This window comes from Oncorhynchus keta, chromosome 22 (assembly GCF_023373465.1).
Source record: "Oncorhynchus keta strain PuntledgeMale-10-30-2019 chromosome 22, Oket_V2, whole genome shotgun sequence".
Lineage (NCBI taxonomy): Eukaryota > Metazoa > Chordata > Actinopteri > Salmoniformes > Salmonidae > Oncorhynchus > Oncorhynchus keta.
Window position 1 is genome coordinate 9,489,203 of NC_068442.1, and position 278,776 is coordinate 9,767,978.

General features: G+C 41.7%; 2 protein-coding genes across 2 annotated transcripts; both read left to right on the forward strand.

The window, feature by feature from the left end:
* Positions 1–26,369: 26,369 nt before the first annotated feature.
* Positions 26,370–153,624, forward strand: LOC118401013 (spondin-1-like). Its single transcript, XM_052474762.1, has 16 exons — positions 26,370–27,006; positions 35,482–35,588; positions 40,694–40,827; positions 73,309–73,382; positions 73,733–73,855; positions 75,811–75,959; positions 135,359–135,423; positions 137,151–137,352; positions 141,887–142,027; positions 142,965–143,040; positions 143,632–143,814; positions 145,321–145,491; positions 147,433–147,600; positions 148,522–148,683; positions 149,517–149,801; positions 152,232–153,624. The coding sequence occupies exons 1-16, from the start codon at positions 26,778–26,780 to the stop codon at positions 152,399–152,401; spliced, it is 2,439 nt and encodes an 812-aa protein (XP_052330722.1). The 5' UTR covers positions 26,370–26,777; the 3' UTR covers positions 152,402–153,624.
* Positions 153,625–190,679: 37,055 nt separating this feature from the next.
* On the forward strand, positions 190,680–243,030 carry LOC118401015 (synaptotagmin-9-like). Its single transcript, XM_035798128.2, has 7 exons — positions 190,680–191,284; positions 220,436–220,799; positions 220,894–221,434; positions 228,915–229,035; positions 230,956–231,127; positions 240,205–240,334; positions 241,905–243,030. Exons 1-7 carry the CDS (start codon positions 191,137–191,139, stop codon positions 241,977–241,979), a joined length of 1,551 nt encoding a protein of 516 aa, XP_035654021.1. The 5' UTR covers positions 190,680–191,136; the 3' UTR covers positions 241,980–243,030.
* Positions 243,031–278,776: the final 35,746 nt, after the last annotated feature.

Genomic DNA, 278,776 nt, shown 5'->3' on the forward strand with positions numbered 1-278,776 from the left:
CATACCCCTTGACTAATTCCACATTTTGTTATGTTACAACCTGAATTCAAAAATGTATTTTTTTCTTTTCTTCTCACCCATCTACACACAAACAAGTGAAAACCTGTTTTTTGAAATTTTAGCAAATTAATTTAAAATGAAATACAGAAATATCTAATTTACGTACACCACAGGTCAAAAGTTTTAGAACAGCTACTCATTCAAGGGGTTTTCTTTATTTTGACTATTTTCTACATTGTAGAATAATAGTGAAGACATCAACACTATGAAGTAACACATATGGAGTCATGTACTAACCAAAAAAGTGTTAAACAAATCAAAATATATTTAATATTTACGATATTTCAAATAGCCACCCTTTGCCTTGATGACAGCTTTGCACACTCTTGGCATTCTTTCAACCTGCTTCATGAGATAGTCACCTGGAATGCTTTTCAATTAACAAGTGTGCCTTCTTAGAAGTTAATTTGTGGAATTTCTTTTCTTCTTAATTGAGCCAATCAGTTGTGTTGTGACAAGGTAGGGGTGGTATACAGAAGAGAGGCCTATTTGATAAAAGACCAAGTCCATATTACGGCAAGAACAGCTCAAATAAGCAAAGAGAAACAATAGTCCATCATTACTTTAAGACATGAAGGTCAGTCAATATGGAACATTTCAAGAACTTTGAAAGTTTCTTCAAGTGCAGTCGCAAAAAGCATCTTGCGCTAAAATGAAACTGGCTCACATGAGGACCACCACAGGAAAGGATGACCCATAGTTACCTCTTCTCTAGAGGATAAGTTCGTTAGAGTTACCAGCCTCAGAAATTGCAGCCCAGATAAATGCTTCACAAGTTCAAGTAACATACACATCTCAACATCAACTGCTCAGAGGAGACTGTGGGAATCAGGCTTTCATGCACGGATTGATGCAAAGAAACCACTACTAAAGGACACCAATAAGAAGAAGAGACTTGCTTGGGCCAAGAAACATAAGCAATGGACATTAGACCGTTGGGTATTTTGGTCTGGAGTCCAAATTGGAGAGTTTTGGTTCCAACTGCCGTGTCTTTGTGAGACTCGGTGTGGGTGAACGGATGATCTCCGGATGATCTCTGCATGTGTATTTCCCACCGTAAAGCATGGATGAGGAGGTGTTACGGTGAGATTTATTTAGAATTCAAGGCAAACTTCACCAGCATGGCGACCACAGCATTCTGCAGAGATACACCATCCCATCTACTTTGGCTTTAGTGGGACTATCATTTGTTTTTCAACAGGACAATGACCCAACACGCCTCCAGGCTGTGTAAGGGCTATGTGACCAAGAAGGAGAGTGATGGAGTGCTGCATCAGATGACCTGGCCTCCACAATCCCCCGACCTCAACCAAGTTGAGATGGTTTGGGATGAGTCAGACCGCAGAGTGAAGGAAAAGCAGTCAACAAGTGCTCAGCATATGTGGGAACTCCTTCAAGACTGTTGGAAAAGCATTCCAGGTGAAGCTGTTTGAGAGAATGCCAAGTGTGTGCAAAGTTGTCACCAAAGCAAAAGGGTGACTATTAGAAAAATAAAATCTAAAATATATTTGATTTGTTATAACACTATTTTGGTTACTAAATTATTCCATTTGTGTTGTTTCGTTTCATAGGTTTGATGTTTTCACTATTATTCTACAATGTAGAAAATAGTCAAATAAAGAAATACCCTTGAATTAGTAGGTGTTCTTAAACTTTTGGCCGGTAGTGTACATTGTGTTCTGATGGTCCCTAACTATCCCCATAGGGATATCCAAAGTCAATCCAGATGTACCACAAGCAACAAGCCAACTCCCCGTGCTTACCGTGGGGAGAGAATGACTGGTCAAGCACCGTGTTATCCGGTTCTGCGCACCATGCCTTCGGTGCACAGCCATAGCCCGGTGCGCTCTGTGCAAGCTCCCTGCAGTGGTCGTGCTAGAGTGGGCATTCAGCCAGGATGGATTGTGCTGGTTCTGCGTTCCTGGCCTCCGGTGCCTTTCTTCGGCCCAGGTTATCCTGCGCCAGCTCTACGCACGTTGTCCCCGGTTTGCCAGCAAAACCCAGTGCGGCCTGTTCCAGCTCCCCGCACTTGCCGGGCTAAGGGGGGTATCCAGCCAGGACGAGTTATGCCAGCTCTGTGCTCCAGACCTCCGGTGCGCTGTCCTGCGCTGGCTCTACGCACCATGCCTCCAGCGCGCCGTCATAGCCCAGTGCTTCCTGTGCCAGCTCTCCACACTCACCGATCTAGAGTGGGTATCCAGCCAGGACGTGTTGTGGCAGCTCTACTCACTAGGCTGCCAGTACGTCTCCTCAGTCCGGTGAGACCTGTTCTATTCTGGCTCCACAGTGATGATCAATGGCACGAAGCCTCCAGTGATGATCCATGGGTAGCCTTCCACAAGCTTCCCACAATAAGTTGGGTGAATTATGCCCATTCCTCCTGACAGAGTTGGTGTAACTTAGTCAGGTTTGTAGGCCTCCTTGCTCACACACGCTTCTTCAATTCTGCCCACACATTTTCTATAGGATTGAGGTCAGGGCTTTGTGATGGCCACTCCAATACCTTGACTTTGTTGTCCATAAGCCATTTTGCCACAACTTTGGAAGTATGCTTTGGGTCATTGTCCATTTGGAAGATCCAATTGTGACCAAGCTATAACTTCCTGACTGATGTCTTCAGATGTTGCTTCAAATATATCCACATAATTTTCCTACCTCATGATGCCATCTATTTTGTCAAGTTCACCAGTCCCTCCTGCACCCCCCGATGCTGCCACCCCTGAGCTTCACGGTTGGGATGGTGTTCTTCGGCTTGCAAGCATCCCCCTTTTTCCTCCAAACATAACGATGGTCATTATGGCAAACAAACAAAACACCACTTCGAAATTATGGGGTAGTGTGTATAGATCAGTGACACAAAATCTCAATGTAATACAGGCTGTATTTAAAATGTATCACAACAAAATGTAGAAAAAGTAAAATGCGTGTGAATACTTTCTGAAGGCACTGTATATACCTCAATTACCTCGTTCCCCTGCTCAACTCAGTACTGTTGCCCTGTGTATATAGCCAAGTTTTCGTTACTCACTGTGTATTTATTCCTTGTGCTATTTTTTAAATATTATTTTTTCTTTTTTTCCTCTCTGCATTGTCGGGAATGGACCATAAGTAAGCATTTTGCTGTAAGTCTATACTTGTTTTTTTTTATGGGGAATGTGACAAATCAAATTTGATTTGAGGACAACACAAGAGTAATATGCATGCCTCATCTAGTACATTTAAAAACTATTATTACTACATGCTACAATGATAATTATATCATCTCAGTAGCCATAAACACTCAAACCTTTTGAGAGGATGGAGATGAGATGGGATGAGGGAGGGAGGTGGTTAGAAACTTGAAAGAGAGACTAAGAGTTGGGCAGAGAAAGGCAATTATATTAGAAGGACAAGGGACTCTTCTGTTCCTCTCTGTTTCGATTCATGAATGATCTCTCTCTCTTTCTCTCTCACTCTCACATTGTCAGGCCTAATTTTGTCTAGCTAGGTTTTTCTCAGAGACTCAGAATGCCTTTGTCCTCTATACAAATGGCAGCTGCATCTACTGTATTTCAACATGAGAAAAGATATGCGCAGGACAGCATTTCAGGTCTAAATGCTCTCTCCAGAAACTGAAACTTCTAGTTAACTTATGTAACTAGAGTTGCATGGCGTTGAATTTGAACTTCAATGCAGCTACTGTGATTCATGCTTTGAATGATTACTTTTTGTCATATTACATATTTATCATTCTACTGCAGGCTTTATTTACCTCATGGACCTGCATCACCCATAGGACAGCTGTTGTACTCTGTAGGGTGGAGGCCGGGTGGCTCCCCTCCCAGCCATCTCATCTGGCCTCCATCCCGGGCCCCTGGGCCCTACCCTGGCAGACGTCGAGAGCCCCTCCATGGCCCTAGCCTTGAATTATAAACGAGTGATCCCCCCAGCACCCTGTGACACATCAACACCAGTGGTTTGTTAGCGGCAGAGCTGTCGTATGGAAGCAGGAGAGTGCTTGCTGGCAGGGCTTTGGATCCAGCAGGGATTTTACAAATCACACAAAGCATTATTAGGTACAGCACAAACTTCAAGGACCTGCAGCTTTCCTCTGCTTTATCACTTTAAAAAAATTGTTTCAGATTATTCCCTTTTTTGGCTGCTGTCTGTAATATACTTTGGGGCTCTGTGAGTTGAGGTGGGGTTGGGTGTCTTGTTCATTAGCTGGCAATGTTACAAAAGTAATTTATGAATCAATGGTTCTGATTTCTTAACTTTTACTGTTAAATCTCTGGTTGTTGTCTTTGGTCAGGAATGAGGAAGGCACTGTTACTGTACTTCTATAATTCTGTTTTCATCTCCCTCTGACGTCTTCCCTGTGGTGATGGTGCTCGTCAGAGAGCATCTGCTGTTCCCTCAGGGACCTGACCCGTTGTGAACACGAACACCAGCCCAAAGCTTGGCTGAATTGACTCTCCCCAGCAGGCCTGTATGACGCATCCTGTTTGAGGCTGGACTTTCTGAAGTTCAAATAAAGTGTCCAGTTATTCACACCCTCTCTGAATACTGAAGATAGACAGGGAACGTTTCAGGTCATATTTAGCTTCTGTTCTTATGCTTTAAGCAATATGTTTTTGAAAATTGCTATCTTGCATTTAATGATTAATTCATTCTCTCAACAGTTTTTATTGCCATGCTGCAACTTATTGTTATAGAGGTTATCTGAAACATTGTCCCATCTAGATTTAATGGAATAAAAGTGGAGGAGTGAGAGGAGGAAAGGGAAGTGGAGGAACGCATATGGAGTCTATTTGCATCAGCTGCCTCTCTCTCTCTCTCCATTAAAACCAGTGAAAGAAGTCCCTGGCACAGTACATTAGCTCGCAACCATGTTAACATAAATCAGATTAGGACAGGAAGCCACCATGCCTCTCCTGCCCCCTCTCTATCAGGCCGCCCTGGCATGAAGATCAAGCTTTCAATGCTAGTTTTACTTAGGGGTTAACAGAGCTCACCTCATTGTTCACCCAGCACAGCAGCATATGGTTCTGTTATACTGGTTCAGTAGACCTAGTGCAAGTTCTCATTAGAGTCAATGTAATCTCCTGTCCAGTCCAACTCCAATGACTTACAGACATGCAATCCCCTTTGTCTAACTGACCCCGCTATCAGTAATCATCATATTATTGTGAATCCTTTATATTTAAAACAACGCATTTCACCTTTATTTAACCAGGTAGGCCAGTTGAGAACAAGTTTTCATTTACAACTGGGACCTGGCCAAGATAAAGCAAAGCAGTGCGACAAAAAACAACAACACAGAGTTACACATGGGAAAAACAAAATTACAGTCAATAACACAATAGAAAGATCTATATACAGTGTGTGCAAATGGAGTAAGGAGGTAAGGCAATAAATAAACCATAGTAGCGAAGTAACTACAATTTAGGAAATTAAACACTGGAGTGATAGATGTGCAGATGATGATGTGCAAGTAGAAATACTGGTGTGCAAAAGAGCAAAAAAGTAAATAAAAACAATATGGGGATGAGGTAGGTAGTTGGATGGGCTATTTACAGATGGGCTGTGTACAGCTGCAGCGATCGGTAAACTGCTCAGAAAGCTGATGCTTAAAGTTAGTGAAGGAGATATAAGTCTCCAACTTCAGCAATTCTTGCAATTCGTTCCAGTCATTGGCAGCAGAGAACTGGAAGGTAAGGTGGCCAAATGAGGTGTTGGCTTTGGGGATGACCAGTGAGATATACCAGCTGGAGCACGTGCTACGGGTGAGTGTTGCTATGGTGACCAGTGAGCTGAGATATGGCAGAGCTTTACCTAGCAAAGACTTATAGATGACCTGCAGCCAGTGGGTTTGGCGATGTGTAGCGAGGACCAGCCGACGAGAGCATACAGGTCACAGTGGTGGGTGGTATATGGGGCTTTGGTGACAAAACGGATAGCACTGTGATAGACTGCATCCAATTTGCTGAGTAGAGTGTAGGAGGCTATTTTGTAAATGACATCGCCAAAGTCGAGTATTGGTAGGATAGTCAGTTTTAGGAGGGCAGCATGAGTGAAGGAGGCTTTGTTGTGAAATAGGAAGCCGATTCTAGATTTAATTTGGGATTGGAGATGCTTAATGTGAGTCTGGAAGGAGAGTTTACAGTCTAGCCAGACACCTAGGTATTTGTTGTCCACATATTCTAAGTCAGAACCGTCCAGAGAAGTGATGCTAGTCGGGCAGGCGGGTGCGGGCAGCGATCAGTTGAAGAGCATGCATTTAGTTTAGTCTAGCATTTAAGAGCAGTTGGAGGCCACAGAAGGAATGTTGTATGGCATTGAAACTTGTTTGGAGGTTTGTTAACACAGTGTCCAAGGAAGGTCCAAATGTATACAGAATGGTGTCGTCTGCGTAGAGGTGGATCAAGGAATCACCCGCAGTAAGAGCGACATCATTAATATATACAGAGAAAAGAGTCGGCCCGAGAATTGAACCCTGTGATACATAGAGACTACCAGAGGTCCGGACAACAGGCCCTGCGATTTGACACACTGAACTCGATCTGAGAAGTAGTTGGTGAACCAGGCGACGCAGTCATTTGAGAAACCAAGGCTGTTGAGTCTGCCGATAAGAATACGGTAATTGACAGAGTCGAAAGCCTTGGCCAGGTCGATGAAGATGGCTGCACAGGACTGTCTTTTATTGATGGAGGTTATGATATTGTTTAGTACCTTGAGCGTGGCTGAGGTGCACCTGTGACCAGCTCAGAAACCAGATTGCACAGCGGAGAAGGTAAAATGGGATTCGAAATGGTCAGGGATCTGTTAGTTAACTTGGCGTTTGAAGACTTTAGAAAGACAGGGCAGGATGGATATAGATCTGTAACAGTTTGGGTCTAGAGTGTCACCCCCTTTGAAGAGGAATCTTCAAAGGGGGTTGCAACAATGGTGGCGGATAATTTCAGAAAGAGAGGGTCCAGATTGTCTAGCCCAGCTCCATTTGTATGGGTCCAAGTTTTGCAGCTCTTTCAGAACATCAGCTATCTGGATTTGGGTGAAGGAGAAGCTGGGGAGGCTTGGGCAAGTAGCTGCAGGGGTTGCGGAGCTGTTGGCCAGGGTTGAGGTAGTCAGGAGGAAAGCACGGCTGGCCGTAGAGAAATGCTTGTTGAAATTGTCGATTATCGTGGATTTATAGTGGGGTGACAGTGTTTCCTAGCCTCAGTGCAGTGGGCAGCAGGGAGGAGGTGGTCTTATACTCCATGGACTTTACAGTGTCCCAAAACTTTGTGGAGGTAGAGCTACAGGATGTACATTTCTGTTTTAAAAAGCTAGCCTTTGCTTTCCTAACTGACTGTGTGTATTGGTTCCTGACATCCCTGAAAAGTTGCATGTCGCGGGGACTATTCGATGCTAGTGCAGTCCGCCATAGGATGTTTTTGTGCTGATTGAGGGCAGTCAGGTCTGGAGTGAACCAATGTCTGTTCTTCGTTCAACATTTTTTGAAAGGGGCATGCTTATTTAACCTGTTGCGACGAGCAATCCCGTATCCGGGATCCTATTTATAGCCTCAAGCTCATTACCATAACGCAACGTTAACTATTCATTAAAATAGCAAATGAAATGAAATAAATATATTTGCTCTCAAGCTTAGCCTTTTGTTAACAACACTGTCATCTCAGATTTTCAAAATATGCTTTTCAACCATAGCTAAACAAGCATTTGTGTAAGAGTATTGATATCTAGCATAGCATTAAGCCTAGCATTCAGCATGCAACCTTTTCACAAAAACAAGAAAAGCATTCAAATAAAATCATTTACCTTCGAAGAACTTCAGATGTTTTCAATGAGGAGATTCTCAGTTAGATAGCAAATGTTCAGTTTTTCCAAAAATATTATTTGTGTAGGACAAATCGCTCCATTTTGTTCATCACGTTTGGGTAAGAAAAAAAACTGAAATTTAAGTCATTACAATGCAAACTTTTTTCCAAATGAACTCCATAATATCGACAGAAACATGGCAAACGTTGTTTAGAATCAATCCTCAAGGTGTTTTTCACATATCTATCGACGATAAATCATTCGTGGCAGTTTGGTTTCTCTTCTGAAGAAAATGGAACGCGCATGGACCTGGAGATTACGCAATGATTTCGACGGAGGACACCGGGCGGACACCTGGTAAATGTAGTCTCTTATGGTCAATCTTCCAATGATATGCCTACAAATACGTCACAATGCTGCAGACACCTTGGGGAAACGACAGAAAGTGCAAGCTCATTCCTGGCGCATTCACAGCCATATAAGGAGACATTGGAACACAGCGATTTCAAAATCTGGACCATTTCCTGTATGAAATTTCTTCTTGGCTTCGCCTGTAGCATTAGTTCTGGGGCACTCACAGATAATATCTTTGCAGTTTTGGAAACGTTCCAAAGCTGTCAATTACATGCATAGTCGAGCATCTTTTCGTGACAAAATATCTTGTTTAAAACAGGAACGTTTTTTATCCAAAAATTATCTTGAAGAAGTTAAGATGGTGAGGAAATTACTTTTAAAGAAAAACCAGGCATCCTCTACTGACGGGGTGAGGTCAATATCCTTCCAGGATACCCGGGCCAGGTCGATTAGAAAGTCCTGCTTGCAGAATTGTTTTAGGGAGCGTTTTATAGTGATGAGGTGTGGTCTTTTGACCGCGGACACATAACAGATGCAGACAATGAGACAGTGATTGCTGAGATCCTGATAGAAAAGAGCAGAAGTGTATTTGGAGTTTGAAGTTGGTCAGGATAATATCTATGAGGGTGCCTATGTTTACGGATTTAGGGTTGTACCTGGTGGGTTCCTTGATAATTTGTGTGAGATTGAGGGCATATGTCTTAGATTGTAGGACGGCCGGGGTGTTAAGCATATCCCAGTTTAGGTCACCTAACTGAACGAACTCTGAAGATAGACGGGGGTAATCAATTCACATATGGTGTCCAGGGCACAGCTGGGAGCTGAGGGGTGTCTATAACAGGCGAGAGACTTATTTCTGGAGAGATACATTTTTTAAATTAGAAGCTCGAACTCTTTGGGCATAGAACTGGAAAGTATGACAGAACTTTGCAGGCTAACTCCTCCCCCTTTGTCAGTTCTATCTTGATGGAAAATGTTGTGGTTGGGGATGGAAATCTCAGAATTTTTGACCTTCCAAAGCCAGGATTCAGACACGGCAAGGACATCAGGGTTGGCGGAGTGTGCTAAAGCAGGGAGTAAAACAAACTTAGGGAGGAGGCTTCTGATGTTAACATGCATGAAACCAAGGCTTTTACAGTTACAGAAGTCAGCAAATGAGAGCGCCTGGGGACACACAGGGCCTGGGTTAACCTCTACATCACCCAAGGAACAGAGGAGGAGTAGGATGAGGGTACGGCTAAAGGCTATTAGAGCTGGTCGTCTAGTGCGTTGGGAACAGAGAATAAAAGGAGCAGATTTATGGGCGTGGTGGGATAGACTCAGGGCATAATGTACAGATGGGTATGGTAGGGTGCGGGTACAGTGGAGGTAAACCTAGTTATTGAGTGACAATAAGAGAGGTTGCATCTCTGGAGGCACTAGTTATGCTAGGTGAGGTCACCGCATGCGTGGGAGGTGGGATAAAAGAGCTATCTGAGGCATGTTGAGTGGGTCTATAGGCTCCGCAGTAAAATAAAACAACGATAACTACCCTAAACAACAGTATACAAGGCATATTAACATTAGAGAAAGACATAAAGTGAGGCATAAAGCAATCACAGGTGTTGATTGGGAGAGCTAGCTAAGACAACAATGGGTAAGACAACAACAGCTAATCAGCTAAGACAAAAACAAAAGGGAAAATGGCGATGAATGGGCAGAGAGAGTCAGTTAATTACACACAGGGCCTGAGTTTGAGGCTGGGGCTGACAGATAAACCAAATAAACCAAATAGAGTGCTGTGATTAATGAACAGTCCAGCAGGCATCAGCTATGTAGCCAAGTGATCATAGGGTCCAGTGAACAGCAATAGATGAAACAGGGAAGCCGTTACTACACTAGGCGAGCAGGAGACACGATGTTCAGAAAGTTAGCAGGCCAGTTAGAAGGCCAGGGCTAGCAGAAGCATCTTCACCGACGTCCGGCAAATGCCTTTTGAGGGCACATCGGACGGAATTACGTCAGCAGACCAGTCGTGATGGATCGGCGGGGCTCCGTGTCCAGGCCAATTGGCAAAAGAGGTATTGTAGCTGGAGTAATTTAGTTTGCCAGAGATGCGCCTGGCTTGAGGCTAACAGGTGCTAGCTTCGGGACAAGGGAGTTGGTCACTATAGCCACTCAGTTGCAGCTAGCTAGCTGTGATGATGGTGCAAAGGTCCAGAGCTAACGGCAGGAATCCGGTGATGTAGTGGCTTCTTGTCATGCTAGTGAAGAGTCCAGGAGGCATCAGCTGTGTATAGGGTCAACAGAGCTGGCCGAGAGATGGGTCTGGCACAAGGCTAGCTTCGGGGCTGGGCCACTTGGTAGCAGCTAGCTGCGATGATCCAGTGTAATGATCCAGAGCTTACTGCAGGAATCCGGTGATGTAGTGGAGAAAAGCAGTCCGATATGCTCAGGATTGATATCGCGCTGTACAGACTGGAAGGTATTATCCAGGCTAAAAAGCGTCTGGTGTCTGAGCTAATGGAAAAGGCCGCTAGCAGTGGCTAACAATGACTAAATAGCTAGTAGCTAATTAGCTGGTTAGCTTCCGATGGCTAGCTCTAAAATTTACAAGGGACATCAACAAACATGTCCGCACTGCAACACCATCTTTGAGAGATGAGATTAAATAATTAAACAATTAAATAATCTGTATCAGATCCAGGTCTTTGCAGGTCATCAACTGGCGGACAACATAACTGTGCATACCACTTTTCGGTTGAATCGTTTCATTGCCAAGAGAGCCATGAGGTAACGTAGCTTAATATTCACAATGAGCAACAAAGGTGATAGTGAAAATAATTTAAACTGGAACTACCCCCGCTACTCTACAATGAAAAATCTTTGCTTGGTCAGCATTATGCAGAAGCTCCCTACCTACCCTGTCAGATGTCAGTCAGGTCAGGGATTCACTCCTCTATGTGCTTCACCTCACATCCACTGCCTTAAGCAGCCAGCACAAGGAGCTGACAGTGTGTTGTTGCAAATGCTGAGATGAAAATAAAAAGCTTCTAAAAATGGACATGTAAGAAACTTAGCTTCTTGAATCAGTTTGGGCCCTGAGGTCCTCTCAGGCCCTGGACTTCATGTACAGAAAACTCTGCTGATGCTGCAAGCCATTATACTGGTAAATTACAAAATAAAATAAACTCGAGGGATAGAAAGTATATTGAAAGCCGGTGCTTCCAGAAACGTGTGGTTCCTGAGCTAATTACGCAATTAACATCTCATGCTTCGAGTAATGTATACAATTAATTATTTTAGCTACCATGGCTAGAAGAAGAGATCTCAGTGACTTTGAAAGAGGGGTCTCAAATTAGCCTAGGGGTTTAAAGTGTGGATGTCTGTCTCAGGGGGCTTTCATACCAAACTGGGTTGGAGTAGTTGGTGTATTTACCCCCTTAATTCAGATCGTTTGGACTGGTGTGAACACGATCCACACTCAGGAGCGCACTGAACAACGCACCAGGGTTCGCTCAAAAAGGGTGGTCTCCATTCATACCAGAACACAGTCCAGACCAAACACGGGAGAAGAACCAGAGGCGCGTAGTATTATTGGTTGTTTGACTGCAAAAATTTGATTGAATGCACGCAGTAGCCTATAACTTTATCTCTGAAACATTATGTGAGTAGAGGCACATTAATGAGTGCGTCTGACACAGATTACTGGGGAGGGGGGCAATACTGGGGATATACCGCTCTGGATAAGATTGTCTGCTAAATGTACATATGCTATTAAATACTTACAAGAGGCTCTTGAGACAATGTTTTCTACCACCAACAAAACACCAAATGATGGAATTTCTTAGGGAAGAATGGTGTTGCATCCCTCCAATAGAGTTCCAGACACTTGTAGAATCTATGGCAAGGCACATGGAAGCTGTTCTAGTGGGCCAATGCCCTATTTAGGACCTTCGTTGGGATTTCCTTTGTTTTGGCAGAATGGGTTAGAGTAAACTCATAAAGGGAGACCATTTTTAAAATTATTATTTAACTAGGCAAGAAAGTTAAGAACAAATTCGTAATTACAATGACAGCCTCAGAACAGTGGGTTAACTCCCTTGTTCAGAACAACAGGTATTTACCTCGTCAACTCGGGGATTCGATCAAGCAACCTTTCGGTTACTGGTCCAACACTCTAACTACTATGCTACCTGCCACCCCAATGAGGTACTGGTAATGAGTTACTGAAATTAGATGTGGTGCTCCCTCTTTGTCCTCATTCCATTACTGCACAATCATCACTCAAAAATATGAAAATAAATGCCACAAGAAGTGTTTGCTCAGAGTGAATATTTGTCTTTTAGGTCATTTAATTGGATATAAACTGGGTATAAATTGCTTTTGTAAAATAATTTGAACCATTGGCTCCCAAGGCCAGATCTAAAGCTAATACACTACATGACCAAAGGTATGTGGACACCCCTTCAAATGAGCGGATTTGGCTATTTCAGCCACACCAGTTGCTGACAAGTGTATAAAATTGAGCACACAGCCATGCAATCTCCATAAACAAACATTGGCAGTGGAATGGCCCGTACTGAAGAGCTTTCAAAGTGGCACCGTCATAGGATACCACCTTTCCAACAAGTCAGTTCGTAAAATTTCTGCCCTGCTCGAGCTGTCTCGGTCAACTGTAAGTGCTGTTATTGTGAAGTGGAAACATCTAGAAGGAACAACAACTCATTTGCGAAGTGGTAGGCCACACAAGCTCACAGAATGGGACCGCCGAGTGCTGAAGAGCCTTGCGCGTAAAAATCGTCTGTCCTCGGTTGCAACACTCACCACTAGTTCCAAACTGCCTCTGGAAACAACATCAGCACAAGAACTGTTCATTGCGAGGTTCATGAAATAGGTTTCCATGGCCGAGGAGCCGCACACAAGCCTAAGATCACCATGCGCAATGCCAAGTGTGGGCTGGAGTGGTGTGAAGCTCGCTGCCATAGGACTCTGGAGCAGTGGAAACATTGTCTGGAGTGATGAATAAAGCTTCACCATCTGGCAGTACGAAGGACGAATATGGGTTGGGCGGAAGCCAGAAGAACGCTAGCTGCCCGAATGCATAGTGCCAACTGTAAAGTTTGGTGGAGGAGGAATAATGGCCTGGGGCTGTTTTTCATGGTTCAGACTAGGCCCCTTAGTTGCAATATTAACGCTACAGCATAGAATTACATTCTAGATGATTATGTGGTTCCAACTTTGTGGCAACAGTTTGGGGAAAGCCCTTTCCTGTTTGAGCATGACAATGCCCCTGTGCACAAAGTGAGAAATGGTTTGATGAGATCGGTGTGGAAACATTTGACTGGTCTGCACAGAGCCTTGACCTCAACCCCATCAAACACCTTTAGGATTAATTGGAACGCCGACTGTGAAACAGGCCTAATTGGCCAACAGCAGTGCCCGACCTCACTAATGCTCTTGTGGATGAATGGAAGCAAGTTCCCACAGCAATGTTCCAGCATCTAGTGGAAAGCCTTCCCAGAAGAGTGGACTCTATTATAGTAGCAAAGGGGGGACCAACTCCACATTAATGCATGTTTTTGGAATGAGATGTTCGACAAGCAGGTGTCCACATACTTTTGCCCATATAGTGTATCACTGCATTGTCCCCAAGTTCTCTCATGTGCTATAAATTCCAGGGCTCCAAAAGACAATCTGAAACAGCTGACCACACAATCTAAATCACAGGTGGGCAACGTGAAGCCAAACACATTGGGAATAGAGCCAAGGGAAAGGAGAGTGCCCATTCAGCTGATGGTCAGCAAACTGAGAGGGAGTGAGGCTCTGAAATTGTGTAACACACATCCTAAGGCAAGAGAGAGATGGGTTCATTTAAGTCCTCACTGCAGTGTAGTGCTTTTTAGGTACTGCTTTGTGATTCTATCTATTGTACAGTGCCCAGTACTGTATGTGTGGGAGCTCTTCACTGTTACTGCAACATATAATCACGTTCAATTTAAAAAATTAAAAAAACATTACATAAACCTATGATTTGCTGTGCATAGCATAATTTTTTATGTGTATTCTTGTGAAACATAGATTATGAACTCATGACTTAGCAAAAATGATGTAACTTGGCATTTGGTTATTAGTTGAAAGCCAGGGCACAGAAATGCAAATCAGGGTGTCCAAAATGTAACTGTACTGTAGGTTTGCTGATGAGGTATAATTCCAATTTTTATGGACTTCAAGATTGCACCATTAACTTTTGTTTCAGAAGTAGCTTGAACTTCCTAATACAGTGGTGGATATGTGGACTCAGCAGTCCTCCGAGCTGTGTGGACTTGATGTATAAATAGTTAAGAGTGAACTTTAGAAAGACTTCCAGCTTGTGTACCTTTGAAAAAAAATGACACCTCCATTGTTCTATGCTCAATTAAGTCTTAACGTGGACCCGTCAAAATTGAGTTTTCACCCTATTTGAAAAGGAGACTTGTTGTTGTACCCAACAAATATATGCAGCATTTGTGTCAGTCATTATGCTTGTTCCCGCTCTCAAATCATGTTCAGCTAGATGATTGGTCATCTGACAGAGGCAGATGGTCAGGGAGGAACAGGGTGCAGAGGAAAGTGTGGCTAGAATATGGTAACGTTCATTACACTAGCTAGGTTTACATCCAATTGGTGACAGATTAATGCGCATTTGGTAACACTTTGGTAACACTATAATCAAAATACACTTAAATAACTAAATCCTGTTTAACAACTAGTAATTACATTGTACTTATGTTAATATAACATGTACTATGCTTGAAATAGTATATTATTCCTCATCTGGGATGACACTCGTATTAGATCTGTTTTCTATAATCTCTCAGACACCCAGCGCATCCACAAGGGATCCCAACCATCGTCACAGTTGTTAATGAATTGGATGCAGCTGAGAAGAAGCTAAAAAATATGTTGTGAATTTAGTGTAAACCTGCCCATTTGTAACAAAAAGGTAACAAGCATTCGTTGCTGCACTTCTGTAATTACAGACCGCAATTATAACCAGTAAAATGTTGTTATTACACAGTAACTCTGCGTTGTTACAGCTAACTACAATATTTGCTACAGTGTAATAAGGACCCCTTAAAAGGAAGTTCTAACAAGCATTTTCCCACCAGTGGTACGTTTCCACCAAAGTGGCTTTGGGACAAATTTCCTTGACTTTCACAGCCAGAGCTTGGACTTGAACCTGATCGAACATCTCTGGAGAGACCTGAAAATAGCTGTGCAGCCATGCTCCCCATCCAACCTGACAGCGCTTGAGAGGATCTGCAGAGAAGAATGGGAAAACTCCACAAATACAGGTGTGGCAAGCTTGTAGTGTCATACCCAAGAAGACTCGAGGCTGTAATCGCTGCCAAAGGTGCTTCAACAAAGTACTGAGTAAAGGGTCTTAATACTTCTTTAAATTTGATATTTCAGTTTTATATTTTTTATACATTTTAAAACATTTATAAAAACCTGTTTTCGTTCTGTCATTATTGGGTTTTGTGTGTAGATTGATGAGGGGAAAAAACGAGTTAATACATTTTAGAATAAGATAAATGTAACAAAATGTGGGAAAAGTCAAGGGGTCTGACTACTTTCCCAATGTACTGTATATATTGGGCTTGGGCTCATTAAATATCTTTAATGTAGGGCTCAACAAATGTACATTTGAAGTAGGAAGTTTACATACACCTTAGCCAGATACATTTAAACTCACAATTCCTGAAATGTAATCCTAGTAAAAATTCCCTGTCTTTGGTCAGTTAGGAACACCACTTTATTTTAAGAATGTGAAATGTCAGAATAATAGTAGAGAGAATAATTTATTTCAGCTTTTATTTATTTCATCACATTCCCAGTGGGTCAGAAGTTTACATAAACTCAATTAGTATTTGGTAGCATTGCCTTTAAATTGTTTAACCTGGGCCAAACGTTTCAGGTAGCCTTCCACAAGCTTCCCACAATAAGTTGGGTGAATTGTGTCCCATTCCTCCTGACAGAGCTGGTGTAACTGAGTCAGGTTTGTAGGCCTCCTTGCTCGCACATGCTTTTTCAGTTCCGCCCACAGATTTTCTTTAGGATTGAGGTCAGGGATTTGTGATGGCCACTCCAATACCTTGAAGTTGTTGTCCTTAAGCCATTTTGCCACAACTTTGGAAGTATGCTTGGGGTCTTTGTCCATTTGGAAGACCCATTTGCAACCAAGTATTAACTTCCTGACAGATATCTTGAGATGTTGCTTCAACATATCCACATAATTTTCCTACCTCATGATGCCATCTATTTTGTGAAGTGCACCAGTCCCTACTGCAGCAAAGCACCCCCACAACATGATGCTGCCACCCCCGTGCTTCACTGTTGGGATGGTGTTCTTCGGCTTGCAAGCCTCCCACTTTTTCCTCCAAACATAACAATGGTCATTATGGTCAAACAGTTCTATTTTGGTTTCATCAGACCAGAGGACATTTCTCCAAAAAGTACGATCTTGGAACCATGTGCAGTTGCAAACCGTAGTCTGGCTTTCTTATGGTGCTTTTGGAGCAGTGGCTTCTTCTTTGCTAAGCGGCCTTTCAGGTTATGTCGATATAGGACTCGTTTTACTGTGGATATAGATACTTTTGTACCTGTTTCCTCCAGCATCTTCATAAGGTCATTTGCTGTTGTTCTGGGATTGATTTGCAATTTTCGCACATAAGTATGTTAATCTCTAGGAGACAGATCGCATCTCCTTCTTGGGAAGTATGACGAACGTGGTAGATGAACGTGGTACCTTCAGGCATTTGGAAATTGCTCCCAAGGATGAACCAGATTTGTGGAGGTCTACAATTTTTTTTCTGAGGTCTTGGCTAATTTCTTTTGATTTTCCCATGATGGCAAGCCTTGAAATACATCCACAGGTACACCTCCAATTGACTCAAATGATATCAATTAACCTATAAGAAGCTTCTAAAGCCATGACATAATTTTCTGGAATTTTCCAAGCTGTTTAAAAGAGACAGTCAACTTAGTGTATGTAAACTTCTGACCCACTGGAATTGTGATAATGAATTATAAGTGAAATAATCTGTCTGTCAAAAATTATTTGAAACATTACTTGTGTCGTGCACAAAGTAGATGTCCTTGCCAAAACTATAGTTTGTTAACAAGACATTAACAAGACATTTGTGGAGTGGTTGAAAAACGAGTTTTAATGACTCCAACCTAAGTGTATGTAAACTTCTGACTTCAACTATATGTGTGGCTCATCTGGCTCAGGTAGCACCAGGCTTTATTTTTCGATCAAAGCTCTAATAAAATCCAGACATAGGCCTATTTATATCCTTTTGAAAGACAGTTCCGGATTTGGCGGGAAATACAGGATTACCCGGGAAAAAATATATTTATTCTTGGGATGGAACATTTGTGAAATGCCAAGAAAATATTCAACCCCACTTCCCACTGCCATTTCCCGCATAATACATTTCATTGACACACAAAAAGATCCCACCAAAAATCTGTCGGCATTGATAAAATTACACATAAACTTCCTGTTTCCATCACAGCCATGGTGAATTTTTGTATCAATATGACTTTACTTGCATAAAAACGGTGTATAGAAACGTGATTAGTAGCTAGGTTTCCATCCAGTTGGCAAGGGTTTTCATGCGAATATTCAAAAATCCACACAAAAAAACAATATCAGCATTTTCCCAGCAGAGATATGTTTTCATCAAATTGACTTGTTGCAGATAAAAGGCTGTGCACATATAAATAGATTTAGCTGTTAAATACCCATGTACTGAATAAAAAATAAAAGTTAAATGAGTTTGCATTGCATTTTCAACTCTACTGATGGTTTTCTCACCAAAAATGTTGCGTTATATAGCGAGCGTGCCCACTCTGGTATTGGGATGTGCGTTCTAGCCAACAGCACTACCTGCTTGCTGTTGGCTAGAGTGCACGTGTAGCCTATATGATAACATTATATGGACAAAAGAGCAAGATTATTTTTATTATTCAAACGGGAACAAAGCATCGATTATCATGTCAGCAGAATAAGAAGCTAGATATTTATTGGAAAGGATCCTCAAGCTCATCAGCTTACACTTTCACCAGCCAGTGAAGTTCATCATAACTTATTTCATCTGTAGCTTCATAATACATCAGCACGCTTTCCACTGACATTTCTCGCATCATTAATTTTACCAACACAAAAAGATCTCAACTTGTTTAGCAGCATATTTGGTTTTTTCAACATTTGGAAAGTTAACCGAACGTCAACATTTATTTATCCAACGTACTTTACTCCCATAAAAGGGTTGGCTGGAAACCTTGTAAGTGATACTAAAGGCAGACAGGTGTTTGAGTGGGCTAAATTAGCAGGCTGCATTAGCTAGCTAAGTAAGTGAAAGTGAAAATGATTTTTTAAAAACAAATATAACTAGCTCTCTTTCTCTCTGTTGCTTTTCCTTAATTTTTGAAGAACTTAATTTGTTCAAAACTGTTAAACTATTGTCTTTCTCTCGCAGTCAACTACTAACCACATTTTATGCACTGCAGTGCCAGCTAGCTGTAGCTTATGATTTCAGTACTATATACATTCTCGGATCATTTGATTGGGTGGACAACATGTCAGCTCATGCTGCAAGAGCTCTGATAGGTTGGAGGATGTCCTCCGGAAGTCATCATAATTACTGTTTGGACTAATGATTATAACCCTAGATCAGCTAGATTTAGGCAAGGGTGTGCAAGGCGGTATTGAATATGTCACTGTCTGTCACATTTACATTTACATTTAAGTCATTTAGCAGACGCTCTTATCCAGAGCGACTTACAAATTGGTGCATTCACCTTATGACATCCAGTGGAACAGCCACTTTACAATAGTGCATCTAAATCTTTTAAGGGGGGTGAGAAGGATTACTTTATCCTATCCTAGGTATTCCTTAAAGAGGTGGGGTTTCAGGTGTCTCCGGAAGGTGGTGATTGACTCCGCTGTCCTGGCGTCGTGAGGGAGTGTGTTCCACCATTGGGGAGCCAGAGCAGCGAACAGTTTTGACTGGGCTGAGCGGGAACTGTACTTCCTCAGTGGTAGGGAGGCGAGCAGGCCAGAGGTGGATGAACGCAGTGCCCTTGTTTGGGTGTAGGGCCTGATCAGAGCCTGGAGGTACTGAGGTGCCGTTCCCCTCACAGCTCCGTAGGCAAGCACCATGGTCTTGTAGCGGATGCGAGCTTCAACTGGAAGCCAGTGGAGAGAGCGGAGGAGCGGGCTGACGTGAGAGAACTTGGGAAGGTTGAACACCAGACGGGCTGCGGCGTTCTGGATGAGTTGTAGGGGTTTAATGGCACAGGCAGGGAGCCCAGCCAACAGCGAGTTGCAGTAATCCAGACGGGAGATGACAAGTGCCTGGATTAGGACCTGCGCCGCTTCCTGTGTGAGGCAGGGTCGTACTCTGCGGATGTTGTAGAGCATGAACCTACAGGAACGGGCCACCGCCTTGATGTTAGTTGAGAACAACAGGGTGTTGTCCAGGATCACGCCAAGGTTCTTAGCGCTCTGGGAGGAGGACACAATGGAGTTGTCAACCGTGGTGGCGAGATCATGGAACGGGCAGTCCTTCCCGGGAGGAAGAGCAGCTCCGTCTTGCCGAGGTTCAGCTTGAGGTGGTGATCCGTCATCCACACTGATATGTCTGCCAGACATGCAGAGATGCGATTCGCCACCTGGTCATCAGAAGGGGGAAAGGAGAAGATGAATTGTGTGTCGTCTGCATAGCAATGATAGGAGAGACCATGTGAGGTTATGACAGAGCCAAGTGACTTGGTGTATAGCGAGAATAGGAGAGGGCCTAGAACAGAGCCCTGGGGGACACCAGTGGTGAGAGCGCGTGGTGAGGAGACAGATTCTCGCCACGCCACCTGGTAGGAGCGACCTGTCAGGTAGGACGCAATCCAAGCGTGGGCCGCGCCGGAGATGCCCAACTCGGAGAGGGTGGAGAGGAGGATCTGATGGTTCACAGTATCGAAGGCAGCCGATAGGTCTAGAAGGATGAGAGCAGAGGAGAGAGAGTTAGCTTTAGCGGTGCGGAGCGCCTCCGTGATACAGAGAAGAGCGGTCTCAGTTGAATGACTAGTCTTGAAACCTGACTGACCTTGATTACTCCAATCTGACTTTTGACATGCGCACCTACGTTATAAACTTTAATTCGTAGGCTAGACTGTAGTCAACCTTATGATCGGTATAGGGGAAATTTGTGTATTAGCCTAAACCTATCGATGTTACATTGAGCTGGGTGAATGGAATATGAATGACAGTCCTCCAACATGCTGTAATAGAAATAAGGCCATGCTCATAAAAGAAAAAAAACGTCCTCCGCAATCTTAAATGGCACTGACTGCCACTGGTGTCCACGTGAGTGACCAAGTTACAGTAATGGGCCTCAACATCACCTTCTAACCAGACAGAACTGTAGTGGTCAGAACAAAAACCAATCAGCATTAAGTTTACTAGCAGGTGAGGGCATTCACAGCCGACTGCTCAGACGAGCTCCAGCTAGACGTTTTTTCATGATTCTAGGTCTCGCCGGTTTAGCGAACAACAGTTTTGTTTTGGTGATGAACAGTACTTCAGCACAATGAGTTACACATGTAGTTGGAATATTCCATGCCCCATATTCCATGCCCCAGGACTACCTGACATGATGACTCCTTGCTGTCCCCAGTCCACCTGACCGTGCTGCTGCTCCAGTTTCAACTGTTCTGCCTTATTATTATTTCGACCATGCTGGTCATTTATGAACATTTGAACATCTTGGCCATGTTCTGTTATAATCTCCACCCGGCACAGCCAGAAGAGGACTGGCCACCGCACATAGCCTGGTTCCTCTCTAGGTTTCTTCCTAGGTTTTGGCCTTTCTAGGGAGTTTTCTACACCTGCATTGCTTGCTGTTTGGGGTTTTAGGCTGGGTTTCTGTACAGCACTTTGAGATATCAGCTGATGTACGAAGGGCTATATAAATACATGATGTAGTTCTATGCTCCTCCTCTCCAGCAGCCCAATTGGAAGCCACCATCCTGAGGAGAAGAAAGATTCACTATGTGTGGAAGCTCAGTGAGGCGAGCCTACATCACATCAGCATGGGTGAAGAATGGTCTGCTAACCTCAGGATCACTCTAATGCTAAATAGTGTTCATTCATACAGGGAGCTGCTAAATGAAGTACCCCATATATACTTTAGTTCTTCTACTAGGCAGTTACTTTATATCTCACTCAAATTAAACGAAACACTGCTTAAGAACTGTAACATAATTGGGCAATTCATAGACAGTTTCAGGATTTTAGTGTGTTGATTATTTAGTCAATAATCAACACATTTCCTATCTTAATTCTCACCATTATCTGTGATAGACTGTGCTACTGTATCAACACAGCTAAGCACTACCTCAACAGTGTGTTTAATTCAAATATTACTTGGGATATATGATATAGTCTCACTCAGAGAGTAATACTGCATCTACCTGAGGACATGCATTTAGATTCAGTTATCTGCCTTTACTCACTGTAATTGCATCTGATGGCCTCCAAACGTTTAGAATATTTCAGAAGGGTGTAATGGACGTCTGAATCAATTACCTGCAAATCCCATCAAAGTGCAGTGTATAGTCTCAGAGAAGCAGATCAGACTGACACAACACACTGCCTGCTGAGAGTGACCAAACACTTTATAGTCTATTACACATTATTAATAGATTTATTTTATGAAGACACAGAACATGGTACAGTGGGGCAAAAAAAGTATTTAGTCAGCCACCAATTGTGCAAGTTCTCCCGCTTAAAAAGATGAGAGAGGCCTGTAATTTTCATCATAGGTGCACAACTATGACAGACAAAATGAGAAAAAAAATCACATTGTAGGATTTTTTAATGAATTTATTTGCAAATGATGGTGGAAAATAAGCATTTGGTCAATAACAAAAGTGTATCTCAATTCTTTGTTATATACCCTTTGTTGACAATGACAGAGGCCAAACGTTTTCTGTAAGTCTTCACAAGGTTTTCACACACTGTTGCTGGTATTTTGGCCCATTCCTCCATGCAGAGCTCCTCTAGAGCAGTGATGTTTTGGGGCTGTTGCTGGGCAACACGGACTTTCAACTACCTCCAAAGATTTTCTATGGAGTTGAGATCTGGAGACTGGCTTGGCCACTCCAGGACCTTGAAATGCTTCTTACGAAGCCACTCCTTCATTGCCCGGGCGGTGTGTTTGGGATCATTGTCATGCTGAAAGACCCAGCCACGTTTCATCTTCAATGCCCTTGCTGATGGAAGGAGGTTTTCACTCAAACTCTCACGATACATTCATTCTTTCCTTTATACGGATCAATCGTCCTGGTCCCTTTGCAGAAAAACAGCCCCAAAGCATGATGTTTCCACCCCCATGCTTCACAGTGGTGTTCTTTGGATGCAACTCAGCATTCTTTGTCCTCCAAACACGACGAATTGAGTTTTTACCAAAAAGTTATATTTTGATTTCATCTGACCATATGACATTCTCCCAATCTTCTTCTGGATCATCCAAATGCTCTCTAGCAAACTTCAGACGGGCCTGGACATGTACTGGCTTAAGCAGGGGGACACGTCTGGCACTGCAGGATTTGACTCCCTGGTGGCGTAGTGTGTTACTGATGGTAGGCTTTGTTACTTTGGTCCCAGCTCCCTGCAGGTCATTCACTAGGTCCCCCCGTGTGGTTCTGGGATTTTTGCTCGCCGTTCTTGTGATCATTTTGATCCCACGGGGTAAGATCTTGCGTGGAGCCCCAGATCGAGGGAGATTATCAATGGTCTTGTATGTCTTCCATTTCCTAATAATTGCTCCCACAGTTGATTTATTCAAACCAAGCTGTTTACCTATTGCAGATTCAGTCTTCCCGGCGTGGTGCAGGTCTACAATTTTGTTTCTGGTGTCCTTTGACAGCTCTTTGGTCTTGGCCATAGTGGAGTTTGGAGTGTGACTGTTTGAGGTTGTGGACAGGTGTCTTTTATACTGATAACAATTTCAAACAGGTGCCATTAATACAGGTAACGAGTGAAGGACAGAGGAGCCTCTTAAAGAAGAAGTTACAGGTCTGTGAGAGTCAGAAATCTTGCTTGTTTGTAGGGGACCAAATACTTATTTTCCACCATAATTTGCAAATAAATTCATTAAAAATTGTGATTTTTAAAAATGTGATTTTCTGGATTTTTTTTCTCATTTTGTCTGTCATAGTTGAAGTGTACCTATGATGAAAATTACAGGCCTCTCTCATCTTTTTAAGTGGGAGAACATGCACAATTGGTGGCTGACTAAATACTTTTTTGCCCCACTGTATATGATATTATTCATATCTTTATCTTAAACCCCTTTCACACTATCGTACTGACCCAAACCAAGCTGCCTCTGAAGTTTTCTTTTTAAACTGTAATTTCCAGCACAGTTAAGCAACTATGGTGGATACGTAACCAGTCCAGAACACTTTTTATTTTCATTTTATTTAACTACATACTACAGCATCGTCTCGCTGGGTTCGGCTCTGTACTGTGAAAAGCCCTTGATTGTTGTTAATATCAGGCATTATCAGTAAAACTGAGTAGGTAATAGGTTGAGGCGTACGTTGGTAGGTTGAAGCATACATGTACACATCTGTGTCTGTGTTTATGCATGATGTAAAATAAAAAAATGAACCATTGCACAACAGTATTGCAAAAACAGCCACACATGCCTCTATGTGGGAAACAGCCACCCACTCATACGTACACATGTTATAGAGATTGGATGCCAGATGGGTTTCCTCAGACAACGTCATGGCAGATGCAGAGTAACCACCTCCAGCCCCAGGCACTGTTCTCCTCTACGTGTTGTTATCACTACCTCATGGTCCCACTCCCAGGTCCACACCAGAATACCTTTCCTTACCATACATACCAAACACCCACCATTATTCAATGATGTATGTTAAATGATGTTTATTTCACCTTGCTAGGGGAAATGTTTACATAGCAACGCAGAGATTGGCTTGTCTCAAGGAGATTTTAGTGAACGGTAGCATGGGGAGTATTATGGCAGACATCCACACATCCATCTATGATAACGTAGGCTAAAGTACGAAAGGAGAGCGAATAAACTCCCATATTCTTCAATGCAGACCAGATCACTAATAACTTGCATTGGCAGGCACAGTATAGCCTATGTACAGTATACAAAGTCATTTGTGTGGACAGAAGACAATGGATGGAGAGTAGAACTGACAGACGGCCGGCCATTAGAGGTGTGAGGATACTCTTGTGACACCTACTGGTCTGCATAGTTTCAATTTCCATCCTTTTGAGCGGCTCATAGAAAAGCTGGAATAAGGGAGACACTTTGCAGATGATGAAAATATATGACAATTGGTCTCAGATATGAAATTGACTTAAAATGAATAAAAATGCTATGATGCCCCAGTGAAACATCACAATAGCTTATGTCTGTATCAAAAGTCGTTTGTAATACTGTTCTATTAATGTATTATCTAATTTCAGTGTTTTAATGGGTTGGACATGGACCTTATAGATAGACCTATGGTACTATCCATTAGTAAATATGTATTGATCTGAAATTGAACAGTCTGCCTAAATGAATTATCACATATTGTAGCTACATTTGATTCACTTCCAGATATCTCACGTGACTTTTACACATGAGATTAATATAATTCCATTACAATAATAAGTTGTGCTAAAAACAAACAAAATATAACTATTGTAAAATATATTGTGTCTGTAAAATGTATATCGTATGTATAAGATGGAAGTAGAAACATATCAGTTTAGTCAAGTTAGGTGAGGGGTGGTAGGGTTAGGGGACAATAGTAAAGGAAAATATATAAACAAATATATATATATATATATATATATATATATATATATATATATATATATATATATATATATATATACAGTTCCAGTCAGTTTTTTTCTACATTGCAGAATAATAGTGAAGACGTCAAACTTTGAAATAACACATATGGAATCATGTAGTAACGAAAAAAGTGTGAAACAAATCAATATATATTTTATATTTGAGATTCTTCAAAGTAGCCACCTTTTGCCTTGACAGCTTTGCACACTCTTGGCATTCTCTCAACCAGCTTCAAGAGGTAGACACCTGGAATGCATTTCAATTAACAGGTGTACCTTGTTGAAAGTTAATTTGTGGAATTTCTTTCCTTCTTAATACGTTTGAGCCAATCAAAACTATCAAGCACTATGATGAAACTGGCTCTCATGAGGACCACCACAGGAAAGGAAGACCCAGTTAACTATGCTGCATAGGATAAGTTCATTAGAGTTACCAGCCTCATAAATTGCAGCCCAAATAAATGATTCAAGTAACAGACACATCTCAATGTCAACTGTTCAGAGACTGCGTGGACACTAAACCGGTGGAAATCTGTCCTTTGGTCTGATGAGTCCAAATTTGCTGTGTCTTTGTGAGATGCAGAGTAGGTGAACAGATGATCTCTGCATGTGTAGTTTTCTCACCGTGGCCAAGATATGGAGACAACACAGAGTTACACATGGAGGTGTAAAAAAAAATGGTGTGGGGAGGAGGTGCTTTGCTTAACACTGGTGACACTGTCAGGTAGATATTTAAAAGAGCAGAAAAGTAAATAAATAAAAACAGTTTAGAATTTAAGGCACACATAGTTTTTATGTTTTCACTATTATTTTACAATGTAGAAAATAGTGAAAATAATGAAAAATCCTTGAACGAGTAGGTGTGTCCAAACTTTTGACTGGTACTGTATATGTTTTATAAATACACTATGGGGGATTGGAAATGATGCAGACAATTATATAGATGAAGCCACAATCTATATGTAATATTAAAGCCGATCTATTCCCTAAAGATAAAATAAATAAATCATGCACTTTCAAATCAACTATAATTCTTTCATCGTCAAACGTAACTAATTGAGACATGGTTTTGATATAATTGGGGTACAAACGATTGTACCCCAATTACCATTAATAAAATGTTTTACGCAAAGAAAAGACACACAATTGTTATGAGCGCGCTGATGTAATTAACTTGTGAGATCCACGGCTGTGCAAACATTGGCCGACAGCTTTCCTGCGTCTCATCAAGAATGTCAAACGCTCCTCGGTCACAGGCTCACAGCGGCCACTGGTAGGAATGTCTGGGTTTTGTTTAAACTCTGCTGCTTTCATCGCTTCAATCTATTCGTTTCAATGCTGCGCTTCGCTATTTCCCGGACCCTGAGAATGAGCCTACTCCCTTAACTCATCACTCAAGCCACCTATCACGGCTTTCCTCTCAAATCAGTGTAACTATAGGTACTGAAGCAGTGCCATCGAACTTCAAAACCCGCCCGTCTGGGATGGATTCACCGCGGTTTCTCACACAATTTCTACCAAGTGTCAGGGCTAAATAGTTAGGTAGTAGTGCAGGTATTTATTTTCGTGGGGACTGGTGAGAGAATTTATACTCCTATATTTTGTTTCCTTTTATTGGTGGAATAAAGAACTTCGCACCAGAACATATATTATGGGAATGTATATGCATTTGCTGCTTTTGCAGTATTTGGTTTCGGGTTTTATGTGCAATGCTCTCGCTTTCGTCGAAGAACCCACAGATAAGCATGCGAAGTCGGATGGATATTGCGGCAGGATTTTACGGGCACAGACACAGGGTACACGGAGAGATGGCTACAATGAGTTTCGGCTAAGAGTAGAGGGGGACCCCGAAAACTACCAACCTGCTAGCATCTACAGAGGTATGCAACTAGAGCACATTTTACTTAGTGACTTACTTGGCTTTTGTTATATCCACCAAATTGAAGTGGCTTTGAAATGACAACTATCAGAAAGTAGCTTACTCCAGGAGCCTAACACCAAAGTCAAGTTTAAGTTCCGTGCACAAGTGACTTCATTTCGTAAATGTAGCCAACCAGAGTAGGCTACTTATCACACCTCATTATGTCACTTGAAATGCAAAACATATAGGGACAGTTGGACATTTACAGGGGGTGGGGTTGGTCCAACTCAAGGTGTCATAAAACAAATGCACCACCCCTCCAAAATGCAGTGTTCATTTGGTCACTCTTTAAAACAATTTGTTTTAGTCTAGTCTTAGTCATTTTGACAAAAATAGCCTTAAGTCTGAGTCAGATTTGTCATTTAAATAATGATTTAGTCTTATTGTCAAAATAGCACAAACAGTGGCCCATTTTAGTCAACAAAATGCCCTTTCATTTTAGTCACATCACATTTGTATTGCCTCCATTAATTTATAGTAAACATAAATCACTGACTTCCATTTGATCAAACATACATAGCCTTGTCCCACCGACATATTCTTCTGCATAACATCATATTTTCTTCCAAAGCATAACATTTTCTTCCCAACAGCAGAAATATGACCGACAAGTAAATAATATATAACAATTATCTGTCCATGTACGGGGACCTAATTCAGCCTACCAAGATATTGCATATGACATACAAAACAAGCACACACACAAGCAGAGAGAGTGGGAGAGTAGTACAATCACCAGATGCAAAGTAGTATGGGTTGCACCTTTGTCACTCAGTTGTCATTGTTATCAACGTTCCACAGACGTTGCAGCCACATTGATGTCCAAAAGCAGAATGGGGCTAATGACTTTGAACTGGAGCTAATGACTGTTTTGCCCAGTGATGTAGTCGAGTCACTAAACCTTGAGTCAGAATCGAGTTCCAGGTACCTTGTGTTCGAGTCAGATTAAATAATGAGTCACCAATGGTCGAATCACGAGTCAAGTCACAAGTTCCTATGGCTGAAGTCCTCGTGCTTGAGTCCTGGTCCAAGTGTTCAAGTCTGAGTCACTGTGTCCACATGAATTCAAAATAAAGTTATTTACCCAGTCAGATATAGTGTAGTGGGATTTAGTCAATAAATTGTTCACAATCCATTTCCCTTTCTTTCCATGCCACCAAGGCATACAGTTGCAAAACATACCTGAACGCTGCAGATAGAAATTCTATTAACAGAGCCAACATTATTCCTTATTCAAAATGTCAGAGAGGCATGTGTGTTCTACATAGAATATTTCTATCTGAACGTTCCAAAACGTTGCTTCCTGCTGAACGCGCCCCAGGTTTTTAGCTATAGCTAGCTAATGAGGTAACATGACTGAACAAGGTGTTGCCTAAACAAATAGTTAACTGTCCGGTCAGCAAGTAGCCTAGTTTTAGAAAAGCCCGGTATACGCTTTGTGAATGTAAAATACACAATAGAAAGAAAAAAAACGTAGCGCCGGTATTGTGGGTTATATCTTTTAGATGGTAATAGCTAGAATCAAGCAATTTTGTCAAGAGCATGCGAGGGAGACTTGGTTAGTAATGTTGGTTACAGAACCTGGCTATGAAATACAGTGGGAAAAGTGTGAGGGTTGAGTGAAACTACAAATTCAACAACTTTTCTATACTCAAGGGAGTATTGTATTGTTTTATTTTCCTAAAGCAGCTTGTGTTTCTTAACTAGGCAATGGGTAACTAACTATAAGTCTGGTGGTGACTAGTTAGCTACATGGAAGCAAGCATTGCCTGCGCGATATGTGTATTCGGAGCCTGTCTGCCCACACTCATCGCTTGCTCGCCTGCAGCTCATCAGCTGATGTAGGCTAGGGTGAGTGTGCCACGTCCTTCCCACTGCTGAACAGAACTCTGCTGCTAATATGAATTGTGCTTAATACTGAAAATCTCTCCAAAAACTTTTGTCCATTCCATTTAGTAGTCAATGTTAGTCAACTGAAATTATTTCTATTTTTTTTAGTTGTAGTTTTTTCTGGTTCTAATTTTCTGGTTCTGAGAAATCGATGTTTGAGCAATATTTTGGTCACTTTTTGTTGACACGCATAATGCCCCAATGAAAAAAAAAGAGGTTTTCACATAACCCTCCCCTTGCACTTTAGCATGCTTTTGTGGCACAGTCAATGCCAAGCAGGGCTATGGGCCAGAAGGTTGCGGGTTCGCCGACCACCGTGGACGCACGCACTCTCTCTGCCTGTTTCATTACACTAAGATAAAAGTCGGCTGCAGACAATGATCAGCTAGGGGGAAATCAGATTTTCAACATTTTGATGCCATATGTATAATTATATAAAATATATGCAATGAATTTTCCACACATTTCCTGTTCCAATGCACCACACAACCAATAAACAAAGCATAATGACTCCGGCACTTTACATTTTTAAACATCACAATAAATAGACTGTCAACCTCGAAAAACAGAAAATACCCCCTTCCCTATCTTGTAGGCCTACCCAGTATTAAATGCTTTTAAATATTTTAGTGTTTTGTAACGGATGTCTCTTTCCATTCATCAAATGGCCACTGCACATTTTGGATTGATTGATTTTATTTATCAGTCATTTTTTGTTGTCTTTGGGATATACAATTTATTTTAGATATGCACGTTTTACGTCTTTTCTACCAGCATGTGACATGTGCAACCAGAGGGAAGACAAGTCTAGACCACCGTTACTCCACACACAGAGACGCATACAAAGCTCTCCCTCGCCCTCCATTTGGCAAATCTGACTATAATTCAATCCTCCTGATTTCTGCTTACAAGAAAAAAATTAATCAGGAAGTACCAGTGACTCGCTTAATACGGAAGTGGTCAGATGACACTGATGTTATGCTACAGGAGTGTTTTGCTAGTGCAGATTGGAATAAGTTCCGGGATTCATTCAATGTCATTGAGGAGTATACCACCTCAGTCACCGGCTTCATCAATAAGTGCATCGAAGACTTCATCCCCACAGTGACCGTACGTACATTTCAGAAACAGAGGCCATGGATTACAGGCCACATCCACTATACACTTATAAGAAATCCCGCTATGCCCTCAGATGAACCCGCTATGCCCTCAGATGAACCATCAAACAGGCAAAGCGTCAATACAGGACTAAGATCGAATCCTACTACACCGACTCTGACGTTCGTCGGATGTGGCAGGGCTTGCAAACTATTACGGACTACAAAGGGAAGCACAGCCGAGAGCTGCCCAGTGACGCTAGCCTACCAGACGAGCTAAATGCCTTTTATGCTTGCTTCGAGGCAAGCAACACTGAAGCATGCATGAGAGAATCAGCTGTTCAGGACGACTGTGATCACGCACTCCGTAGCCGATGTGAGATACTTTTTGAAATGTTTTTTTACATTTGATTTAACTAGGGAGTAAAAAGTTTAAAGCCGCAGTGCCAGATGGATTACCAGGACTTGTACTGGCAAGTGTCTTCACTGACATTTTCAAACTCTCCTGGACGGAGTCTGTAATACCGACATGTTTCAAAAGACCACCATAGTCCCTGTGCCCAAGAAAGTGAAGGTAACCTGCTTAAATGATTACCACCCCGTAGCACTCACGTCGGTAGCCATGAAGTGTTTTGAAAGGCTGGTCAAGGTTCACATCAACACCACCATGATGGAAACCCTAGACCTACATCAATTTGCATACTGCCCCAACAGATCCACAGATGACGTAATCTCAATCACATTCCACACTGCTCTTTCCCACCTGGACAAAAGGAACACCTATGTGAGAATGCTGTTCATTGACTACAGCTCAGTATTCAACACCATAATACCCACAAAGCTCTTCACTAAGCTAAGGACCCTGGGCCTAAACAACTGGATCTGCAACTGGATCCTGGACTTCCTGATGGCCCCCCCCCAGGTGGTAAGTGTAGGCAACAACACATCTGCTATGCTGATCCTCAACACTGGGGCCCCTCAGGGGTGTGTGCTTAGTCCCCTCCTGTACTCCCTGTTCACCCATGACTGCATGGCCAAGCACAACTCCAACACCATCATTAAGTTTGCTGACGACACAACAGTGGTAGGTCTGATCACAGACAATGATGAGACAGACTGAAGGGAGGAGGTCAGAGACCTGGCAGTATAGTGCCAGGACAACAACCTCACCCTCAATGTGAGCAAGACAAATGAGCTGATCGTGGATTATAGGAAAAGGAGGGCAGGACAGGCCCCCATTAACATCGGGGCTGAAGTGGAGCGGGTTGAGAGTTTCAAGTTCCTTGGTGTCCACATCACCAATGAACTATCGTGGTCTAAATACATAAAGACAGTTGTGAAGAGGGCACGACAACACCTTTTCCCCCCAGGACACTGAAAAGATTAGGCAGGATCCCAAGATCCTCAAAAAGTTCTACAGCTGCACCATCGAGAGCTGCACCACTGGTTGCATCTTCGTCCCAGGATGGCCCAAAAAATTGTCAAAGATATGTTTTTACACTGCTGCTACTCACTGTTTATTATCCATGCGTAGTCACTTTACAAATTACCTCGACTAACCTGTGCCTCTGCACATTGGCTCGGTACCGATACCCTGTTTTTATATAGTATCGTTATTGTTACGTACTTTTCTTTTGTTACTATTGGATTTCCAAATTTTTTAACTTTAAAAACAAAAAACTTTGAGTTTATTTAGTAAATCTTTTCTTAACTCTATTTTCTTGAACTGCATTGTTGGTTAAGGGCTTGTAAGTAAAGCATTTTACGGTAAGGTGAAATGCGACAAAGGCGTATGGAACATACGATTTGACACACACACACAGTGTGAAGAATTTTAAAAGGGACCTGGATTGCACTATAAAGTCGGACCTATTTCCATTGTGGTCCCTATTTTATTTTACATAAATACATATATACAATTTCATAGATGCAGACAAAAAATGCTTGAGGGGGAGATAAGTACAATTCTTACAAGTTTGTCTGTAGTTTATGCTTTATATGTTTGGGGCTGCTGGTGAACCATGATGTGGAGGCATAATCAAAGTGACACTGGACTAGCGAACTTGCCATTGGGGTGTATATAGCTAGGTTTCCATCCAATTGGTCAAATATTTTCATGCAAATATTCAAAAATGTGCATAATAACAATATGCGCATTTGCGAGTTGTTTCCATGCTGTTTAATTATCGTGAAAGGTACGGGGAAAAAATATAAATACAACATTTGGTGTGGGTCCCATGTTTCATGAGCTGAAATAAAGATCCCCCAGATTTTCCAGACACACAAAGCTTATTTCTCTCAAATTTAGTACACAAACTTGTTTACATCCCTGTTAGTGAGCATTTCTTCTTTCCCAAAATAATCCTTCCACCTAACAGGTGTGGCATATTAAGAAGCTGATTAAACAGCATGATTATTACACAGGTGCACAATAAAAGGCCATTCTAAAATGTGCAGTTTTGTCACACAACACAATGCCACAGATGTCTCAAGTTTTGAAGGATCCTGCAACTGGCATGCTGACTGCAGGAATTTCCACCAGGGCTGTTGCCGGAGAATTGCATGTTTATTTTTCTACCATAAGCCACATTCAATGTCATTTTAGAGAATTTGTCAGTACGTCCACAAGGCCTCACAACCACAGACCACGTGTAACCATGCCAGTCCAGGACTTCCACATCTTGCTTCTTCACCTGCTGGATCTTCTGAGACCAGCCACCCGGACAGCTGATGAAACTGAGGAGTATTTCTGTCTGTAATAAAGCCCTTTTGTGTGGAAAAACTTATTCTGATTGGATGGGCCTGGCTCCACAGTGGGTGGGCCTGGCTCACCCATAGCTTTGTCCCTACCCAGTCATGTGAAATTATAGGACAAATTGGGAGAATGATGATCTGGAAGTGACACCGCATCTCAGTATCAGAACTTAAAATACAGCCAGACTGGCCTGCTAATGTTCCTTTCTAAACCTTATAAACGGTTGAGAGTAGACCCACAGCAGATCCAAATGTAATGAAACAATAAAATCACAGGGCTTTATGGCTGTTATTCAAATCACATTTTCACTGCAGCCTAGAGTCTGATTTTGTACTCAAAAACAATAATGCAATTCTTCATTGTATTGTCCCCAAATAAGATCAATTGACTCAATTGTTGCTAAAATGGGAAGAGGTTTGTTCATGATCAGGCGTTGCTCTGCTTTCTTGACCTCTAAATCATCCAGACAGGTTCTACAGGTTCTAGTTGGCATACCTGGACTACTTGTCACGTTCGTAGTAACGATGAGACCAAGGCACTGCGTGATTTGAAAACATTCTTCTTTATTTATGAAGAACACTAACAAAATGACCGTGACGCTAATAATAACGAGGGCTGACATGCAACTACACACAGACAATAACCCACAAACCAAAATGGAAAATGGCAACCTAAATAGGATCCTCAATCAGAGACAATGATAAACAGCTGTCTCTGATTGGGAACCAATTCAGGCCACCATAGACCTACATTGACCTAGACAATCCCAAAACCCCATAGATATACAAAAAACCCTAGACCAGACGAAAACACACATACCACCCTCGTCACATCCTAACCTAACCAAAATAGTAAAGAAAACAAAGATAACTAAGGTCAGGGCGTGACACTACTGCCCAGTTGAATGGTCATGTGTGGCAAAAAGGACATACAGTTGAAGTCGGAAGTTTACATACACTTTGGTTGGAGTCATTAAAAATAGTTTTTTCAACCACTCCACAAATGTCTTGTTAAACAAACTATAGTTTTGACAAGTTGGTTAGGACAGCTACTTTGTGCATGACACAAGTCATTTTTCCAACAATTGTTTACAGACAGATTATTTACATACACTAAGTTGACTGATCCTTTAAACAGCTTGGAAAATTGGAGGGGTACCTGTGTATGTATTTCAAGTCCTACCTTCAAAGTCAGTGCCTCTTTGCTTGACATCATGGGAAAATCAAAAGAATGGTGTGAAAATGCAAATCAATCCCAGAACAACAGCAAAGGTCCTTGTGAAGATGCTGGACGAAACAAAGTATCTATATCAACAGTAAAACGAGTCCTATATCGACATAACCTGAAAGGCCGCTCAGCAAGGAAGAAGCCACTGCTCCAAAACCACCGTAAAAAAAGGTTTTGCAACTGCACATGGGGACAAAGATCATATTTTTTGGAGAAATGTCCTCTGGTCAAATGAAACAAAAATATAACTGTTTGACCATAATGACCATCGTTAAATTTGGAGGAAAAAGGGGGAGGCTTGCAAGCTGAAGAACACCATCCCAACTGTGAAGCACGGGGGTGGCAGCATCATGTTGTGGGGTGCTTTGCTGCAGGAGGGACTGGTGCACTTTACAAAATAGATGCCATCTTGAGGATGGGAAGTTATGGAAGCAACATCTTAAGACATCAGTTCATGCTTGGTTGCAAATTATGTGGATATATTGAAGCAACATCTAAAGATATCAATCAGGAAGTTAAAGCTTGGTCGAAAATGGGTCTTCCAAATGGACAATGACCCCAAGCATACTTCCAAAGTTGTGGCAAAATGGCTTAAGGACAGCAAAGTCAAGGTATTGGAGTGGCCATCACAAAGCCCTGACCTCAATCCCATAGAAAATTTGTGGGCAGAACTGAAAAAGAGTGTGCTAGCAAGGAGGCCTACAAGCTTGACTCAGTTACACCAGCTCTGTCAGGAGGAAAGGGCCAAAATTCACCCAACTTATTGTGGGAAGCTTGTGGAAGGCCACCCGACACGTTTGACCCAAGTTAAACAATTTAAAGGCAAATACTAATTGAGTGTATGTAAACTTCTGACCCACTAGGAATGTGATGAAAGAAGTAAAAGGTGAAATAAATCTTCTCTCTACTATTATTCTGACATTTCACATTCTTAAAATAACGTGGTGATCCTAACTGACCTAAGACAGGGAATTTTTGCTACGATTAAATGTCAGGATTTGTGAAAAACTGAGTTTAAATGTATTTGGCTAAGGTGAATGTAAACTTCCGACTTCAACTGTAGGTAAATTGAAGTTGTTCCCGAACAAAGCAGCACATATCACACTTAGATGTACACAGAGGGAAAGTGTCAGTAACATCCATGTCAGTCTCTCTTACGTTTGGTTTTGTACACCCCTTCACACAGCTGAAAATTCAATATTTTTGTAATGGAAAATATTTTTCGCAGCGGTTTATTTGGTACAATGATTCTCTTCACTATACTTGCTTGTTTTGTCACAAACTGAAATGTAGCGAACTATTAGAATTCTAGCAACCAGGAAATGGCCCACATACATGTAGTTGGCTCCACCAGCTGAGTTTGTTTCTCTCTTCTCAGTACCTGGGAGGGTCTGCACTTGGGATGGGACTACTTACTTTATCTTTGACCTATATTCTCTTAACTCCCCTCCTTTTCTGTTTCCAGTGACTCTGTACGCCTCCAGTCCCTCCTATTTTAGAGGCTTTACACTCATCGCTCTGAAGGAGGGGACGGAAGGCACCAGAGACGACCACTATGCTGGCAAATTCCAGGTAATATACTGTGCATGTTTTCTGTGCTCATATTTGAGTAATTATCTTTGTATTACAAAATCACCACAAAAAAAGAGTCAATACATTCCTCCTAAAACCTCAGTAAGAACAGCTAACGAAAGAGTTGTCTTGCGATGAAAATACACCACCTACTGAGTGAGAGAGTTCTCCAACAGTGAGAACAAACATCCTTAACTACCTCATAATGTAAAAAGGAACAAACCATCCCACAACCTGCTTAGCTTCAGCCCACACTGGCTCCTTCGTCTCCTTGAGTGTGTAACCGTTTTCTACTCTCAAGGTTTGACTCCCATTTTCATTGGCATCTTCAAATGTCCCTAATGCCACCCAAAATAGATCAGATACATTCAATATGCATTACGGTCCTGTTGAGGTCATGACATGATTATTACAATCACATTACTACTGACTTGTTTTTAGGTCTTTGTAGAAGTTGTTGTCAATAATGTTACATTTAATTAAATATCAAGCAAACCATTCACAGCTGGGGGGGGGGGCAAGCCCGCAGCCCGCCCAATGCATTGACGGTGTCTCTCAATAGTAGCCACCATTTATTTGTATATTTGACTTATATAAAATAAAAGTGTACTATTTATTGCCTGACAGGTATGTATAGTTTAGGTTAATTTTCCATCCATTGTGGGCTCTGCCCGTCAAACAGAAGAAGGGCAAATTTGCCTGTGTATCGCTAAGCTAGAAATTGATAACAACCTATTGTAAAGTGGGACTGATTGTCATCATTTAATTGCACAAATAATTGACAAATGATTCAATGAGATCAGCATGACACAGCACATCTGATTTCCCATCCTAATGAACATCTGCTGGGAGCTGTACAAAAAACGGCCTCATTCATTTTAAATAAAACTAAAGTATGTGTAGAAAGTTAGTAAAATACTCCACTTGTGCCTTAGACCTCAGAGAAACAAACACCCAGATTTCCTAACCCTCCTCGCTCTTATTTATCTAGGCCAGAGAAGTTATTACCCAGGGAAGCAAGGGAAGCAAACTAAGTTTGTTTGGAGAGAGATGAGCCCAGATTAGATATAACCTTGTGTTTACAGAGATTAAAAGCATCACTTTGTTTCTACGTTGCTATGGATAGACAGACAAGCTGACTCAGTTGCATATCTGCTCGTTAGGTCAAAGGGGGCGAGTGCATTACATGTAGCAGGGATAATACACATTAGCGGTGGATGATCTACAGTTGCAGAATATTATACCACAGCAGGATATGACATAGTGAGGGGGAAATGGTCAACAGGTCAGGGGAAATATATGGTCACCTTGACCAAGTTTCAATAGCCCCCTGTGTCATAATGACCATGGCGTCTATCCTGATAAAGGTATAGTTGTACCACTCATTTAATCACATTTTTAAGAAGCAGAACTGAACTTCACACCTTTTCCAAAGGCAAAACATTTGGCCTGCTTTCTTTACAGCATCATACTGTTAGATTTGGGTATGATTGAGGAACTATCTGCCTGTAGCTCAGGACCTGAAACAATGATATGCATATTCTTGATACCATTTGAAAGGAAACACTTTGAAGTTTGTGGAGATGTGAAATTACTCTAGGAGAATATAACACAATAGATCGGGATAAAGATAAAATAAACAAAAAAACATGTGTTTTTTTGTTTTTTTGTTGCACCGTCCTTTAAATGCAAAATAAAGGCCATACATTGAGGTAGGAAGCGGGGAATAATTTAGATGTTGTCCACAACAGGGCGACAGTGTGTGTGCAAAGTTTCTGACTGATACATTCAAGAATGACAGAGCTACATGTGTAATATGAAGTCTCCCAATTGGCACAGTGATCTAAGGCACTGCATTTCCTGGTTCGAATCCAGTCTATATCACATTAACAGTCCGTTATTGAGAGTCCCATAGGGCTGCGCACAATCGGCCGGCATTGGCCTGTGCAGGCCGTCATTGTAAACATTTTTCTTCTTAACTGATTTGCCTTGTTAAATAAACATTTTTAATTTTTTAAGTCTGCCAGGTGTCCCTCACGAGTTTGCCTAAATGTACCCAAGTGGCCGAATTGGTCAATGTACTATTTCCTAACATGCAGAATAATAGTGAAGACATCAAAACTATGAAATAACACATATGGAATTATGTAGTAACCAAAAAAAGTGTTCAACAAATCTAAATATATTTTATATTTGAGATTCTTCAAAGTAGCCACCCTTTGCCTTGAGGACAGCTTTGCACACTCTTGGCATTCTCTCAACCAGCTTCATGAGGTAGTCACCTGGAATGCATTTCTATTAACATGTGTGCATTGTTAAGTTAATTTCTTTCCTTCTTAATGCGTTTGAGCCAATCAGTTGTGTTGTGACAAGGTAGAGGTGATATATAGAAAAAGGCCCTATTTGGTAAAAGACCAAGTTCCATATTATGGCAAGAACGGCTCAAATAAGCAAAGAGAAACAACAGTCCATCTTTACTTTAAGAGTGTGTTTTCTGGCCAAGTGATCTCCTTTTTTTAAAAGCTTTTCTCACAAACCCAGCCAGCGTCAAAGCTTTTAATGGAAGGGAACAGCAGTAGTGTTACCATTACCATCTCAGCTGCTGTATTTGTATAAAGCACAGTTCATTGCTGTTTTTATTTGGGCCAGAGATTGCACGCAACTGTTATTTAGTAGCATCCTTGAGCCAGCTCTCAAGGCTGAAGCTCACTGCAGCATGACATTGATGTTCTGTTTTATTTTTTTTACATTTAAAGTCAATCTGCTAATAAAGTATACAGTAATATGAGGTATAACTCTATATATTGATTATCTTGTACTGTAGCAAACATGTTCAGACATTTGTACTGTTTGAAAAATATCACATAATAAGATTTGATATCAGAGATTGCTTGAACATCTCTACGGGTTTCCGTAGTAATGTAAGTGTTTGATTGATAGGAGGCTCAAGGCAAATGTTTAGTGCTCTCGAGTCTGGATGATTTCCATCGAGATCGGAACAAACACGCTACTTTTAAATCACATGTTGTGACATTTTAAATATTGTGTCAGAAAGTTACATCCGCCCTGAGTCTTTTGCCAAGCTATCATTTATTCCATGTCTTGATTTTCTCCCATCTGCATCTCCTTGAAAAGACACATATACTTTAGCAGGCGCTGCGAAGCATCTGTGTTTGCTGTGTCACCCGGGATGGAATGACTATGAAAACAACAGTGTTCAGCTGCTCCTCCAGACTCCCCCCTCCCCCTACAAGACAATGGAATCATTCCCTCCTCCTTCCCACAGGGTAACAAATAGATATAGGCTGGGTGTTCTGTAAGAAAAGCACAGTTTCCGAAGTAACTCAACTCCAAGTTCAGCTTCCTCCTATAAATGTGTTGTTTTCCTTAGCACTGTCAGTTGTTTGTAGATTCCTGTGACTGACAGGACCTCAATGGTGAAGAGGCACAAAAAGACATTTCACTATGAGTATAATGAGGCCTAAGGAATACTATGGAGGAATCCTGGTGGAGCTTATGTGAGTCAGAGAGAGAAAAGAGAGAGCCACAGAGAGAAAGAGACAAAGACAGAGAGAGTGAGAGATACTAGTTATAGGGAGGGAAGACTGGGCCCACGGGTGCCTAGACAGAATGCAAATTGAAACAATTGTCAGTATCAATGAAGACTTTTTCTTCTTCTAAAATACCTCCAGAAGGAATTCTTCCTCTTACACAAATTTATCAAGGAAAATTGCTTCCCTCCCTTACTTCTGTCATGTGTAAAGCATCTGGCTGTTAGATCAATATGATTGTGGAGTCAGGGCAGCTGGCGAACATTCAACGGGGCCCCAGAGGTCATCTCTGTGTGAGTCTGCTGCTCGTCACGCCTGGCTTTTATTACTCTCATGGCCGTGACATAGAGGGGGACTGGACTGGACACGCCATGGACTCACAACACTGTTTTACCACTGTTTCATTGCGTAATTTGGAGTATAAATAAATTAAATACAATTATTTTATTACTGTCCTACTTTCAAGGACAGGTGAAGGGATGCCTAGATTGTTATACACTGTACACTCAACTGTCAGTCAACCAGTCACATTTGTAGAGAGATGAGGTGAAACAACATACCTACAGTGGAATTCAATGTTATAATGTATTATGACAACTCTGTTATTGTCACGTTCTGACCTTAGTTCCTTTGTTTTGTCTTTGTTTTAGTATGGTCAGGGCGTGAGTTGGGTTGGGCAGTTTATGTTCTTTTTTCTATGATTTGGGATTTCTGTGTTTGTCCTGGTATGGTTATCAATCAAAGGCAGCTGTCAATCGTTGTCCCTGATTGAGAACCATACTTAGGTAGCCTGTCTTCACCCTTGAGTTGTGGGTGATTATTTTCTGTTCAGTGTTTTTTCAGCACCATACAGGACTGTTCATTTTGTTGTTTTATTTGTTTTTGTTCAGTGTTCATTACATTATTAAAAATATGAACACTTACCACGCTGCGCATTGGTCCTCACCTTCCACCAACAATGGCTGTTACAGTCTATCATTTTGAACTGAAGACATCTAAGTTTATCAGTTTTAAGAGAAGTTGTTCACATATCAAACTACACAAAACAGATTATTACAGTACGTGTAATGCCAGTGTTGGCATCTGAAAAGGATTCCATATGAAAACATTCAGACACGTGTGACTGTGAAATAAACTATTGATCCTGGTATGAGGGCGTAGTGGAGTGTGACGCAGCAGCGAGTTGACAACAGAATACAAATTACAGCCTGTCTAAAACGCTAAACCATTGGTTTATTACAAGGAGCCCTGAATTATAGCATAGATCAATAATGAAAATTAATCACAAGTCTGAGTTGTGATAATTAAAACATTCAACTTTATTGGCACAGACGTAGTGAGCAGAGCACCATGGGTGAGAATTAAAATACATTTCTCAAAGATTTGTGATCTATTTTTGAAAATGGAAAATGTTATTGACTCAACTTTTTTTTGCATCTATAACTGTGTGTGTGTGTGGGGGGGGTTAAAAATGGTTTATTCTTTTGCTTTTTGTCCATAAAGGGATTTTGGTGAGAAGTGTTGTAATTCTGACTGGTTTCCTGTGTTCCCTAGATCATAGATGAGGAGGACACCCAGTTCATGACCAACTGTCCCCCGGCTGTGACGGAGAGCACCCCCCGCAGGAGGACCCGGATACAAGTGTTCTGGACAGCACCACCTTCTGGCAGCGGCTGTGTCATCCTCAAGTCGGTACCTTTAAAAAGAATACTGATACTATTACAACAGTTATTACACTACTACCACTACCATTAACCAGTGTTACTGGGATTTGATCATTTATTTGTTTGCTTTTGCAGAAGCAGCAGTCAACTCTTTCTGAGTTCCACAAAAAGCACAAAACAAGTCACAAAAACACTGTGTGTGTGTGTGTGTGTGTGTGTGTGTGTGTGTGTGTGTGTGTGTGTGTGTGTGTGTGTGTGTGTGTGTGTATATATTTAATGTGTTTGAGTGTCCCCTCAGTAATATTTCTAATTTAAATCTAGAAGGGAAGCAGTTAGTTTCTCGTCAACCCTCATCCAGAAAAGACTGGCATGCATGTTGTTGATGTGAGTTCTGTATGTGCAAGTCGCAATGCTCTGTTTTGAGCCAGCTACAGCTTTGCCAAGTATTTCTTTGCTTCACTTGACCATATTACCGGACAGTAATCAAGATGGCACAAGACCTGTTAATGCTAACAATTATTTGTTTCAGAATACTATTTCTCAATATTGATACAGATGTGGTCAAATATATTGGCACCTTAGCACAATTCACAATTTCTTCTAAAATAAGAACAAATGATTATTTACAATGACAGCCTTGTGGGGATGGGGGCTGGGATAAAAAAACAAAAAAACAAACAATGTAAGACAAAACGGACAACACAGACATATGACACTGTCAACAGCACGAATACAACAGCAAACAAAGTGTGTGTGTGTGGAGGCATGTGTGTGGTGTCTTTGAAGTTCAACAACATGCTTCCTTACATATGGCAACGCAAACTAGTGACATCAGGTGACAAACTAGAGACAACTACATGTCTGCGTGTTGCTAGTGATGTCCACCCGACAACCCGTATCGTGTACGCCGGGGACCCCTCGATGTCCAGAGGGGGCGGAGGAACCTCCGGAACCTCACCCTCCTGCATGGGACCAGCTACTACCGGCCTGAGAAGAGACACATGAAACGAGGGGTTAATACAATAATACGAAGGAAGTAATAATTGATAACAAACCTCGTTTATTCTCCTCAGGACTTTAAATGGCCCTATACACTGCGGACCCAGCTTCCGGCAGGTCAAGCGGAGGGGCAGGTTTCGGGTCGAGAGCCAGACCCTGTCCCCAGGTGCAAACACGGGGGCCTCACTGCGGTGACGGTCAGCGCTCTTCTTCTGCCTTACACTCGCTTGGCGTAATGACTCTTGGACAGCCCTCCAGGTTTCCTTAGAGCGCTGCATCCACTCCTCCACCGCAGGAGCCTCAGTCTGGCTCTGATGCCACGGTGCCAGGACTGGCTGGTACCCCAACACGCACTCAAATGGTGACATGTTGGTAGAGGAGTGGCTTAGTGAGTTCTGGGCCATTTCTGCCCAGGGAATGTATCTCGCCTACTCCCCTGGCCGGTCCTGGCAATACGACCGCAGAAACCTACCCACCTCCTGGTTCACTCTCTCCACCTGCCCATTACTCTCCGGGTGATACCCTGAGGTCAGGCTGACCGAGACCCCCAGACGTTCCATAAATGCCCTCCATACACGGGAGGTAAACTGGGGGCCCCGATCAGAAACTATATCCTCGGGCACCCCGTAGTGCCGGAAGACATGGGTGAAAAGAGCTTCTGCAGTCTGTAGGGCCGTAGGGAGACCGGGCAATGGGATAAGACGGCAGGACTTAGAGAACCGATACCCTGAGAGGGGGGAAGGTCAGTAAGAAAATCCACCGATAGATGGGTCCACGGCCTTTGTGGAACGGGGAGAGGTTGTAATTTACCTCGTGGCAGGTGTCTAGGAGCCTTACTCTGGGCGCACACCGAACAGGAGGAGACATAGAATCGCACATCCCTCACCAAAGTGGGCCACCAGTACTTCCTCTGAAGACCTCGCACTGTCCTAAAAATACCTGGGTGACCCGACGAGGGCAGACTATGAGCCCATCGAATCAATTGATCACGAACAGCGAGCGGCACGTAGCTACGACCCTCCGGACACTGTGGAGGCGCAGGTTCCTCCCTTAGCGCCCGCTCGATGTCCGCGTCCACCTCCCATACTACTGGTGCCACCAGCTTAGCTGCCGGAATGATGGGAGTAGGATCGATGGACCTGTCCTCAGTGTCATAGAGTCTTGACAGCGCGTCGGCCTTAGTGTTGAGGGAACCTGGTCGATACGAGATAGTAAAACGAAATCTGGTGAAATACATGGCCCACCTGGCCTGACGAGGATTCAGTCTCCTAGCTGATCGGATATACTCCAGGTTACGGTGGTCAGTCCAGATAAGGAAAGGGTGCTTAGCCCCCTCAAGCCAGTGTCTCCACACCTTCAGGGCCTTAACCATAGCCAACAACTCCCTATCCCCCACATCATAATTCCGCTCCGCTGGCCCGAGTATCTTTGAAAAAAAGGCACAGGGGCGGAGCTTCGGTGATACCAATCACGAACGCTGTGAGAGCACCGCTCCAACCCCAGCCTTGGATGCGTCCACCTCTACTATAAACGCCAAAGAAGGGTCCGGATGCGCCAACACCGGCGCCTCAGTGAACATCGCCTTCAACCTACGGAAAACTCCGTCCGCCTCTGCTGACCACTGCAAACGCACCGGCCCCCCCTTCAGCAGTGAGGTAATAGGAGCAGCTACCTGACCAAAACCCCGTATAAACCTCCGGTAGTAATTGGCAAACCCTAAGAACCGCTGCACCTCCTTTACTGTGGTCGGAGTTGGCCAATTACGCACAGCCTTTACGCGGTCACCTTCCATTACCAACCCAGAGCTGGAAATGCGGTAACCCAGGAAGGAAACTGATCATTTGGAAAACTCACATTTCTCCGCCTTCACATACAGGTCATGCTCCAGCAGTCGTCTAAGAACCTTGCGCACCAGAGACACATGTGCAGTGCGTGTAGTGGAGTAGATCAAAATATCGTCAATATACACCACTACACCCTGTCCGTGCAGGTCTCTGAGAATCTCATCCACGAAGGATTGAAATATAGCTGGAGCATTCTTTAACCCGTATGGCATGACGAGGTACTCATAACAGCCAGAAGTAGTGCTAAATGCAGTTTTCCACTCATCTCCCTCTCGAATACGCACCAGATTATACGCACTCCTGAGATCCAGTTTCGTGAAGAACTGCGCTCCGTGAAATGATTCCACTGCCGTAGCAATGAGAGGTAGTGGGTAACTAAAACCCACCGTGATGGAATTTAGACCTCTATAATCAATACATGGACGCAAACCACCATCCTTTTTCTTCACAAAAAAGAAACTACATTACATCCTTATTCAATCTACACACAATGACAAAGCAAAAACTGTGTTTTAGAAATTTATAAAAAAGGGAAATATTACATTTACATAAGCATTCAGACCCGTTACTCAGCACTTTGTTGAATCACCTTTTGGCAGCGATTACAGCCTCAAATCTTCTTGGGTATGACGCTACTAGCTTGGCACACCTGTATTTGGAGAGTTTCTCCCATTCCTCTGCAGATCCTCTCAAGCGCTGTCAGATTGGATGGGAGCGTTGCTGCACAGCTATTTTACGGTCTCTCCAGAAATGTTAGATTGGGTTCAAGTCTGGGCTCTGGCTGGACAGCTCAAGGACGTTCAGAGACTTGTCCCGAAGCCACTCCTGCTTTGTCTTGACTGTGTGCTTAGGGCCATTGTCCTGTTGGAAGGTGAACCTTCGCCCCAGTCAGAGGGGCGAAGGTTCACTCGTCTCCCAGTCCCTGCATCTAAAAATCATTCCCACAGCATGATGCTGCCACCCCCATGCTTCACCGTAGGGATGGTGCTACAATGGTTCCTCCTCTTAAAAGTTGCAAGCTTGCACTGCGGGACTTAGAGGTACCCAGTGTCATGGCTTCATTGCTCCAGACCACCACAAGGGGAGTTATTATGCATTTGGGTTCCAAGGTTTTTATATGACCAATCATATCGAGTGATTCCACTGACAAGTTTTGACGCAAGCCACCCGTGCCTGGTGGCGTTTTTCAACAAAGATGGCAGACAAAACATTACGGTGGAACCAAATATAAGTAGTTATAACGTCATAACGAGTCATGCAAGAAATGTACAATTGAGAGGAATATGTTAATGTGGAGACAAACATTTTTGTTAATGTATGAAACTTGCTAAATAGCCATTTATCTGACTAGCTAACATTAGCCAGCTAACTAATGTTAGGAGAATACATTTGTACTCCGTGTTGTTTAATGTTTTAGGGACTCCTGAGAACACCAGCAAACCAGGCTGTCATCGTGTGAAACAATGGATGTAAAGAATCTAGCTAGCTAAAGCATTCACTTCAAATTGAACGTACATGTAACAGTTTTCTTTAGGTGAAGTAGAGGCGGACCAAAATGCAGCGTGGTTATATTGATTCATGTTTAATAAAAAAAGATAAACACGAACACTACAAAACAATAAACGTGGAAAACCAAAAACAGCCCTATCTGGTGCGAAACACAGAGACAGGAACAATCACCCACAAACACACAGGCTACCTAAGTATGATTCTCAATCAGAGACAACGAATGACACCTGCCTCTGATTGAGAACCATACTAGGCCGAAACATAGAAATACCCCAAAACATAGAAAAACAAACATAGACTGCCCACCCAACTCACGCCCTGACCATACTAAAATAAATACAAAACAAAGGAAATAAAGGTCAGAACGTGACAGTACAATTATGTAAACTTGCCTTGCAATGCAGCTGAAGTAACATAGCTAGCTAACTATTTACTTGCTTATTGTGTAGTGGAGGATAAAAATAACTGTATGCCTATGGATGTGTAGCTAGCTACAGTATGTAGCCGATCTGTGTATGGACCCTAAAACGTTAGGTTTTGAACTAATATTTATACCAATCTATGAACCTCAGCTATCAGTTGTATCAACTTCAAGTCTGAATGGCAGTAGAGGCAGTAAAGTTTACAAGTTGACTAAGTTGACTGTGCCTTTAAACAACTTGGAAAATTCCAGAAAATGTCATGGCTTAGAAGCTTCTGATAAGCTAATTGACATCATTTGAGTCAATTGGAGGTGTACCTGTGGATGTATTTCAAGGCCTACCTTCAAACTCAATGCCTCTTTGCTTGACATCATGGGAAAAATCAAAAGAAATCAGCCAAGACCTTTTTTTGTAGACCTCCACAAGTCTGGTTCATCCTTGGGAGCAATTTCCAAAGCCCTGAAGGTACCATGTTCATCTGTACAAACAATAGTACGCATGTATAAACACCACAGCTGTCATACCGCACAGGAAGGAGACGCGTTCGGTCTCCTAGAGATGAATGTGCTTCGGTGCGAAAAGTGCAAATCAATCCCAGAACAACAGCAACGGGCCTTGTGAAGATGCTGGAGGAAACCAGTACAAAAGTATCTATATCCACAGTAAAACAAGTCCTATATGGATATAACCTGAAAGGCCTCTCTGCAAGGAAGAAACCACTGCTCCAAAACCATCATAAATAAGCCAGACTACGGTTTGCAACTGCACATGGGGACAAAGATTGTAGTTTTTGGAGAAATAGAACTGTTTGGCCATAATGACCATTGTTATGTTTGGAGGAAAAAGGGGGAGGCTTGCAAGCCGAAGGACATCATCCCAACCGTGAAGCACGGAGGTGGCAGCATCATGTTGTGGGAGTACTTTGCTGCAGGAGGGACTGGTGCACTTCACAAAATAGATGGCATCATGAGGTTGGAAAATTATGTGGATATATTGAAGCAGTCAGGAAGTTAAAGCTTGGTCGAAAATGGGTCTTCCAAATGGACAATAACCCCAAGCATACTTCCAAAGTTGTGGAAAAATGGCTTAAGGACAACAAAGTAAAGGTATTGGAGTGGCCGGAAAGCCCTGACCTCAATCCTATAGAACATTTGTGGGCAGAACTGAAAAACCATGTGCGAGCAAGGAGGCCTACAAACTTGACTCAGTTACATCAGCTCTGTCAGGAGGAATGGGCCAAAATTCACCCAACTTATTGTGGGAAGCTTGTGGAAGGCTACCTGAAACGTTTGACACAAGTTAAACAATTTAAAGGCAATGCTACCAAATACTAATTGAGTGTATGTAAACTTCTGACCCACTGGGAGTGTGATGAAAGAAATAACATTTGAAATAAATCTTCACTCTTCTATTATTCTGACATTTCACATTCTTAAAATGAACTGGTGATCCTATCTGACCGAAAACAGGGAATTTTTGCTAGGATTAAATGTCAGGAATTATGAAAAACCGAGTTGAAATGTTTTTGGCTAAGGTGTATGTACACTTCCGATTTCAACTGTACATGTACTGTAGTTATTACCACGCATGAGATTCCCACATTGTACACTGTACATTGAATATACATTAATTCACTGATCATGTACTCTTCCTTGGTAAATAAAGGTGCAGTTCACGTATGAATCTCTGATGCATTCTTTTCAGTCATCAAATCAAATCAAATTTATTTATATAGCCCTTCGTAAATCAGCTGATATCTCAAAGTGCTGTACAGAAACCCAGCCTAAAACCCCAAACAGCAAAAAATGCAGGTGTAAAAGCATCTCAAGCATATCAACATCTACAATATCTACATAAAGTTAGATATCGTCGGCGTGTAATTAGATAATGTCATCCGTAGAACTGAGAGCTATTGGTGTAATTTCTTTACGTTGTCGAATTGCCGTGGCCAGGGGCTCCATAGACAATACAAATTGCAGAGTTGAGATGGGATCACCTTGCCTGCTACATCTAGTCTAAATGGAACAGAGCAGGTAATACATGTTATTACTATGGCTGAGGGATTAGCATATAGTATTTTAATGATATTTTAAAAAAAATTGAAGCCAAGTCCCATATGTTTAAAAACTGACCAAAGATATTACCTTTTTAGTCTATCAAAAGCTTTTTCTGCATCGTGATATATCATTGCCCAATGAGATTTTAGTTTCTGATGAAGGATGTTAGATCTGTAATAATTTTTTTAACAGACACGCTTTCGTCCAGATGTACAAATTTGGTTAAGTACTTTTCGAGATGGGACAACAGAATTGTAGAAAATTGTATTTATCAAAGGTAGAGGGCAATAGTGAGAGTACTGGATGGCGTACTTAACTTTTTTTTTACAAAGGTAAATTACTGCTGTATTTACATCCCTTCCAAATGAACCTTTTTGTGAACGGCTCTGCTAATCATTTCAAGTAACAGTGGACTTAATGGGTTCCATATTTTTAAATAGACCCCAGAAGAAATACTGGTGATTTTCCTTTTATTCATGTTATCCAATGTGGGCTCCCAGCAAGTTGATGTAGGCTCCCAGTAAGCTGGCTTCCTCAGTTGAGAGAAGAGGAGTTTTTATATATTTTTAAAAAAATGACTCAATCTGGCTTGGTGTGGATATACAATAAGAGAGGTGTACAATTCATTATAGAAATGGGAGAATCTTTGGTTAATTAATGTTGGTTATGATAGTAATTCACCTGATTCAGATTCAATAGCTGCAATATCTGCTAATTGATCATTACTGAGAAGCTTGTTAGACAGATTTTTGTCCCGCATGTCCAGAATGGCATTCAAATTTGTCCCGATAACCAGTTGTAATAAATAAAATAAATAAAATAAAATAAATACTTATTTTCCACCATCATTTGCAAATAAATTCCTAAAAAATCCTACAATGTGATTTTCTGGATTTGTTTTCTTCTCATTTTGTCTGGCATAGTTGAAGTGTACCTATGATGAAAATTACAGGCCTCTCTGATCTTTTTAAGTGGGAGAACTTGCACAATTGGTGGCTGACTAAATACTTTTTTGCCCCACTGTATATAAACTCCAGTAGTCCTTTATCATAAGCCTTTTCAAAGTCTGCTATGAAAACCAGAACTGGTTTCCCCGATATTTCACAGTGTTATATAGTTTCCAGTACTTGTCTAATATTATCTCCAATGTATCGTCCATGTAAAAAAACCTGTCTGATAAGGATGAGTAATATCTGACAAAACCTATTTAATTCTATGCGCCAAGCGTTTAGCTAAAATTTTTGCATCACAACACTGAAGCTGAACACCTAAATTATTTTTAAATGGACTGGATCTTTATTTATGCCACTTGGATCCTGTTTCAGTAATAATGAAATCAGACCTTCTTGTTGTGTTTCCGATAATCTACCATTTATATAGGAGTGGTTAAAACATGTTAAAAAAACAGTTTTAATTAATTTAATTCTAACAATATGCTGTTCAGAGAATAAAAAAAAACGTACGATCATATGAATTTGGAACATGCACATTATTAAAGGAAATTTTCTTTCCATTATGGATATATTTAAGGAAAGTGATTCGGCTTTCTTGGTCTTTCTTGGTCTTTTGCAGCATGTGTGTTTCTTGGAACATTGCTACATCAATATGGTTTCTTGCTAGGATTTCAAGATAGCTTAATAGGTGAGTTTAGGCCTAACGTATAGCTAGCGGACCCATAGGGAAACCCACCCATTGACACAGCTGTCTGTCATTTAGCAATTCTGGACACAAAGACAAAACCATCCCATTGTCCTTGTCATCAGAGAGGTCAGTGTCACTCAGATTGTTCTCAGTTCTGACTTGTGCTTATTCCTATTGAGTCTTCCTTGTCTGTCGTTTATTTGGATCATGGCCTAGTGTCTTTCCCTCTATCTCGAGGCAAGTCATTGATAAGTAGTAACAAATTGCGGTGAAGGTTTCTCTGCATCCCAGTGGGATTATCAGGTCGAACTTTGTAGACAGGGTTTCCACCCACCTGTTCCACAACCATTGTATCCTTCTCCCAGTAGGCTCTCAGTTTTCCTGGCCTTCCTCTTTCCCATAGGTCTCTGAAAAGCAAACGGGTCCCCAGTTTGAAGAGCTATGCTTATTTTTTTCGACTTTTCCTGTGCAAATGATTGTTGGCTGTTCTTTGAGGTAATCTGATAGCAAGGCATCTGAACAGGTAATTTTAAACTTACGGATCAGGTTGTGGTGAAGTTTGGTTGGATATCCAAAGCGTGGAATATAGTCATTACAGATCTTTTAAGAGGGGTCACATGACCAACAGGTATTATGGTCGCTCTAATCACCAGAGCTCCGCAATCCCAATTTCTCTTTTTTTCCATATTTTAAACACATTATTTATATAATTAACTCTTAAAAAATTAACCAAAGACTGACTAACAATGCCAATGACCCAAGGAGGAAAGAAACATGGCACTTCTGAGTTCTTTGCCTATAGTTAAGTGTCAAAAGAAAGCCCTCAGCACTGACACTGAGGCCTTCATAGCTGGCTACATTTCTGAGGCGTTAGCCAAGCAACAGAACTCTTTTGAAGCTATGTTACAATGGGTGTTAGCTCAACAAAAAAAACATCAAGCGACTTGAGCGGCTGTTGAAACACTTACAATTGACATTGAGAGTGGTTGACAACCTGCCTACTAAAGTGGACAATCAGCAAGGTGGAATTAGGGAAAGCAAACAGAAAATCAACAACTGTTCTTCACAACTGAAGATGATGCAGCTCAAGATGGCTGAAATGGAGGACCGTTCAGGTTGCTCAAATTTAAGATTCATTTATTTAAAATATGGAGAAGAGACTGACGATCCCATTGAATTTCTACAGGGAATGATCTCTAAATGGATCCCATCCATATCTCACAAGGTTGCGATAGAAAGAGCCCACTGACCTGGGACTGGTAATACTACCAACAGACCAAGGACGCTTATCTTCAAGGTCCTCTGGTACAATGACCACCAAGCCGTTCTACAAGGAGCCAGGGCAACAGAGCTCATTCACCATGCCGGCAAGGTGGTTTTTCCCTGACTACAGCACCTACACCTCCCAACGCACCAAAGCCTTCAACGATCTCCAGAGCAAACTCCGACTGAGGGGCATCCAGCCATTCCTCTCTTATCCAGCTACGCACCGGACCACACAGGGGAAAGCACCTGTCAATCACCACAGCACAAGATGCAGAGGTGTTTGTGGCATCACTGGGAGAGGGCAACCACGAGCACCGCAGTGAGCACCATGCCGCTGGTCCTGTTGTGAGGAGTAAGACTCAACAACGGGGCCATGCAAACACCGGGGAACCTATGGATTAAATTAACTGGTCAAGAGAATTTATCCGCACCTTCAAGGAACTTTGAGGAACATTTGATCTAATTGCTTCTGATCATTTTGAACTTTAGCAACATAGCACCAGCAAGCTAGCATACTAGCTATCCAGCTAGCTGGGTGATTGGGACAGTGATGTTACAGCTAATGTTAGCAGCTAAGTCATCACAACTGTTAGCTAGCTAACTAATTCTCTTCAGTAGTGTCCAGTATAACTTACATGTTGTTGCAAGTTAACCTAGATTCTACAAACAAAAAGTTTTATTTTACAACTAAGTTACGTTCACAACTTTCTGTGTTAGCAAGCTACCACTAGACAGTTATCTAGCTAACCTAGCCAGCAGCTAGCTAGCTTGTTTTACGTTGCGATGACAACTGCATAGCTAGAGTCAGCTAAGTCAGCTATCAACATCACCACTGAATTATTTAGATATCCATGTTTGTGCTACATTTAGGCTTAATTGTTCAGTCATTTGAGCATTTCTTGCCTTTCTCATATCTCCTTTGCGTCAGTTAATGCAAAAATATTTAGGAAATGGAGGGATATGGGGAGGGTTTTAGACACTGCAGTTGAAACCACTGCGTTCAGTCATGGGTCTAACATTGAGGGGAGAGGGAGAACTGTTGTGTCCTAACCTGTCAGGGAGTGGAGGGATTATTTGTTTCAATTGCTTTGATACATTTTGTAGGGTTATTAGGGTGGGATGGCAATCTGAAGGGTTTTGTAATTTGACATGTAATTTTATCCAACAATGGATATGTTTACAGTTTTTCCTGGAATATCTGGTTTACAGTTATTTAGTTGGCAACTGAATAGTGATTCTATAGCTATCATAAATTACACCCCCCCCCGCCTTTATCAATCAAACTGGAATTCAGATCAATGTAGTGATAATTTCCTGTAATCTGAGGGGTCCTAATGAGCCAAATAAGCAAATGAAATGTCTTGACGTTGCTCTATTGCAAGAGACACATCTTTTAAAGGGTGATTGATGTCTGTAGACTTCAAAACAAATACTACAAACTGGTAGCTGCTTCATTTTTCACATCGAAATCTAAAGAGGTGCTTATTCTACATAAACACAATTTACCCCTTAAAATTGAAAAAGGTGGAAATTATAAACAGGACAGATTTTTATAGTTTCATACAGAATGTTCCACTCTGTTATGGAAGGAAAAAAAGCATTTGTATCTATTTATGCTCCTAACTCATATGACAAAAATGTTCTCCCTTCTGGAACCAGAAGCTTGCTCAATTTATCTGATTCTAAGCTTATTATTAGAACTGACATGGATGACATTATTGATTTGGGGAACAGTGGGTTAACTGCCTTGCTCAGTGGCAGAATGACATATTTTTACCTTGTCAATCCAGCAACCTTTTGGTCAGCCCCCTGCACCTCTCTGATTCAGAGGGGTTGCGTTAAATGCGGCACAACACATTTCAGGTGAATACATTCAGTTTGTCAACTGACTACTGTAGGTTTCCCTTTCCCTGATTCTAAGTTAGATAGATCTGGACCTTTTCATAGCTCATCACGAGTGAATGCTTCCAAACAATTTCCAACCAATTTCTTAAAGATCTTAATCTTAATGACTGTTGGCGATTTCAGAATCCCACAACTAAGGACTATACATGCTTTTCTGCTAGATTTAAGACTTTCTCGAGAATTGACTATGCTTTAACATTTGCTGATATTGCATGTTACATGGAATTTATTAAAACATTAACGGCCATTCTATCTGATCATAATCCCATTCTTTGTCGATTTTCAAATCTTCCCAATGAAAAGCGTGGACTGAGATGGATATCTAATAATACTTTACATACATAACTGCTTGAATTTAAAATACTTTTTTGAAATAAATGATCTCTTAGTGTAGGACTCAATTACTCCCGAGTTGCGCAGTGGTCTAAACTACAGCATCTGTGCTAGAGGCATCACTACAGACCCTGGTTTGATTCCAGGCTGTATCACAACCGGATGTGATTGGGAGTTCCATAGGGCGTCGCACAATTGGCCCAGCGTTGCCCGGGTTAGCATTTGGCCGGGGTAGGCCGTCATTATAAATAAGAATTTGTTCTCAACTGACTTGCCTAGTTAAATAAATAAAATTATGGTATGGTTAACTGCAAAAGGTTTCATAAAAGGTAACACTAGAACTTTTTCCTCTAATTAACAGAAATTAAGAGTTCAGAAGATCAGTGAATTTGAAAATAATTGTAAAATGCTGGAATACTTGCTTAAAGACAACTATTCAACAGAGAGAAATTGAGCTAAAAGCAAGTAGACTGGAACTTAATGACCTGTTGCAATGTAGAACAGAATTCATTTCTGCAGAGGGTGCGACAAATATAACATTTTCAAGGGAGTAGGTCTAGCCAGCTACTGCCACTGTAGCTTAAACATGCTGAAACAAGATCATCAGAAATAAATATCTGATCCACAGAAATAAATGCAACTTTTAGAGCATATTATTTGGATTTATACAGTTCCTCACATAGCTTTGATACTTCTGCTTGTCGGCAGTTCTTGGATAACTTCATGTTGCCCAAACTTTCTCAGGAAGGAACCTGTCACTTTATGTGAGCTGAAAGCTGTTCTTTTAAATATGAAGAAAGCGAAAGCGCCTGGTTTTGATGGAATACCTCCTTAACTCATTCTCAATTTTTGGGATGAGTGCAGCTATTATATCCCTAATCCCTAAGAAAGGAAAAGACCTCACAGATTGTTGTAATTATCGGCCAATCAGTTTAATCGTAACAGAACATGAAGATGTATGCCAAAGTTCTAACCATGCGCTTAGAGAAAGTTATGAACAAGCTCATGCATCCTGACCTAACAGGGTTTATTAAAAGTTCAATATAATCGAAAATGTAATCTACGTAACCCCCAAAAGTAGTTATTTGTCATGAGGGCCATTAACAATAACTAGTAATGCTGCATACTCAAAGGTTAAAATATTACCTTTCTTGTAAAAATAGTATGATATGAAGAAAATGATATGAAGAAAATCTGAAATATTTATTATGTATTATGAATAAGGCTTGAAATTACTTACAGTATATGCTTTCTAAATGTAGTAACAGATAACTATAAGATTTCACCTTCCTTATAACTGTAAAATGCAAATATTTGTATGTTTATTTTCTAGAAGTCTCTCTTGATCAAAAGAGTCTACCCCCATCACTGTGAACGTCTCACAGAGCTCTTGATTTCACATCGTACGTCATACAGGCTCAGAAAATATACCGGTACTAGAACCACGCAGATCCCCTAAACAGGGGACTTTACATCTTAGAGGTTCTTCCAGCAGCCGATAACATGCACTGCCTGTTTCATGTGATTGCTGATGCTTCTAACCTGGATACCCCATATGTGTTATCATTAGATGCAGAAAAGACCTTTGACTGCTTAGAGTGGGAATATTTATGGCTTGTTCTTGAACATTTTAGTATTGGGGCTAGATTTATACATATGATCCACACTATGTATGTGAATCTTTCTTCTATTGTATCTACTGGCACTACCCTTTATGTATTACAATGGTTCTTCCTGTAAAAGTTGCCCTGCAGCACATCTTGCGGGCTGCTGCAGAATTCTATAGCACGTTATTTATTTGTCAGCCATTGTTACCATTAATGCTAGTTAGTGCTAGTTTGACCACAAGAGGGCATCTTTGGGAAGCATTTGATAGCCTTCAATATTGGCTGTACTAGAGAATTTAAAACCTTTTTTGTAAGAACATAGTATATGGGATTGATTTTAAGAAATTTAGCTTTTTATTTTAGTGTTTCTATTCCAAGAAAAGCGAAAAAGAAACCCCTCAGGGTTTCCATTAGGAAAATATGGCACTGTACAACGTGACGGGTCGGGTGTAGGCTACAGAACTACGAGCATAACATTTCCACACCCTAATTGTCGTCTGAAGAAATACCCAAACTGAGATTCAGTGAAAATTAAAATCTCACTGATTTATCAAGACCAGTCCCCATGCTTGTCTCAGAGCAGCACGAAGCAGTGCTGAAATACTGTAGTTGACCACAGTGGGGAGGCTATTTCTTCAAATCCTATTGCTTCTAACTTCAATATGGTTTTTAAATAAATAAGACCTACACCACTTTTAACAGCACATTACTCAACACCAGTGAGACTCATGTCATCTACGCTAGGCCTACAGTATATCTAAAAATATTTTTTCAATGACTTGACTCTGCCAATAATTTGATTTAGAGGATTGGAGGATTCTAAATTAATTTCTAAAGGGCATTTTTCATTAGGGAAAATCTGATCTGTGAGAATATCTAAGGGACTTTTATATAATTCTAAATTAATAATAATAATAACCGCTTTGTTTAAAAAATAATGATATTTTGGAGATGATTTTGTTTTCAAATAACCTAATGTGAACGAGAAAAAGGGTGAGACACTCTTACTAATTTGTAAATACAGCCAGTTTATTATTAAGAATGATTTATTTCTGTTTTTAGAGGGAGATAAACCAAAAGCCCACCATCACCTCATGGGTCTCCCCGTCGCGGATGGCATGGGTATCGAACCAGCATCTGTAGCAATGCAGTTTGCACTGCTGCACCACTCGGGAGGCCCCATCCACAAAGTTTAATGCTGATCAATTGCCTTGCACAAAGAATCAAAATACAGCGAGGTGTTGGCAAGAGTCTATTGTCCTGCTAATAGTCCATAATGGGCTATTATGATATGTGGTGTCCAGGTCAGGATAACCAAAACATTTCTTTATTAAAGCCTATCAGAAAGAATGTTATTTTGATCTGAAGCCATGAATGAGTAAGTCACTCAGCTTTATTTAGGTGCCGTGGCTATATGACTGCTCCATCAACTTGATTATTTAGCAGACATCACTAGCTTATATTCAGTCAACACATATCTTAAGAATGTAATATAATTGAACATTTTTGTTTCTCTTAGAATAAAACCCTAGCGTTAATACCGTTTTAGGAAGTAATACTGATGAGTAGAAACAAAAATATAAGTGTGTTTTTCCAGGTGTGCATGTGCAGGACAGAGGAAAAGTAATTCTTACACTATTGTTCTAAATTCAGTCACCTTCTTCATCCTCATCATTCAGTTAATTGAAATTCAATTTTGAAGTTAGCACAATTATCAGTTTATATTTGGTTTATGTCGCCCATGTATTGTCAGTTGGAGACACGTTAGCGCCTTGGGACCCAAAAGCGTAATCCGTGCTCTAACTCCCCCTGGGGTTGTCTGGAGCAATGAAGCAGTGACGCAGGGTACCGTACGAAACCACAAGTCCCGCTGCATAATCTCAAAACTTTTAGTTGAGCGACCACTGTACCATATCACACTATGTGCAGGAAGAAAAGGTCCAAAAAGACAAGATGGTCTGGTATGCCCACTTCTTTGCAAGCTAGTGTCTCAATTATTAAAATGAATGTCCTTCCTCATATCAATTTTATATGTTCGATGTTACCACTGCCTCCTCCTATAGTCAAATTAAGGCCAACAGTCTATCTCATAAAGAAGTTCCTTTGGGGGAGGGGGGGCACAGATTAAATACGCAACACTACAGAGAACAAAAGCATTAGGTGGACTTGCAGTTCCACATTTCTAATTTTACCACCTATCATTCCAAAGGAATTTCCTGAAGACCTGGTTAAACTCAGAGATGTCAGCTCCTTGGCTTACTATAGAAGAATCAATCATTTATCCGCTTAGATTAGAATATTTATTTTCTCTATTGACTCCTAAAAATGTTGCATTATTGTTTGGACCTATTACTCAGCATATGAGTAAATGTGTGGAAAGCTACAGAGAAACATGAGTTTTAATCTTAAATGGCATTCATACTCTCCAATATGGCATAATAAAGAATTCTCAGAATGTAAGAAACCATTTACAGTGCATTCGGAAAGTATTCAGATCCCTTGATTCTTTTCCCACATTTTGTTACGTTACAGCCTTATATTAAAATGGATGAAAAAAACAAACATTTATATCCATCTACACACAATAGCCCATAATGACGAAGCAAAAAAGGTTTTTAGGCATTTTTGTAAATGTATTACAAATAAAAAAACAGACATATAACATAAGTATTCAGACCCTTTACTCAGTACTTTGTTGATGCACCATTGTTAGTGATAACAGCCTCAAGTCTTCTTGGGTTTGACGCTACAAGCTTAGCTCACCTGTATTTCAGGAGTTTCTCGCATTCTCTGTAGATCCTCTCAAGCTATAAGGTCTTCAATGCCAAAATAACATGCAAAACAGGCAACCCCAACTGCCCTGAATAACGAGTTACCACTTGTCGCTGCACAGCTATTTTTAGGTCTCTCCAGAGATGTTAGATCAGGTTCAAGTCCGGGCTCTGGCTGGGCCACTCAAGGACATTGAGACTTGCCCCAAAGCCACTCCTGCGTTGTCTTTGCTGTGTGCTTAGGGTCGTTGTCCTGATGGAAGGTGAACCTTCGCCCGAGTCTGAGGTCCAGAGCGCTCTGGAGAAGGTTTTCCCTCAATCCTGACTAGTCTCACAGTCCCCGCCACTGAAAAACATCCCCACAGCATGATGCTGCCACCACCATGCTTCACCATAGGGATGATGCCAGGTTTTATCCAGACGTGATGCTTGGCATTCAGGCCAAAGAGTTGTTTCTCATGGTCTGAGAGTCCTTTAGGAGCCTTTTGGCAAACTCCAAGTTGTCTGTCATGTGCCTTTTACTGAGGAGTGGCCTCCGTCTGGCCACTCTACCATAAAGGCCTGATTGGTGGAGTGCTGCAGAGATGGTTGTTCTTCCATCTCCACAGAGGAACTCTGGAGCTGTGTCAGAGTGACCATCTCATACTTGGTCACCTCCCTGACCAAGGCCATTCTCCCCCGATTGCTCAGTTTGGCTGGGCAGCCAGCTCTAGGAAGAGTCTTGGTGGTTCCAAACTTCTTCCATTTAAGATTGAAGGAGGCCAGTGTGGTCTTGGGGACCTTCAATGCTGCAGAAATGTTTTGGTATCCTTCCCCAGATCTGTGCCTCAACATAATCCGGTCTCGACAATTCCTTCGACCTCATGGCATGGTTTTTGCTCTGACATGCATTGTCATATGCTGGACCTTATATAGACAGGTTTGTGCCTTTCCACATCATGTTCAGTCAATTGAATTTACCACAGGTGGACTACCAAGTTGTAGAAACATCTAAAGGACGATCAATTTAAACAGGATGCACCCAAGCTCAATCTCAAGTCTCATAGCTAAGGGTCTGAATACTTATGAAATTAAGGTATTTCTGTGTTTTTATTTTTAATACATTTGCTAAAACCTGTTTTCGCCCTGTCATTATGCGGAGTTGTGTGTAGATTGATGAGGACAAACATGTATTTAATACATTTTAGAATAAGGCAGTAACGTAACAAAATGTGGGAAAAGTCAAGGGCTCTGAATACCTTCCGAATGCACTGTATATCAGATTCTTGGTCTAAAGTTATTTATACTTTCAAAGACATATTCAATGTGAATGGACTCCTCAGTTTCTAGGACATTCGCCAGTGTTTTAATGTCCCAGGTTCATCATTTTGTGTTTACCTTCAACACCACCTATATATTCAAGCCTATGGGGTCCTCTGTGGAGCAGAATTACCAGATTTACCGGTACACACATTGGTCAAACTTCAAACAAACAGATGATCCTCACAATAAGTTGTTTCTTATGTCTATAGTCAATTAATTCTAGCAGCACAAAAACAATGAATTATATCCACTGTATGGGAAAAATATTTGACACTTTCTGACAGACAGACAAATTGGGAGACAGTATGGGAAAATATATTTTGATCATCTAAAACCCCAATCACCGATTGACTCTATGTCCTTATGACTGCTAGAAGGTACCTATTTTATGCCAGGATATACCCATGCCCTCCAGTACTTTTCTCAAGGTGTCTAATGGTGTCTAATGGTGTCTAATGGACGGGAGAGCACATTGTCAGATGTTTTCACCCAGCGACAATGTTCGTTTTCTCCAGAGTTCAGTAAAGTCAGTGCACAAAGCAATACCACGAAAAATTGTAATTTTCTCGGACAAATGTCAAAAATAGAGGCCAACGAAGGTAAGGGGAGAGAGAGACAGCGTGTATGTATGAGTCTGAATGTGAGTATTTGCGAGTTGAGTAGATTGGGTATTGAGGTCGATTGAGAGAACGGGTTGGGAATTGTTGAGCTGCCACTGACAGCCAGGCAAAGAGCAAAAAGGAGCCTCTTGGACGAGACACTCCGCGGATGAAGAAGGAACTCAAGCCAGCCAGAGATAGATTTACTTTGGTAAACTTCAAGTAATGAAGTGCAGAGTTGAGAGAGACCCGTGATCTTTACACCAGCAAAAACAACATAGTTTGCACTACACAACAAGGAAGTTACTCAACCATAAATAAATAGGTTATTAGTAGGTTACAATGTACTAGTCACAGACAAACGACTTGACATGCTGCCATCTTGGATTTGCCGCATCAGTCTGGTTTTAGACCCCACCATCTTCCTCTTGAGCTTTCCGGATCTCGTTGTTGGTCTCAGCCTGCAGCAGCATTTCAGTCTTTTCTCCAACGGGACAGAATTGGATGTTCAAGGAAGCCGCCCAAGAGGACTCATTCTCTGCCACCCTACTCCCCTGCCAAATGGCTGAGATTGTCTCCTGTGACAATTCCTTGTCAACCACCTACAAATGCCCCTCCAGAGTCACAGGCAGTCGTGACAGTGTCTTCATCAGCATTCGTTTGTCCTGGCCTATACTTTGTTAAATAAAATTTCTGCTAGCTCTCCCACCCATCTGTGCCCATTGGCATTCAGTTTAGCAGTGCTCATAACATAAATCAATGGGTTATTCAAATCAAATAAAATGTATTTATATAGCCCTTCTTACATCAACTGATATATCAAAGTGCTGTACAGAAACCCAGCCTAAAACTCCAAACAGTAAGCAATGCAGGTGTAGAAGGACGGTGGCTAGGAAAAACTCCCTAGAAAGGCCAAAACCTAGGAAGAAACCTAGAGAGGAACCAGGCTATGAGGGGTGGCCTCTTCTGGCTGTGCCGGGTGGAGATTATAACAGAACATGGCCAAGATGTTCAAATGTTCATAAATGACCAGCATGGTCAAATAATAATAATCAGAGTGGTTGTCGAGGGTGCAACAAGTCGGCACCTCAGGAGTAAATGTCAGTTGGCTTTTCATAGTCAATCATTGAGAGTATCTCTACTGCTCCTGCTGTCTCTAGAGAGTTGAAAACAGCAGGTCTGGGACGCGTCAGGGTTCCATAGCCGCAGGCAGAACAGTTGAAACTGGAGCAGCAGCATGGCCAGGTGGACTCGGGACAGCAAGGAGTCATCATGCCAGGTAGTCCTGAGGCATGGTCCTAGGGCTCAGGTCCTCCGAGAGAGAGAAAGAAAGAAAGAAAGAGAGAATTAGAGAGAGCATGCTTAAATTCACACAGGACCCTGAATAAGACAGGAGAAATACTACAGATATAACAGACTGACCCTAGCCCCCGACACATAAACAACTGCAGCATACATACTGGAGACTGAGACAGGAGGGGTCAGGAGACACTGTGGCCCCATCCGATGATACCCCGTCCCCCGGACATGGCCAAACAGGCAGGATATAACCCCACCCACTTTGCCAAAGCACAGCCCCCACACCACTAGAGGGATATCTTCAACCACCAACTTACCATCCTGAGACAAGGCCGGGGATGGGGTTAAAACATTATCCAAACGTTTCGCAGGCAGCCCATTTTAAAGCCAAAAACTCATGCTTTCTTGAATGCAAGTGATAGTCTTTCTCTGCTGTGGTGAGAGTTCTTGAGCCATAGCCTATCACTCATAACGTCCCTTCCTGCTCTTGGTAGAACACAGCTCCCAAACCTTCACCTGACGCATCTGTGTGAAGGACAAATGGAAGTTCAAATTCTGAAATGGTAATTGGTGGGCTGCTGATTAGGTCTATGAGCCGCTTTATGGTTTGTAGATGTTCGGCTGTCCAGTTCACCAGTGCTGTTGATGGGAGTTGGCCTATGTCTGAATGTTTGTTTCTTTTGGATTTCTTCTTGAAAGCTGGGAGTGGCAGGTCACCTGTTTTTGGTGGTTTTGGAGCAGTTCATACAACGCTTTGGCAATTCTGGAAAAGTCCTGGATGTATAATCTCTCGTAACCCACAAAACCCAATAGCTACAAACCTGTTGGATGCATTTGCAGTTTGCTTTCCTTGTGTTTCAGATTATTTTGTGCCCAATATAAGTTTTGGTAAATAATGTATTGTGTCATTTTGGAGTCACTTTTATTGTAAATAAGAATAAAATATGTTTCCAAATACTTCTACATTAATATGGATGCTACCATGATTACAGGTAATCCCGAATAAATATAATAATTAGAGAAAGTTAGAGGATGAAAGATCATCCCCCCAAGACATGCTAATTTATTGGTTGGAACCCTGTGGTCCTAGACACCTCCTTAATTTCATTTGACTGTCTCTCCTTTTGTGTTTTCTCTCCGCCATTAACCATTGCATCAATATTATCTTTCAAGTTAAACGGTATTGAGAAGCCTTGATCCTCTGATTTCCATCAATGCAGAGAAGCTTAACCGTATGTTGATATACTCAAACAGTTCATCACAGTCATTTGTCTGTGGAATGCTGTGTCCCTTTCAACTGAAGGTGCCACTGCTCACATCTTCCAGTTCATTTAACTGTGGTATTTTTATCTTCTTCTTCCCAAACAAGTGTCTTATGTGCAGAAACTATTGTGGACAATTACTTGAAACTTCACATCGTAGGTCTACACGTAGACGAGTTCTGTCCTGCTGTTGATCGCTGTGCTGAAGTTGTAGCAGGCTGGTTGTCTCCTCATTCCACTGTAGCAATCCCGGATGAGCCCCCACAATGTCTGGAGCCTGAAATGAATTGACAGGAAAGCAGAATCTGATGTAGTGTCTTTTACTGCATCAGCTTCATGAGTTTTCCATACAGATTCATTTCATAGGGTTCAACAATTCATTAGAACAAATAACACAACATGGCAAAGAGCTAACTGAATAAATAGACAAACTGGAATACAGGTATATAGGCTAGCTAGCCATAAAGAAAACAACTTAAGTTGCAATGGTAGCTAGGAACCTAAAAGATTTGCTGAATGTAGCAACAAACTCCAAAATACAGATCTGCCAACTCTCACACAGTGGTGATTTTAGCATGTACATCTTGGTGGGGAAAACTCAATAATGTTTTTAGATGCATGCCAGCAAAGCCACTACACAGCACTAAACAATACTGTAATGAAACAGCAGGGAGCAGGGAGCAGGTCTCGAACCCTCGACCTTTGAGCCCGAGTTCCGGCGCGCTATCGAGTCCATTTCCGCGCTTATAAACCCAGGGTCGTTACACTACTCCCTCCTTTCAAAGAGCGCGTCCTCGCGACTCTGCGTCTTACAGGAACGCGCTCATCGGCCAATCCCACTTCCGACACCAATGTAATGAAACAGCAGGGAGCAGGTCTCGAGTCCTCGACCTTCGAGCCCGAGGTCCGCACGCCATCGACTGTGCCGCAAAGCATGCTCGTGCTGCAGAGTCGATTTCCGCGCTTATAAACCCAGGGTTGTTACAATACATTAATTGCACTATAACGGTGACAAACAGTGCACACAAACTGTTAGGGCCTACATAAAGCTGTCCCAACAGCAAAGTTTTTTTTTTTTTTTTTGCACCATGGAAAAAATAGTTACCACTGCTTCACCCGGCTATCAGCGGAGACTTGTCTGACAGAGAAACAGTTCATTCAGCATCATTTACTGCATTTAAAAAAACATAGCTGATATGGCTGACTTGCTTAAAACAAATGTGTTCTCTACTGACAATTGAGATGTACAAACTATGGAATAAGGGGAGGACGAGCTGATAAGAGTCAATCCGTAATTTCGATGAAGACATTAATAAGCGAGCTAGGACAGACTTAGTAAATATAAATATTTGTTGAGTACTTGTATAATGTACAGCAACAGAATTCAGAACATGGGCCATTCTTACAGTATTCTCCCTCTACACCAAGTCAGAACCGTAGGATAAATAAACAAGGCATATAAGCACACAATGAAAGCTCTTACAATATTTGATGATGACATTTCTCTACAACAGCCTATAGGCTAAATGTACACCACCAAGCCAGAACAGTAGGCTAATTTATGAGGGAAAATTATTAAGGTGAGGCACATGGGCAACTAACGGCTTGCTTCACAACATACATTTAGTATTACTTTCCTAACTAAAGTATACATATCTTCCTGGCATATTATGTCATGTATGCAGTAGCATACAACACATTTTTGGACTCTTTTCTGTGCTCACTTGAACAGGAAGAACTGAGCTAGGCTGAAAAACCTGCATTTTTTGGAACTGCCTTACTCAAGAAAGCAAAAAAGAGACCATGATTGTATGCAGCTTTATTAACTGAATGATAATTTTGTACATTTTTTTTACAATGTTTGCAAACTAATATGTGACACGTATAAATGCCAAAATAACATGCAAACATGGGATTTTTTATATTTTTTACTCTAAACAGGTGGGGCTCAAAACAGGTAGGGCTCTGCCTCACCTTCCCTGAATGACGGGTCGCCACTGCTTTCATGCATTGGCTGTGAGACACGTACTTTACCCTCATCTCACGCTCACATGCCACACTTCATGCATTAAAAAGTACTGCTTTTTGGCCTCCCGAGTGGCGCAGTGGTCTAAGGCACTGCATCGCACTACAGCCTGGGGTTCGATCCATGACTGGAAGTCCCATAGGATGGCGCACAATTGGCCCAGTGTCGTCTGGGTTAGGGGAGGGTTTGGCAGGCGGGGCTTTACATGGCTCATCGCTGTCGAGCGACTTCTTGTGGCGGACCGGGCTACTGCAGGCTGTCTTTGATCGTCAGTTGAGAGGTGTTTCCTCCGACACATTGGTACAGCTGGTTTCCGGGTTAAGCGGGCGGGTGTTAAGAAGCAGGGCTTGGTCATGTTGGTCAGCGCATGACTCAAACTTCACATCTCCCGAGCCTGTTGGGGAGTTGCAGTGACGAGACAAGTTCGGAATCACGAAATTGGGGAGAAAAAGGTGGTTTAAAAAAGTACTGCTCTTATTTTTCTAATTAGTCCAATTGTATAGTCAGTGCGTTAACTTTTCAACTGTATCTCCAGTTTCAACTGTGCCTCACGAGTATTCTTTGGGATAGGGGGCAACTTCTTTGGGATAGGGGCGGTATTTTGACGTCCGTATGAAAAGCGTGTCCAAAGTAAACTGCCTGCTACTCAGGCCCAGAAGCTAAGATATGCATATTATTAGTATATTTGGATAGAAAACACGCAAAAGTTTCTAAAACTGTTTGAATCATGTCCGTGAGTATAACAGAACTTATTTGGCAACCCCAGAGGACAAACCATTCAGAATTTTGTTTTTTTGAGGTCAATCTCTTTTCAATGGATTTTCATTGGGATTCCAGATTTCCAAGCGACTTTTATGCAGTTTCTGTCACTTCCACTGGATGTCAACAGTCTTTAGAAATTGGTTGAGGTTTTTTCTTTGAGAAATGAATAAGTAGCACTGTTCAGAACGAGGGTAGAGGGAAGTCGAATCTTTGTTAGAGGCGTGTGACCTGAAAACTCGCTACACTTTGTTTTCCTCCGGTATTGAACACCTAAAGTTGTATTAGGAAAGTAGTTTGAAATGTTTGGACAAGGCTTACAGGTAACTTATGAGATATTTTGTAGTCATGTTGCGCTAGTTGGAACCAGTGTTTTTCTGGATCAAACGCGCCAAATAAATGGACATTTTGGATAAATATCGATGGAATTAATCGAACAAAAGGACCATTTGTGATGGTTATGGGACATATTGGAGTGCCAACAGAAGAAGCTCGTCAAAGGTAAGGCATGAATTATATCTTTATTTCTGCGTTTTGTGTCGTGCCTGGAGGGTTGAAATATGATGGTCTGTGTTTGTTTTCTGGGGTGCTGTCCTCCGATAATAGCATTGTTTGCTTTCTCCGTAAAGCCTTTTTGAAATCTGACATGTTGGCTGGATTCACAACAACTGCAGCTCCAATTTGGTGTTTTGCATGTGTGATTTCATGAAAGTTTAATTTTTCGAGTAATTTAGTTGAATTTGGCACTCTGCATTTTCACTGGATTTTGGCCAGGTGGGACGTTAATGTCCTACCTATCCCAGAGAGGTTTTAAACATGTATCTCTCATATAGAATAAGGAATCACGTCAGCTCTATTTGTGGTATCTCTATCTGCAACTTTCGAGAATATTTTCATACTGAACATGGCCATGTCCTGCCACAGAACTGTGAACCACGGCACATTGAAGCAAATTATTTGTCTAGGTATGTAAGGGATCAATAGGATTGGATGCGCTTTTTAAAGAAACAGCCCTCAAGGTTAGAGTGGAGCAGACGCAGCTGAATGGAGAGAGAGAATGTTCTTCTCTGAGTTTATAAAACTGTAGAAAGAGCAGAATGGTAGCACTGTTGTCTTGTATAATGTTGTCAACAAATTAGGTTGCTGTTACTCCCGTCCCAAATGCAGAATGTTGCCTTTTGACATCGTGCTAAAGTCGATTTAATCCACACTTGAATTAGCCTGGTCCCCGCATTTCGTGTTTGGCATTGAACCTAAACTATAGGGGGCTGTGACAACGAAAATGCAACAGACAGTCCTACAGTGGGGTTTGAAATGATTGACACCCTTGATAAAAATGAGGAAAAATTACTCTATATATAATAATTTATTCAAATACTGAGCTACTGTATATTGTATGCTAACAGCGAAAGAAAGTAATATATTTCTGAAAAAGGTAGGGGTCAAAATGTATAGCTCTGATTTCAATACCTCACCTTCCGAGGATAATGGCACTGAGCCTTTTTGTAATATATTTTATAAATCGGAGAACACATTGGGAGGGATCTTAGACAATTCCTCCATACAGAATCCTTCCAGATCCTTAATATAATTTGTTTGCGCTTATGGACTGCCCTCTTCAGTTCAAACCACAGTTAACCATTTTATTCAGTCAACTTCGGCAACATACTATGAGGAGTCGCACTCTCACGACTTCGGTTGAAAAACTACAATCCCTCCCGACAAGGCCAATAAAATCTACTCCCCGCTATAAGCCCAGGTGATAAGCGTGAGTCTCGGATTCATTCCTTTAATTATTCCGCTCTTCACCTCGGTGTGAACAGGAATGAACGATTCACTCTACTAAAACAAACAATTACATAACAAGACGTCTTATGTTGCGGCAACTAAACTGTCCCATTGTGGTGGAATGACTAAGCCAGGTTTGGTGTCGAGATCATGCCCCCATTCATGCAGACATCTTTCTCTGAAAGATACTCACAATCTCTGTGTAGTTTGTCTCGGCTTGGAGCATGATCAGGCGGCCCTTGCTCGAATCTGTTTGTATGCACATTGCCACGTACTGTGTACAACCTCCCCTCGATCCCTGGTAGCGTTATTGAGGAATCTTGCAATTAACAATGGCAACATTCCGTTCCCAGTTGCCGATACTTGGCTGGGACTGAGGTGCAGGAAGCGGAGATGGATTGGGTGATTGGAGCAAATGTCTTGTCTGTGTGGGTATGCGATGGCTGCCTGCACCCAACCTGGCTCCTGTGCACTCTGTTGCCGGTTATAGGAGGCTACTTGAAGAGAGAGGGCGGCCAGGTTCGTTAGGTACTGACCCTGGGAGGAGAGGCAAGCACCGCTTGACACTCTTCCCAGACTTGTTGATGAAGGGTCCGGTCCCACCTCGATGATCCGGCCCTACATGAAGTTTTCGAGACCAGGCTAGCTAAACCAATGCTACATAGCGTGCTAGCCAGGTTGGCTAACTCTCTGAGGTGAGCTAGCTATTACTAGCTATTTCTGCATCCCCACGGTAGAGTTGCTGGGGTAGCTCTCTTGTTTAGTATTATATGTATCTTTAAGTTGCTCGGCAGGGCCGACGTAGATCTTTGCGCAACGTGAAAAACATGGTGCCATCTATTTTTCTGAATGAGGTACCTGAGTGCCCCGCTGGGAACAGATGCTCTGGCGTACCAGTGGCCTCGAACACTCCTTTACGTGATTCCGCCAGTGGTTCTTATTCAGCCCATATTGAATTGGGTGTGCTGGGAGGGCTTACCATTGATTCTTGTGGCTCCCCGTTGGCCCAGGTAGCCTTGGTTTGTGGTGATCATCAACCTTTTAAGCGGGGACCCGTGGAAACTCCCACTGCGCCCACATGGGACTTGGCACTGGTTTTGGAAGCAATGTATGTGGCCCCCTTTGATCCTCGGGAGTCGATGGATCTGAAGATCCTCTCTTACAGAACCTCCCTGCTCATGGCTTTGGCCTCAACTAAATGTGTTGGGGACTTCTGTACACTCTTCCTGTACTCTAAGGTGATGTTGCGTCCAAAAGTGGCCTTTGCACCGAAAGTCATGGCTACATTCTACAGGTCCTTGGCTTTTTGAGCTATTCGGTTTTGTGACCAACTTTTTGTCTCATCCAGGTCGCGGCAGTGTGCTCTCTAAGCAGCGTCTCTCCCACTGGAGTGTAAAAGGTATGCCTCTGTCATATAGCAGCAAGGAGCAAAGGTTACCTAGCGGTGTACGCACCCACTCCACTAGGGGTCTGGCATCATCTTGGGTGTTGTTTAAAGGGTTGAATGTAGGAGATGTTTGTGCTGCGGCGAGTTGGGCCTCACCACACACTTTTGTGAGGTTTTATCGCTTGGATGTCACTGCTCCCAGTGTAACACACAGTGTAGGGGGAAGGGGGAAGTCACTAGGCAACACATCGTGTGCATAATGCCCAGGCTGCTTCATCTGGTGGGGTCAGGTCTGGGTGGTCTTCCATTGTCCAGTTCATTTAGTACCCATTGGGGTTGGCTTGGCACGTGATTATATTTCCCCATAGCATGTGTACCGAAGTTGACTGACAAAGGGAAAGTAACGTTATGACTATAACTAATGTCCTTCTGGACGGTTCTCCTATTTCAACAGAAGAACTCTGGAGCTCTGTCAGAGTGACCATCGGGTTCCTGGTCACCTCCCTTACCAAGGCCCTTCTCCCCCGTTTTCTCAGTTTGGCCACGTTGACAGCTCTAGGAAGAATCTTGGTGGTTCTAAACTTCTTCCATTTAAGAATGATGGAGGCCACGGTGTTCTTGGGTACCCTCAATGCTTCATAAAATTTTGGGCACCCTTCCCCAGATCTGTGCCTGTCTCAGAGCTCTACGGACAATTTCTTCGACCTCATTGCTTGTTTTTTTGCTCTGGCATTCTCTGTCAACTGTGGGACCTTATATAGACAGGTGTGTGTCTTTCCAAATTGAATTTACCACAGGTGGACTCCAAGTTGTAGAAACATTTCAAGGATGATCAATGAAAACAGGATGTACCTGAGCTAATAGCATAGCAAAGGGTCTGAATATTTATGTAAATAAGTTATTACTGTTTTAAATATGTAATCAATTTGGTAACATTTCTAAAAACCTGTTCGCTTCGTCATTATGGGGTATTGTGTGTAGATTGAGGGAAAAAATATTATTTTATCAATTTTAGAATAAGGCTGTAACGTAACAATGTGGAAACACACACACACACACACACACACACACACACACACACACACACACACACACACACACACACACACACACACACACACACACACACAGTGTGTATACTTTCCGAATGCACTGTGTGTGTGTGTGTGTGTGTGTTTATTTATTTATTGGTCATAGGCCTAAGCCATGTCAAAATAGGTAGAATTGCAGGAAATTAGCTTTAAAACTGTAACATTTTCCTGGGGGAGGACCCCCAAACCTCACATCTAGGGGTTGTGTCAGGGTGCAATGATTTTCAAGATGGAAAACCTCACTCCAAGCTTTCTTTGAAAGTTGGCAGCCAAGAAAATAGCACTTACATATGAAATTGCATTTGGCTATGAGTTTCATAACCTGTTAGATATGCTATGAACTCGTTATCAATAAGCCTCTTAACTCTAAACATGTTATACAGGCTAAAAACGAAAAATGTACTGTCACAACAGCTAGTGAGCTAGCAGTCCGAATGCCCTTTAGCTGACCAATTCAACATTAGCTGACGAATTCTTGAGTGAACAACACATTTTGTAAGGATCAACAGTTCATCACTGTTTTGACTATATCTTCAAAAGTTTATGTCTTCGTTAACATATCATTTGTGGGGGATACTTGCTGGTACAGACCTAAAATGAATTGGCAGGAAAAGCACGATCAGATTTAGTGTCTTTTTATTGCATTGGCTTCATGAGTTGTGAAGCCAGGCGGCTAGGCGTTGCCTCAGTGGATTCCTAGAGTAGCTGTGCTACCCACGCACACACAAACTTGCATGATTAGCATAAAGGGAGAACACTCAGCCTAAACCTAATAATTCTCAAAAACGGTTGAAATTGGGTGTTAAATAACTATTTCCATGGCATATTGCTTGCTCACCTGAAAGCTCTTTCTTATGTTAAGAAATGTGAAATTGAGGTGAGATCGAATTGGTGCATGAATACTGAACAATTAAGCTCTGCTGTATAGATATTTAAGCAATATTTTTCCCTAACACATCCTGCCTCTCCATCCCCTGCCCTGTATTTACCCTGCAAATAGTGCTTAGCTTCACTGACTTAGTGCTAGATGTAACTCACTCATCTCTGCCGAGCTTTCTGAAGCTATATCCACAATAGTTACTTCTAATATATCTTCCCGTCCCATACGACAGATGGCTTATTGCAGTCCTGGTATTATTCCAATAAATGTTGCACTGAGAAACATCTGCTATGCAAATCCCGCCGTATTGCTGTCACTTTGTCTTTGCCTGTCAAAGCAGAGATACAGCTCTCTACCTCGTACCGGAGCGTCGGGCTGCCTGCCAGACAAAGGCCACGAAACACAGCTGCCAACTCTATCCACTGAACATCAAATAGAACTCAAATTACTGCTAGGAGAGGATCCAATTCTTCTCCCACTGAATCTCATAAAGGATATCACATTTAACAGCTGAGATCCCAAAACAATGCTCCTCCTTCTACACTACAGAGTCCTGTCATTAGTGCTAGTTTATCTGGTATACAGAAATGTCAACGGCTATTATGTCATAGGGCACGGCATATAAAGCCCTTAGAGGTTTGACCTGAATAGTGTCTTACGAGTTGACGAAGAAGAAAGGCAGACTCTCTCTTTGAGGGTGAGGTTAAAAAACAGTGTTTGAGAGTCAGATGAAGAAGAACGAGAGATGAAGGTCTACATGGAGCTTCCGCTCTCTATAGCCACCCTCTCCCCAGTGACAGAGAGATTGCAGGCGGGCAGCAGCACCGGAGACATGCGGAGCCAGGGCCCACAGGCCTGTGTGTGTGGGACCACAACTAAAGGATCCTAAACACTCCCGCAGGAACTAATGTTGTAGACAGAAGTCCAGCCCAAACCCTTGACGTGAAGAACATAACCATGGAGAGAGCCATGGAAGTCAGGGATGTACACTGCTCAAAAAAATAAAGGGAACACTTAAACAACACAATGTAACTCCAAGTCAATCACACTTCTGTGAAATCAAACTGTCCACTTAGGAAGCAACACTGATTGACAATAAATTCCACATGCTGTTGTGCAAATGGAATAGACAACAGGTGAAAATTATAGGCAATTAGCAAGACACCCCCAATAAAGGAGTGGTTCTGCAGGTGGTGACAACAGACCACTTCTCAGTTCATATGCTTCCTGGCTTATGTTTTGGTCACTTTTGAATGCTGGCGGTGCTTTCACTCTAGTGGTAGCATGAGACGGAGTCTACGACCCACACAAGTGGCTCAGGTAGTGCAGATCATCCAGGATGGAACATCAATGCGAGCTGTGGCAAGAAGGTTTGCTGTGTCTGTCAGCGTAGTGTCCAGAGCATGGAGGCGCTACCAGGAGACAGGCCAGTACATCAGGAGACGTGGAGGAGGCCGTAGGAGGGCAACAACCCAGCAGCAGGATCGCTACCTCCGCCTTTGTGCAAGGAGGAGCAGGAGGAGCACTGCCAGAGCCCTGCAAAATGACCTCCAGCAGGCCACAAATGTGCATGTGTCTGCTCAAACGGTCAGAAACAGACTCCATGAGGGTGGTATGAGGGCCCGACGTCCACAGGTGGGGGTTGTGCTTACAGCCCAACACCTTGCCGGACGTTTGGCATTTTCCAGAGAACACCAAGATTGGCAAATTTGCCACTGGCACCCTGTGCTCCTCACAGATGAAAGCAGGTTCACACTGAGCACGTGACAGACGTGACAGAGTCTGGAGACGCCGTGGAGAACGTTCTGCTACCTGCAACATCCTCCAGCAAGGGTCAGTCATGGTGTGGGGTGGCATTTCTTTGGGGGGCCGCACAGCCCTCCATGTGCTCGCCAGAGGTAGCCTGACTGCCATTACGTACCGAGATGAGATCCTCAGACCCCTTGTGAGACCATATGCTGGTGCGGTTGGCCCTGGATTCCTCCTAATGCAAGACAATGCTGGACCTCATGTGGCTGGAGTGTGTCAGCAGTTCCTGCAAGAGGAAGGCATTGATGCTATGGACTGGCCCGCCATTTCCCCAGACCTGAATCCAATTGAGCACATCTGGGACATCATGGTTCGCTCCATCCACCAACGCCACGTTGCACCACAGACTGTCCAGGAGTTGGCGGATGCTTTAGTCCAGGTCTGGGAGGAGATCCCTCAGGAGACCATCCGCCACCTCATCAGGAGCATGCCCAGGCGTTGTAGGGAGGTCATACAGGCACGTGGAGGCCACACACACTACTGAGCCTCATTTTGACTTGTTTTAAGGACATTACATAAAAGTTGGACCAGACTGTAGTGTGGTTTTCCACTTTAATTATGAGTGTGAATCCAAATCCAGACCTCCATGGGTTGATACATTTGATTTCCATTGATAATTTTTGTGTGATTTTGGTATCAGCACATTCAACTATGTAAAGAAAAAGTAATTAATAAGAATATTTAATTCATTCAGATCTAGGATGTGTTATTTTAGTGTTCCCTTTATTTTTTTGAGCAGTGTATTAACCAAAGATTACCCAACTGCAACCCACTGATGCCAGCAAATGTTAAGATATTTACATTGGGTGAAAGTCATTAACTTGATGCACCTGTACCACATTTTATTCATTTATTTTACCTTTATTTAACTAGGCAAGTCGGTTAAGAACAAATTCTTATTTTCAATGACAGCCTAAGAACAGTGGGTTAACTGCGTTGTTCAGGGGCAGAATGACAGCTTTTTACCTTGTCAGCTTGGGGATTCGATCTTGCAAACTTTCGGTGACTAGTCCAACACTCTAACCACTAGGCTACCTGCCACCCCATTTTAAAGTGAAATGATAGTGAAAATGATGTATTATAACATGCAAAGTCCCCGCTGAGCTCCATACAATGTAACTGTGGCCTTTTGAACAGCTGTATGGCTGAGGATATACATCTGTTGCGGAGAAAAGTTTGGGCTTGAGTTTGTCTGTTTGGAGAAACAGTGTCGTGGCCTCAGATCCTGTGGTTTGATGAGACGATCACAATTTTATCTTTTACCCCCCAAAAGGTTTTTGTCTACCGAGAATAGTCTCTCCTGGGAGACGAGCTGTACGTAGAATGTATGCACACATGACCTGTAAGTCGCTTTGGATAAAAGCGTCTGCTAAATGGCATATATTATTATTATTATTATTATTAGCTGTAGAGAGTGTGAGACAGAGTAGTCATACAGTATCTGTCAAGAGTTTTGATGGACTGTCCTGAGGATCAGCCTCAGTCTGGCTCTCTGCACATTGATATTCTGCTGAGGTTGATGGGGAGCAGGTCTGGCAGTGCCTCTGGCGTGCACTCTGACGGGGGGGGGGGATTTTACCACCTCTCCTCAGAGGAAACAGACAGTCAGTGCCTCTTGCACTCCTCACGTAACCTTGTAAAACCATCCGGAAGTCTTGCAAGCTTACATTCTTTTTCGCTACAGCGCATCGGTAATCAGCCTGGTAATTTCGAGGCTCCTCCTCGTGTGTGTGTGTGTGTGTGTGTGTGTGTGTGTGTGTGTGTGTGTGTGTGTGTGTGTGTGTGTGTGTGTGTGTGTGTGTGTGTGTGTGTGTGTGTGTGTGTGTGTGTGTGTGTGTGTGTGTGTGTGTGTGTGTGTGCGCGCCCCTGGGAGTTGTGAGCTAACATGAGCGCTGTATTGCATTGTGTTGTCAGTGAATAGAAGGAATGCTATTCTTTCTCCTCTGCAGGGCCAGCATTGTGCAGAAGAGGATCATTTACTTCCAGGATGAAGGTTCCCTCACTGTCAGACTGTGTGAGAAAGGTACAGCATATCTGTCCTATACGAATATTACTTCTCACTGGAACAGCCCAATGCTTTTATATGATCTGTTACTGTAGTAGATTATAATGGAGATATTGAATGTAGTCATATTCAAAAATTATTTTCGGTCAAGCAAGATCACCATTCTTAACTTCACTTTGTGTGTGTGTGCGTGGGGGGGTTGAGGGGTTGTGTGTGTGTGTGTGTGTGTGTGTGTGTGTGTGTGTGTGTGTGTGTGTGTGTGTGTGTGTGTGTGTGTGTGTGTGTGTGTGTGTGTGTGTGTGTGTGTGTGTGTGTGTGTGTGTGTGTGTGTGTGTGTGTGGCTGGGTGGGTGGGTGTGTGTGTTTCAGAGGCTGTGTTTGGAGAGACCACAGAGAAGCCCCCTCTGGAATGCTGTGCCTGTGGGACGGCCAAGTACAGAGTCACCTTCTATGGGAACTGGTCGGAGAAAATTCACCCTAAAGACTACCCCAGTAAGTTCTTCACTGCAGTCATGTACTGTATGTACACCCACGCACATTGCACATTGCTGTACAACTTCCCACCTGTTGCTCAACTGTCCGTTTGCTCTGGAGTGTGAAAGGATCTGCACCGTTTATAGTCATTAAGCAAGACGTGGTTTTGGAAGAAAAACAAAAAGATTACATTTTACCCTGGACATATTTAGACTGTCTATTGACTAGAGTTACATACTGCACGAAAGAACAGCACACTGTAGTTTAGAGCAGTGGTTCCCAACCTTTTTGGAACCGTGGCACACCTTGATGGAATATTAAATTCCGTAGCACACCTAAAATGTCCCTTCTAATTTATTTAGTGGTAATGACCTCATCTGATCCATACTGCAAATCATCTATTGTCTGTGACTTTTTTTAAAGGTTTGTTATAGTTTCATGGTGGTTAATTTGTGTGTACCCTTTTAAGAGCTTCCTGTCAATTTGAGCCAGAAAGAAAAACATGTAGCTCTGATAAAATAGGTCTTTTAGTTTTGAACGGTTTGGCCTAAAGATGAGCCAATTCCTTCTGCATTGTAAAGGTGCAACCACAGACGGAAAGCCATGCTCTGTTTAGTTATATGGCAGAGGCTGTAGTATAGCTAGTATAGCTAAACTCAGAGTAATGCTAAGCCCAAATGACTAATCAGATGTGCCTGTTCTAATCGTTTTCACAGACAAAGTAAAATCATACAAATGAGTTTGCTCGTGATGGGCACCCCTCAAAATGATACAAACATAACAACAGCCTGAGCGCACTGGACTTGAAACAACGATACAGATCGTAATCATGTGCCATTTAATGTTTTATCAGACCGGCACTGCATTCCACGGGTCATGTTTATAACAGTTAAAAAAACAAGATTAGGAAGGTTTTGCTGGACCCCCGAGAGTTCCTCACTAGAAACCAGTTTGGAACCACTGGTTTAGAGGATTTCTCTCAAATGATTTGTGTGTTGTTGGGATTTAAACAAATACTTTTCAGTAAGCCTGAGTCAGTAAAACAGTATGATATTGGAGAGCTGTTATGATACAGTCTCCTCTTTGGGAGCTGATGATCCGAACCACACACATATTCCCTGCAGTCAGTGTTATGTAGTCACAGCTTACAAAGGGAATCGCCATAAATAATTTGAGATGGGAAGAGGCTCTTTTGGCAGGAAACAAGAAACAAGTTTGGTACATTAAAGCACATCACATGGATTCTCTATAGGCCTGATGGGCTTAAAGAGATGAACTGTATAGTTTCCCTTTCCCTCCAGCTTGATATATAATCTTTCACGGAGGGAAGCGTATCATGGAAAAACGTAATTACATTCAAGGGTTTCTGAGGGGAGTGTTGAGTGGCCAAAGTAAAAACAATGATATATACAAATTGGTTGGTGTGTGTGTGTGTGTTGTCTGACCGGGTCTATTCCAGCCTCAACTCTTTCAGTAATGATGAGGGCTCCACCAGTGGAAGTGCGGACCTGTCACAGTATATCTAACAGTAGCCTTCCAGCCACATGCATGGCTAATGAACACTGTCTCCACCACTCTGCTGTTAGCCTCACACGCCCAGCAGACACAGTTAAAGCCAGGAGCAATCTGTCAGCCGCTACACCTACACATGTAGGAACTTAATTTTGCTACAGTTTGCTACAGCAGGAAAATAGGCCTGCAGCAACAGAACATGTGAATTATTATGTGGATTCTAATTCATCCACATTTTTGTAAGGGGTTGGTAGATTTTTCATAAGGGAAAATCAAGTCTTAAATTTCAAAGTGGAAATTGCAAACTTCAGTAGCCTTTTTTAAACCTCAAATGCACTACGAGTTTAACATGTCCTGCATTGCAGGAACGTTCTCCTGTAACATGGTGATCAAATTAAGATCCTACATCTGTACACAGACACACGCAGGCGACTTTGTTTCTCTGTCACCCCCCTATGCAGGACGCGCCAATCATTGGTCAGCCCTCATCGGGGCGTCCCACTCCAGGAGCTATGTCCTGTGGGAGTACGGTGGCTTCGCCAGCGAAGGGGTGAAACAGGTGGCAGAGCTGGGGTCTCCAGTTAAGATGGAGGAGGAGATAAGACAGAAGGTAGGTCCTAAAGAAACATCATGGGTTCCGAACTGTTCATGTTTGCCGATCTGCTATATCTGATCTTCAGACAAAAAGTGGCTTGGATCGGACTTTCTGATGTCTTAATGTGCCTGTCTCCGCTTCTGAAACAGCATGTCAAAGGTTGATCAGTTAGTGGCAGGACCTCTCTGGCATATTAATGAATCACACAAGTTTGTATATTGGCTGATCTGCACCGCTCTGCTATTTAGTGCTAATTCCCTGCTCTCGGGTGACATGGCAACAATAGTGTTGAGGCCAGGGACAGATGAGATGCAGAGGGGCATCATGGGATGGCTGTGGAGGAGCGGTGGCATGACTAATGGAGGGAGAGGTGAGAAAGGATGGCCGCCTCACAGAGAATCTTAAAGGTCACACAGGAAAGGCTCATAACCCATGTGATCTTTTCTTTTCCACAGTGCTGTGAGGGCCGACTATTAATGGGAATGTTGACAAGTGTCAGATGGAAGATAGTGTTCTGTTTGACTTCCTGTCACAAGCAAATATGATTGGTTGTCAGATTCTGGAGGTGGGCCACAATCACCAATTTCCGCGTTCAAATTTTCTGTTTATAATTCAATCTGTTGTTGTAAAATTAATTACTGTGATATCAATCAAGGTTGAATTAAACCTATAGGAATGTGCTCAATATACATATATTACTGATTGAAATTGGTAATAAAATAGGGATAGAATACACAGGAAACAAATTAGTTAATGGTCCATATAACGAGCAGTCTTTAGGTCGTGTTATGACTTTGTTTTTGGATGTGGATGTGGCAGTGACAAGTGTTCTCAAGTCCATAGAATTAGGTATTCAAATACTTGAATGGACATGAACCTTCTTATGACAGTATAAAAGGTCAGCCAGTGCTGTCATAAGATATTGTGTAAAACAATGAATTTGAAGATTATTTGCACAGTGGGTTCTAGTTTAACAAACCTAACGCAATGGTAAATCTAAGCGCTGGCTGAAGGTCTTTTCATATTTTCACAGCCAGAATTATGAGCACAATAGCTGGCGGTGGCTCAAAAGTGCCGGGTTTTGATGTATAAACAAGTTGTAAGTGTGACGAGGGTTTGGCCACTGGCCAATCAACGCATTCCATGGCTTATTTGAAAACGCAAAAAAACATTTAACCTTTATTTAACTAGGCAAGTCAGTTAAAGAACAAATTCTTATTTACAATGACAGCCAAACCCTAACCCAGATGACGCTGGGCCAATTGTGTGCCGCCCTATGGGACTCCCGATCACGGCCGGTTGTGATACCTGGAATTGAACCAGGGTCTGTAGTGATGCCTCTAGCACTGAGATGCAGTGCCTTGGACCACTAAGCCAATCGGCATTATTAATGCATGCTTTTGTCTCAAGTTCAACAATTTACAGACATAGACACACCATGAACAGAATTTAGACGTAGACACACATAAAGTAGAATTTCAGAACATACAAGCGTTCTAGATAAAAATGTATCATATATACCCCCGGATGAAGTCCTAATGACAATCACTTTCCTCAGTAACATGTGTCAACCAACCTTTTTGACACTTGCAATGATCTGTTCTGACTTGAAGAACCATTAAAAGTAAGTAGGAGTGAGACCGTAATTGGTATTTATTTCCTGACCTTATCGAAAAAGAACAGAAATAAAGCGGCAGTTTTCTCAAAATGGCCTTATCGATCATGGTATGCCAATGTTTAAGCCTACCTAGAGTCAACGTAGACCAGCCAACAGCACTATGGAGATCACAGTGATGTCAGACACTTTCAGTTAATACCTGGTCTGCAGCTAATAGTAATATTGGAGGTGTAGATAACCAATTGCTTTCATGGCTCTATGCACCTCTGAGACAAAGGTTGGAAAGAGAACCTTGAGCAGGAGTGCTCGGGAGTGTACAGGGTGCTCACCTTTTAACCCTATTAAATAATTTGCCTGCATCAAGAAAATGCTGATTAAAAGAGTTCAGAATAGAGGTTTTCTCAGTTACCACCTGTGAGTCTACTAGCAGTTGTTTAGGAAGCCGTGCATCTTTTTGTGCACTCCAAACCTTTCACTACTCGCCAACCTGCGTATGGATTATTCAGATTCTCAAACAGTAGATTTGAGGTAGTAGTCTGCTTTCAGTTTTCAGGTCCTAGCTACACCCTGATTAATTCTGAATGCATTTAAAAGCCATCCAACCATCAGCTGAATAGGACCCTCTTATTGACGGTCTTTGCGTTTTGGTCAAGTAATGGCAACAGTAAAAAAAATATTTAAAAATGACACGTTTGCTCCAATAGCCTATGTTTGGAGTGTTGGCAGTCAACATTGTTGTAAATTGCTTCAAGGAGCCTAGCCTATATGTCTTTACACGTCTCCTAAAACAGAAAACACTTGGCTCTTGTAAATGTTATTTTATGTTTGAGGCATGTTCTCAAAAACAAAATATAGCCTTGGCCTGCCATTGATGCTATATTATTGAACTGAATAATTTAAATACGTTTGGATGAATACTTGAACAAGCAAAATATAGTATGCAGGTAGGTAGGTGTGTGGATGTTTTAGGATGTGCAGTATATTTCAATTCAAGGCACTCTGAAGAATAGACCATTTAAACACCTTTTATGGATAGGCTACTTTACAAGGTCAGGATATAAAATACATGACGCATTGCTGTTGACCTAGCCTTAGTAGCTGAGGCTTAGGGCAAGGATACCCTATGGAAGGGTTGGATATGAAATGAAAAACAAGCTATCTTTTTTTTTAAACAGCAATATTTATAAATAAGAATAGGTCAGAAGCATGATATCATAAATTGCTTTATGCATAGCATTTGCACCTCTATACAAAATACTAGGCTCCTGTCAATTGTATCGTTGCCTATGTAAAAGGCAGATTCTCAAAAAACGGACGAGGTGTGCTTATTGAAGGTGGGGATGGATAGCCTACTTGAACAAGAAAAATGCAAGTATGTACAGTATGTTGTGAATTATGAAAAAACATGAGGGCAAAAACCTCCAAAATATTTCAAAGCACTCTCAGTAGACCAGTAGTCCTTCTGTAGCTCAGTTGGTAGAGCATGGCGCTTGTAATGCCAGGGTAGTGGGTTCGATCCCCGGGACCACCCATACGTAGAATGTATGCACACATGACTGTAAGTCGCTTTGGATAAAAGCGTCTGCTAAATGGCATATATTATTATTATTATATTATTTCAAACCCCTTTATTCATAGGCTACTTGGCTAATGGCCAGAATAAAATATGCATCTCTGCAATGCTGCTAAACGAGCCCTGATTAAGGTTTATAGTCAAATTAAACAAAATGGGGGGAACCAATCACTGGCACAAAAGGCACATCTCTTTTCCATGGGCATTGTGCACCATGGCTGGATAGGCCACCCTCAAAGTCCCATGCCATTATCAACTGCATTACCATTGAGACCTGCTTTTTGTGGGTCTCAAAACTTTGAACTTTTGCACTTGTTCTTGACACACCTCAATATTTCCACCCCTCCCATCTCAGCACAAGCGAGCTGCCAAACCTAGAAATTGCCGAAATTGCAGAAACTAGCGCCGCATGGAATTTCTTTCTCAGCACAAGAATAGACTGCCGAGTTTCAGAAGAAAGTTATTTGTTTCTGGCCATTTTGAGCCTGTAATCAAACCTACAAATGCTGATGCTCCAGGTGCTCCACATACAGATCAATTAGCCTTTTAAAATGATAAAATTGGATTAGCTAACACAACGTGCCATTGGAACACATGAGTCATGGTTGCTGATAATGGGCCTCCTTGGCGTTTTTCCTATTTTGTTGCATTACAACCTATAATTTAAATGGATTTTTATTTGGATTTCATGTAATGGACATACACAAAATAGTCAAAATTGGTGAAGTGAAATGAAAAAATTACTTGTTTCAAAAAAAGAATGTGTGCATATGTATTCACCCCCTTTGCTATGAAGTACAAGTACCAAGTACAATCTTAGTGTCACATGATCTGTCACATGATCTCAGTATATATACACACCTGTTCTGAAAGGCCCCAGAGTCTGCAACACCACTAAGCAAGGGGCAGCACCAAGCAAGTGGCAGCATGAAGACCAAGGAGCTCTCCAAACAGGTCAGGAACAAATTTGTGGAGAATTACAGATCAAGGATAGGTTACAAAAAGAATATTAGAAACTTTGAACATCCAACGGAGCACCATTAAATCCATTATATATATTTTTTGAAAGAATATGGCACCACAACAAACCTGCCAAGAGAGGGCCGCCCACCAAAACTCACAGACCAGGCAAGGAGGGCATTAATCAGAGAGGCAACAAAGAGACCAAAGATAACCGTGAAGGATCTGCAAAGCTCCACAGCGGAGATTGGAGTATCTGTCCATAGGCCCACGTTAAGCTGTACACTCCATAGAGCTGGGCTTTATGAAAGAGTGGCCAGCAAAAAGCCATTGCTTAAAGAAAAAATAAGCAAACACATTTAGTGTTTACCAAAAGGCATGTGGGAGATTCCCCAAACATTTGAAAGAAGGTACTTTTGGCCATCAAGGAAAACGCTATGTCTGGCGCAAACCCAACACCTCTCATCACCCCGAGAGCACCATCGTTTTTCATCAGCAGGGACTTAGAAACTGGTCAGAATAGAAGGAATGATGGATGGCGCTTAATACAGGAAAATTGTTGAGGGAAATCTGTTTCAGTCTTCCAGAGATTTGAGACTGGGACAGAGGTTCACCTTCCAGCAGGACAATGACCCTAAGCATACTGCTAAAGCAACACTCGAGTGGTTTAAGGGGAAACATTTAAATGTCTTGGAATGGCCTAGTCAAAGTCCAGACCTCATTCCAATTGAGAATCTGTCGTATGACTTAAAGACTGCTATACACCAGCGGAACCCATCCAACTTGGAAGGAGCTGGAGCAGTTTTGACTTGATGAATGGACAGAAATCCCAGTGGCTAGATGGGCCAAGCTTACATAGACATACCCCAAGAGACTTGCAGCTGTAATTGCTGCAAAAGGTGGCTCTACAAAGTATTGACTTTTTTTTGTGTGTGGGGGGTGAAAAGTTATGCATGCTCAAGTTTTCTGTTTTTTAATCTTATTTCTTGTTTGCTTCACAAAACAAATATATGTTGCATCTTCAAAGTGGTAGGCATGTTGTGTAAATCAGGTGTAACAAACCCCCAAAACATCTATTTTAATTCCAGGTTGTAAAGCAGCAAATTAGGAAAAATCCCCAAGGGTGTGAATACTTTCTTAAAGCACTGTATCACAAGCCGTACTTTTATTTTCTTGCATAAGTAAAAGCAGAAAATGCATCACCTATGTCTCAACTGCCATTAATACCAGTTAGACTAGTTTTTTCTCCCTAACCACATTGGCTGCTATTTTAGAAATAAAAATTACAAAAGAGAAGGAGAGAATTAAGAATCTAACTCTTTCTCCTGTTGTCTCGGCTATAAAAATAAAGTTAAACTCACGGTTAGCCAGAGATTTGTCCATTTGGGCGAAGAGTTTTGCTGACTAAGGTTGAAAGCTAGTCTAAAGCCTCTTACAGTTGAAGTCATAAGTTTACATACAATTAGGTTGGAGTTATTAAAACTTGTTTTTCAACCACTCCACAAATTTCTTGTTAACAAACTATAATTTTGGCAAGTCGGTTAGGACAGCTACTTTGTGCATGACACAAGTAATTTTTCCAACAATTGTTTACAGACAGATTATTTCACTTATAATTCACTGTATCACAATTCCAGTGGGTCAGAAGTTTACATACACTAAGTTGACTTTGCCTTTAAACAGCTTGGAAAATTCCAGAAAAAGATGTCATGGCTTTAGAAGCTTCTGATAGGTTAATTGACATAATCTGAGTCAATTGGAGGTGTACCTGTGGATGTATTTCAAGGCCTACCTTCAAACTCAGTCCCCCTGTGCTTGACATCATGGGAAAATCAAAAGAAATCAGCCAAGACCTGTATGGCTGTGGACCTCCACAAGTCTGGTTCATCCTTGGGAGCAATTTCCAAACGCCTGAAGGTACCATGTTCATCTGTACAAACAATAGTACGCAAGTATAAACACCATGGGACCACGCAGCCGTCATACCGCTCAGGAAGGAGAAGCGTTAGAGATTAACGTACTTTGGTGCGAAAAGTGTAAATCAATCCCAGAACAAAAGCAAAGGACCCTGTGAAGATGCTGGAGGAAAAAGGTACAAAAGTATCTATGTCCACAGTAAAACAAGTCCTGTATCAACATAACCTGAAAGGCCGCTCAGCAAGGAAGAAGCCTCTGCCACAAAACCGCCATAAAAAAGCAAGACTACGGTTTGCAACTGCACATGTGGACAATTATTGTACTTTTCGGAGAAATGTCCTCTGGTCTGATGAAACAAAAATATAACTGTTTGGTCATAATGACCATCGTTATGTTTGGAGGAAAAAGGGGGAGACTTTAAAGCCGAAGAACACCATCCCAACTGTGAAGCATGGGGGTGGCAGCATCATGTTGTGGGGGTGCTTTGCTGCAGGAGGGTCTGGTGCACTTCACAAAATAATTGCATCATGAGGGAGGAAAATTATGTGGATATATTGCACCATTATTCCTCCTCCACCAAATTTTGCAGTGGGCACTATGCATTACGGCAGGTAGCATCCGCCAAACCCAGTTTCGTCAGCCGGTTTTGAACAGACATTTTACTTGTGGGTCAGCTTCTCATTTCAGACGGACATCTTTATACATAAAAGTATTTTTTATTTTTTTAATGTATGAGCTCACTGTCTCACTAAAGGAATATTAGATAGTGTGTTACCAGATGGTGTTCTAGCCCTTTTGAAACAAATTGTGGTCATTACAGATCCATCACTTCTAAATTCAGCCTTAGTAATTGTCTCAATTATTTATTTATTTTATCAACAATTCATTAATTAGAGAAACTTTTTTATGATCGTGTTGTTCCAATAGCAAAATCTAGGTATAACTTGCAATGTGTTGTAAATTGGTTAAAGGTATGGATTTTACCATACAAATATGTGATCACAAACAAAGTGAGAAAAACACTCTTTAAAATAACTAAGGTGTTACCTGTTAACATTTTGTCAATCTGGGACAGAATCTCTTGAGCATTTGTTTTTCTAATGTGTGTATGTGACTGTGTTGTGGGTGGGTTTTCAGCTGGATTTAGGTAGAATGTTTTGGTACAGTAGGGACATCCATCTGCAAGCTTTCTGATGTTCATCTTGTTTTTGATTGTCAAAAGATTCTCCACTAACAAAATGTATGTGATGAATTTGATTATAAAATGCATAAAAAACATAATATTCAATATTTCTAAAGGTAGATTTAAATACTCACATTGAATATTATGCTCTGTAAGAAAAAGATGGAAATTAAACCAATTGATACTCTTAAGCTTTTCACATTTCTTTGAATGTAAAAACCCTGTGTGTTTCTGTTTTTGTGTTTGTTTGTTTGATGCTTTGTGTTACAAAAATCGATACTGTACATCCTTCTTGAAATTTGTAACACATTTTATTGCGTATCCTTCACAATGAATGGATTTTTTTTTTAAACAATGGCTGCCATTTTTAAAGCATTCTAGAACTTTGAGGGTTTGCCATAGCCACTCTAGAAATTTCATAGGATCTCTATGCTCATCCCTTCTGTTATCCATCCATTGCTGTGCCCTGGCATGTTAACAGTCTACATCATTCATCATACCTGTCATCTGTTTGCTTTGGAATGGCATCTCCTTGATCATATATCAATGTGGCCATCAGAGTTCTTGTTTTTTTATATGATTCTATGGTGGCCATACTGTAAACATTTCTCTCTAAAGATGAAGCCATAAGAGGAAGATATTTAAAGTGAAATCATAGATATGACAGCAGGGTTAGATAATCAGTGTTTTGGCATCTGTGAGTGTCTCTCTGACAACATGGCTGTGTCTGGGAGAGTGCGTTTGGGGTTTCTGCTGTCTGGTCTATGGAGTGTTTTTCGTAGAGATCGTCAGTCTGTTCCATCTGCGTATTGTTTTATTTGCTGAGTACGTAACAAGGTCATCTTTATTTAGATGACTGTGATTTCTCAGTCATTGCTAATCCAAAATAGAGAATAAAGTCGCTGCACACACATAGATCCAGAGGTAAACTGATGCTTCATTTGTCAAAGCTCACACAATAAATTCTAGATGTCCCGATGTTTGTGACAGTGACGAATGCTTCATGCTGTATAGAGTTAAATGCAACTCCATACAGTGGCAAGAAACAGCATGTGAACCCTTTGGAAATATCTGGATTTCTGCATAAATTTGTATTCAAATTTGATCTGATCTTCATTTAGGTCACAACAATAGACAAACACAGTCTGCTTAAACTAATAACACAAACAATTATACGTGTTCATGTCTTTATTGAACACACTGTGTAAACATTCACAGTGCAGGGTGGGAAAAGTATGTGAAGCCTTGGATTTAATAACTGGTTGACCCTCCTTTGGCAGCAATAACCTCAACCAAACTTTCTGTAGTTGTGGATCAGACCTGCACAACGGTCAGGAGGACTTTTAGACTATTCCTCTTTACGAAACTGTTTAAGTTCAGCAATATTATTGGGATGTCTGGTGTGAACTGCTCTCTTGAGGTCATGCCACAGCATCTCAATCGGGTTGAGGTCAGGACTCTGACTGGGCCACTCCAGAAGGCGTATTTTCTTCTGTTGAAGCCATTTTTGTTGATTTACTTCTGTGTTTGGGTTGTTGCCTTGTTGCATTACCAAACTTCTGTGGATCTTCAATTGGTGGACCGATAGCATAACATTCTCCTGCAAAATGTCTTGATAAACTTCGGAATTCATTTTTTCTGTCTGATAGCAAGCTGTCCAGGCCCTGAGGCTGCAAAGTAACCCCAAACTATGGTGTTCCCTCCACCATACATTACCGTTGGGATGAGGTTTTGATGTTGGTGTGCTGTGCCTTTTTTTCTCCACACACAGTGTTGTTTGTTCCTTCCAAACAACTCAACTGTAGTTTCATCTGTCCACAGAATATTTTTCCAGTAGCGCTGTGGAACTTCCAGGTGCGCTTTTGCAAACTTCAGACATGCAGCAATGTTTTTTTTGGACAGCCTTGACTTTTTTCGTGGTGTCACAGAAATACAGGTAATTCCAAAGGGTTCACATACCTTTTCTTGCCACTGCAGCTCTAAGCCACAACAATTTCGTCTATTCTGTTGAATTGAGACACTGGCTATCGGGTGTTGTAGAATGCCCTTTCTTTCTCACATGATAAGGGTAGATTATAACATTCCGAGCTCATCATTTGACAATGCCCCGGGAAGGCACATTGTCCGGTTATGGGATGATTACATTTTCTAATTCTGCTACTGACCTTGGGGAAATGCTACTGAAGGAGCTCAGCATTCATTTCTTGCCAGGGAAGGGACATAGTTTCTTCTTAACACTGACACGCTAGTACATAACAGTAGCATCAAGATAAGGCAGGGCAAAACATGGATTAATCTGTATATACTTAAGAGACACCATAGGACAAGAGCTGGAAGTGACGCTCAGAATGTAAATCTACATGTTCTGAACACTTTATTACAATGTTTTGCTGGATATTTTTGTAAATAATGAATAAAGATTCAAGCTAGAATCTGCAGTTAAAACAATAACAAAGTTGCCACCCTGCCTCTGTTTTGATAAAATGATGATGGATGGGTTTGGAGAAATATATCCATACTCAAATTTATAGAGAGAGCTACGGCTGCAAGGACTGACCATCCATGAAATATTTTTTTTACAGTTTTAACCGTGTTTTGAGGCTATAGACCTTTTTAATTGTCAAAAAAATAATACGTTCTATATGCATGTGCAACCAAGAGGTTCCCCAGTAAACATCAGGTGCTGCAGTGTGCCATAATTGCCAGCTAGCTAGCCATGTAGCTAGTTAGTTGTCTAGCTAGCACAAAATTACAAGTTCGTATTTCTTGATTCAACCAAAAAACAGATCACACAATTTATATACACACATTGACTTGTTTAGTGGATCTGGTAGTAACAAAACATTTATCAGATGCCACGACCTCTGCAGACCCTTACATAAGTGTGCTGATGGGCCTATTTTCCGTTTATTATTAGTTTTCTAAGTGGTGTTAGCTAAATACATTTGGCTAGCACAGAAAATAACCACGGAGCTAGTGTGATGTGAAGGTAGAGAATGTTCAGCTTACTTTGTTAGCCAGCTAGATAGAGATGAATTTATCTCGTGACAGCCAACAATATAATTAAACTAAATGTAGCTAGCATACGAGTCCAATGTTTGACGACCACATTGTGTATGAGCTAGCAGCAGTAATTACCCCGCTATCAACCCCTCTCTCGCCCTCACAAATCTGTCTCTACTAGCTCTAACACAAATGCTAGTGCAAACACCTTGTGGTGATGATATTGAACTGCATATAATTACACCAGGATGATACATAAAATTAAGCAAACAAATTGCAACTTTATGTCAAGCAACATTTATTTTGAAATTAAATCAAATGATCCTTAATATATTCCTTTCTGCACAACCTCATTATAGTGATATTTGCTAATAATGTCTCTCTCCTGTGCATGTCATTCTTAAAGGGGCATTCAGGCAGTTGTTACATACAATTTTGGAGTCATTAATTAATGATATGCACCCATTGATTCTTGAAGAATGGAAAGGTCAAATGCTTTATTATCTAAATGTTAAAAGTGTGTGGGTGATGGAGGGAGGGAGACAAAATGGTGCAGTTTGAGGCTATGTTGCGGAGAGTGATGCAGGCGCTGGAGATAGAGGTGGAAGCAGGTGGGACTGGGTAGGACTGATGTTGTGGATATTTGTGTGGGTCTGTATGTTGTATTGTTAAAAAAAACATGATTCATGAAGAATATAACTTAGAAATGCCTCATGAGCTTAGATAACTGTCATACCCCATCAGAACCCAAAGTATAAGCTTGTTTTACTCCAATTAAAAAAAAAAAAAGTAAATGTAAACAAATACTATATAGCCTAAAAACCTGTTTAATTTTGATATCATGGATGGTCAGTCATAGCATCCACGTGTCTAATGAATTTGAGAGTGGTAACATTTCTCCAGCCCCATCTGTCAGCTTTTTACCGAAATCGGAGCAGGAAGTATGCTTTGTTATTCTTTCAACTTGATTGCTGCTGTAAGGCCATGGCCAGCGCCAGATCGAATCAGTTGGACGGGCATTTGATTTCCATAGGCGGACACATGTTTTTTTTCACGGTACACCTCATGTGTGCACACGCACACTTTTTTTTAGAACACCATAACCATTGGGCCTCGGGTGACTGCAACATTCTAACAGAATAATTAATAAATTTTATATATGCTGTCACATGTAGAAAATAGGCAGAATCTACCATACATCTAAAGCTGATTTGTGAAGGTGCTGGAGGCAAAACTGGAGAAACACTTCTATCACAAAGATTATAATTTGGCTGTGTTTATGAAGGTCTTAGGTAACATTTGACTGGTACTGTATATATATTCTAAAGGTTAGACACACCGACTCATTCCAGGGTTTTTCTTTATTTTTACTATTTTCTACATTGTAGAATAATAGTGAAGACATCAACACTATGAAATAAAACATATGGAATCATGTAGTAATAAAATAAATGTGTTACACAAATTCTTCGAAGTAGCCACCCTTTGCCTTGATGACAACTTTGCACACTCTTGGCATTCTCTCAACCAGCTTCATGAGATAGTCCCCGGGAATGCATTTAAATTAACAGGTGTGCCTTGTTAGAAGTTAATTTGTGGAATTTATTTTCTTAATGCGTTTGAGCCAATCAGTTGTGTTGTGACAAGGTAGTGGTGATATACAGAGAAGGCCGGATTTGGTTAAAGACCAAGTCCATTTATGGCAAGAACAGCTCAAATAAGCAAAGAGAATTGACAGTTCGTTATTAATTTAAGACATGTAGTTCAGTCAATCTGAAAAAAACTTTGAAAGTTTCTTCAAGTGCAGTTGCAAAAACCATCAAGCGCTATGATGAAACTGGCTCTCATGAGGACTGTCACAGGAGAGGAAGACCCAGAGTTACCTCTGCTGCAGAGGATAAGTTCATTAGAGTTACCAACCTCAGACTGCAGCCCAAATAAATGCTCATCTCAACATCAACTGCTCAGAGGAGACTGCGTGAATCAGGCCTTCATGCTAGAATTGCTGCAAAGAAACCACAACTAAAGGACACCATTAATAAGAAGAGACTTGCTTGGGCCAAGAAACATGAGCAATGGACATTAGACCGGTGGAAATCTGTCCTTTGGTCTGATGTGTCCAAATTAGAGATTTTTGGTTCCAACCGCATTTTCTTTGTGAGACACAGAGTAGGTGAACAGATGATCTCCGCATGTGTGGTTCCCACCGTGAAGCATGGAGGAGGAGGTGTGATGGTACGGGGGTGCATTGCTGCTAACATTGTCTGTGATTTATTTAGAATTCAAGGCACACTTAACCAGCGTGGCTACCACAGCATTCCCATCCCATCTGGTTTGAGCTTAGTGGGACTATACATTTTTTTCTCAACAGGACAATGACTCAAACCACACCTCTAGGCTGTGTAAAGGCTATTTGACCAAAAAGGAGAGTGATGGAGTGTGGCACCAGATGACCTAGCCTCCACAATCACCCAACCTCCACCCAATTGTGCCACACCCTGATCTGTTTCACCTGTCTTTGTGCTTGTCTCCTCCATTCTCCAGGTGTCGCCCATATGCCCCATTATCTCCTGTGTATTTATACCTGTGTTCTCTGTTTGTCTGTTGCCAGTTCGTCTTGTCAGGTCTTACCAGTGTGCTTTCCCATCGTCCTGTTTCTCAAGTTCTGTTTCCTAGTTTTTCCTGGTTCTGACCATTCTGCCTGCCCTGACCCTGCCCTTTGCCTGCCCCGTGTTTATAATAAATTATCTGAGAACTATGCTATCTGCCTCCTGTGTCTGCATCTGGGTCATATCCTGAGTCTGAATATATTGAGATGGTTTGGGATGAGTTGGACCGCAGAGTGAAGGAAAATCAGCCAACAAGTGCTCAGCATATGTGGGAACTCTTTCAAGACTGTTGGAAAAGCATTCCTCATGAAGCTGGTTGAGAGAATGCCAAGAGTGTGCAAAGCTGTCATCAAGGCAAATGGTGGCTAATTTGAAGAATCTCAAATATAAAATATTTGTTTAACAATTCTTTGGTTAATACATGATTCCATATATTATTTCATAGCGTTGATGTCTAAACTATTATTCTACAATGTAGGAAATAGTAAAAATAAAGAAAAAGAAAAACCCTTGAAGGAGTAGGTGTGTCCAATTTTGACTGGTACTGTATATATTATTTGTAAGATTTGTAAAAACAAAAAACACAAATTTTAAGTTTTCAATCACTTATTTGTGGACTGCCTTTGTTATAACTAGGAAACAGAAAGCTTTGTGTTGGAACGTGGTAACAGCAAAAGCAATAATAGCTTTATAATGAATATACTGTAAGTGTCGATATGACAGCAGTCAAAAATGGTCAATTATCAGTTGGAGCATGTCTATGTCACATAGATAACGAAAGCTGGTGAGTGCGTTGCTGATTTAGTTTTTTAGCTTGATATGTACGGCCTGCTAAACAGAGAGTAACAGTGTAAAAGAGGGGTCTGGGTAGCCTTTTGATTAGCTGTTCAGGAGACTTAGGGGTAGAAGCTGTTAAGAAGCCTTTTGGACCACGACTTGGCGCTCTGGTACAGTTTGCCGTGCGGTTGCAGAGAGAACAGTCTATGACAAGGGTGGCTGCAGTCTTTGACAATTTTTAGGGCCTTCCTCTGACACTGCCTGATATAGAGGTCCTGGATGGCAGGAAGCTTGGCCCCAGTAATGTACTGGGCCGTGCATACTACCTTCTGTAGTGCCTTGCAGTCGGAGGCCGAGCAGTTTAAAAAATATATATTTTTATTTTATTTTGCCTTTATTTAACCAGGTAGGCAAGTTGAGAACAAGTTCTCATTTACAATTGCGACCTGGCCAAGATAAAGCAAAGCAGTTTGACACATACAACAACACAGAGTTACACATGGAGTGAAACAAAGATACAGTCAATAATACAGTAGAAACAAGTCTATATACGATGTGAGCAAATGAGGTGAGATAAGGGAGGTAAAGGCAAAAAAAGGCCATGGTGGCAAAGTAAATACAATATAGCAAGTAAAACACTGGAATGGTAGATTTGCAGTGGAAGAATGTGCAAAGTAGAAATAAAAATAATGGGGTGCAAAGGAGCAAAATAAATAAATAAAATAAAATAAATACAGTAGGGAAAGAGATAGTTGTTTGGGCTAAATTATAGATGGGCTACAGGTGCAGTAATCTGTGAGCTGCTCTGACAGCTGGTGCTTAAAGCTAGTGAGGGAGATAAGTGTTTCCAGTTTCAGAGATTTTTGTAGTTTGTTCCAGTCATTGGCCGCAGAGAACTGGAAGGAGAGGCGGCCAAAGAAAGAATTGGTTTTCAGGGTGACCAGAGAGATATACCTGCTGTAGCGCGTGCTACAGGTGGGTGATGCTATGATGCATTGAAGCTTGCCTGGAGGGTTGTTAACACAGTGTCCAAAGAAGGGCCAGAAGTATATAGAATGGTGTCGTCTGCGTAGAGGTGGATCAGAGACTCACCAGCAGCAAGAGCGACATCATTGATGTATACACAGAATTGAACCCTGTGGCACCCCCATAGAGATTGCCAGAGGACAACAGACCCTCCGATTTGAAACACTGAACTCTATCGGAGAAGTAGTTGGTGAACCAGGCGAAGCAATCATTTGAGAAACCAAGGCTGTCGAGTCTGCCGATGAGGATGTGGCCTTGGCCAGATCAATGAATACGGCTGCACAGTAATGTTTCTTATCGATGGCGGTTAAGATATCGTTTAGGACCTTGAGTGTGGCTGAGGTGCACCCATGACCAGCTCTGAAACCAGATTGCATAGCAGAGAGGGTATGGTGAGATTCGAAATGGTCGGTAATCTGTTTTTTGACTTGGCTTTCGAAGACCTTAGAAAGGCAGGGTAGGATAGATATAGATCTGTAGCAGTTTGGATCAAGAGTGTCCCCCCCTTTGAATAGGGGGATGACCGCAGCTGCTTTCCAATCTTTGGGAATCTCAGATGACACGAAAGAGAGGTTGAACAGGCTAGTAATAGGGGTGGCAACAATTTCGGGAGATAATTTAAGAAAGAAAGGGTCCAGATTGTCTAGCCCGGCTGATCTTTAAGGGTCCAGATTTTGCAGCTCTTTCAGAACATCAGCTGACTGGAGTTGGAGAAATGGGGAAGGCTTGGGCGAGTTGCTGTGGGGGGTGCAGTGCTGTTGACCGGGGTATGGGTAGCCAGGTGGAAAGCATGGCCAGCCGTAAACAAAATGCTTATTGAAATTCTCAGTTATAGTGGATTTATCAGTGGTGACAGTGTTTCCTATCTTCAGTGCAGTGGGCAGCTGGGAGGAGGTGTTCTTATTCTCCATGGACTTTACTGTGTCCCAGAACTTTTTTGAGTTAGTGTTGCAGGAAGCAAATTTCTGATTGAAAAAGCTAGCCTTGTCTTTTCTAACTGCCACACAAGTTAGTGATGCAACCAGTGCAACCCATGCTCTCGATGGTGCAGCTGTAGAATATTTTGAGGATCTGAGGACCCATGCCAAATCTTCTCAGTCTCCCGAGGGGAATAGGCATTGTCGTGCCCTCTTGACGACTGTCTTAGTGTGTTTGGGCCATGATAGTTTGTTGGTGACGTGGACAATTCAAGGAACTTGAAGCTCTCAACCTGTTCCATTACAGCCCCGTCGATGAGAATTGGGGCGTGATCAGTCCTCCTTTTCCTGTAAATGTCAGAGTAATAAACACATATATTAATGAGCAGTCCAAATGACTGCTATAGCAGTTCTAGTGTGGGTTTTATAGTAAAAGCAAGTCAGTTAAGTAGAAATTCTTCTTTACAATGACGTCCTACCAAAAGGCAGAAGGACTCCTGCGGGGATGGGGGCTGGGATAATAAAAAATAATAAAGAGAAACACATCACGATGAGACAAAGCAAAACACTACATAAAGAGAGACCTAAGACAATAGTATGACAGCAACACATTACAACACAGGATGGTGGCAACACATGCCAGCAGCGCAACATCGTAGCAGCACGAAACATGGTACAAACATTATTGGGCACAGACATCAGCACAAAGGGCAAGAAGGTAGAGACAACAATACATCACACGAAGCAGCCAAAACTGTCAGTAAGAGTGTCCAGGATTGAGTCTTTGAATGAAGAGATGGAGATAAAATGGTCCAGTTTGAGTGTTTTTTTTTGCAGCTCGTTCTAGTCGCTAGCTGCAGCGAACTGAAAAGACGAGTGACCCAGGGATGTGTGCTTTGGGAACCTTTAACAGAATGTGATTGGTAGAACTGATGTTGTGTGTGGAGGATGAGGGCTGCAGTAGGTATCTCAGATAGGGGGGAGTGAGGCCTAAGAGGGCTTTTAGAAATAAGCATCAACCAGTGGGTCTTGCAACTCGTATACAGAGATGACCAGTTTACAGAGGAGTATAGAGTGCAGTGATGTGTCCTATAAGGAGCATTGGTGGCAAATGTGATGGCCAAATGCTAAAGAACATCTAGCCGTTCGAGAGCGTCCTTACCTGAAGATCTAGAAATTATGTCTCTATAATCTAGCATGGGTAGGATGGTTATCTGAATCAGGGTTAGTTTGGCAGCTGAGGTGAAAGAGGAGTGATTATGATGGCTTTGCAGCTTTGCTATGGGTTGATATGTGCTGAGAGAAGGACAGTGTACCGTCTAGCCAAGTACTTGAATTAGGCGACTACCTCAAGTTCTAAACCCTCAGAGCTAGTAATCACATGGGTGGGGTTAGGGGAATTCTTCTTACCAAACCACATGACCTTTGTTTTGGAGGTTTTCAGAAGAAGGTTAAGGACAGAGAAACCTTGTTGGACAGGAACATAGCTTTGTTGTAGAGCATTTAACACAACATCTGGGGAGAGGCCCGCTGAGTATAAGACTGTCATCTGCATATAAATGGATGAGAGAGATCCTACTGCCTGAGTTATGTTATTGACTTAAATTGAGAAAAGCGTGGGGCCCAGGATCAAGCCTTGGGTTACTCCCTTGGTGACAGGCAGTGGCTGAGACAGCAGATGTTCTGACTTTATACACTGCACTCTTTGAGAGAGGTAGTTAGCAAACCAGGCCAAAGACCCCTCAGAGACACCAATACTCCTTAGCTGGCCCAAAATAATGGAATGGTCTACCGTATCAAAAGCTTAGGCCAAGTGAATATAAATAGCAGCACAACATTGCTTAGAATCAAGGGCAATGGTGACATAATTTAGGACCTTTTAAGGTATCAGTGACACATCCATAGCCTGAGTGGAAACTAGAAAATATTAAAGACATCAGGAAAGACACTCATTTTTCCAACACTTTTTGATTGGACATGATTTGGAAAGGCACACACCTGTTTATATAAGGTCCCACAGTTGACAGTGCAGAGCAAAAACCAAAACATGAGTCCCCAAGAACACAGTGGCCTCCATCATTCTGAAATGGAAGAATATTCTAACCACCAAGACACTTCCTTGAGCTGGCCGCCCGGCTAAAATGAGACATCGGGGGGAGAAGGGCCTTGGTCAGGGAGGTGACCAAGAACCTGATGGTCACTCTGACAGAGTTCTAGAGTTCCTCTGTGGAGATGGGAAAACCTTCCAGAAGGACAACCATCTATGCAGCACTTCTGCAATCAGGCCTTTATGAGACAGAAGCCAATCCTCAGTTAAAGGCACATGACAGCCTGCTTGGAGTTTGCCAAAATGCACCTAAAGACTCTCAGACCATGTGAATCAAGATTCTCTGGTCTGATGAAACCAAGATTAAACTATTTGGCCAGAATGCCACGTGTCACGTCTGGAGGAAACCTGGCACCATCCCTACGGTGAAGCATGGTGGTGGCAGCATCATGGTGTGGGGATGTTTTTCAGCGGCAGGGACTGGGGAGACTAGTCAGGATGGAGGCAAAGATGAACAAAGAAAATGTCATTTTTAAAAACTTTTACAAATAAATTAGCAAACATTTCAAAAAACGTATTTTACGTAGTCAATATGGCTATTGTGTGTAGATTGAGAAAAACCCCAGATTTTAATCAATTTTAGAATTAGGCTTCAACCTAACAAAATATTGAAAAAGTTAAGGGGTCTGAATACTTTCCCAAGGCACTGTAGGTGTGGAGGGGGATGTGGGATGTATAGACATTATGGACAGTATTTGGATAGAATATGTAGTATATATGAAGAATATGTAGGATAGAATAGTGTATTTACAGCAATGGTTTAACAGGATGGCCTTGACGAAAATACAGTATGTAGACACGTATGAAATGGGTAAAACAATATGTAAACTTTATTAAAGTGACCATTCAATGTACACAGGGTAGCAGCCTCTAAGATGCATGGTTGAGTAACTGGGTGGTAGCTGGCTAGTGACAGTGACTAAGTTCAGGGCAGGGTACTGGGTGTAGGCAGGCTAGTGATGGTTATTTAAGAGTCTGATGGCCTTGAGATAGAAGCTGTTTTTCAGTCTCTCGGTTCCATCTTTGATGCACCTGTACTGACCACGCTTTCTGGATGATAGTGGGGTGAGCAGGTCGTGTTTCGGATGGCTGAGGTCATTGAAGATCTTCTTGGCCTTCCTGTGACATCGGGTGTTGTAGATGTCCTGGAAGGCTGGCAGTGTGCCCCCGGTGATGCGTTGGGCGGAGCGCACCACTCTCTGGAAAGCCCTGCGGTTGCGGACGCTGGGCGGTGATACTAGGCGGTGATACATCCCGAGAGGATGCTCTCAATGGTGCATCTGTAGAAGTTGGCGAGGGTCTTAGGGGCCAAGCAAAATGTCTCGTTGTTGTTTGTAATCAGGCCTACCACTGTTGTGTCGTCTGCAAACTTGATGATTCCGTTAAAGGCGTGCGTGGCCATGCAGTCATGGGTGAACAGGGAGTACTGGAGTGGGCTGAGAACCTACACAGACGCAGCAAATTGCAACCATGAAAATGCTCATCACATTTCCAGACTCGAAAATGTGAGTAAAGATTCCTGTGGAGTATGTGGTCTCTAATTGCGTTGCTTGCTGCCGGGAAAGTTAAAGAATGTGCCTTGCAACGTCTGAATCCGACTCTAATTAAACATTTGGCAGCACATCACTTTTATACAGAATGCATAGAGTATGTCCGCCTCTATATCCCCCTCACAAGGCTTGGATTAGCTCAGTCTAGAGCTGGGGCAATTTAGAGTAAATAAGATCTCTGGGGAGTTCTCTCTGTCAGCCTGGCCTTTCCACCACGCCTGCTAGCCCGTCCAGCCCACAGTACATGATGGGAAATATTGCCCAATACTTTTTACAGACAGTCTTAAGCTATCTCGGTTTGGACGGCCGCCACCGAATTCTTCCCTGTGTGAATCTTCTGCTCGCTGGGCCCTTTGTTCAGGCAGGATTCAGTAGAGTAGACCGCTGCATTGTTTGACAGGAGTTCCAGTAGTTTACCGAGGAACAATTGTCTAATTTCAACGAACTGGCAATTTCCTGGCTGCCTGTCAGCTTAGCTTTGCGATGTTGCATGGAGACATCAGTATTTGAAAGACAGGCCTAACCCCTCTATTGGCTTGTGAGGCTGTTTTTACAATGGACATGAAACTGAATTTAATTTTACTGAGGTAGAAGTTTCTGTACTTTATATTTTTGTTATATCAAAGTTTCCTCAACCTGCAACGATTGTCACTTGAAAAATAGATGTAAAACGATATTGCTTTGTAATCATATCCCAACCATCTGGTGTTTATTGTTTGAGCTTCTCTCATGACTGTTATTAGATTTCTGACTTCACTCACCATTGTCACTTCAGAACTATGTGATATGCTCGTGAATAGTTTATCTGGTTTCTACAGAACTGTGGATCACACTAATCTTTTTACAGTCTGGCCAGTGGCCATACACATTCCACTACAGCTGGTCAAACCTGTGTGTGTTTGTTCGTGCCCACCACCCACTTTAAATGCTTTCCCAGGGGATGAGAGAGGCTTGTCCTCTGTAGATAGGATGTATCCTAAGCACCCATGTTTGACTCTGTCCAGTCTGCCAGTGTACTCTGTTCAGGTCTGGTGGACACAACTCCACCAGGGGAGAAAGTCTGGTCCAAAGGTGCACAGTTCATGGATTCCAGTAAGCCTGGGATTACAGAGGAATCTCAAACATCCAGCTGGGAATTAGCTCTGATAATATGAAGACAAAGCCCAAGATCTCTTTAACAAATCTTTAATCCTGGGCCTGGAGGAGTGACATGCCTCACAGCACCCACAGGTGTGCACAGGTAAACAATATTGCTGGGGTAAGTTTGACTTTCTGTTTACCTGGAAGAATAATTACGTGAAAATTTTATAGAAATGTTACAATGGCGGGAGATAGTTTTGTTTGTATAGTTCTGCAGAGCGCAAAGACTTCCTGTAGTAGTAGAGCAGCATGGTATCAGTGCCATGCTTGCGATATAGCTCTATACTGGAGGTTATATGTAAACGTCGTAGGCAACATGCGCTCGCTATGCACAGGGTCTTTATCTGGACAGAGACATCGGAATTAGTGCACAAACATGTCCGACTATTTCCTGGAGTATTCCGTTTTTGCTGTAAACAAAGTTAGAAGTTTGCCGTCAGTTATCGTCGGTCTGGAAGTTGACGAAGCGCAGCTATATCATATCCTCTCACCAGACACTTCACAGATAGAATTTATTTTGACTGGAATGTCTTTTCCTCCGTCTCATAAACAAATCCTAAGTGTTTCGGGCCGTGTCTTTTTACTTAACCCCCCCCCATTTCACTGAGATTGTCAGAGGGTTGGGATGAAATCAGCGGGCATGCCAGCTTGCATAGCTGTCCTTCACTTTCATCTGAATACTTGACTGCTTCAGAGGAAATTGCTGCAAACCTATCCGAAAGCCAAACTCAGCCTTTATTGCCTGCCATATACATCCCAGTAAGCGGGTGAAAACCTGAAGCATCCAGGCAGCGCTTGACAGCATCTCTTCCGATCCCCACCAATCTTGACATTTCTAAAGCACAATAAAATAATGAATTTCTGCTTAGTAAAGCTATCTTCAAATGGAATCTCAAATGTTTGGAAGTACTTTGTCACCTCGTGGCAACATCAGTATACTGAAGTCCCGAAAGCTCGGGAAACTTTAGCAGGAGCTGTGCACATCTAACTGTTGTGTGACTGACAGTGTGTGCTGAGGGTCAGTGTCCTATGCTTTTGAAGGGCAGGTCCTAGGCTTTTGTAGTGTAGTGTTGTTGTTCGAAACATTCAACATGGTTCTTGGCTTGTTCCCCAGAGGGATTGTACTGAATGTCTCTCTCTCTAGTAGTAGGAATGTTCCCATGTTAAGATTCAGGCGATATGGCCCAATCCCTCCAGCTCCTAAAGTTCTCATAACACAGAACCCTGTAAACACAATAAAGCCACATTATGCACAGAGCTTCTTTAATTCATGAGGGTCCCCTCATGAATCTGTTTTCAATTAACGGTATTTGGCAGCCATGGTTTTCCTATGTAAATGAACCCTTAGGTCCAAAGGCCTTTCTGACAGTAATCTACCCATAATTTGCTCTGTGGATTCCTACCTCCTGTACGCCTGAGAGCATGCACTTACACACACACACACACACACACAATGGTCTGAGTGACAGTCTGGACTTTCTCCCCTAAACACACTTCACACTCTCTCCAAGGCAGCTTTTGTCCTGTGGTAGGAAGGTGATATTCCTTAAGAAAAGGATTTCCAGAACCGTCTCAATGTCGGCATGACAAACATTTCACTCGTCTGTACAGTTCCCCACTGCTGAAATGTGGTCACTCTCATACTGCTGCTCTATTATCTTTATCTAAGAGTATCATTGAGAGTGAACACTGTCTATAATACAGTTCATACACATTACCATAGAATTATTTGATAATAATCCATGGGAGGAACTATAGTGTTATCTGCCAAGATGTAAACCTAGAGTACTTTATCCTGTAGCTATACACCTACACCAGCCCGGAGGTATCTATTCATATTGATAGTAAATATACTGACCGAATATATAAACACAACATGTCAAGTGTTCGTCCCATGTTTCATGAGCTGAAATAAAAGAGCCCATAAGTTTTCCTTATGCTCAAGAAGCTTATTTTTTCTAAAATGTGTTGCACAAATTTGTTTACGTCCCTGTTGGTGAGCATTTCTCCTTTGCCAAGATAATCCATCCACTTGACAGGTGTGGCATATCAAGAAGCTGATTAAACAGCATGATCATTACACAGGTGCACCTTGTGCTGGGAACAATTAAAGGCCACTCTAAAATCTTCTGTTTTGTCACACAACACAATGCTACAGATATCTCAAGTTTTGAGGGAGCATGCAGTTGGCATTCTGACTGCAGGAATGTCCACCAGAGCTGTTGCCAGATAATGTAATGTTAATTTATCCAACGTCGTTTTAAAGAATTTGGCAGTACGTCTGACCTCATAACCGCAGACCATGTGTAACCGCCAGCCTAGGACCTCCACATCCGGCTTCTTCACCTGCGGGATCACCTGAGACCAGCCACCCGGACATCTGATGAAACTGTGGGTTTGCACAACCGAAGAATTTCTCCACAAACTGTCAGAAACCGTCTCAGGGAAGCTCATGTGCATTTTCGTTGTCCTCACCAGGGTCTTGACTTAACTGCAGTTGGGCGTCGTGACCGACTTCAGTGGGCAAATTATCACCTTCGATGGTCACTGGCACGCTGGAGAAGTGTGCTCTTCACGGATGAATCGCGGTTCCAACTGTACCAGGCAGATGGCAGACAGTGTGTATGATGTTGTGTGGGCAAGCAATTTCTGAAGTCAACGTTGTGAACATAGTGCCCCATGGTGGAGGTGGGGTTATGGTATGGGCAGGCATAAGCTACCGGCATCGAACACAATAATATTTATTAATGGCAATTTGAATGCACAGAGATACCGTGACGAGATCCTGAGGCCCATTGTCATGCCATTCATCTACCGCCATCACCTCATGTTTCAGTGTGATAATGCACAGCTACATTTAGCAAGGATCTGTACACAATTCCTGGAAGCTGAAAATGGCCAAGTTCTTCTACAGTATGGCCTGCATACTCCGATATGTCAGATATGTCACCTATTGAGCATGTTTGGAATGCTCTGGACCGACATGCATGAAAGCGTGTTCCAGTTCCCGCCAATATCCAGCAACATCGCACAGCCATTGAAGAGGAGTGGGACAACATTCTGCAGTACACAATCAACAGCCTGATCAACTCTATACGTAGGAGATGTGTCACACTACTTGAGGCAAATGGTGGTCACACCAGATACTGACTAGTGTTCTGATCCAAGGTATCTGTGATCAACAGATGCATATCTGTATTCCCAGTCATGTGAAATCCATAGATTAGGGCCTAATTAATGTATTTCAACTGACTGATTTCCTATTTTTGTTCAGTGTAGATGCAGTGCATTCGGAAAGAATTCAGGCCCCTTCACTTTTCCCACATTTTGTTACGTTACAGCTTTATTCTAAAATTAATTAAATAAAAAATGTTCCTCATCAATCTACACACAATAACCCATCATGACAAAGCGAAAACAGGTTTTTCGACATTTCTGCACTTTTATAAAAAATAAAAACAGATATTATTATTTTACTTATTTACATAAGTATTCAGACCCTTTGCTATGAGACTCGAAGTTGAGCTCAGGTGCATGATGTTTCCATTGATCATCCTTGAGATGTTTCTACAACTTGATTAGAGTTCACCTGTAGTCAATTCAAGTAATTGGACATGATGTCGAAAGGCAAACACCTGTCTATATAAGGTCCCACAGTTGACAGTGCATGTCAAAGCAAGGCACAAGATTGCGTCAAGGCACAGATCTGGGGAAGGGTACCAACACATTTCTGCAGCATTGAAGGTCCCAAAGAACACAGTGGCCTCCATCATTCTTAAATGGAAGAAGTTTGGAACCAACAAGACTCTTCCTAGAGCTGGCCCCCACTCTTTGGTCTGAATGCCAAGCGTCACGTCTGGAGAAACATGCCACCATCCCTACGGTGAAGCATGGTGGTTGCAGCATCATGCTGTGGGGACGTTTTTCAGCGGCAGGGACTGGGAGACGAGTCAGGATTGAAGCAAAGATTAACAGAGCAAAGTACAGAGAGATCCTTGACGAAAACCTGCTCCAAACCACTCAGAACATCAGACTGGGGCGAAGGTTCACCTTCCAACAGGACAACGACCCTAAGTACACAGCCAAGACCACACAGGAGTGGCTTCGGGACAAGTCTCGGAATGTCCTTGAGTGGCCCAGCCAGAGCCCGGACTTGAACCCAATCGAACATCTCTGGAGATACCTGAAAATAGCTGTGCTGCAACGCTCCCCATCCAACCTGATAGTGCTTGAGAGGATCTGCAGAGAAACTTGGGAGAAACTCCCCAAATACAGGTGTGCCAAGCTTGTAGCGTCATACCAAAAAAGACTTGAGTCTGTAATCGCTGCCAAAGGTGCTTCAACAAAGTTCTGAGTAAGGGGTCTGAATATTTCTGTAAATGTGATAAATGTTTTTTATGCATTTACTAAAATAAATTTAAGAAAGCTTTGAAAAAGCCAAGGGGTCTGAATACTTTCCAAATGCACTGTATTCTCTCAGCAGAAAATAATATAATTTGTTTGCTCCACAATGATTCCGAACTTAAGTGTATTTTCATATTATCTTCCAAACCTTACAAGTACAAACCTGTACTGATTTTAGAATACTTCTTACCTCTGCTAGTATCCCTTGGCCAACCTACGACTGTTTTGTGAAAGGGATATGTTGACGGATGAGGACACTTGTCTCAGAGAGCACTGGTGAAGTGAGCTGGCGTAAGATAGCACTGAGTAGAGACATGGGAAAGTGGTTGTCAGTTATTTGTGGGAGAAGATGAGGGCAGAGGGAGGGAGTTTATAGAGAGCGGAGTCATTCCTGAGGTTGTGTTGTGAGCTTTGGCCGCTGACAGACAAACTCCCCAAGCTGACCTAATTGGTGCCGAGCACTGAAGCCAAACGGAAGGAGCTGATTGGACACAATGAGCTGAGGATAGTGATGGTGATGGTGGCTGGGTAGAGAGACATGGTTGAGCTCTCCGTATGTGTGTGTGTGTGTGTAGGGATGTTGACGGGGAGGATTTAAGAGAAGCACACACTGCTTGGAAACATGTCTCGGTGCTGTCTGGGTAATGAATAGAGTGGGGATACGAGGGAGAGGAGAGAGAGAGAGCACTGGCCTTCATACGGACCCCTAGGCTACTGTCTCACTAATTATGTATGATGAGTTTCCAAAATGGCAAGAAATTAGTTGTGCATTTTGATGAGGTTAAATTGACATCTGTTGGGGATTTTGGTGACTTGCATCTGCTGCAATTCTTGCACATCTTTCTCAGAATGTCTAAAACTGTTACCTAAAGTTACTCCAGCCATATTCAGGACACCCTCACGCTGAAATTAGAACGTTTGCAGAGACAACTATCTCTTAACACACTCCTTCCGCTCTGTCACATTTGCTGTCCGATGCCTTTGATAGCACACTTTGTAGTGGGATACAATCTGACATCAAGGCTCAGAGACTCACACAGTCAGTCAATGGCCTTATTTCTCTCTTATTCCTTTGTTATAGTAGCTCACTGTCAAATATTTCACCCATACTACTCCACTTTAGTTAACTGCTCTTCAACTTCTTTTTAAGGAGGCCTATATGTTATTTGCTAATATCAACAGGACTTCCAACCAATCAAGTGTGTATTTTTCATAGGTGTAGCTTCTCTCTTTGATAAAGCACTGGTGAATGACTTATTTTGGTGTTTTTGTAATCACCTGATTTTGATGTTGGAAGAGAAGGTCATTTTATTGATAATCAGAATTTAGTCACTGAAGTCAGTCACCCTAATTGATGACAACTAATGCATATATCCTATTCAAGACATCAAGGCTCCCTGATTTTGAAACGAAAGATTGTTGCTGCACAGGGTGCCTGTCTGTTGGCCTCACTGAAGGTGAAGCTGAAATCCTCTGTCAGCAAATCAATTGTAAAGATCGGATCAGGAGAAAGCTCTCTATATGTTAGCCGACAGAATGTCCAAATAGGATTGTCTTGTTTCTCTTTTCTTTTCGTACTAGGGTGTTATTGGAATCCACAAATCGTTTGTTATAAGACATGAGAAGTTGAAAGCTTTAGGAGGCTTGCAATATCAAAACTTTTATTGCTAGTAGCTGAAGGTCTCTCCCCCTTTCAACTAGCCATAGAAGCCCGTGATCTCCAATGTTTACAAGGAAATATTTTCTGGCTTGAAAAAGTGGTAATACTATGGTGGAGAAGCAGATCCACATTTTTATTAGATATCTAAACTGGGCGGTAATTACAAGCCTGAGGGATTGCCTTTGCAATGAGATTAACATTCTGAATATGTATCACACAGCCCAGAAGGTGATTAATATGATTGCTTTGGTATGTTAAGAATGCATTATAATATCCTCTTCCCTGAAAACTGGCTGAATGGTAAGATGCCTACCACACCTGGTACACACCTGGTAAGATGCCCACCACACCTGGTACACACCTGGTAAGATGCCCACCACACCTGGTGTTTTTTCTCTTAACTGTGACACTGGCTTAGAATTATTAGCCAGACAGAACACAGTCAGTTTCGTCAAAATCAAGAATGAGCTTATGAACCAGCAATTACATGTGAAACCCTAAGTGGGAATGGATGGTTGGGCATTTCAACAAAACAAAAAGATTAAAGGATTTTTTTTTATATAGATTGTGTTCTATCCTAATTGTTCTCTTGTATAATTGTTGTCATGTAATCGAAAGAAGGGACTAAGGTTTTGACGGAGAGGGATTTGATTCAGTTCAGGTTGAGGAGCTTTCTGTTAAGATGAAAGAGGAGGTAGCGAAGCACTCATGCCTCATGTCAGAGATACTAATGAACAGCCCAACAACAAAATACCAAAAGATTTTTCTCTTAGTGCTGTAGCATGTTTTTTTATTAAATGTATTAACCCCTCCACCACCCACCCTCTTTTAGGACACATATCTTAGTTTTTTGTTACAGCTTTTTTGCTACATATACATACAGTTGAAGTCGGAAGTTTACATACACCTTAGCCAAATACATTTAAACTCAGTTTTTCACAATTCCCCACATTTAAACCCAGTAAATATTCCCTGCCTTAGGTCACCACTTCATTTTAAAAATGTGAAATGTCAGAATAATAATAGAGAGAAATATTTATTTCAGCTTTTTTTTTTTTTTTCATCACATTCCCAGTGGGTCAGACATTTACATACACTCACTTAGTATTTGGTAGCATTGCCTTTAAATTGTTTAACTTGGGTCAAATGTGTTGGGTAGCCTTCCACAAGCTTCCCACAATAAATGGGGTGAATTTTGGCCCATTCCTCCTGACCGAGCTGGTGTAAGTCAGGTCTGTATAGGCCTCCTTGCTCGCACACGCTTTTTCAGTTCTGCCCACTAATTTTCTACAGGTTTGAGGTCAGGGCTTTGTGATGGCCACTCTCAATACCTTGATGTTGTCGTCCTTAAGCCATTTTGCCACAAATTTGGATTTATGCTTGGGGTCATTGTCCATTTGGAAGACCCATTTGCGACCAAGCTTTAACTTCCTGACTGATGCTTCAATATGTTGCTTCCTGATGTGGCTTCAATATATACACATAATTTTCCTCCCTCATGAAGCCACCCCCACAACATGATGCTTCCACCCCCGTGCTTCATGGTTGGGATGGTGTTCTTTGGCTTGCAAGCCTCCCCCTTTCTCCTCCAAACATAACGATGGTCATTATGGCCGAAAAGTTTTATTTTTGTTTCATCAGACCAGAAGACATTTTTCCAAAAAGTACGATCTTTGTCCCCATGTGCAGTTGCAAACCGTAGTCTGTTTTTTTTAATGGCGGTTTTGGAGCAGTGGCTTCTTCCTTGCTGAGCGGCCTTTTCAGGTTACGTCGATATAGGACTCGTTTTACTGTGGATATAGATACTTTTGTACCTGTTTCCTCCAGCATCTTCACAAGGTCCTTTGCTGTTGTTCTGGGATTGATTTGCACTTTTCGCACCAAAGTATGTTCAATTCTAGGAGACAGAACGTGTCTCGTTCCTGAGTGGTATGACGGCTGCTGGGTCCAATGGTGTTTATACTTGCGTACTGTTGTTTGTACAGATAAACATGGTACCTTCAGGCGTTTGGAAATTGCTCTCAATGATAAACCAGACTTCTGGAGGTCTACAATTTTGTGTCTGAGTTCTTGGCTGATTTCTTTTGATTTTCCCATAATGTCAAGCAAAGAGTTTAAAGGTAGGCATTGAAATACATCCACAGGTACACCTCCAATTGACTCAAATGATGTCAATTAGCTTATCAGAAGCTTGTAAAGCCATTACATAATTTTCTGGAATTTTCCAAGCTGTTTAAAGGCACAGTCAATTAAGTGTATGTAAACTTCTGACCCACTGGAATTGTGATACAGTGAATTATAAGTGAAATAAACAATTGTAAACAATTGTTGGAAAAATTACTTGTGTCATGCACAAAGTAGATGTCCTAACCGACTTGCCAAAACTATAGTTTGTTAACAAGACATTTGTGGAGTGGTTGAAAAACAAGTTTTAATGACTCCAACCTAAGTATATGTAAACTTCCGACTTCAACTGTATATAGCATTCTATTGGTGGCAAGAATGTTATATAATGATTTCAATTGAAAAACTAAGTGTTGAATCAAGTGTTTTTTTTGTACCAGTTCATAAACCATATGCCATGGAATTGGTTCATCGAAAAGCTTTATTTTGCAACCTGTATGGCGCAGCTTTCCCCTTTTTGTACCTCCGATGAAACCAGTTCCTTCAGCCTATTTGTATCTTTAATATATGGCAGGCAAACAAGTTCCCTACCTTCTCCCTTTTCCACTTGCCTCTTCCATTTTTGTGGTAAAGCTGCAATCAGTTGGTTGTAAATTTGGATTGAGCAGATATTCCTATATGTGACATAACTCCTCCGTTTCTATTCATACTATCATTAACAAATATAATACATTTTTCAAATATAATACATTTTTGTTCTATCATTTCTGGAGGATAAAACTGAAATTGTAACCAGCTTTGAATGGCTTGTTTATTAAGAAAGGGTGGCACTTTAAACAAAATTTCATTTTCAATTAGTCAGAAGTTTGCAATTAGTCGGAAATGAGAAGTTGTAATCTGTATGAAGGCAAAAAAAAAAAAATGTTTAACAAAGGATGAGCCTTTCTTAATAATCTACTGGAGAACCATTTTTGGTTTAAGTATAATGTATGTATGAGTGAAGCTTTGTGAGAGGTTTAAACCTTTAATATTGAATAATTTTACTCCCTCAAACTCATATTCATTATATAAATAGTCACATTTAATTTAGTCTGGCTTAGCATTCCAATAAAAATGAAATATTTCTTGCTCATATGATTAAAAAAAACAAGTCATCTTGAGTAGGCAGTAGTGCCATTAGTACGTAAGTCAACTGTGACAAGACCAAAGAGTTAATCAATGTGATTTTTCCATGAATATACAACTATTTATCTCTCCATGGTTGCAGAATCTTATCTATTTTTGCTAACTTTCTATTGAAATGAATTGTGGTAATTTCATTTATATTATTTGAGATGTGAATGCCAAGTATGTCTACTTCAACATCCTGTAATGGGTCCTGTGTGTAGCTGGTGTAGAGAGTCAGGCGCAGGACAGCAGAATTGAGTAATCAATGTACTTTACTCAAAATAACCCAATACAAAGCAACAATGCGAGCCCACAATAACAGACCGATATACAACGAACAATCACTCACAAACAAAAGATGGGGAACAGAGGGTTAAATAATAAACAAGTAATTGGTTGAGTGAAGCCAAGTGTGAAAGACAAAGACAGAACAAATGGAAAATGAAAAGTGGATCGGCGGTGGCTAGAAGGCCGGCAACGTCGACCGCCGAACGCCGTCCGAACAAGGAGAGGGACCGACTTCGGCGGAAGTTGTGACTTCGGCGGAAATTGTGACAGTACCCCCCCTTGACGCATGGCTCCAGCAGCGCGCCGAAACCGACCTCGGGAACGACCCGGAGGACGAGGCACAGGGCGATCCGGATGGGGACGGTGGAAATCCCGCAGCAACGAAGGGTCTAGGACGTCCTCCACCAGCACCCAGCATCTCTCCTCCGGACCATACCCCTCCCACTCCACGAGGCACTGAAGGCCCCTCGCCCGATGCCTAAAGTCCAGGATGGCTCGAACAGCATACGCCGGCGCCCCCTCGATGTCCAGAGGGGGCGGAGGAACCTCCCGCACCTCAGATTCCTGGAGTGGACCAGCCACCACCAGCCTGAGGAGAGACACATGGAACGAGGGATTAATACGATAATCTGGGGGAAGCTGTAACCTGTAGCATACCTTGTTTAGCCTCCTCAGTACGTTAAATGGCCCCACAAACCATGGGCCAACATCCGGCAGGGCAGGCGGAGGGACAGGTTTTGGTTCGAGAGCCAGACCCGGTCCCCCGGTGCAAACACCGGTGCCTCGCTGTGGTAGCGGTCGGCGCTCTATTTTTTTCCGCCTCACGTTGTAGGTGCACATGGGTGGCGTCCCAGGTCTCCTCCGAGCTCTTAAAACAATTGGTTCAGTGAAGCCAGGTGTGAAAGACAAAGACAGAACAAAGGAAAATGAAAAGTGGATCGGCGGTGGCTAGAAGGCCGGCGACGTCGACCGCCGAACGCCACCCCAACAAGGAGAGGGACCGACTTCGGCGGAAGTCGTGACACATTTACCCATTTTATTGGTAAACTACACGGTAGTGTAAAGACAATTTTTTAAACAATCCAATACGTAATAATGGTACACTTGTCATAATTAGGTTTTAATCCAGAAAAGTGATCAAGATCTTCAACGAGACAGTGCAGGGATCCTGATTGCGAATTTAAGAAAGAACTTGAATCATTGGCATACATTGACACTTTTTGTTTTTATCCCCTGGATTTCTAACCACTTTACAGTATGTTCTTGTTGGATCTAATTTTAATCGCTAGCATTTCAATGGCCATAATAAATAGATATGGAGACAAATGTCACAGGCCGGCTCATAACCTGTGGAAAAAATGAGGGGACGCGAACAACAGGTATAGGCCAATCAAAAAGGTTCTTTATTGTAAACCAAAACTATTAACTTTAAACAAAGAAAAAGGAATGAGGTGTGAAAGTATCATAATGAAAGGTGTATGTAAAGTGCAGGCATGCGTGAATCTGTGTGTGTGAATGACTGAGTGAAAACTATGCAAAACTACAAAGGAACAAATAAAACAGGATCATACCTGGAGGAGCAGAGAGAGAGAGAGAGAGAGAGAGAGACGAGTTTAAATACTTTGAGCCCAGGTGACTCCAATCACTAACGACCCTCCTCTGCCTGCAGGAGGAACCGCCCCTGCACTGCAGAGGGGCCGTGACACCCCCCTCCTTAAAATGAGGGTCCCACCCTCAACCCAAATTTCGCCCCAACATATTCAAAACAATAAAATTCCCCAACAAGAAAAAAAAGGATATCAGTCCCGGCTCCTAGTAGTATCCCTGTGTCCTCCAACTGACTGTCCGCCCCTCAAACTCAGCAGCCCTGGTACCTGGGGAGCAATTTAAGAGGAAAGAGGCACAGACAACCCGTAGGGGTCAGCCGAGAGAAGATACAAACTAGGTTAAAGGAGCACGGGACAGAGCATCAGCAATGATATTATCCTTACCACTGATGTGTCTAATATCAAGGTTGAATGGTTGCAAGAACAAAGCCCAACGCATCAGGCGCTGGTTGGGATTTTGCAGGGACATCAGAAAAATAAGTGGGTTGTGGTCAGTGAACAAAGTTAAAGGGGTCAAACCAGAACCAACATAGACCTCGAAGTGCTGTAAAGCCCAAATGAGACCCAAAGCCTCCTTTTCAATTACAGAATAGTTTTGCCGATACTTATTACATTTCCGGGAGAAGAAACTGACTGGACACTCAACATTGTTATCATTCTCCTGGAGAAGCACAGCCCCAGCACCGATTTGACTGGCATCTACCTGCAATTTGAAAGGTTTCCCAAAATTTGGTGCTGCCAACACAGGTGCCAAACACAAAAGAGCCTTAACTGCATCAAATGCCTCTTGACACTGGGTGGACCAGATAAATTCAGACTTGGCCTTCAACAGATTGGTCAGTGGAGACATTACTACCGAAAAGTTTTTACAGAAAGCACGGTAGTACCCCGCCATTCCCAGGAAGCGCATCAGTTCTTTCTTTGTGGAGGGCTGTGAGAACTGCTTCACAGCCTGGACCTTGGCTTCCACGGGACAGACAAAACCCTGACCAACAACCTTGCCTAGGTATGTGACTGTAGCTTTGGCAAACTCACATTTTGCCAAATTAATAGTCAACCTGGCCCACACCAGTCTTTCGAACAGGGCTTGCACTCTACAAACATGCTCCTCCCAGGAGTCTGAGTAAATGACAATACCATTGTCCAACATATACTGCACCTCTGTTTCCAATTGCAGGCTCTTCTCCTCAGATACACGATAAAATCTCTGTTTGATAGGCTTAGCATCTCCGATGTCTATATCATGCTCAATTAAGTGGGTTTGCGATAGTGTCAGAAAACAAAACAGGGTAGTTTCTAATAAGAGCTACCAATTCATCACGTTTCTCAGAGTCTAAATGATCTACCAAAACCCAAAAGTCTAGGAGTTTTTTAACCGACCTTGTAAGACCTCATCCGAAACCCTAACTTCCTCCTCTTCTCCCCCCTCCACCAAATTAAAGCCACAAGATGCAGTGACTGGAGCAGCAGTCAACGCTGTCCTCGTCGCTGGAGTGCCTTCAACTTTGCTTAGATCACGGGAGTGATAACATTTTAACAGGTTCACATGGCATATTTTAGAGGACTTCCTATGACCAGGGGTTTCAATAAGATAGTTCAAATCTGACACTTTACGCAACACAGTGAAAGGACCACAGTATTTAGCCTGAAATGGTGAACTTACAAGAAGAGCAAGTACACGATCACCGGCACGAAACTCACGCAGCTCAGCCTGTCCGTCATATTTCAGTTTCATTTTCCGTTGAGAAGATTTTAGTTTTTCTTTCGCCAGTTCACCAGCCCTATACAACTTCATCCTAAAACTATTTACATAGTCAATAAGGTTCCGAGGTGGTTCCTCAGGCAAACAACCATCCTGCAACACTGCTAAAGGCCCACGCACCTTATGACCAAACACTTAGTCATTTGGGCTAAACCCTGTGCTTTCCTGCACTACTTCACAAGCAGCTAGTAACAGCCAAGGTAACCACTCCTCCCAATCTGCAGACAGTTCTGTACAGTATGCATGAAGCAAGGATTTTAAAGTTTGATGAAAATGTTCCAAAGCTCCCTGGCTCTGGGCATGGAACGCAGTAGACTTGTTGTGTTTAACTTTAAGCTGTTTGAGAACCTGAGCAAATAAATGGGAGGTAAAGTTAGACCCCAGATCTGACTGGATGATTTTTGGAATCCCAAATGTTGAAATAAATTGAGTTAACGCTTTAACTACTGATTTTGAAGTTATGGTACGCAAGGAAAAAGCTGCCGGATATCTAGTTGCTTGACACATACCAGTTAATAAGTAGCTATGACCTGACTTGGACTTTGGTAAAGGCCCAACACAATCGATAATAAGATGCTCAAAAGGTTGCCCTACGGTTGGTATTGGATACAAAGGTGCTGGCTTTACAACCTGGTTTGGCTTGCTTGTACGCTGACACGTATCACAAGTTTTAATGAACTGAGCTACATCCCGCTTTTAACGTGGCCAGAAAAAATAACGAAGTATGCGATCATAAGTTTTACGAACACCCATATGACCTGCCACATCACCATGTGAAGTTTGCAACACTTTATTTCGCAAAGTGGTAGGTACAACTATTTGAAAGACTGGTTCTCCTAGACCCTGATCATAGTGTGGAACCCATTTCCTGACCAACAGCCCATCAAGAAGAAAATAACGCTGAGCACTATTCCTCACCACTAAATCAGGAACAACTTTATCAAACAGATCAGCCAAGGTAGTATCAGCCTTTTGCTCAGCCATCAATGAATCTCTAGAACTAGTCAACTGTTCTGTCTGGAGTTTGACTGGCAACTCAATACTTTCTGGCTTACTCTCCATCTCCTTACGAGAAGCCGCGCGGGTAACCGCACAAACTGGAAATACCTCAGGAGACATACAGTTTTGATCCGGAGATTCCCTTGCAGGTGACACTGAAGGTTGCTTCTTACAGATGTTTGGTTTGCCATCTGCCCACACCTTACTACCCGCCAAGTCATTCCCCAAAATCATGTGGACTCCCTCTACTGGCAACTGGGGTCTAACCCCAACATCTAAATCACCCTCTACCAGACCACATTTTAGGGTAACTTTGTGTAAAGGACAAGAGAATGGAACTAAACCCATACCACATACCATTACACAACTGCCAGTATCAGACTATTTAGAGAACGACAAAACAGATTCCAGAATAAAATTATCTAAAGCTCCAGTGTCTCTTAAGATCTTGATTGAAACATTTTGGTTGCCATCTACCAGGGACACTACACCATCTGAAATAAAAGCTGAAAAATCACAGTGGGAAGACTGAGAATCAAACTCAACAAGTGGCTGAAAAAGCCAACCCTGGTGGTCAGAGCCTGTAACAGGACTTGCCATCACAGCAGGTTTAACTTGACCTGACTTTTTTTATTTAAGCAGAGGACAACCTTTCTTCCAATGTCCTTCAACTATACAGTAGCGACAGGTATTAGCAATAACCAGTGCTTTAAGTCCTCCAGACCCAAACTTCTGCTGAGGCCTTTGGAAAGAAGCTCCAAGAAAAGGTGATCTACTATTCCTTATTTTTATGGTACATGTCACTGTTTGACTCAAAATGGCTATTATGTGTTAGCCTGTACTCATCTGCAAAGATTGCTGCATCACTTGGAGACTTAACTTTACGTTCCTTCATGTATGTAGCAACCTGGTCAGACACAGAATATTTGAACTGTTATAATAATAATAATAATAATAATAATAATAATAATAATATATGCCATTTAGCAGACACTTTTATCCAAAGCGACTTACAGTCATGTGTGCATACATTCTACGTATGGGTGGCCCCGGAATCGAACCCACTACCCTGGCGTTACAAGCGCCATGCTCTACCAACTGTGCTACAGAAGGACCTGTTCTAACACAATCAAATTAGACAGACCCTCAAAAGTACTCAAAACTTCAGAAGGTGTACAACAAAGATTAAATGAGGAAGTCAAATCACGAACAAACTCAGAATAGGTTTGTGAATCTAACTTTTTCCTGTAACGAAAACGTTGACGATATGACTCTGGCACAAGCTCGTAGACCTTCAGAACTGCTGATTTAACTTTAGCAAAAACTTTACTGTCAGTTACACTCAGTGCTGCAAAAGCCTCACATGCTTTACCTGTACACATTGCAACAACATAGTCATGTCCAAATCTGACCAAGCTCTAGCTTCCGCAATACGCTCAAATAAAGCAAAGTATGTGTCTGGATCTGACTCATCAAATTTAGGCAACAAACGAAGATTCTGTGAACCATCAAACTGTGGTAATCCTTCTGGTCTATTAGCATTTATCAATCCCTCTATCTCTAACTGCATTTGTAACAGCTCCCTGTGCTGCTCAAAAGTTAATGAATGGGTAGACTGAAAACCTACACCCTCACTACTAGCAGACGGACCCCAAAAAACACCAATTTCTCTAAGACCCTGCTTTAATCTAGTTTTAACAGTCTCTTTAATTTTTTATCAATAATCTCAATCTGATAATGTTCAGCAATTTCAATTAACTGCTCTTTAGTACACAACTCTAAGGCTACCTCTGAAGGAGCTTGAACAAACCTACTCAAAATGGAAGACATTTTCCTCAACCAACACAACTATTACAAATGCTTCAAAAAACACACAACACACCTGCTGTCAGTCTGGGTTCAAGGACAGGAGCCACACCCCACTATCCTCCAAAAACAACTAACTAACTGGCCCTGGTCTTCGTGCAGTCACATGTGGTGGGGTTTTATGGACACAATACCAGTGGAGTGGAAAAGACAACCATAACCACGGAGGTGCTCCTGAGCCGATGTAAGGGAAAAGGGAAAGGGATGCTCTACCCACGTTCACTGCTACCCAAAACAAAAACACCACAAGCCTCCTATTGACACTCGCTGATAAGCCTGAACAGGAGAGGACTCCCACCTGAACAAAACCCAGAGTGAATTGGTAAAAAATGTAGCTACCAAGCTAACTAAACCAAAAGAACACATGGCTCTCAACCCTCGCTTCAACAATATTGGCCCAAATAAAACATCCCCTCAAACAAAACATTTGGCAATCTGAAGTAAACTAACCCAAGTTAACTACAAAACAATAATCAAATAAGCCAAATTGCAAATAAATAAATGTATCCATAATAAGACAAAGACATTCTAGACAAAAACTTAATCAATGATGACAAAATGTTAAAGTAAACTAAAATACTAAAGAAAGACGAAAGTACAATTAACTTTAACTTACGGACGAGCCCCCACTTGTCACAGGACAGCCTTGTTTTACTCCTCTTAAAAGCTCAATCATTTCTGAGAAGTAACCATTATTTACTATTTTAAATCTGGGGTTGCTGTACATAACTTTAACCCATTGTATAAGAGATTCACCAAAAGGTAAGTAATCCAGACATTTATACATAAATTCTAGTCATACTTTATCAAACGCCTTTTCAAAATGTGCAATGAAGACCAAGCCTTTTGTCTTCGATGTTTCATAATGTTCAATTGTTTCAAGTAATTGTCATATATTATCTCCAGTATATCGTCCATGTAAAAAACCTTTTTGATCAGGATGAACAATATTTGGTAAAACCTTTTGAAGTCTATATGCTATGCATTTCGCCAGGATTTTTACATCGCAACATTGAAGTGTTAGAGGACTCCAGTTTTTTAAATGGACTGAATCTTTATACAGTACTTAACCACCTGGGTCCTGTTTTAGTAGTAATGAAATCAGACCTTGTTGAGTACCTGAAAGTCTACCATTTGTATAAGAGTAATTAAAACATGCTAATAAAGGATCTTTGAGTACATCAAAAAAAGGTCTGATATACAGTGGGGCAAAAAAAGTATTTAGTCAGCCACCAATTGTGCAAGTTCTCCCACTTAAAAAGATGAGAGAGGTCTGTACTTTTCATCGTAGGTACACTTCAACTATGACAGACAAAATGAGGGAAAAAAATCCAGAAAATCACATTGTAGGATTTTTTATGAATTTATTTGCAAATTATGGTGGAAAATAAGTATTTGGTCAATAACAAAAGTGTATCTCATTACTTTGTTATATACCCTTTGTTGGCAATGACAGAGGCCAAACGTTTTCTGTAAGTCTTCACAGGTTTTCACACACTGTTGCTGGTGTTTTGGGCCATTCCTCCATGCAGATCTCTTCCAGAGCAGTGATATTTTGGGGCTGTTGCTGGGCAACACGGACTTTCAACTCCCTCCAAAGATTTTCAATGGGGTTGAGATCTGGATACTGGCTAGGCCACTCCAGGACCTTGAAATGCTTCTTACGAAGCCACTCCTTCATTGCCCGGGCGGTGTGTTTGGGATCATTGTCATGCTGAAAGACCCAGCCACGTTTCATCTTTTCCCCTTGCTGATGGAAGGAGGTTTTCACTCAAAATCTCACGATACATGGCCCCATTCATTCTTTCCTTTACACGGATCAGTCGTCCTGGTCCCTTTGCAGAAAAACAGCCCCAAAGCATGATGTTTCCACCCCCATGCTTCACAGTAGGTATGGTGTTCTTTGGATGTAACTCAGCATTCTTTGTCCTCCAAACACGACGAGTTGAGTTTTTTTCTTTTTTTTTTCCTCTTTGTGCCTCTATAGGACAGTTTCCATGACCATCGACCTGCTCTGTAGCTTCCTCTAGTTCCGTTATTAGTCTAATCTCTTTTGACCTAAGCTGCTTTTGTTTTCATGAAGGGTATTGTATTGAATTACCTCTAAAAGTACATTTGAAAGTGTCCCATACAATAAGGGGATCTGCTGTACCTATGTTGTACAAGAAAAGTAAATTATGAATTATTTTGTCTCAGTTAAGAACAAATTGTCATCCAATAGGCTTTGATTAAATTTCCAATATCCCCCCGTCCACGTGGAAATTCTGTAAGGGTTATATGGAGGCCAATTAGATGGTGGTCCGATTGCATTCGTTCTCCTATTAATACTTTTTTACTTTTGATGCCAGCAAGAGCGAGACTAGGAAGTAATCAAGACGGCTAGCTTGATGAAGCCTCCTCCATGTATATCTCACTAGGTCAGTGTTTTTCAACCTCCATATATCTACTAGTTCTAATGTATCCTTGATATTCATGATCTCCTTAAGTGCTTGAGGGGGATAGTTTGTAGAGTGATTTCCTTTACGATCCATTGAGGTACTTAAATCCGTATTATAATCTCCCACCATAATAATAGATTATTTCATTGCTTGTGAGCTCAATAGATTTGTATATATATTTTCAGAAAAAGTGTGGATCATCATTATCTGTCCCATATAGATTAATTAGTCAGATCTGTTTTTAGTTCAATAGCATATTTAAAATAATCCATCTTCCTTGCGGGTCTGTTTGTACAGTTTGCACAATTGGATCAAAATGTGTATTAATTAGTATAATCACCCCTTTTGAGTTTCTTTGCCCATGACAAATATATATTTCTCCCTCCCAGTCCTTTTTCCACCCAACCTCATCTATATTTATAGAATGAGTTTCCTGTAAACAATAGATATTATATTCTTTCTCTTTTAGCCATGTAAAATGTGTATTTTTTTATGATCTGCTAAGCCGTTACAATTATAACTTTCTATACTTACTTACCATAATGATACCCATGTTTCAATTATACTTACCACAAGCAATGTTTGTAAACTTACTATTAAAAAGCACCATGATGATTAAGTGTCCATATAGCTGTACCATAATAATTTGCACTGTTACGCATAATGTAGCTGCAACTTTGTAAACCTCCAATTGTCCTAATATTCCACCCACCAAAACCTCCCCCCATATCTAGGTCTTTTGTCACTAAGACCATCAGACCATCTCCCTGACTCATGACGCACCTTTACATCCTAAGGCAAACCCTTGGCCGACAATTGGCATTGGCCAGAGGGAAATATGGGCAGTCCCATGATAACATAAATATCTTTGAGGATGCTTAAGAGAACTAACCAAATAACATGGAAAAAAATCCAAAATAAAATAAAAAGTAGGCCAACAATTAGGCCATACCATATTATACTTTAAAAAACGACCATGGTATTTCTAATGTACAATCTTCAATTTAAATAAATAAAAAATCATAAAGAAGAAAAGGTCAGCCTTACCTATCTTCGCCTTCACCGAAATCAAAAGCTGATATTATGTCCATATCGGCCAAAGTACCATAATGCCTAAATAGAAAAAGGATAAGTTCATCATACTGTCGTGTCTTTACTATCATTACATTGAAGACTTATAGTTTTTATCAAAGATTCTCTGTAATTAGTATTATGCGATCAACTGATTAATCATGTAACTGTAATTAACTAGGAAGTCGGGGCACCAAGGAAAAATATTCAGATTACAAAGTTATCATTTCCTAAAATAACTTTTCAGATATTTTATCTGATCAATTAGTCTTCGACTTAATTAATTATTTACTTTACCTCACGTTAGTCTCATTCCAAACGTCATTAGTCTCATTCCAAAACCCAGTCTTCACTATGAGTCATCCATACATCAATTGTCTTAAATCATTTATTTATTACTAATTTAGTAATTCACAGAAATGTATAAACAAACAAACAAACAAGGTAAATGTGGTTACAAGAAATAATAGGGGAATGTGCCCTAGTGGGCTAAACCGGCATGGCCGCTTGTTAGACAAAAGGGGAAGTGGGGGTCGACTAAGAAGTCACTACAGAGTGATAAGTCTAACAATTAGAGTGGTTTGTTCAGAGTGACATTAATTTGTTTCGTTATAGAATGGATGTTTCGGCGGTTGTCATTCTTTGCGTTCAATGATACCAAATTCCTAGCTGCAGACTAGTAATTAATATCAAAGACTTGTTCTTATTTTGTCGGTATCAATAGTCTAAGAGTTTATCCACGTGGTATGGTTAAAATATTCAGCAATGGTCTACAACCTTTGTCCCCTCCTAATGGAGAACACATGGTCTGGTGATAATTACTCAAAGTTGGGTTTTATTCGGAATTGCAGAAAAGGGCTGTCCCAGGACGCCTGACCCTAACTGGGCTCAGGGGCGGTCCTCTTATTTAGTTAACTCCAATTCCCTTTTTGAGTTTTCCTTCATTAAACAGTCCAAAATCACATTGTAAAATTGTGTAAACAGTATCATACTCACTCATTCATCTTATACAACAATTAGATGTAAACCTCATATCTGAGGCTATTATATAAACAGCGTTATGGTAATGTGGCCACACCGTCTCCCATGAGCTTCCCCAAGTTGTAACAAACGGACCAGTTCGTAGCTGGATTCTTCACCGATCTTCTATACTTTCTCCGGAACATTACATTTGTTCGGACCTCAAGTTCTGTGAGGTGGAAGAAATTCCCCTGTTCTCTATGAAAATTTACTCTCTCTATACTGTGTGTCCATGAGGAGATCCTCAGGAATTTACGACATCTCTCTGACCACAGCAGCCTAGTTGAAGGAGGAAAGGGGGTGGCAGGGAGAGGGGGATGAGGCTCGCCACACCTAGACGAACATTCTGCTTCTCTGATCGGAGCCTTTTGAAAGTGGGATACAGGGCACGCCGTCTGTCCACTATTTCATGAGGAAATTGTTAATTAATAGAGAATGGGGTGTTCTGCAATTTCCGACCCTGTTGTAAAAAGGCTATTTTAATTTTGAGTGAGTTAGCATAGCTATGATCAGACGGGGCCTTCCCTCCCCTCTGCCACCGAAATGGTGAGCTCTTTGAAAATCAATTATTTCCACCTGCTTGTCCGTCATCTTGAGATTACATTTCATGAACAACTTGACTTTTTCCTCCGATGATTGATAGTTTTCCCATTCTAACAATATTATTTTTCATACTTCTGCACTTTAGAGCAAGTCATTCGGCTTTCATCATTTTATTATCATACTGTAGCCTCTCTGTAGTAGTGTCTTTATAGGAGTCCACGGTAGTATTCAATATCTTATTTTCCGCTCATATTTCTTCCATCATTTTATTAGTGTAATCCATTCCTATTTTTAAGGCCTCAACCTCCCCCAGTATCCCAGGCAATAGATCATGTTTTTTTAACTGCGCGCTCATACTTGTAAGCAATACTCTGTCTTTTGGATACATAGTTATAAAAACGTCCCCCTCCAATGTTAAATTAGGAATTTTAGACTTTCCTCCTGTTTCTCTCGCAGAACTCGAGGAAAGCTCTTCTCTTGTTCTCTTCAATGTATCCGTTTCTTTTTCGGGCATATCAAAATGTTGATCAATACATAGTTCCAGATTCTCTATATTATCCAGAATGTTTGTTTCGTAGTTATCAGCTAATCCTCAATTTTTGTGATTAATTCATGGGACAAGCTGCGCCTTTCATGCTGCCACCTGCCAAGTCATCAAAAATCCAGAGGGCATTTTCTACTGTAGCATGTTAGCAATTAACAAACTACGTGTGTCTTAGCCACATGGAACGTTCTGCTCAAGCATTTGTAGTGTACCATTTAGCAATGCTAGTGGAAACGTATTGTATCAGTTAGCCGTGCATTGAAAAAACATGGGGAAAGAGCGGCGAACAATTCCTTCAAACCCACAATCATAGTAGGCCTGGCTGTTGATTCCATTGTTCCATTAAACATTTGGCAGGCTGGTTTATTGATGATGAGACACTCAAAGGCCTTGGATATGACCCTGTTACCTTTGTTAGAGATGATTTGTGAATTATATTTTCTGTGTGACAAGTCGATGACTTGGGTTCTCGTCCCTCTTCATTATAATTGTTTGACTCAGTTATCTCTACCGTCACTTTCCATTAATGTAGTTCAGAGTTACTAGAGGAGACAAGATAATTGCAATTGCGTGGCTTATGTGGTTATTGCTATCCTAACAGCCTGAATCACACATTTACATTTTACATTTAATCATCTCCATAGAGTTTCGGTGGGGGTAGCTACAGCACCTCAGACCTGAATGTACGTGGATGGTATGGTAATACTTTTATCAGCAGTTTGACGCTGGGGAAAATAATGTTTTTTAAAAGTGTATCTCTACAGTTAGGCTACGTGTATTTTACATGTTTATATAGATAAAATCATGTGACTATAGAAAAGAGTTCTACAAAAAAGTGGTACAAAACACTACAAAAGAAAAGTATATATCAGATGGGCCTAAGAACAAGACAATATATAATATTTAGTGCATAACACCCTACATTTCTATTAAAGACAGATCCAAGATTGGCTTATAAGTGCATGAATATACAGTGCTCAGAAAATATTCACACCTCTTGACTTTTTCCACATTTTGTTGTGTTACAGCCTGAATTTTATTTCATTTAGATGTTCTTGTCACTGGCCTACACACAATGCCCCATAATGTCAAAGTAGAATTATGTTTGTAGAAAGGCCAGGGTGGTTTTGCAATGCTTCGCAAAGAAGGGCACCTATGGCTAGTAAAAAAAGCAAGACATTGAATATCCCTTTGAGCATGGTGAAGTTAATAATTACACTTTGGATGGTGTATCAATACACCCAGTCATGACAATAATACATGCGTTCTTCCTAATTCAGTTCCCGAGAGGAAGAAAATGGCTCAGTGATTTAACCATGGTGACGTTATAAAAATATAAAAAATAATTGTTGTAATTTTATCCCCTTTTTCTCTCCAATTTTGTGATATTCAATTGCGATCTAGTTTCAAAGGCTGGACCTAATATAGTATATAAGAGGTCATACAAGACGTTTTGTAGTGATTCTTGTGTTAATGATGTAAAGAATATTTGTTGGTGTGTATTGAGGATCAATCAGATGCTGCACTTGACACATTTATGAAATTGCTTATTCCAGTTACAAATAAGCATGCACCCATTAATGTCTATAAAAACGGTTAAATCGCCTTAGATTGATGAGGAATTGAAAAATTGTATAGTTGAGAGAGATGAGGGAAATAAGTCTGGCAAAAGAACTGATTTGGCAAATGTAATGCAAATTAAGGAATCTTGTGACTAAACTGAATAAAAAGAAGAAGAAACTATACTATGAAACAAAGATGAATTATATAAAGATTGATACTAAAAAGCTTTGGAGCACCTTAAAAGAACTCTTCGTCAAAAAGGCAAACTCAGCTCCATCATTCATTGAATCAGAGGGCGCATTCATCACAAAACCAACGGATATTTCCAACTACTTTAATGAATTTTTCATGGGCAAGATTAGCAAATTTAAGCATGACATGCCAGCAACAAATGCCAACACTACACATCCAAGTATGACCAAATTATGAGAGACAAGCATTGTATTTTGAATTCCATAAATTGAGTGTGGAAGAGGTGAAAAAAATTATTGTTGTCTATCAACAATGACAAGCCACCGGGGTCTGACAACTTGGATGGAAAATTACTAAGGATAATAGAATACGATATTGCCACTCCTGTTCGCCATATCTTCAATTTAAGCCTACCAGAAAGTGTGTGCCCTCAGGCCTGGAGCGTAGCTAAAGTCATTCCGCTACCTAAGAAAAGTAAAGCTCCCTTTACTGACTCAAATAGCCGACCAATCAACCTGTTTCCAAACATTAGTAAACTTTTTTTTTAAATTATGTTTGACCAAATACAATGCTATTTTACAGTAAACAAATTGACCACAGACTTTCAGAACACTTATAGGGAAGGACATTCAACAAGCACAGCACTTACACAAATGACTGATGATTGGCTGAGAGAAATTGATGATAAAAAAGTTTTTGGCATTATCAATCATAGTCTGCTGCTGGAAAAACGTATGTATTATGGATTTACACCCCCTGCTATATTGTGGATAAAGAGTTACCTGTCTAACAGACCACAGAGGGTGTTCTTTAATGGAAGCCTTTCCAACATAATCCAGGAATTCAGGAAATCAGGAATTCCCCAGAGCAGATGTCTAGGTCCCTTACTTTTTCAATCTTTACTAACGACATGCTTTGAGCCTTTGACTAAAGCCAGTATATCTATGTATGTGGATGACTCAACACTATACACGTCAGCTACTACACCTACTGAAATGACTGCAACACTTAACAAAGAGCTTGCAGTCCGTTTCAGAATGGGTAACAAGAAATAAGTTAGTCCAAAATATTTCAAAACCAAAAGCATTGTGTTTGGGACAAATCATTCACTAAACCCCAACTAAATCTTGTAATGAATAATGTGGAGCAAGTTGAGGTGACTAAACTGCCTGGAGTAACCCTGGATTGTAAACTGCCATGGTCAAAACATATTGATACAACAGTAGCTTAGATGGGGTGAGATCTGTCTTAATAACAACACTTTCAATAAGGCAGTTCCCACAGGCCCTAGTCAGGTGCCACAAATAGGTACATAGGTACAAATAGGTACAAAAATTACAATTGGCTCAGAACCGGGCAGCACGGCTGGCCCTTAAATGTACACAGGGAGCTAACATTAATTATATGCATGTCAATCTCTCATGGCTCAAAGTGTAGGAGAGATTGACTTCATCACTACTTGTTTTTGTAAGAAGCTGAATCAATGGAGTCAACATCCCTCCCAGTCAGATGATTTCTTGGAAGGGCAGGGGGCCAGAAACTAATTTGGAAGCCTGCCTACCTGACCAGACTGAGTAAAATCAACTGAGCTGAAGGTCTTTAAAAATATATATATTTATTATTTTACCAGGTAAGTTGACTGAGAACACATTCTCATTTACAGCAACAACCTGGGGAATAGTTACAGGGGATGAATGAGCCAATTGTAAGCTGGGGATGATTAGGTTAGCCAGGACACTGGGGTTAAAACCCCAACTCTTACGATAAGTGCCATGGGATCTTTAGTGACCAGAGAGAGTCAGGACACCCTTTTAACATCCCATCCGAAAGACTGCACCCTGCTCTGGGGCAATGGGTTATGTTTTTAAACCAGAGGAAAGGGGGCATCCTACTGGACCTCCAACACCACTTCCAGCAGCATTTGGTCTCCCATCCAGAGACCAACCAGGACCAACCCAGCTTAGCTTTAGAAGCAAGCCAGCAGTGGGATGCAGGGTGGTATGCTGCTGGCAAAGCAGTCGAAGCAATTACCGCTAGTGATTCGTGGGTTGACTCTATGGGGCAGGCAGGTTTAGGGTCATGAAATATTGTGTGGATGAAGGGCAGGTGAGTTGAAAAAACATATACATTTATAATTATTGTTCAATTCATGAGGTTTAGGTTTTTCTTTCATTCTTTCATCTAGCATTAATGCATAGGGCTCTAAAATGTAGGACCCAACTGTACGCACACCAAATAGCCTACACGCCAATCGCCAAATGCTTTTGGGAAAAGTAAATGTAGAGCCACTGAGGCAAAAAGGACAATGTCTGAGTTTAATTTAATAAGAGAAAAGCTGCGAAGTTGAAAATAATGAGAAGGGCGGGTCAGAAAAATAATGTTTGGAAAAGATTTGGTGAAGTGGTCAAAGAAGATGATAGCAGTGTTACAAGACGGGGACATCAAACAGGCCTATGGCACGTCAAGGGAACTGTAGCCTACTGTTCAGATGGGTTAAATGGAAACTGACATCTGGACTCTGACTTTAGGTCTACAACCTCTCGCATAGCCTTAATATTACCTCCTGCAGAACTAAGCATTTCTTGCAGTAGAGGTGCTATCTTTATCAGCTTCATAAAAGTTGATATTCAACCACATAAAATGCATCGAAGCCAAATTGAAATATTATCAGAAACATGTTGGGTCATTTTGCACAGAAAGAATGTTGTTGCATTTTCTCTCCGGTGCCTAAACATCTTTGCTCCGTGAAAGAAGCAGAGATGACCAAGAGAAGTTTATTCGGGTGATAAAGGGTTTATTTAGACTTCTAAGGCAACGCATAATGACAGCAGAGAAGCTGTATGTATGTATGTAATTATAAACAGTTGACTAACAAATTGAGAGGTAAGGTTCGATCCACAAAAAAATTATCCTTGGTTTTGAAATTATCCCCCGAAACACAATCATCTAGCAGCTAGCTCATGCCCTCCTGCACACTTCCCACATTTTGGAATCTCACTCCTACAAAGTGCTGCGACATGAACATAAACATTGCAACAGTGCAGTGGATTGGATTGGGCACAAAAGTTCTAAGAGGATAACTCATACATCCTAACATGACCTTGTCGGGTCAAGACTCAAAACTCATAGGGACTGACAGTGACTGCTTTGTTTCACCACGCTCACCACTGGGTTTGCGTCGCATCAAAACGACATGAATCAAAAACACCAGGAATCTTTAACTTCAATTGCTCCAAATCCACCCTTTAAGCTATCCCATCAATCACTCCTTTCAATGTTGCCCTGTTCCAAAGAGCAAAGCAAGAAACAGATTTGACCCCAAGTTGCGTGACACGGAGTGCCCGCTCCCTCTGGTCAGCAGAAAAACAAACAAATATCACAAGTCCTCTACAGGTTACCTTCACTGATTTCAACTGCACCCAACTCCTTTCCCACCCAACCTGAAACCACAAATGGAACTGCCAAAAGGCAAGGATCCATTTTCTTAAAAAATATCACTCCTACCACGAGATTCTGAATCAGATTCTTTATAATTCTTTATCATGTTCATTGGTGCCAGGGTCGGGTCCGGAGCTCTTCATCGCACCTTCCACCTCACTTAACTCACCCTCATTCACTTCCAGAATTCGGTCTGGCACACGGCACACGTTGTTTGCACTCTTCTTCGACACACCATCTGAATTTTTATCACCATCTTCCTCAAATTCAAAATCCAACCTCTGCTTTCCTCATTCTCTTCGACCTCTTCTTCTTCTTTTTTCCCCCTTCCATTCCTCCTCAGAAATCCATCTTCCTGTCCCAATATTCTTCTTCTCCCGACTTTGTGGCATCCTGATGTAACACCATGCATTATCATCCTGCTCACCTCGGTCATGCATTGTTAATGTTATTCCTATTGGCTGATGCATTATGGTTAGTGGTATTTAAACCCTAAACCTTGTTTGTCAGACAGGAAGTTATATTTGAAGCATGTTTTTTTCTTTGATAGAGTTCTACTTATCTTGATTCAGATTGTCTTTGAATAATGGTCTGTTTGCTATTTTTGTTTGTACACATTGCACAGTAGCCGGCTATTTGACACGTTTGCTAATGCATCGTGTAACGCTGGGCAACAAGAACTATCTTCATTGTCAGCCTCCTCACTGTTAAATTTGACCTTTATTTAACTAGGTAAGTCAGTTAATTAAGAATAAGTTCTTATTTACAATGACAGCCTACCCCAACCAAACCGGGCGAAATTACACCCGAATGAAAGTTTGAAATGTCCATGTCAGGGTCGAAAAAATGCTTTGAAAACTGACGTTGAAATGCTTACAACTTTAAAGACAAATGTGGGGACACCGTTTGTCTACTTATATTCATCTTCATGTTAAATTGTTGGAGGTATGTTGAAAAAATATGTCAAAGTTTTAAGAAACCAAACATCTTAAGTGTCTTTCTTCTGCAAACTTTCTTCTCATCATTATGCACAAATGTGTTTTCAGTCATGTCTCACGTCAAAGCACTATGATACCGTATCTGCAATATTATTTCATTTTGGCTGGGTTAATTAAATTGAGTCATAGCCTAAACTAATTAATGCTGGTCTGATGACAACAGGACACTGACAACAGAACAATTCATGCGTCGGTCTAAACATTGTCTAGAGAAATACCATGTAACGAAGCAGGATAGACAGACAGAAAGACATAAAGCTTGTCTTTAAGTGTCAATTCAAAACTTTACTTAAACAGGGAAATCTTATGAAATCCTCTTTTACGAGGGGGCCCTGCACACAATCATACAAATGCACAATATTTACAATTCCAAAGCAATAAAACATACAATATAAGTAATTCAACAACAGTAACTTATAAAACACAATAATGGGAGAAAAAAAACACATTCCTCAGTAAAAAGGTTATCAACCAGCTGTCTGAACTGCCCGAGCGGCACCAAACCATAAAATGTTAGAGATTACTGGAGATCATTCCACAAGTAAGGTGCAAAGAAATTTAACACAGATCTATCTAACTCAGTAGAGAGCGAAGGGATCTCTGGAGTTAGCCATCTCTGAGACCAGATCTGGTAGCTCGTATTTCTGTATGTTTACAATAAAGTATGTTTTTGCAAGAGGGCTTTAACCATCTGTATAGCCGCTTTGTGCTACTTAGACATACACTACATGGGCAAAAGTATGTGGACACCTGCTCGTCTAATGTCTCATTCCAAAATCATGGACATTATTATGGAGTTGATCCACCCTTTGCAGCTAAAATAACTTCCACTCTTCTGGGAAGGCTTTCCACTAGATGTTGGAACCTTGCTGTGGGGACTTGCTTCCATTCAGCCACAAGAGCATTAGTATGGTCGGGAACTAATGTTGGGCAATTAGGCCTGGCTAGCAGTCGGCATTCCGATTGATGGGGTTGAGGTCAGGCCTCCGACCTCGACAAACCATTTTCTGTATGGACCTCACTTTGTGCACATGGGCATTGTCATGCTGAAACAGGAAAGAACCTTCCCCACACTGTTGCCACAAAGTTGGAAGCACAAAATTGTCTAGAATGTCATTGTATTGCTGTAGCGTTAAGATTTCCCTTCACTGGAACTAAGGGGCCTAGACCGAACCATGAAAAACAGCCCAAAACATTATTCCTCCTTCACCAAACTTTACAGTTGGAACTATGCTTTGGGGCAGGTAGCGTTTTCCTGTCGTCATCTGGTAAACCCATATTTGTCCGTCGGACTGCCAGATGGTGAAGCGTAACTGATCAATCCAGAGAACGCATTTCCACTGCTCTAGAGTCCATTGGTGGTGAGCTTTACACCACTCCAGCTGGCACTTGTCATTGAGCATTGATCTTAGGATTGTGTTCAGCTGCTCGACCATGGAAACCCATTTCATAAAACTCCCGACAAACTGTTCTTATGCTGACGTTGCTTCCAGAGGCAGTTTGGAACTCGGCAGTGAGTGTTGCAACCGAGGACAGATTATTTTTACGTGCTTCAGCACTTGGCAGTCACGTTCTGTGAGTTTGTGTGGCCTACCACTTCGCGGCTGAGTTGTTGTGGCTCCTAGTTGTTTCCACTTCACATTAACAGCACTTACAGTTGACCGGGGCAGCTCTAGCAGGGCAGAAATTTGACGGACTGACTTGTTGGATAGGTGGCATCCTATGACAGAGCCATATTGAAAGTCGCTGAACCCTTCAGTTAGGCAATTCTACTGCCAATGTTTGTCTATGGAGATTGCGAGGCTGTGCACGTGATTTTATAGACCTGTCAGCAACAGGTGTGGCTGAAATGGCCCGAATCCACTCACTTGAAGAAGTGGCCACATACTTTTGTATATATTAGTTTAAGTCCAACTAATTTAGAGTGTCACAGAAATGTGTTGTTTCCTTTAGTCACATCAACAACGCTCAGTATCCACAACTAGCTTTGTTAAAGGATATTATTTAGTTTGGAATGTAGTTTGGAGGTGAGGTGAGAATGTTTGTAATGGTTGAATGCGCTGGAGTTTTGACGTAACATGCACAATGTAAATCTCATGATTGATTGAGTTATTTTTTCATTAGACAGGCACTGATATTATTTACAATGTGCGTAGCTTTGGATAGCCTCAGTCGTCACTGGTGTACAGTATCTACTATGGCTTGAGTAGCCTCAGGCGTCACTAGTGTACAGTATCTACTATGGCTTGAGTAGCCTCAGACAACATTATACCATGATGTCCTTTTACCTGCTGACCTGCTGTTACAAATGTATTCCCCTGGTTGACAAAAGTGCCTATACCATGACATGATTAAACAGTCTGTGATTTATGTTTGACTAATGTAATCTCTTGTCAAGTAATATCTAACATAAATTCTGAATTATGGATGATTTATCACTTGGCGCCGCAGAAAACATCCTCCAGCACCCAAACATGACAAATTACCCTTATCTGATGAGCCGGAGTAAACTTACGCTAGATGCTTTTGCTGTTGCCGCACTGATTTTATTAAAAGGCAATATTTAAATCACACAGTATTTTTCCAGGCCTGAGGCAGAGAAAGAAAGACAAGTCTTGTTGGTCATATGGCTCCTGTCTCATGTTGTGAGACATTGATTAATAAAATACACTACAGAGCTGCATGTGTATGAGTGCTATCCTCCGAAACTATTAGAGACTTGCCCAATTGACGAGGCAAATCACTAAATGGCAGCAGACTGTTTGATCATGACATCTTTTCCACAGAGACCGGTGAGAGGCATTGAGATATACTTATTATCAAACATGAAATTAAATGGAGAAAAGCTGGTCACAGTTAGCAGTCTAGGTCAGACAGAAGACAGATTACAGTCAAAATGATGTTTATGCTTAAGAACTAACCTTGCACTCAGTCTTAAATGAAAAAAACATAACAAGATAAACCAATGTTATGTAATAGTCCCATTTCCCTATTTTTGAAATACAAAAATACTTTAAAGACAACCCACACGCATGCAAGTACAGGCACATAGTCTGAATATCCTGCATCCCAGGGATTACGTCAAATCGCGTACATCCTATAAGAGATAATTCCACAATGAATTGAAAATACATCACACAATATCCAGACCCACCCACTGGGGAGCAAGGCACACCCAATAATTATGTATTTTTACCTAAACATGCAAACACCATCAGATAGAATGCATAGCAAGCAGTGCACTGGAATGACATTCAGATGAATCTTTAATTGGCCTCATGTCAATATGTGCTCAATAGCATGAGATTAGCTATGAAACTGCAAATGTTCCTCTCTGCCCTTATAGCAAAATGTGTAGAATTGCAGGAAGTTAGCAGTTCCCACCAACAAATGTTGGGCTCCGCTACTGGCTCAGGGAGTCTGGAATCATGTATGTCATATTGATTTAATTTATAAAGGGTGGCAGGTAGCATAGCAGTTAAGAGCTTTGGGCCAGTAACCAAAAGATTGCTGGTTTGAATCCCCGAGGCGACTAGGTGAAGAGTCTGTCTGTGCCCTTGAGCAAGACACTTAACGATAATTGCTCTGGATAAGAGTGTCTGCTAACTGACTAGAATGTTTAATGTAAATATATAGTTCCTGACTTGCTGTACCTTATTTAACCTGGTTAAGGGCTCCCATGCACTTCTCCGTTTTCCCATTTGCACTCCCTCATTTGACTTACAGCACAGTAGTAATGTGTAAATGATGCCAAGCACTGTAGATGAGAGACACAGATGAATGTCATTGTTGATATCAAAGAAATCTATATTCAATGTAGTATCAGTTCTTTTTTTTATTTTATATTCCACGTAACAGGAGATACTTTTTAACCTAACTTGGAAAGTCAGTGATATGTAATGCTTTTCAACCAGCTCAGATACTGTAATGTTACATACATATCTTGTTAATTTGTGTGAAATCAAGCAACCTCTATCAACGGGAGGTATAGTACACTGGTAATCTGTCTATAATGAAATAGGCAGGACACGGGATCGGTAGAAAGTTAAATGAGAACAATGACCTTTTGCCAAAGTATAATTTAAGGATTAAAGTTATAAAAAAATAAAAACAAGTATCTATCATGATTTGCATTGAAATAAACATTGTTTGAACGTCAGGATGTAAAGGATTGAACTATTAGAAGGTAGGATTAGTTCTCATATGAAGGCTATATTCATGCAAGTGAATGAGGCTTATTTCTCTTATACAGTGCCTTCAGAAAGTATTCATACCCCTTGACTTTATTCCACATTTGTGACTCGTTTCAGGTAACTAGGCATATTTCGCACTTCACTACTTCACAGGAGAGGCATTTCATCATAATTTAAAAACAATCAAAATGCATTTTCTGGCAGGAATCCCTTCTGGAACAAACTTGTGTGCCATCTGTAAATACAAATAAAACAATATAATTACGAGCCTAATTGGTTTAGCCACGAAAAAAGACAGTAACCTTCCCGCTAGCCATGATTGGCTGGGATAATGGATGTGCTGGACATGCCCGAGAGATGAGTTCTGATTGGTCTGCCATGTAGCAAGCTTCTGTCTGTTGCACAAGCTGCTCAGTATGTGTAGGTAATCCTTTCTAACGTGGCTTTTTTTTAAAGATATCTCGAACTGGAACAAATAAGTTTGAAAAAATTGTAACCTTTTTTAACTAGGAAAGTCAGTTAAGAAAAAAATATTATTTACAATGACACCTTAGGAACAGTGGGTTAACTGCCTTGTTCAGGGGCAGAACGACAGAACGACAGAACGATTTATACCTTCTCAGCTCAGGGAATCAACCTTGCAACCTTTCAGTTACTGGCCCAATGCTCTAACCACTAGGCTACCTGCCGTCCCTCAGTGGAAAAAGTGGAATGCCCGGTAGAAGCAGAGTTCGATAGCTAAGGATATGGAGAAAATGATCTCATTTGATTGCAAATATTATACGGAGGGAGTCGAAAAGAGAACACCTGTCTCCAGTGTACATCTTCAGAATAAGGGCAACCATAGCATCCGTGACAGGGAGGGAGAAGCGTTAATCCATGTATACAGGTAAGAGGGTCTAGCTAGCTACATTTTCAGATATGATATATTTTTCATTTTGTCAAAGTTGTTTTCATTGCAAGTTAAAGCATACTGTTAGCTAGCTAGCTAACATTACATGTATGATCTATGTAATAATACTATTCATATCTCAGAAATCGATTTTGCAATTCTAGTTATAGCCTAATGTTAACTAGCTAGCTAACATTGAACCTAGTTGGATAAATTGAGTTACCTGCAGATTCGGTATGAGTTGGAATTATGGTTCATTGTTTAGCTAGCTAGCTACATGTCTAAACAAACGACTCCACTATGCAAGTAATCATTTCACTGTATCGTTTACACTTTCTGTATCCTGTGCATTTGACAAATAAACGTTGGTTTTATTTGATATAGTGTGTGTTTACCAGAGACGGTAATGCTAATGCTCATGGCTGAAAAGACTGTAAAATACTTCTCAGAAAGGTAGATGCTGTTATAGCAGCAAAGGGGGGACCAACTCCATATTAATGCCATGATTTTGGAATGAGATGTTTGACGAGCAGGGGTCCACATACTTTTGGTAATGTAGTTTAGACTCAATGTTAGCTAGCTAGCTAACATTACTATAACTAGCAATGCAAATAGATTTCTGAGATACGAATAATATTACTACACAGATCATACACATAACATTAGCTAGCGAGCAAGCCAGCTAATGTTGTCTAGCTAGCTAACAGTACTCTTTAACTTGCAATGAAATTACTTTCGGAAAAAAGTAGAAACATATAATATCTGAAAATGTAGCTAGACTCTTACCTATGTAGATGGATGAACGCTTCTCCTCTCTCTTTCATGGATGCCATGTTTGCCCTTAGTATGAAGATGTAATCCAGACACAGGTGTTTTAAACAACAGCTTTCTGTGATGTCTTTTCGACTCCTTCCGCATTTGCAAGCATACTCTGCTTCCACCGGGCATTGCACCGATTTCAAAACTCGGTCAACATCTTCCGTGACAACAACACTGTTGATTGCCGTTTCTTTCCCATCACTGTCTGGTTCAATTAAAAAGTGTTGAACTAAAACAGGGATTTCCTCATCGTCTGCTTCATTTTCAGAGTCAGAGAGAATCAGCATGAGACGATCGTCCTCCAGAAAGTAGTTCATCACAACTTTTCCCCACTGGTCTTCATCGATAGCGCCTGTTAAATTCAGGGCAGCAATGTTGAGAGTAGTAGCAACATTTTTGGAAGGAAGGATTATCTACACATACTGAGCAGCTCATGTTATAAACAGAAGCATTCTACATAGCAGACCAATCCGAACTCGTCTCTCGACATGTCCATCCCATCCATTATTTCAGACAATCATGGCTATTGGGAAATTTCCTGCCTTTTTCCGTGGCTAAACCAGGTAGGCTCCTAATTTAACATTTTATTCGCATTTACAGATGGTATACAAGTGTGTTATTAGGGCACATGAACTTTCACATGTTCCAGAAGGCCTTTTGCCCCCAAAAAATCATTTTGATTAAAAAAAATGTATAACTGAGTTCAAATGCGTATCCTGTAAAGTAATGACGTGGGACATATGCCTAGCTTCCTGAAAACTTCACATTTTTACTCCTTAACTTATTAGGCTTGTTATAACAAAGGGGTTGAATATTTATTGATTCAAGACATTTCAACTTTAACATTTTTATTAATTTGTTAAAATCCCGAAAAACATTATTCCACTTTGACATTATGGGGTTTTGTGTGTATGTATGCCAGTGACACTTGTCTTTGAGGGCACTGTACAGTAGATTATATAACAGAAGTTAATTTGCCTTATTTAAAATAGTAGGCCTACTTTATACATACATTGATATCTAATAATGTGCTTTGTTGTCTGCACCATGCACAGTATAAAGTGTACTTCATTCCACACTGTTTGAACTAAGAGATTAAAAAGGTCCGCCACAAGGTTATGTGGGTAATTGTTTCCTGTAATGATTGTATAATACACCCTCCGAACTGCACGATTGCAGCACAACAGAAGACCACACCATCGTCTCCCAGAGCCTAGTCTCATTCTCCAGACAGGCACCCAGAATTGCTTTTAAACTCCAATATGACAGCGTTTATTCTTTATTACACACTCTCCCAGAGGCTCCCAGCTCATTTAACATTATTACAATTTGACAATATTTCTCCCGCTGCCATGCAACAGATCCCTTGGCAAAGTCACTAGGTTTTGATTGTGCTCGGGCATCAGATGGGAGCGCCAATGGCAGAGGCAGAAGTATGCTGGGTACGTTGGGTCCTCGGAGTGCCACACGCTGGCAAGACAGCTGAGTCAAGGGAGCTGCTCTGCCTGCCTGCCTCTGAGCATGATGTGATGGGGGAGAGCAGTGTGGTTATGGGGGCTCATGGCCCTGCCTCTCAGTTCCTCTCCGCTTGCGGGAGTGAAATCAAATCAATTATGGCCCAGACTTCTCTGTAGCTGGATATAGACAAACAGACGGGGCCATTTAGTGGATTCAAGAGGCTGGACAGGGCATCACATGAGGTCAGCCTAGGGTCAACATGACAAATAATTCAAATATAAACGTGTTAAGGTAAAATATATGAGTGCCTTGATTCTGGGGAGGTAAGAGTGAAGATACAAGTGAAGACAAAGGCTAAGATATTTATCAGAGAAACTTTAGGTAGGCTACTTACTACAAAAACAAAGTATGTTAAAGAAAACTAGCTACTGTTAAGCTTTCTCTAAAAATGGTGACACGCTGTGTGTCATTGAGCTCACATTCAGCAAAATTAGTAAAAATGAAAGGCTGTGTATGGACTATTTTACCAAGAAGGAGAGTGATGGAGTGCTGCATCAGACGACCTGGCCTCCCCAAGTGCTCAGCATATGTGGGAACTCCTTCAAGACTGTTGAAAAAGCATTCCAGGTGAAGCTGGTTGAGAGAATGCCAAGAGTTTGCAAAGCTGTCATCAAGGCAAAGAGTGGCCATTTTAAGAGTCTCAAATATAAAATATATTTTCATTGGTTGGTTACTACAGGATTCCATATGTGTTGTTTCATAGTTTTGATGTCTTCACTATTATTCTACGATGTAGAAAATAGTAAAAATTAAGAAAAACTATTGAATGAGTAGGTGTTCTAAACTTTTGACTGGTAGTGTATGTATTTAGACTTTTTGCCATGAGACTCAAAATTGAGCTCCGGTGTTTCCATTGATCATCCTTGAGATGTTACTACAGCTTGATTGATCTGTGGTAAATTCAATTGATTGGACATGATTTGTAAAGGCACATACCCGTCTATATAAAGGCCCCACAGTTGACAGTGCATGTCAGAGCAAGAAAACAAGCCATGAGGTCAAAGGAATTGTCCGTAGAGCTCTGAGACAGGATTGTGTTGAGGCACAGATCTGGGGAAGGGTACCGAAACATTTCTGCAGCATTGAAGGTCCGCATGAACACAGTGGTCTCCATCATTCTTAAATGGAAAAGATTTGGAACCACCAAGACTCTTCCTAGAGCTGGCTGCCCAGCCAAAGTAAGCAATCGGGGGAGAAGGGCCTTGGTCAGGGAGGTGACCAAGAACCCGAGGGTCACTCTGACACAGCTCTAGAGTTTCTCTGTGGAGATGGGAGAACCTTCCAGAAGGACAACCATCTCTGCAGCACAGCGGAAGCGGAAGGCACTCCTCAAAAAAGGCACATGACAGCCTGCTTGGAGTTTGCCAAAAGGCACTTAAAGACTCTCAGACCGTGAGAAACAAGATTCTCTGGTCTGATGAAACCAAGATTGAACTCTTTGGCCTGAATGCCAAGCGTCACGTCTGGAGGAAACCTGGCACCGTCCCTATCGTGAAGCATGGTGGTGGCAGCATCATGCTGTGGGGATGTTTTTCAGTGGCAGGGACTGGGAAACTAGTCAGGATCAAGGCAAAGTTGAACAGAGCAAAATACAGAGAGATCCTTGATGAAAACCTGCTCCAGAGCACTCAGGACATCAGACTGGACCTCAATCCAACAGGACAACGTTCCTAAACACACAGTCAAGACAACGCAGGAGTGGCTTCTGGACATGTCTGGCCTAGCCAACTCTCAATGGAAACATTGTTCATGATATCGACCGAAGTTAAATCCAAACAGATTTGATAAATAGGCCTGGCTGTGAAAAGCCAGTGGGAGGCCGGAAGGATAATCTGAAAACGAAACAAATATTTATTTAATGGCTGCCAATTACAGTCAGCTCAAAGTATTGGGACAGTGCCTCCTTTTTTGTTGTTTTGTTTTGGCTCTGTATAACAGCAATTTGGATTTGAAATGATACAATGACGATGAGGTTAAAGTGCAGACTGTTCGCTTTATTTGAGAGTATTTTCATTGATATCGCATGGACCGTTTAGAAATTACAGCACCTTTTGTTCGTGGTCGCCCCATTTTAGGGGACCAAAAGTATTGGGACAAATTCGCTTTAACGTAGTTAAAAGTTTAGTATTTGGTCCCTTATTGTAACGTTCGTCGTTGCATGAAGAAGGAGTGGACCAAAGTGCAGCGTGGTAAGCGTTCATGATATTTAATCAAACTGAACACTGAAACAAAATCACGAAGTAGAACAAAACGAAACAGTTCTGTCAGGTGCAGAAACAAAGCAGAAAACAACTACCCACAAAACACAGGTGGGAAAAAGCTGCCTAAGTATGATTCTCAATCCGAGACAATGGTAGACAGCTGCCTCTGATTTGAGAACCACACCCGGCCAAACACAAAGAAATAGAAAACATAGAACTACAGAAACTAGAATGCCCACCCTAGTCACACCCTGGCCTAACCAAAATAGAGAATAAAACCCTCTCTATGGCCAGAGCGTGACACTTATTCCTAGCACATAATGATTACATCAAGCTTATAACTCTACAAACTTGTTGGATGCATTTGCTGCTTTCAGATTACTTTGTGCCCAATAGAAATTAATGGTAAATCATGTATTGTGTCATTTTGGAGTCACTTTTATTCTAAATAATAATAGAATATGTTTCTAAAACTTCTTCATTAATGTGGATGCTCCCATGATTACAGATAACCTTGAATGAATTGTGAGTAATGATGAGTAAGAAAGTTACAGACTCACAAATATCATACCCCCCCAAAAAATACTAAAAATAACCTTCCTTGTTATTGTAATGGTGAGAGGTTAGTATGCCTTAGGGGTATGATATTTGTGCTTGTATTTCACAGCCGGTTTGGGTTTGCACCTCGCACCCTTTTTTCTGTCTCACTTCTACTCGCCATCAGTCATCTTTCTTGCCCGGTCTTACGACATGAATTCCATCTCTGTGTGGGACTTCAGGAAACTCAGTATCGATCCGCTGCCATGCCACACGTCTGCTAGCTCCGAAGCCCTCGCTCGGCTACCATTTGGTTCAATCACTGTTGAACTAGATTGGCTCATTTACTTTTTAAAACAAGATTGAAGCTTACAAATATGTGTAGGGTGTGTGACAAACGATAGCATGTGGTGTTCCCATCAATCTGCTGGTTGAGCTTATTTATTTTCGGGAAAGTGATTTACAAAAGTAAACCTTCAATAGTGAAGGTAAAAGCAATATGCTGGCTACTGTTGATAGTCTAAAAAAAAAGCTACAAAGAGACCCTGTAGCCAATATCAATTTTGTCAATATCTCTTTTCTCAAAATGACATGTTTTCTATAGAAATCCACAAAGAGAAGGAGGCTTTCAGGGTATTGCGGAACCATCAGTCAACCATATATATTTTTTTATTTGTATGCAAGCAAGCGGGGCGCGTCCCAAAAAGAGACTGAGCGTTGCTGCGTGTGTGAAAACACAATAATAGGCTACATGTAACACCACAGATCTCTACCACCCTGTTTTTCCTTTGTTTGATTTCAGACACCACACTGTCTCACAGAGCAGCAACAACCCCTGCTTAGTTTTACATCAAAAGGCTCTGTTTGATACTGGGCCTTTAATTTTTCAGCAGCAGGTGACAATGCTGCTATGTTAACACCCTGCTCCCCCAGGCTGGCCAGCTCAGCTGAGCTACTGTGTGTGATTCACAAGAGGAATCCTCTTGTGGAAAAAAACAGCTATTATAAAATAACAGACACATCTGGTCCCAAGATGCCCACTTTCACAGCTCTCAACATTAGAAAATGTTTTAGATTTCATAAGAAAGAGAGGAATTAACCCTGTTGGGTATATTTCTGTATTCCTCCATGCAGTTCTCTAATTTGACCAAACTAATGTATCTTTCTCTCTCTGTGTTTGTCATCCACAGGGTGATGAAGTTCTGACTGTGATAAAAACCAAGGCGCAGTGGCCAGCATGGCAGCCCCTGAATGTGTGAGTGCACTGTGATGTACAAGAGTACCCTCACATTTCACAGGTTTTAAAATGTTAATTGTCTGTTTTAAAACGGTGAAATTACTTGGAGAGATTATCATTTGATAATCTAGGTGAATTGAGAATTGTTTTTTTTTACTTCATCAGAAAACAGGCTAAGGAGGAGATAATCACCAAGCATTAATTCAATAGCTACCTGCCTGGCCTGCGGGTGTTTTCTTTAAATATATTAATGATTGTGTACATTTTTCATGAGGTATTTTGTTTGCAAAAGGAAGACTCCTGTTTTGATGAGAGATGTGTTTCCTCTGGGTGTTTCTGTGATTAGTGTTAATTGACTCCCTCCAGTTCCAATATATTAAGACGTTTACATTTACCTATTTTAACATCAGCCAACCAATTTTCTCTCTTTAGAAGAGGCTGTTTGGAGAAGTCATATACATTTGTTTTAGGTAAAGGGGAATCAGAACAACATAGATGTCTCAAAGGGAAGGAGATTGTTTAAAGAGATTGATTGATGTGCATGTGGAATACGTTCTCTAAATAGGGCACAGCGAAGTGTAGGTTGTTGTTTCCATACTTGTTTAATCATCTCACAGGAACTGCAGTTGCATCTAATTGAGCAGTACTACACTCCCACATTGTGTTACGTTACAGAATTGTACAGAGTTTTGTTGTTTATCTCCTATTTAACATGACAAGGAGAAATATGATATAAGTATCTCTTCACACATCAGTAACTATTCAGATGTGACTGGATGTTATTCTCCTCTTAGAATTTGTGTTGTGGCAATTAACACATAGTCCCAAAAAAGCACCCTATTCCCTATATAGTGCACTACTTTTCACCAGGGCCTATAGGGCTCTGGTTAAAAGTAGTCCACTATATAGGGAATAGGGGGCCATTTGGGACAGAAACGGTCTATTTGCCTCCACACACATTGACCAGCTTTAACATTTCCAACATAACATCTATTTCATTAACACTTTTTTTAATGTGTTCTAGTGATACATTATTCTCTCTAAGTTCTGAATAGAAACAAGTAATTATTTATTAATATGTTGAGCTGTTATGAACGAAATTGTCATGACAGATTTCCTCCTCTTCCTCTGAAGAGAAGGTGTAGCAAGGATCGGACCAATATGCAGCGTTGTAGGTGCCCATGTTATTTAATGAGAAAACTCAACATGAACACAAATACAAAATAACAAAGTGAACTGGCACCGAAACAGTCCCGTGTGGCACAGACACAGGAAACAATCACCCACAAAATACCCAAAGAACATGGCTGCCTAAATATGGTTCCCAATCAGAGACGACGATAATCACCTGCCTCTAGTTGAGAACCAATCTAGGCAACCATAGACTTACAAAAACACCTAGACTAGGCAACAACCCATAAACATACAAAACCCCTAGACCAGCAAAAACACACATAAATCCCCCATGTCACAGCCTGACCTAACCAAAATAATAAAGAAAACAAAGATAACTAAGGCCAGGGCGTGACAGAAATGTGTTATATGTTTTTGTTTGGACAGTATGTAGCTCATTTAAACTCTTAAAGCAGATAACTGGTGTGGTATGTGATGCATTCAAATGAAAACCAAGCTGGCTTCACCAGTCTTTAACATTGTCATGTCATTGTCATTGTGTGTTGATCAATCAGATCAATCTGCACATTGAGGAGCATACGATGCATGTCTGTATCTGTTTGTCTATTCAGGCGGGCAGCTCCCTCGGCTGAGTTCTCAGTGGACCGTACGCGTCACCTCATGTCCTTTCTGAGCATGCTGGGGCCCAGTCCTGACTGGAACGTGGGGCTGTCTGCAGAGGACCTCTGCACCAAGGAGTGTGGCTGGGTCCAGAGGCTGGACCAAGACCTCATCCCTTGGGACGCAGGCACCGACAACGGGGTCACCTACGAGGTGAGGCCCTGGAGGCCCCAGACATGGGGGTCGATATGTAGTAAATGGCTCTGGTTTCAGTTATCTAGTAAAAATACTTCTGCCATTCTAACTTTCGTAACCAGGCCTCTGTATTTTGCCATGAATCTGGAACGAAAGCTGTTGATCTACTTTCATTAATAGTGCAGGAGCGTTGCTTTTTTATTTTTTGTTTATGACTTATGAATATACAAATCATCCAACCTCGGCTGAAAAACGCATAAACAGATTCAGAGAAAAACACACTGCAAACATAAAACAGCACATCCACTGTGTTGTCGTTTTATTGAGGCGGACATATTTACCCAAGTGGCTGCCTCACTGACTAGTCTTGTGTCGCTACACTGTAAATATGTACCCAACAAATCCTGCGCTGGAATTTATAGTCAATTTTCTGCTGGCTTGTAAAGATACTGGGAAAAGAAAAGGAGAGACACTGCCATCTATAGGCCAGAAAAGCCACTGAAGATACAGTATATCCAGACTTCAATGCATACCCACACACACAGCATAATCATTCACACTCTGTAAATAGCCTTTATACTTTCTATGCAAAGAAAGCGGACAAATCATGCATTCACATACCCCAGATGTGATTTGGTTATTTAGTTTTTGGCTCCATATGTTGGCTGCAGCACCAATGAATATATCAGCCAAAAGTGAACTAAAACTAGATTCCCTGGAGTTAAAGTAGAAAGGGACTCAATAGCTTTTGTAGTTCTCTTCAACTGAAGTTACTGTTCTGGAACGGCAGCATGAAAGGTGATTCACAAAGCACCGAGCAGGAAACAATGTCATAAATCACTCATAAAAGGAATATTACACAGCCGATCAATTATGCATATTAAGATCAAACACAGAAGCCCCTAACAGATGGCAGCTGAACATGACGAGGTGCTCGCTCTCAGCCCCGTGCCGATACTGTTTCACTAGCTCTCTTCCCTGTGCCCATGCTACACATTACATTACATTTTAGTCATTTAGCAGACACTCTTATCCAGAGCGACTTATAGTTAGTGCATTCAACTTCACCCTAAAAGCACCAACTTACAGTATTTCAACCCCTAATAGCAACAATAGGGGTCATTTTTGGATGTGATGGAAAAACACACTTTCAGTCAAACAGTAACCCTTTTTGATTTGATTAACCTTTTGTAACACAAGTCAATTCTTTAAATTCCCCATATTCAAAATACAGCGTTTTATAAATGTTTTTAAATTATATTTTGATACATCTCACCCATAGCCACTTGTTATGAACATTTGTCTGTTATTCAAAGTGTTGTGTTTCTGTGATACTCAGAGGCTGATAATTTGACGATTGAGCTAGTCTGACATACCGTTATGACCTAAAATGGCCACAGATAAGGCCGATTTAGGTGATATGGGTGCCGGTGACATCAGACATTTAGCTCTAGTTCAAATTTAATCTAAAAGATGTGACTCTCGACTTGGTGTAGACATTGACTAGAACCTAAATATGTATTTACATTTTTTAGATATTTTTGAGTTATCGGGGCTGCCACGCCCCCCCAGAGGCCAAATCTGGGGTGGATCCACATCTATATCTTTTCTGGGTACATAATGTACATCAACCTCTGTACCAAATGTTGGGCTTTTATTGCAAAGTTTACTATTGATTCCGCATTGACATCTTAGGTGTGCTCAACTAGTATACAAAATAGATATTTCAGGCATTTTAAGACTGAGATGTGTTACACTTCTTATGGTGTAGGGGACGGTTGCGTCCCACTTGGGAAAATGCAGCGAGGCAAATTCAAATAATCATGTAAAAATCTTCTTTAACTTTCATTAAATCACACATGTAAGATACTCAATTAAAGCTACACTCGTTGTGAATCCAGCCAACATGTCAGATTTTAAAAAGCTTTTCGGCAAAAGAATAAGAAGCTATTATCTGATAGAAACAATGTCAACAAAGAGAGTAGCATATTTCAACCCTGCAGGCGCTACACAAAACTCTGAAATAAAATATAAAACATGCATTACCTTTGACGAGCTTCTTTTGTTGGCACTCCAATATGTCCCATAAACATGACAATTGGTCCTTTTGTTCGATTAATTCCGTCCATTTATATCCAAATGTCCATTTATTTGACGCGTTTGATCCAGAAAAAAACACCTGCCAAAAAATGCAACGTCACTACAAAACATTTCAAAAGTTGCCTATAAACTTTGCCAAAATATTTCAAACTACTTTTCTAATACAACTTTAGGTATTTTAAACGTTAATAATCTATCAAATTGTAGACAGGGCTATCTGTGTTCAATACAGGAAGTAAACAAACCATTCTCCTTCTTACGTCTTGCGCAACTCTCAATAGTGTAACGTTGTTCCAGGATGTGCTTCTTCTTCATTGCACAAATGAATAACCTCAACCAAATTCCAATGACTGGTGACATCCAGTGGAAGCGGTAGGAACTAAAAACGTGTTACTAAAAAATATCCCTTGGCAAAGACAACCCAGGGAACAGTCAGAGGCAAAAAAAAATCTGAACAGTTAGTCCTTGGGGTTTTGCCTGCTACATAAGTTCTCTTATACTCACAGACATGATTCAAACAGTTTTAGAAACTTATGAGTGTTTTCTATCCACATCTACTAATAATAGGCATATCTTATATTCCTGGAATGAGTAGCAGGAAGTTGAAATTGGGCACGCTATTTATCCAAAAGTGAAAATGCTGCCCCCTATACCTTCAGAGGTTTTAAAAGTCCAATAAAGCCTTTTTTTATCTCAATATCAAATCATTTCTGGGTAATAATTAAGTAGGTGGTAGAAAATGGTAGAAAATAAACAAAAATAGCTTCTTAGGAAAAGTGTTACGCCCTGGCCATAGATAGGCTTTTATTCTATATTTTGGTCTGGCCAGGGTGCGACTAGGGTGGGCATTCTATGTTCATTTTCTATGTTTTGGATTTCTGTGTTTGGCCGGGTGTGGTTCTCAGAGGCAGCTGTCTATCGTTGTAGTGAGAACCATACTTAGGTAGCCTTTTCCCACCTGTGTGGTGTGGGTAGTTCATTTCTGTTTAGTGTGTTTTGCACCTGACGGGGCTGTTTCGGTTGTTCTTTTGTTGCTTGTTGTATAGTGTTCAGCTTTACCATTAAAATGACGAACACGTACCACCTTGTGCTTTGGTCCTCATCTTGTTCCAACAACGGCCGTTACAAAAAGGCAATTTCTCAAGCAAGAATTTGACTGTCTGGGAGTGGTCCAAGTGGGGAGTGGAAAACTGAAAATGTGCTGTTATTTGCAGAGAGGTTTGAAACTCTCTTTATTATTGTTCTTAACTAATTTGCTGCTAGGTGATGTCACCATGGAAGACCAAAACTCCATCAAACCAAAACAGGCAGAACTTTCAGGCAGTCTTTTCAAACAGCTCTTACACTAAAAGGGCGTGATCACAGTTTTCATCATTTTAGTGTTATTAGTATGTGTGTGTATATATATAGATAGATAGATAGATAGATAGATAGATAGATAGATAGATAGATAGATAGATAGATAGATAGATAGATAGATAGATAGATAGATAGATAGATAGATAGATTGATTGACTGGTAGTGTCTGTGTGTGTATATAACTGAGTTTAAATATATTTGACCAAGGTGTATGTAAACTTCCGAATTCAACTGTATATATATATATATATATATATATATATATACACAGTGCCTTGCGAAAGTATTCGGCCCCCTTGAACTTTGCGACCTTTTGCCACATTTCAGGCTTCAAACATAAAGGTATAAAACTGTATTTTTTTGTGAAGAATCAACAAGTGGGACACAATCATGAAGTGGAACGACATTTATTGGATATTTCAAACTTTAACAAATCAAAAACTGAAAAATTGGGCGTGCAAAATTAATAATAATAATAATAATAATAAAACCTCCACAAATATCACATTTAACTAAGTATTCAGACCATTTACTTTGTTGAAGCACCTTTGGCAGCGACTACGGCCTCGAGTCTTCTTGGGTGTGATGCTACAAGCTTGGCACACCTGTATTTGGGGAGTTTCTCCCATTCTTCTCTGCAGTGTTGCTGCACAGCTATTTTCAGGTCTCTCCAGAGATGTTCGGTCGGGTTCAAGTCCAGGCTCTGGCTGGGCCACTCCAGGACATTCAGAGACGGTCCTTGAAGCTACTCCTGCATTGTCTTGGTCGTTGTTTGCTTAGGGTCGTTGTCCTGTTGGAAGGTGAACCTTGGCCCCAGTCTTAGGTCATGAGCGCTCTGGAGCAGGTTTTCATCAATATATGTACAGAGAAACTGGTCTGATATTTACACAGTTTAACACAGGCAAATCATATTTTTGACTGCACTGGGCCTTTAATACCAACTCTGCACCTATACTAACTCCTATTAGAATTACTGTTAGTACTGTTGTACTAACTCCCTTCCGTGGACCTATATTACCCTGTCTTACACTTACTCCGAGTCCAATGTCAATATTGTGTCACTCATAGTCCAACCTGTCTCGTACCATTCCAGTCTCCCAACAAGCCTACGATACCCCAGGAGAGGATCCGGCCCCTGACCAGTCTGGACCACCCCCAGAGTCCCTTCTACGACACTGAGGGAGGCCCCATCACAGCCTTGGCCCGGGTGTTGGTGGAAAGGATAGCCAGAAAGGTACCATCAGCGCCTGGCTCATTCATTCCGCTATCTTTGTCTGTGTCTGCTCCCTCTCGCTGAAGAAATGTGAATGTTCATGCAACATAGCTCTCCTCACAGTCACTATACATGTAATGTTGCTTTGGATACATAGCTCTTTGAATGGGCAGTAGACTGACCAGGTGAATCCAGGTGAACGCTATGATCCCTTATTGATGTAACTTGTTAAATCCACTTAAATCAGTGTAGTTGAAGGGGAGGAGACTGGTTACAGAAGGATTTTTAAGCCTTGAGACAACTGAGACATGGATTGTGTATGTGGGCCATTCAAAGGGTGAATGGGCAAGACAAAAGATTTAAGTGCCTTTGAACAGGGTATGGTGGTAGGTGCCAGGAGCACCGGTTTGAGTGTGTCAAGAACTGCAACGCTGTTTCACGCTCAACAGTTTCCCGTGTGTATCAAGAATGGTCCACCACCCAAAGGACATCCAGCCAACTTGACACAACTGTGGGAAGCATTGGAGTCAATATGGTCCAGCATCCATGTGGAACGCTTTTGACACCTTGTACAGCCCATGCCCCAACGACTTGAGGCTGTTCTGAGAGCAAAAAGGAGGTGCAACTCAATATTAAGAAGGTGTTCCTAATGTTTTGTGCACTCAGCGTATATTGCCATAGTGATCATAGCAAGTCTTTGGAAAACACATAGAACAATTACAATGTGTTTGTCTCCTTCCAATTGAAGCAAATAATTATTTGAAAAACAAATCTGTCTCTTTTAAACCAACAACCAGATGTCATATTGACCTAACCTCCATTTCACAGAAGGTTGTCAAGAAAATAAATTACACATATTCGGGTGTTTACCCTTGTCTCCGATAAGAATGTGATATTAAATGGTAAATTGAGAATCTTGTCAGTGTTTGTGATGTTGAATCATGTTTCTTGTCCACAGGGAGAGCAGTGCAATATTGTCCCGGACACGGTGGACGATATCGTGGCAGATATTGGCCAGGAGGAGAAGGAGGAAGGTGTGGAAGCACTTTATTTCAACCAATTTGGGATGTTCAATTTAAAAGCCACAAGCTCCAGTTGCTTTGCCTGAATCCGTGTTTAAACTTCCAGATGTCTGTCTGCTGAACACCATCAACACTGCTAGCAGGAGAAATGAACCTGTGGAGTTTGTTTCTAACCACACTCTGCAGTTAACGTCCAATTCTACCTTTGAACCGGGTTCTCTCTAACCTCTTTCTGTTGAGGGCAACACGGTCTGTTTCCTTAACAGGAAGGTCTCTAGAACATTACAATACACGTACTGTGGGTACTGTACAGTAACTATACACTGTGGTTAGAGCAAGACCTGAACTGTATGAACTTGCATTGACTTTTTTAGGCAGTTAGGCACATTAGTCCATATCTATACAGCACCAGCACATTCTAAAGCAGTGAAAATATAGGCTTATAAACAAGAAAATTGAGTATTAATACCCCCCCCATCCCCATTTACATGATCTCATTAGAATATGACAAGATAGTGACATTTAACCAATGCAGTTATTGTCAGACAAGCTGACCAAGAGGACTTGTCAATGCATTGTCTAATAGAGTATTTCCTCCTCCAGACGACACTCCAGAGACGTGCATCTACTCCAACTGGTCTCCGTGGTCAGCCTGCAGCTCAGCCAGCTGTGACAAGGGCCGGAGGATGAGACAGAGGATGCTGAAGGCCCAGCTGGACCTCAGTGTGCCCTGCCCCCACACCCAGGACTTCAAACCCTGCATGGGGCCCGGCTGCAGCGAGGAGGGTGAGGACTAAGGACAGTGTCACAGGCCTGTTTCTCATTCATAGCACTAATGCATGCAATCACTGGTATGAGTCAGCTGACAAAGTCGCCTCCGCTTAGACATGAATACAGTTGTTTGCCTGCCTGATAACAATTGGGTGAAACGTCTATGAATTTTTGAGAATTGAAATCCAACAGTTTTGTCTCATTCAGAACATGTTGTTCCATCTCCAATGGCTGTAAAAGAGCTTCCAAAAATTGGAAAAAGACAGTGAATTATATGTTATTGTTTTTAAAGCAGGTCATAAAGAAGAGGTTGTTGGCTAAAGGTTTGTCTGCTGCTCTGCAGGCTGAGCTGGTGAGCCCTGTGTAGTCGTGTACATGTCATATTGACTAAAGACAGCCATATCCATGTATGGGAACAGGGATTAGGGTTGAAATGGTGTCACGATCCACCAATTTACTAGCCAAGCACAAGAAAATACATTGTTGCCATTGTTTTCCCTTTCCCGGTTTACATGCTACATATGATGCACAATTAATACCGTTTTGTTGTTGGCATTCAAATACAACATGTAAAGATGGAACTTTGGAGCCTCATCAAGTCCCACAACCAGGTAAAGATCCAAAGACTGGAATATGATATTCCACAAAAGCTTCTTCTTCCTGTAAACAAGACAGATCGGGTGGCTGTTCTATTCAGTCAGATTGACATCAACTTTGTTTCTCAGGAAATAACTGGTCCTTTGTCCAATTCTCATCAAAGTTGTCAATTTAGTCCACCATGCCAAAAGGCACATGATCAGTCATGCAGAGTTGTTTGTCATTCCTCCATTTCTCTCTACTCGTGCCCCAAATCTCAGCTTTGTCAGGGCTTGATAAAGTGTGTTTGAATTGTTCAAGGCTATTGTTTCACTCCAACACACACTATCGATTAATAGGACTGGCAGCGTATGCTTTTCTTCCTGCACGTCACTTCTTTCCTTTCTTGTATCGCTCTGTTAATGTCTGTGGTTGATTGATATTCCTGAAGCTGGACGTGGCCCCTGGAGGCCTCATCAGGTCCACATTTATTTACAGCTCTTATTAATGATCCACTTAGCTCTGCTTTATTAAGCTACACTCACAGCTGCTTCCAATCCGCAGGCAGGCAGTGGGATGGACCAGATGAAAGAGAAATCCATGGAAAGTTCCCCAAAGTTTATCCATCCTCTTTGAATTTTGTTTTTGTTTACATGCTCTGTTCCCAGATAATTGGAGAGAGCGGAGTAAGATTAGGTAGGACTAAATCAAATATTTTAGGGTGTGTTACTTGTTACCAGAAGAAGGTGCAGGTGTAATTCAGGTGTCAGCTAGTATTGATGGAATGAATGAACAGAGCTATTGCATGTTGTGGCATGTTAATTACCCTTCTCGTTTTCTCTAGCCTGGTTAAATCAGACTGAATCCTGCACTCACCATTACACAATGGTGACCACAGCCTCCAGTATGGTTTAACCATGCTTGTCTATGCCTCGTCATTCCCAGAAGCGTCTACCTGTATGATGTCAGAGTGGATCAACTGGTCTCCGTGCAGTGTGTCCTGTGGGATGGGGATGAGGTCTCGGGAGCGCTACATCAAACAGTTCCCGGAGGATGGATCCATCTGCTCTCTGAACACTGAGGAGACGGAGAAGTGTGTGGTCAACGACGACTGCTGTGAGTCTCACTGAAACATGGGGGTACAAGTCTTTGTGACATTAGGATCATATTGTGGGTTCAGGCCTTCTGTGTTAAAGCTAGAATCCTTAGTTTATGTTGCCCACCCAATCAAAGGATCAGAGAATTAATCTAGTACTGAAAGCATAAGGTACAGCTAGCTAGCACTGCAGTGCATAAAATGCGGTGAGTAGTTGACTCGAAGGAGAAAGACAATAGCTGAATAGTTTTCAACAAATTAATTCCTTTCTGCAAATGACGGAGAAGCAAAAGAAAGTGTCATTTTTTTAGCTAGCAAATGTAGCTGACTAGTTTAGTTACTCAAATGCCTGGCTCAAACCGAGGGATGCTATGTTAGCTAGCTGGCTATGACTATCCAACACAACACTGAAACTCTTCCAAGTCAAGGTAAGCCTTTGGTTTTATTAAATAATTGCCAAAGGGGCAAAAATAACCGGAATAACTGCTTACTGACTGTACACTGTAACACAGTGGGAAATGGCTGCCTAAATATGATCCCCAATCAGAGACAACGATAAACAGCTGCCTCTGATTGGGAACCATATCAGGCCAACCCAAAAAAACAATAACCTAGATAGGAACACCTGCCCTAGTCACACCCCGACCTAACCAAAAGAGAGAATAAAAAGGCTCTCTGTGGTCAGGGCATGACAGACCACTGGTCCGGCCATGGAGCCGGGTAGAACGCTGTGCCTGGACTGGGCATTGGCACAGAGGAAGGCTCTGGCCATGGAGCTGTGTTGGCCACCATGCCTGGACATCGGCGCTGAGGAAGACTCTGGCCTTGGCGCAGGACTGGATGCCGTGCCTGGGCTGGGCACCGGCGCAGAGGAAGGCTCCTGCCATGGAGCGGGACTGGCCGCCATGCCTGGGCTGGGCACCGGCGCAGAGGGAGGCTCCTGCCATGGAGCGGGACTGGCCGCCGTGTCTGGGCTGGGCACCGGCGCAGAGGGAGGCTCCTGCCATGGAGCTGAGTTGGCCTCCGTGCCTGGACTGGGCATCGGCGCAGAGGAAGGCTCCGGCTTTGGCGCGGGACTGGACGCCGTGCCTGGACTAGGTACCGGCGCAGAGGGAGGCTCCTGCCATAGAGCGGGACTGGCCGTCGTGCCTCGGCTGGGCACCGGCGCAGAGGAAAGCTCCGGCCTAGGAGTGGAACTGGACACCATGCCTGGACTGGGCACCGGCACAGAGGAAGGCTCCGGCCATGGAGCTGGACTGGACACCGTACCCGGACTGGGTACCGGCGCAGAGGGAGGCTCCTTGCCATGGAGCAGGACTGGACGCCGTGCCTGGACTGGGCCCCGGCGCAGAATAAGGCTCCAGCCTTTGGACCGTCGTAGGATGTTCCGGACTGTGGACCGTCGTAGGAGGCTCCGCTGAACGCCGCCCGAACAAGGAGTGGCACCAACTTTGGCGGAAGTCGTGACAAACACATTTGGTGTGTCATCATAGTGGTCTCTGACTTGTGGTCAGACTCGCTCAGGTGGAACAAACTTAAACTTGAGCCTTTTTTCAATGCTGATTTGAATGTCATTGAGAAAACGGAGACGTGTCAAAGTCCTTTATGACCGTATGTACCTCTGTGATGAATGGTTAGTGCCCTTTGTATAGCCATGTGCATAATGGTCATGTGAGGTGAAATGTGTAAATATTTTGGCATGTTTGACCTGATAAAGATCCTTGTGTATGGAAACATTGTCATTAAAGGTGGTAATTGCGCGCATATTCAGTGTGCAGGTCTTTCTGTTCTTTTGAAGTCTACTTCCTTAGCCCTGCTGCTATATGCCAACAGGCTTATTCAGTCAGTGTGTTAACGAAACCAAGTTTCTCAAGTAATGTTAATAACAGTAATTGCAAGCCGCCATAACAAAGAACCATCCCATTGTATGGGCGTGTATCTGTCCCTGTCCCTTCCATTAGCCCCCAGTAGCTGTGTGGTGACGGAGTGGGGTGAGTGGGATCCCTGCAGCACCACCTGTGGTCTGGGCATGAAGCAACGTGAGCGCATGGTGAAGATGCCCCCCTCGGATGGTTCAATGTGCAAAGTGGAGGTGGCAGAGGTGGAGAAATGCATGATGCCTGAGTGCCGTGAGTAACGCCCCCCACACCCACTCAACACCTGCCTCATCCCCCAGGTCCCGGGCTGCAGGCCAGAGACACTACATCTAAAAGCACTGTGACAGGCAGCCTTGTTCAGCCATCTGCCAAGGGGCATCTGTAGTTTTTATGTATCTCGATCCAACAGGCTAGGTACACACTAAAATTGACAGAATATCTCAGAGGAGAGAAGGCATGAAAATAGACTCAGTGTACAAAACGTTAAGGACACCTGCTCTTTCCATGACATACACTGACCAGGTGAATCCAGGTGAAAGCTACATTACAGTATGATCCCTTATTGATGTCACTTGTTAAAACCACTTTAATCAGTGTAGATGAAGAGGTGGAGACCAGTTAAAAAATATGTTTAAGCCTTAAGACAATAGAGAGATAGATTGTGTATGTGTGCCATTCAGAGGGTGAATGGGCAAGATAAAATATTTAAGCGCCTTTAAACGGAATATGGTAGTAGCTGCCAGGCGCACCAGTTTGTGTCAAGAACTGCAACGCTGCTGGGTTTTTCACGCTCAAAAGTTTCCCCGTGTGTAAGAATGGTCCACCACCCAAAGGACATCCAGTGAAGCATTGGTGTCAAAATAGGACAGCATCCCTGTGGAACGCTTTCGACTTGTAGAGTCCATTTCCTGAATAATTGAGGCTGTTCTGAGGGCAAAAGGGGGAGGGGAGACTCAGTATTAGGAAGGTGTCCTTAATGTTTTGTACATCCAGTGTATAGTCACCCAATATAATCATTTTTAAGTCCCAGGTATGAAAAACAGAAGATGAAGGTAGCGGAAATGAAATGTTGTATGTTGAAACTACCGAACAGCAGTTGATCTGAAGAGCAGGGGACATTATGTAATTATGTGCAGACTGACTGTCCCATGCTTGGTTTATCTATCCCTGCAGACTCTATCCCGTGTATGCTGTCTCCGTGGTCCGACTGGAGCGACTGCAGTGTGACATGCGGGAAGGGAGTGCGTACACGCCAACGCATGCTCAAGTCTCCAGACTTGGGGGAGTGTACCGAGGAGCTGGAACAGGTGGAGCGGTGTATGCAGCCGGAGTGTCGTAAGTGTCACCATCAGATGTTGCCATGCTGTTTACCACTACCATCAACTCCAAAACAGAGTGTGATCACTAGAAACTAGTGCCCAAACTTTGTGCATAATATTTCAAATTCATATGTTTGTTTGTTTGTTTTAGCACTGTCATAGCCTGGTCCCAGATTGTATAGCTGAGTCCTATGGTTTGTTTTGCATAGCAATAGCCTGCGTGTTGCCAAAAAGGTGTTGAGACTTAGGCTCACAGACAGACATAGTGGAAGTCAGACACCAGGCAGATTTCCGTCATGGAGGATTTGACATCTTCCGTCTCCTTGTACTTTGACATTTAAAGCGGAGCTCCATTATTTATATTCTAATCGGGTTCCTTGCAAAGTAAAAAACAAATGTTCTACAACAAATACACAATTGTTCCCTGCAAAGTAATAACAAATGTTCCACAAAAATACAGTCGTATTATTCCATGAATGATGCAGTCAAATGTGAAAATGGATTATGGAGAGAATTATTGAAACGAGGAAGAGTTTTCTGGTTTTCAGGCAGACTAATATAACATATGAAAAGATGACCATTTAGTCCTTATCAATTAACATTTCTTTTTGTTTCTCTGGTTGAAATGAAAACCATACCAGTCCCCTACTGGACAATATAATCACTCAGCGTCGGGTTGACTTGCAATAATAACACACAGCTGTTTATGTCGCTTAAATTAAGGAGTTTTCATCATTGTCAGTTAAGTAAGTAGTTGTCCAATGAGCATGAATAGAGACATTAGCAAGTAGCTTTTCACTCAACCTTTCAATACCCCCCCCCCCAAACCCCTTTCCTATCTCTCCCCAGCTACGGACTGCATGGTGTCAGAGTGGACGGAGTGGTCTGAGTGTAATAAGTCCTGCGGTAAAGGCCACACCATCAGGACACGCATGGTGAAGCTGGAGCCCCAGTCTGGAGGGGAGCCTTGCCCCGAGACGGTCCAGAGGAAGAAGTGTAAGATCAGGAAGTGCAAAAGGGGCTCCAGGGCCAGCGAGGAGAGGAAGAGGCGGCGGGGGGGAGAGGTGGGCGTTGGGAAAGAGAAGAGAAGGGGCAAACAGCAAGAACGAGATGCAGCAGTGGAGGAACAGCCCGGTCAGTCATCATCATCACCTTTATATATACTGTATATAGTGCCTTGCAAAAGTATTCATCCCCTTGGCGTTTTTCCTATTTGGTTGCATTACAACCTGTATTTTAAATAGATTTTTATTTGGATTCCATGTAATGGACATGCTACACAAAATAGTCCAAATTGGTGAAGCGAAATGGAAAAATTAATTCTAAAAAATAAAGTGGTGCGTGCATTTGTATTCACCCGCTTTGCTATGAAGCCCCTAAATAAGATCTGGTGCAACCAATTACCTTCAGAAGTCACATAATTAGTTAGATTATGCACAGGTGGACTTTATTTAAGTGTCACATGATCTCAGTATAATATACACACCTGTTCTGAAAGACCCCAGAGTCTGGAACACCACAAAGCAAGGGGCACCATGAAGACCAAGGAGCTCTCCAAACAGGTCAGCGACAAAGTTGTGGAGAAGTACAGATCAGTGTTGGATTATAAACATATATATATATACGGAACTTTGAACCTCCAACGGAGCACCATTAAATCCATTGTTAAAAAAAAAGGAAAAGAATATGGCACCACAACAAACCTGCCAAGAGAGAGCCGTCCACCAAAACTCACGGGCCAGGCAAGGAGTGCATTAATCAGAGGCAACATAGAGCCTAAAGATAACCCTGAAGGAGGTGTATAGCTCAACAGCGGAGATTGGAGTATCTGTCCATAAGACCACTTTAAGCCGCACACTACACAGAGCTGGGCTTTACAGAAGAGTGTCGAGAAAAAAGACATTGCTTAAAGATACTCTGGTCAGATGAGACAAAAATGTTGCTTTTTGGCCACCAAGGAAAACGCTATGTCTGGCGGTATGTCTGATGTGAACCCATCCAACTTGAAAGGAGCTGGAGCAGTTTTGCCATGAAGAAAGTGCAAAAATCCAAGTGGCTAGATGTGCCAAGCTTACAGAGACATACCCCAAGAGACTTGCCGTTGTAATAGCTGAAAAAGGTGTCTCTACAAAGTTTTGACTTCAAAGTGGTAGTAGGCATGTTGTGTAAATCAAATGATTGTAATGCAACAATCCTGCCAAGGAGGGTGAATACTTTCGCAAGCCACTGTATATACCTTTATTATTATCATCTTCATCACTGTCTTTATCATTATCATCGTTTTCATCAAGACCATCTTCATCACCTCTATTGTCATTTCCTCTTTCAGCCACATTTGGATTAATGTCATTGTCAAGCCAAGCTTGATTCATGATTTATACATCACCTTGATGTATCATTTATATCCCAAATATAAAAGGGCAAAACATTCATAGGGCAAGTCATTGACGATGATTTCACAGTCACTCCTCATTAATTCCCACTGACATATCCGTTGTAGCTCTGAATGTAAATAGACATATCTCAGTCAAGGGGCCCATGCAGCCCACTCTCAATCGCCCCGCCCAATGCTTGAGAGGATCAACTCTGCCCCCTCCTCCCTCCCTCTCTGCCTTGCCAGCTGGGTGCAGTGTGATTGCTGTGTTAGAGTGGCTACACTCAATGCTGATCAGCCCTGTCAGGGTGATACAGTGACTAGTCCAGCTCACAAATGGCCGTCCTGATGAGCAGGTAGAGGCCAAATAGTCAGGGTGGGCTTTGGACTGCTGCCTCCCAACAGAGACAGGGACAGGCCTCTTTAACCTGGGGCTAATGAGCTGTAGACAGTGGAAAATACCCCCACCGTGGTATATCCTCTAGGGTTGCTAGGCAGCATTACCCCCCCCCAGCACTTACCATGCATAATCAGTAATAATGGGAAATGGAGGCCGGACAGGGACTCCTTGTTCTTACACTGTCAATTTATGACAGATCAATCAGTTATGAATGATGATGATTGGTCATGCAATGGAGGCTTGAACATTGCACATTTGATAAGGTCTCACTTGTGATCACTCACATTGAAGTTGAAGTTCACTTTATTTGATTCAAATCTCTATTGTGGATGTAAATTGCATGTTATAGAAGAGTTCAGACACTTTTTCTTTGCGATTTCACTTGGTTTGGAGCAACTTACTCCCATCAGCGGAACACTTCCTCGTGCTCGTTCTGCAGTGCCAGGGCTTGGATAAAATATGAACAAAAGCTAAAAAATATTTTAAAAATACACCAACGCTCTCAGTATAGTGATGCAGGTCTGCAGACTTTATCTGTAACTTTCCATTTTGGACCGACTTTTGGAAACCCTGCTGTACACTATATTTGCTTGTTTTTTTCACATAAACTTTAATTAGGCAAACTATTCGAATTTTAGCAACCAGGAAATGGCGCAATGATTTCTGCATAGTGAGTCTTTAACTGATATGCCATATTCAATTAGTATATTACTAAACGGGATTGATTTGGCAAACTAAAGAAAGTCATCTGAAACACTCCTCTCCTCATGTCATTGACTTGTTCCCGCAGGTTGCAAGATGAGGCCCTGGTCCAGTTGGACAGACTGTACCAAACACTGCGGCGGGGGGATCCAGGAGCGCTTCATGACGGTGAAGAAGAGAGCTAAGAACACCCCGGCACAGGTCACCAGCTGCAAGGACAGGAAGGAGATCCGCGCCTGTAAAGTCCATCCCTGCTAGGGGGCGCTGCTGTTTATCTGTGTTTCTCTGTGATATTATACGATGCACTCTGTTAGGGTTGGGGGGAGGAAGGAGAAGCAGACTTAGTCAGTGTTGATTTAGCCAAGGTTGGCAGTCGGTGTGGTGGAGACAGTCCACCTGTGTATTGGATGGAGATAAGAGATGCTCCAGAGATGCCATTACTGTAAGCATTTAGTGGATCACTGGGCTGAGGACGAGACCAGCGTCAGTCATTAGTCTTCTAGTAGCCTCATCACTCAGCAGGCCTATGTATTACTATGTAACCAACACTATACAGTACACCACAACTTCACAACCACACACAATACAACACGTTTTTTTAACAATGTTATTTTTGTCTTTATACTACCGTTGTATTGGCTTCACTAGCTAGCAGTGATGACACACTTTCACTCTTGCATGTCTAACGTTTCTCAGTCGGAAGACTTCACTTCACTGGTTGTGGCCCTAGACTTTAATCTGGCCACAGTTTGTGATGATCACCATGTTTAAAAAGGGCAGTTGCAAATCTTCGAGTCGCATTAGCCCAGGCCTCTAGCCTAGGGCGTCACAAGGAATTAGCTTTTGGCATTTTCTTCCTGCCCCAAATGTTTTTATCCGGGTCACTCCAGCATTCCTGTATCATTAAGGCAGGTCTCCAAACATCACTGCCCTGTTGATTTGGGCATAATAACCCTGTTGTATGAACCACAATACTCCATACAGTTTGTACAAAGTAGCTCTGTGACAGTGACCTTTTCAAAAATAAGTGTTGATTGTAATGAAACGTTATTAAATGAAAATACCAACCAAGTAATTTATAAAAAAATATTGTATCCTGTGGTTAGTTTGTTAATTTGACAATTGTATTCCAAAACAAAGCACAGGTGAACAATCATTCCAGGTTTTTGTATGCCTCAAATAGATTATTATTTTCAAGACAAGAATCTGTAGTGACTTTTTATTCCATTGTAATACATGTAGAGGCTTAAACATAGAGATGCCTCATTGAGAGGGCAGCGATTGTGTGCATCATTAGATATTGTGTTCTTTTTGTTGTGTATTTTGATAAAAATGTCAGCCAAGTCTTGCCAAAATCATTTTTAGATGTTCTCGCTCTCTTGTTTTTTTTCTGTCCTCTCTTTCTTTTTTTGCCTCTACACCATATCACACCATATTTTGGAATAAATAACCTTTACAATAAAAGTACATGTGAGAAATAATTCTGAATGTATTTTTGCTCATGTCACACTTTCTTTTGACAGAGCATGTATTGTACTTTCAATGTCTGCCTTGACTGTAGGCACAAAGTGAATCCACTAGGTGGCGACCATGAAAAGGAAATTGAGAGGAAGAAGGACCTTGCAACTTAGCCAATTGTCTGAAATGACCTAGCTTAATCATACAGCACTTGTATGTTATTGTAAAAGCCATTGTTTCATATTGCTCTCAATGAGATAGTCATTAACTTTGACAGTGAGTACTCAGCTCTAGGGTTCGAGAGATGAACTACCTCCCAGCTGCACTGTATAAGATCAACCAACAGGGAGAGAAAGAGCACTGTTTATTTATAAATGTTCTTCTGCCACTGTCAAATCAGCCATGTGCCTCAGTTACTGCTCAACCACAGGTTTAACCAGGGCTGTGATAGATTTAAGAGAACCAATAGCAGATGGACTTTTAAAAAACGATCTCTCATTTGGCTTTCTTCGTCACAAAAGGTTTGTTTTTCATTTCAATTCAATGTCAAACCATAGAGAGAAATAAACAGTAGCATTCCTTTCTTGAATTTCAAAAGGGGAAGAACACACTTGCTTTTCAATAAGGTAACCATACAATGTGTCTTTATATAAATTAGTTTCAGCTATAATGGCCACTGAGTGGATTGCCTGGTTAGTGTTAAAGCCAGCCACTGTAGCCATGGTAACAAATACAGAGGCCTACATTGTACACTCATGAAAGATTTACTTTGAATTATTGGTGTTGAAAATCCACATTTTCCCGGGCGTTGCTACGGGATCCTTGAATGAGCTATCGGACAGAAACGTTAGGGTCTGTCTCTATGGGCCGAGGCGGTTGCAATGCACCTAGTCTTGCAACTCTGGGACATTTCTAAATGTTGTAATTTCCGTGATTGAATTGAAGTTATTGCAAATGTACTAGGCTGTTTCTCAGTCCGAGAACCTTCTAGAGCCACATAACTCACCACACACTATCGACCTGAGCTCTAGAACAGTTTTCTAAAGTTTCAGAACTCTAGGTCTGACGGTTCTTTAATAGTTCGAACAAAGGTAACTATTGCAGGCTTTGTCTTTCTCTACGCACTACACTGTGTCCCTCCGTCCAAGCTGTGTGTGTGTGAGCTTTTCTTGAGAATTTTATGGGAGACATGACTGATTTACAGTTCATGAGAGTTGCCTAATCACACATATGACGTTTTGGAAAGATCAGACTTTTTTAACCCTTCGAAACAGCCCTATGACACCAATTATGGCACTGCCGGTTGGCACAGGAAGCTAAAAGTAAACACTTTAACCACTTCCGGTTGCTCCAGGAAGCTTAGAATCAACACAGGTAGATCTCATAGTGGCCTGATGGATTGTCATCGAAGACAGGTTAATAAGACATTCATAACCCACATAGGCTTCAGGTTGAATTTAGGGGTGCAGGCAATGTATTCCTATGAGGAGAGAAGTCATTGAAAACTGTTTGATGTAAACACCTTCTTTTAACTGTTAAGGGTTAATGCCACACGGTCAAGGTTAGGCTTGCACAGATTGGGAGGACCTCGAAAACATCCCTGAGGTCAAATTTAGCTTCTCACCCTAAAGGTTGTCCCATGGTCACCCAACAGCAAATTAAATTTAGGGCCAGGCTTCATTTTGGGCCTACTTTTTCTCATGGTCGTTGCACTTAGACCGAGCGAGCTACGGTCAAGTGGGGCATATCGTTGAACTCGGCACAGCCTAGGGATTATGGTAATGCCATTGCAGGCTCTGAGTGTCTTTAAGCACTGCACTCTGTCACTCCATCCTTGCTGTGTGTGTGTGTGTGAGTGAGAGAGAGCTTTTCTTTGACATCTGTTGGGAGAAATGACTGATTTACAGTTCATGAGAGTTTTGAAAAGATCAGACCTTTTTAACTCTTCGAAACAGCACCTATGACACTATTTTAAGGCACTTCCGGTTTGCACAGGAGGCTATAAATAAACACACTTCAAAAAGATTCGCCTGAACACGCTGCAACTGGATCTGTAACCTTTTTTTTAAACATCACCAATTGTACATTGAACGATTTCTCTTAAATTATGATAGATAAATGGCTGGTTCTTTTTTTATTGACACCGTAGATTCATTTACTTTGATGTGAAGCGGAAAAATGTGCGCTCTATTTTCATTTTTGACCTTTAATCCCAGAATAAATGGCCATAAATCAAAAACCGTTGAGGCCTCGACGCCATCTTGTTCGGGGCCAACTGCCCATTATGCCAAACCTATGCTGACCAAGTTTCGTCTTCAAAGTATTTTCCGTTTAGGAGAAAAGGCCACGTTGTGATTGGTGATGTCTTGTGCATTTGCAATATGATTCCATTCGCCCTCTTGTGGGATTTGACCAAAATTTGAAAATGTTATAAAACGGAAACCGAATGTCCGAGAGACTTCATTTGATGACTTCCCGGAAGATCCGGCCCTGCCGGCAGGTCAGATTTTTGAGTCAGATTTTATGACTTTTTGGCTGCAGCTGGTGACCACTCTGCAGAGCTGCCTACAGAACAAGATTTATGACAAAAAACGCTAACTTGCGCTATAATCATGGTCACTATGGTCATTATTCTTCACCCCACATACGCTATATATACACACTAAGTATGTGGACACCCCTTCAAATTAGTCGATTCACCTACTTCAGATGTATACAATTGAGCACATAGACAAATATTGGCAGTAGAATGACCTTACTGAGGAGCTCACTGACTTTCAAAAACACGAAACATATCAAAATACATAACATTGATAGACAAAAACAACTCAAGGATATAACTACATCATAGGATGCCACCTTTCCAACAAGTCAGTCAGTATGTCAAGTTTCGGCCCTGCTAGAGCTGCCCCTTGCAACAATAGCTCAGCCATGAAGTGGTAGGCCACACAAGCACACCACCGAGTGCTTAAGCGCGTAGTGTGTAAAAATCTTCTGTCCTCTGTTGCAACACTCCTTACCGAGTTCCAAACTGCTTCTTGAAGCAACATCAGCACAATAATTGTTTGTTGGGAGCTTCATGAAATGGGTTTCCATATCCGAGCAGCCGCACACAAGCCTAAGATCACCATGCGCAATGCCAAGCGTCGGCTGGAGTGGTGTAAAGTTCACCGCCATTGAACTCTGGAGCAGTGGAAACGCGTTCTCTGGAGTGATGAATCACGCTTCACCATCTGGCAGTCCGATGGACGAATCTGGGTTTGGCGGATGCCAAGAGAACGCTACCTGCCCCAATGCAGAGTGCCAAATGTAAGGTCTGGTGGAGGGGGAATAATGGTCTGGGGCTGTTTTTCATGGTTCGGGCTTGTCCCCTTAGTTCCAGTGCCCCCATGCACACAAGGCAAGGTCCAAACAGAAATAGTTTTTCGAGATCGGTGTGGACGAACTTGACTGGCTTGCACAGTGCCCTGACATCAACCCCATTGAACACCTTTGGGATTAATTGGAACGCCGACTGTGAGCCAGGCACCAATGCCCGGCCTCACGAATGCTCTTGTGGCTGAATGGAAGCAATTCCCCGCAGCGATGTTCCACTCAACAACTCCATATTAATGCCCATGTTTTTGGAATGAGATGTTCAACAAGCAGGTGTCCACATACAGTACTTTTTTCATGTAGTGTATAATAAGCAAGCCCACTTTTCTATTGGGATTTGAACAAAGGGTTCTGTTTGGTGTAGGAACTGTAGGTAGTGGAAGGATACAGTAGTACAGTATATCAGACTTGTGGACTGGAGTCACATGACTTGGAGTCTGACTTCAGTCACAAATTTGATGACTTGAGACTCCACTTAATAGAAAATAAAATAACTTGAGATTTGTCTTTGACTTGGATCCTCAAGACTCGGGACTCGACTATGACTTGAGAACTAGAAATCATCTGGCCAGGTTTTGTAATGTTATGTCAGTAGCAGCATCCTCTTCGCAGATTGGCTAGTGAAACGCACACTCGGCACTCTGATTGGACCTGCAAACTGTCAATTGACACAGGTCGCGTGAGCTAGCGAACAGATTGCTGATTTGCTGTACAGCTATAAGATCTGGTGTAGCGCAAACGTGGAATTGTAGGGAAAGAGGATTGCCATGATAAATAAATATGTAGTGCCCCAAAAATGTGGTTATCAAGAATATTAACTGTTTTCTTTGCAAGCTCACCAGTAATGGGGCAACAATTGCTTGATATTGATAATTTACATTATGAAGCTTTCATTTGGAATTTGATGTTACAATCAAATATTATTGTGGCGAAGACGCACCAAGAGCACTTCACTCCCTTTTCTGGCGTCGACAGAGATGGCCGCCTCGCTTCGCGTTCCTAGGAAACTATGCAGTTTTTTGGTTTTTTTTACGTGTTATTTCTTACATTAGTACCCCAGGTCATCTTAGGTTTCATTACATACAGCCGAGAAGAACTACTGAATATAAGAGCAGCGTCAACTCACCATCAGTACGACCAAGAATATGACTTTCGCTAAGCGGATACTGTGTTCTGCCTTTCACCCAGGACAACGGAATGGATCCCAGCCGGCGACCCAAAAAAACGTCTTCGTAAAAGAGGGAAACGTAGCGGTCTTCTGGTCAGACTCCGGAGACGGGCACGTCGTGCACCACTCCCCAGTATACTTCTCGCCAATGTGTAGTCTCTTGACAACAAGGTTGATGAAATCCGAGCAAGGGTAGCATTCCAGAGGGACATCAGAGACTAACGTTCTTTGCTTCACGGAAACATGGCTCACTGGAGAGACGGTATCGGAGTCGGTGCAGCCAGCTGGTTTCTCCACGCATCGCGCCGACAGAAACAAACATCTTTCTGGTAAGAAGAGGGGCGGGGGCGTATGCCTTATGGCTAACGAGATGTGGTGTGGACACAAAAGCATACAGGAACTCAAGTCCTTCTGTTCACCTGATTTAGAATTCCTCACAATCAAATGTCAACCGCATTATCTACCAAAGGAATTCTCTTCGATTATAATCACAGCCGTATATATTCCCCCCCAAGCAGACACATCGATGGCTCTGAACAAACTTTATTTGACTCTTTGCAAACTGGAATCCATACATCCTGAGGCTGCATTCATTGTAGCTGGGGATTTTAACAAGGCTAATCTGAAAACAAGACTCCCTAAATTGTATCAGTATATCGATTGCGCAACCAGGGCTGGCAAAACCTTGGATCACTGCTATTCTAACTTCCGCGACGCATATAAGGCCCTGCCCCGCCCTCCTTTCGGAAAAGCTGACCACGACTCCATTTTGTTGATCACTGCCTACAGACAGAAACTAAAACAAGAAGCTCCCACGCTGAGGTCTGTTCAACGCTGGTCCGACCAATCTGATTCCACACTCCAAGACTGCTTCCATCACGTGGACTGGGATATGTTTCGTATTGCGTCAGACAACAACATTGACGAATACGCTGATTCGGTGTGCGAGTTCATTAGAACGTGCGTTGAAGATGTCGTTCCCATAGCAACGATTAAAACATTCCCAAACCATAAACCGTGGATTGATGGCAGCATTCGCGTGAAACTGAAAGCACGAACCACTGCTTTTAATCAGGGCAAGGTGACCGGAAATATGACCGAATACAAACAGTGTAGCTATTCCCTCCTCAAGGCAATCAAACAAGCTAAGCATCAGTATAGAGACAAAGTAGAATCTCAATTCAACGGCTCAGACACAAGAGGTATGTGGCAGGGTCTACAGTCAATCACGGATTACAAAAAGAAAACCAGCCCCGTCACGGACCAGGATGTCTTGCTCCCAGGCAGACTAAATAACTTTTTTGCCCGCTTTGAGGACAATACAGTGCCACTGACACGGCCTGCAACCAAAACATACGGCCTCTCCTTCACTGCAGCCGAGGTGAGTAAAACATTTAAACGTGTTAACCCTCGCAAGGCTGCAGGCCCAGACGGCATCCCCAGCCGCGCCCTCAGAGCATGCGCAGACCAGCTGGCTGGTGTGTTTACGGACATATTCAATGGGTCTCGACCCCGCCCTGTGCAACTGGGTACTGGACTTCCTGACGGGCCGCCCCCAGGTGGTGAGGGTAGGCAACAACATCTCCACCCCGCTGATCCTCGACACTGGGGCCCCACAAGGGTGCGTTCTGAGCCCTCTCCTGTACTCCCTGTTTACCCACGACTGCGTGGCCACGCACGCCTCCAACTCAATCATCAAGTTTGCGGACGACACAACAGTGGTAGGCTTGATTACCAACAACGACGAGACGGCCTACAGGAAGGAGGTGAGGGCCCTCGGAGTGTGGTGTCAGGAAAATAACCTCACACTCAATGTCAACAAAACTAAGGAGATGATTGTGGACTTCAGGAAACAGCAGAGGGAACACCCCCCTATCCACATCGATGGAACAGTAGTGGAGAGGGTAGCAAGTTTTAAGTTCCTCGGCATACACATCACAGACAAACTGAATTGGTCCACCCACACAGACAGCATCGTGAAGACGGCGCAGCAGCGCCTCTTCAACCTCAGGAGGCTGAAGAAATTGTCACCAAAAGCACTCAAACTTCTACATCCTGGCGGGCTGTATCACCGCCTGGTACGGCAACTGCTCTGTAAGGCTAGTAGTAGAGGTCCTTGTGCATTCCAGGTAAAATAACAACTCAATATTTATATCCCAGGACAAATTAGCTAGCAACAGCAAGCTAGCTAAATAGGACAAATTAATGTAGGCTAGCAAGTGCAAGCTAAATTGCCATACATGTTTAATGCTTTTCGACCTGTCCCCAAATTAATGTCATTGGTTCAGAGTTTGTTTTGATATTTTAACCTGCGTGTCGTGATCACGTTTGGTGTGGGGGGGGCAAAATAAATGTGTGCATGATAGCGCATGCGCGCATCCGGTTTGGGTTCGGTGTAAGTGGCCTGCGCTCCAGGCTTTGGAGTCAGAATGTTGAATAAGATAAAATGATTGTTCCATGTATACATGGTGCTGGAATATCATTAATAATCATTAAGTCTGATTAAGAACAAGGTACCAATGTAACAATGGAGGTAGAAATGGCCTTTTATATTGTAGAACCAGTTTATTGGATGATGTAATTGCCAATAGGGTAATTGCATGGTCCTGGGGGCCCAAGTGCTTATTATGTACCTGTTTGAGCTCCTGTTAGGCAGATTGAATTTGTAAATCTACACTCTGAGCACGTCAACTTGCCTTGCCTTCTGCTGATTTGATGCCCTTGCGACTGCTACAAGGTCCCTATTTTACAATTACATAGGCTGATAAAAATAAGTTGTGAACAAAATAATGAAAAGGGCCGCCATGTAGCCTCGATTAAATAGACAAAGATGTGTGGTTGAACAAGTCGTTGCACGTATAGATCTTTTGTTTTGCTTAACTTGTGACTCGACTCGCTCTTAGAATGCCCTACTTCGACTTGACTGGAGTCTTCACCCCTGTTCTACTTGGGACTCTACTTGAGACTCGGACCTTGTGACTTGTCCCAATAGTGACTTGGTCCCACCTCTGCAGTATGTCGTGATCATGTTTTAGAGGTTAGGTCTGAATCTGGTTACCATGGGTTCTCTCAATCAACTACCAACATCTGACATGTCTCTGCTGTGTGTTCCATCCCCCTCCAAACTCCCTTCCCTCCCACCATACCACCCTGGGATTGCTTCAGCACTATTGTATCCTGGTGGGTAGTAATTGTGTTGAGCTAACCCATACAGTGCATGTCCTCTGAGCTCCATATAGAGCTGTGTGCTCAATCATCGTAAACAGAAGCACATCAGCTTGCACTTTGAAAAAGGAATGGAAACTCTGATGCTGCTGAAGGAGCTGGTCTTTCTCTATCTTGACTAGCTGTGAAGTGTAGACTAGTGATGGGTCGTTCGTGAATGTCGTGGTGAATGTTGGGAAACGAATCGCATTGACTCCATGATTTGTATACTGCTGCTATTGCTTTTTCAAACAATGATTATCTGCAAATAAGTTACAAAATAATTATCTGAAGATGGTGAATCCACACTGCAAAAACAATAAATAGTGGGGAGAGAACCTCATTCTGCTCCACGCTAATTTTTTTGCAGTTCATAAAAAAAGTAGTAGTTTTTTCACAGGTGATCTAAGAATTTGGAAAGGTAAAATTGTATTTGAACGTGCGCATCACGATCTGGCATTATGGCAGAATTGATGGGAGACAAAAACTTATGTGACATTTATACTCATTTTCCAATCGCCCTTTCACATATCTTTCCTACTGTATCATGTTAAAATGTGTTGAGCCTATAGGTCAGGGCTTCGTTGCTGCCGTGTTGGATGGAAATAGGATATTTGTCATTTCAAAATTAAGCAAATCATTACCAAGTCCAGACATAGAAAGGACCATACTACAAATTGGTAGACATGTCATGTACACACAGGGAAACTCAGGAAATGCCTTATACTAATTCTGGGAAACCATCTGAGAAATGTTAGAATCAAGGATGACCAGTTAATTTGTTTACTTCAAGACATCAATGCTGAAAGCTAATAATTATGAAGAATGTCATGACCAGTCAAATGGTTAACTTCTAAACAACAACTTAGCACAGTAGGGGAGTAGGGGAGAGTGGGGTAAGTTGAGCAATTTTTTACATTTTACATTCTTATTGCTCTATAAGAATAAGAAAGGCACTATATTGAGTTCATATGCATGACACATTGCAAACATACTATGCATATTATGCATAAAACTGACTAAATGTCATTATAATAAGACGGAGCTCCTCTTCCTCCCGGGGAAGGACTGCCCGTTCCATGATCTCGCCATCACGGTTGACAACTCCATTGTGTCCTCCTCCCAGAGCGCTAAGAACCTTGGCGTGATCCTGGACAACACCCTGTCGTTCTCAACTAACATCAAGGCGGTGGCCCGTTCTTGTAGGTTCATGCTCTACAACATCCGCAGAGTACGACCCTGCCTCACACAGGAAGCGGCGCAGGTCCTAATCCAGGCACTTGTCATCTCCCGTCTGGATTACTGCAACTCGCTGTTGGCTGGGCTCCCTGCCTGTGCCATTAAACCCTACAACTCATCCAGAACGCCGCAGCCCGTCTGGTGTTCAACCTTCCCAAGTTCTCTCACGTCACCCCGCTCCTCCGCTCTCTCCACTGGCTTCCAGTTGAAGCTCGCATCCGCTACAAGACCATGGTGCTTGCCTACGGAGCTGTGAGGGGAACGGCACCTCAGTACCTCCAGGCTCTGATCAGGCCCTACACCCAAACAAGGGCACTGCGTTCATCCACCTCTGGCCTGCTCGCCTCCCTACCACTGAGGAAGTACAGTTCCCGCTCAGCCCAGTCAAAACTGTTCGCTGCTCTGGCTCCCCAATGGTGGAACACACTCCCTCACGACGCCAGGACAGCGGAGTCAATCACCACCTTCCGGAGACACCTGAAACCCCACCTCTTTAAGGAATACCTAGGATAGGATAAAGTAATCCTTCTCACCCCCCTTAAAAGATTTAGATGCACTATTGTAAAGTGGCTGTTCCACTGGATGTCATAAGGTGAATGCACCAATTTGTAAGTCGCTCTGGATAAGAGCATCTGCTAAATGACTTAAATGTAAATGTAATGTAAATGACAATTGAGATATGGACTGTGTGTGTGCCATTCAGTAGATTGTGGGCGAATAAAAGGTTAAATTGTTGGATATCCTCGATCAGGCTAGATTCCAATAGTAGTAGACATGACTTTGTCATCCAGCATAATGTGACTTGATGCTAGTTTTTCAGGTGACAAGCATATGCTGGTATGCTGGTCACCAGTGTCCAAAACACAATGAAGGCTGGACACCTGCGAAAACACAACGTATCCTGATCTATGCAGGTTTTTTTCAGCAGGGTCTTCAGTGTCCTTCAGTATTTTCTTTGTCCCTTGCTGATGCTCGAATTGACTTCTTCCCTTTTTTCACTTCCTTGGCTGCTCTCTCAAGAACAAAAGTGGGGCTAGACCCCTGCTTGTTTTATGTTTCTATACACGGGGAATCATGTCTGCTCTGCAACAATAAAAAGGCACTATATTGAGTTCATATGCATGACACATTGCAAAAATACTATGCATATTATGCATAAAACTGACTAAATGTCATCATAATTTGTTTGGGGTATGGTGGCCATTGGCTCAACTTACCCCATGGCCATTGGCTGGGAGATGACAGATGTTTGTGTTCCCAAAATGTCCTCCTTTTTAAAAATTGCCTATATACTCCAATGTCCATAACTAGCCTACAGTCTCAGAGACATGACGCCTGTTGCTAAAGAGATATTATGCAGAGTCTGCCTCAATTGGTTGTACACGTGCACATTATAAATAGAAACTGAGAAAACACAAATTCCCAAAGCTCAGTGAATGTACCACCTCACAGCAGAGTAAAGTGCTGCTCTGTTACCATACGTCGTAGTCAGTTACCATGTCAAAACAAAGCAAACCAACAAGAATATCCACATTTTGATGTGCAAATTGCCCAAAGAGGCAACAATCTAGCAAATTACAGTGTTCAAATAACTCTATAAGTGTTGGATTTTAAACTAATAAGAGAACTCCCTATATATAGCCATGTTATTTTCTACTCCCTATATATAGCCATGTTATTTTCTACTCCCTATATATAGCCATGTTATTTTCTACTCCCTATATATAGCCATGTTATTTTCCACTCCTGTATATAGCCATGCTATTTTCCACTCCCTATATATAGCCATGTTATTTTCCACTCCCTATATATACCCATGTTATTTTCTACTCCCTATATATAGCCATGTTGTTTTCCACTCCTGTATATAGCCATGTTATTTTCCACTCCCTATATATAGCCATGTTATTTTCCACTCCCCATATATAGCCATGTTATTTTCCACTCCTGTATATAGCCATGCTATTTTCCACTCCCTATATATAGCCATGTTATTTTCCACTTCCTATATATACCCATGTTATTTTCCACTCCCTATATATAGCCATGTTATTTTCCACTCCCTATATATAGCCATGTTATTTTCCACTCCTGTATATAGCCATGTTATTTTCCACTCCCTATATATAGCCATGTTATTTTCCACTCCCTATATATACCCATGTTATTTTCCACTCCCTATATATAGCCATGTTATTTTCCACTCCCTATATATACCCATGTTATTTTCCACTCCCTATATATAGCCATGTTATTTTCCACTCCCTATATATAGCCATGTTATTTTGTAACGGCGTTCGTCTGTTGAAGAAAGGGAGTCGGACCGAAATGCAGCGTGTTGGTTACTCATGACTTTAATGAAAGAAAACGCGGTACATGAAATAACTGATACTAAATACAAAACAACAGAACGAAACGTGAAACTAATTACAGCCTATCTGGTGACTACAACACAGAGACAGGAACAAACACCCACTAAAACAAAGCGAAACTCAGGCTGCCTAAATACGGTTCCCAATCAGAGACAACGAGAATCACCTGACTGATTGAGAATCGTCTCAGGCAGCCAAGCCTATACAACACCCCTAATCAGCCGCAATCCCAAATACTACAAACCCCAATACGAAAAACAACATATAAACCCATGTCACACCCTGGCCTACCCAAACATAATAACAAAACACAAAATACAATGACCAAGGCGTGACAGAACCCCCCCCCCTAAGGTGCGGACTCCCGGACGCACCTCAAGAGCATAGGGAGGGTCCGGGTGGGCGTCTGTCCATGGTGGCGGTTCTGGCTCGGGACGTGGACCCCACTCCATTAATGTCCTTGTTCCTCCCCTTCGCGTCCTGGGATAATCCACCCTCTCCGCCGACCATGGCCTAATAGTCCTCACCCAGATCCCCACATAATTGAGGGGCAGCTCGGGACAGAGGGGCAGCTCGGGACAGAGGGGCAGCCCGGAACTGAGGGGCAGCCCAGTACTGAGGGGAAGCCCAGTACTGAGAGGAAGCCCAGTACTGAGAGGAAGCCCAGTACTGAGATGAAGCTCAGGCAGGTAGTAGGCTCCGGTAAATCCTGGCTGGCTGGCGGAACTGGAAGAGACTGGTTGTCGGGCAGATCTGGAAGAGACTGGTTGTCGGGCAGATCTGGAAGAGACTGGTTGTCGGGCAGATCTGGAAGAGACTGGTTGTCGGGCAGATCTGGAAGAGACTGGTTGTCTGGCAGATCTGGAAGAGACTGGTTGTCTGGCAGATCTGGAAGAGACAGGTTGTCTGGCAGATCTGGAAGAGACTGGTTGTCTGGCAGATCTGGAAGAGACTGGTTGTCTGGCAGATCTTGAAGAGACTGGTTGTCTGGCGGCGCTGGTCTGACTGGCGGCGCTGGGCAGACTGGGAGCACTAGCGGCGCTGGGCAGACTGTGAGCACTGGCGGCGCTGGGCAGACTGGGAGCACTGGCGGCGCTGGGCAGACTGGGAGCACTGGTGGCGCTGGGCAGACTGGGAGCACTGGCGGCGCTGGGCAGACGGGAGACTCCGGCAGCGCAGGAGAGGAGAAAAGCGCTGGCTGCGCTGAACAGGCGAGGCGCACTGGAGGCCTGGTGCGTGGTGCTGGAACTGGTGGTACTGGATCGAGGACACGCACAGGAAGCCTGGTGCTGGGAGCTGCTACCGGAGGACTGGTGTGTGGAGGTGGCACAGGATGGGCTAGACCGTGAAGGCGTACTGGAGATCTTGAGAGCAGTGTAGGCACAGGACGTGCAAGGCTAGGGATGTGCACAGGAGGCCTGGTGCGTGAGGCTGGCACCAACTTCACCAGCCGACTAACACGCACCTCAGGTTGAGTATAGAGCGCTAACTCAGGTGCTATCAAATCCCGACACGATCCGTCGGACGAATATTATATCTATAGCACCAAGCTAGCAACTCCCTCATTACTCTCCACTCCACTTTCCCCATTAACTCCTTCACAGTCTCTGCTTCGCTCACCTCTAACACTGGCTCTGGTTCTGGTCTCCTCCTTGGCTCCTCACGATGAACAAGGAGAGTTGGCTCAGGTCTATCTCCTGACTCAGCCATACTCTCCCTAAGCCCCCCCAATACATTTTTTGGGGTGACTTTCGGTTTTCGCTCTGTGCCGCCGTGCTTTCCTTTTCAAATCCATTCGCCTATAGCCCTCTTCGCATTGCTGCAGGGAATCCCAGGCGGGCTCCAGCACTCTCTCTGGGTCGGCCGCCCACCTGTCGATTTCTTCCCACGTCGTATATTCCATGCCTCTACCTTCCATAACGTCCTCCTTTAGCTCCTGCCAGTTTACACACTGCTCGGTCTGTGAATGGTGGGTGTTTCTGTAACGGCGTTCGTCTGTTGAAGAAAGAGAGTCGGACCGAAATGAAGCGTGTTGGTTACTCATGACTTTAATGAAAGAAAACGCGGTACATGAAATAACTGATACTAAATACAAAACAACAGAACGAAACGTGAAACTAATTACAGCCTATCTGGTGACGACAACACAGAGAGAGGAACAAACACCCACGAAAACAAAGCGAAACCCAGGCTGCCTAAATACGGTTCCCAATCAGAGACAACGAGAATCACCTGACTGATTGAGAATCGCCTCAGGCAGCCAAGCCTATACAACACCCCTAATCAGCCGCGATCCCAAATACTACAAACCCCAATACGAAAAACAACATAAAAACCCATGTCACACCCTGGCCTACCCAAACATAATAACAAAACACAAAATACAATGACCAAGGCGTGACATATTTTCCACTCCCTATATATAGCCATGTTATTTTCTACTCCCTATATATAGCCATGTTATTTTCTACTCCCTAAATATAGCCATGTTGTTTTCTACTCCCTATATATAGCCATGTTATTTTCTACTCCCTAAATATAGCCATGTTATTTTCTACTCCCTAAATATAGCCATGTTGTTTTCTACTCCCTATATATAGCCATGTTATTTTCTACTCCCTACATATAGCCATGTTATTTTCTACTGCCTAAATATAGCCATGTTATTTTCCACTCCCTATATATAGCCATGTTATTTTCCACTCCCTATATATAGCCATGTTGTTTTCTACTCCCTATATATAGCCATGTTATTTTCTACTCCCTAAATATAGCCATGTTATTTTCCACTCCCTGTATATAGCCATGTTATTTTCTACTCCCTATATATTAGCCATGTTATTTTCTACTCCCTAAATATATCCATGTTGTTTTCTACTCCCTATATATAGCCATGTTATTTTCTACTCCCTATATATAGCCATGTTGTTTTCTACTCCCTATATATAGCCATGTTGTTTTCTACTCCCTATATATAGCCATGTTGTTTTCTACTCCCTATATATAGCCATGTTATTTTCTACTCCCTATATATAGCCATGTTATTTTCTACTCCCTAAATATAGCCATGTTATTTTCCACTCCCTATATATAGCCATGTTATTTTCCACTCCCTATATATAGCCATGTTGTTTTCTACTCCCTATATATAGCCATGTTATATTCTACTCCCTAAATATAGCCATGTTATTTTCTACTCCCTATACATAGCCATGTTATTTTCTACTCCCTAAATATAGCCATGTTATTTTCCACTCCCTATATATAGCCATGTTGTTTTCTACTCCCTATATATAGCCATGTTATTTTCTACTCCCTAAATATAGCCATGTTATTTTCTACTCCCTATATATAGCCATGTTATTTTCTACTCCCTATATATAGCCATGTTATTTTCCACTCCTGTATATAGCCAGGTTATTTTCTACTCCCTATATATAGCCATGTTATTTTCTACTCCCTATATATAGCCATGTTATTTTCCGCTCCCTACATATAGCCATGTTATTTTCTACTCCCTATATATAGCCATGCTATTTTCCACTCCCTGTATATAGCCATGTTATTTTCTACTCCATATATATAGCCATGTTATTTTCTACTCCATATATATAGCCATGTTATTTTCTACTACCTACATATAGCCATGTTATTTTCCACTCCCTATATATAGCCATGTTATTTTCTACTCCCTACATATAGCCATGTTATTTTCTACTCCCTATATATAGCCATGTTATTTTCTACTCCCTATATATAGCCATGTTATTTTCTACTCCCTATATATAGCCATGTTATTTTCTACTCCCTATATATAGCCATGTTATTTTCTACTCCCTACATATAGCCATGTTATTTTCCACTCCCTATATATAGCCATGTTATTTTCCACTCCCTATATATAGCCATGTTATTTTCTACTCCCTATATATAGCCATGTTGTTTTCTACTCCGTATATATAGCCATGTTATTTTCCACTCCCTATATATAGCCATGTTGTTTTCTACTCCCTATATATAGCCATGTTATTTTCCACTCCTGTATATAGCCAGGTTATTTTCTACTCCCTATATATAGCCATGTTATTTTCTACTCCCTATATATAACCATGTTGTTTTCTACTCCCTACATATAGCCATGTTATTTTCCACTCCCTATACATAGCCATGTTATTTTCCACTCCCTATATATAGCCATGTTATTTTCTACTCCCTACATATAGCCATGTTATTTTCCACTCCCTATACATAGCCATGTTATTTTCCACTCCCTATATATAGCCATGTTATTTTCTACTCCCTACATATAGCCATGTTATTTTCCACTCCCTATATATAGCCATGTTATTTTCTACTCCCTACATATAGCCATGTTATTTTCCACTCCCTATATATAGCCATGTTATTTTCTACTCCCTACATATAGCCATGTTATTTTCCACTCCCTATATATAGCCATGTTATTTTCCACTCCCTATATATAGCCATGTTATTTGCCACTCCCTATATATAGCCATGTTATTTTCTACTCCTGTATATAGCCATGTTATTTTCTACTCCCTATATATAGCCATGTTATTTTCTGCTCCCCATAAATATAGACATGTTATTTTCCACTCCCTATATATAGCCATGTTATTTTCCACTCCCTAAATATAGCCATGTTATTTGCCACCATGTTATTTTCCTATATATATAGCCATGTTATTTTCTACTCCTGTATATAGCCATGTTATTTTCTACTCCCTATATATAGCCATGTTATTTTCTACTCCCTATATATAGCCATGTTATTTTCCTCTCCCGATATATAGCCATGTTATTTTCACCTCCCGATATATAGCCATGTTATTTTCCTCTCCCGATATATAGCCATGTTATTTTCCACTCCCTAAATATAGCCATGTTCTTTTCCACTCCTTAAATATAGCCATGTTATTTTCCAGTCCCTAAATATGGCCATGTTATTTTCGACTCCCTACATATAGCCATGTTATTTTCTGCTCCCGATATATAGCCATGTTATTTTCCACTCCCTATATATAGCCATGTTATTTTCCAGTCCCTAAATATAGCCATGTTATTTTCGACTCCCTAAATATAGCCATGTTATTTTCGACTCCCTAAATATAGCCATGTTATTTTCGACTCCCTATATATGGCCATGTTATTTTCTACTCCCTGTATATAGTCATGTTGTGTTCTAGTCCCTATATGTAGCCATGTTATTTTCCACTCCCTATATATGGCCATGTTATTTTCTACTCCTTATATATAGCCATGTTTTTTAAATTAGTTTTTCACAGTGTATTTATTGCTTGTGTCACTATTTCTATTTATTTTTTAAATGTTTTATCTTTAACTCCTGTTTGAAAAGGACCCGTAAGTAACCTTTACAAGTCTACGCCTGTTTTCTACCATGCATGTGACAAAGAACATTTGATTTGATCAATTTGATTTGGTGACTTGTTTATTTCCATTTGGTGTGTTACCTTTAATGTAAATGTAGCTTTAAACACAGCGGAGAAGAGAAGGCCATCAGTGCTTCAGGGGTACTGATTCTGGCTCTGCCCTACCATTTCACTGATTGTCATCATTATTTGGATAGAAAGTAATTGTCGATTCAAATACTGGTTTCAATCTATCAATAGATTTTACCACAAGGCAGTAGGTCCCTCAGTCCTCCAGTACTGCACCCATAAGAGAACATCCCAGTGCCCCTGGGTGTAGTAAACACGTCGGTGTTCCTTACCTTTTCACAGTAGGACAGGATACTCAGAGTTGCTTGAGTAAGCTTGTCACACAGAAACCTGTAACCTCAGTGCCACGTCTATGTTGGAGTTTGCTTTAGGATAGGAATGATGGAGATTGTTGGCTTTTCTTTTGCACACTAAATAAGTGAACTGGTTCATCAAACAAGGAAAGCCATAGAGCGTCGAACCTCCCTTATTTATACTATCATACATGGGATGCCTCACGGGGTGCGAAGAGATGCAATATAAGACATTGAGTATGTAGATCACATTTCAAATGTAGATATTACAGTTTCTCCATCTGAGAGAAGAGAGAAGGGTCCCCAAACAAGAACAAATGCAATCACAGACCATGAAATCATAAATGGTTTAAAATGTAATAAATATTGATTCAGGACGGATAAGACGTACAGGATCGAGAGAGGTGCAAATGAAATTGAAATGGGTTGTAGATTACATTATAGATTCTATCTGGTCATAAAATAAGACATTTGATTTTTAAAAGCTTTGTTCTCTCAGACTTGAGATGGAGGTGGAAATATACCAATGCCCATTAAATAAATCGGAAATAGAGGCAATTCCTTCACTTATGACTTAATGGATGTGGCTATTCACAAACTTAGCTTGTTTCATTTGTCTAAATTGGGTACTACATGTGTAGGGTCTTAATTTGATCACTCTGTTGCTGGGAATTTTCTTGCAAATCCGTCCAGAGCCCTATACGTTCAAATCCGTCCAAAGCCTTATACATTCATGTCCTGCTGTAAACATTCCCGGTAGCTAGCTAAATGGAGCTCGAAGGATATTTTCAATAACAGTATTTCGCAAGTAAATAGTTTTGCATTCACCATGATTTTAGAGATACAAGCTTACAACCACTGACTGGTTGTGTTAAAAATTTGCCTAGCTTTCTGTGTCTGCCTCTATCATGTTTCTGAGGGGACTGCTTTGAACCTTTCTGGGAACAGGGGCAGTATTGAGTAGTTTGGATGAATAAGGTGCCCTATGTAAACTGCCTGTTACTCAGGACCAGAAGCTAGGAGATGCAGGTGCATGGTAGTATTGGATAGAAAACACTCTAAAGTTTCCAAGACTGTTAAGATAATGTCTGCGAGTATAACAGAACTGATATGGCAGGCGAAAATCTGAGGAAAATCCATCCAGGAAATGCCATTATTTTGAAATGGCTGTTTTTCCATTGAAAGCCTATCCACTTATGACCCAGTTCACGATCCCTATGGCTTCCACTACATGTGGCCAGTCTTTGGGCTTTGTTTCAGGCTTTTACTCTGAAAAATGAGGGAGAAACACTACTTTCAATGAGTGGACAGTGGAAATTTCCAGAGATGTTTTCTGCGTGTGACCGGGAGCTTGCCTTTCTATTGATGGAGATATTGTGCGGTTGAAATATTATCGATTATTTATGACAAAAACAACCTGAGGATTGATTATAAACATCGTTGTGCCAATGGATTACTGAACAAAACGCATCAACAAAATGTTTTTGGACATAAAGAGGGACTTTATCGAACAAAACAAACATTTATTGTGTAACATGGAGTCTTGTGAGTGCAACCATATGAAGATCATCAAAGGTAAGGGATTAATTTTATCGCTATTTCTGACTTTTGTGACTCCTCTACTTGGCTGGTGTATGTAATGTTTTGTTAGCTGGACACTGTCCTTAGATAATCGCATGGTATGCTTTCGCCGTAAAGTCTTTTTGAAATCTGACACTGTGGTTGGATTAACAAGAAGTTTATCTTTAAGTATGTATAACACTTGTATGTTTTAGGAATTTTAATTATGAGATTTCTGTTGTTTGAATTTGGCGCTCTGCAATTTCTCTGGCTGTTGGCCAGGTGTTTCCGCTAGTAGAACACCTATCCTTAATAGGGTTTAAGCCCTACCTGCCCGAACTTGTGATTTGTTAGAAGAGCTGTCAATTCTGAAGAGCACCCTTCCTGAATTGGCCAAGAAAATCCGACATGATTCCCAAACCTAGTGCTGTTGTCCTAGGTCTGTGATTTTCAGAGACTACTCTCGCTCTCTGAACTGATATGACCACAGAGTCCTGTGTGAACAGCAGCTTTAGGCAGAACATAACCTTTCAGCCTAGACTCTCAGCCTTCTATGTCCTTATGACCACCACTTCTCAGCTATTCACACCCACACTTAAGTGTACTACATCCCTGTGTGGTTATTGCTTTTCTCCACTGCAGAGGATGGACACAAAGCAATGGGCCTCTGCTTCTCTTGCCGTGCATGGAGCGCCTCTGATGCGATCTGTCACCCGGGGCATCAACACTCCAGCATCAGGGACTTATGAGAAACTCCAGTCGTGTCACAGAGCATCATGATTACCTCCCCTAGCAGCACAGGGGGGAGCATCCTTATTAGTCACACAGGAAATAAGTGATTACGTGAACACACTGTCATAATTTTTCATCTGAGGCTAATGAGAGCTCCCTGCGTACTTTCATTTAAACCACTGCCTCCATATGAACGCCATTCCTCACATCCTCAACCTTAGGAAAAACATTGCAGCATGATATGATTAACTCTTAGTTCATGCAATTGTTTTGTTTTGTGTTGTATTGTTTTGTTAATTGCTCAAACATCCAACACCCTTAACAACGATGTAGCCAACAGCACAAACACTACTGTTAGTGATTGCAATCCCATCTCAATGATGATAACACTGACTTGATAAACACACCACCAATAGCTTACCATAGACCTAAATAGATTTTGGTAGGTATAATGATCACCATAGTTACTGTAAACGTTATCAAACCTGACATGGCATAGTTTATGCAGTATCTTTGCCAGCAAACACATCCTATCATGACAAAGATAAGTATTGTGTACACTGTATACAATGTACTGTGTATACTATAAAAATCAGATACATGCTACAGTATACATACTGGAATGCAGTTTTGATTTAAGTGAACCCATGCAGTCTCGGTACTACGGATGTAGAATCTTAATTTGATCATCCTGTTGCAAATACTAGTGTATTTGAGGATTAAAAAGGCTGCTGAAGTTTGTAATTTCACAAAATAATTCACATTTCCTGTTGCTGCCGGGTTAAATCCTTGCTGTAGCAAACTGGCTCAAGTTAAGATCCTATATCTGTAGCACTTTAAATTAATGATATATACCCGTTGATTCTTGAAGAACATAACTTAAACATGTCTCATGAGTTTAGCTCAACAGTCGGACCCAAAAATATACTCTGTTGTTTGTAATTAATGTAATTATAAACAAACACTGTATAGCCTCAAAACATGGTTAAAACTGTCATTTTGATCTTGGATGGGCAGTCCTTGCATCCATAGCTCTGTCTATATACTACATGAACAAATGTATGTGGACACCGGCTCATTCCAAAATCATGGGCATTAATATGGAGTTGGTCCCCCCTTTGCTGATATAACAGCTTTTTCAGTGGGGTTGAGGTCAGGGCTCTGTGCAGGCCAGTCAAGTTCTTTCATACCGATCTCAAACCATTTCTGTATGGACCTCGCTTTGTGCACGGGGGCATTGTCATGCTGAAACAGGAAAGGGCCTTCCTCAACGAGATTTCCCTTCACTGGAACTAAGGGGCCAAGCCCGAACCATGAAAAACAGCCCCAGTTTGTTATTCCTCTTCCACCAAACTTTACAGTTGGCACTATGCATTGGGGCAGGTAGCATTCTCCTGGCATCCGCCAAACCCAGTTTTGTCAGTCGGACTGCCAGGTATGAAGCATGATTCATCACTCCAGAGAACGCGTTTCCACTGCTCCAGAGTCCAACGGCGGGAAGCTTTATACCACTCCAGCCGACACATGGCATTGCACATGGTGATCTTAGGCTCAGATCAAGTTGTGGCTACTCGGCCATGGAAACCCATTTCAGGAAGCTCCCGATGAACAGTTATTGTGCTGATGTTGCTTCCAGAGGCAGTTTGGAACTCGGTAGTGAGTGTTGCAAACGAGAACAGAAGATGTTTACCCGCTACATGCTTCAGCACTCGGCGGTGCCCTTCTGTGAGCTTGTGTGGCCTACCACTTCACGGCTGAGCCATTGTTGCTCCTAGATGTTTCCTTTTAACAATAGCAGCACTTACAGTTGACTGGGGCAGCTCTAGCAGGACAGAAATTTGATGAACTTACCTGTTGGAAAGGTGGCATCCTATAATAGTGGCCATTCCACTGTCAATATTTGTCTATGGAGATTGCATGGCTGTGTGCTGGAATGTATACACCTGTCAGCAACGAGTGTGGCTGAAGTGGCCTAATCCACTAATTTGAAGGGTGTCCACTTACTTTTGCATATATATAGTGTATTTTAGAGTGGTTACATTTCTTTTTCGAGGACAGCTTTTTTCCATCTACGTAATATTGCAAAAATCAGAAACTTTCTGTCCAAAAATGATGCAGATTAATTAATCCATGCTTTTGTCACTTCTCGGTTAGACTACTGCAAATGCTCTACTTTCCGGCTACCCGGATAAAGCACTAAATAAACTTCAGTTAGTGCTAAATACGGCTGCTAGAATCCTGACTAGAACAAAAATATTTTATCAGATTACTCCAGTGCTAGCCTCTCTACACTGGCTTCCTGTCAAAGCAAGGGCTGATTTCAAGGTTTTACTGCTAACCTACAAAGCATTACATGGGCTTGCTCCTACCTATCTCTCTGATTTGGTCCTGCCGTACATACCTACACGTACGCTACGGTCACAAGACGCAGGCCTCCTAATTGTCCCTAGAATTTCTAAGCAAACAGCTGGAGGCAGGGCTTTCTCCTATAGAGCTCCATTTTTATGGAACGGTCTGCCTACCCATGTCAGAGACGCAAACTCGGTCTCAACCTTTAAGTCTGAGTGCGTCACCTGAGTGGGTTGATTCACTGTGGTCATCCTGTCTGGGTTGGCACCCCCCCCTTGGGTTGTGCCGTGGCGGAGATCTTTGTGGGCTATACTCAGCCTTGTCTCAGGATGGTAAGTTGGTGGTTGAAGATATCCCTCTAGTGGTATGGGGGCTGTGCTTTGGCAAAGTGGGTGGGGTTATATCCTTCCTGTTTGGCCCTGTCCGGGGGTGTCCTCGGATGGGGCCACAGTGTCTCCTGTCCCCTCCTGTCTCAGCCTCCAGTATTTATGCTGCAGTAGTTTGTGTCGGGGGGCTAGGGTCAGTTTGTTATATCTGGAGTACTTCTCCTGTCCTATTCGGTGTCCTGTGTGAATCTAAGTGTGCGTTCTCTAATTCTCTCCTTCTTTCTTTCTCTCTCTCGGAGGACCTGAGCCCTAGGACCATGCCCCATGACTACCTGACATGATGACTCCTTGCTGTCCCCAGTCCACCTGGCCATGCTGCTGCTCCAGTTTCAACTGACCTGAGCCCTAGGACCATGCCCCAGGACTACTTGACATGATGACTCCTTGCTGTCCCCAGTCCACCTGTTCATGCTGCTGCTCCAGTTTCAACTGTTCTGCCTTACTATTATTCGACCATGCTGGTCATTTATGAACATTTGAACATCTTGGCCATGTTCTGTTATAATCTCCACCCGGCACAGCCAGAAGAGGACTGGCCACCCCACATATGCTCTCTCTAATTCTCTCTTTCTTTCTCTCTCTCGGAGGACCTGAGCCCTAGGACCGTGCCCCAGGACTACCTGACATGATGACTCCTTGCTGTCCACCTGACTGTGCTGCTACTCCAGTTTCAACTGTTCTGCCTTATTATTATTATTCGACCATGCTGGTCATTTATGAACATTTGAACATCTTGGCCATGTTCTGTTATAATCTCCACCCGGCACAGCCAGAAGAGGACTGGCCACCCCACATAGCCTGGTTCCTCTCTAGGTTTCTTCCTAGGTTTTGGCCTTTCTAGGGAGTTTTTCCTAGCCACCGTGCTTCTACACCTGCATTGCTTGCTGTTTGGGGTTTTAGGCTGGGTTTCTGTACAGCACTTTGAGATATCAGCTGATGTACGAAGGGCTATATAAATAAAATTGGATTTGATTTGATTTGATTCTCCAGCCCCGTCTCGGAGCTGTTTACCAAATCTATGACGTTGTGGAGCTATGTTTTTGTTTAAACTGCAGATTTCCTCTTTAAACGTATGGGTTATAAGATCCTATATGTTTGGTTGCATATGTATGGTCTAATTAACCGGAGTTGGCACCATTTTGTGACAGTGAGACCCAGTGGCAGGTGGGAGCAGAGACAGAGGAGCCTCTGTACCACACTCTCATTAGTCTTCATTCCATGATGCGAGAGGTGTGTATGTCTTATGCTTTAGTCTCTCTCTCTGATTTCTATTGCCTCTCAGAGGCATACATTGTTTACGTGAGAGCAACAAGGACACTGGCAGAGAGCTACAGTTAGATTTTCTTCAGTCTGTTAGTTGCCATAGACGACAAGAAGGCAGACTCAGATATGTGGAAAGGAAAAGTGAACCATTTTTTTCCCACAGCATGTAGCCACAACTTGCTGCTGGGCAACTGTACTATTGGTGTGTATTGCACACTAAACATCTGGTTGTGGAGAAATCAAAACGTCTTTCAAATGTACAGTCCAAACTGCTTTCCAGAAGCACAATTTCCAGAATATTTCCAGGTGATGATACAGGTGTTTGTTTGTATGGTAGTGCATCACTGTCAATCAGTAAAAGGCTGAGGATTCCGATGCAAGGCACCAATGAGACTGCTCTGCATACCAACGAAGTCTGTCTTTTCTCTCACTCACTTCCTGAACCATAATGCCAAGAGTTTAAAGGGCTGCTTTGTTTTGGACTAAGCTCTCAACTCATTATCCATCTGTTAGCAACATAAACAGAATCAGAGTTTTCTGCTGTTTATTGTCATCATGGCTGAAAACCTTGAAGACCTTGTCAAAACCATGAGAGGAGCTTCTCTATCACAACAGTGACTGATTGACATATCCACAGTGAGGAGGAACAGATACCCTTTGTTCCTCAAGGCAGCTGAGAGAAGCTAAGCCTTCAGTAAATCCTCCCTATAACTAACAACCTCACATGCCAAAGGCTCCAGAGACCCCTGTTTGATCGCATCATACTTCATCATACATCAGTGAGTTTCATGTTAGCACGACGCCATTAGACAACTTCACCTCTGCCCTATTGCTGTATGGCACCACCCCTTTCAGGTGATACGTATTGATGTCTTCAAACTATTACATGTAGAAAATGTGACCTTTCAAGTGAGTTATATTAAAAATGGGGTGGTAGCTCTGCATCTTGCAGACATAATTGTAATATCATTCATTTGCAGCTGAACGGCTTTGTACATGCATACATATGTAAGCAATACACACATAAATGGTCACACACACACAAACGCACACTGCATCGCATGCACATCTCACACACATGCACACATAGACACACACACTCACACAAGCCAGTGTTTTTCGATAAATATGAGTCTGCGCAAACAGAATGTAGGTCCATAGTATGGTGTGCATTCAAAGGAGAGCATGGTTCATGTTTAACTTGAAACAAGAAAAGCACTTCAAACACAAGTTGACTCATAACAGAGGCTGGAGAATGAAAAAACATATTTTCCTATGCATTTCTTTGACATTTTACAAGTGAATACCTTTCCAAAAGTCATTTCTTTATTGTCTTACAAGTTGAATAGCTAGGGAACATGAAAGAGTCATACAGCCTCGGCACCTACATAAAGCTGAGTGACTCACTCATTCATGGCTATGGATCAAAATAAATAAGTACCAATATTCTTTCTGATAGTCTTTCATAAATAAATATTTTGGTTTTCCTGACCTACGCACCAAGTATTATAGTCTCTAAAAGGAAAAATATTACCATCATCTCTTGCGCATGTCATTTTCCATATGGATCCATAATGAATTAGTATGGAAATAAATATCACTGAATGACAGAAATATTGGAACAAAGTAGACTAATGAAGGTAAATACATTTTGCTTACTGGAAAATACTCATTCAAAAAAGACAGCATTCAGAGGTCAAGCGCTGCTCTGAGACAAGCATGGGGACTGGTCTTGATAAATTAATTAGATTTTTATTTTCACTTAATCTCCATTTAGGTATTGGTTAGACTACAATCATGGTGTGGAAATGTTTTATTATTATTTTTCTCTTACTGTAGTACTGTAGCCTACTCCTACTCCAATTTGTAAGTCGCTTTGGATAAGAGCGTCTGCTAAATGACTTAAATGTAAATGTAAATGTACTCCTGACTGGTCACGTTGTACAGCGCCATTATGGGCCACCGTCTCTCGTGCATGTCATTTTCCTTTCATATTCATTATTATCATTATTAGATATTCTAACAGCGCACATTTGTAAATCCAAAACTCTAAATGTAATTGGAAAGGTAGATGACATTTGATGACATTTGTTACAATAAGGAATGTAAACTAGATGCTGTTTTTTTTATTTACGGTAGTAATGGACAGCTGGAAGCATTTTGATAACAGCTTTTCACAGGTGTACTGCACTGTAGCAGGTGCCCATCATGCAAACACTTTTCTATTGGCAGGACAATAGACTCTTCATAGCCCGGCTACAGCAGGTGTGAAAATCTACCAATTTGCAATGTATTCAATGCTTAACTACTCTAAAGTGTTACATTTCTAACTCAAGACCTCAAGCAACCGCAAAATGTCAGAGAGCCAAATAGATTGACAAATATTTGGGAAGAGATTCCATGGCACATTGTTTATGAATTGACAGGCAACTCTTCATTGCCCAGCTGCTGTAGGTGTGAAAATCCCCCAAGTTGGCCCTAACAGTTCTTCATCAACATCTTTATGCTTTCATTAATAAAATACTGAGAAAAAAATACATTCAAAATGCAGATGTTAATTTAAACTATGTTTAAACTAAGACCTTGCTGAGATGATTAATGTATTTGTTGTATTGTTGTATCATCAATTTCTCAAGCCAAACCGTCTTGATGCCCCAGTTAATTTTAGCTTGTAGGCTTGGCAGAGTTACGGATGACTGTTTTCAGTTGATGCCAAACAAGTTCGATTGGTTTTAGATCAGGAGACCTATACATGTAGAGATAAAAATATATTTGTAGATATACTGTAGGCCTACCGTAGGTGTTGTATTTTACTACATAGAGGTCTACTTACTCTGCTGGCGTCTTGTCACTTGCAATGCAACCCCGGGCGGCAGTGTGTTTTGGGTCATTGTCTGCATTTGGAGAAGAAAAAAATACATTTAGCCCGACAGCCATCATTAGGTACAACACTAGAAATACACATGTACATAGGCCTAAACATAACAAAATATTGCTACAATCCTACCCTGAAAGAAACACAGTGGTCCCAGAAACACCTCTCTGACACAGGGTTCAGCAAATCTCTTGAAAAAGGAGGCAACAGTGAATTATTGTGGAACACATAGCAGTCCGTGAGGTGTAGGCTACAATATTGTATGTACCTTTTGCTTTGTAAATAGCTAAACTTTGCATCAAAAATCAAATATGGGTCTGGTCCCTGGCGAGAAATTGCCCCCCACACATTGAGTTTGAGAGGATGCTTGGGACTCGGCTTGCTTGATCTTATTCCTTTTTTTCTGTGGCAAAAAGGTTTTAAATTCTCTAGTACAGCCAATATTGAAGACTATCAAATGCTTCTCAAAGATGCCCTCTGGTGGTCAAACTAGCACTAACTAGCATTAATGGCAACAATGGCTGACAATTAAATAACGTGCCTTAGAATTATGCGGCAGCCCACAAGGTGTCCTGCAGTATGACGTATCTTTTACAGGAAGAACCACTGGTGATAGCTGCAGCTGGTTATCCTATCTAGCTGCTATTTCTTATGGCAAGATAGAAAGTTTCATAAGACACTTGTTCTACAACACTTCGCTACGAAAGTAGCTTGCAACTTAGTTTCAACGTTTCATCATGTCATGTAAATACATACTAACTGCGAGTTGAATGCCTGGTCTTGAGTCAGCTCAGCTGTCCTACAACACAATATTCTATAACAGGCTAGTTTTGTCTCGTCTTATCTCTCTTTAGGTCCAAAGCAGAGCTTTCACAATGGACAAATCCCAGAACTACTAATATTCATACCGGTGGACATTGATCCATTTATTAATAAATTAAAAAAAGATCAGTGTGTTTGTGTTGTAAAGACAAAACATTTTATGCTATAAATATATTAATGTGCTTATAAAGACAGTATGCCTACACTTACCTAGGAAATAAAAAACAAGTTGTGTGAAGAGTACAACTTCAGCTCTTCAAACAGAACTGGAACTAGATTTGTCTGTTTGGCCAAATCTAAGGATTTGGCTGTCTAACCACACACGGGACATACACAGCTCTCTGGGTGATGTTATGTCTTCAAATCTCCAATGAGTGATGAAGTCCCTTCCATCTATGTAATGCATTACAGGTTATGCAAAGGTGCAGTTAGGTGGCAGGAAGGATGGAGTGCATTCTGGACAAAACAGAGGCACAAGTCCTAGGTCCCAAGAAACAAAGGCATCTCCTGTTGGATCTGAAATTGAATCTCGATGGTTGTACAGTCTTCTCAAATAAAACTGTGAAGGACCCTGATCTCTTTTGACAAATATATCAAAAATATTTCAAGAGCAGCATTTTTCCATCTTTGTAATTTTGCAAAATTCGGAAACTTTTTGTACAAAAATGATGCAGAAAAACTAATCCAATGCTTTTGTCACTTCATGATTAGACTACTGCAATGCTCTACTCTCTGGCTACCAGAAATAAACTTCAGCTAGTGGTAAATACAGCTGCTAGAATCTTGAATTGAACAAAAAAATGTTGACCATATTACTCTCGTGCTAGCCATTGTATTTGATTTCAAGATTTTACTGCTAACCTGCAAAGCATTACATGGACTTGCTCCTACCTATCCTTACGATTTTGTCCTGTCGCACATACCTTAACGTACAGTACGCTACTGTCATAAGACACAGGCCTCCTTATTGTTCATAGAATTTCTAAGCAAACAGCTCGAGGCAGGGCTTTCTCCTATAGAGCTATGTGAGACATAGACTTGGTTTTAACCTCTAAGTCTTGACTGAAGAATCATCACTTCAGTAGGTCCTATGATTGAGTGTGGTCTGGCCCAGGAGTGTGAAGGTGAACGGCAAGGCACTGGAATGATGAACCACCCTTTATGTCTCTGCCTGGTCGGCTACTCTCTCTCTCTCTACTGGGATTCTCTGCCTCTCATCCTATTACGGGGAGTCACTGGCTTGCTCACATTCTCCCATCCTTCTTGTCCTTGGGCTCGTGTTGTGGGGGAGACCTTCGTGAGCTATACTCAGCCTTATCTCAGGGTATTAATTTAGTGGTCTGTTGATATCCATTTGGTGGTGTGGGGGCTGTGTTTTGGCAAAATGGGTGGGGTTATATCCTGCCTGGTTGGCCCTGTCTGGGGGTAACTTTTGACAATGTCCCTCCAGTGTCTATACTGCAATAGTCTGTGTGCCAGGGGTCAAGGATCAGTCTGTCTTATCTGGTGTCCTGTGTGACCTTAGATATGCTCCCTCTAATTCTCCAATCTCTCCCCCCAATTGCGCATCTACTTGTCCAGTCTGTGTTTCTTTAACAACTGATACAGAAGAGAGAAGAATGTGGGATATTAAGTTGATATAGAGAAAGGAAAGGAAAAGGAGATGCTAGTCAGTTGAGAGCAGTGGTTGCTTCGGGAAGGTATCTCTCGCTGAAAATACATGATCTAAGTGATTGATAGTTGGTATTCAGCAGTCATAAAAGTATGCCTTATTTACTTTGATTTTGTCAGACAGCATAGGCAGCAGCTCTATAGAGATGATGACTTGGAAAAAATAATAAAGTCCTCAAATAAAACAAATTTAGTATACACAACAATTGAAATATCTTTTTTTATGTAAAGTAATATGAATGAATGATGGTTAATAAGTGATAAGCAGTACTGGGCAGTTACCACCATCATGGGACTTTTATTAATTGTTTTATTCTGTGTTGTTACAGCATTCAACCCACATGATGCATAGTGCATTCAATGTCAAATAAAAAACGAAATTGAAAACAAATTGTTTATATAATCAACCTAAAACTGAACCAACCTCAAAAACGTGTAATCGCTCAGCCCTATGAACAACAAATCCACCAGGTTTTATACATAGCATTTGAAGAAATAAAATGTCATCACGCAAGAAACATATAGTGAGAAAAATAAGAATATCCTAGCTCTGTATATGAAATTAAGGAAATGTGTATCTGGAGCATGTCTACTCCTTATATCTAATAAAATATCAGATATGAGGCAATATATAGCTAAAGATATCCCCTGAGATCCCCTGATATTGACCCTCGAAGCAGGTGCTTGGGGGATATATTGGCATGGTTTGACAGCCCTCCACTTTGCCTCGGGCATAATGACACCCATACCAGTATATCTTCCCAACACCGGCTTCTCAGGCATTATCACTTAATTACAGTCCCTCTTTTAGCATATAAATGACTTCCAAAAAAGAGAAACATATTTTTCTCGCTATATGTTATTGAGTGATGATATTTTATTTCATTCAAATGTTATGTACAAAACCTGGTGGATTTGTTGTTCATAGTGCTGATTCAAAAATGATTGACATATTTTCATTAACTTTATTTTAATGAATTTATTCATACTATTTCATCCTTCCACCATATATAGTCTGACACAAATCTAGGGGTGCTACCCAAGCAGGCTGGACACGTTCTATCGGTTCGGTTTCTAGAGACACAACCCAGTCGTTCAGTCTTTTTGTTCTGTATCTATGGACGCGACCCAGTCATTCATTCTAAATGTTCCATTGCCATACTGGCTGGCAACGTTATTATCCCTTGCTTGCTAGCTAGCCAACTACTACTAACCCACAGTCACGTCAAAATGTGCAGCCAGAATAACAGAAAAGTAGCTGCATTTGCATTTGCATTAAGCTGTTTTCTAGCTACATTTATTTGGATACATCCTTAACAATGAGCTAATGAGGCGTGATTCTGCCTGGCATAGAAAATGTGCTTCCTCATCAGGACACTGTTGTTCAGAGGAGCTAGTCAACAACACAGCTAACACAAGCACTTCAAACTGAAGTTGGAAAGACTGCAAACTCGCTGAACTTAATTTCGTTTTTTTTTTCAATTGACATTTCTTTGTATATATTCATAAAAACGATGCCAGCTGATTCATGATTTCAACTGGTTGAGAAATGCTCCCTGTCTGTCTATCTCGTCCCGACTAGCGACACGTTCATTACTATGGGACAGCTGGAGATTTAATTTAAATATTTAAACAATGTTGCAAATGTCGGAGAGACAGTCACAAAGTTTACACAAATCTTAGTCTGAAAGAAATTTGAGATAATGTCTAGATGCTTTTTATAGCGGAGATCAAGTTTATAGATTGTTTGGCTGGGCTGAGGAAACAGTGGATTGCGCAGTCAGATGGAACAGAGTTAATAGGCATTTTAACATCATAAATTTAGCCGGTGGAACTTGCGGAATAGACACCAGCTGGATTCAGCATTCAGGATTAGACCCACCTGTTGTATAACTACAGAATGGATTCAGGCCGGTGATGGTGACACCGTTACTATGCAACCAGCTGTGAACGTTGCTGAGTGCCAGAGCCATAGCTATATTTGTAGTAGACAAGTACAGTTTATTTTTGCACTCGAAAATAAACGAGCCACCTAACTTGAAATGAGTTGGCTATCTAGCTATAGTTTGAGTTGAAAAATTATTGAAAGCAAGCTGGCTACATCCTAGCAAGCTAGTAGCCAAGTACCTGCCCTGTATTGACTCTAAATGCCAAAGACCTAGTTACAACTTTGACCCAACCCCTTTGAATCAGAGAGGTGTAGAGTACTGTCTTAATTGACACAGGGGAGGAGTTGTTGTAGGGGATTAACTTCGAGCGTCCCACCTCGACATTTTCCGGTGAAATTGCAGAGCACCAAATTCAAATTAAATTACTATAAATATTTAACTTTCATGAAATCACAAGTGCAATACATCAAAATAAAACTTAACTTGTTAATCAAGCCGCCGTGTCAGATTTCAAAAAAGCTTTATGGCGAAAGCAAACCATGCGATTATCTAAGGACAGTGCTCAGCTAACAAAACATCATAAACAGTTAGCAGCCAAGAAGATTAGTCACAAAAGTCAGAAATAGCAATAAAATATATCACTTACCTTTGATGATCTTCGTATGGTTGCACTCACAAGAATCCCAGTTACACAATAAATGTTTGTTTTGTTCGATAAAGTCCCTCTTTATATCCAAAAACCTCAATTTTGTTGGCGCGTTTTGTTCAGTAATCCAATGGCTCAGATGCGGACACAAGATGCAGACGAAAATGCCAAATAGTATCCGTAAAGTTCGTAGAAACATGTCAAACAATGTTTATAATCAATCCTCAGGTTGTTTTTAGCCTAAATAATCAATAATATTTCAACCGGACAATAGCGTTGTCAATATAAAAGAAAAACAAGAAAGGCACGTTCTCGATCGGGCTCAGTAACCAGCTCTGGGGACATCCCAGGGTCCACTCACTCAATGTGGTCATTCTCCCTCATTTTTCAGAATAAAAGCCTGAAACAATGTCTAAAGACTGTTCACAACTAGTGGAAGCCGTAGGGAACGGAATCTGGGTCCTATCCCTATAAATGGTGGATAGGCTTTCATTGGAAAAACAGCCATTTAAAAATAATGGCACCATATCAGTTCTGTTATATTCACAGACATTATTCTTAACAGTTTTGGAAAGGCCCAATGCTCTTAACCACTAGGCTAACTGCTGCCCACATTTAGCTGTTGTTAGCAAGGTAGCTAGTTAACGTGAGCTACGCACATTTTCCTCTGACATGCTACATCACATTACACGTCAGCTTGATGTATGTAGCTAGCTACAGTATCGTTCCCGTTTCACCTGTGGTATCGTTAAATTGTCTAACTAGAATAATCAAATAATGTTTTATAACCAAAAGTAGCTACTATTACCTGCTACATACTTAACTAACGTACTCACCAACACTAGGGGTTTGACGGTTGACAGGCATCAGAAGTGACTTTGGAGGATGTAATCCATTCCTGGCCATCTGGCAATATTGTTGAAATGCATTGCTACCAACTTTATGAAAGTCCATTTTCATTCCTATTTGCCCAGCGAAATGTGTGTGCGTTGCACTCATATGCAGACTTGTCAACAAATATCCACATGGCAGATGGGGGTGGACCACAACGTGTTTTCTCTGGGCAATTGGGCATCATTGGCAAAATTTAGTATGTAAGTAATCCATAACCAACCCCCCAGTAAATTTAGACAAACTCACATTATGACCAAACGTTATGATAAAAATGATCCTATCTACAGTCAGTCTGACACTAGAATGAGTGTTTCTGACTCTTATCGATGCCACATAGGCCATTTAAAACCATAGAAGTTGGTTCTAAAAGGAAGGTGACCTTTAATTGAAGGCCTTGTCAAGGGGCAAAGTTCAAATTACCAAAATATTTTACATACTGTAACGGATTTCCTCCTCGTCTGAGGAGGAGTAGCAAGGATCGGACCAATACGCAGCGTGGTTAGTGTCCATGATACTTTAATAATCACTGAACATGACAAAATACTAAAATAACAAAGTGAATGAAAACCGAAACAGTCCTGAATGGTGACACAGACAACAAAACAGGAAACAATCACCCACCCCAACCAGGTGGGAAAAGGCTACCTAAGTATGATTCTCAATCAGAGACAACTAACGACACCTGCCTCTGATTGAGAACCATACCAGGCCAAACACAAAACACAACATAGAAAAACGAACATAGACAACCCACCCTAACTCACACCCTGACCTACCAAAAACAAAGACATAACAAAAGAACTAAGGTCAGAACGTGACACATACGGTGGATTACCAACTGGGGTCAAAAGAAGAAACTATTGAAAAAAGCAACAATCATAGAAAAATATAAACTTAGTCAGTAGCTTGAGGGTTAAAGAAAATATAATAACTATTTATACTCCAAGCTAGCACATTTGGTTCCTTGGAAGTTGTTTTTGGTTTCACATTGGTTGTGGGAACGAAGCCATACATTTCCTTAACGGTAAAACGGAATGCTTTTTAAACATTCTGAGAACAGACACTGGGTCGAAAAGGGTCAATATCAGGGGATATCTTTAACTATATATTTCCTGATATCTGATATTTTATAAGATATATAGAGTAGACATGCTCCAGATACACATGTCCTTAATCTCATATACGAGCTAGGATATTCTCTGCAATGGAAGAGTTTCTACATGCATCTAATCCGGACCTCAGAAATCTCCCTGCTACCATGTGAGTCCAGTGAGATATCTGTGGTGAGACACGTTCAACAACAAAACCACCTGATGTGCCTGCCCTCATTAACATATTTGTAGAATATTAACCCCAGAAAGGTTGTGTCAACATGCTGACATATATAAGCCTTTAAACGAATCCACATATTTTCAGAAATGTATGATATCTTTAGTCATTACCTGAATGTATTTTTTAAAATGCATAATTTTAATAGATATCCTTGATATGTAATAGTCATCCCCATATCTCTCATCTAAAACAAGCTACATCTGACTCATGAAATGTCCAGCGCCCTAAATTATTTTACGTGTTCAGGCCCCGAAAATGATTGTGCTCCTTCACATATCTGAACACACATTTGCACCATATACTTAGCAGAAGGCTATACCTGTCACACCCTGACCATAGTTTGCTTTGTATGTTTCTATGTTTTGTTTGGTCAGGGTGTGATCTGAGTGGGCATTCTATGTTACATGTCTAGTGTGTCTATTTCTAACTTTGGCCTGATATGGTTCTCAATCAGATGCAGGTATTAGTCATTGTCTCTGATTGGGAACCATAATTAGGTAGCCTGTTTGGTGTTGGGTTTTGTGGGTGATTGTTTCTGTCTCTGTGTTTGTTTGCACCAGATAGGCTGTTTAGTTTTTTTTTCATGTTTATTGTTTTTGTATGCTGTTCGTGATTTCTTCTTTATTAAAGATGTATACAATTAACCATGCTGCATTTTGGTCCGCCTCTCCTTCAATTCAAGAAAACCGTTACAATACCAGGAATGGAAAGGCAAACATTGACATATTTAATCCCAGTTGCTATTTCCAAAAGCACATCTATTTATTTTTAAAGAATGCATAGCAAATCCAGAGCTCCAATCACAACACGTTTGCTCTAAAGATGCAAACGTAAGCCAAAACTAATATTTTATTTATTTAACAGAAAATACCAATTCTGCTCCCTCAATACCCCTGTCTGCCCTGTTTGTTATGGATGCCAAGGGTGCAGATTGGGTCATCAGGGGTCATCCCTCACAGTCCAGACCAAAGGTGGTGGTAGTGTTGGTCTGTGGTCCACTCCAAACTGTCAATGTTTAAATCATGAATCAAAACTGTGTTGACATGTCAAGAAAATATTGTCATTTCACATAGCCATACCACAAGGTAGCAACTCTACCTACTTCATTCATGGCGAGAAAGCTAACTGGAACAAACTATCTAGCTAGCCAACTTGCTAATTCGCTAGCTGGCTAAATTAATTAGCTAGCTAGATTATATTAACCAGTATTACAAAATACACCTAAACATTTTTAAAAGTTAGCTGTCACCTTGAGGCTTGATAGGGGTTAACGGGCAAATGTGTTATTTGTTAGCTAATTAAGCTACCAGAGCTTTACTGCCCTATCAAGCCTAGCTAGCTAGCCTTACCGGCTGCTGACCAAATTAGCTAACATTCTTGGTTCTAGTTACTAAGATAAAACATCTCACTTATTTGTTTCTCCAGTTGTCAGTTCGACCACACACAGTTAACACACGTATTTGTGGTACCCAAATTCAAAAGGACAGTTGGAACCCCATAGCAGAAAATATGTGATTGTTGAGTGCTTTTACCTTGCGGTTTGCAAGCCTTTATCCAGAGGGAATACCAAAATTATAGCTAGTGTCTGAATGAATTCTATGGATTTCATATTTGCCAAATTATTGAGCATGTCCTCATGTCCTGATATGGACCTCAGTCAAGAGCATATGCATTGTATGTGCTGAGAACATATACTATGTAGGCCTATTGTCAGTATTTGTCACCATATAGAGAAAATAAGATCTCCACATAGGCCTGTCTTAGGATATCTAAGGAGTCAATACCAAGTGTGCTGTCCAAAAATGATTTGTTCATTGATGAAAAATATGGATTTCATATTTGTCAAATTATTAAGCGTGTAAACTCAGAAATGCATCAGAAATTGTCCTTATTTTCAGCATGTCAAAAAGCATATCAAGATTCATAAATGGACCTCAGCCAAGAGAAGCATGAATCAATATAGCTTCATATCTTGAATGTGCTGAGAAAACACATATACTGTATGTGATGTAAACATTTAGTATTTGTCAACATGAAGAGAGAAAATACGGTGTCACATACATTATCTCAGGATATTGAATGAGTCCATATCCGGTCATAGGAAATGTCCATGTGGATTTTTTGAGTAATCCCAATATCATATTTGTCTAAAAGACACATGAATTCAGAATTTGTCATGATATGGTGCATATTCAAAAGTCAAAATATACTTTTGAAATGGTCTGTATTCTGCAGAATATCAAAAACATGTCATGTAAAGATATCCCCTTATATGAACCACTTTCGTCCAGTGAGAAGTTAACGTTTTGCTTGTTCTGGGAATGTTTATTTTTAGGTTGCAGGGAGGTTCTGAGAACGTTTTACTCTGGTTCCTTGAAAGTGTTCCTGGGAGGTTTTATTAACGCTATGAGAACAGAAACGATAGGTTATTTTAATGTTTTGAGTAACTTCCTTAAAACGTTCACTTAATGTTTCAGTAAAACCTTGTAAGCACTGCTATCTTATTTGGAATTAGCTTTTTTTTTTTTTTTACTCCAAGCACAGATAGAACACCCAATGCAGTTCCTTAGGCATTAATCATGCAAACACACTTATTTTTTATTCTGACAAGGCATCAGTGAGATTTGAACCTATTATATCTTGTTCAACCAGGATGGAGCTAGCATGCCATATTTTTTTACACATACAAAGCTGTTAATTTTAGTCTATTCAATCACCCCCCTTTTTTTAAAGTATACAAGCACTCATTAAGATCAGGTGTGGCCAATTATTGAGCACAGCCAACACACCTGAACACACTGAACATTTTTGAGGATAGAGAGAGTTTTGTTGATGCTGAGAATGGAATGTATATGTTTTTAAATAACATTCTTGGAACGTGCTCTAAAAGTTACTTAAGTTTTCCTGTCATTTTTATTGAACGTTTTTATTATGTTCTGAGAACAATTTGAGAACATGACTTAAAGTAGAGCTTTGAGGAAAACTGCAGGAAATGTTATACTGAAGTACTGAAACTCCCACAGAAGAACAGTGTTTCTTTAACGTTCTCTGAACTATTTGAGAACATTCTCAATGTCAAATCAGTTGGAGAACGTTCCTAGAATATTACCACATTTCTTTTTAAATGTAACCGTGTTTAAATGTTTAGGAAACATTCTGTTAAAGTAATGAAATACCAAGAAAAATATGTTTTTCGTCAAGCAACTATCCTACATCATTCCCGGAAAGTTGTGGGTAGGTTGTATGCAACAACAAAAAACAACATAGGACAACCATGCTTTCACCAAACTCTAAGAAACATATGGTTCCCAGAAGGGTACGTGCTAAATGGGCTGTAATTTAAAAAAAAGCACAGACATGCCAGGTTGATCAAAGCTCTAGTTAATTGTTAAACATGGAAAGCAGCCTTCTGTCACAATAAAAATCCACAACTCATCAATTAATAACAAACCTTGAAATAATGATTCACCAAAATGTCTGTGTTTTTATTGCCTGTTCCATCCCTGGCTCTGTAGGGAACGATAGTGCAGGGTTCCGTGGGCAGGCAGAACGGAGATTCCTGTGAGTGTGCATTGGAAAATAATTGCACGCAGTCCAAGCCATTCATTTAAGACCTTGAGGAGCACAGCTCAGTAATTCAGCACCGCAGTCTAGTGGACACCGCACAATACACAACGCAACGGAGGACAGCAAATTCCAGTGGATGGATTCAACCAGTGGTACAATTCTAAGACTTAAAATATATTCAAGATAGAATACAAAGTTTTGACATAGGCTTAACTAAAGCCATCTTTCAGACGAAAACTTCGTTGGATAAAGAGTTTAGCCACTCTTCGCTTGCGTAATGCTGGTGTAGGCAAAAGTGATATTTGGGATGACTGAATGCGCCAGGCGCCTGGAATCGGGGTCTAGATACTGTAGGCGTTAGGAGTGTTGTGGAGCTGCCGGAGAGCCCCTTCATTATTAAGAAGGATGCTGGTGGGAAATGCCTGGAGACAGAGAGGACGAGATTTTTCGAAAGGCTCTGGAACTGCTGTCGGATCTCTGTTCTAGGGGCGAAGTGCAAAACGACAACTGTGTGGATTTTATATACTATTTTCGAGATCTTGCCAGACCAAGACACTCAGACTCAGGTATGTTGTGGAATGCTGTAACTAATATAAAAATCATGAGATGTATTTAAATAGATTTTCTTTTGCATTGTGAGATTTTAAACTTATGCCAACTCAATTTCAGAAGTTAATGTAAACTATATCTTGGAAAATAGACTGAAAATTGCAACAATTTCAGTGGTTTTTAAAACTGTTTTACAACATTTACCACCACAAAAACTGACACTTCCATTGATTAGGAGCTTTAGGAACTTGTTGCATATGCTTTATATAAATTAAAACTGGATAACAGTGCATTGTGTATTTCAATTTAAACGACCTACATGAGCTTGCCTGTGGAGGGGATATGAGCCCCACCCATTCTCCATAGCCTAGATAACATAATGCTTTGAAGATTGCATGACACAGTATTCCAGTGGCAGTATCATTCTAAATTATTCAAAATGTTTTGTATTCTAAATGTTCATTTGACTGTTTATTTATGATTTATATTGCTGTATATTGACTATGATAATAAAACTACCTTTAAAGAGCAACTGCCCCTAAAAAACAACTAATCCCTTTGAAAAGGGCCAATGTGGCATTAACCTGGACTCAGGGGTATATGTAACATAGATACATAAATCCGGGACACACCAATTAGTATGATATTTTATATGTTTATATATATATATACATTTATATTAACATTCACCTAATACATTTTTTGCACTATTGGTTAGAGCCTGTAAGTAAGCATTTCACTGTAAGGTCGACACAGGTTGTATTCGGCGCACGTGACAAATAAACTTTGATTTGATTTTAATTTGTGGATGTCCATCATCCATTTTGTATGATATGTTATGAATTACAAGTTATGTTATACATTTAAATTGGTACAACATGCTACGAATTGCAATTCATAGAATATGTTATGAATTTGCAAAATGTATGATATGTTACGAATTCTAATTCCTTGCTAGGTGGCTAGGTAGCTAACGTTAGCTAGGCTAAGGGTTATGGGTTAAGGTTAGGAGTTAGCTGACATGCTAAATTGGCTAGATGCAAAGTAACAAAAAAAGCAGTTGCAAAGTTGCTAATTATCTCAAATGCTAAAGTTGTCCGTGATGAGATTCGAAACCCCCGTGCTAGACGTTTGCATTATTCGCTGACCCATCCAACCAGACCAACCACCCTACTTTCGTTTTTGGCTTAAGTAACGTTCTGCCTAACAGTGCATTCAGAAACTATTCACACCACTTTTTCCACATTTTGCTTTGTTGCAGCCTGAATGTAAAATGTATTCAAATTAGATGTGTTTGTCACTGGCCTACACACAATATCCCATAACGTCAAAGTGGAATTACATTTTTACAAATGTATTTTTAAAAAAAAACTGAAAAGTCCTAGGTCAATAGGCATTCAACCCACTTGTTATGGCAAGTCTAAATAAGTAAAATATTTGCTTAACAAGTCCTACAATAAGTTGCATGGACTCTGTGTGCAATAATAGTGTTTAACATTATTTTAGAATTACTACTTAATCTCTGTACCCCACACATACAGATTCAACCACAAAGACCAATGAGATTTTCCAATGCCTCACAAAGAATAACACCTATTGATAGATGTGTTAAAAAAAAGCAGACATTGAATATCACTTTGAGCATGGTGAAGTTATTAATTACACTTTAGATGGTGTATCAAAACACCCAGTCACTATAAAGATACAGGCGTCCTTCCTAACTTGCCAGAGAGGAAGGTAACCAGTCAGGGATTTCATCATGAGGCCACTGGTGACTTTAAAACAGTTTATTGGCTGTGATAGGAGAAAACTGAGGATGGATCAACAACATTGTAGTTACTCTGCAATACTAACCTAATTGACAGGGTGAAAAGACGGAAGCCTGTACAGAATCAAAATATTCCAAATGATGCATCCTGTTTGCAACAAGGCACTAGAGTAATACTGCAAAACAATCGGCAAAGCAACTTTTTGTCCTGAATACAAAGTGCTATGTTTGGGGCAAATCCAATAGCACACTTTACTGAGTACCACTCTCCATATTTTCAAGCATAGTTGTGGCTGCATCATGTTATGGGTATGATTTTAATAGTTGAGGCACGAATGTATAATGGCTGCAGCAATGATGGTAATAGATAACTCATGTCTGACTATAACAGTATACTAACTAGCAGGAACAAACTCAAAACAACCCAGGGCCATAGCAAAACATGTCACACTTGGTTGCATAGTGTAACGGTGTCACCGCTCTTTACACATTTTTTTTCCTATGTCTGTCATTTCCATTACACGTCACAAATGATTGGCGACATTGCTATTTTAGAAAATACCTGGGTCTATAGAAATCTGCCAAATGACAAACGCATTCTAATTAGATCAGATAGGTGTGTTGTAACTCTTGCCTTATAATGACATTAACATACAGTATCAGCCAAAAGTTTGGACACACCTACTCATTCAAGGGTTTTTCTTCATTTGACTATTTTCTACATTGTAAAAACTATGAAATAACACATATGGAATCATGTAGGAAGAAAGTGTTAAACAAATCAAAATATATTTTAGATTTTAGATTCTTCAAAGTAGCCACCCTTGCCATGATGACATCTTTACACCTTCTTGGCATTCTCTCAACCAGCTTCATGAGGAATGCTTTTCCAAATGTCTTGAAGGAGTTCCCACAAATGCTGAGTACTTGTTGGCTGTTTTTACTTCACTCTGCAGTCCAACTCATCCCAAACCATCTCAATTAGGTTGAGGTCGGGTAATTGTGGAGGCCAGATAATCTGAAGCAGCACTCCATCACTCTCCTTGGTCAAATATTCCTTACACAGCCTGGAGGTGTGTTTTGGGTCATTGTCCTGTTGAAAAACAAATTATAGTCACACTAAGCGTGAACCAGATGGGGTGGAAAATCGCTTTAGAATCCTGTGGTAGCCATGCTGGTTAAGTGTGCCTTTGAGTTCTAAATAAATGACCAACAGTGTCACCAGCAAACCCCACACCTCCTCCATGCTTCACGGTGGGAATCACACATGCGGAGATCATCCGTTCACTTACTCTGCGTCTCACAATGACACAGCGATTGGAACCAAACATCTCAAATTTGGACTCATCAGACCAAATGACAGATTTCCACCAGGCTAATGTCCATTGTTTGTGTTTCTTGGCCCAAGCAAGTCCCTTATTCTTATTGGTGTCCTTTAATAGTGGTTTCTTTGCAGCAATTCGACCATGAAGCCCTGACTCATGCAGTTTCCTCTGTGACTTGATGTTGAGATGTGTCTGTGACTTGAACTCTGTGAAGCGTTTATTTGGGCTGCAATTTCTGAGGCTGGTAACTCTAATGAACTCTAATTATCCTCTTCTGTAGAGGTAACTCTATGTCTTCCTTACCTGTGGCAGTCCTCATGAGAGCTAGTTTCATCATAGCACTTGATGGTTTTTGCAACTGCCCTTGAAAATGTTTTAAAAGTTCTAGACATTTTCCAGATTGACTGACCTTCATGTCTTAAAGTAATGATGAACTCTCATTTCTCCTTGCTTATTTGAGATGTTCTTGCCATAATATGGACTTGGTCTTTTACCAAATAGGGCTATCTTCTATCTACCTTGTCACAACACAGCTTATTGGCTCAAACGCATTAAGAAGGAAAGAAATTCCACAAACAAACTTTTATCAAGGCCCACCTGTTAATTGAAATGCATTCCAGGTGATTACATCATGAAGCTGGTTGAGAAAATGCCAGGAGTGTGCAAAGCTGTCATCAAGGCAAAGGGTGGCTACTTTGAAGAATCTCAAATATAAAATATATTTTGATTTGTTTAAAACTTTGTTGGTTACTACATGATAGTTTTGATGTCTTCACTACTTTTCTACAATGTAAAAAATAAGAAAATTAAAGAAAAACCCTTGAATGATTGTTTCCAAACTTTTGACTGGTACTGTATAATTGCTAAGAATGTGAGAGTAGGGTGACCATTACCAATGTCAAACACTGTAACCACTGTCCAAATAAGGGATTTCTCTAGGACATATGCTTATTGGGCCAGTATAGTTAGGCCCTGTCCAGAAGAAACCCTAATCCCTAAATAAGTGCCAAGAACATGGTGCTTATTTAACCAGATAGTCAGTTAAGAACAAATTCTTATTTACTATGACAGTCTACACTGACAAAATCTGGACAATGCTGGGCCAATTGTGGACCCCCCTATGGGACTCCCAATCACAGCCAGTTGTGATACAACCTGGAATCAAACCAGGGTGGCTGTAGTGACACTGAAATGCAGTGCCTTAGACCACTGCGCCACTCGGGAGCCCATGTCACAGCGAGATTGTTGGAGCTAAAGCACAGAGAGATTCTGTCAGCAAAGTTTAATTCATGGCAATAAAAATGAAACACCAGGTAAAAAACCTAGGTGTTACAGTATTTAAGATTCTGAACTCAATTTCTAATCAGTCATTAGGAATGTGACCAAAATAGCTTTTTACCAACTGAGGAACATTGCCAAGGTGCGGCTGTTTCTCTCTCAGGCTGATACAGAGAGACTCATCCATGTTTTTATAACAAGCCGGCTTGACTACTGTAATGCTCTCCTGTCTGGTCTACCCAAGAAGGCCATTGGTCAACTGCAAAAGATACAGAATGCTACAGCAAGGGTACTTAGCAAGACTAGAGCACACATTACACCAATTTTAAGATCTCTGCACTGGCTGCCTGTGAGTTTTAGAAATCATTTTAAGATTATTCTGTTGGTTTTTAAATCAATCCACGACTGTGCACACCAATACATGTCAGACATGCTTTTCAGTTACGTACCCAGTAGGTCTCTCAGGTCCTCTGGCACTGGCCGTTTAACTATCCCGAAGCCTAGGATCAAGAGGCATGGAGAGGCAGCCTTTTTCCATTCCATTTTGTCATTCTTTTTCCCAGCCTCTGGAATAGCCTGACAGAAAAACCTGAGGTGGGCCGAAACTGTGGACATATTTCAAAGAGATCTTAAAACATACCATTTTAGATTTGCTTTTCCTGAGGTGGCTTTTTAGCCATTCCGATTTTGTTATTCTTTTGTTTTTTTATCCTGTTATGTTTGTTGCGTAGTAAATATTTCAGTTTTAATTTGAATAGTTTTTTTTTTGTGAAGCATGTCTGAAATTAAATATACTGAACAAAAATATAAACGCAATATGTAAAAATTTACAATACGTTTCTGAGTTACAGTTCATAGAAGGAAATCAGTCAATTGAAATACATTCACTAGGCCCTAATCTATGGATTTCACGACTGGGCAGGGGTGCACCACCCACTTGGGAGCCAGATCCACCCATTGGGGAGCCAGGCCCAGCCAATCAGAATGAGTTTTGTGTTGTGACAAAGTAGGTGGGGTATACAGAAGATACCCTTATTTGGTAAAATACCAAGTCCATATTATGGCCAGAACATCTCAAATAAGAAAAGCGAAATGACAGTCCATCATTACTTTAAAACCTCTCAGGCTAGCGGGACGCCTAGTGGACAGCTTGTGGAAGCTTTGGGAATTGCAATCTGGGAGCTGGAAATGCATATGCCCCTATGCTTTCCATTTTAAGAGCATGGGCTCTCTAAAAAAAGATCCTGTTGGTTTTTCTTTGGATTTTCTCTGACCGTATCTATTGTGTTATAGTCTCATACAATATTCTAACATTTCTACAAACTTCTATCCAATGGTACCAAATCTATATGCGTATCCTGGCTTCTGGGCCTGAGTAACAGGCAGTTTACTTTTGTTACGTCAGTCAGGTGGAAATTCAGAAAACATGACCCTAGCCTGAAGAAGTTTAAGATATGAAGTTCAGTCAACACGGAACATTTCAATAACTTTTAAAGTTTCTTCAAGTGTAGTCGCAAAAACCGTCAAGCGCTATGATGGAACCGGCTCTCATGAGAACCGCTACAGGAATGGAAAATCTAGAGTTACCTCTGCTGCAGAAGATAAGTTCATTAAAGGTGCATACAAGTGTCTTAGTACATACAACATATAACTACAAGTGGGGTGGCAGGTAGCCTAGTAGTTAGAGCATTGGACTTGGAACTGGAATTTTGCAGGATCAAATCCCTGAGCTGACAGGGTAAAAAACTGTCATTCTGCCTCTGACTGAACAAGGCTGTTAACCCACTAGGCGGTCATTGAAAATAATAATTTGTTATTTTTTTATTTTTTTATTTCACCTTTATTTATCCAGGTAGGCTAGTTGAGAACACGTTCTCATTTGTAACTGCGACCTGGCCAAGATAAAGCATGGCAGTGTGAACAGACAACACAGAGTTACACATGGAGTAAACAATTAACAAGTCAATAACACAATAGAAAAAAGGGGAGTCTATATACAATGTGTGCAAAAGGCATGAGGAGGTAGGCGAATAATTACAATTTTGCAGATTAACACTGGAGTGATAAATGATCAGATGGTCATGTACAGGTAGAGATATTGGTGTGCAAAAGAGCAGAAAAGTAAATAAATAAAAACAGTGTGGGGATGAGGTAGGTGAAAATGGGTGGGCTATTTACCAATAGACTATGTACAGCTGCAGCGATCGGTTAGCTGCTCAGATAGCTGATGTTTGAAGTTGGTGAGGGAGATGAAAGTCTCCAACTTCAGCGATTTTTGCAATTCGTTCCAGTCACAGGCGCAGAGTATTGGAACGAAAGGCGGCCAAATGAGGTGTAGGCTTTAGGGATGATCGTGAGATACACCTGCTGGAGTGCGTGCTACGGATGGGTGTTGCCATCGTGACCAGTGAACTGAGATAAGGCGGAGCTTTACCTAGCATGGACTTGTAGATGACCTGGAGCCAGTGGGTCTGGCGACGAATATGTAGCGAGGGCCAGCCGACTAGAGCATACAAGTCGTAGTGGTGGGTGGTATAAGGTGGTTTAGTGACAAAACGGATGGCACTGTGATAAACTGCTTCCAGTTTTCTGAGTAGAGTGTTGGAAGCAATTTTGTAAATGACATCGCCGAAGTCGAGGATCGGTAGGATAGTCAGTTTTACTAGGGTAAGCTTGGCGGCATGAGTGAAGGAGGCTTTGTTGCGGAATAGAAAGCCGACTCTTGATTTGATTTTCGATTGGAGATGTTTGATATGAGTCTGGAAGGAGAGTTTGCAGTCTAGCCAGACACCTAGGTACTTATAGATGTCCACATATTCAAGGTCGGAACCATCTAGGGTGGTGATGCTAGTCGGGCATGCGGGTGCAGGCAGCGATCGGTTGAAAAGCATGCATTTGGTTTTACTAGCGTTTAAGAGCAGTTGGAGGCCACGGAAGGAGTGTTGTATGGCATTGAAGCTCGTTTGGAGGTTAGATAGCACAGTGTCCAATTACGGGCCGAAAGTATATAGAATGGTGTCATCTGCGTAGAGGTGGATCAGGGAATCGCCCGCAGCAAGAGCAACATCATTGATATACACAGAGAAAAGAATCGGCCCGAGAATTGAACCCTGTGGCACCCCCATAGAGACTGCCAGAGGACCGGACAGCATGCCCTCCGATTTGACACACTGAACTCTGTCTGCAAAGTAATTGGTGAACCTGGCAAGGCAGTCATCCGAGGCCACTGATTCTGCCGATAAGAATATGGTGATTGACAGAAAGCCTTGGTGATTGAGTCGAAAGCCTTGGCAAGGTCGATGAAGATGGCTGCACAGTACTGTCTTTTATCGATGGCGGTTATGATATCGTTTAGTACCTTGAGTGTGGCTGAGGTGCACCCGTGACCGGCTCGGAAACCAGATTGCACAGCGGAGAAGGTACGGTGGGATTCGAGATGGTCAGTGACCTGTTTGTTGACTTGGCTTTCAAAGACCTTAGATAGGCAGGGCAGGATGGATATAGGTCTGTAACAGTTTGGGTCCAGGGTGTCTCCCCTTTTGAAGAGGGGGATGACTGCGGCAGCTTTCCAATCCTTGGGGATCTCAGACGATATGAAAGAGAGGTTGAACAGGCTGGTAATAGGGGTTGCGACAATGGCGGCGGATAGTTTCAGAAATAGAGGGTCCAGATTGTCAAGCCCAGCTGATGGACATTGTGCAATATTTAGTTTCTAACTAATGTCTGAGTCTTTAAAGGAAATTAAGTTCATGTATATATAATTTGATATACAGAACTGTCTTATGATTTATATTATCTTGTTTTGATATTGTCAATTTAATTGTCCAGGTTTTGCAGCTCTTTCAGAACATCTGCTATCTGGATTTGGGTAAAGGACAACCTGGAGAGGCTTGGGCGAGGAGCTGCGGGGGGTTTGGGGGGAGCTGTTGGCCGAGGTTGGAATCGCCAGGCGGAAGGCATGGCCAGCCGTTGCAGTGGGCAGCTGGGAGGAGGTGCTCTTGTTCTCCATGGACTTCACAGTGTCCCAGAACTTTTTGGAGTTGGAGCTACAGGATGCAAACTTCTGCCTGAAGAAGCTGGCTTTAGCTTTCCTGACTGACTGCGTGTATTGGTTCCTGACTTCCCTGAACAGTTGCATATCGCGGGGGCTATTCGATGCTATTGCAGTCCGCCACAGGATGTTTTTGTGCTGGTCGAGGTCAGTCAGGTCTGGAGTGAACCAAGGGCTGTATCTGTTCTTAGTTCTGCATTTTTTGAACGGAGCATGCTTATCTAAAATGGTGAGGAAGTTACTTTAAAGAATGACTAGGCATCCTCAACTGACGGGATGAGGTCAATGTCCTTCCAGGATACCCGGGCCAGGTCGATTAGAAAGGCCTGCTCACAGAAGTGTTTCAGGGAGCGTTTGACAGTGGTCGTTTGACTGCGGCTCCGTAGCGGATACAGGCAATGAGGCAGTGATCGCTGAGATCCTGGTTGAAGACAGCGGAGATGTATTTGGAGGGCCAGTTGGTCAGGATGACGTCTATGAGGGTGCCCTTGCTTACAGAGTTGGGGTTGTACCTGGTGGGTTCCTTGATGATTTGTGTGAGATTGAGGGCATCTAGCTTAGATTGTAGGACTGCCGGGGTATTAAGCATATCCCAGTTTAGGTCACCTAACAGAACAAACTCTGAAGCTAGATGTGGGGCGATCAATTCACAAATAGTGTCCAGGGCACAGCTGGGAGCTGAAGGGGGTCGGTAAGCAGGCGGCAACAGTGAGAGACTTTCTTAACTGACTTGCCTAGTTAAATAAATTACAAACTTCAGAAATTGCAGCCCAAATAAATGCTTTACATAGTTCAAGTAACAGACACAACTCAACATCAACTGTTCAGAGCAGACTGTATGAATCAGGCCTTAATTTATTAAATTACAATGACGGCCTAACAAAAGGCCTCCTGGGGCTGGGATTGAAAAACGAATATATACATGTACTGTATATACAGTGGGGAGAACAAGTATTTGGTACACTGCCAATTTTGCAGGTTTTCCTACTTACAAAGCATGTAGAGGTCTGTAATTTTTATCATAGGTACACTTCAACTGTGAAAGATGGAATCTAAAACAAAAATCCATAAAATCACATTGTATGATTTTAAAGTAATTAATTAGCATTTTATTGCATGACATATGTATTTGATACATCAGAAAAGCAGAACTTAATATTTGGTACAGAAACCTTTGTTTGCAATTACAGAGATCATATGTTTCCTGTAGTTCTTGACCAGGTTTGCACACACTGCAGCAGGGATTTTGGCCCGCTCCTCCATACAGACCTTCTTCAGATCCTTCAGGTTTCGGGGCTGTCGCTGGGCAATACAGACTTTCAGCTCCCTCCAAAGATGTTCTATTGGGTTCAGGTCTGGAGACTGGCTAGGCCCCTCCAGGACCTTGAGATGCTTCTTACAGAGCCACTCCTTATTTGCCCTGGCTGTGTGTTTTGGGTCGTTGTCATGCTGGAAGACCCAGCCATGACCCATCTTCAATGCCCTTACTGAGGGAAGGAGTTTGTTGGCCAAGATCTCACGATACCCATCCATCCTCCCATCAATACGGTGCAGTCGTCCTGTCCCCTTTGCAGAAAAGCATCCCCAAAGAATGATGTTTCCATCTCCATGCTTCACGGGTTGGGATGGTGTCATGTAATGTAATGTAATGTAAATGTGTCCTTGGGGTTGTACTCATCCTTCTTCCTCCAAACACGGCGAGTGGAGTTTAGACCAAAAAGCTCTATTTTTGTCTCATCAAACCACATGACCTTCTCCCATTCCTCCTCTGGATCATCCAGATGGTCATTGGCAAACTTCAGACGGGCCTGGACATGCGCTGGCTTGAGCAAGGGGACCTTTGACGGCGTAGTGTGTTACTAATGGTTTTCTTTGAGACTGTGGTCCCAGCTCTCTTCAGGTCATTGACCAGGTCCTGCCGTGTAGTTCTGGGCTGATCCCTCACCTTCCTCATGATCATTGATGTCTCAAGAGGTGAGATCATGCATGGAGCCCCAGACCGAGGGTGATTGACCGTCATCTTGAACAGTTGTTACCTTCTCACCAAGCTGCTTGCCTATTGTCCTGTAGCCCATCCCAGCCTTGTGCATGTCTACAATTTTATCCCTGATGTCCTTTCACAGCTCTCTGGTCTTGGCCATTGTGGAGAGGTTGGAGTCTGTTTGATTGAGTGTGTGGACAGGTGTCTTTTATACAGGTAATGAGTTCAAACAGGTGCAGTTAATACAGGTAATGAGTGGAGAACAGGAGGTCTTCTTAAATAAAAACTAACAGGTCTGTGAGAGCCAGAATTCTTACTGGTTGGTAGGTGATCAAATACTTATGTCATGCAATAAAAATGCGAATTAATTACTTAAAAGTCATACAATGTGATTTTCTGGATTTTTGTTTTAGATTCTGTCTCTCACATTTGAAGTGTACCTATGATAAATATTACAGACATGCTTTGTATGTAGGAAAACCTGCAAAACCGGCAGTGTATCAAATACTTGTTCTCCCCACTGTACATATATAAATAAGGGACAAAACATGCATCACGACAAGAGAGATAATACAACACCACATAAAGAGAGACCTAAGACAACAACATAGCCAAGGCAGCAACACATGACAACACAGCATGGTAGCAACACAACATAACAACAACATGGTAGCAGCACAAAACATGGTACAAACATTATTGGGCACAGACAACAGCACAAAGGGCAAGAAGGTAGAGATAACAATACACCATGCAAAGCAACCACAACTGTCAGTAAGAGTGTCCATGATTGAGTCTTTGAATGAAGATATTGAGATAAAACTGTCCAGTTTGACTGTTTGTTGCAGCTCGTTCCAGCCGCTAGCTGCAGTGAACTGAAAAGACGAGCGACCCAGGGATGTGTGCACTTTGGGGACCTTTAACAGAATGTGACTGGCAGAATGGGTGTTGTATGTGGAGGATGAGGGCTGCTGTAGGTATCTCAGATCAGGGGGAGTGAAGCCTAAGAGGGTTTTATAAATAAGCATCAACCAGTGGGTCTTGAGACAGATATACAGAGATGACCAGTTTATAGGGGAGTATAGAGTGCAGTGATGTGTCCTATAAGGAGCACTGATGTCAGATCTGATGGCTGAATGGCAGAGAACATCTAGCCGCTCGAGAGCACCCAAACCTGCCGATCTATAAATTAAGTCTCCATAATCTAGCATGGGTAGGATGGTCATCTGAATCAGGGTTAGTTTGGCAGCTGGGGTGAAAGAGGAGTGATTACGATAGAGGAAACCAAGTCTAGATTTAACTTTAGCCTGTAGCTTTGATATGTGCTGAGAGAAGGACAGTGTTCCGTCTATCCATACTCCCAAGTACTTGTATGAGGTGACTACCTCAAGCTTTAAACCCTCAAAGGTAATAATCACACCTGTGGGGAGAGGGGCATTCTTTTTACCAAACCACATGACATTTGTTTTGGAAGTGTTCAGAACAAGGTTAAGGGTAGAGAAAGATTGTTGGACACTAAGAAAGCTTTGTTGTAGAGCGTTTAACACAAAAACTGGGGAGGGGCCAGCTGAGTACAAGACTGTATCATCTGCATATAAATGTTTGAGAGAGCTTCCTACTGCCTGTGCTATGTTGTTGATGTGAATTGAGAAAAGCGTGGGGCCGAATTGCTGCAAAGATACCACTACTAAAGGACATCAATAAGAAGAAGAGACTTGCTTGGACCAAGAAACATAAGCAATGGGCATTAGACCTGTGGAAATTTGTCCTTTGGTCTGATGAGTCCAAATTGGAGACTTTTGGTTCCACCCGCCATGTCTTTGTGAGACGGATGAACAGTGAACGGATGATCTCCACATGTGTATTTCCCACCGTAAAGCATGGAAGAAGAGGTGTTATGTTGTGGGGGTGCTTTGCTGGTGACACTGTCAGCCTACATGCAATACGCTTTGTGGACTTTACCACATCGGAGGCTGCTGAGGGGAGGATGGCTGATAATAATGGCTGGACCGGAGTAAATGTAATGGCATCAAACACATGAAAACCATGTGTTTGATATATTTGATACCATTCGACTGATTCCACACCAGCCATTACCATGAGCCCGTCCTCCCCAATTAAGGTGCCACCAGCCTCCTTCACCGGACAGATGTTACTCTCCAGTTTTTGATGAAACACTGTTGTGATTGAATTTTATTCTGCCACTGTGTCTTATTATTTTCTCTGACTTAGGCCTATATATACCACAGTGGCAAGGCATATGAACAAGCAGGTTAAAGAGCAAACAACGCAATCATCACAACATATGGGTTGTAATATGGCAAGTTTTTCCTGGCTCGGCTTCCCCAGTGATTTTACCCACACACATCTACTGTTCAAATCCCAGGTTAGGACATGTTGAGTAATAATTACAGTACAGCTGAACATGCACAATGTAGCCATTTATGTTAAAGTGTGTCAAATATTTAAGTATGTATGTTAAAAGCATTGTCTGTGTGTATGTCATATCCCTAACATTGCCAACAGACAAAGAACTATGAACGGGTCTGTGGTTCACAGTTCACCAATCAAGGTGTGATATGTGATGTAACTTTTTTTGGAGAATGTTTCTTTGGGACCATCAGGCGACATTCTGACAACGGATACACAGAAATGTTCCCGCAACGTTACCATGAAACGTGTCTTCAACAATTGTATTTTATAATCTGAGAGCATGGCAACCATGTTCTGTGTATGTTTGGTAGGACGTTGATGGAATATTCTCCCAACCCTTAGAAACCTGGACACATGAATGTTCTTGCAACGTTCCCATGAGATGTGTCTAGAACATTAATATTTTAAATTCTGAGAACATCGTAACCCGGCGTTCTGGGTAAGTTCTATTTCACATTAAGGGAATGGTCTTTGGAAACATTCCTTGCACATCACGGGAACATTCATATGAAAACTATATTGAATGACCTAATGAGACTCTTAAGGGAACATTCTCTAAAGTTGTGGGAACGTTTGTTGTTAGCTGGGTAGTTGCTACACATTTTTTGGGGGAGTGGGTAAAACTATCATTTCGATATAATGGATGGTCAGTCCTTGCCTCCATAGCTCTGTCTATGAATTTGAGAGTCGTTACATTTCTCTCGTCCCAGCTTTTTACCAAAACAGAAACAGAGTGTCTGCTTTGTAATTGTTTCAGTTAAGGATTCTAGCTTTAAGTGGCAAATGGAAATTGAGCTGGTACCACAGTCTAACCACCTTATACTATCAAGTCACAGACCAGAGTCGTTTGTGAGTCATTTTGTCACAGTAGGCTCAATATTAGATGCTGGGCTTGACTGATGCGTTTAAACACGATACAAATTCCATTAAACATGCATGATCCTACGGAACTTCTGCGAACAGATATTTTCCTGAAAGACTCTGTGACCTATTTATTGCACATTACTCCACATAAGCAAGGTTCTATAGACGCAAAGTGATAACAACTCCAACGAAAGTGTGGAAACTATTTTTGATCCTCCCATACTGCCAGCCATGTCTAAATAATAGAGGACCACAATGAAACTTGATCCTTGGTTTTGGTCAGGCCCACTTGAGGAGAGAGCCTCGTCTGGTCTGGACAGTCACAAATGGGATTTCTAGTAGGAAACTAACTGGGCATAAAGCTACATAGACTGCTGGCATTAAATTCCTAAGGGCAATGGGCTTACTTACAATAACTATTACAAACAGCAGTTGTAATAATTGGACAGTTAAGAAAAGTCCATCTCATATCCTCTGATTATGCAATAGAAGTTGCTTGGCAAAGTAGCTACAATCAAACGACAGAGATTGTCACTTTCCAGATGAAGACGTTAAGAAAACCTTTTTGTCCGTGTTCTTCACACATTTTTCTCATGCTAAACAAAGCTTCTGGGCCAGTTGGACCACTGCACGCAAGCATTGTCAGTTACAAGTAGTTTTCTTCGTGGATCGAACAGTCTGTTTTCACAGCCCTTCTATGGGAGCAATATATCTGTTCTAAAGATCAGAGGTGCCTGGGTGTTAACTCCAGTCTCTCAATCCCCCATATTAAAATGACCTCTCACCTTTGCAATGGTCCCTTATTGACATATTGTTGGCTGTGCTGCTGTTTGTCACAACCTGGGCTTGCCCTCTCTATGGATGACTAGCAGACCAATATAAACAACACAATGGGTATAATAGAAGGGCCTATATGACCCAGGCTTGTATATTAGTAGTCTTCTGTAATTCGCCAAATAATTTCACCTTCATAAAAATATCAACTTTCGTTGATCTAAACCTACTGAGGGTTGTGGATGTGTATGGATCTGTGAAGACGATTATTATTTGATCAAACATTATAGGACTGTGGGGATTTCCCTCATCTCATCAGAATGAGGCACTTCAAAGAGCTTCTTTCTCCCAAACCGAGGTCACCCCCAGCAGGCAGAGTGTAGCCAGCAGCCAAGTGTAGGAAAAACACAGGTCAGACCAGAGGGGCTCCTTGAGAAAGTATAACATATTCATAGCTTTCCACTCAAGCTGGGAAGAAATGTGGCCGGTCGAACTGTGCCGTTGCCCTCTGGTTCAATGAGTTCTTCCCTTTGTTAATCTACTAACCTTCCAGTGCTCTTATATTCCCTTTGGTTGATATTGCTCTTTTCAGCATTCAAATAATCAATTCAAATCACATTTTATTTGTCGCATGCTTTGTAAACAACAGCTGTAGACTAACAGTGAAATGCTTACGTGCCCTTCCCAACAATGCAGAGAGAAAACACTTGAAAATGTTAAAAATAATAACACAAAGAATAAATACACAAGGTGTATAAATAACTTAGCTATATACACGGGATACTGGTAGAGTCGATGTGCAGGGGTACGAGGTAATTGAGGTAGATATGTACATATATTGCAGGTAGGGATAAAGTGACTAGGCAACAGGATAGATAATACCAAGAGCGTACGTGATATAAAAAATTGTTAGTGCAAAAAGGGTCAATGCAGATAGTCCGGGTAGCTATTGGTGAACTATTTAGCCATCTTATTGCTTGGGGGTAAAAGCTATTCTGGGTCCTGTTGGTTCCACACTTGGTGCATCGGTATCGCTTGCCGTGCGGTAGCAGAGAGAACAGTCTGTGACTTGGGTGGCTGGAGTCTGACAATTTTTAGGGCCTGAATGGCAGGGAGCTCGGCCCCAATGATGTACTGGACCATACGCACTTCCCTCTGCAGCGTCTTGCGGTCAGAAGCCTAACAGTTACCATACCAAGCGGTGATGCAGCCAGTGAAGATGCTCTCAATGGTGCAGTTGTAAAACTTTTGAGGATCTGAGGGCCCATGCCGAATCTTTTAAGACTCATGATGGAGGAGAGGCATTGTCGCGTCTTCTTCACAGCTGTGTTGGTGTGCGTGGACCATGATAATTCTCTAGTGGTGTGGTCACCGAGGAACTTGAATCTCTAAACCCGCTCCACTACTGCCCCGTCGATGTGTTGTATGTGGAGGATGAGTGTTGCAGTAGGTAGCTCAGATAGGGGGGAGTGAGGCCTAAGAGGTTTTTTTTAAATAAGCATCAACCAGTGGGTCTTACGGTGGGTACACAGAGATGACCAGTTTACAGAGGAGTATAGAGTGCAGGGATGTGTCCTATAAGGAGCATTGGTGGAAAATCTGATGGTCAAATGGTAAAGAACGTCTAGCCGCTCGAGAGCACTCATACCTGCCGATCTATAAATTACATCTCTGTAGGATTAGATCTCTGGGTAGGATGGTCATCTGAATCAGGGTTAGTTTGGCAGCTGGGGTGAAAGTAGAGCAATTATAATTGAGGAAACCAAGTCTAGATTTAACCTTAGCATGCAGCTTGGATACTGAATGTGCTGAAGGAAGGACAGTGTACTCTCTAGCCATACTCCCAAGTACTTGTATGAGGTGACTACCTCAAGCTCTAAATCCTCAGAGGTAGTAATAACACTGAGTTCAAAAGAAGGTTAAGGGCATAGAAACCATGTTGGACACTAAGAAAGCTTTGTTGTAGAGCGTTTAACACAACATCCGGGGAGGGGCCAGCTAAGTATAAAACTGTATAATCTGCAAATAAATGGATGAGAGAGCTTCCTACTCCCTGAGCTATGTTGTTGATGTGAATTGAGAAGAGCTTGGGGCCTATGATTGATCCTTGGGTACTCCCTTGGTAGCTGAGACATGATATGTTCTGACTTTACACATTGAAATCTTTGAGAGGTAATTGGTCTACCGTATCAAAGCTTTGGCTGCTTTAAAATGTAAATAAAAATACCAAAACAATATTGCTTAGAATCAAGGGCAGTGGTGACATAATTTAGAACATGTAAGGTTACAGTTACACATCTGTATCCTGAGCAGAAAACAGATTGCATGCCAGTGAGAATACTATAGACATCAAGTTAGCCAGTCAGTTGAATATTGCCAAGTTTTTCAACACTTTTGATAAATAGGGCAAGACATGAATTGGCCCATAACAATTGGGATAAGCTTGATCTCCCCTTTTTATATAAAGGACTTACTGTGGCTTCCTTCCAATCAATGGGAACCTCCCCAGAGAGTAGAGACAGTTTAAAAAGGTGAGAGTTAGGCTCCGAGATGATAGGGGCTGCAACCTTAAAAGAAGAAAGGATCTAAACCATTTCACCCAGATGTATTTTGGGGGTCAAGTTCAAGGAGCTCCTTTAGCACCTCAGACTCAGTGACCGCCACCTGCAGGGAGAAGCTGTGTAGCGGGGCAGTGAAAAATGAGGGAGGAGAATCAGGGTTAGATGCATTATAAGGGCTGGGAGATGAGGAAGTGTTGGACAGGCAATGAGTGATGGCTGAGTCAGATAGGAATCCTGACTTAATGAAGTGGTGATTAAAGAGCTCAGCCATACGCTCCTTGTTAGTAACAACCACATCATCAACCTTAAGGGACATGGGCAGCTGTGAGCAGGGTTTATTCTCCAGGTCTTTCACTTTTTTCCAGAACTTCTTGGGGTTAGACCCACAGAGAGAGAACTGCTCCTTAAAGTAACTAACGCTGGCCTTCGGGATAGCCTGAGTGCACTTACGTCTCATTTGCCTGAACGAGAGCCAGTCAGCCTGAGTATTTGTGTGCCAAGCTTTTCGCCAAATGGTGTTTTTGAGGTGGACTAACTCTGCCAGATTACCGTCAAATCAGGCACTGAAACTTTTTTAAATTGATATTTTCTTTATGGGGGCGCGCTTGTTAACAATACCACTGAAAATATTTTAAAAAGAAGCCCCAAGCATCTTCAACAGAGGGGATCAAACTGAATCTATCCCAATTTACAGAGGCCAGGTGATGAAGGAAAGCTTGCTCATTAAAGTTTTTCAGCAAGCATTTATGACAAAACAGGACAGGTCGTTTCACTGAGCAGCCATTACGAACACAGTACATAAAACAATGGTCACTAAAAGCATTACAGAAAACACCAGACTGATACCGTTCAGGATTATTTGTGAGGATAACATCAAGGAGAGTAGTCTTTCCTGGGTATTTGCAGTCATACCCTGTGGGAATGATAATAATCTGAGAGAGATTTAGGAAGTCCCATTGTTTTGAGACTTGGCCGGAAGGTTTAAACATGTCACAGTTTAGTTCACATAGCAGGATAAATTCAGACTTAGTATAAGGGGAGAGAGCTTAGGGAAGGTAGGGTACAGGCCGGAGCTGATGGATTTTGATAACACCCAGCAACAGTCAACAAAGAGCTATCTATGCTTAAACCAGCAAATCAAATAGTTTGGGAACAGACTTGATGGAGACAACTGAGCACTGAAGGTGTTCAATTGGTAAAGATTGCCACTCCACCACCTTTGGAAGATCTGTCTTGCAGTCAAAGGTTATAACCAGAAAGGTTAACATCAGTGTTCAGAACAGTCTTTCTTAACCATGTGTCAGTAATGACAAAACACATCTGGATTGGAGCTGTGAACCCACACTTTCAATTGCAAAATTTGAGATAATAAGCTTCTAGTGTTAACATGAAAAAACCTAGGCTTTTACGAGAGAAGAAATCAGTGAAGCAGAAATCACCCGAGCGCAAGACAGAATTGGGGCTTGCAACAGTAGACGGGCCAAGGTGTACATTTCCAGATATCACCAGCAGTAATACAATTAGGGCACGGCAGAGGACAGGGAGAGCTTAGCGTTGTTGATTATTTATTAGAATGTGAATGTGCATCAGATGGCAACAAGATCAAATTGTACAGCACTTTCATCAGGTAACATGAATGCAAATCCAGAGGGGGTTAGAGGGGGTTAAAATAGTATGGAAGGTCAAGAGACCGTGTAACAGATAGATAGTCAAGTGTGGGAACAAACATTGTCTGTCCCACGGTTGGGTAAACGAGAAAGTTAATAGTCACCAAAGTGTGAAAGAGTCATGGAGCAAATAGCACAAAGCACAATTAAAAAAATGACTTGGGGCTAGGCATTGTAAGTTAAAAGAGTCACTCGCCCCAACAACATAAGAGAGTAGCTCTCAATGAGTCCAGTAGGCTATAAACGTCTGAGATAAAATAAAATAATACTAGGTCTATGCTAGTTAATTAAAGTGTTTCTGAGTGAGCTCACATAATAAGCTTCACAAGTTAATTAGCCTACATAAAATTCAGATCAGTGCAAAGTCTGCGGTGTGTGTGAATGTATGTGCGTGTGTGCTGGAGGCGAGCAAAGGGTAGGGAGAGAGGGGAGTGTGGCGGAGGTACCTGTACCAGACGTGGGGAGCAGATTGCTAGGTGGGACTTATTTTTTACTTCAATAGCTAAAACTACTTGTCCAAAACTGAAAATGGTGTTGTAGTAAAACAAATATGATTGACAGATGCGATTTGATCATTATTGTTATTTTAATAACGGTGGACATTTCCTGACTCCAACCATTTGGAAACTATAACAAATTGAACCTGCAAACAATAATGTGCATCAGTTAATCAGTGAATTCATTGACATTTTCCCTAGAGGGTTAGAATGGATGAATTACCATATATGACAACCTATGGCAGGCGAATTAAAGCTGCTTGCTGTCTGTTAACCTCACAATAGTAACACACATAGATAAAGAGATGCATCTCTAAAACGCAGAGATCAAAATGTCACAGAACACAATGACTCACACAACGAAGTTCAAGTCTACATGTTGATGAATAACATACAAATACCCACCAAGTTAAATTTGATCAAATATACTTTACTCGTGAATTATGCATGACTATACAGTATGTACTGTGTGTACAGTACTTATAAGACCAAGGAAGGAAGTCAGACATGGAGTATACCTACTTACTGCTTTAAATGAGGATCGCTTTCCTGTATATCATTCTAGCAGGCAGGCCGACATAGACGGAGATACATAGACACGTGTGGGTGTGTGTGATCAGTCCTCCTCCAGATCATCTCCTTCTTCACTCTCCTCTACCTCGTCTCCCCTCTGTCGCTGTTGTCTGGACAACCAGGGGTTGAACCCTGGTCTACGTTTTCTCAGACTTGAAGAACACTATCTCTGGGCAGCTGCGGCAGCTGTAAAGTCTTCCATGGGAGGACCCTCCACCACAGGAACATGAGCCTTTGCAGTTGTGGGGTAGTCAGACTGGATGGCAAAATTGTTTTTATCCTCTTCATTGTTGAGAAACCACGTTCACACTGTCGTGACTTTACTTTCATTAATTTGATAACTGTTATTTATATAATCCACTAACTATGTTTAATTGTTACTTGATTCAATTAATCACTTAACAATTAACTCATTAGGATTAGGGGCGAAACAAGTTGTTTAACGAGTTACTATCTCCCAAATTAAACTCTGGAAGATATACACTACCGTTCAAAAGTTTGGGGTCACTTAGAAATGTCCTTCTTTTGGAAAGAAAATATAATTTTTTGTCCATTAAAATAACATCAAATTGATCAGAAATACAGTGTAGACATTGTTAATGTTGAAAATGACTATTGTAACATGAAACGGCAGATTTTTTAATGCAATATCTACATAGGCGTAAAGACGCCCATTATCAGCAACCATCAGTCCTGTGTTCCAATGGCATGTTGTGTTAGCGAATCCAAGTTTAGCATTTTAAATGCAAATTTCTCATTAGGAAACCCTTTTGCAATTATGTTAGCACAGCTGAAAACTGTTGTCCTGATTAAACACGCTGGTCGAAAAGGGCGGTTCCATCACAATGACACGCTCTTCTGACCTCACTCCGGGGTATAGCTAGTTACTGTGCAAGGTATTCTCAAAAACAATTATCTTATTAGAAAACTAAAATCACAATCATATCTTAACAAAAATACTCTCATCATGTTCCCTACACAACGTAAAGGATAGAGACTTCATACAGTGGTTCTTCATTTTACATTTATTTAACTAGGCAAGCCAGTTAAGAACACATTCTTATTTTCAATTACAGCCTAGGAACAGTGGGTTAACTTCCTTGTTCAGGGGAACAGGGAAATTCAAAAGAAATCAGCCAAGACCTTAGAAAAAAATGGTGGACCTCCTGGTTCATCCTTGGGAGGTATTTCCAAATGCCTGAAGGTACCACGTTCATCTGTATCGACAATAGTATTTAAGTATAAACACCATGGGACCATGTAGCCGTCATAGGAAGGAGACGCGTTCTGTCTCCTAGAGATGAACATACTTTGGTGTGTCCTGTAGACAATTTGTTGGCAGAACTGAAAAAGTGTGTGCGAGCAAGGAGGCCTACAATCCTGACTCAGTTACACCAGCTCTGTCAGGAGGAACGGGCCAAAATTCACCCAATTTATTGTGGGAAGCGTGTGGAAGGCTACCCAAAACGTTTGAATTTAAAGGCAATGCTATCAAATACTAATTGAGTGTATGTAAACTTCTGACCCTTCTGAATATGATGAACGAAAAAAAATATGAAATAAATCATTCTCTCCACTATTATTCTGACATTACACATTCTTAAAATAAAGTGGTGATCCTAACTGACCTAAAAAAGGGAATTTTTACTTGGATTAAATGTCAGGAATAGTGAAAAACTGAGTTGAAATGTATTTGGCTAAGGTGTATGTGAACTTCCGACTTCACCTGTATATTTACAGTGTATTGGTCATGGCTCCCGAGTGGTTCAGCGGTCTAAGGCACTGCATCTCGGCGCAAGCAGCTTCGCTACAGTCCCTGGTTTGAATTCAGGCTGTTTCATATCTGAATGTGATTGGGAGTGCCATAGGGTAGCGCACAATTGGCCCAGCATCATCCGGGTTTGGCCGGTGTAGGCCGTCATTTGTTAAATAAAGGTTCAATTTAAAAAACATCTGGCAGAAAACACAGCGCCATCAATAGGAGGTTAACTGTAGCTGGTGCTGAAAATATAGCAAACTTGTTATGCAAGTGTTGCACACCAACAGATGGAGAAAACCTACACCAATCGAGCAATTCATTTCAACAGTAATCTTAATTTTAATTTGATTTCACAAACAACAAGAGGTCTTTATTGGAGTCTATTTCTTTTCGGAGCCTAGATCTACATAAAATAACTTAACTGGCTGAGGTAGGCAATGAGTCTTAACAGCCTAATAGAAGCAGGATTTGTTTTTTATTTGGCCTACTTACAATTGCGAACTGGTCAAATATGTAGTATCCTACATAAAACAATAATTTAAAGAAAAAAAGTCTTCATGTTAAACCTAAAACAATGTAAGTAATAATGAAACGCGCACATTTGTAAATCCTAAACTCTAAAAGTAATTGGAAAGGTAGATACAAATAATATGTGACATTGTGATTATAATAAAGAATGTAAACAAGATGTACTGTAAACAAGATGCTGTGTCTTCACAACTGCAGCAGGTGTAGCCCATCATGCAAATGTTTCCTATTAGCAGGACAATAGACATTTTATAGCCCGGCTACTGTTGTGAAAATCCCTCTACTTGCAATTTATTCAATGCTTAGATGCTTTATTATCCAAATGTAAAAGCATATACTGTACAGTACTGTATTTGTTCATCAGCTTCTTCTCTTTCAAAATGCAGATGTTGATTTAGTTATGGATCCATAATGAATTACTAAGGGAATAAATATCACTGATATTCAGAAATATAGGAACAAAGTTGTCTAATGACGGAAAACTATTTTGAATCCTCCAAACCACATGCTGTAGCCTACGTCACGTTGTACAGCGCCATATTTTCCATTCCATCCTAATAGAAACACTTCTGTTTTGTTCTTCATTTTTCTCGGAATAGAAACACCATAATATTAATCAAATTAACCCCTTGAAGCTAGGGGGCACTATTTTTAATGTTTGGAAAAATAACGTTCCCAAAGTAAACGACCTATTTCTCAGAACCAGATGCTAGAATATGCATATAATTGACAGATTAGGATAGAAAACACTGTCAAAATATTGTCTGTGAGTATAACAGAACTGATATTGCAGGCGAAACCCTGAGAAAAATCAAACCAGGAAGTGGCTTCTATTTTGAAAACTCCATGTTCCATAGCCTACCATTGCACCAGATTCCTTTTCCTATCGCTTCCTCAAGGTGTCAACAGTCTTCAGACATAGTTTCAGGCTTTTATTTTGAAAAATGAGCCAGAACAATAAAATCGCATCGTGGTCACATGAGTTTTGCTCACGCAACAGAGTTTGGATAGGTATTGCTTTTCCCTCTCCTACTGTGAAAGACATTTGCGGTTGATATATTAGTGGTCAGGGAGGCGATTATACAACCTGAGGATTGATTATAAAAAAGCGTTTGACATGTTTCTTTGGACATTACGGATATTATTTGGAATTTGTCAGCGTTGATGTTAGTTGAGAACGTGAGATCCGCTCTTTCTTGTGGATTTCTGAACATAATGCGCCAAACAAACTGAGGTATTTTGGATATAAAAATAATCTTTATGGAACAAAAGGAACATTTGTTGTGTAACTGGGAGTCTCATGAGTGAAAACATCCGAAGATCATCAAAGGTAAACGATTAATTTGATTGCTTTTCTAATTTTCGTGACCAAGCTATCTGATGCTAAGTGTAATTAATGTTTTGTCATGCGATCGATAAACTTACACAAACGCTTGGATTGCTTTCGCTGTAAAGCATAATTTCAAAATCTGAGACGACAGGTGGACTAACAAAAGGCTAAGCTGTGTTTTGCAATATTGCACTTGTGATTTCATGAATATGAATATTTGTAGTAATATTATTTGACTGAGGCACTATGCTATTCAGAGGTTGCTGATGACAATTATCCCGCTTCGGGATGGGTAGCGTCAAGAAGTTAATAAAGGCAAATTTCTTAAAATCAATCCCATATACTATTTTATTACAAAAAAGGTTTTAAATTCTCTGGTAATGCCAATACGGAAGACTATCAGATGCTTCTAAAATATGCCCTCTGGTGGTCAAACAGAATGCTGCAGCAGCCCGCAGGGTGTGGCGCAGTATAACACAACTTTAAAAGGAGGAACCACTGTACCTGTAGTGTAAATACTTTTCAAGTTACAGTATTCCTTTTATAACCTTACTAATGACATCACAAAATGAAAAACAATATAACATGATTATTCTTTAGGTCCCCACTGACCATTCCCCACATTCTGATGTTAGGAATATTGTTCCAGTGTTCACTTTTTGGACGTTAGATTCTTTGGGTGGCAAAGACATTCCTTTGGTTGATACAGAGAGTTCGCTGCTGCATAAAAAACATATGACCGGGTGTGAGGTGTCAACAAGCATCCTTAGGACACTTTGATCCAATGGATCAGATTAATTGTTAGGAAGTTATATTTTTGGGTGATTTTGTTTTTGCTTGTCCATTTGGACAAGCATAGTTCATATTATCTTTTTGTCCAACAATTTATTTTCCTTGTCCTGGGAAAAGCGCTAATGTGGGCGGTATATTTAGTCGCTGACGTAGTCTCGCCAGGGAGTTTACAAATCTTCATCCATATCGAGGTTGGTGATCGCTGAACTGGTGTCCAGAAATAGTTTTCGGCCATAGGAAATGATGGCAAAAATATGGTGTTACGATCAGAGTAAAAATTTAAAAAATAAAAAAATAGCAGAGTTGGTCAGGAGCCCGTAAGACGGCAGCTGTCCAATGCAATGCCATCTTCTACGCCACAAAACAGAACATCACAATACAGTGTACACTAAATACATAAGAGCTCATCTGCTTTAGTACTGTATGTCCCACGTGAACTTGCTTAGTGGTTCTCAATCTATTTCATTTCCATTGCGTCTATCCAACATATCCTTAACAAAATTTCAAGATGAAATCAGAGGTTTGTCAGCTTGATTGCTCCTTTGGTAATCACTGAATACAATAGGTGAATGGGTTTGATTCAGCATGCATGTGAAGGGGCGAAGACCAAATAATTTTGCAATCAGCAGCAGCACGTATGCTAGAGGTCACAATTATGTGTATTCCCCACACTGAGTGGTGTCCTGCTGTGGGGACACGTCTGTAATCCATTTGGTTCAGCAGGAGGCCACCTCAACACACAGAGACACACACACACACACCATCAATAAGTTCTCATACATCATGCATGCATTTAGAACACGCTTGTGTTCGCGCCTGACAGGTGAAATCGTTATGAAAAAGAGAGGATGAAGATGACACCTGTTTGATATGTCAGTACTGTATGTGACTGGATTATCATGTGCATCACATCGTTAGATTTAAAGATGGAATCCGCTGTACTGGCCGCCCCTCCACCGTTGTTATTGTTTTTGTCGCCGAGCTGATCTGAGGAGTGTCGCACAGCATTGTAAAAAAAAACAGCAGTAGCTATTGTGCTCTTCTATCGCGCGTGCAACTGCACATAGCTTTTAGGTGAGCTAGACGGCTCTTGCGGTGCCTTTTCATCTTTAATCCATCCTTCAACTTTTTGCTCTCTTTTCGAAGATCAACGCCAATCATTCCTGTGAAATATTTGTTTGATCTAGGGATGTGACAAATGTAAAAATGTTCGTTTAAACAGACATTTTTTGTTGTTTAAACTATAAGAAAAAAATCCCACTCAGCAATGATGGTAGTTAATGCCATTTTTAGGTTCTCTGCTGTGTGCCTCTCCTCCATGTTCTCAGAGGCCAGTACATGGGACTTCATGTCCCGCTTCTGGTCAATGTGATGGCTCCTTGCAGTGATGTATGACAGCGTGTTCATAGACGTCAAACAATCTGTTGTTAACGTCATGTACGGGATGTTTGAGAGCTCGTGCTTTGTACTTGCAGAGCAATCATTGTACCATTTTTTCATTCGGCCATCGCAGCTTTTAGACCTGGCATCTTGTAGTCTAGATATGCCATCAAAGCATTGAAGCCAACACCCTTTACCATTGACAATGGCTGCATATCAACTGCAATCATTTCTGTAATCAGTGCTGTGATGTTCTCACTCCCTTGTCGCACTTCTTTCGTGTGAACTACAGTATCTGCATTGACCCTTTTTGCACTAACTATTTTGACTCATCACATACACTGCTGCTACTGTTTATTATCTATCCGGTTGCCTAGTCACTATACCCCTACCTATATATATACATACAGTATCTACCTCAATTACCTCGTACCCTTAAACATTGACTCGGTACTGGTACCCCGTGTATAAGTTATCGTTACTCATTGTGTATCTATTCCTTGTGTTATTATTTTTCTATTATTTATATTTTTTTCTCTGCATTGTTGGGAAGGGTCCGTAAGCGTTTCACTGTTCGTCTACACCTGTTGTTTAGGAAGCATGTGGCACATACATTTTATTTGAAGAGCCAGTCTAATATCTGTTGTTGGGGGCCTGTGCTGCTGCCAGCAACGGTTTGGGTCTTATGGTGCCGCCCTTTCAGATTGTTAAGCATTGCGCCCGTACTGTCATTTGAGCTCAATTCGACCTCGCAAAGTTTGCATTTCACTACCTCCTCATTGAACTTCTCAAAGTATTGCCATACAAGACTTCGCTGCTGTCGTTTCCCTGTCTCACTCTCAGCCATTTTTCCAACTGTTAACGACAATGATGTGCCGAGCATTTTTATATCCGTGGCAAATCATTTGAAAGATACATACAGTATCTCCACCTACTTACATTACATCATTGTTGCGTTAGGTTAAATAAAAATGTTTCCCTTTATGATGATGATGATGATGATCAGGACCTGTTGTATGGGGAAAACAAACATAACCACTTTTGAGAGGTTAGAGGTTCTTTCTAAACGTTAACGATCCCAATTTAATTGAAACGTTTAAACATTCACACCCCTAGCTTGATCATCAGACAACTTTGGCCAACAGCACAGTCAAATTAAATTGAGCAGTTTGGTTCCCTTCAAAAGTGACATAACATCCTTGCTAGGAGATCTATTAAAACATTGTTAAGAAGAATATATGCTATGCTGTTGTTATTTACCAAGACAGTTGGAGCCTTTACATTTGACTGTGTTTTCTTCACATATAATTTATAAAATATTGTATTGGAACATGTGTGATTCCATAAAGAGTCTAAAACGAATTACATAGTTTATCAGCTACAGTACAACTAATTCATTTTTCATGCATGCTTGGACAGCATTTTTTTTTTGTGACCTACCAATTGAGGTACGTTTTGAGTCGCGACCCAACACAACGGTTAAAAAAAAACATACACAAACCAAAGAATAACTAAAAAATATATGTTTTTAAAGTTGGGGACCTGTGTGATTGAAATAAATATCGCACCATTTCCAAACTCTGTTGCCTAGCAAAAATCCTAGAATCCTTGGTAGATTCAGTACTTAACTTAGATCCTTGTCAACTATACACCAGTCCGGTTCCAGACCAGGTCATAGCACCATCTCTGCTACTTCTTTGGTTTAAATGATCTTCTTAATTTTTTGAATAAGAAGAAACACTGTGCGGTCCTTTTTATTGACCTGTCTAATTCCTTCGATAATGTGGATCACTCATTACTTATTCAGAGGCTTGCATCAATTGGCCTGGACCAGGCTGTGTGTAGCTAGTTTGAAAATGATGCCAATGTCATCCTTGCGACCTACATGGACCCCTGCCAAGACCCACAAGTGGGTCCCGACCCACAGTTTGGGAACCACTGCATTATATCACCTACACAGCACATTGAATATGCATAGGCCTACTAGAAATCACAATTGTTTACATATTGCAGCATTTAAATCCTATACAGTTGAAGTTGGACGTTTACATACACTTAGGTTGGAGTCATTAATCTATTTTTCAACCACTCTGCAGATTTCTTGTTAACAAACTATAAATAACAATAACACTGAATGCAAATATAATTTAAGAATTCGCACAAATCAGCATGTTTACACATTTGGGTTGTGTGCGTGTGCGTGTGCGTGTGCGTGTGTGTGTGTGTGTGTGTGTGTGTGTGTGTGTGTGTGTGTGTGTGTGTGTGTGTGTGTGTGTGTGTGTGTGTGTGTGTGTGTGTGTGTGTGTGTGTGTGTGTGTGTGTGTGTGTGTGTGTGTGTGTGTGTGTGTGTGTGTGTGTGTGTGTGTTTGTGTGTGTACATGTGTGTGGGAGTGGCAGTGCAGTGTTGGGTGGTTGCTGGGTATTTGAATAATACAATATTGATAATTAAAGTAAGTCAGCCCATGCTTATTGAACTTTTCAGACAGTGTTGCTTTGAGAAAGTTCAAACTTTAGACATGTGTCCTGTTTGTAATTGATTGATCTGCAGAATCAATTAAAGTGAGTGGTGTTTAGAACTCATTGTGTTGATGGCACTTTGTCAGTATTAGGATAGGAAGTGCAGTTGTCCCAGCAGGGCTGGGAGTTTGGTGGGACAACACACATAGTCACAATGTTTATCATTCCATGCATTCAATGAGCATGGGCAAGAGATATTCTGCTTACGAACTCATATAGCGTCTCTGATATTTTATCTTGAATACATTTTTGCTTTTTAGAACAGCCACATTGAGATGTACCAAAGGTTGTCAAAATAGCAGATGAATAACTAGATGAGTGAATCCTCAAAAAATGCCATCTATCTCTGTGGCTTAGCGCAAAAGACCCAGCTGGTTTCCAGTGCAGTATGTGGGCCAGCCCAATGAGCCTGTGGATCCCACATCTTCTCATGGGTAAAGCCCAACCAGGATGGATTGGTGGGAGGAATAACTCAACATCACATAAGGCTCCATTTCCCTCCACTGGTCTAGATAATGACAGGGAAGTACGGTCGAGAGGACACATGGTCCAGGTACAGACAATGTAGACAGTAGATCTGATGGGAAGCTAGTGGCAGGACACTCTGACAAGGGCTTATTCACTGTGGACTAAAAGCCCTCTCTGTGTCTGCATGGCCTGATTCGTAATGACTGGGTATTGGAGAGGAGACATGGAGACAGAGTGAGCTCATTCATCAGATAGTGAGATGCTCTTTCTGAGAAACATAACATATTCCGGTGGAATACACCAGGTTATTCCAGACACCAACCACTTCCCTTTTACTATCTGTGAGCGGATATTTGAGATGAGAGCACTTACCGATGAGTTCATGTTGATTGAACTGAAAAATGCTACCTAATCTGATGAGTTTCTCTTCCTTTGCTAATGGAAACAAGTGTCATGTCTGTCATACTAATACTAACGTTTGTACAATATCAATTTGAGCAGCACATTGGGAGAGATTGAAAGAAAAGTTGTTAGCATATTATAATATCTTGCTATCAATACAAAATATATCGTCCCAGAGTTCCCTGCTAACGTGTTTCTCTCCCTGGGTCTGTCTATTCAGATGTGTCAGTGAGCCTACTGTCTCTGGTGGTGACCACCTGTGGCCTAGCCCTTTTCGGGGTCTCACTTTTCGTCTCGTGGAAGCTGTGCTGGGTGCCATGGCGCGACCGTGGCCTCCCCAGTGGCCTGAAGGATGGCCAGGGGGACCAGCAGCCAGTCATGATGGAGGTGGATGGGGTGGAGAATGAGTACAGTGAAGACTGTGTCAAGGAGCCTTCAGACCTGGTAGTCCCCGAGGCAATCATGAAGATCAGCCACACATCCCCAGACATCCCCCTGGAGGCCCAGTCCAAGCTCAAGGAGAACCATGTCCGCCACATCACCCGCGTGCAGCGCCAGATCACTGAGCCCACCTCCTCTGTCCGGTCAGTCCCGCAGCACAGAAAAAAAAGTCAATTCCACTAACCATGTTGCTTTGTGTCTATAGCTAATGATAACTGGTTTCTCTACCCTCTGCAGGCACAACTCCATCCGCCGCCAAATGAACCTATCCAACCCAGACTTCAACATTGGCCAGTTCCAGAGACAGGAGTCCCTGGCCACTCTGGGCCGGATCAAACCCGAGCTCTATAAGCAACGCTCTGTGGACACGGACGACGGCAGGAAGACGGACAGCTGCGGCCGCATACATTTCATCCTCAAGTTCGACTGTGACCTGGAGCAGCTCATCATCAAGATCCACAAGGCCCAGGATTTACCGGCCAAGGATTTCTCAGGAACCTCTGACCCTTACGTCAAAATCTACCTGCTCCCCGACCGCAAGACCAAGCACCAGACCAAGGTGCACCGCAAGACCCTCAACCCCGTGTTCGACGAGGTCTTCCTGTTCCCTGTGGCCTACACTGAGCTGCCCACACGCAAACTGCACTTCAGCGTCTACGACTTTGACCGCTTCTCCCGCCACGACATCATTGGCCAGGTGCAGGTGGATAACTTCCTGGACCTTGCAGACTTCCCCAGAGAGACTAAACTCTGTAGGGACATCCAGTACGTCACCTCGGTGAGCTAACCTCTATATCAGTCTCAGTACAGTATCATAATATCTGCTTGGGTACGTGGACATGCAACAATAAATGCAACGCTGTGACTTGAAATGAGGTAGTGAATAAGGGTACATTATTTGAGAGAGTTTAGTTGGAAGTCACTTCAGTTCTGGTCCCTGATCATTCACCTATGTCAGTTTAGGAGTGGGACTGGAAAGAGTTAAACCCTTAGAAGCATATCGGAACCAGCTCTGCCCTCCCCTCAGAGCTACCAAAAATTGTCCAAACAATAAAAACAATGTGTAAAGGCCATGTAACGGCAAGGCAGGGAGGAAGATACCAAAGTGTAAGTATGCCTGTCCCCACAGAATCCCCCCCCCTCTGGTTTAATAAAAAAAAGAAGACTAACATAAAATGATACTTGGATGGAATGAATAATACATGACCACACAAGGAAACACATGGAGTGGAGACATACATCTGAGTTGGCAGCAGTGACTGCTTTGACACGAGGATACGAAGCTGGAGCTCCTCTCTCATTCTCATCCTCTCTCATTCTTCACATGGATCCCATTAGTATCTGTGAGGTGTGACATACTGAAGGTCTCACCCATCTGATGGAATCTCGCTGGACTCTCACTGATGTCAGAAAGGCTCTTTATTCTCAATTGGTCAAAGTGCGGTCTCAATCGATGTCAGTCTCATTGGAGTCCCACTGTGGAAATAAGGACTTATCATTGAAGGAGTGTAGGTTGTCTGCAGTCTCAAGGGAGGACTGTAGTCTGAGTGATGTCTCAGTGATATATCTCTATACTGTCTCTCTTGAGGGCCACTTCTTCATTTTTACTTCCCGTCAACAAGTAGGGTTTGAGTTCATCAAACATGTGTGATTAGCCTAGTGTTTAGAGCGCTGGGCCAGTAACTCAAAGGTTGCTGGATTGAATCCCCGAGATGACAAGGTAAAAATATGTTGTTCTGCCCCTGAGCAAGGCAGTTAACCCACTGTTCCCCAGGTGCCCGAAGACATGGATGTTTTTTAAGGCAGCCCCCGCACCTCTCTGATTCAGAGGGGTTGGGTTAAATGTGGAATACACAGTTCAGTTGAATGTATTCAGTTGTACAACTGACTAGCTATCCCCCCCTTTCCCTGATTATGTCATGCCTGCTCCCCCCTGAGGGCGCCAGGCTCCTGTCATCATACGCCCCTATTACCATCATTATGCGCAGCTGCGCTCATTGGACTCACCTGGACTCCCTCACTTTGTTGATTGCCCCTGCGTATATGTCTGCTCCTCTGTGTTGTTCCCTGTAGTAGCATTGTTTGTCGTGCTTCTGTCCAGACGCTGTTCTTGTTCCGTTACATGTCCGTCTATATTACATGGTTCACTCCCTGTACCTGCTTCTCATCTCCTGCGTTTGGCGTTACAAATTAGGCTCAGACAATGAATAGGTCTGAAGCTAGTATTTTGTATCAAGGCTGTCAAACTTGGCGACTTCATAGGTCAGGGTTTCCAAAACTCGGTCCTGGGGCCCACCCGGGTACGAGTTTTAGTTTTTGCCCAAGCACTACACGGCTGAAACCAATAATCAAAGCTCGATGATGAGTTGGTTGTTTGAATCAGCGGTGTAGTGTTAGGGCAAAAACTTGCGCCCAAGGGGGGGGTGCTCGGACAGAGTCCTAGATTTACCTGTGTGACATGGGTGAGCTAACTGGGGGGCTTCAAAGTATCTGGGGATGCAACCCAGAGCATCTAGGAAACACAAACATCACACGCACACACTCACACATAGCCACACACACACACAGCCACTCTCCATCCCAGAACTGGGCCAGCCCTTCTGGGACACAGAGCATGTGACATCACAAGTCCAACCACTAGTCTATGCATAAATCATACCTCAGCGCTAAGTTGGGTTTCAAACATCCAATATGTAACATACAAAGTGTAAACCGGCATCAAGTCTGACATTGAAGTGGTACATCTCCGTAACTGAACTGTAGGACCATATGAACGGGGTCAAGAATAATCCACCATCTACTTCTTAGATAACATCAATTACAAGTCATGTAGCGTGTTTATTACATGTTTTTAACATACCTCTAAAATACAGGACACCTTCCAGGGACAGAGAGCTATACAAATACCCATACAAGTGACCAGCTCTAAATCATTTACATGATCTATGTAAACTTCTACAAGCAGGTCTCAAATCCACCTTTATGAGGTTTGAATTCAACTGTTAGACAACAGAACAGAATCCCTGGTGGTTTAGGCCAGCGTCATACCACCTTGCATCCCACTGCTGGCTCGCCATTGAAGCTACGCAGGGTTGGCCCTGGTTGGTCCCTGTTATAACTAAGATTTCAAGAGCACTGTAATCTGTGTCCCTGCAATGGCAGTCGATAGTATTCATGTGAGCCAACTTGGGCGGCAGGTAGCCTAGCGGTAAAGAACATTGGGCCAGTCACTGAAAAGTTGCTGGTTCGAATCCCTGAGCTGACTAGGTGAAGAATCTGTTGATGTGCCCTTGAGCAAGGCACTTAACCACAATTGCTCATGTAAGTCGCTCTGGATAAAAGCTTCTGCTAAATGACGTAAATGTAAAAAAATAAAAATATGTGGGTGGCTTGATCCAATGCAGCAGGTTTACTACCTAGCTCCACAATAACCATCACTACAGCATAATATTATCTTTATTTAACTAGGCGAGTCAGTTAAGAACAAATTGTTATTTACAATGACCGCCTACCCCGGCCAAACCCTCCCCTAACCCGGACGACACTGGGCCAATTGTGCACCGCCCTATGGGACTCTGGGCTGTATCACAGGGTGTATGAACCAGGGTCTGTAGTGATGCCTCTAGCACTGCGATGCAGTGCCTTAGACCACTGCACCACTCGGGAGCCTCCAGTGGTGCAGTGGTCTAAGTAATGAGCACATCACATCTCCTTACGTTATGTCCTATTGATCTGCATTGTGGAAACAGACATGGGCTGAATATAAAAGGAATGACTGATGAAGAAGGGGGGAAAGATAAAATGGGTTTGCAACAATAACAAACTACTTTTTCAAGATGACAACAGAATCATTCCAAAGTCCGTTATTATTACATGAGTACTACATTTATGAGTGATTGAAATGTGTTTGTTTACCCTGATTGTGTCTGTGTTCATTTAGAAGCCCAGTGAAACACATTTAAAGTGCTGAATCATGTCGTTCCACAGCTGCTGACTTACTGTCTGCTGACGTAATAGGATGACATGCCAAGACATGGTCTTACACGTGTTGGCTATTGCAAAGCCATTTTCACCTCCCTCTCTATCTCCCTCCCTCTTTGTCTCCCTCTGTTTCTCTCTACAAACATGGTAGTAGCAAACCCTGTATGTTAAGAGGCCCTTAAAACAGAGAGAGAGATCCTAGGGGGGAAGGTGAAAGATGGATAATTACACAAGATAGACTGTCAGCCTTCTCTCTCCAGCCATATTGGGGGCCTTTAGAGCTCCAGTTTAATTTCATTGAAAGAGAACAAGTGACGATAATTCCACCACTGACTTGATTTAAGTACTTCAATGGATGGAGGAGACTGTTATCCTATAGTCTGCAAATGGAAGTGGGTAATTGGATTATTTAGCCTGAGAGGGATGGGCTACATGGTCCACCCCTAATCGCTTTGTGAGTATGTGTGGGGAGGTTGTGTGTGTGTGTACGCATGTGCTCGTGTGTGTGTGTGTGTGTGTGTGTGTGTGTGTGTGTGTGTGTGTGTGTGTGTGTGTGTGTGTGTGTGTGTGTGTGTGTGTGTGTGTGTGTGTGTGTGTGTGTGTGTGTGTGTGTGTGTGTGTGTGTGTGTGTGTGTGTGTGTGTGTGTGTGTGTACGTGAGTGTGTGCGCGCGCCCGCGTGATATGTACCACTTTACGATGGAGACCTCCTGCCGCGCCTTCTGAGTGACCAGGTCAGTGTAGCAAAGTGTGGACCAATGATGATGTACTGTAGGTTAGAGGTCACTGTGGTGTCTTGCCCTATGTTGACAGCCTTGATAAATCAATGCCTTTGTTTGATTACATTTACAGTGATTTTGGACACAGGCCAGAGAGCAGTGATAGATCGCTTTTAGATCTGTAATTTCAATCATCCACATAGAGGACTTATTGATGCTTGAATGGATGTGCCAATTCTACATTTTAACAAGCATTTTCATGTACAGAACATTAGAACAATGCAGCATATCAGACAGCATGTGTTGTTATTCTTAAACGTTAGTATTAACTTTGGAGTCTATTTGGGCTCTATTCATACAGAAAAAGATTTTCCAATTGAGGTTCATGGTCGTTGTGAGTTAGCAGTGAGCACAAATGTAGCTGTGATTGCATTTCAATATACAGTGCCTTCGGAAAGTATTCAGACCCCTTGACTTTATCCACATTTTGTTTGGTTATAGCCTTATTCTAAAATTGATTTTTTTTTTAATAATCTCATCAATCTATACACGATACACCACCATGTCAAAGCGAAATATTTGCAAATGTCTGAAGAAAACTCCCCAGTAATATCACATTTACATAAGCATTCAGACCCTTTTTTCAGTACTTTGGTGAAGTACCTTTGTCAGCAATTACAGCCACGAGTTGTTTTGGATATGATGCTACAAGCTAGGCAAGATCTTTATTTGGGGAGTTTCTCCCATTCTTCTCTGCAGATCCTCCCAAGCTCTGTCAGGTTGGATGGGGACCGATGCTGCACAGCTATTTTCAGGTCTCTCCAGAGATGTTCGATCGGGTTCAAGTCTGGGTTCTGGCTCGGCCACTTAAAGACATTAAGAGAATTGTCCCGAAGCCACTCCTGCGTTGTCGTGGCTGTGTGCTTAGGGTCGTTGTCCTGTTGGAAGGAAAATGTTTGCCACAGTCTGAGGTCCTGAGCGCTCTGGAGTAGGTTTTCATCAAGGATCTCTCTGTACTTTGCTCCGTTCATCATTGCCTCGATCCTGACAAGTCTCCCAGTCCCTGCCACTGAAAAACACCCCCACAGGATGATGCTGCCACCACCATACTTAACTGAATGGATGGTGACAGGTTTCCTCCAGATGTGACGCTTGGCATTCAGGTCAAAGCGTTGAATCTTGGTTTTACCAGACCAGAGAATCTTGTTTCTCACGGTCTGTGAGTCTTTAGGTGCCTTTTGGCAAACTCCAAAAGGAGTGAGGCGTGGATTCTGTCTGAGGAGTGGATTCTGTCTGGCCACTATACCATAAAGGCCTGATTGGTGGAGTGCTGCCAAGTTTGTTTTCCTTCTGGAAGGTTCTCCCATCTCCACAGAAAAACTCTAGAGCTCTGTCAGTGTGACCATCGGGTTCTTGGTCACCTCCCTGACCAAGGTCCTTCTCCCCTGATTGCTCAGTTTAGCCATGCGGCCAGCTCGAGGAAGAGTCTTAGTGCTTCCAAACTTCTTCCATTTAAGAATGATGGAGGCCACTGTGTTCTTGTGGACGTTCAATGCTGCAGCAATTTGTTGGTACCCTTCCTGAAATCTGAGCCTCGACACAATCCTGTTTCGGAGCTCTACGGAACATTCCTTCGACCTCATGGCTTGGTTTTGCTCTGACATGTACTGTCAACTGTGGGACCTTATATAAGGTATGTGCTTTTCCAAATCATGTCCAATCAATTGAATTTACCGCAGGTGGACTCCAATCACGTTGTGGAAACATCTCAAGGATGGTCAATGGAAACAGGATGCACCTGAGCACCCATTTTATACATGTGCAATTATTTCTCAAAACCTGTTTTCGCTTTGTCATTATGGGGTATTGTGTGTAGATTGGTGAGGATTTTTTTATTTATTTAATAAATTTAGAATAAGGCTGTAAGGTAGCAAAATGTGAATAAAGTCAAGAGATTTGAATACTTTATGAAGGCACTGTATTCAAACGTCATTAATAACTTCATCATTGAACATATCCACCTAGTAAAACCCAACCCACAGAGAGCACAGTAACTGTGGGGCCCCCAACCCAGGATATGAACATGTCATAAGCTAGGGGGGGGGGGAAACTCTGGTAAACCTCTGCTATCTGGAGAACTAAAACCTGTTGCCACTATTGACAATGGGCTTGTCAAAACCATGGCAGCTAGGCAGAAAGGCCTGATAGCCCTGGCAAACGAGCTCCAGCAGGGTGTGAGCTAGATAGCTTCTCGGGGAGAAGCTGTGTCTGTGTGAGACTGGGACTGAGCACTGACCAGGCTGGTGACCAAGCCAGACCTGATAATGAGCGGTTCTCTGTGGAGAGCTGCACTGACCTTTCCTGCTGATGCAGAATACTGGGGCTTCCCACTGAGCCCAGGGGCCTGCCAACGGGAACTTTCACACAGGGAGAATGATCTGTTATAACAGGCCCATACAGCTCAGGTCTGAGGAGCACACACGCGCATGCACATGCACGCGCACACAAAGACTCATTCAGATGTCAGGCTACTGTCAGCCAAGCCTGGAGATGCTGCTTATTTACAGTAGGCTCCCAGCTTCTAAAACCAGGGGCTCTGACCAAGTTTATGGTCCGGTAGTCTGCATCTTAACTATGTTGGGTGTTTCCTGCTCCTACCTCATGCTGAGAGAAACTTACAGTGGTAACAGGTTTGTCAGGGTTACATTACAACGTGAGGTGCATGCCTCAACTAGAGGTGAGACTCGTGGCCTTCATAGTCCATGCCGGTAACTAACCTTGTGAGTGCTGATTGTGTCTAACGAACACATCACTCTCTCACAGACATGCTATTTTCAGAGGTGATAATTGGAGCGCTTCTCTTCCTGTTCACTTGCATACGCAGGGCCGTAGCCAGCAAAAACCAGCGACAATAACCCCAGTGATTATCACATTGGTTGCTGTAACTTCAATCACCTCAGTCGATCTACAAACACACAGCCTATTACAGTAGCCGCTACACATTTACGCACATTACCTCAGCACCGGGATTTAAAACTATAATTTAATACGTACAGAGGGATCTGTTAGCAGAAAATAATATTTTATTCACAAAAGGTAAACAAATCGGTTGGCTTTACTGTTATTTTTGTTGTTGCAATTTTACAGCCAATTCCCTGGAATTCTACAAATTTCCCCATGTCTTATGCCATGTTAATAGGATATCTGATTGAGAGAAACTAATCAAATAAATGGGGGCCCCCTGGAGGTCAGGGCCTCTGGTCACGTGCTCTGTGTGCCCTGTCAGTAATTGGCTAGTCTAAGTACACTAAGCAGGTTAATTGAGTGATTGTCAATGAGTGACATATAACAAGATGAAAACTGCTGATGCACAACCAAGCTTAGACATTGCACGTTGTGCATTCTATTATTCTAACTCTCAGCAGTAAGTTGAGGTCCCGACTGTTCACATAGTCCACTGTAAACCAGCGGAATCTCTAACAGCGAAGCCAGAGCTATATGGTGACATCATGAGACATTCAGTTACTCAACATTTCACTGATGTTTTCGTTGCTTTGTAGGACAATGTGGACTTGGGAGATCTCATGTTCTCCCTGTGTTACCTACCAACGGCTGGAAGGCTAACCATCACAATGATCAAGGCTAGGAACCTCAAAGCCATGGACATCACTGGAGCCTCAGGTAGGGGGTCCTTAATGTGGGGGACTGGGGTACAAATGTGATGTGGATTCTGCTTAGTCATCACTGGATGGATAAATTATATGACAGACTAGTATATGAAATGGAATGGTCATTTCTGTCTCCCAGTCTTTTAATAATATGGCCCAATAAGTAGAAGGCATGACGAAACATATCAATGGAGCATAACTATTGAGGCGTCCGAAATGGCACCCTATTCCCTATACAGTTGAATTCAGAAGTTTACATACTGTACACTTAGGTTGGAGTCATGAAAACACATTTTTCAACCACTCCACAAATTTCTTGTAAACAAACTATTGTTGTGGAAAGTCGGTTAGGACATCTACGTTGTGCATGACACAAGTAATTTTTCCAACAATTGTTTACAGACAGATTATTTCACTTATAATTCATTGTATCACAATTCCAGTGGGTCAGAAGTTTACATATACTAAATTGACTGTGCCTTTAAACAGCTTGGAAAATCCCAGAAAATGATGTCATGGCTTTAGAAGCTTCTGATCTGTATCTGTGGATGTATTTCAAGGCCTAACTTCACACTCAGTGTTTCTTTGCTTGACATCATGGGAAAATCAAAAGAAATCAGCCAAGACCTCAGAAAGAAATTGTAGACCTCCACAAGTCTGGTTCATCCTTGGGAGCAATTTCCAAACGACTGAAGATACCACGTTCATCTGTACAAACAATAGTACGCAAGTATAAACACCATGGGACCACACAGCCGTCATACCGCTCAGGAAGGAAACTCGTTCTGTCTCCTAGAGATGAACGTACTTTCGTGCGAAAAGTGCAAATCAATCCCAGAACAACAGCAAAGGACCTTGTAAAGATCCTGGAGGAAACAGGTACAAAAGTATCTATATCCACAGTAAAACGAGTCCTATATCGACATAACTTGAAAGGCTGCTCAGCAAGGAAGAAGCCACTGCTCCAAAACCGCCATAAAAAAGCCCGACTACGGTTTGCAACTGCACATGGGGGCAAAGATCGTACATTTTGGAGAAATGTTCTCTGGCCTGATGAAACAAAAATAGAACTGTTTGGCAATAATGACCATCGTTATGTTTGGAGGAAAAAGGGGGAGGCTTGCAAGCCGAAGAACACCATCCCAACCGTGAAGCACGGGGGTGGCAGCATCATTTTGTGAGGGTGCTTTCCTGCAGGAGGGACTGGTGCACTTCACAAAATAGATGGCATCATGAGGATGGAAAAATGTGTGGATATATTGAAGCAACATCTCAAGACATCAGTCAGGAAGTTGAAGCTTGGTCGCAAATGGGTCCTCCAAATGGACAATGACCCCAAGCATACTTCCAAAGTTGTGGTAAAATGGCTTAAGGACAACAAAGTCAAGGTATTGGAGTGGCCATCACAAAGCCCTGACCTCAATCCTATAAAAACATTTGTGGGCAGAACTGAACAAGCAATGAGGCTTAAAAACCTGACTCAGTTACATTATCTCTATCAGGAGGAATGGGCCACAATTCACCCAAATTATTGTGGGAACCTTGTGGAAGGCTACCCGAAACGTTTGACCCAAGTTAAACAATTTAAAGGCAATGATACCAAATACTAATTGAGTGTATGTAATCTTCTTAACCACTGAGAATGTGATGAAAGAAATAAAAGCTGAAATAAATCATTCTCACTACTGTTATTCTGACATTTCACATTCTTAAAATAAAGTGGTGATTGTAACTGACCTAAGACAGGGATTTTCTACTTGGATTAAATGGCAGGAATTGTGAAAAACTGAGTTTAAATGTATTTGGCTAAGGTGTATGTAAACGTCCGACTTCAACTGTATACTGCACTACCTTTGACCAGAGGCCTGTGTGGATGCATCCCATGTGTTACTCCGTAGGTTTACCCTTTCCACTGTGTCCCAACTCTCTCTAGATCCTTATGTGAAGGTGTCTTTGATGTGTGAGGGACGGAGATTGAAGAAGAGGAAAACGTCCACCAAGCGAAACACTCTGAATCCAGTCTACAACGAAGCCATAGTATTTGATGTCCCTCCTGAGAACATTGATCAGATCAGTCTCCTAATAGCAGTGATGGACTACGATCGGTAAATAAATGTTGTCTTGTAACGCTTTTTATGAACTGAACTTCCTATAATCATGACAGCAGTTTGGGTTTTTTATTCTGAAAATAGGCCTGCAAGGTTGTGGTGACTATGGTGCACTGAAAAGGACTCCGAAACCACGCTTTTGATTGGACAGTATCTTTGCTGTATACAAATCAAATAACATATTATTTGTCACAAACGCTTGTTTAGCAGATGTTATTGCAGGTGTAGCGAAATGCTTGTGTTTCCAGCTCTAACAGTGCAGTAATATCTAACAGTAATATCTAACAATTTCACAACAATACACACAAGCTAAAGTAAAGGAATGGAATTAAGAATAAATATTTGGGCAAGCAATGTCAGAGTGGCATAGACTAAGAAACAGTAAAATAGGATAGAATACAATATATACATATGAGATGAGTAATGCAAAATATGTAAACATTATTAAAGTGTATAGTGTTCCATTATTAAAGTGGCTAGTGATTCCAAGTCTATGTATATAGGACAGCAGCCTCTAATGTGCTAGGATGGCTATTTAACAGAATTTAACAGTCTGATGGCCTTGAGATAGAAGCTATTTTTCAGTCTCTCTGTCCCAGCTTTGATGCACCTGTACTGACCTTGCCTTATGGATAATAACGGGGTGAACAGGCAGTGGCTCGGGTGGTTGTTGTCCTTGATAATATTTTTGGCATTCCTGGGGGGCAGGTTTGCCCCCGGTGATGTGTTGGGCAGACCGCACCACCCTCGGGAGAGACCTGCGTTTGCGAGAGGTGCAGTTGCCGTACCAGGCAGTGATACAGCCCGACAGGGTGCTCTCAATTGTGCATCTGTAAAAGTTTGTGAGGGTTTTAGGTGCCAAGACAAATTTATTCCGCCTCCTGAGGTTGAAGATGCGCTGTTGCGCCTTCTTCACAACACTGTCTGTGTGGGTGGACCATTTCAGTTTGTAAGTGATATGTACGCCAAGGAACTTAAAGTTTTCCACCTTCTCCACGGTTGTCCCATCGATGTGGATAGGGGGATGCTCCCTCTGCTGTTTCCTGAATTCCACAATTAGCTCCTTTGTTTTGTTGATGTTGGTTGAAAGGTTATTTTGCTTGCACCACACTCCCAGGGCCCTCACCTCCTCCCTGTCTCATCATTGTTGGTAATCGGACCTACTACTGTTGTGTCATCTGCGAACTTGATGATTGAGCTGGAAGCATGCGTGGCCACTCAGTCATTGGTGAACAGGGAGTACAGGAGGGGGCTGAGCATGCATCCTTGTGGGGCCCCAGTGTTGAGTATCAGCGAAGTGGAGGTGTTTTTTCCTACCTTCACCACCTGTGGGCGGCCCGTCAGAAAGTCCAGGACTCAGTTGCACAGGGTGGGGTTCAGACTGAGCCTCAAGATAATGATGAGTTTGGAGGGTACTATGGTATTGAATGCTGAGCTGTAGTCATTCTTACATAGGTATTCCTCTTGTCCATATGGGATAGAGCAGTGTGCAGTGTGATGGCGATTGCATCATCTGTGGTTCTATTGGGGCGGTAAGCAAATTGAAGTGGGTCTAGGGTGTCACGTAAGATAGAGATGATATGATCCTTAGTCTCTCAAAGCACTTCATGATGACAGAAGTGAGTGCTACTGGGCGATAGTCATTTAGTTCAGTTATCTTTGCTTTCTTGGGTACATGAACAATGGTGGACATCTTGAAGCATGTGTGGACAGTAGACTGGGATAGGGAGAGATTGAATATGTCCGTAAAAACTCCAGCCAGCTGGTCTGCGCATGCTCTGAGGATATGGCTAGGGAGGCCGTCTGGCCGGCAGCCTTGCGAGGGTTAACATGCTTAAATGTCTTACTCACGTCGGCCACAGAAAAGGTGAGCTCCCAGTCCTTGGTAGCAGGCCGCTTTGGTGGCACTGTGTTATCCTCAAAGTGGGCGAGGAAGGTATTTAGCTTGTCTGGAAGAAACACGTTGGTGTCTGCTACTTGGCAGGTTTTCCCATTGTAGTCCGTGATTGTCTGTAGACCCTGCCACATAGGTCTCGTGTCTGAGCCATTGAATTGCGACTCCACTTTTTCCTCTATGCTGACGTTTTGCCTGTTTGATTGCCTTATGGAGGGAATAACCACACTGTATGTATTGGGCCGTATTCCCAGTCACCTTGCCATTGTTTTTTTTGTTTTTTTTTCAAATAAAAGCATTTATTTTTCTTAATCTATATATTTTCCTTGGTACATATATACATACATACATACATACATACATACATACATACATACATACATACATACATACATACATACATACATACATACATACATACATACATACATACATACATACATACATACGCACATATACATACACCCACACACATACGCACACGTACTCAAAAACTAAATTAAAATAAAAACACACAAAAAAACATATAACACTTGCAGCAGCACTATCAAGGTTCTTATCAGCTATTTCAAGCATTCGCTGAGACGACGGGCCAATAATTCGTTTTTAGGTTTTACAGTACCTTACACAACATGTATCTGCGCATTTCCCTAGTCACCCCGTTCACTCTGTCCAGTTTGAAATATAGTTGAATAGTGGAGACCAGAGTCTATCAAACTTGGGCTGTCTCTTGTGGAGGTCATAAGTGAGCTTTTCAAGAGGAAGAAAGTCAACAATCTGGTCAATCCACATTTTAAATGTAGGGGGGGTATTAGAGGCCCACAATAGAAGAATACATTTCTTAGCAAAGTATGTAATAGTCATAAGCACATTTTCTCTGTCAGGATCAAGAACAAAGTCCTGCTGGGCATTAAGAAGATAGATACACGGGGTCATATCAAACTGTACCTCTAGTATTTTCTGTGCAGCAGTATGTACAGATTGCCAGAATCTGGCAATCTCCCTACAGCTCCAAAATACATGCATATAGGTTCCACTTTCAGAGGTACATCTTTTACAGTTAGGAGACATATCTGTTTTCATTCTATGGAGTCTCAAAGGAGTATAATAAAAATGTGTAATTAGATTCTTTCATTTTTACACTGGTAGAGGAGCAGTATACCCTGTCGCAAACCTCCGCCCATAACTCATCACTGATAGTCAGACCAAGGTCCTTTTCCCAGATTATTTTCAAAGGAGTAAAGGAGGAGCTTCCTTTCTCAGAAAGGAGTCTATATAGATGTAAGATATTTTGCCTTTAATGGATTGTGCTGTGACAAGAAGGGTTTCAACTTCATTCAACTGAGTTCTAAACCTCCTCTTGGAGGTAAATGAGGAAATTACATGTCTAATTTGAAGATATTTTTTAAAAATGGGATCTTGGCACATCGAATTCACTGCAGAGCTATTGAAAGGATTTCAGTGTAGTGGTTTTCTGATGAAATAGGTCTGAAAAGGTCCTAATTCCTAGAGTATGCCAAAGATTAAAGTTGGGCTTTTGGCAAGTCTAGGTTGCCTACTATAGGCGAGTGAGAACATATTTGGGAGGAAATGCCCAGGTATTTCTTACTGTCCCTCCACGCTAGTAGGGTGCTGTAAATCACAAAGGATTTGGCTATGTTGCCCACTTCACTAAAGTTATTCATTAATATAATTGAGCTTAAGGGCAATGAACCACAGGATTGGGCTTCTATCTGAATCCACGTTGACTCTTGTCTGTTTGTGATCCATGTTAGCATGTTGCGGATTTGGGCAGACCAGTAGTATAATTGAAGGGAGGGAAGGGCAAGACCACCTTTTGATTCAGGTTTTGATAAAGTGGAAAACTTGATCCTAGGTTTTTTATTGCCCCATATAAATTTGGTGATGCTTTGGTTAGTTGTTTTGAAGAAGGAAACTGGGAGATAGCATGGGAGCATCTGAAATAAGTAGTTCAGTCTAGGGAGGACGTTCATACGGATTACATTAATTCTTCCTACTAAGCTAATTGGGAGGGAGATCCAGGTTTGGAGATCGTTCTTGATTCGATCCAGGAGTGGAAGATAATTTTCCTTAAAAATGCTATTTAGATCTGGTGTTATGAAGATCCCGAGGTATTGAAACCCCTGTGTTTTCCATTGGAAAGGACAAAGTGTCTTCATAGAGCTGGTGAGTGTAATATTGAGAGGGCAGACAGTGGATTTGTTAAAATTGATCTTATAACCTGAAAACTTGCCATACTGAGCAATTGTGTCTAAAATGAGAGGGAGGGATTTCTCAGGGTTGGATATGTAGAGCAAGACACCATCCGCGTAAAGCGAAATCTTGTGCTGCAGGCCACCTGCAGAAACACCCATAATACTTGGATTGCTCCTTATCAGCTCTGCCAGAGGCTCCGCCCCCAACAAGTAGAGCAGCGGGGACAGCGAGCACCCTTGTCTTGTGCCCCGTTCCAGAGGGAATCTGTCAGAGTTCAGTCCATTAGTAGTCACCATGGCATTTGGATGAGAGTATAGTGATTTGATTCATTTAATAAAATTTGGGCCCATATTGAACTTTTCTAAGACTGAAAACAGAAAGCTCCACTCCATCCTGTCAAACGCCTTCTCAGCATCCAGTGAAGCCAGCAGGACAGGGGTCTTTTGTGCGTTTACTTGATCAATAATATCAAAAAGACGGCGAATGTTATCAGAAGAGTATCTGTCTCTAATAAATCCAGTTTGGTCCGCTTTTATTATTTTGGGAAGAAGAGTGTTTAGTCTTTTGGCGAGCAATTTGGTCATTATTTTATAGTCGAAATCCAACAAGCTTATGGGCCGGAAGGACGAGCAGGATAGGGGGTCCTTGTCCTTTTTTAGCAACACTGTAATGCGAGCTGTGTGCATGGAGTCTGGGAGAACTCAGAGTCTGGGAGAACAATCCTCCAGCATTGGCATGAAGATAGGGCTGAGCTGGGGCCAAAAAGCTTTGAAGAACTCTCTGGGGAATCCATCTGGGCCTGGGGACTTATTAGGTGGCATGGAGGTAATTGCCTCCAGGATCTCCTCAGGAGTGAAGGGGGAGTTGAGATCTTCCTGGTCGGTCTCTGATAGTTTAGGTAGCGAGATTCACTCTAGGAAAGAGTGGAGTTCTGCCTCTGTGTGTTTTCTCTCAGAGGTATATAGTTTGCAGTAAAAATCATGAAAAGTTAAATTGATCTTTTTTGGGTCATATGTGACCTCGTCCTCTGCTGTTCGGATAGCCATGATTGTACGCTCTGACTGCTCCTTTTTTAATTGGTAAGCAAGCAATCTACTGGGCCTATTGCTATACTCATGGTATTTCTGTTTAGTAAAGAAAACTTTTTTTTATCTCCCGAGTGTAGTCCAAATTCAGTTTGGCTTTGGCTGCTTTAAGATGACTCCAGGAGGTGCTGTCTAGGGATTGTTTATGTATTTTTTCACAGCATTCCAGCTCCCTCTCAAGATCTAGCCTGTGTGCTTCCATTGCTTTTTTCTTAGAGGAAGCATATGCAATTAGATGACCTCTTAGTGTGGCTTTAGCAGCGTCCCACATTGTGGCCGGAGAAACAGGAGAATCTTTATTGTCTTGTGTGTAGTTGTCTATCCATGTAGTTACCAATGTATGGAACTCATCATTTGATAGCATGGAGGTGTTGAATTTCCAGCTCTTTGACCTCGGGATGTTTTTGCAGAGGTCAAAGCGGAGGTGGACAAAGGCGTGATCTGAAAGTGCTATGGGTCCGATTGTACAAGTGGCTGAATTTATGAAACTCTTTGGGATAAAAATGTAATCAATATGGGGGCAGGTGTTATGGACATTAGAGTAGTATGTATAGTCCATAGATGAGCTATTATTCTCTCTCCGGATATCTATCAGTCCCATCTCTTTAGTAAGAGAGTTCAACATCTTTGCAGATCTAGGATTTGTGGTGGGGACTTGAGATGATTTGTCTAGGGTTGGGTTAAGGGTACAATTAAAATAAATCTCCCGTCCGGATCAGATATGTTTTTGTCTATTATGAATGGAACATTTTTATGGATAAGTATGGCTGTGCCTCTACTGTTTGATTTGAAAGATGAGAAATACACCTGTCCCACCCAAGCTCTGCGGAGTTTGGCATGTTCAGCATCACAGAGGTGTGTCTCTTGTAATAGCGCAATGTCTGCTCTTTCCTTTTTTAGAGCACATAGTATCTTTTTTCGTTTTATTGCATGCCCTAGACCATGGCAGTTCCATGTCAATAGATTTAAGGTACTAGTCATCGTCATCGAGCAGTAATCGAACTTTAGTGCAAGTCATCGCTGGGTAAAAGTGGATAGTAATTACAGCTGCGTTCACATAAAAGGAAAATAAATGGTGTACATAAAATAATAATCTCTGAACACCCCAGCCGAGTTCCCAAACAACTCGACACATCCAGTTGGATCTATTACCCCCCCGCTCAGTCTCAATTCTGTGTTCCGAATAAAACAAAAACCGGGAACAGTTAGCAACGCACAACGTCTCCCTCTCCCCACCAAAGAAATGCCTCATCCTCTCCACCCCGCATTGAGTAAATAACACAGTTGCCCTCGTCCAGACCACAGTAAAAGAGGGGAGAAAAATAAAATCAATAGCCCAGCCTACATATAGCTCCCCCAAGGGACATAGGGAACCCCAGGTAATAATAGCAACAACAAAAAAAACAGGGAAATAAAAGTAGGCTGAAACATTAGTAGGCCTAGGTTAGGCTATACAGCCCATCCCTCTCAGTTAAAGGAAAATAAATATAAATTGGATGGCTATAATGACATTTAGGGGGTGGGTCTCTGGATATCGGCTATATGTCGTCTTACCTCCTTTAGTAATGGCATTAATCGCATTTAGTCATTGTTCTGTTTCTCATTGGCCAGGATTGTCTTTCAAAAAACGTTTTGCCTCTTTGGGAGTTTTGAAGTGTCGCAAGGCTCCTTGGTGAAGAATCCTGAGCTCGTTTGGGTATTTGAATCCACTGAAGATGCCTTGGTCAATGGAGTATTTCTTCACTTCGTCAAATTCTTGGCGCTTTCGGCGTATTCCAGCTGACAGGTCCTGGTGTAAAGCGAGTTTGGCGTTTCCCACTGTGATGGTGTTGTTTTTCGCCGCCGGTAGGACTCGTTCCTTGTCGGTGAATCTCAGGAAACGTATGGTGATTGGGCGCGGTGGTTGTCTGGATGCTGGTGGGGGCCTCAGTGCTCGGTGAGCTCTCTCGAGTTCTATGGGCCTGTCGGTGGGCAGGTGGAGCCACTCGGGAAGTTTGTCTTGCAGGTAGCGGATCAGTGGCATGTTTCCCTCTTCTTTTTCGCCCAGATTGAATAGAACACAATTATTCCTTCGCCCCCTGTTTTCCAGGTCATCTGTTTTCTCTTCCAGATGCTCGATTTTCTATTTTAGCATATGCTATTGTTTCCATGGCATCTGTCAATAAGTTTTCCATGGATAGGATTCGCCCCTCTGCCTCGTCCAGGCGCCCCGCGTTTATGGTTATCTTGTTGTTGATGTCAGGCAAAGCGTTTTCCAGGATTGTCACCTTGCCCCCTATCGCACTGTGCTGAGAGTTAATGGCATCTAATTTGGTGTTTAGTTCTGTACGTTGGGATCTCAACTCAGAAAGGATGTCTTCGACAGATTGCGAGGTTGGCATTCGTTGTGCCTCGCGGGGGAGCGGGTTCTCTTGCTCCTGGCTAATGGCGCTAGTTTTTTCTGAAGCTAGCTTCTTCTTGGAGGCTTTTTCCGTCGCTAATACTCGAGTCCGGGTAAAAATGTCACCTGTAGTGTCGCCTTTTGTAGCCACCATGACTTTGTCTTACTAAAGCTAAATGAGTGTGAACTTGGAGTGGAGGTAAGATTAGGAATTGGAAACTACTTGTGCGGAGCTCTTAGTTCATGCGGCCATCTCGTTCAAGGGTCACGTGATCCGGTCACCTTGCCATTGTTAAATGCGATGGTTCCCGCTTTCAGTTTTGTGCGAAGGCTGCCATCTATCCATGGTTTCTGGTTAGGGTGGGTTTTAATAGTCACCGTGGGTACAACATCTCCTATACACTTCCTGATAAACTCAGTCACCGTATCAGTGTATACTTCGATAATATTCTCAGAGGCTACCCGGAACATATCCCAGTCCACATGATCAAAACAATCTTGATGCGTGAATTCCGATTGGTCAGACCAGCTTTGAATAGTCCTTAGCACAGGTACTTCCTGTTTGAGTTTCTGCCTATAGGAAGGAAGGAGCAAAATGCAGTCATTACCAGATTTGCTGAAAGGACGGTGGGGAGGGCCTTGTAGGCCTTGTAGGCATCCAGAAAGTTGGAGTTGCAACGAGTGTTTTAGCAACGTGAGTACTACAGTTAATGTGTTGATAGAACTTCGGCAGCCTTTTCCTCAAATGTGCTTTCATAAAATCCTCAGCTACAATAAATGTTGCCTCAGGATATGTGGATTCCAGTTTGCATAAAGTCCAGTTAAGTTATTTGAGGGCCGTCGTGGTATCGGCTTGAGGGGGGATATACACGGCTGTGACTATAACCGAAGAGAATTCTCTTGGGAGATAAGACAGTCGGCATTTGATTGTGAGGTATTCTATGTTGGGTGAACAAAAAGACTTGAGTTCCCGTATGTTATCACAATCACACCAAAAGTCGTTAATGATGAAACATACAACCCCACCCTTCTTTCCGGAGAGATATTTATTCCTTTCTGCGCGATGAACTGAGAACCCAACTGGCTGTATGGACTCAGACAGTATATCCTGAGAGAACCATGTTTCCATGAAACAGAGTATGTTACAATTCCTGATGTCTCTCTGGAAGAAATCCTTGCCCTGAGCTCCTCAACTTTATTATCCTGTTTCCTCCCCTATACAAGCACATCGCTGAGACTCCCTAAGTGTAACATGTTTTAGTTGATCGTTGGCCTGGAAAGCAGCTAGCATTCAAGAGAGGAGGAAACAACATTACAAGACAAGAATACTGACGAAAAAGCACAGAGTACAGACTCTTTTCCTCCAAATGCTGTTCAGAATAAATATTAGAGTTAAAAATAATCTGCCGAACATCACTATAATAATTACACGAAGAAGCATGATGTTGGACAACAAAAGGTTTTAAAATGACCATATGTTTTTTCCCCCCTCTCACAGGGTAGGTCACAATGAGGTCATCGGAGTGTGTAGGGTGGGCAATGAGGCGGAAAGCCTGGGCCGAGACCACTGGAACGAGATGCTGTCATACCCTCGCAAGCCCATCGCCCACTGGCACCCCCTGGTAGAGGTATGTGTGTGTGTGTGTGTGTGTGTGTGTGTGTGTGTGTGTGTGTGTGTGTGTGTGTGTGTGTGTGTGTGTGTGTGTGTGTGTGTGCGTGTGCGTGTGCGTGTGCGTGTGTGTGTGTGTGTGTGTGTGCGTGTGCGTGTGCGCGTGTGTGTGTGTGTGTGTGTGTGCAAGGTGTAAGTAGACAGCAAGCGGTAAAGCTCTACTTCTCTGGCTTGTATAGGGACAAGAGAACACAAGCAGGATTACATAAAACACATGTCTGCTTGACTTGTTTTTGTGCCATCATCAGAACAATCCATTCCTGCAGTGGGAGAGGAGCGGAGAAGGCGGCTTTATTGCTATTTAAAAACACTACTCCTCCACCCTCATTAATGGACACCAGAAATAGATCAAAACATTTATTTGGAGTTGTTGACACCAAATCTATTCATATTCATCTGAGAGGTTAAAAGCAGAAATTGGAACAGTAATGTTGCCTACACAGTGATATAACTGAAGTGCTTGTCATTGGATATCATTGTAGCTGCACAGTCAGAAGCACTGGGGTGTATTCACTTGGAACCAAACAGAGCCAAACAAAAGCAGACAGAATGATATGGGGAGGGACCTTCCTGAATTTGTCCAATATAAACTTTTTGGGAGTAAACGTTTGCCATTGCAAAATGTTTTTGCAACTGTTTGCCACGGTCTTCGTCTAATGAATACAACCCTGTTCCTCCTATTAAGCTGAAGAAGACATAGCAGAGGACTCAAGCTTGGGATTATAGCTTATTTGTGTTACTTCAAGAATGGAAAGATGCTCTTTGAGTATAAGGCTTAATAACCCATAAACCACACACACACACATACACATACACATACACACACTCAGACAAAAATAAGCACCCACCTAATTATTATTGTTATAGACACACACACACACACACACTTGACGTTTCATTATTTTCGCTCGTATCTTTTCATGGATTGGTGTTTGGAAATCTTAGTGCAAGACTCGCTGACCCTCAAAGCCACAGACAGTTCTCATCAATAATTCACATCCCAGGCCACTTGAGCCAAGGTTGTGCTCCCGCTACACAGAACTGCTAAAACAGCCATTTAAACTGTGCTTTACATCTCTCTTTCGCTCCCTGTCTTCCCTTGGGCTGCTTTTTTAGGCTGTTAAATTCCATCTAGGAGGAAAAGAGAAAAGGGCAAAAAATAAAAATGTTTGCTATTTCCTACTGATTTTGTGTTTCTTGAAAGTAGGACAGTTTATTTAGAGTATGTTTCTTATTAAACGGAGAAGGAATTTCGGAGACACAGTGCGGTGACAATTGATTTTCAGACAGAGGCACGACAGAACCCACAGGGGTTCTACACACACCGAGGCCATTTTTTTTGTAAGACGAATTAAAACTACAGAGTGCATTGTGACTTCAGCCTCACAGTCTCTATTTACCTAAATTAAATTTCACCTCCGACTTTTTCCCTCTTTGTGCAATTCAGCTGTCAAATTGTATTCCCTTACCTGATATAACCTGGTTATGCTCATCTCTCTGACTGTGTTTCCTCTCGGTGTGTTCTCTAGTGGATGGGTCAGGGGACTGCAGGTGAAAGCCAGGGCGGTTCCACCAACTCTCTGAAGACTCCTCCCTCACCATAAAGAGAACACATGGTGGTGAAGGAGAGGAACAGCAGAGACACCAAGCATCAAGAGAGGAGGAGAGATCAGTATGCTAGTAATGGTAGATGTTACACTTGGTTTCCCCGACATAGATTAAGTTTAGTGCTGAACTAAAAAGCATGCTCAATTTGAAAGTGCTTACTGATCCAGGACAGGCTTAAAACTTCTTCAGAATTGGTGGGTCCCCTGCGGGACGGTTGCACTAACGTAGGCTAATGTGATTAGCATGAGGTTGTAAGTAACAAGAACATTTCCCAGGACATAGACATATCTGATATTGGCAGAAAGCTTAAATTCTTGTTAATCTAACTGCACTGTCCAATTTACAGTAGCTATTAGAGTGAAAGAATACCATGCTATTGTTTGAGGAGAGTGCACAATTTAATAAACAAATTAGGCACATTTGGGCAGCCTGGTACAACATTTTGAACAGAAATGCAATGGTTCATTGGATCAGTCTGAAACTTTGCACATACACTCCTGCCATCTAGTGGCCAAAATCGAAACTCCACCTGGGCTGAAATAATACATTATGGCCTTTCTCTTGCATTTCAAAGATGATAGTACAAAAAAATGTAAAAAAATGTTTGTTTTTTTCTTTGTATTATCTTTTACCAGATCTAATGTGTTATATTCTCCTACATTCCTTTCACATTTCCACAAAAAGTGTTTCCTTTCAAATGGCACCAAGAATATACTGTATGTTTAGTCAACTGCATGTCCAGTGGCCATTCATTAGTACTATTTGTTTAAAAAACTACAGAAATCTAAAAAGCGTTAAAGTTTCAGTTGGGAGGTGATAGTATAGTCTTGTTTATGTCTTGTTTAATAACACATTGTTACAATTAATTGATATTTGTTATTTGGGTACAGTGCATGGTTCTTTGTGCGTAATATTGCTCTTTGGTTGATTACTTTGTGAGATACTAACATACTGTAAACATAAAATGTACCATGAAACTAAGACCTAGTATGTAAATTGTCCATTCAGATGTTACTAAATAAATATTTATATTATACATTTACCACACAAAGACAGATGGGTGATTTTATGATCTCAAGAGTGAAATTCTGTGTCAGGAAGAAGAGTGAGGCCTTAGAGCCTGTCCTCGACACCTTTCTCCACAAAGACGCTCTCTTCACACCTGCAGTGACAAGTCCCCAACAGGCCACAGACACACATGACAGATGCCGAGCCCTGCACCGAACCAGTTGACGGCCAAACAAACAGCAACGAGGTTGCAGCAGCATGATAAAATATCAAAACGTATGAGATGTGACTGACAGACAGTGGGGAGCGCTCCAATCAGAGTGCGTCTGAGCTGCACACTGGGCTGCTAATGGGAACACAACACAGGAACAGAGACAGATCCATCTGCAGTGCTGGAGCCTGGTTTAGAATCAGTCCCCTCCCTCAGTGAAATCACACCCAGCACTGTGCAGTCTGCAGGTAGTCAACAGGTGTCCTCTGATGAGGAGGATGGGGACCAGCAGCCACATGGAGATCTCAATTAATCAGAACAAGACGACTGATTACTACTATACAGGGTCAGATAAAAATAAAAATAAAAAAATACCTCAAACACACATCTCAACATCAATCACAGAATTAAACACACGTCAATATTAATGTTGACATGAAATGCCAAACGGCGTGAATAGAGGCAAATGGCTATATATTTCTGTACTTAAACACACGACGGAAGGCCCTTGTTCTTTTCTGTCTGTCTTTGTTTTATACACAACTGGAATTTCTTCTCGCAATGAAGACCAACCGTTAGACAGCAGAAAACATGAGGTAGTCAGAACGCTGCTCAGACAGCTGATTTGGTGAACATTCCCGACTCATTGCACAGGGCCCCATTTTGGGACATTTTCCACTGACACGTCTGGCATGTTCTTCCGGGAAATAGAGTCAGTGAACAAGCATGTTATGACGGTAGTAGTAATACCACTACAGGAGAGGGAGACCAGGAGCAACTGGTTGAGTTGGTAGGGCCGACGGGGGTTGGGTTCCGTGGTGCGCATGCGCTCTCACTAATCACATATTTCAGCATCCAGGCCCCTCTGTTCCAGTAATTACTGTTTGGAAAATAAATAATTTAACAGCCGGATCTCTCTGAAGTGCAAAGCAGTGTCAAACTGGGTGTTCTCTTCATGACTACTTCTTAACAACACAGCCACCATTAGAGAGCAGAGGGGACCCACTCTTTGAAAAGGGACTTGGTGGCAAAGCGGGAATATGGACAAAGTAATTTATCCTTGTTTAAATTCATATCTTCATTCCACTCTTTACCCTTCAGTCTAATCTTACTTTAATGAAACCTCTTGTTTAATGAAAATGTAATTGAATCTATCCGCTGTTCTTCAGTCGTGGTTTGCCTAATGGTGTGTGTCAGAGCAACAGAGGAAGTGTGAATAAGAATCCCCCGGCAGACAGGCAGAGCCATGTGATATGTTGGGAGACCTGAGATGCTCCCAGGCTGCAGTCTGCTCATAGTCAGGTGCTAATTGAAAACATGTGGCCTGTCAGGGGACAAAATGCCCCCAAGTAGATCTCCCAGGAAAACAATTTATGAACAAGATAGGAAGAACACATAAGGTGCCTACGGAAAACAAGCATGCATAGAGAGCCATCCATAATGAGGATTTGACAGATGAGACCTTACTGCAATAACGCAATGGGTAGAAAATGTTGGTTTTCAGTTTCACCAGAAGAGAAGCTCACACTCAACAGACACACTAGATGATTACCATTGGATGAGTCCATGTACAAGGCAAATGACTCTTTACAGCTGAAAAGTGAACATGTGGTATCCTTAGTGACAGTGTTTGGGAGTCTGTTCAACATTTCCCTCCTCCTACACACCTGTATAAGTGCAATATAAAAAATACAATTGGCCTTAAACAAATTCTGCGCTTTTTATTCTGCGCTCAAAGACAGCATCTGCAAGACATCTGATTTGTGTGTTACCTTTTGAACACCCGTAAATTGTACTGTGCTCACGACTAATGTGACCTCTTTACGTCACACTTGACATTCTAACCCAGCCTCTTCACACACAGCCAGGTCCAACATTTTTGGCACCCTTGATAATGATGAGCAGAAAACACGGTGTAAAATGTATAACACAAATACTGACACATAGTGTACGCAAAGAAAGGGAAAGTTACATTTGTTTATACGAATGCAGTTGCTCAGAGAACAAGTAAAACGAAAAAATCTCTCAAAAAGATAGGGGTCAAAATGGATTGGCACCCCTGTTTCTATACCGTTCAATACCTTGCAAGGATAATGGCACTGAGCCTTTTTCTAACTGTTTTACGAGGAGAACACATTGGGAGGGATGTTGGACCATTCCTCCATAGGGAATCCTTCCAGATCCTTGATATCCTTCGTCTGCTCTTATGGACTTCCCTCTTCAATTAAACCACAGCTTTTCAATGGGGTTCAAGTCCTGGAGATTGATTTTGTGGTCAATGAACCATCTCTTTGTTAATTTTGATGTGTGCTTGGCGTTATTGTCTTGCTGGTAGATCCACTTGCGGCCCAGTTTCAGCCTCCTGGAAGAGGCAACCAGGTTTTTGGCTAAAATGGCCCAGTACAGGGTAAAGGTCATGATACTGTTGACCCTAACAAGGGCCCCAGGACCTGTGGAAGCAACATAGCCCCATAACATCAAAGACCAACCAAAGAGCTCTATTTTAATGTAATCCAATAAATGTAAATGCCTGGAGTTAAGGATATCAAGCTAAACGATATTGGCACTTCGATTGAACCCGGTGCAATGGTCAGATGACATGAAAATATAGTTCTTTGTCCACGCACACCAGTGATGGGTTTTGCATCAAAAAGAACCCCATATTAATTGTTAATTAAAATCTCTTTGTCTGAGCAATTGTATTAATATAAAATAATGTACTTTTGCAAACAATATATCTCCGTATTTGTAGTATTTATTTTATATTGTCTATATAAAGGAAGCCCTTAATTAAGGACCTGGCCAAAATCAAGGAAACAACATAAAGTGTTTTAATAGGGTGTTGGACCACCACGAGCCACCAGAACAGCTTCAATGCACCTTGGCGTAGATTCTTCAAGTGTCTGGAACTCTATTGGAGGGATGTGACACCATTCATCCTTGAGAAATTCCATCATTTGGTGTTTTGTTGATGGTGATGGAAAACGCTGTCTGAGGCACCGCTCCAAAATCTCCCATAAGTGTTCAATTGTGTTGAGATTTGTTGACTGAAACAGCCTTGGCATATGGTTTACATAGTTGTCATGCTCATCAAACCATTCAGTGACCACTCATGATCTGTGGATGGGGGCATTATCACCCTATGGGGCCATAGTTATGGTAGCCAAAATAATGGCCTCCCCAGCATTTATATACACGACCATGAGCTTGAAGGGATGTTAATTGCTTAATTAACTTAGGAACCACACCTGTGTGGAACCACCTGCTTTCAATAAACGTTGTATCCCTCATTTACTCAAGTGTTTCCATTATTTTGACAGTTACCTGTATACGCACACACACACAGACACACACACACACACACACACACACACACACACACACACACACACACACACACACACACACACACACACACACACACACACACACACACACACACACACACACACACACACACACACACACACACACACACACACACACACACACACACACACACACACACACACACACACACACACACACCTAAGCATGCACACACACATTCACACACACATGAATGCATCTCTCACACATTGCACAGGTGAGCTGCTGCCCACCGTACTGTATGTTCGGAGGTGGTCATCTGATGTGCTTCACATACACCATCCCCTTGGTAGAGCCTGACCTAAATGACTACTTCCATTTCCAACACGGCTAAATCTATAGTCAATTTCAAAACGTTCCCCATGCATATCTGTGCACGTGCTTCTTAGCTGGGTCCTTTCAAACAGGAGGCTGCACCTAGTTGACCTCCACTACTTCTCCTCTGAGTATCTCAGTGATACTTCAACTACTAACACGCTACACGTATGTCTCTTTACAGAGTAACTGTTAGCTATTGGCAGAGAAACTGTTGCAATTGATAGCTACTGGGCTACAAAGGTTCAACTTCAAAAGAACGATGGACTCAATTATCAAACTCAAGCCCCTTCCTTGGACTAAAATGTAATTATCTAGGGTCCCCAGACGTGCAGACTCATAATGTTCCGGTAGACTAGTCTAGACTCCCAGGGTGTTCTCGTTAATTACTTCAATTTTTCTCCCCTTCTGCCCTCAAATTAAATGCAACCCAGACACGATAGGGCTGTTTAACAAGGGCCTTTTCCTTTTAGAGACTCAGGAATCACACTGTTTTCTGTGATTTCTCTCACTTCATTCAATTTGCAAGATAATAGTAAAAATCGGTTCCACACACCAGGACTGTGGGAGAAACCCATTTCAGATTGGAAAGGATGAATTGTGTTACAGCTCTTTCATGAAATACAAAATATATACAAAAGTATGTTTGTATGTTTCAAATTTGTGGATCCGTCTTTTTCAGCCACACCCGTTGCTGACAGGTGTATAAAATCAAGCACACAGCCATGCAATCTCCATAGACAAACATTGGCAGTAGAATGGGCTTACTGAGGAGCTCAGTGACTTTCAACGTGGTACTGTCATGGGATGCCACCTTTCCAACAAGTCAGCCGCGAAGCTCACAGAATGGGACCGCCGACTGCTGAATCACGTAGCGCGTACAAATCGTCTGTCCTCAGTTGCAACCCTCACTACCGAGTTCCAAACTGTCTCTGGAGGCAACATCAGCACAAGAAGTGTTCATCAGGAGCTTCATGAAATGGGTTTCCATGGTTGAGCAGACGCACACAAGTCTAAGATCACCATGCGCAATGCCAAGTGTCAGTTGGAATGGTGTAAAGCTCGCCACCATTGGACTCCGGAGCAGTGGAAACGCGTTCTCGGGAGTGATGAATCACGCTACACCATCTGGCAGTCGGACGGACGACTCTGGCTTTGGCGGATGCCAGGAGAACGATACCTGCCCAAAGGCAAAGTGCCAACTGTAAAGTTTTGGTGGAGGAGGAATAATGGTCTGGGGCTGTTTTTCGTTGTTCGGGCTAAGCCCCTTATTTCCAGTGAAGGGAAATCTTAACACTACAGAATACAATTACATTCTAGATGATTCTGTGCTTTCAACTTTGTGGCAACATTTTGGGGAAAGCCCTTTCCTGTATCAGCATGACAATGCACAAAGCGAGGTCCATACAGAAATGGTTTGTCGAGATCGGTGTGGAAGAACTTGACTGGCCTGCACAGAGCCCTGACCTCAACCCCATCGAACAGCTTTGGGATGAATTAGAACATTGACTGCGAGCCAGGCCTAATCACCTAACATCAGTGCCCGACCTCACTAATGCTCTTGTGCTGAATAGAAGTAAGTCCCCGCAGAAATGTTCCAACATCTAGTGAAAAACCTTCCCAGAAGAGTGGAGGCTGTTATAGCAGAAAAGGGGGGACCAACACCATATTAATGCCCATGATTTTGTAGTGTTCGACAAGCTTTTGGTCATGTAGTGCAAGTTGGCCACTATTTGTTTGAATAACTTATAACTTCAGAATATTACATAAAGTAAAGTTAGATAAACTGATTATTGAAATAATAAATAAATGACTTAAATCGCAGACATCCGTTTCACCTCTATACACACATGCATGCACGTACACATTGTATTCTCCAGTAGTAAACATGCCCATGAGGCTTACTTTACTCAATGGCGTGCTCTGATCATAATGGTTCCTCATCAGCCAGTTTGACTCTCAGCTCATTACGGCAGGAAGGAAAGTGTGGCCCACTTTCATGCTCTCATCTAAATGGACGGCAATCAGAGGAGTGGCCGTATGAAGCTCCTGCTATCTACAGCACTGTAAATTGCAGCCAGCCTGGATCAGGGGTAGAATTTAGATTATTCCACCAGCGAGCAGCACTTAATTGAAAGAGCAGCAAAGAGGTCACTTAGCCTGCAAACACTACGATATCATCAAGAGATTGCACACATTGACTATTAGCAGATAATTGTCCTGCCTATTTCACAGCACAAGAATGGCTTGCTATCGTCTGACCCGTTGCTCATAGAATTATAAGTGATCTATTGGGGTTGAGAACAAAAACAAAAACATTGATGGGTTGAGATAGATTTCCCACCAAGAAATTTGAATGAGGCAAGAGGTTGATCACTCGAAAGAGCAAAAAGGAGTGTATTTTTTTGATAAATGTCATAATAGGTGTTCAGATGGGCCGGCCACTAAAATGTGTTAGGTAAATGAGTCGAGGGGAAGTAGTTGCATTATTCATATTACTCAGGGATCAGAGCGCTGGATCCTCAGTGAGGCACTTGGGGAGCCTCAGAGCTCCTCCGGAGTCCTGGGACTGACAGAGAGCTCGGTGCAGTGGGCGTGGACAGCTACAGAAACACCGGCCTTCCCTTGGGACCCCTGTTCACTAGACCATGAATACCACTCTGGGATGCATAAGGCACACTGGTACCACTGTGGTACTCAGCGAACATACAGGGAAATGAGGCTGGTTGAAGCTGGTTCTTAGCATTGCTGATAAAAACAATGTTTTTCTAAATGCCAATGGAAATGAATGTATCCTTCATTCATGTCGAGAAGCTGCAACATGGCTGTTGTTCTTCTAGGTGACAGAAACGCTTTCATCCATTTATCAAACAGTGTTTAAAAGCTTTCGTGTAAGACTTATTTGTTCTATTTCATTTTACACTCAGCAGGTTTTAGAACATCTGATCTCAGAGTAGGTTCTCTATTGGTAAATAGAACCATCTACACATGCTGTGAGTGTGGTCTCCTCTACAGGCGTCAGTCTATAAGAGTCAAGAGTTCATTCTGAAGCTGGTCTTGATGCATCATCGACAAACAGCCCAGATGTTGACCAGACATACTATGGAATCAGATACAAACAGGATTGTGCTTTGACCAAGACGACTGTGGGGGCTGACAAACAGGGAACAGACAGCAGCATCCCAATAACAAACGGATATCACTTTAAAGTCAGTCTGCCAGTGTTTACCCCATCCATCTCTATTAAAGGGACACACCCACGCTAAGCTCAGCTCACAGTATGGCTCTCTTCTCTTTATTTTGGATCACAAAACGAAATATCACTCCCTGCAGTTAATCTCTCCTTTTTTAGTCACTAGATATCAAACAGAGGAAAAGTGATTTGAAAAAAGAAATAATAAATAGAGACATCTCATTTAAGTATAATCATAATACTTTTTCCAGCAAAGAGATACCATAGCCTATCAAGGCAATTTCCCCACATAAAAGCAACCTGGTCTCAGAAACATTTTGTATTATTATGTACGTAATTTCAAGACACTACATTTAGTATGATATGTTACATTTCGTATAGTATGTATTAATTTGTGGATGTCCATTACCCTTTCGTATGATGTGTTACGAATTACTATTCATGTTATATGTTACAAATTTGACAAACGTACAATATGTTACGAATTTTTCTAATGTATTATATGTTACACATTTTCTAAACGTACAATATGTTACGAATTTGAAAAATGTATGATATGTTACAATTCTAGCTAGGTGGCTAACATTAGCTAGCTCACTAACGATAGCTAGGCTAGGGGTTAAGGTTAGGGGTTAGGGTTAATGTTAGGGCTTAGTTTAGGAGTTAGGTTAAAGGGTTTTGGCTCCTCAGTGGCGCAGCGGTCTAAGGCACTGCATCTCAGTGCAAGAGGTGTCACTACAGTCCCAGGTTTGAATCCAGGCTGTATCACATCTGGCCATGATTGGGAGACCCATAGGGTGGCGCACAATCGGCTCAGCATCGTCATTGTAAATAAGCACTTTTTCTTAACTGACTTTCCTAGTTAAATAAAGGTTAAATAAAAAAGTATGTTAGGGTTAATGGAAGGTTTGGCTAAAAGGGTTTAGATTAGGGTCATGGGAAGGGTTAGCTAACATGCTAAGTAGTTGCAAAGTAGCTAAAAGTTGAAAGGATGCTAATTTGCTAAAATACTAAAGTCTTCTGTGATAACCTTTGGATCACTAGATGTTCGGGTTATACGCCCACCCAATCACCCTGCGTTCATTTTTGCCCTAAGTAACCATCTGTCTTATGTACCATATGAAATATAGCATATCAAACTAAATGGAGTATTTCAGATTTACGTACAGATGAATGAAAAAGGAAACCGCACACTGCTCTTGATAGTATCACTGATCTTTAATAAGCTTATGTATCGGCATCTGACGGAGGCCGTGAGGCCGACACATAAGCTTATTTAAAGTGTTCGGTTTCCTTTTTCATTCATCTTGTTCAACTGTTACCATGCACCTGCAAAAAAGATTGCTCAGATGTGTGAGTGCCTTTTGAATTTTGGATTTACGTACAGAAAAATCAAAAATGCTCTGAGACCTGGTTGATAAAAGGCTCTCTTCTTGTTATTGAGCACATGGGGCCAGGAAAAGGACTCATAGCAGTGCATTTTTGTCTTTCAGAGGGACACCTTCAGGGGCTCAAGAGATTGAAACAAGTAAATTGGACCCCCTCAATAATATACCATGATGAGTTTGATTGATTTGAAGAAAAAAAATCCCTATTGTAAAGTGCCATGACTTTGCACCACAGTGACTCAGTTACTTATTTTATGATTGGATACCCCAGTTGCCAAGTACAATTTTGGTAACGCTGGTCCCCCAGAGGCAGCCAGCCTGTTAGGAGAAACCGGAGAAACTCACAATTTCTCTTCTATTTCCCTTTTCATCAGTCTGCGATGTACTGCTTTGGTCTGCATTAACAGTTCAGCAACGTGCACTATTGAACACATTCTTCCTGGAAAATGACACACAGCAGTGCACTCTCTCTCTCTCTTTCTCTTTGTGGTGCTTGCTGAGGAGAGGCTAAAATGAAGGACATCCCGACCTCCTGGGGGCGATAAAAAACATGTCTGGGATGGTTCAAAACAGACTCTGGGACAGTTATGGGATGATAGATCCAAAATTCAAAGCAATCAGACTGATGCAACAGATCAGAACATTTAGCTTAAAATGTTGATAAACTACACTGAAAAAAAGATAAACGCAACATGCAACAATTTCAAAGATTTTACTGAGATACAATTCATATAAGGAAATCAGTCAATTTAAATAAATAAATTAGGCCCTAATCTATGGATTTCACATGACTGGGAATACAGATATGCATCTGTTGGTCACAGATACCTTTTTAAGAAAGGTAGGGTGGTGGATAAAAAAACTGTCTGGTGTGACCACGCCTCATGCAGCGTGACACATCTCCTTCGCATAGAGTTGATCAGGCTGTTCATTGTGGCCTGTGGAATGTTGTCCCACTCTTCTTCAATGGCTGTGTGAAGTTGCTGGATATTAGCGGGAACTGGAAAGGGTGTTTCACACGTTGATCCAGAGCATCCCAAACATGCTCAATGGGTGACATGTCTGATGAGTATGCAGGCCATGGAAGAACTAGGACTATTTTCAGCTTCCAAGAATTGTGTACAAATCCTTGCGACATGGGGCTGTGCATTATCATGCTGAAACATGAGTTGATGGGGGCGGATGAATGGCATGACAATGGGACTCAGGATCTCATCATGGTATCTCTGTGCATTCAAATTGCCATCGATAAAATGCAATTGTGTTCATTGTCCGTAGCTTATGCCTGTCCATACCATAATCCAACCGCCACCATGAGACACTCTATTCACAACATTGACATCAGCAAACCGCTCGACCACACAAGCTCGGTACAGTTGAAACCCGGGATTCATAAAATGAAGAGCATACTCCTCCAGCGTGCCAGTGACCATCGAAGGTGAGCATTTGCCCACTGAAGTCGGTTACGACACCGAACTGCAATCAGGTCAAGACCCTGGTGAGGACCACGAGCACGCAGATGAGCTTTGCAAACCTACAGTTTCATCAGCTGTCCGGTGCAGTTGTAAGGCTGGTTGGACATAGAGCAAATTCTCTAAAATGACTTCGGAGGCGGCTTATGGTAATAAAATAAATAAACATGCTATTCTCTGGCAACAGCCCTGGTGGATTTTCCTGCAGTCAGAATTCCATGTGCACGCTCCCTCAAAACTTGAGACATCTGTGGCATTGTGTTGTGTGACAAAACTGCAAGTTTTAGAGTGGCCTTTTATTGTCCCCGCCACAAGGGGCACTGGTGTAATGATCATGATGTTTTATCAGCTTCTTGATATACCATACCTGTCAGGTCGATGGATTGTCCTGGCAAAGAATAAATGCTCACTAACAGGGATGTAAACAAATTTGTGAACAAAATTCGAGAACGATAAGCTTCTTGTGCATTTGTAAATGTCTGGGATCTTTTATATCAGCTAATGAAACATTGGACCAAAACCTTACATGTGTTTATATATTTTTTCAGCATATTATTTCTCCACATAACCCAAGCAGGATTATTTTTTATTTGTATTTAGTTAAATCATACTTCATTAATGTAGTTGTATATATTTAAGTATATCTGTAATAAACACACTTAAATATTATATGCATTTAATATCAATTCTATTTATATTTTATTAACATTTAAGCATATTAAATCAATTTAAAGTGATCTAAATGTGTACTTTTTTGTACTTAAGTATATTCTTTGTATATTAGATAAAGAGCAAAACAAATAAACTTTGAATTCACTTTAAGTATATTTTATGTATATTTATCATAAATTAGGAAAATACTTTTTACAATAAATAATATATTCTTTACAATAAAGTGTATTTATAATGTGTTTCAAATATACTTTTACAAATACACTCTACTCAGTAGCGACATTAGCTGTTGTAATTCGCCATGTAAGGGTTACCTTGATTGATCAAGGCATCTTCTCAGCCAATGTTAGTTAACATGATATTTACAAAGCAGTAACTGTGCACCAGTGGCATTTCACACTTAGTTGTTCACATTACAGGGATAAATTAACATTTAAATAAAATGTGTAATATGTCATGTGTAATTAAAAGTACAACATTATTTAGTTTGAAAATGAACATCAAAACATTTGAATAAGCTAAATATGAGGAGCAATATCTAATTATAAATCAAAACTTAAGCTGCAGAAAAGGATGCTAGATAATATACGAAAATTATTTTGTGGACATTTAAGTTAAATATACGTTTTTGAAAGTATACTTAAGCATATTTTCTTGATATAAGAAAAAGTATACTCTCAGGAAGCATGTTCATCGGCTGTGCATGTTTCCTTATGTGGAATAAACAATCATTATCAACTTTCTCTGCACTCTTCTGAACAGGAATTCAGAAAGTACTTAAAAATGAATTATTGGCACTTAAACGATTTACCTTGCAAATGTCTTCATACCCCTTTGGATTTCTTCACATTTTATTGTTACAAAGTGAGATTAAAATTGATTTTTTTTTAATTAAAAAGTCAACAAAAAGTATGTATAGATTATAATGTCAAAGTGCAAGAATATTATATATTTATATATATATTTTACGATTGATAGAAATGAAATAACTAAAATATAGTTATTGCATAAGTATTCAGCTCCCTGAGTCAATACATGTTAGAAACACCTTTTGCAGCAAATACGATGGTGAGTTTTCTTCTGTAAGTCTCTAAGATCTTTACACACCTGGATTGCGCAATATTAGCCCTTTATTATTTTCAGAATTCTTCAAGATCTGTCAAGAAGTTGAAGATCATGGCTAAACAGCAATTTTCAAGTCTTGCCATAGCTTTTCAAGCAGATTTAAGTCAAAACTCAGGAACATTCACTGTCTACTTGGTAAGCAACTCCAGTGTAGATTTGGCCTTGTGTTGTAGGTTATTGTCCTGCTGAGAATGTGAATTCCTCTCCCAGTGTCTGTTGTAAAGCAGACTGAAGCAGGTTATCCTCTAGGATTTTACCTGTGCTTAGCTCCATCCTGTTTCTTTTTATCCTGAAAAACGTTCCAGTATTTGCCGATTTTGATTTGTTTAACACTTTTTTGGTTACTACATGATTCCATATGTGTTATTTCAAAGTTTTGATGTCTTCACTATTATTCTACAATGTAGAAAATAGTCTAAATAAAGAAAAACCCTTGAATAAGTAGGTGTTCGAAAACTTTTCACCGGTAGCGTATATTTTTAAAATTTTACTTGGTAAGCACAGCAAAGCGTAGAAAAGCGCACATTGCAGAAGCCTACGTGAAAATCTTCCAAAATGCAATTAGCGGGAACACAGTTCTAAAAAGCACACAGCACATGCAAATGGTTTTATGTGACAGAAATAAAAATGTCCTTAGAAATTTCGAGGGGAGTTCTAAAGATGCAACAACTAGCATGGGTTGCTCACATGACTATGACTGTGTCTTTGGCTACTGGACAATGACAGAAAGTTAATTTATTTTGTTGTGTTAGCGTCTGAATTCAAAATTGATTCAATATTAATCTACACACAATACCCCATAATGACAAAGTGAAAACATGTTTTTATAAATAAAATTAAATACAGATAATATCTCATGTATATAAGTATCCACACCCCTGAGTCAATACTTTGTAGAAGCACCTTTGGCAGGAAATTACAGCTGTGAGTCTTTTTGGGTGAGCCTCTAAGAGCTTTGGATTGTACAATATTTGCCCATTTTTCTTTTTAAAATTCTTCAAGCTATGTCAAGTGGATTGTTGATCATTGCTAGAGAGATCTTTTCAAGTCATGCCATAGATTTCTCCTCTAGGATTTTGCCTGTGCTTATACCGTAGCTCTATTCCGTTTATTTTTATACCCACAAAAAACGAACCAGTCCTTGCCGATGACAAGCTTATCCATAACATGATACAGCCACCACCATGCTTGAAAATATGAAGAGTGGTACTCAGTGATGTGTTGTATTAGATTGGCCCCAAACATGTAAAAACAGATCAAATTTTATTCTTCACATGCGCCGAATACAACAAGTGTAGACCTTAGTGAAAAGCTTACTTACAAGCCCTTAACCAACAATGCTTTAAGACATTAAATTAAACAGCAGTAGTAAAATAACATTAGCGAGGCTATATACAGGGGGCACCAGTAAAGAGTCAATGTGCAGGGGCACCGGTTAGTCGATGTAATTCATGTACTCAGGACAGAATGTTTTTTTTGTAGTATTACTTCAGTGCCTTGTTGCAAACAGAACGTATGTTTTGGAATATATATATATTTTTACTTCTTTTTTTTAACTTCTTTTCACTCTGTCATTTAGGCTAGTATTGTTGTTGTAACTACAATGTTGTTGATCCATCCTCAGTTTTCTCCCTTTACAGCCATTAAACTCTGTAACTGTTTTAAAATTCAACTTTGACATTATTCAATTGGGTTGAGATCTGGTGACTGAGGCACGCATGCACGCACACACACACACACACACACACACACACACACACACACACACACACACACACACACACACACACACACACACACACACACACACACACACACACAAACCCTTTAAACCCCCTATGCTCCTTTGAGACCCCTCTTTCAAAGACACTGAGATCTCTTCTTCTAGCTATGGTAGCCAAAATAATGTGCAACTGGACCCTAAGCATTATGGGATGTTAATTGCTTAATTACCTCAGGAACCACATCTGTGCAGAAGCACCTGCTTTCAATATACTTTTTATGCCTCATTTACTCAAGTGTTTAATTTATTTTTTCAGCTACCTGTACATTTATGCAAAATAGATTTTAACATTATTCCAAAGTTGGCCTTTTAAAGGCACAATTTTAGCTCAGTTGACAGCCCCACTTATCTATTTCAGTAATAGGCCTAGTCTTATTATTTACCTGATTTAACTAGGCAAGTCAGTTAAGAACAAATTCTTATTTACAATGACGGCCTACACTGGCTGCCCTTTTGGACTCCCAATCACGGGCCGGTTGTGATACAGCCTGGATTTGAACCAGAGTGTCTGTAGTGATGCCTCTTGCACTGAGATGCAGTACCTTAGACCACTGTGTCACTCGGAATCCCTGAGTTGACTTTTAAATCACAGTGAATGACCTAGGTCCTAAAGTAGACCCATGTTGGCATGTCAAAACATAAAAAATAAACACATTATTTTAAGTTGGGACAGTTGAAATTGCACTTCGGGACGATAGTCTCAAGCCCTGGGTAGCTGTGTTCACGAGCGGTGCAATCCATAAATGTTGTCAAATGTTTAAATTAATAAAAGTGCATGAACATTTCACTACTGTAATCTTATGTTGTTGTGTAACTAACAAACTATTGGTGATGAGATAATATTGTGTAAAAATGGTTTTATACAGAGTGATGCAATGCTAGGTTGGCTATTCTAGCTAGGCTAAGGTTAAAACTAGCACAATATCTGGATCTTCCCCTTTTCCAACTGCAGTTTCAGATGAGCAGCACACAGTGAGTCAGTGTTCACTCTAGTGAAAAAGTAGCAAGTGCCCTAATGGTGTGAATGCCAAAGAGGAGAAAAGTGCAGTACATTAGATTTTTTGGGGGAGTACAGAGGGCTGTAAGTAAATGAATAAATGGCTACTTAGCCAGCAAGCTAAGTACATTGTACCATTCATAATAATCTGGTACTATCTATTCAGCTAGCTAGCAATACCTATTGCCAGACAGTAAATAAATAATTTATCTACTAAAAAGCAGAATCTAATTCATGTTAATAAGCTGACCCCATCATTGTTAAAAGGCCAGCCATTTTTGTCATATGTTAATGGTATTTGGTCATATGATTTTGGCAGGGTTCAAAGACTGGCAATAGAGAGAGAGAGAGAGAACACGGCCCGTGTTGAGAAGGCGAGAGGAAGAACAGGTCATCAGATGAGAATTTGCGTTATAAGGCATTATCAGTTCAACTCCTCAACTTTGCTGACTGTTGCCCAAGTGCTATAACAAAATAGTTGTTCCCATACAAAAAAAGATTGCAGTCAGAGTGCAGTACAATGCAGTATAACTGCATTTAAAGTGCAGTCTATCTGCAGTGTGCTGCAAATACTGCGTACAAATTTTTTCAAATGTACTACAGTAATTTTGCAGTGTAACTACAGTTACAGTGTAGTATAACTGCAGTACAACTGCAGTAGACTGCAGTTGTTCTGCAATTACTGCATCCAAAATTCCACAGTCGACTGCAGTTACTGCACCTTCACTGCAGTTTCAAAACTGCCATCTTTTTTTTGTAAGAGATTGCCTGTATTCTGATTTCATTTGGCTGTCATGGCAGGCGTCAGAGGCAGTCAGTAGAGACAAGGAGAGCGCCGCCCATGTTAAAGGCAAAGGGACAGATCACCAGGTGAGAATTTCACATTTAAGTACTAAAGTAGTCGAGTAAAGCACGTTGCACAGCAATTTACATCGCACACCGATTGGAACCATAAGTTAAAACTCCTCCTCTTTGCTGACTGTCGCCCAAGCGATATAATAAATGTTGATCCCTGCATTCTGATTTCATTTGGTTGTCAGGGAGGCCGAAGACAAATCAAATCAAAATGTATTTGTCACATGCTTCGTAAACAACAGTTGAAGACGTGGCTGCGCTCAACAATGGTTTGATGGTTTGATGGTTGAATGACACTGAGTTGTTGCTTTGTATTTCTGAAGTCTATTGCTTGATCATGACATCATAGCGATTAGTTTATTTTGAAGTCTATTGCTTGATCATGACATCATAGCGATTGGTTTATTTTGAAGTCTATTGCTTGATCATGACATCATAGCGATTAGTTTATTTTGAAGTCTATTGCTTGATCATGACATCATAGCGATTGGTTTATTTTGAAGTCTATTGCTTGATCATGACATCATAGCGATTGGTTTATTTTGAAGTCCATTGCTTGATCATGACATCATAGCGATTGGTATATTTTGAAGTCTATTGCTTGATCATGACATCATAGTGATTGGTTTATTTTGAAGTATATTGCTTGATCCATATTGTCGAGTTATATTTTGACTGACACTTCATTGTTTTATGAATTAATACCGCAACTAAGTAAGACGTTTCTGGACTCAGATCGCCTCGGCTACTTTCAATTGGGTATAAGAAATTAGATAATCAAGCCCATGTACTAGCCAAGCGTGGTGAAGGGGTTCACATATAGAATAATGTTTTTTGACATTTACAGTGAATTCAGAAAGTATTCAGACCTCTTGACTTTGTTCACATTTTGTTACGTTTCAGCCTTATTCTAAAATGGATTCAATTGTTGTTTTTTCTGAAATATGACATTTACATAAGTATTCTAACCCTTTGCTAGGTATTTTTTTGGAGCAATTACAGCCTTGAGTCTTCTTGGGTATTACACTTCAAGCTTGGCACACCTGTATTTAGGGAGTTTCTCCCATTCTTCTCTACAGATCCTCTCAAGCTCTGTCAGGTTGGATGGGGAGTGTCGCTGCAAAGCTATTTTCAGGTCTCTCCAGAGATGTTCGACCGGGTTCAAGCCTGGGCTCTGGCTGGCCCACTCAAGGACATATAGAGATTTGTCTTACATTTACATTTTACATTTACATTTAAGTCATTTAGCAGACGCTCTTATCCAGAGCGACTTACAAATTGGTGCATTCACCTTATGACATCCTGTGGAACAGCCACTTTACAATAGTGCATCTAAATCTTTTAAGGGGGGTGAGAAGGATTACTTTATCCTATCCTAGGTATTCCTTAAAGAGGTGGGGTTTCAGGTGTCTCCGGAAGGTGGTGATTGACTCCGCTGTCCTGGCGTCGTGAGGGAGTGTGTTCCACCATTGGGGAGCCAGAGCAGCGAACAGTTTTGACTGGGCTGAGCGGGAACTGTACTTCCTCAGTGGTAGGGAGGCGAGCAGGCCAGAGGTGGATGAACGCAGTGCCCTTGTTTGGGTGTAGGGCCTGATCAGAGCCTGGAGGTACTGAGGTGCCGTTCCCCTCACAGCTCCGTAGGCAAGCACCATGGTCTTGTAGCGGATGCGAGCTTCAACTGGAAGCCAGTGGAGAGAGCGGAGGAGCGGGATGACGTGAGAGAACTTGGGAAGGTTGAACACCAGTCTTGAAGCCACTTCTGCATTGTCTTGGCTGTGTGCTTAGGATCGTTGTCCTGTTGGAAGGTGAACCTTTGCCCCAGTCTGAGGTTCTGAGCACTCTGGAGCAGGTTTTCATCAAGGAGCTCTTTTAACTTTGCTCAATTCATCTTTCCCTCGATCCTGAGTAGTCTCCCAGTCCCTGCCGCTTAACATCAACCCCACAACATGATGCTACCATCACCATGCTTCAACATAGGGATGGTGCCAGGTTTCCTCCAGATGTGACACTTGGCATTTAGGCCAAACAGTTCATCAGTTCTTGGTTTCATCAGACCAGAGAAACTTGTCCAAAAAAAAAAAACATATTCTCTTCAGCGGATGACGATAAGGAGTGGCTTCTGTCTGGCCACTCTACAATAGAGGCCTGATTGGTGCAGTGCTGCAGAGATGGTTGTCCTCCTGGAAGGTTCTCCCATCTCGACAGAGGAACTCTGGAGCTCTGTCAGAGTGATCGGGTTCAATGGTCACCTCCCGGACCAAGGCCCTTCTCCCCCGTTTGCTCAGTTTAGCCGGGGGTCAGCTCTAGGAAGAGTCTTGGTGGTTCCAAACTGATGGAGGTCACTGTGTTCTTGGGGACCTTTAATGCTGCAGATAGTTTTTGGGTAAACTTCCCCAGATCTGAGCCTGGACACAATCCTGGATTGGAGCTCCTCCTTCGACCACATGGCTTGGATTTTGCTCTGACATGCACGGTAAACTGGAACCTTATATAGACAGGTGTATGCCTTTCCAAATAATTTCCAATCAATTGAATTTACCACAGGTGGATTCCAATCAAGTTGCAGAAACATCTCAAGGATGATCAATAGAAAGAAGATGCACCTGAGCTCAATTTTGAGATTCATAGCAAAGGGTCTGATTATTTAGTATTTCTGTTTTTTATTTTTAATGCATGTGCAAAAACCTGTTTTGGCTTTGTCATTATGGGGTATTGTGTGTAGATTAATGGGGAACAAATCTGATTTAATCTACTTTAGAATAAGGCGTAACAAAGTGTGGAAAAAGTCATAAGGTCTGACTATTTTCCGAATGCTATGTATTTACACCTGTTGTGACATGTATTGTGTTATTTTATGGCTGGTTATGACACCTATAGTACGTAAGTGTCAAACCCCACATTTATTCAAATTCGTTTTTTTTCAGCCAAGAAGTTTCCTTTTGTTTGAAAGTTTTTTTTCTGAAATACTTGGTTGTTCTTTACAGCTATGTTTGTTTAATGTTTGTTTCATCAAATTGTAAATAACTTTTTAAATAATACAATTTGACACTGCCAAGAAGAATTATGACCATCCTGTGTCACTTTACTTGGACTAAGAAAACACACTTTATGACACTGTCAAGAAGCATCATGACCTTTATAATCATATAAGCCAGATAGACCTATTACGTGCATGCCCTTATGTCAGTCATCAGTCAAAAAGAGGGTGTCAAATCTGCTCCTGCATTCATCCCAGTCATCAGCAACAACCAAGCATTGGGGTAGGAGCTAACAAAAAAAGTATGTCCCCCCCACGCTGAAGACTAATACAGGACTAGTAATACAGTAATACATAAAGGCCCAGTGTTCTACTTTTGTGAAGATTTCTTTTAATTAATATATTTTTTTAGGATTTTTCAGGGGGTGCTGCAGTACCCTCAGCAACCCTACTTTCCACAGCAATGTACAGTATAAGCCCAGACATTTCCATATGCAATCTCATGTGAAAGCTGCTTTGATGGTTGCCACTAAAAAGAGGACCAGCTGCTGCTATATTTACTTCTCAGCTGCTAATATTAAGCTAAATTAAGCTAAGGGAAAGCGTTCGCTATTCGAGTGCATGTATTTTCCCCCTGCCACTGTTCCTGCCCATTTGCTAATGGGCCATTCTAAATCTAAACAAATTTTACATAATAGTAAAAACTAAATCAGGTTGAGTACGATCACTTGATGAGAGAAGAGTGTGTGCAGCCTGAGGTAACTTTTTCAAATAGTCAATGGCCTATCGTTGCATCATGCAGCCCATATATTTTTGTATTTCTAAAACATTCTAAGGTTTGTATCATTCACGACAACATTTGCCAAATAACTAAAAATCTAGCGCATAGGGCCAGTTTCAAATGATCACTTTTAGGCTCAACATAGCCACTCCATATGCGCACTTGTCCTTTCTGTTTTATTTAGCTAAATTCAATTATATTCTTCTTACTATAAAATTATATGATATAAAATGTTGGCACAGGACTATTAAGCATATATTGTCTGCTAAATGAACAAGCTTGATAACATAGCCAGATAACATACAGTAGGCTGACTCTTATTTGGTTATTCTGAAATACATTTTCTTTATATCATAATGTTTCTGAAACCTGTTTGTAAAAAAAAAAAAGATGTATTGCGATGGTGTATATTAAATGGATTTAGACTTTTTAAATGTAGGGGCCTAGATGTTTCAAAGGCATGCATCAGTGGCTTGTATGCATGGAGGTCTGGAGATGCCAAACATGTTCATGTTCATTTGTGGTAAATTACCGTGAGACCAGCAGTCATTTGCAAGACATTAACAGGCACAATGGGGTCAGCCGGTTCAGGTGTACATACAGTACAGTATGTAGAGTACATGTAGAGTACATGTAGAGTACATGTAGAGTACATGTAGAGTACATGTAGAGTACAGGGTGGCAGGTAGCCTAGTGGTTAGAGTGTTGGACTAGTAACTGAAAGGTTGCAAGATCAAATCTCTGAGCTGACAAAATAAGATCTGTCATTCTACCCCTGAGGCTTCATTGAAAATAAAAATGTATTCTTAACTGACTTGCCTAGTTAAAGAAAACAGGTAGACTAATGTCTTAGGACTGCAGAAATATATCAGATAACACTGCATCAAATTAACTAACCACATTTTTTCTGAGTTCTAATTGGGTTGCCATGTTCTATTGTAGATTGTGTATACAGACAAATGGGAGAATATAGGCTGCATATGCAGGTATATTTCTTGAGGCACAAGCACTGTCCATGACAGAAACTATTCACACCCCTCTTGTTGGTGGAGAGAAAATTAAAACTTATTTCCTGCAATATACAGGAAATAGACATACACACACACGCACGCACGCACGCACGCACGCACGCACGCACGCACACACACACACACACACACACACACACACACACACACACACACACACACACACACACACACACACACACACACGGTGTCCTCTCACTATCCATGCTGTTACATGAATGCACAACTATTTACAATGTCTGGGGAAGACGTCGCTGACTCACTCTCTATATTTTCAGTCAACACTTCTCCAACACCACTATCCTTAAGTGTTAAAGGTGCTTTGAGGGTTTGAAAAATCAACATCACCGACTGAACCAAATGAACTGCAAATGTGGCAATTATTGATTATTATTTAAATGATTTCTAAAAGCAGAAAAGCTACCAAAGGAATGTGAACATCACACTTGACCACATTTTAGATTAATAGTTCTCCCTGGAAAGAGTCCATGAATTACTTTACTTTAAGTTGCTTGACAAGGGTGTTTGAACTTTTATGCTCAGTCTTGCATTGAAAACACTTCATCATTTCACCTCAGCCAGATCTACACCAACGCAACATTCTTGCTCTCAACTCAGCAACTTGGGGAGTCTCCTTTGTTTCCCCCATATCAATTTTATAGATGGTTGTTTGCACAAAAGTGAAGGAGTTACTCAGGCAATAACTTATTAACGTACCAAAGACGAAGCGAGCTTTAAAGACTTCCTCAAAGGCTCCCACTGAGGCCATTGCCTTTGCGTGGAACCACATTCTTGTCGATCACAACGAAGTTGGAGGGAATGCTGCTCTTTGTGGATCACAAGGCAAGAAGCTTTGGCTGACTGCTGTGAGTGACGCTATCCAGATGCTGCTGCACACTGGTTCCAACTTAAAACAAGAGATATTGGTAGGCGCATTTAGTGACTAACTTCTGACAAACTTTATAGGAACATCAGCTCACTTCACACTATGCATAGGGGCTTGAGGTAGGGACAGATTTATTAAACTTGAGCCATTTCTGGTGTCTGGTGTATACATTTCAGACAATTTTTCAACACACCTTATGAAATTTGATAAGCTGATCTACCGCTTCACATGCAGACATCTTTCCTGGCTTCCTACATCCTTGCACAGTTGGTGGTAGCAGGTGTAGCAGCAGCAAGATAGCAGCCATGTGATTAGTAAATCAATGATAAGTTGACATTTGCATTCAATACTAGTTGTGTTGGATTCGGGGTAAACTTTGAACATTGATATACTAGAGATATGATAGATCAGAAGCATAGTATATACAGGAGTGAAAGAGACTGGTTTTTACATCAGAAGTTAATGGTTCTCGGGAGACTATGGCTATGGAATGTGTTGGGTGGACAGGAGGAAGTCACATGATTGCTATAGGGGAAGTGGTGAGACATCTGTGGATTAGGTGAAGGAGGGGTTGAGGTCAGGTCAGATCCCCTGAAGGAAGAAATTATGGTTCATTACCCTCTTCCTGTCAAACCATAAAATGTAAGGATTTGAGATAAGGAGGAGTGCCTAAAGTGGAGTATATACATTTGTGGTGGGGGAAACGTTTTTGTCTGAATACAGTTGTGTCGACCCTTTGGGAAGAATTAAACTTGGTTAAGCTTCTCTAGTGTCTGTGAGTTGTTTACTCTGAAAAATAAGAATGTAACAGTTGTCACAAACTTACAGTTGAAGTCAGAGGTTTACATACACCTTAGCCAAATTTCAGTCAGTTTCACAATTCCTGACATTTAATCCAAGTCAAATTTAATCAGTTAGGATCACCACTTTATTTTAAGAATTTGAAATGTCAGAGAATTATTTATTTCAGCTTTTATTTATTTCATCACATTCCCAGTGGGGTCAGAAGTTTACATACACACAATTAGTATTTGGTGGCATTGCCTTTAAATTGTTTAACTTGGGTCAAATGTGTCGGGTAGCCTTCCACAAGCTTCCCACAATAATCTGGGTGAATTTTGTCCCATTCCTCCTGACAGAGGTGGTGTAACTGAGTCAGGTTTATAGGCCTCCTTGCTCGCACATGCTTTTTCAGTTCAGCCCACTAATTTTCTATGGGATTGAGGTCAGGGCTTTGTGATGGCCACTCCAATACCTTGACTTTGTTGTCCTTAAGCTATTTTAGTCTGTCTTTTTTATGGCGGTTTTGGAGAAGTGGCTTCTTCCTTGCTCAGGTTATGTCGATATAGGACTCATTTTACTGTAGATATAGATACTTTTGTACCTGTTTCCTCCAGAATCTTCTCACGGTCCTTTGCTGTTGTTCTTGGATTGATTTGCACTTTCCGCACCACAATACAATCATCTCTAGGAGACAGAACGCATCTCCTTCCTGAGCGGTATGACGGCTGCGTGGTCCCATGGTGTTTATACTTGCGTACTAGGTTTGTACAGATGAACGTGGTACCTTCAGGCGTTTGGAAATTGCTCCCAAGGATGAACCAGACTTGTGGAGGGCCACAATTTTTTTCTGAGGTCCTGGCTAATTTCTTTTGATTTTCCCATGATGCCAAGCAAAGAGGCACTGAGTTTGAAGGTAGGCCTTGAAATAGATCCACAGGTACACCTCCAATTGACTCAAATTATGTCAATGACCCACTGGAATGGTGATACAGTGAATTATAAGTGAAATAATCTGTCTGTAAACAATTACTTGTGTCATTGTCACACCCTGACCTTAGAGCTTTTTATGTCTCTATTTTGGTTTGGTCAGGGTGTGATTTGGGTGGGCATTCAATGTTCTTTTTTCTATGTTTTTGTATTTCTTTGTTTTTGGCCGGGTATGTTTCTCAATCAGGGACAGCTGTCTATCGTTGTCTCTGATTGGGAACCATACTTAGGTAGCTTTTTCCCACATGACTCCAACCTGTATATGTTCTCATCCTATTCCTTAACTAGATCTACTGTATGTATTAGGTTTTGCTGTGGAATTTGTTAAATATGAGGTTTTGTTGTGGAATTGTTAGATATTACCTGTTAGATACTGCTGCACTGTCAGATCTAGAAGCATTTCCATACACTTGGGTGTTGTTAGGCCCGATACAAAGTTGAGTGCTGGCAAACCGTGGCAATAAATCATAAATCATCCAAACACTAGCTTCGAGGGCATTATCACTTTTATACAATGGGTTATCAACATATTCCTATAATGATTGACATATTTTAATGAACTTTATTTTTATGAATTTATTCATCCTATTTCATCCTTCACCAAGATACAGTCCCGACACAAATCTAGGATTGCTACCCAAGCCAGCTGGTCATTCATTTTATTGGTTCGGTTGCCAAAGATGCGACCCAGTTGTTCAGGCTTTTTGCTCTGTATCTATCTACGCGACTCAGTCGTTCCGTCTAAATGTTCCATAGCCATAATGGCTGGCAACGTTCTCATCCCTTGCTTGCTAGCTAGCCAACTACTACTAACCCACAGTCACGTCAAAAAGTGCAGCCAGAATAACAGCAAAGTAGCTGTTTTCTTGTGACATTTATTTGTATGCATCCATAGCAATGAGCTAATGTGGCGCGATTTCGCCTGGCATAGAAAATGTGCTCTCTCGTCAGGACACTGTTGTTCAGAGGAGCTATCCAAAAACACAGCTAACACAATCACTTCAAACTGAAGCTGTAAAGACTGAAGAAGTACACTTTGCATTTATTTGTTTAAATTCATAAAAATGATGAAAGGTGATTCATGATTTTGATTGGATGAGAAACGCAGCCTGCCTGTCTGTCTCGTCACCACTCATTACACATTCATTACTATGAGGCAGCTGAGGATCAAATTTGAATGTTGCAAGTGCCATAGAGACAGACTGCAAGGTTTATGCAAATCTCTGCTGTTGAAAACAAAATGTTAGTCTGAAAGAAATGTGAGATAATGTCTTGATGTTTTTTATAGTGGAGATCAAGTTTACAAATTGCCTGGCTGGGCTGATGAGACAGTGGATTGTGCAGTCAGATGGAAAAGGGTAAATAAGCATTTATGTTGTAGATTTAGCCAGTGGTAAATTATGAAATAGACACCGTTTGGAACTCGGTTTTAAACAATCAGCATTCAGGATTAGACCCACCAGTTGTATTATACCTCATAAAACAAGTTCTATGCAATTCAGCTTTTGAGGGGTTGTTTACCATATCACACACAGACAAACAGATGATACTGTTCCTCATTCACAACAGACAGACAGGCACAAGGGCAAACACACATTCAAACAGATGCAACCTGATCTCCACTCCAGACATAAAGTGCTTCCGCCTTACATGAACGTTAATGTAGAAACCCATGTCTAGTTATTACTATTCAAGTTAAAACCCACATCTCACCAATTGCATTATACAACAGCATACATAATTGATCATTAGGATTTGAAATGCAATTATGCCTTTTGCATTCATAATGCACACTGTATCTATCACGACATTAACTGTTAAGTGGGACTGATCAGCGGTGCGATCTGGATGAAGATTTTGCTAACAGTTGTAGCCTATATCAAATTCTCAATAGCAAACTATTAAAGTAGCAAAACAATCTGGCAATGATACATATCGTATTACAGGACGTGGTGATTGCTGAAAGTACACAAACTCTATTAATCTACCAAAACCACATGGGTTTACTGCACTGGATACAGCTAGAATGCAGGTCCTCGGGAGGAAATGCAAACATCAGTCTTCTTCGGATAATGTGGCACCACCTGCTGGTAGGAGCAAGGTCACTATGCTGGAATCACTGAAATCAACCCTACTGGAAGAGGTCGAGCTATATGGGGCCAAAAGTGATCTCCTAAAACTATAAACAAAGAGGAAGAAATCTATTCAGAGCCTGTTATCTGACGAACGCTTCAAGATCTATAACAATGAAATAACAGCCAAAACCTAAATTATTTCATGAATACATTATATTATTACAATATTCAAAGTAGACAACAGGCCTTTACATTTTGGGAAATCTTTATACCATGGGGGGAAAAAAACAATACATCAATGCCTGCATGAGTGCACTATAAAACTCATTAGACTTTTTGATCATGCATAGGTGTATCTTTTTGCAGGACTGGGGATGTGTCAAAGGCCCATCCGGATAATACTAGAACTAAAGTCACAGCAGCCTGAGCGAAACTCTCTCTCAGAAGAAGGACCCAGAGCCTATTTGATCCAGAACCTCCTAGAACCATCTCTTACAGAACAACAAACACAGCCAGATGCCTCTGGAACTCAAGTTCCACTCACAACCAATCAGGAAGAATTTAGTTCATCATTAGAACCTTCGTAGGAACAGTGGTGGATAAAGAACTCAAAAGTCATACTTGAGTAAAAGTAAAGATACCTTTATAGAAAATGACTCAAGTAAAGGTGAAAGTAAAATACTACTTCAATAAAGTCTAAAGGTATTTGGTTTTAAATGTACTTAAGTACAGTGGTGGAAAAAGTACGCAATTGTTATACTTGAGTAAAAGTAAATGCTATACATCAAAGTCCTTATGTATTTTTTTTTCCAGACCAACAGGGGCACATTCCAACACTCAGACATAATTTACAAATGCAGTATTTGTGTTTAGTAAGTTTGCCAGATCATAGGCAGTAGGGATGACATCTTGTTATATTGATAGATGTGTGAATTGGACCACATTGCTGTCCTGCCTGAGCAGTAATAAGTACTTTTGGATGCCAGGGTAAATGTATGAAAATGTATGGGAATAAAAAATCCATATTTTCTTTGGGAATCCAGTGGAGTAAAAGTAAAAGTTGTCCAAAATATAAATAATAAAGTAAAGTACAGATACCTCAAAAGACTAGTTTCAGTCGTACTTCATAAACACTACATAAATGTGTCACAAATCATCTAGAACTATGTCATGCTCCGTAAAGGGTTGATAAATGTTGCATAACTGTGTGACATAACCACCAAGATCAAATATGACATAAACTTGTGCTTTATAAAGAGTGGCATGAGCACAGCTTAATAAAGGTTTTATAAATCATATTAAATTGAGGCTTCACAAAGCATTTAGAACCTTGTCATGCATCTAGGTAGAGCATTGCAACGCCAGGATAGTGGGTTCGATTGCCGGGACTACCCATACGTAAAAATGGATGCACGTAAGTCGCTTTGGATGAAAGCGTCTGCTAAATTGTATATACATTGTATTATATTACTCCAAAACACTTCTAGGATGGCCCAACCTCTTTCCCTCTTGGGTGCATAGCCAATATTGGACCGAACCTTAACTTTCCCCAAAATGCTGTGCTGCAGGATGACACACATAAAAAAATAAAACATCTATAACATGGCAAAAAGGAACCAGATAAAATAATTTAGAGTGTTCACAACAATGCTTAAACCACATCAGGGGATGACTTTTGAGCTCTGGGAAAATATATATTTTTTTGAGTGTAATTTAATTCTATGTGCATGCCCTGCACTGTTGTTTGGATAGCGATGTTTATGTAGCGCAACAAGTGCATATGTGATGAGTTCGCAAATCAAATGCCTTCTTGTGGTGCCAGCGGACAACCAGTAAATTAATCTTCATTTATTGTAATTTAAATTATATTTGTAGTAGTTAAGTGAGGAGTTATATCACAGAGCTACATAAATCGTCATTTCAAATAGGTTTGGTGACTTCACAGCACTTGCTAGCTAGCAAATGAAATTTAGCTAGCTAGCAGGCTCAGCTAAATAATAATCCCCCTAGATACAGCCATGTTTCATAGTCACGTCATGAGATTTGTAAACAAAAGAGGAATAGAATAATATGAATAGAATTTCTCATCTCCCCATTTAGAGTATTTCTGGCACAGCACAGAAATGCCCTTTTCCAGATGGTGTAAAATGGCATTTTCTAACTGACCAGCTAACTTTCGTTGTTGTTATCTTTAAGGTTGGAGAGGCAGGAACCATTCGTCTGTCGGCTCAAGGACAAACTACACTATTCTCAGCCCTGTGTAATGTTCAATGTAATCAATTGCATTGGTGGACTTTTTGAAACGTATTTGTATTGTATTAAACATGTCAAAATAAAAGGAAATGTAGGGTTTAAACATGTCTATAATGTTCATTTGTTTTTGCTGTTAGTGATAATTCCCTAAGTGTTAATACATTTGTGTTTATCATTACGCCTTTATGTATATGTTATGAATGACCAAAGGTGTCTGACCTCATAGTAAGTACAGCGTCATACAGTGCCTTCGGAAAGTATTCAGACCATTTGACTTTTTCCACATTTTGTTACGTTACAGACTTTTTCTAAAATGGATTAAATTGATTGTTTTTTCCTCATCAATCTACACGCAATACCCCATAATGACAATGCAAAAACAGGTTTTTAAATATTTTAGGACATTTCTTACAAATACAAAACTGATTTATCACACTTACATAAGTATTCAGACCCTTTACTCAGTACTTTGTTGAAGCACCTTTGGCAGCAATTACAGCCTCAAGTCTTCTTGGGTATGACGCTACAAGTTTGGCACACCTGTATTTGGGGAGTTTCTCCCATTCTTGCACTTGGGAGCCCTTTGATAGGCAGCACGTGACATGTTATTATATATGATCGCTAGTAACCTCTTCACCAGGTTAATTGGGCAGAAGTGTAGGTGAAAGGGATTAGGAAGAAACTAGCGCTTAATGTAACCCAGTATATTTTTGATGAGTTTCTGATGTAACTGTGCTTGTCTCACTAATAACCACCAGATGATGCTGTTGTCCAGAACTTCAGCGGATTGAGCCTGCTGCTGGCTAATCACTCCGCCCCCTCCATAGCCCCCAGTGCAGTACACTGTGATAAGACTGTACATGGCATACATATTGACTTGTACAATGATAACTTGTCTACCTGTCTCAACTAAAGTCTGGTGGAAAATAATCAGTAGAGTCTCTACTTACCAAATATGGTTAGTTGTGGAGGGGTCTGTGTTGTACATACCCAGCAGGACTTTGTTCTTTGTTCTCCACCCCCTCCAAAGAAATACATTGTAATAGAACGTACGTGGGCAACATACTGGCTTGTAGAGAGAAAACTGTTCTACTTCTCAGCTAAAGTGGGATGGTAAATACTCAGCAGGGTCTCTACTAACCAAATATGTTTAGTTTTGAAGGGACACTGTGTTATAGACATATGCATTTAGTCCTGCGTGTTATATTAATTCCAAAACAATAAATGCATGTACTGTTGTGTTGAATATTAGTTGTAAAGACCAAACACTTGCTTACCCCGTATGCTTCCAGTGTGAAACAAAATGTAAACAAAGACAAACACACCATGTAAACGATGATTGACTGACATACCTGTTAACAACCTAGACCCACATTGGTCGCGGTCAATCCAAAGGTTCGCCTCTTGGACTGAGTCTATGGATCATAGCCCATCTCTCTAAATTGTCATTTGTGAGAAAATTACTTGGCCATGGTCTTATTAGAAACATCAATGTTTAGCATTCCACTTCCAAACATAAAAGGTGTGCTTGACATTCTTTACAAGCAAATTATTACAAAGGGAGAAGCAACGCGCACATGCATTAAATGTGCAGCAGTACTCAGTAGAGAAACAACAACATTTGGAAAAGCAGTCATGATATTCTTCTACTTTATGTTTTTTGTCAAAAGGTCAAAGGTCACCACTGCAATGTGAAACCCTGTATCCCCATCTCACTTTATTGATCTTCCATCAGTTACTGAGCTCATTAATCTGTCATTCATGGAAAAATGCCAAAAAAGGGCTCTACTGGGCAAAGTTTATATTTGACTCTTTCCAATATTAATGATCTCTACAGAGATTAGTTAAAGCTAACAGAATGAGTCCAAATCATGAGTCCAAATCAACAAAGTCATAGCAAAGTCATTTCACGGTTGGATGGAGTGAAAACAGGATAGACTACATAACCATTGCTTCAACAGAGGCTTCAGAACAGCGATATGTGTGACATTATAGAATCTTCTGTGTAGGAAATGCTACCTGCAATTTTCTTTTGCCAATGATCTCCTCTACATTCACAGTTTATGCTCTCAAAATTGCAGTCAGTGCAAAAGCCATGTATAGCCAGGTTTAAAACACGAATAGCTGAACCAAGTCATATTTCAGAAAGAGGCACTTAAGAATTCCTTTCACTTTCAAGCATCCCAAGGAAACAAGATTTGTTAAAACATGTAATACTGCTAACAACTTTCAACGGTCAAACTTTAAGGTAATCTATGCTTTAAAGACATTACTAATGAAGGTAGAAAGGCCAGAAAAGAGCTGGTTACCCAAGAGCTTGAATCTATCCTGCATATTCAACAGTATAATTACTGAAGGCTACGTCGCCCTAACGTAGCCTTCACTGCTATTCGCCCAGGAGCTAGCAACGCTAGCTAACGCACACAGATTAGCATCACTGTAGTGCTATTCACTCAACTGTACGACTTGATTAGTTCAGTGTTAGCTAGCTACATAGCTGTCTTTGTTTCCAAGATAATTGTGTAGTTTAGTGTGTGTAGCCTTGGAGTGATTATCTTAATTCACTGAGGTTCGCTAGCCAGCTATTGTCGTTCTTTTAACTCAACGTAACGTAAACAACACTGCTAGCTAGCCAGCTAGCCCCGAATAGCAGCACTGTAGAAATTATTACACTCAACGGAACGACTTGATTAGTGTAGTGTCAACAACGCAGCTACTGCCAGCTAGCCTACTTTAGCAGTACTGTATCATTTTAATCATTTTAGTCAATAAGATTCTTGCTACGTAAGCCTAACTTTCTGAACATTCGAGACGTGTAGTCCGCTTGTCATTCCAATTTCCTTGCATTAGCGTAGCCTTTTCTGTAGCCTGTCAACTATGTGTCTGTCTATCCCTGTTCTCTCCTCTCTGCACAGACCATACAAACGCTCCACACCGCGTGGCCGCGACCACCCTAACCTGGTGGTCCCAGCGCGTACGACCCACGTGGAGTTCCAGGTCTCCGGTAGCCTCTGGAACTGCCAATCTGCGGCCAACAAGGCAGAGTTCATCTCAGCCTATGCCTCCCTCCAGTCCCTTGACTTCTTGGCACTGACGGAAACATGGATCACCACAGATAACACTGCTACTCCTACTGCTCTCTCCTCGTCCGCCCACGTGTTCTCGCACACCCCGAGAGCTTCTGGTCAGCGGGGTGGTGGCACCGGGATCCTCATCTCTCCCAAGTGGTCTTTCTCTCTTTCTCCCCTTACCCATCTGTCTATTGCCTCCTTTGAATTCCATGCTGTCACAGTTACCAGCCCTTTCAAGCTTAACATCCTTATCATTTATCGCCCTCCAGGTTCCCTTGGAGAGTTCATCAATGAGCTTGATGCCTTGATAAGCTCCTTTCCTGAGGACGGCTCACCTCTCACAGTTCTGGGCGACTTTAACCTCCCCACGTCTACCTTTGACTCATTCCTCTCTGCCTCCTTCTTTCCACTCCTCTCCTCTTTTGACCTCACCCTCTCACCTTCCCCCTACTCACAAGGCAGGCAATACGCTTGACCTCATCTTTACTAGATGCTGTTCTTCCACTAACCTCATTGCAACTCCCTCCAAGTCTCCGACCACTACCTTGTATCCTTTTCCCTCTCGCTCTCATCCAACACTTCCCACACTGCCCCTACTCGGATGGTATCGCGCCGTCCCAACCTTCGCTCTCTCTCCCCCGCTACTCTCTCCTCTTCCATCCTATCTTCTCTTCCCTCTGCTCAAACTTTCTCCAACCTATCTCCTGATTCTGCCTCCTCAACCCTCCTCTCCTCCCTTACTGCATCCTTTGACTCCCTATGTCCCCTATCCTCCAGGCCGGCTCGGTCCTCCCCTCCCCGCTCCGTGGCTCGACGACTCATTGCGAGCTCACAGAACAGGGCTCCGGGCAGCCGAGCGGAAATGGAGGAAAACTCGCCTCCCTGCGGACCTGGCATCCTTTCACTCCCTCCTCTCTACATTTTCCTCCTCTGTCTCTGCTGCTAAAGCCACTTTCTACCATTCTAAGTTCCAAGCATCTGCCTCTAACCCTAGGAAGCTCTTTGCCACCTTCTCCTCCCTCCTGAATCCTCCCCCCCTCCCTCCTCCCTCTCTGCAGATGACTTCGTCAACCATTTTGAAAAGAAGGTCGATGACATCCGATCCTCGTTTGCTAAGTCAAACGACACCGCTGGTTCTGCTCACACTGCCCTACCCTATGCTCTGACCTCTTTCTCCCCTCTCTCTCCAGATGAAATCTCGCGTCTTGTGACGGCCGGCCGCCCAACAACCTGCCCGCTTGACCCTATCCCCTCCTCTCTTCTCCAGACCATTTCCGGAGACCTTCTCCCTTACCTCACCTCGCTCATCAACTCATCCCTGACCGCTGGCTACGTCCCTCCCGTCTTCAAGAGAGCGAGAGTTGCACCCCTTCTGAAAAAACCTACACTCGATCCCTCCGATGTCAACAACTACAGACCAGTATCCCTTCTCTCTTTTCTCTCCAAAACTCTTGAGCGTGCCGTCCTTGGCCAGCTCTACCGCTATCTCTCTCAGAATGACCTTCTTGATCCAAACCAGTCAGGTTTCAAGACTAGTCATTCAACTGAGACTGCTCTTCTCTGTATCACGGAGGCGCTCCGCACTGCTAAAGCTAACTCTCTCTCCTCTGCTCTCATCCTTCTAGACCTATCGGCTGCCTTCGATACTGTGAACCATCAGATCCTCCTCTCCACCCTCTCCGAGTTGGGCATCTCCGGCGCGGCCCACGCTTGGATTGCGTCCTACCTGACAGGTCGCTCCTACCAGGTGGCGTGGCAGAATCTGTCTCCTCACCACGCGCTCTCACCACTGGTGTCCCCCAGGGCTCTGTTCTAGGCCCTCTCTTATTCTCGCTATACACCAAGTCACTTGGCTCTGTCATAACCTCACATGGTCTCTCCTATCATTGCTATGCAGACGACACACAATTAATCTTCTCCTTTCCCCCTTCTGATGACCAGGTGGCGAATCGCATCTCTGCATGTCTGGCAGACATATCAGTGTGGATGACGGATCACCACCTCAAGCTGAACCTCAGCAAGACGGAGCTCCTCTTCCTCCCGGGAAGGACTGCCCGTTCCATGATCTCGCCATCACGGTTGACAACTCCATTGTGTCCTCCTCCCAGAGCGCTAAGAACCTTGGCGTGATCCTGGACAACACCCTGACGTTCTCAACTAACATCAAGGCGGTGTCCCGTTCCTGTAGGTTCATGCTCTACAACATCCGCAGAGTACGACCCTGCCTCACACAGGAAGCGGCGCAGGTCCTAATCCAGGCACTTGTCATCTCCCGTCTTGATTACTGCAACTCGCTGTTGGCTGGGCTCCCTGCCTGTGCCATTAAACCCCTACAACTCATCCAGAACGCCGCAGCCCGTCTGGTGTTCAACCTTCCCAAGTTCTCTCACGTCACCCCGCTCCTCCGCTCTCTCCACTGGCTTCCAGTTGAAGCTCGCATCCGCTACAAGACCATGGTGCTCGCCTACGGAGCTGTGAGGGGAACGGCACCTCAGTACCTCCAGGCTCTGATCAGGCCCTACACCCAAACAAGGGCACTGCGTTCATCCACCTCTGGCCTGCTCGCCTCCCTACCACTGAGGAAGTACAGTTCCCGCTCAGCCCAGTCAAAACTGTTCGCTGCTCTGGCCCCCAATGGTGGAACAAACTCCCTCACGACGCCAGGACAGCGGAGTCAATCACCACCTTCCGGAGACACCTGAAACCCCACCTCTTCAAGGAATACCTAGGATAGGGTAAGTAAGGGTAGGTAATCCTTCTCCCCCCCCAACAAGATTTAGATGCAAGTGGCTGTTCCACTGGTTGTCATAAGGTGTATGCACCAATTTGTAAGTCGCTCTGGATAAGAGCGTCTGCTAAATGACTTAAATGTAAATGTAAATGTAAATAACATACACCTCTTTGAATGATCTATTATTTACCCATTTGTGAAGTCGTACACACTACATGGCAAGCTCTGGTATATCGACTGCGCTCAAGTATCAAAATCAGGTGCGGGCTTTACCTTAGAGAAGGTATAAGAATTCATGAAGCAAGCTGTGTTCTATCTGTTATCATACAAAAAGAAGCACACTACATTTTCTTCAAGAAATACAAAAGTCATCTGTGCTCTGACAAAATGCACAAAGAATGACTCGTCTGTGTCTAAACTTCTAATTCCAAACACAACCAAAACTCTTCCATCTCCAGTTACTAAAGAAGATGATAAAATATTAAGCAATGACAACAAGTGGTTCAATTAGCAAATAATTGATGTGTACAATTGTCTTTTGAAGTCACATCTGAAGGAATTACGGAGTCTGTTTTGTGACAGCAAAGAGGTTTTGTCAAATGTGCCTGGAACGGTGCACAATTGGTGACGTTTTGAGCTTGTCATTGTGCCTGTAAACTTAAAGTCAAATTGGACAGTTGTAGCCATATATACGCAACATATATACTGAACAAAAATGTAAAAGTAACATGCAACAATTTCAAAGATTTTACTGAGTTACAGTTCATATAAGGAAATCAGTCAATTTAAATAAACTCATTAGGCCCTAATCTATGGATTTCACACAGCCTGGGCTGGGCAGGGGCGCAGACATGGGTGGGCCTAGGAGTGCATAGAGGCCCACCCACTGGGAAGCCAGGCCCACCCACTGGGATTATTTTGATGTTGTTGGACTATATGTGCTTCTTATCTACAAAGGTTTGCCGAAAAGGGCAGTAAAAGGCCCAGTAAAGGCCCATTACCTAGTTTTTTAAAAACTATTATTACAGAGACAAGATTATTTGCAAGCTATATTGGCATGATTATTGATCAAGGTCAGCAAAGGCACTTTTTGTAGAGCTTAAGATGTATTACAAGAGAAAACGAGGCTACAAGTCTAGCAGTACACAGTGTAATCAAGCTTTCAGAACAACAATGGAGAACATTATTTACAAGTTATAGGCCTTTTTTATCTACCAAGGTTAACAGTATACTGTAAAGTCCTATTAAACCGTTTTCACAACCAATAACAGTGATAAGATTCAAAAGTAATACATAATAGAGACACATGTTGATTATCAATCAAAGGCACTTTCTGCAGAGTTTAAAATGTATTATAAGCTGGGTGGTTGAGCCCTGAATGCTGATTGGCTGACAGACCGAATACCATGGGTATGACAAAACATTTATTTTTACTGATTTAATTTTGTTGGTAACCAGTTTATAATAGAAATAAGGCACCTTGGGGGTTTGTGCTATATGGCTAATATACCACGGCCAAGGGCTGTTCTAATGCACGATGCAACGCGGAGTGCCTGGACACAGCCCTTAGCCGTGGTATATTGGCTATACAGCACAACCCCCTGATATACCACACCTCCTCTGGCCTTATTGCTTAATTATACAACTGGTGGGTCTAATCCTGAATGCTGTTTGGTTAAAACCACATTCCATCCGGTGTCTAATCTAAAAGTTACCACAGGCTAAATCTATTACGTTAAAATTCCTATTTACTCTGTTCCATCTGACTACGCAATCCACTGTGTTATCGGTCAGCCAGGCAATTTATGAACTTGATCTCCGCTAAAAAAATAATTTAGACATTATCTGACATTCCTTTTGGGCTAACGTTTCATTTTCAAAAGCGGAGATTTGCTCTCCACTTAAGAGGAAGCTCCTCACTGTAACCATTGCCTGTAATCTGGTTCAGGTTATTAATCAACCTACCAGAGTGCTTAAAAACACTACAGGAACAGATGATCCTCATATATTTATGAAATGTTTACTAATACTGTAGAACTTTGTTCTAAAGCTGTATCCATGCCCATAGGATGCTGTGATCACAATATAGTGGCTATATCCAGGAAAGTCAAAGTTCCAAAATCTGGGCCTAAAATAGTGTATAAGAGATCATACAAAAGATTTTGCTGTGACTCTTTTGTGGATGATGTTAAAACATATTTGTTTGTCTGATGTGATTAATAAGGATCATCCAGACACTGCACTTGATGACTTTATGAAATTGCTTCTTCCAAATATTTATAAACATGTACCTTTTGAGAAACGGACTGTTAAGGCTCCTTGGATTGATGAGGAATTGTAAAACTGTATGGTTGAAAGAGATGGGGCAAAAGGAGTGGCTAATAAGTCTGGCTGCACATCTGACTGGCTGACTTACTGAAAATTGAGAAAGTATGTGACTCAACTCAACAAAAAGAAGAAGAAACTGTATTATGAAACCACTTTAAATGGAGTACTTTAAACGGAATTAAAGGCAGAAAGACCAATTCAACTCCATCTTTCATTGAATCAGATGGCTTATTCATCACAAAACCATTTCATGTTGCCAATTATTTTTATGATTTTTGATTTTTATGATTACTTAATTGGCAAAGTAATAGGCCAACAACAAACAGTGAGCCATCGTATTCATGCATATTAAAAACAAATAATGATAGAAAAGCATAGTAAGTGTGCATTTTGTCAAGTTAGTGTGGTAGAGGTGGAAAAAGTATTGTTATCGGTTAATAAGGACAAACCTCCTCGCATTGACAACTTAAATGGAAAGCTACTGAGGATGGTAGCTGACTCTCTG

Excerpts from the sequence above, each read along its gene's own strand:
- LOC118401013 (XM_052474762.1), top strand. The coding sequence starts at position 26,778 with ATGGGAATGTATATGCATTTGCTGCTTTTGCAGTATTTGGTTTCGGGT. Across the intron at positions 135,424-137,150 it reads GCATGGCAGCCCCTGAATGT|GCGGGCAGCTCCCTCGGCTG; the intron begins GTGAGTGCACTG and ends TTGTCTATTCAG. Across the intron at positions 145,492-147,432 it reads TGTGGTCAACGACGACTGCT|CCCCCAGTAGCTGTGTGGTG; the intron begins GTGAGTCTCACT and ends CCCTTCCATTAG.
- LOC118401015 (XM_035798128.2), top strand. The coding sequence starts at position 191,137 with ATGCCTGGAGACAGAGAGGACGAGATTTTTCGAAAGGCTCTGGAACTG. Across the intron at positions 229,036-230,955 it reads GGACATCACTGGAGCCTCAG|ATCCTTATGTGAAGGTGTCT; the intron begins GTAGGGGGTCCT and ends AACTCTCTCTAG. Across the intron at positions 231,128-240,204 it reads GCAGTGATGGACTACGATCG|GGTAGGTCACAATGAGGTCA; the intron begins GTAAATAAATGT and ends CCCCTCTCACAG.